Source organism: Aythya fuligula, chromosome 3 (genome assembly GCF_009819795.1).
Source record: "Aythya fuligula isolate bAytFul2 chromosome 3, bAytFul2.pri, whole genome shotgun sequence".
Taxonomy (NCBI): Eukaryota; Metazoa; Chordata; class Aves; order Anseriformes; family Anatidae; genus Aythya; species Aythya fuligula.
This window is the reverse complement of record NC_045561.1, coordinates 85,564,184-85,852,541: the sequence shown is the minus strand read 5'-3', so window position 1 is coordinate 85,852,541 and position 288,358 is coordinate 85,564,184. Positions and strand designations below refer to the sequence as shown.

The following is a 288,358-nucleotide window of genomic DNA, read 5'->3' as shown; positions in this document are numbered from 1 at the left end:
GCTGAAAAACAATACATTCGGCATCTATACTACAAGGCAGCAAATAGGACAGATGTTAATAGTAGGTATGCTCCACTTTAAATGGCCTCATATGGTAACTGTAATTTAAACAGATGGCTAAAATTTCATGTTGTTTTAGCAACCGTAAATCCTCAGTCAAAGTACATACATTTTCAAACTGCTGAAAAACTGTAGTCTGCATCTGTATTTTCTTTAAAAATAAAGAGAACAGTGCTGGTGATCTTGGTGCCTTTTACAGAATCTTACACAATTCCATATATTAAGTAATCTTAATAACACATTGTAGAGTTCTCTCAGAAAAGAAATATCTTCACAATATTCCAAGAACAGCATCTTTATTCTGAATGCTAAATTGACTGAGTAATATGCTTACATGTTCACAGTTGACTTATCTACTTCTGTGGACCTCATGCTCCCAGAGAAGATGAGTAACTACCAAAGTAATTCTCATGAAGTTTTAACAGGAAAAATTAGTGGAACACTAAAACCAGTTTAATTTCCCTCCTCCCCCAGTCAAGAGGCAAATCACACACCACTTATGCCCATCACAGTTAACATCTCTGTAGCTTTTGACAAAAATCAACAGCGATACTAGTGACATGTTTATGTCATGTGGGTGTGTCATATCAAGGGGGCTCCATTGATGGACTCAGAATGGAAGCAGCCTTTCCATGCCCCCAGTGTGTCCCAACCTCTTAGCCTCCTGCTTTTAGCAGCCTCTTGTAACTGCTTGAATAATGTAACCTGTTGGTGCCCATTATGAACAATACACGAGTGACAACTGGATTCATTCATCTTTATACATGCAGCTAATGCAATAAGGATGACAGATGCCTGGAATGAATCAATCAAGGATGGATACGTAATGACAGACACTGTCACTTATCAAAGAGCGTAAAGACTGGGAGACTCTTCAAAGACTAAAAAAAAAAAAAAGCATGTGATGTGCTACTTAATAAACCGACTGCTTGCTAACAAACACTGCAAAACTCACTGAGTTAGCACATCCCATCTCACTGAGATGTCTTTGTATAATACAACTGTGAACACATGAGACAACTGCAGTTTGTTTAAGCTCCCCTGTCTCAGTGCCCATGTTGCTTACTGCAATTAAAGTTGTCTACACTTTTCACCAGAGCGAAGACTCTACTCCATGGAGATATCTTACCTCTGATTTCACAGTGATTATACCGGGCCTAGTTCCACACAACTCTGGAGAAAATTTCGTCTTGCCCTGAGCCTTCCAAACACACATCCTATCATGTGACAACTGCTGTATGTGTAACAGATTGAGTTGTGGGAGCCTATGTTACTAGGATGTACTTACAATAAAGAATGTACACGACATCTTCAAGCAATGGATATCCACAACCTTCTGTCAGAGGAAACAATGTCCCAGAATGACATTCCTCCTTGTGTGGCTAAGATGAAAAACACTAAGAAGAGCAAGAGTTTAAAGTACACTGATACCAAGGTCTTCTTACATATCTCTGCATATTCCAATCTCCTGTTCCTAGGAATAACTGGAAAGCTCTGATGTCAAACTACAGTTCTATCCATCTTCAGTGGGGTAGTTGGCATATGGGATTATTAGGGAGAGAATGCAGGTGATACTGATTGTAGTAAGACTTCAGTCATTGTCCTGTGTGACGTCTTAAAATTGACAGGAAACAGGTTGAAAAAAGGCATTGTTAGTGTTTCAGTGGGTCTGAGAGTGGCATTTGATTCTGAGCAGGCTTGTCCTAGTCATAATCCTGCTCGTATTTTCACTGCCAGACTGCAGGTATTGCAAGCCCCTGCCATAACAGGATTGAGTTTAAGGTGATATGGATAGATGAAGAAAATTATCTAAAACCAGCAAGATAATACGTAGTGATGGCAAGTACAAAATCATAGATTTCAGAAGGAGAAAGCAGATGAACTAATCCAAACTAGCCAGGGAACAACAGTACAGAAAAGGGCTGGGGAGTTATATTGAATTACAAATTGACCACGATTTAACTGTAATTTTGTTGCAAAGTATTTTAGGATGTATTAAAACGAATTGTTGTATGTCAGAAGCAGAAGACAATCATTCTGCTTTACTTGACTTTAGAGAGACCTACATTAGTGCTGCATCCTGTTTTGAATGCCCCACTTTAAAATGCAGGCAAGTTAAAGGGACTCCAGGGAGAAGATTAAAATAATAAGTGAAGGAAGGCTGAAGGAATTGTAGAAAAGACTGAAAAACATAACAGCAGTCTCCCGGTATATAAAAGTTGTTCAGAAGAGCACAGTGACCTCTAATTGAGGTAGAAGAAGAAACTTATCTGTAGAAAAGATAATTTAGGTTAATATTAGGAAAAATGTTCTGATGTGCCATCTGTGGAGACTGAAGATCCATTTTAAACTGATTTGTAAGGGCACATACTGGTGACATTGTAAGTCTTTACAACTTGACTCTATGTAGGAGGACAAACTAAATGATCCCTTTACATCTTTCAAATCCTTATTGTGTGGATTCTATTCTTTGCAGTATGGTTATTCTTACATGTGCTTTTACTGATTCTACTTCACAGATGAGAATGAGCTCACTACTATACTTAACCAGTGAAGTAGGCAGACAAAAGCACATTTATCAACATAGTCCAGTCTCTTCTCTCTTTTTTTACCTGAGAAGCAGATTTTAGAGGTTCTTCTGATTAGAAGGAAATCTGTAAGAAACAAACTCATACCGACATACTCAAACACATACTTCAGTATGTCTTTCTGCTTGTATGTATACAGGTTAATATTTGATGGTCTATGTTTCCTGGATGTAGTTTATTTTTAGAAATGTAATTCAGGTACATCCAGAAATTACCTACATAAAACCTGTACTGAAAGATTGCCTTAATTGCTCTGAAAAGTAATTTTCCTTTAAGCTTTATACAAGTAGGTATCTTATGAAACAGATAGGCAGAGGAAAGGTGATCCTACTCCAAAATGCGTGACCTTGCTCAAACAAGTTTGATTAGATGTTTTCTGTTTATTATACACATTGGTGTAAATTGGATAGTTCTACTGGCATGAAGATCTAATGAAGGCTAATGATTATTTACAAAGCATCTCCAAGGATTTAAGCTACAAGTCGGTTTCCTTTCCTGATGGGTGTGAGACCATTACAAAAATAGAGCATCTAGAAGCTCTGTTTTCTATCTGGCAATTAAGAACTCTTCTTTCCATGTGTGATTGTGAGAGTGACTTCTGTGTAACTTAATATGAACCGAGTTTAAATATTTATTAAATATGTTTAAAAAGACATTCAAAGTTGACATAGGCATATTATGCATTGATTTGAAAAGCAGGAGACAGGATCTGACACTGTGCATATATGCATAATATGTTTTGTATGTGGGATGTTTTTGCATGCCTGAAGTGTCTTCAGTAACAGTTTGAGTCTTACTGAGCTTTTATTTTTATTATGGTAAATTTTTCTATAATTTTGTTTCCCTGATTACATAGTCTTTGATTTTAATATTTCATGCTGTGGATGCATTCATTATCTTCTTTTTGTTCTCAGATGAAAGGCTATTGTGGTTATGCCATACTACTTATGTTGACAAATGCAATGTTTTATATTTTGCTTCCTTTAAATCAGTTAGAACTTCTGTTCTTGTAGTAAAATCATGAAAGAGTTCTGCTCAAAGACAGACAAGAACAAACTTATAATGTTGCCTACTGATAAAGTTTGGATTGCTACCAATAAATATATTTGATCAGTTTGTATGCAAAAACATTGCCATTAGAATATCACAATAAAAATGCTGGAGAAGGGGGAAATATTATTTCAGGTTAACAGTGGAGTTACTTAAGGAAACTTAGCAAATATGATAAAGTGAGTCAAAATATACTGAGGTATCTTTTATACAGACATTTTGAATATATAAGAAAATATATTCTCAATGTCTCAGAGCTGTTAAATTTTCTTCAGCCTTTTGTGTTCCTTTTTTAACATTTACAAAACTACTACCAATAGTCTTGTTTCTTAACGATCTTCTAAAGCTTCTTTTACTTGGTCAACGATCAATCCTTGCCTGAAAATGTGCAATAAAATAATTACACTATGTAATTATTAAGGAATAAATTAAAATATAGAAAATTATTCCACATTTTCAGATGGGATGTTTTACATTTGAGTTATAAATGATCATTTCTTCTTTTGTATGACTACACGTATGAGTTTTACATCATTCTCTTTTATAAATTTCTTTTCATGATTACTATTATAATTCTTATACATAGGAGAGGTAATGTTTCCCGGTCTCTGTTACAGTGGTTCTGGGCTGTGCACCAAATTCTATTTTCTTCTTTTTTTTCCAGAAAAAAGGGCCTTTCAGAGTCCAGACCCTACAGAAAGAAATACTACTTCCTAAAGTACTCTCTGATGCTGTGTTGTGGCTAATGATGTTGTACATTTCTCTCCATCAGTCTTTTAGGTCTACAGCTCTCACTTTGATGCTTAATGAGTCATAGCTTTTTAGTTCAATACAGTCGCTTGATCTCGTTGTCCAACAAGAGAACTTACAGATTTAAGGCAAAACTGTTTCTCTTTGGTAATGTAGTAATGACTAAAACAGTGCAGCAGATATTTAAGCAGCAACCACAGCAATGAATAACAGGATTTTTATTTTCAAAATGTTTATGACAGTAACAGAAAGTTTAATAGATTCTTGTTCATTATGGTTATTCTCCAACACGATGTCGTGTTTTGAGGTAGGCAAGTCAGATTTAAAAACTTTCCTTTGGCTCCTTCAAGGAAAGAATTAAAAGAATGTTTTAGTCTAAGTCCTGATGATGTTTAGCAGCCTATACTTGTTTACTATTTACTCAGCAAGCTATCTTTTGACACATTTTTGTTAAAATTTGACAAAATTTAACAAAAAAAAATTAAATCTGGATGCATTGTTGTAAATCCTAGCACATAGACAAATGGTATTCTTCCATTTGGGAATATTCTTGAAGAGTTTACTATGGTATGCAAGCTGTCCTGAAATAATACCTGGTTTAAAAAAAAAAAAAAGGCAAGACCAAAAAAATCCAACAACAAAAACTAAACGTGAAACAGTAAATTTAATAGCAAGAACAAGACAAAGTAAGCACAAGAAATATATTTGATTTTGCTTTAAAAATGCAGAGGAGAAACAGGCATCAGGTCAAAAGGACAAAAGAAAAGCTTTTATTTTTAAAATAGCACAGATTGTGCATTTGTAATACATTCAAGGAATAGTTCTAAGAACAGCAGTGGAAAACAATGACAAATAATTCAGTCCATAATAATTACTTTCTAAAAGATGTTACTGTAAAAAAAAAAAAAGTCAAATTATAGTCTGTAGAATGGGTTCATGGGTTGTAAATTACAAAAGGTTTGATTCAGGGTACCAATAAATTCCCTGTGATTTATGTAGCAGTAATAAATAAATAAATAAATAAATAATGTATAATGCCACAACTACAGAAGGTGTGAAATTGTAATCCCAATTCTATTTTATTCCTTAAGTAAGGAAACAGTTTCTATGCAGTAGCCACCCATTTTGTTGGCTAACCGTAAAAACACAGAAAGAAAAGAAATAATTGGAAAGAATCAGAAATACAAAGAAAAAAGACATATTTGTCACTTCAGTACTAAATCATCTAATTCATCTAAATATTTATTAATAACAAGCTTTTCATTGTGGGAAGAGAAGGAAAAGTGGAATTTGTTAAGGTGAAGTAAAAACTGATAATCACCTAATGAAGTAAGTAAGCTTTTCACTCTATGCAGTGCTGTGACAATAGAGCAATACATGTTTGTAAATTTAGGATCTTGATTGGGTCCTGGGATTGTCATCAAACCACACCTACCCGTAATGGAAGTGGTCAACTTCTAGTGGCTGCTAAAGGCCAGGAAGTAACAAACTGTAAAAAAATTTTATTCCTGGGTTCTTACTGAGTGAAGACAATTAGCATTTGGACTTAGAAGAGAAAGAAAATGCAGTAAATTCTATATGATTTTGTCCAGCAGGGATAGGAATGCTAATTTTCTCATTAATGATACAGTTATGTATTATACATGGACAAAATCCTCTGGTTTTAAGCAAAGCTAGGAGGATGCTGAAGAGACTTGAATCAGCAGTATTGGACTCCTTCACAAATACTTAGCAAACAAACAAACAAACAAATACAAACAAACAAAAAAAAAAGGCTGAGAGTGGACTATGAATAAAAGCTTTATGAAAAAAGATTTCACTACGTACTAGCCACTTGCATCCTTCAACAGTTTTAAAATAATGGGGAAAAAAAAAAAAAAACATAGTGGTGAGATATAATTTGGAGGCAGCTCTTCTCCATTAAAAAAAAATAATAATTAAGTAGATGTTACCAATCAAAAAAGTCTAAAATGAAGGCTGCACAACTTCCATTGCTATTTATACTTTTTAAGGTGTTTTATCTATACTGTGCTTGAGCTCACTGAATACGAAACTGTGAAGCTGCATTTGGTACCATAATTTGACCAACAAAAGCACAAAACTTCATTATACATTTATTCCAATAAATCAGAATCCCTAGCTTTTAAAAATCTGTGAAGAATTAGGTAGACCTGAACCTTTCTGTCTCAGCTGAAAATAGGAATTGTTTTTGCAGACTTAATGTTGTGACTTCACCATAAACCAACCCTCTGTCCAGACGATACCCTTTTGAGACATGATAGGGTATTTTTATAAAATTAGATTCTAAATTTCCTTTCTTCTGTTGTTTCTCCCTTTTTTTTCTTTTTGGTCTTTTAATGTTAGGTTTCTATTAAGCACATATGGTCTTCTGGTTTCTGCATAATTAGCTTGCACTGAATTTTCCTAATTGATTCCTGTTTAATTTTATTACTAATGAAAGGAGAATATTTTGTGATTCCTCCTTCAGAAAAAGTCTTTCTTTTTCTACAGAGAAGTGTAAGTTAGGCAGCACTGATCCAGCTTTTGGAGTTTTTTTCTAATTGCTCATTAGCTCTGGTGATGCTATATAGCGCTGGGGGAGCACTGACATCTTTTGTGTCTTCCTTTTCTGCACCTCTTGCTGGTGTGCAAACAGCACTCTCTCTCTTTAAGTGTTTGTAAACATATTGGCTTTTGAATGTGGTTGGTGTCAGTAAATCTGGGAATTAAATTAACTAATTTAGGAAATTTGCAGAGTTTTCCTGTATCTAGCTTTTAGTCTTCATACGCATCATATACTTGAAGTTAACCTATTTTAGGACTTAAGTGTGTGAAGTCTTGAGTTTTCTTAGTTTTGGGAGCTCGCTTTTCAGAGAGAAGTCATTTTAAAACTAGGTACTTTAAATCAGACATGAATTCCTCGTTTCTGCGATTAAAGTAGCATTACTAGTGTCAGATGAAGGCATCTGGCCAAGAAAGCCATCTCTAGCTTTTGCCAATTCCTGACTGTCAGAATTTACCCTCCGGTTTTTAAAAGATGTTTTGGTGCTTTGGCTACACGGGCAGGCCATTTAAAATACAAAACCCTACGTGCTAGCCGAAGGAGTTGTTTCTTTTTTTTTTTTTTTTTTTTTTTTTCTTTTAAAAATGACACACAGTGGAGGCCATGACTTGCAATTTCTGTGCAGTCGCCTTGGCAGCGCCGTGGTTTTTTTTTTGCGGGATCCGCGTCGTGCGCTTCCAGACACCCCTCTCGGGCCGCACGCAACGCGAGGACTCGCCAGCCTTGCTCGGCCCTCGGCGGCCTCCCGCGAGGGGCAGAGCCGCGGGCCCCCGTCCGGCCCCGCCGCCGAGTTCATTCATTGTGCGCGGCCCCGGCCGCCTCCTCACCTCCAGCCCCGAGCGAGGGGGGAGCGGCCGAGCCCCGGCCGTGCAGGGCGCAGCGCCGCTGCGGCCGTTTTAGCGTCTGGGGGCCCGAGCCCGGCCCGGGGGAGCCGGGGGGGGGCCCGGCAGGGCAGCGCCGCCGAGGCCCCGTTCATGGGGGAGAGAGAGGGGCGGCAGCGAGCGCAGCCTTCCCTCTGCCTCCCCCTCGGCTCGGAGGCGGCTCCGGCGGAGCCCCGGCCGGGCCCGTCTCCCCCAGCGGGCTCCGGCGGCGGCCGCAGGGCCAGGGCCAGGCCCGGCCGGCGACCGCGCGGGGGGCTGCGGCGGGCGGCCAGGGGGCGGGCGGAGCGGGGCGGGCGCGCTGCCGCCGCCGGCTGCTGCCGCTGCTGCCGCTGCGCGGGGGCCGGAAGGCAGCGGGGCCCGGGCCGACGGGGAGCGGGAGAGGGAGCGGAGAGGGCCGGGCCTCGGCGCTGCTGCTGCTGCTGCTGCCGGCGCTGCGGGTCGGGCAGCCTTCCGCAGTGGGGGTGGGCGGCGGAGCGCGCAGGCCGGGGGAAGGGCCAGGCCCCGCCGCCTCGCTGGGCGATGGAGTGAGGCAGCGAGGCTCGGCAGCGGGAAGATGGCCGGTGGCGGCGGCGGCGGCGGCTGCAGAGACAGCTTGTTTCTGGAAGGTGCGTGCACGGCTCCCCCGGGGGCAAACGCGGCCCGCGTTGCGCTTCTGGCGAGCGGCGAGGGGCGCGGAGCGGGCTGGGGGCCGGGGGCAGGCGGGTGCGTGTGTGGCTGTGCGTGCATCGGGTCCCCGTTGGGGGCCGACGACAATGAGAGGTGCCCCGGTGGCGTGGGGGAAGGGAGGGTGCCGCCAGGGCTGGCTCCATTTGGTGAAAAGAGACCTGCTTCGGAGGGAGGGCTTAGCGAGGGCGAGCCGATCCCTTGTGCGTTTTCTCCCTTTCTTTCATTTCCCGAGGCCGGGGCAGCGCCGTGTTTTGTTCGCAGGGGCAGAGCGCCCAGAGCTGCCGGGGCTTGGCGCAGCGCGGGGGGGGGCTCCGCGCCCAGGGGCGCTGGGCTGGCAGCCGCAGGGCGAGGGGGAAGCGGGGCTCGTCCTGCCCCTGCTCGGCGCCCAGGCCCCGGCCTAGGCCCTACCTTTCACCCCTCACCGTGAAATGAGGCCGGGCTGCTTCTAAAATGCTACTTTGAAGGCTTGGCACTGAGGTTCATTTGGGGAGGGGGGGGCGTTTGGTGCTTACATTTGGCTGTAATTTGTAGAATTAGATGATGAATCTATCAGCTGTAATTAAAAGGAACCTTTAGCGTTTATAAAGCCTTGAGTATTTTTTTTTGCAGTGCATTTTTTTTTTTCTCCGTAAACCTCTTAATTATAATGCAGAAAGTACACTGAATTTCGAATGTATTTAACTGTTGATTCTTTGCAGTTTAACCCGTGAAAAAATCATCTGCTATTGTAGTCTTGCAAAATTGCTATAAGCACATACCATGTTAACATGGGCCCATAGGTGCTAAATTCTTATCACAATGATAGGAAAAAAATACGTTAATTTGTTCTTTGTGAGTGGAGTTTTTCAAGTCAGGTGTAAGCTTAGCAATGGTGATATAGTATGATCTGTATATTATAGGTACTACCTCTTGCAGATCTTCCTGCGGGATGTTGGGTTTTCTTTCTTGTTACTAGAGGTTCTGGAGCAGAAATAGTGCATAATAGTGAACAAAATACTATTTGCTGCTTTGAATAACTAATCTGAAGTACTGATGTTCAGAAACGCCTTCTGATTAATAATTGCTGTCACGTTACCTCCCTTCTACCTTTAAGGTGTTTGGTGGTGAAAGGAGGACTCTCCATTGTGGACACCCATTTTTTTTCCTGAACTTTCTCTACAGAATACAGTGAGGTTTGCTTGTACTGCTCAGAGTGCCAGGATGGTGTTTAGTCACTGTCTTCTCTGTGCACCTTGGCTGCATGCTGGTTAGACAGGTGGCTAACAATAGATAAGTTTCATGTGCAGCACCCCCATTTTTTATTTTTGAGATCCCATTTCAACAGCAGTATCAACATGACACTGGATAGCATCCCCCTTGGAAGTTTCAATATTCCATGGCTGATGGGAAGAGTAATCATTCGGGTTTGTGTTTCCTCTTTATTCAGGGACATGCTAATTTTAGGACTAATGATGGGATGGGATGCAAACCCTAAGAGTGTGCAAGCATGCTCGCATGTATGCGTTAGGAATCTTCTGTGAAGAAAACCTAACATGGACAGTGGTGATGAAGATTTACGAGGGTGGACCAAGTCCAAATGGGATGATAATACTGTAACAGGTCTAGTAAGAGCAGGTAAACTTTGTACTGACTTGAAGCAAAGGAAAAAGAAGTGCTTCAAATGTTACCTGAGAGGTTTCCTCTTATTAGGGTGTGTTGACTTCATAGGAAAAAGGCATACAAGGTATCTCTGTGGATTATCTAGCAGTTTTAAATCTGGAAATGTATGACAGCATGTTTGAACAAACATTATTCATTCAAAGGTTGGACTTCAGACAAGCATAAGAGTTGGAGGTTTTGTGAAACAAGCACAACATGGACAAAACCAGAAAAAAATGGGCATGGAGTAGGGAATTTAGCAACTCAACTGCAAGGTGATGATTAGAATCTGAGCCTAGAATTAAATCTCTGCCTAATCTGAGTCTATATATTTCACAGACTCCATTGGAGTCTATGTAAGCAGCAAGTAACAGTTGTTTGCTTGGTGTTTTCAGAAGTGTTAGAGTAAAGGTTGATAGAGTGAAGAGGGAGAACTGAGAATTCTTCTGTTCATCCCTGCCATTAATGCTCAAAACAAATGAATTAGGTACCAAATGCATGTTATGTCTGTCACTGTAATTGAGCTCAATCTAACAGAAACTGCTCTGTTTAAATATGTACCTCTCTGTGTATATATGCGCATGGAAAATTCTGGTGCTTCACGCTTACATTGACTATCAGTCAGACTTGAGATAAACAATGCACTCGAATGAAATTAATTGCTTGCAAAATAAGATAGCAATTTTGGTTTTGATTACAAATGTCCAGTAAGGTGCTGCTTTTTTCTCGTTCAGTGCATTAAACATTAACATAAAGAAATAGGCTATTATTCTATTGTTCAAGTGTTTTCTTTTAATATTTTCATTATTCTCCAATAAAAACAAAGGGGTCTTTCTGGAAGGGTGTTCCTGGAGTGATTTATCTATTGCCTTTCTGCTAATGCTGTTCTTCAGTAGTGTGATTCATACTAGCATTCAGATTTTTGGCCAGTTTAACATATCTAATGTGTCATCATTTTTTATGCTGTGTTGTATAGATTGTCTTATGGAAAATGTGGAAAAGATTCCTAGAACTATAATATTTGACACTTTAAAGCTGCATTCATTATCCTTCTGGAGGGGTGGTAATAGTTTTTAGTATGTTAATAGACATCATATCTATTAATATACATGACTTGCACGTTTAATTCCCTTGAGATGTGGGGACTGTTAACGTTGGAAGAATGGAAAGTACTGCATTTTTGTTATTTTATCTAGTTTGCAAGTGGAATTCATAAAACCTTTTCCTTGTTTTCTGAATTTACTTTCCTCCTCAGTAAAGTTTCAAAGCCATAGGAAGAATGTGCAGAAATTTGTGTGAATAGAGTAGCCCTGTTGCATGGGATTTTTTTCCTGATTTGGAGGACGAGAAATTTAGCGAACAGAGATTTGTCTGCATGAATTCTTGTATTTTTTACTTGATAGTCAGACCTAAAATGTAAAGCAGATAAATCCATTTAGATTTAGGAGGAGGGGATGTTCATTGCTTACTATAGGAATGGAGAATACTATTGATTGTTACTCCCGTGGAAAAATTGTGGGAACTCTTGTTATATTCTGCCCCTTTAGATGTTATTGAGCTGCAAGGAGATGTTGCCTGTTATCTATTGCATGGATATAGAGAGGCTTTTAATTTAGGACTGGAGAAGAGAAATGATGAACTGTATAAAGTATTCTAAATCCTGTATTTTCCAGAAGAAAGGAGAAACCTTTTATTCCTTCTTTTTTTTTTTTTTTTTTTTCCCCCTTAAAAATCTGGTGGTTACAGTAGTGATACTGGGAACTAATTTTGAAGTTTCTGTTTGAGGACCTCCTCTCTAAGGAATGTTGCCAGTCCCTACCTTCAGAGCTGCTGAGAGATTTGAGTGCAGTCATGACAGGAATTTGCTCAATTTTCATTCCATTTTCTTGGCTACAGGTTTCCTAATAACAAATGAGAAAGCTATTTGGATTACCCATTAGCAGCAGCAGAAGAAACTTCGCAGTTGTCTGAGGACTCTAGAAGACTGTGTAGTTTTTCATTCAGCTCACATATAAAGGATTGTCTTCACAAAATGAAGAGCTGTGGACTTGTGTATCTTCTTAAAGGAGGCAGAGATTCTGGGGCAGCGCAGAAACACAGGCCCTGCTTGTGATCCTGTGTAGATGCCGAGTTGCAATTTGAAGTGGTGGTCAGCCTTTCCTGCTTTTTCATTGCTTTTATCTTGCTGTGAAATCTGATGAGCAGAACACAAATTAGGAGGGCAAAGTGGAGTATATATTTAGATAGAATACTTGAAAAATTTCCACCTGCTATCCTTCTTCTATTTATTTTACTCTTAACAGTGAAATTATTAATTGTTTTAATGGTCTCTGAAGCTGTTTCTGACACATTTATTGATGACCTAGAGGAGATAAGTATTTGCTTGGAACTGAAGGAACATCATTCACCTTCTTCTGTGTCTTTAGCAGAAGCTAAACTTCTTTATGCTGTTGACCAGACTCCCCTGGTCTCCCTCAGCCCCATCAGTGTCCAGATATGTCCTGTTCCTTTCTTCTGTTTTTCTTCAGAGTAGTTTTCTACCTGAAAGTGAGAAATTCGTGACTCTAATGGCTCTCTCATGTCTCCCTGTCTTGAGCCCCATTTGGATTTTTTTTTTTACAGCATTGCATCTCTTTCTTCTCAGCCCATTGTTTCAGTGTCCTTTCCAACGTTTTTAAGAACAGGACACCTCATTCACTACAGTGGCATTAACTTCTGGTATTGAGTGGGGAGATCTTAAGCCCACTTGTTGAGAACTGTTTCTCAGAAAAATTGAATTGAAATTATCTTCATATTACCCTGTTTTTTGTCAATCTAACATAAGCAATAAATGGCATGAAATGTTAATAAAAAGAGAAACTGTTTCTTAAAGCATGTGGGAAGATAGTAAAAACCTTAGTTTTTGAATGCTCTGTAAACACGTTGTAATATATTTGGTAGCACATAGCCCATGCCCAAGTCTGCTTCCACATCATCTCCTTCTGTTTAATTATGAGATAGGATTTTAGGAGCCCAGGCTTGTCCTTGGCTTTCTAAATTGGAAGGCATCTGTGTGCAATTTTCTGGGTTTTAGTTAAAAGCACATCTATCATTTGGTAGCTGCTGCTATAATAGTTTTGCACTAAGTGGGACATAGAAGTTTTGGGTGTAAGTAATTGTGTTGTACAGCAGGCCTCATCCGTTACTTTATGGCACTTGGATTTGGAAGGAAATTCTACTGTCTTTTAGTGGCAAAAAAACACCAAACCCAAATCAGGAACTTGGCAATCTTCCTAAAATAGATCCTTACACTCTTCTTGATGTAAGTGTAAGGATAAAAATAATAGTAATAACATAAATAATAGCATCAATATATGGCTTGCTAGCAAAGATAAGTCAGCATTTTGCAAATGTCTTGCTTGCACAAATACTTCTATAATGAGCCTATTTGGATATTTTAGTATTTTGCTGCTTGTTTTATGTACAGAGATAAAAACACATAATGGATTATTTACTGAAATGATCTAAACAACTACTTTGGCTTTTATTGCTATTGTTTCTGAAAGACTGCGCATACATTTCAGCGCAGTATCAGCCTTCACCTCTTCTGTAGGGTTTTAACTGTGTCTATAATTGAGATAACTGAGGGATGTCAAGGTGCTTTGTGTTGTAGCAGGTCCTGTAAAGTGAGACTAATAGCCAAACTCAACTTGTCACTTTTAAGGAATGCTTTATAAGAATATGTGGTGCTTGGGTGGTTTTTTTAGCCATCATCAATTTGTTTCTTCTGTTCCTACTAACACTTTTGAACCCTTTTGTTTGATGAACAGATACCTCACAAGTAAATAGATAGAGACTTTGTGAAATTTGCCCGCTTTACTAATTCAGAAGAATCAATAATTAGAGTCCCTTGAGCAAAGGCTTCAGTGTTTCCTCAGCATGGCTCAGCTTGCTGTGAAGTGATGTTTGTACCCACACTGGCTGAGAAGTCAGGGGCCGGGGGGACTCCGTGCACAGGTCAGTGTATGCCTTGCATGGATGTGTGTGTGTTGCAGAGAGGAGTTGAAGAGTACAGGATAGCTGAAGATAGGAGGCTGAGAAAACAAGATAAAAATGGAGCTCCTGCAGCTGGGGAGGCTGTAGAAATAGAGGGGACAAATTCTTCTGGGGGAAGAAGCAGAAATGTAACTCTTAACTTAGTAGTTCTGGAAGACACTTCCATTGGAGGAAAAAACAAAGTTGGAATGCTTCTTTCTCTGGGCCCCACGGTTAGTGCCTGTTTAGTTTGAAGTTGGAGTTTTTGTAGGGCAGTTACTTTTTGTAGGTTGAAATTTGTCTGATGCTCTCGATTAGTTCTTGCTTAAAGTTAAATATATCTCTATATATATGTTATTATTCATTACATAGAAATAAACACAGTGGTAATTTTATCTTCCTTAATTTTTAAAAGCATGTCTTAAGCTTTCTCTTACAGTATTCAACGGCAGTGAATGTGTAATATTTTCAGGTGAAGCTGATCCTAAGCTGTGGTGGAGTCATTGGGTTGGCCAAGTCAGTTGCTTGTTAATGTCACGTTCTCAGGAGTAAATAGTACTTTTCTGAATGGGTGGGTGCTCTGCAGCCTGTGTTGGTGGATGTCATGGTCCAAAAAGAATTACCTGCTAATCCCTATTGCCCTGTCCCTTCACAAATCCGAAATAAAAGATGTTTTTGATTCTGCTGCTGATGCCAAGAAGTTTCTTGGCCTTCAGGAAAAGTGGCAAAGATAATCAGGTGTTATATGGTGAGTTAAAAACAAATGGTGTGGTTTTATTCATTAAATCATTGCCTAATTCAGTGATACAAATGTTTAGGATGGAAGCTTTTTTTGGAAAACTACTAACACTATAACTAGAGCTTAGTTCCTTAGTACATACACGTAGCTGTGAGATGTCTTTGAGTACTTTAAATAGAATGTAGCAAAAGTGTTGCAAACTTACTTAATTTTCTTGTATGGTGGTGTCTCCCTGCACAGAACTGGGGATTGTGCCAAATGGGATTCAGTCTCTGAATTACAGTGTAGTATAAATCAGAATCCGGAATGGCTAATGGTTATTTGGGTACTGTAACTAACAGGAATAATTAAGAGCAAATAACTTGAAGTCTTTTTGGTTTTGTTTATGGTGTAATATCTGCTACGAGTTAAAGAAATAACATTTTGGCAATGCTCTTGTTTGAATAACTTTTTCTAAGTAATTCATGGAAAGAATTATGTTCTAATAATGTATGGGGATAGTTGCTTATTAAAATGATTGTAGTGAAAGCAAGAATGCCGGCGTCTCGTAGCTAATGCACACAAGCAGTCTGCAGCTCGCAGATACTGAATGTGAAAAGAATTCCTTCAAAATAAACTGTCCAAAGAACAGTAAAATGATTGTGGTGTGATGCCGTTGTCTGGAATGAGGTAACGATAAATCGTGTGCGTGGATTTCCTAACGCAGTGAACTGTGACGTTGCTGCTTTTATCTTATCATGCTGCAGCTCCATTTTGAATGTAAGGCTGCACGCCAACTATTTATTGGTTCTCTTTGCAAGGCTTAAAATTATTAACTGGTTTAGGCATAGGGACTAACAGAACGTTTTAAACTGATTAAAGCATTACGTGGTGCAGCTGTGCTGCTCTGAGGGCCCCCTGCCGCAGGTGGGGGAGGTCTGCTGCTCTGTCCCCTCCGGCCTCCCCCAGCATCCAGCCTGGCGGTGTGTCTCACACTGCCCATCGCCCCAGGGACGGAGCGGTTTATTGCCAGAGAGGTTGAATTTGCTGTGTACTGTCCTGCCGGATCGGCGCTCTGCCAAACCTCTGTTGAATTTGCTCGCTGAAGGGTAAGCCTGAGAGGCAGGACAATGGATTGCTTTGGGGAGGGCGGCCGGCCTCTGTGTGTCAGGAGTAGGACGTTCCCCCTTCAGTCTCTGGTGAGCTGTAAAGTCAGCTTAAGGTGCAGTCTGGAACTTAAACTTAAGAATAAATCCTCTTGTGCAACATCAGCTTTACTCTGCCCAGGGAAGTTCAGTTATTTTAAATAACAGGTTGAGATCCGCACAGAACTCGCTGATGGTGGAGGCTGGGGACTGGAGGAAATAAATTAGCAGGCTGTGGTTATTCTTCCCAGGTTGGTCAGCAGGCCTTTCAGCAGGTTTTGGTAACGGGCAAGCGCTGCAGGAGGCAAGAAAACAGTTCTCAATGCTTGTCCAGTGACTCCTGTGAAAGAGTAATTAGGAGTGAAAGGAGTCAAATTCAGGATATCTCCCTCTGATCGAGTCTTGAAGTGATGATTCAGAAGCCCTGTGCAAAGCTTTCCCATTTTTGTTTTCAGACCGCGTAAGCTGGAGCTGAAGCAAAGTCTCCCCGGTATTGTTATTTTTTATTTTTTTTTTTAAATAAAACTTGCCACAGAGTTTTTGGGGAATGATAAATAAGGATAGCATTTGTCTGGCCTGGTAAAACACCGTGCTGTGTGACATGATTAATATTATTTAATCTTAGAAATTTATTTTTCTAAGAAACAGCTGTGAAAATATTTGTTATTTTCATGAGAATGTTTTTGTCTGCTGCAGTAAAGTTGTTTTCTCTTGTACTAAAATTCATTCTGTTGATGTATTTTTATTAAAGTTGTAGGATATAATGTTGTGTTTGTTTGGCATGTCCGATTTTTATGGCTCATTTAACAAAATATGAATATCCTGCTGATGACAGAATTTAATACGGCAGTCTAACAGAAAGATTATTCAAGAGCCCATTAGATGAGAATTTGAACTATGCAGTGGATGGTAGGTTTCATATTTGCAATTGCCTTTGTAATTTCTGAGGCTCACTTCTTTTGGAAACACTGCAGTCCATTGTAATTTTATTTCTACCAAGGCTTACTGCTCAAGAGGCACCCTAAGGGTCCTTTAAAATTAAAAATAAATTTTCAAAAAGTGGGCTGTTCTGGTCCACATTATTATGACTGCATTTGCTTAGCACAGTCAGATGGTAAACCTTTAGGTGAGATTACTAGATGCTGCCATAAGGCAAGTTGGTAGTAACTGAATCTTTACCTGACGGATACCAGAAAAAAAAAAATCTCCATCATGCGTGTAGTCAAAAAGCTGTTTGTCGTCTAGTGCAGTGCTTACTAGATGGAGAAGGCGCTGCACTTCTTTGGAAGAGTGACTTGGAATAGAAAGGACCGATAGAAACCCAGAATACACTTCCTTAGATCTTGATAGTTTTTTGATGAAGATAAATGTGGGTTGCGTGTTCGGATGAAGATGGCAGAAGCCCATCTCCAGCTGCAGGATAGTCTCTTAAAAGCCCAGTGTTTTGCTTCAGTTGTCTTTTGAGTGATAGCTCTTAAAACAAGTTCAGAATTGGGTGCAGTTAGCAAGCTGACGTGTGTTATTCTGTTATATTAAAAATTACTTGATCAGTAGTACTTCCTTGTTTTCACTGCCATTAAAAGTAATGATTGAGAAAATACTCAGTTTTTCAGGGATGTTACAGTTGTGTGGTTTTTTTTTTTTTTTATTATTTTATTTCTTCCTTTTTAGAGAGAGTTTTAGCATCCTATGATTTAGCTAACAGTTGTCCCTGTTCCTGAAACTCGTTGTGAGGTCTGGTTAACTTTAATACTGCCATTACAGAAATTTGTGTTGTAAATGTAATATTGTAGTTGCAATGCTCTGCCATTTTAAACCACCCCCTTTGCGGCTGCTAATCTATATTGTCTCAAAGGAAAGAAATAGTGTGAAGAAGCTAGAATGCCTTTCCGTGGTGACGCAGTAGAGAAATTTGCAAACCTGTTACTGTGTTGATGTTGCCTTTGTGTGTATGCGCACTTACGCTACAATATTTTCTTCAAATTTACTTGAACTTTGTGTAATGGGATTCAATAAAGATACTTAAATGTAATATCTAAGCTTACATTACACAGCCAGCGAAGCCTGCAGAGCTGCTGGGTGACCAGCTGCTCGATGTCTGCTGAACTGGTCTCTGGTTCCCTTGCCTTATAGCTTTGACCATGGAATGGTCAAATGAGTTGGAAAAGACCCTTAAGATCATTGACTCCATCCATTGACCTAACAACATCTGACTGCAAATGGACTTGAAGTCCTCTTGAAGTCCATAGAGTGCATCTAGTGCGTGCAGGAGGTTGTTGTCCATTCTTGTGTTGCACTTCTCTGATTATGTTTTCATATTTCTTTTTAAAAAGATATTCTACTGGATTTTTAGCTGTGTGTATGTGTGCAGGGTCATTTTGTAACCGGTAGAAGCCCCCAGGTGTGGGGCCATACTGTGTGACCCTACAAGTCACCGCAGCAGCGATTTGCAGCCGGGCCAGGCCTGCCAGCTCCATGCTGCTGTCAGCTTGTCCTGCTGCCCCTCCCAGGGCCTGGGCTGGTGCAGCTTTGCTTGTGTCAACGCTGACGCTTCTCTGGCTTTGCAGCAAGTTGGCTGGAGGAGCTAAATTGGCAGAAAACTCATTTTAGAGGAAGAAAATGTGTTGGTGGAGCTAGCCTGCACTCATTTTCAGCCATATTAGCAATCTAATCCAGCTGACCGCCCTCTTGTATGTGTGTGAAGGCTTGCCAGTGTTACAGGGAATAGGGGAAAAAAAAAAAAAAAAAAAAAAAAAAAACAGGTCTTTGGCCTCTACAGAAAGGTAAATGCAAACTGTTCTCATAGCCTAGAGTTTAAATAACTCTTTCATCCTCCTTTCATCCTTTCCTTACTCAGATTTTTCTGAGATGTGCCCTTTTCATTTGACCAAGTTATTGAGGTTTTCTTTGTTGTTTTCTTTTCTGTGTGCTTTTTTTGCTGTCCATTTCAGGAGGATTTTGAACAATTGACAGCATCAAAGAAGTGTCTGGCTTTTTTCTCCTTAAATTACATTGTAGGGTTTCTTCTGTTATATCTTTGCAAGTTACATTCTTGTCATGGAACCTTTCTGGACTATAGTTTTACAGGCGGGACAATGTCTGCCCAAAATACTCTTGCAAAGTTTTCAGGATAATTCTAGAAATGTAAATAATAGAAATTCTTGATTTTTTCCCTTTCTTTTTAGTTATATTGATAAAGTGCTTCATTTCAAGCCGAAGTTCCAATTACTGCATCAAACCAGGAAACCTTCTTAAAGTGTTGGTTGCCTTATTTCCAGGTAGTTAGGCTAGATGGTTAATCTGACTGTATCTGTAACTGCCTCTCAGCACTTTCTAAAAATAGATGGCTGTTTGTTTAGTGCTGCTACATACTCTGTTGCACAAGCTTAGCTTTTTTATGAAGATAGATCCCACAGTGCATAACGAAGTCTGAAATCAGAAGTGTGCAAATCAGATGCATAATGCACTGTTTCCTGCCACGTTTTGCTCATCTTCTAAAACTCTTCCAGTATTCAAAACTTGAGATCATGTATGATTAATGTCACATAGTGATTTGCCACAGGAATCACATTCTAGAATTCTTACTCAAGTGTCATCCTCTTTGAAATGGCTTGTTAGCTTTATACATTTCCACATTTTTAGAGTACATTGGCAGTTTAGAAATTGTCCCTGCTCTATCCTAACCTTTTATTCTCCAAGTTTTCTTAAAAAATGGGAAAGTAGATACAGAGAAAATATCTGACTATAAAAATACTGAAGCTTTCTCCTTCCTTTCTAAATTTTTAGTTTGTTTTCCATCTAGCATCAGAGGTCTTATATCGCTGGATCCTTTTGCCTTTTGATGTTATTTAAGTTATTTAAGTTCTGTGGAAAGATTGAGTAGGTGACAGGCTTACTGAGAGAGAGAAGAGAAGGAAAGTGATGGAGATGCTTAATCCTGGAAGCATTTGTGATGGTGGTGCAGTTCCTTGGGAGAACATTGGTACCCACAACTGATTACTGTTTTGAGTTTTGTCTTACGATCACATAGGTTGGGACCTGAATGGCTGCTGGTCGGAATTAGGTAGGTTGGAACCTCTTGCCCAAACCAAGACCTCCCCGCCCCCCCTTTTTTTTTTTTTTTTTTTTTTTTTTTACTCCTGAGTGAGCCTCCCCATGTATGATGTCCTCAGTCCCCCATCTGCCTTGACAGCCCTCTGCTGGACTTGCTCCCGTGTTTCAATGTCTTTGTTACATTGGTGAGTGCAAAACTGAATGCAGTACACTAGATCGGCTTTCACAAGTGCGCTATGGAGACGAAGAGTTGCTTCTCTTCACTGTGGACAGAACTTCATGTCAGCTGTCCAGCCTTCCTTGCTGTGGGGCTGCGATGTTGACCCATGTTCAACTTGCTGTCTGTTGGAACCCCCAGATCTTCCCGAGACGCTGCTCCCTAGCCAGCCAGTCCCCAGCTGTGCAGCTGCCCAGGCTTGTTCCATTCCTAATGCAGGGCTTGTTTCTGTGATCTCAGATGCTTTTGTTGAACTTTGTAAGCTCATTGTCAGCCCATTTCTCCAGCCTACCAGGTCTCTCTGAACAGCAGCCCTGGCTTCCAGAGTATCAGCTGCTTCCCCCAAGTTAGTATTGTCTGTGAACTTGCCAACTGCACTTGATCTCAACATCCTGAGTGTTAGCAAAGACTTCGAGCAGTATTGGCCCTGGTACTGATTGTCTAGGGATGCAGCCAGCTGGATTTGTCATCATTCTTTGATGGTGCTGGTTTCCATTTGGTCCAGCTAGTTTTCCACTCGCCTTATCATTCACTACAAAGTTCATCTCTCTCTCCAATCTAGATAAAAGGTCCCTGTGGGAGACCACGTCAAAGTCCTCACAGAAGTCAAACACTGGCTTAAGTGTTTATCAATTTTATCTTCCCTGACAGCGTATCGTGCTGTGTTCCCACAGATTCTGCTCCTGGAGCTGGGTACTGGGAGGCTGGAGGGCAGAACTTAGCAGAGAAATGGGAGCAGGGGGAGGAGGATTGAGTTCCTTGGCCTTTTCTGTGACTGTTGTCACTAGGCTGCCAGTGTCACTGAGTGATATGTGCACGTTTTCCTTGGCAGTCCTTTGGCTGCTGATGTAACTGAAGAGGCCCTTTAAAAGTACTTCTGTATTGTTTTCTGCTTCGATCCCAATGGCAGCCTCTTCTGCTTCTCTGTTGGGACAGTCAGTAGAAGGGCTCAAGGAAACACTGGCTGCCCGTCGTATGGTTACCACTGCTGTCTTACTGGAAAAACCATCAAAGAGGTTGTAAAGAAAATATGTACTTCAAAGCTGTCCTCCTTTGTTAGTTGTTGTTATCAGTTCTCAGAAAATTGTAAAAGTTCAGTGAGTGATCGTGCTTAAGCAGTTCTGTGGTGTTGGTTCCGATCATTCTGCACGATACTCTGCGCTGTAAGGAGCACAGTGCACATGGAAGTTCTGGAGGGAAAAAAGGTCTTTGGTCAGGACACGCAGGTGCTTTTCCATCTTTGAACTACGTACCTCTTACAAATGCTTTTTCTTTGTAATTTTTCTTTTCGGTCTGGTAGTGGATTCTTTGTGTTTATCATTGATTTTCTGTTCCAATAGCATTCCTAAAAAGTTTTTATTACTATTTTCATTAAGTATCTGAGAAAAGAAGTTGCCTTCGTATGTAACATAACAACGTTGTATCCATACTTCCTATCCTTTATATAGCATCAGAGCTTTACCACTCAACTGTGTGCTTGGTGGAATATCTCACTATCAATTTATAATTGCTGCCCACTACTGGACATGAATTTGCATTGGTTTTACATCTCTGGGTAATTTAGGAAGAAGAAAGGTAAAGTATCTTTTAAGCAATAGATCTCTGAATGTTTAGCTATAAATGCAGGCTAAGGTATTGTTCCATGGAGATTTTTTTGGCATCAGTGCCTAAAACAGGCTGGTCCTGTAAACCCCTTACCTCTACTGTGCAATGGTAGTGTGGTTGAACAGGTGGGAGCTGATATGTCTGAAAAATAATTCCACCACACACACAGGCACAGACGCATGCGTGTGCGTATTTTTTTTTGCCCAAATTGGTCCTTTCTTTTGGCCTGCTCTTGGTAAAGAAACACCTGGGCTGCCTATGCAGGGTGCAGGGCAGGAGCAAGGAGCCCCAGCTTTCAGGAAGTGAGTGGATGTGTAAACCAGTTCGTGCAGTGCTGCTACAAAATAATGACAGTGCGGTCTCACTGTGGTCAGACAGTTGACCTATTAGAGCTGATCATATCAAACCTCGAAGATAAAAAGCTAGTTTACACAGAAGCCTATCTGAAAGAGTAAGGAAACAACAGGGAAAGTAAAAACAACTATAAATTATTCCAAATTAGTCACATTTTTATGAATAATCGTATTCTTTTATCAATACATGTGACGACTTCCAATGAACAACAGATTAGCTCAGAAGCATTCTTTATACATTACCTAAATATGATTGTGGATGAAGGGAATGAGTCTGAGTGCATTTAAATTAATTTGCTTTTTTTGTGTGTGAATGCTATGGCATCTGCTAAGTTGTCTGCAGTTGTGATGGTCAAAACATTTATAACATAAAGCTTGTATTATTTTTGTTTTTAGACCGGTGTAACTGGAGAAAAAGTATGTACATTTCAGGTCCTCTGGAAAAACTCCTTAGTCCCAAAGCAAACCTTTAGTTTAGCTTTTATGTGCAGGGTGGTGCATAGAAATGCATGGTATCTCAGCAGACTAAAGACTTGTAAATGCTTCTGGGTGTTGTAATAGAAACATTAAGGTCTCTGGCAATCTAATGATAGGAAAAAATTGCTTTCCTAAAGGAGTTAAGAGTGTTCTTCGTGTAACCAATAAGTGTGTGTGGTATCACATCTAGAACAATACTAGAGGTATGCTCTTCTGGTCAACTGTAATACAGATTCACATGGAATGACTGGCCTGACACCACAGAGTACAAGACATACAAGCAAATCTTCCAAAATGCCATCTTCTGTTGGACACTAGAGCTTTACTAAGTACTGGATATGCCACCCCTCACGTCACTGTTGATGGACAGATTTTTTATTTTTTTTTTGCAAATGTGCAACTTTGCTCTTATTTCATAGAGATCCATTGTGGATATTTTTCCCCTCTAGCTTAGCTATACTCAACAATATTGTTGAATGATGGAAACTCCTGCTAAAGGAGTTTACAAAACCGTGTCAACACTGAGTAACTTAGAGAGGTTAATCTGCTTTCTGCTGTTCTTCCTGCAGGTGTACTTTGTAACCCAAAATCAGTTAATTGGTTAAGTTTTACCCAAAAAGGCAATATGTAGATTTTTAAAAGGATGGCTTCAGGATGTGGTTAAAAACAAAAGATTTAATAAAAACTGAAGTACACTATTCCAGTAAATTTTGTTTAATTGGCATTTAAAAAATGGCATGTAAATGATAATTATTTTAACAAACAGTGAAATACATGCGATAAACCTGTATAAGATGTCCACTTAAATTCCATCTAGTTTCTTATGGCTCAGGATTCCTAATCTCCCAGCTCAAAAGGGAGCTTGTAGTGAGAGGAATAACAATTTGTGCTTGGTAGTGAAATCTGTTCCAACATGCTGGCTTTCTTGGGCAAAGGGAGAGTAATTGACTTCTGTTGGCTAAGTCTCTTATGGCCAGGTCTGCTTATTTGAATATTTTCACCTTCTGGGTATGAATCTGTCTTGCTGGCAGATGGTGGTATTCATATGCATACTGCCAGAGCCAGTATACTATTGAAGACTAAAACAGGTTGCAAGTAAATACAGGTTGCAAATTCAAGTCTTAAAAAATAGTTTGAAACAGCATTTCTGACACATGACGTCTTACAACTCTTTAAAAAAATATATCCTATATAGAATCAGGTCCCAAGTGACCATTTAGATCAAGTAACTTGGGTGAGCAGTCTGGTTGAGATGATGATATACTTATAGATTCATATTTTTGGTAAAGCCAGGAATACTAGAGGATGTTAAAATTGATCCAGAGTTGAGTGAGCAGAGCGAGGGCTCCAAGGGTGTTCTTCCACAGACAAGTTAGCTGGTCTACAGCGATGGACTGGAATAGTGCACAAACAGGTTTCTGGGTTTATGACAGTAGACGGAATCCCTGACAATTTGTCTTTTGGGTACGGAGATGGTAAACTTCGTAAGATAGCTGAAGATTTGTAGCGAATGCAACAGAAGAGCTGGTAGTATCAATCCCTGTGATAGAAAACTTAGCACCTTCTGTAGCAAGTGCAGGACCACAAAAACAGCCAATGTCAGAAAAAAAGTTGTGGGGAAGATGGATTAACATATGTGTTTCTTCTTAGGAGAGGGAGTTCTCTTCGGTGAGATGGATTTTCTGAAAATGAAAATAGAGCCAGTCTGTTGGCACCTAAAGAGTGAGGGGAGGCTGATAGAAGTGTAGCAGCACATGGTTTGATGTAATGTACATTCAGTACCAAAAATTACGTCCCCTACTGTGGCTGGTAAAACTCAAATAAGAATGCAGGTATAAAAGACTAAGTGCAATAGTCTGATCTAAATATAAGAAGCATAAAAAAATCTTATAAGTGTTTGCCTTATTTGTATAAAGGAACATAGAGAAATATTTCAGGTAAAATGGGAGAACTAGAAGCTGGCAGAATGAACTTACTTGAAATTAGAAGGAAAATAATTAAACATTGTGACAAAAGGGAGCTAAAGGGGACTAATGGAAAACAGATAGTGTTGGCTAAACAAGTACTCTATATTCCAGACAATGTTCAAGTCAGATCAGACTTAAATGGCTCAAAAAATTAAATGGGATACAGATGAATTCAAGGACTCAGCTTTGGTGAGGCTGCACCTTGAATCCTGTGTTCAGTTTTGGGCTCCTCACTACAAGAAGGACATCGAGGCCCTGGAGCATGTCCAGAGAAGCTGGTGAAGAGCCTGGGACACAAGTCCTATGAGGAGTAGCTGCAGGAACTGGGGTTGTTTAGTCTGGAGAAGAGGAGGCTCAGGGGAGACCTAATTGCTCTCTACAGCTACCTGAAAGGAAGGTGTGGGGAGCTGGGGGTCAGCCTCTTCTTGCAGATAACTAGTGATAGGACTAGAGGGAATGGCCTCAAGTTGTACCAGGGGAGGTTCAGGTTGGGTATGAGGAGACATTTCTGCTCAGAAAGAGCAGTCAGGCACTGGAGTGGATTACCCAGGGAAGTGGTGTCACCGACCCTGGGGGTGTTCAAGGAAAGGTTGGACGTGGTGCTTAGGGACATGGTTTAGTAGGTGACATTGGTGGTAGGGGGATGGTTGGACCAGATGATCTTGGAGGTCTTTTCCAACCATAATGATTCAATGTCTATGAAGGAAAATATAGCACAGGAACTACTGATTACTTAACCAGGGTGATGCCAACTGTAACCTGTTAGAAATTTATAAGCTGGGTAGATAGCGGACACTGATAGCAGAAGTCTTGATGAAACACTGCCTTTTGGCTCTCCTTCTAGAGGAAACCCTTGTGCGCAAAAGGAAGTGACAGTATGCTTCATTGATTCTCTCATGTGAAATTGTGACTCTAGGATGTACTTGTTCTGCAGAATGTTGTGAGTGGTGGTGTTGGAAACTTTGCAGTATGTTCACATATTGAAGTGCATAATATCCTGTAAAGATGTTGAATTTCTAAACTTGGAGGAAAATCATCTGATATAGAAATGCTTAATGCAAGAGAAGACTAAAGAAACCCTTAAACTTCTTGAAAAGGAAGTAAAAGATGCAGCCAGAGGGTAAAATATTTGCAGGCAGCTTGGGAGTTATTTAAAGACACCATATTGAAAGCTTACAGCAAATGCATGCTGCTTATTTAAATAGACTTCAAAAGGCCCCCAAAATGTTGGCATGGTTACACAGCAGGATATGGGTAGGTGTCTGAAATAAAACATTGTTCTTCTTAATTTTTTGCGTGAATGAGGAAAACAGAGATTAATAATAATACAGGTGAATTAAACTTAAAAATACAATGTGGCAGTCAAAAAAACCAACTCTCAATTAGTATAAACTAATGGTGAGTCTTTCTTCAGGCTCGGCAGAAGAATTTCTGGAGTACTTGTAGGGTGCGTAGGCACTGAAGTTACAAAAGGAGGCTTTGGAGAAGATGAGGTCAGCCAAAAACCAGAATTGTTTAAACCCAATTCAGCAACGCTTACAGAGGTCTTTGTGCCAGAATTTTTTTAAGAAGGAATATGGTAGAGTTATGTCTCAAAACGAAACATCAGCAGAAGAAAATGTAGTATGTCAGGCAAACAATGAGCAAGGCAGCATGATGAAATGGCATTTATCCAAGTGTTACAAGAGGAACTTGAGGATAAAGCAGGAGATGACCACAGCACGTTACTTGTTGGTTAGCATCGTCTTTCTGCTACTAGATGAGAAGGTAGCTAGTGTGATACCACCTTTTTGAAAAGGTAGCGGGGGTATTTGAGGAACTTTTCATTCGTGAGTTTTGACCCTATGACCCAAATTTATACAAAGTTAATGAAGACCAGAATTAATTTGGTCATTCCTTCTGTTGTTTCCTGTGCCAAAGGCTTTTAGGGAAGGTATGTTTCCTCTGGATAGAATGGAAGTCTTACATGTGAACAACTGACAACAGAGGGATAGAGGGCAAAAACGTTTCAGATTCTTAATAGAAGGGGTAACCAGTTGAATTCCACAAGGATCTGTGTAATGAATGCACAAGTAAAAGAAAAAGGGGTTGATGGTGAGGTTGCAAAAGTTCGTAGATGTTGCTAGCTTTACTTGGGTTAGTATAAGTGCTTGTGACTTCGAGCAAATTGCAAATGCTCAGGATTTGCATTTTGTGGGTTGAAAGTCATATATGAAATTCAGTATTGATGCATACCAAGCACTGCAGGTGAGTGAGAAATGGGCAAAATAATGATTTGTCTAAATTGTTGTACACCATGATTAGCTCTGAACTGGTTCTTACCTATCATGAGCGAAAGATGGAAGTATCTAGTACATAACATCAACGCAGATCTCCATAGTAGTGAAAATAGCAAATCCAGCCTCACTGGAGAGAGGATAAAGCAGTCTCACTGGCTAAGGTGACTTAACCTTAATGAGTACTGCTAACTATCCTAGTTCTCTATTCTATAATATCCTAGTTCTCCTTCACTTAAAAATACCTTAATGTCATACTATAAGAAAATCTCCACACTGTTGGATATTGCAGTAGATACATTGGAGATCAGATACAATGTGACTGTTCTCAGGAAGTTCAGGTTCTCACTTAATTGATTCTAACCCTCAAATTTCAGTTAGCATCTAAGTCATGTTGGTGTCAGATGTTGGATTAAAAAAAGCATATTATTTTGAAACTGTATTTGGGGTAGTTGAAAACTGTTGCTTTTATATGTAAAAATTAAGTATGTTTGAAAATTAGACATTCAAACAATAAACGTAAGGAGTCTTTGTGCATGTCACATATAGTTCATACCAGAAAACGAACCCTTAAATTTACAGTTATCAGTAAAACAGCTGAGTACCTCACTTGATAATTTTAATAGTGTGCTAACTTACTGCATTACTAATCAAGATATTGACAGATAATTACTTGTATTTATCTAGGAAAATGACTCGCCACTGTGTTGCTGAACTTATTTTCTCAAATGGTAGTTAAATGTTTACATCAACAAAATAAATATTTGGGGAAAATATGTACATCTGGTTTACTCCTCTAGTTTGTGTTGATTAATAACCCAGCCTGAAATCAAGACTTATCTTAACTTGTTCTCATTTCAGCTTTGGATAGATCACAATCCAAGAAAGATGGAGGTTTTAAAAATAATTGGAGCTTTGATCATGCAGAAGAAAGTGAAGGAGATGCAGAGAAAGAGTAAGGATGCTTTTATCTAGGCTATTGAAAGTATAAGTGTCTATTTACAAATAAATATTCTTTTGTAATTTATTAATAAGAAACATTATAATATCTTTAAAATGTTAGTGATTAAGAGAATTATTTGGAAATAGTGATTATTTTAACTAGTTTTACAATATAGAAAGTGTATTATAATGTAAATTTCATTGTCAATGTTGGGTTCACAACATAGAGCACAGTACACTTCAGAAGTGTTGCGACTGTCTTTAGAGCTCCTGTAGAAGTCTAAGGAACACAGACAAGAAATGCATTACATGTAACCTAAGGAAATGGAAAGCAGAGTTTCAGCTTCCTATAGTGGTGCTGTTTTTCAGTACATCACTGTTATCATTAAGGTATTTACAAAATTGTAGGCCAACAAAAAGTTAAAAAATTGTAGGGTTTTTCTCCTTTGTGTTAATCTCAAATGGTAGAGTTAAGGCTGTTTGTGTTCCCTGATCATTTATTTATTTTTACTTAATATGTCTGGATTTTTCCTAAAAAATAATAATAATAAAAAAAGTATAATGTGTGTAGTTAGAATAAATCCTCTGTCCTTGTAACATTTTATTGTTACTTGTATGCTTTCTCGTTCTTAAAGTATTTAATGAATTGTTAACAGAACAAGTTTCTTGTGTGAAGAATGCATGTTAGGTTTATTTGTTGTTCTTCAACATTTGAAGTTTCAAACTAAGTGTAAAAAGCTAGAGTTTCATCATAAGGAGGAACTGAATCCCGTGGTTAAGTACAAAAATAATTCTTACGTGGGTCTCTAGCTTGACCTTGAATAGTCTCAAGAGACCACCATGGAGTAGCACTGTAGTAGGTAATACCCTGCAAAGTACTGTGTGCAAAAGGGAGATAAGACAGTGGATACTTGGGCTGCAGCAGCAGGCTGTACTGTAGTCTTAAAATAAATAAATAAATAAGAAGTGAGTTCAGTAGTTCAGTGAAGTGTGAATTAAAACATTAAGAACTTTTGTCAAACCAGAACTGCATCAAAAATTAAGGCCAATTTTTAAATGGCTCTCACACTAGGAGCACTTTAGTTTTATAAAATCAGACATGATTTTTTTTCCTTAGCAATTTTACATCCGTTTCTAGTGCACAGTAATATGTTTTAAGTGTGATGGTAGTACATACAACAACATTTGCATTTTACCTGTCTTCAGAAATAAGTAACTCACATTTGTAAGTGTACCAGTTCTTTAATCATTTACTGCTGTTTTCCATCTGTCTACAGCTGATACTGACTTAAGAGCACAGAATGAGATACATACAGAGAATGATGTTATTTTATTTAAAAAAAAGCCTTCTGAAAAACTGATTATGGAACATACGTTGTATATAATGGTAACTGATTTTAAGATGGTATTTCTGAATGATTTTTCATTCCTTTAAAATATTCTGTGTGATAAAACAGTTTTCCCATATCCAGCATCAAAATTCTATTAATCACATCAGTAGTTCTTTTTTATATCTGTGAATTATGCAAAACCTTATCTGGAAGTATAGATAAAAGAGTAGCTGAAAATTGATTTTAACTAAAGATCTTGCATATTTTTGCTTATCCATACTCTGATAAGCAAACTTCAAGCAACTCTACTCCCTCCACCCCCCATGACTATAAATTTTAAGCTGCTCAAGTGTATACTTTTGGTAACACTTGTTTGTGTTCTGTTTTTTTGGCATTATAAGCTTCATGTTGAACATTTTTAAATTTTGCTTTTCTGATTGATACAGTTCTGAATACCTTCCACCCTTAGCAGAGCCATTTCAAAGACTAGCAACTTCAGTTCATACAGTTGTCCCAGTATAGAAATTTATTCTCTTTCCACCACGACTTTGAGCATACTATGCAATGAGTATGTGTTCTTGGGATTCTTTTAATGCCGCTTTTATTGTGCTATGCTGATATTTACTAGCAGTGCTTTTAACTTACTGCATATCTATGTGGAAAAAGCTGTAAATCTGAAGCAAGAAGAAGCTGGATGCATCTCCTGCTTGTTGTTGAGGCACTGGCATTTTAGTGTCTGACCTTATCAGAGTTTTTTGCACTGTTAATGACAGACACACAAAAAGCTGGTTTTGGACCGGCCCAAGAACAACATTCCAGCACTTAAAGGATTGGCTGTATTCTTAAATTACATATGTGAGATCTGTGCCAATGCTGTTGGTTAATACTGGATGCCTGCTTTGACTGTCTTTCATCAGTCAGATGAACGCAAAATACGTGGCTAATGGCTTTCTACCAAAGCACTTTTTGAAACAGGTAGAATATTTTAAGACTGTGCCATTTAGCTTATTTGGAGTGTGTCATCATGGTAAGGTGTCAAGTAAAGGACTCATTATAAAGAAATTTTATAAATTGAAGAAGATTTGGAAAAATAGCACAATCATCCCAGCATAATATATACATTTCAAAATGCTGCTAGAGATGATATTTGGTATGAAACTATTGTTACAGAAATTCAAGGTGGAAATTGGCAAGTATCTTATTGTGAAGTAAATGCTTGCAGTTAATTTTCAGTCCACCTGAAAGAATAAAGTACCACTTCTGATGACTTACTAGATTTGATCTAGTTAGAGTATCAGTCAAGATGATGGCAGGTGACTTGAGACTTCTCTTGCTTTGCACTTGGAAATTACACAGAAGGAGAGGAACCTTTATGTAGAATAGCTGGGGAGTGTGGGGGGGAGACCAGGCTGTCAGTCTAACACAGTGAAGTCTGTGTAGACCATCAAAGAACAAATGATAGAAGTGATGTGTATCTTAACATAGTAGGACGCATGGAAGGATTTGTTTTGCACTATGGTATCCTTTCTGAGCTAATGTTTTCTTTAATTTAAAACAAATATTTTTTTTTTCAAATTTATTTAGGAGAATGAGCTACTACTTCCCTTGTATTCCTGACTGAAAAAGCAATGATAATTCTTTTTATTCCTGTTTTTCTGTTTCCAATACTTTTTTCCTTTTAATTCATTTTCTCAAAAAATATATAGATATTTTTGTGTGCCTTTTTTAACCCTGTTAGTAAGGCATCTAATCCCTTGAAGTGATGAGGAACTTCCTGGTCAGAGCTCCCATTAAGTTTAGTGGGTTTAGCTAATGTTACTTTTAATGGCGTGGCATCCTGCATGAGTTAGATAATACTGTTTCTCTTGTGCCTCCGATAATCAGGACTTCTTAAATGTGTTGCCTACCACCAACGTGATTTTAAACTGTGGGATGTATACAGTGTGCTATAAGGGAAAATATGCCAGCCTTTTGTTTTCATACATAAGAGTTTTCAGAAAGAGATTCCAGTTCTGTTTGCAACGTGACTTGATCAGTTGTATCTGTGCAAACAAAATTGCGGGCAGTGGCTATTCTAGCAGAAGGTCCTGCTGCTGTCTAGGCTGGAGGAGTGGGGTTCACAAGAAGCTCATTGAGTTCGACAAGCAGAAGTGCAAAGAGGAACAACCGCAGGCACTAGGACGTGCTGCAGGCCACCCAGCTGGAAAGCAGCGTGGCAGAACAGGACCTGGGCATCCTGGTGGACGCCAACTTGAACATGAGCCAGCTATGTGCCCTTGCTGCAAAGAAGTCTGGTGGTGTCCTGGGCTTCATTAGGCAGTGTTTTGCCAGCAGGTCAAGGGAGGTGGGCTTTTCCCTATGCTCAGCACTGGTGAGACCACATGTAGGGTGCTGTGTCTGGTCCTGGATACCCCTGTACAAAAGAGACATGGACGTACTGGAGAGAGTCCAGTGAAAGGTCATGAAGATGAGGAAGGGTCTCAAGCATCTCTTTGGTGAAGAGAGGCTGAGAGAGCTGGCACTGGTCAGCCTGGAGAAGAGGCTCAGGGAGGATCTCAACAATGTATATAAATCACTGAGGAGGGGATGCAAAGAGGATGGAACCAAGCTCATTTCAGTGGTCCCCAGTGCCAGGACAGTGGACACACATTGAAACACGGGAGGTTCACTCTGAACATCTGGAAGCACTTCTTCACTGTGAGGGTGGTGACAGAGTACTGGCACAGGCCACCCAGATTGGTTTTGGAGTCCCCTTTGGAATTCACTCTGTTTACCTAAATTACTTTACTAAACTTAAGAAAAAATAGAATTAAGGCATGAATTTTGTTTATCATAAAACTTTAATAGGAGTATAGATAACTTAGAAATGATTGTTCTAATGTAAAAATACAGATCTGTGGTTCCCTGTTCAAAAAGAGATAAAGTGTGAAGGCATATAGTCTCCTCACAGCAGAACACTGAGCTTTCATTTCAGTAGCATTAAAATGTTACTGTGAGAGTGTAGTATTTTTTTTTCCTATGTCTGTATAAATTGCATCTTTTAAGCAGGCAAGTGTAAGCATGTGATGCATGAGCAAATAGACATTACTCAGTTGCTATGTATTCTGCTCGCTGAAAAAACAGCCTTTCTGGTACTGATGCATGTACTTTGCATTCCTTAAAATCTAAAAATACTGGTTCTTTGAAAACATCCAATTCCAAATATTTTTCTAGTCATGTCATCTTAGTTGCATCATAAGAGTTATTCTTGTTCGGTCTGATTTAGGGATTTTTTCAGTCTGTTACCTTCTATTCTCCACACCCACACTCATTGCTGTAATGGTTGCAGTATTGTGGCATCCTAAAGCCATTGAACCAGCATGTATTGAAAATGGTCCTGGTTTTTATACAGCCTGGAGCTAAAAAGGAAGTAATACACAGGGCAAAGTGTGTTGGTTAGGTTTTCACAGAAGGTAAGTAGCAGGAGCTGCAGTACTGTATCTATTCAGGAGCCTGAGAACTTCTGAAATTGCTAAACCCATTGTCTTCTGATGAAGGGTTGAGAAAGCTCAGTGAACCTCCCTTGAAAGAATAATCTATCCTGAAAGATAGTTAAAACAGCATCACATTATTTTAAAATTGTCATGTTCATGGATATCGATACAAAAGTACATCTCTCCTATGCTTTTGACATACTGTAATTGAAAATTAATGAGGCTAATGATCTACTACACCATTCTTATTACTATTATGTACCTAGAATTGTTGCAGTCTGTAAATGAAAGGAAAATACATTTCACTAGCTGTTGGCTTTCACATCATTCTTCCTTTATCAAAACAAGCTGCGTGCACATTCTATCCTCCTGAAGTTTCAGGGTCTTCAGTTAGCACCCTGTGAGTCAAGATTTTTTTTCTTTTACTTTATTTGATATAAGGATACCTGTATTTCGTAGGTTGGAGGAAATACATTTTAACATGAAGGGAATCCTGCTTATGGAAGAAGTTTTCAGGAAATAAGGGGGTAGGAAAGCACTGAGTGGTTACCTTTTATAGAAAGAGTCATTATGTACATTGTAGTCAGAACATTGTACGTGCAGCTAAAAATGTTTCTCCCTTCCCCTCCATCACTGTTTCTCACTGCTGTGACAAGCTACAGCTGTTCCTGGGACCCTGTGGTATGACTGAAGCTATTCATACATAATTTCTGCCTGAATGATCTTAACTAAGAACCACCCAGACCATGAAATAGCAAGTTGGCTAAAGTTTGTATTGTTTTGTCACAGCCAAGAGAGAAGTAACCTTACCAGGGATGTTGTTGAACAGGTTGCTTCAACTTGTAGCAAGAATGTTAGCCTATTCTAGCTACTATCAGAATGAAATGTATGCTTGTGTTGTTAATTTAAATCCTTAAGATTTATTGAAAAGAGTACATTTTCATGGTACTGTGGGTTGTTAGTTCTGTTTGTTTTTATGTTCTCTGTTACAGCAGTTGAAGATTACAGATACAGGAGTACTAAAGAAACACATTTTAGTGAACACTTGAGTCAAACTAAATGTGCTATTTTTAGGAAGACATGTTTTGGCAGTAATGGCTATGTGATAATACTTTGTTACACAAATTCTCCTCCCAAAGCATTGTGAATTTTGCAGTTTTAAACCATATACTTCAATTCATGAACAAAGTGCTAGTATATTTTATAGTTAAATACTTCATTTAATTTATGCATAGGGTTATATAGAATTATTTATGATGTTAGTACCATTGCCACAACTGTATTGAACGTTCAATAATATTCTGTTTTGAGTTAATAATGAACTTTTAAGTGTGCTTCTCCTGAAATAGTTTCATAGTGGGCAATTGCCCACTTTAATGTTTCTGATGATTTGGGCACATGCATTTATATGTAAAAAGGGGAGGGGAAAAAAAAACACATTTATGTTCCAAATGTTTTGTTTATGCTCTGTTGCATTATGTGTCTGCCTTTCTCTTCCACACCTATCATCTAGTGAGGCAAATCTGCTCAGCATAGATGACAGTGATGGGCCCTTCAGTCCCAATGAAGATAGGAAGGTAAGTACTCATCTCATGGTGAAAATGGGTCTTTTTAAAGCTTTTAAAATTATGTTGCACAGTCATCTGCACAGTACTGAAAATTAAAATTTGTGCTGATTTAGCTACATATAACACTGAACTTGCTTATCTGGATACCCTTAATGTCTGTTTACTCCTAGAGATCTTGTTGGTTTGTATAGTATTCTGGAAATACCAGCATGAATATCTACTAAGTTTAGACAATTATCATTAATGGGTTTACATTATTTTAATTTGAAAATATTAATAATTAAATCCCAAGATGCTTACTATCACATTCCCAATTTTGTGTGCATGTGTATGTATATATAGGCAAAGCGCGTTTATTTTTTGAAGTATACCAAAATAGTTTACTACTACAGAGATGCTTCATAATGCTTTGAAAGTATGACTATTTTGCTTATCAAGGAATCCTACTGAATAAGAGTGTATTTTACTGCATTAATAGAAAAGAAACGATTTGAGAAATTAGATCAGATTTTATTTTACATTTCTTGTTTCTGTATGGCAGATCCAAATTTGAGGATGATTGTATGGGACACTTCTGTGTTTGTGAGGTGTTATCCACACATTGGAATGGCAAAAAAGTCATATTTTCTGTTTGTTCCTTTTCATTTTGCCCAAAAGATGACATTCCTGTTATTCTGCATTTAAAAGGTGACATATCTTTGTCTAAAAGGTAGATAAGACTTTGATGTCAGCGTACTAGTTATGAAGCAGGTTAGCTTTGCCGTGTATATTTTTTAATGTTGTTGCTCTTCTGAGAGGCATAAAACTGTTTCACATGTAACAACATTTACAAAATAGTCTGCTTGGAGAGAAGAAATTGGAGGGCTTCTGATACACTACAGAGTTCTGATCTCCTGGAAAAAAAAATCACATTATACAGGAGAACTCTCAAACTATTGTTAATCAGATGTGATCTTGTAATCTTGTTTGTACATTGAGTATTACAAAAGTTTCTAGGAGCTTTTAGGAGGACTTCTGTTGAAATTGGCTTTTGGATAGATTTTTACATAAAATTCTGTACAAGCGCAGTGTGAAAATGAAGCCAAAGTAGTATTTATATAGATATTCTGTAATTCATTTTTTCCTTTTAACTTGGATGTAAGTATTGTAATGCATGTGAATTCTCTTGTTACAGTCACTTCGTTGTCGGCCTGGAGCTGTCGGCACCAGTGGTGATTCCATAAAAACATACGCGAGGCGAGGCAAAGCTCCAAGCTTGAGACTTCTTAAAGGGAATGCAATTGGCCTCAACATGATGGGAAATAGCAAGAAACTGAGGTACTGCCTTCGGTTTTACATTTACTTACCTATTTAATGATTGATAAAAAGCAGTGGTAAATGAGCACAATTGATAGCACGGTTGCATTACTTGCTATGTGTTTAAGGAAGCTACACTGTGCTGCACTTCGGAGCAAAGACAGAAGACTAGATTAAGGTATTAATTCTTCCAAAATCTTATTAAGCCACATCAGTAAAATACCAGAAGATTAAAATAAAATATTACAATAAATTGAGAGCTTTTGCTTTTGTACTTGTCAGTGTTGTCTGCATGACCTATTGTTTCTTCTGTGGCGTGCTAATAGATAGAAGAATATTTCTATTGACTCCATCAAAAATTTCTACCTTTCCATGATTGTGAATTGTCAAAGCTATCTTAGGATCCATTTTCTCGTTTCCTTACTGCAAGATCTCATTTGATTTAGGAGTCACTGACTACTCCTTTAAAGAGTTCATCAAAAAAACATACTCCTAGATGGTGGTTTGAGATTATTACTTGTATTTAAAGCTGACAGGAACAGTGTTTAAACGTTCACTGCTGCACTTCCTTGTTACTGCTGTCCCTATCTTGTAACAGACTGATCTCTTAATTTAGTATATGTGAAAAAGTGATATATTCATGTAACTTTCTGTGAGAATTTGATACTGCTGAAGTATTACTCTGTTTGGATACTTCTGCAGGAATGAAAAGATCTCTAGGTAGTTTGCTATAGTTCGCCTATTCATCAGATACCTAACCTATACAGAGCTGTATGAGTAGATTGTTGTTGGTTTGTGGGACTGTCTTATCACAGAGTTGCTGCAGAAAAAATCCTAGAATCACTTTGTGATACGTGTCCTCCCCTGCTCTTCTGATCCTTGAGTCTAATAGACAGGAAACAAATCCAGAATTACAAGTCTGAACTGATCCTTCAGCTTGATACAGAGGAATGAACAGATTAGGTCAAAATAAGGACTCTTCTTGTCTCCGTGCTGTAACTATAGTCTTTTCATCACGTATGTTAATATATCTTGTTAAATTTGAAAACCTAGATGGCACTTTTCCCAGTATCTTAACTAATTGTGTGTGCTACGCATCTCTTTAATTTGGTTCTTCTATAGCTTGTGGATGGATTTGACTGTTTTGTTCTCCTGGAGAAACTGCTCGTGGCTTTGGCAGCTGTACAGATCTGAGGGTGAAGAACTGGCTGGGTGGCTGGGCTCAAACTGTCATAGTGAATGGAATTCAGTCCAGTTGGCAGCTAGTCACCAGAGGTGTTCCCTAGGGCTCAGTATTGGGACCAGTTTTAACATTTTTATCAGTGATGTGAATGAGGGGATCAAGTGCACCCTCAGTGAGTTCACAGGTGATACCAAGTTAAGTGGGACTGCTAATCTGTAGGTTCTGTAGAGGGATCTGCACAGGCTAGATCAGTGGGCCACATCCAGTCGCATGACATCCAACAAGGCTAAGTGCTCAGTCCTTCATGTGGGTCATGACAACCCCATGAAGTGGTATTTGCTCTGTCTTAATAGTAAAAAAGCTTTCACATGCACATTGTACTTTGTTGTTTGAGTATACCTAATCACTTAGAATATGATTCCTGTAGTCCGGAAACTAGAATTTTCTTCTATCTGGCCATGAGATTTGTAATGAAATCCAACCATAATATTTAATTTTTCTACCTTTTCTATTCAAGCAGTCATACTTAACTGTGTGTATGTGTATTTTTCTTCAGTTGCAGAAAGGTGTGTGGGTTTTATTTTAAGGTAAATCGTTGCAGAGGTTTTTTGAGACAATCGAAGCATTTAGTTCAGACATTCTGTTACTTGGATTGGAACTGCTTTCCATTGACAAATGCTGCCTTATAAGCCTAAGACATAGTATGATTTATAAGTAAACTAAAACGAAATTAAATCTGTTGCATGTGCTTTACCTTAGTGAAAGGTCACGTCTCCTTCGAAAACAAGCATCCACCTTCTCTCTAGTACTGTGCTGCATGCTGAATTTAAATGGGAAATAGAAGTGTTCACCTTCTTAATAAACAGTTGTTAATGAAGGAGTTCATTGGGGAAGAGTGGGTGGGAGGAGGCCACTGTGACCTCTGTGAACAGTTGGCTTTTCATTAAAAAAGGTACTAATGATTATTTACTTAGTCCTTTTTGGAGTTTGTACACTAAATTTGTTTGGAAACATGATTATGCTATAAGTGGTTATCTTGATTTAGTGCCTTAACTGTGATAGTATCGCCTCTTTCCTAATACACATATCACAACAAAATCCCCAAATAAATACAGGTTTGTGATCCAGCCACTGTCTGTAGTAAGAAGTGGTAGTGTGTTAGCTCTGCTATGTTGTATGACAGGTACTTGCTAATATCTTTTCAATATTTGAATTGCTGGACTAAAGAAATTTTTGAAGATTGATCACGCAATTAAGCTGCTAGATGAAGTTAGAGAAGATCAGAGTTTATATTCCTGAGCTTCTAGCTAGGTACATAGTGATTTGTATCACAAAGTTGAAGTTTTTCAACCTCATCTGCAGAATAGGGTTTGAAAGCTTTTCATATTGGTGGATTTCATTAAGCTTTCTGAGCTTGACTCAGATTAGTATTACTACCCTGCCGTATTCCCTAAAATCCAGAAAATGAGAGAAAGAAGCTTCTCAATGAATAGCAGAAATAATCTAGTCTATAAATGCAAACTGTGTTTCTGTAATGTCATGCTTTCATTGCTTCTAGATCCGTTCTTTTTGCCCAATGCAGGATTCTTCTTTGCCTGGCCTTTCTAATTTGCAGTGTTCAGAAGTTATTGGGATCAACAAATTTAATGTGAAAGTGTAACCATATTTTCTTCAGAGCCTAGACTATAATTGTGTGGTTTCTGAGATAATGCTAGGGAGATATATATTGTCATATTTTAAATTCTTTGAGAGTTCTAGAGCATTTGCTATTTGGAGGAATTTTGACAAATTTTAGTGCTTTATATTAATTTTCTTTTGCAAGGTGAAACTTGCAAAGCCAGTTTTAGTGTGGAGGTGCCCATATTGCAACTTTATGATTAAATTTTCTGGGGATTCTGCCTGCACTGGGTATGTTCTATTTGAAGACTGGGATTATAGAGCAGATTGTATTCTACAGCTGTCCCACTTGGAAGGATATCTGATGCCATATGAAACGTTTAAGTGTGCCATCTAGAACAGTCTGCTTTGACTCAAATCTAATCACCCAGCAGGCTGTGATACTCTATTCCAGCACCTATGGGAGCTTCTCACTTGAGTGTGAGGCACAAAGCAGAAGCACAGCTTAACAGTTTTTTTGTGCTGCGGAGGCACACAACTTAAAGTTTCCAAATCATGATAGTTTGGCAAAGCTCAGATTCAACAAATAAAATCATGAAACATGAAATAGGTGTGTTTCTAGACTTGTTTGCTTGTTTTAAAACTCTGTAAGTCTTTAGCATTTGAGAAGAAATTCCTGCGCTCTGCTTGTGTTTTCTTGTCTGGTATCTCTTTCAAAGAGAGAGCCTGGAGAGAAACTGGAAGCCAGAGAGGATTTGCAAGACACTCAAGTATTTAAAACAAGTAGCTGTCAGCTTTTTATTTCTCAGGGGAACACATTAAACAGAAGGTTGACTATAAATTAGTCTAGATGATGACTGACCAGCTGGATTTGTGTAGTCTTGACTTGGAAGCATGTGGGATGAGTGTTTGTGTTTACTTTCGTGATGTTGGTGGTTGGAATGTGAGGCTGGTAGCTTTGTTTATGGGAAATTGAACTGTTAAGTCGGAGCATAAATGATGTTTCTAAGCTTCACGTTCTAAAGGAAGGTGTTTTACCATTTGGTTGGCTTTGATGGGTGTTGTTCTGTTATGCTCACGGTTATGCTATAATCAGTCAGAAATGCTCTGAAAGTTTCTAATTTTGATTTGTGATATTTAATACAAGTCTCACAAAAGGGTAAGCTACAAATAAAATAAAATAAAAAATAAAAACAAAACACCACAATCAAAATAGCGATTTTCTCACCTTCATCTTTTGGGGATGTATAAAGGAAGGATTAGGAATTGATGTGCAGCTTTGTTGGGGATTCTGGGACTTCACATCTTTCTTGTTGTTCATCCCAGGACAAATGGAGGGAATGGAAATTCTGCTGAATAGTATTTCCATGAAATTTTGAATCAATCAGAATGCTTTTTCATGTTCTTAAATTGAATGCAGTTATGATTCCCAAGCAATTTTACAACCAAAATGTAAATGTTGCATTTCCATTATTTGAAGCGGTTGACATTATCAGCGGACTACCTGTTGAAAGCTTTATAGTTTTTGAACATTTTAAATGCAGTATTGTGCATCCTGTAGTAGTAACAGTGTGTTAGGGTCTAATGGTCTTCAAGGGAGTTAATGTATTGCTTGTTTATGGGATAGAAAATTGTATCTTTGCACATGCTTTTAAGAGATGATAACTGGAAACCAGCCCTCCAGAATTAATTGTTTTATATAGTAATGAGGTTAAAGCCTTAAAAGAAATGCTGAAGGACATTGGTGAATGTGCTGTCCCTACTGAGATAGTTGAGCACCTGAGAAGCCTTCTCTTCTACTCTTTAGCTGTGTATTGTTTCAGCTACCAGTCATCTTACCACCAGATCTTTGCTTCATTTATTTTCCCTAAGGAGTAATAATATTAGAGAAATTCCTGAGTGCACAGTTCAGTCTGTTCATGTGTTACGCACTTTAAATCTTCTTGATGACATTAATAAAATGTGTATATGGCAGCATAAAGTTAACTATAAATGATTGTAATTCATTTTAAAAAGGCAGTATCTTTTTGGAGTGAGGAGGTTGAGCAAAGAAGAGCTGGTTCACAGTGTTTTAGATGGTGATAAAATTCAATAAAAATATTTACTTTTTTTTTCTTTTTTTCTGGGGGAGAGGAAAGTGTGTATTCTTATTTGTCTGTTTTATTCAAGGACTGAATGCTTCTATGCCTGTCCAATACAACCTAACAAGTTATATTACCAATTCAGAAATACTTTGATTTTTGTTTTTATGCAGCTGTTATTGTAAAAAACAAAAAAGGACACCATGATTTCTAACTAAGACACTGTGGAAAATACAGTAGAGTCTTTTCTTAAATCATTTTTTTCTGTACTTCTGCAGTGAAAATGCTCAGAATATGTCTTGTCCTGTAACTGTGGTACATGGTAGACGCTTTCACCATGCTCATGCACAGACAACAGTAGTAAAAACAGCAGCCCAAAGGTAAGACTAAGCGGATTTGTTTATCCAGATGTCCCTGTTGTAAACATCCTTTCTGGTTTTGTACATAATCATTTTTGTACATAATTGTTCACCTTATACTATGAAGTGTTTTAGGAAAACATAATTACATGGTTTGTAGTTGATCGTGAGCTTTGATCTCAATTACTGAAGTTTCATAAACTTTATTATTTATGATTTGTATAATCTTATGAATCACTCATTTTAAAGCACACTATGACATAATCAGAGCGTGGAAATGCTCTAAGGGAGGTATATTTAGGAAATACAGTGAAATGGTCATAGTATGCAGTAGAACTTCATGTAACTGGCAACAAATATCAAATGCTCATTCACAGAAACTCCAACTTGTATAAAATTAATCTAAAGGTTAAGCAACAGATAGGACAATCATGAGTAGTCTTTAAATACAGCATAAAATGATTAAAGTGGGACATCTCACAGAAGTGAGATTGTGGATTTTAATAAGTACTTGTTGGAATGGATGACAGGAAACTGTGGAACTGTGGAAATTTACTCAGCTATGCTGATTTAAGCTGTTTTGTTTTGAAAACTTAAAAGCATATCAGGCTTTGGTAAATACTAGGCACTCCCCCCCACCTCCCCCCCCCCCAAACAGGCTTTTCACACTCAAACATCACAAACATATGAACTAACCATTGCTTTAAGATGTATTTTTTTTTTTTAATTTGTCCATTCAGAGCTGTATGCATTATATGGTTTTCCACTGACTTGTCAGCATTTTGTAACCTCTTTTTTCTGCCCCACTTCTGGCAGTGGTGGGATCATATGTAGGCATTACTCTAATTTTTGTCCCATTTCCATCACCTTCATGGCTGTCTTCAGAATAACCAAGCCTATGTACTAACATGAATGAATGATGTGATCCATATACATATTATGGTAATCTGGCATTGAGGAAGCAAACTGAAAATGGATTTTACAGTTCTGTCTCTGACCTACACCATTGTTGCCTCCATTCATTTCAAAGTCCGCTGTGATTTGTAAATGGAAAATAGCATGGACATTTCCTTCTCTTTAGTAATAGTGGATGCAGTAACAAGGATCTTGCTTTTCTTTATTCCTTAACATCACTGTGAGGCAAGGGTGACTGAAGAGGATTGGCAGAGCTTTTCCCAGGAATAAAAACTAAAAGGCAACATTTATTTAGCCAGTATGGTTTGGGTTGAACCAGCCTCTTTTTTCTTATATACAAAAGAATTTCTATATCTATATTTCTTATTTCTATATTTATATCTATATTTCTTAGAAAAGCTATGTTTAATATTCCCTTGAGGAAAGTGTTGGGAAAGCATGCCATTACCTTTCATTTCTTTTTCTGTCTTTTTTCTCCCTTTCCCTTCTTTTTTTTTTTTTTTCCTTTCTTCCTTAATAATTCTAAGGGATAAAAGCTAATTGAGGTTATTCAAAGTGAGCAGCAAACCATCTGAGACAGCTCTTTCTTGGATCTCTGAATGTTGCCCTTAATGTTAGTGTACTCTGTTAAACTTAGTTGTGAGGTAGTTCTTGGATCCACGTCTGTAAGTGGTTTCAGTCTTACCTAGTTACGTCCCTTAGGCATCTTCAGCATGCAACAAAGTCCACTCGAGTAGTGCCCTTTTTTTTTTTTCCCATTGCTGTTGAAAGATGGTGCATGGCCATTTACTGGCTTGGGCAGCTCAATTCATTGCTTAAATTTAGGAGGACTGAATCTGGCCTTGATTTTAATCTTCAGGGAACATTGGACTTGCCTGTTTTCCGTTTATCACTTATGAGACTTGGCTTCTTTATAAGCCTATAATGTAATGTGGAGAAAAAAAAAAAAAAGCAGTGACATCGCATGTGTGACTTGCAGAAAGAAAACTAATGCATAATGTAAGCAAGCTGAATATTGCATGAAGTAATTGGTTAGTAGTCCTGTTGAATGTTTCTAAAAATTTTTCTTTTAAGGTTGTTGTTTTATTTCATTTACATTAACAACACAGTTACTTCTTAGGGTCAGAATATTTTTGAAGTTTTAGAGTTGAGAAATAGTCATAAAAAGAAGCAGCCTGATTTGACTGATTGGCCTTCAGAATTTAAGGGTGAGCTTTACAGAGGAACTGTGCAAAGGATATTTAATGCCAGTATCTTTTGCCAGTTGACTCATCTGACTACTCTTTGAAAGGTTCTAAATCTGTTTATGAGTTAATGGATTGAAAATTAACAGAACGTGACCTCATGGCACGCTTCTTTGTCTTTTTTTCTTTCTTCCCTAAGGAGGTGGGGGGGTCTCATTGCAGTTTGATGTGAAAAATGTAGATTTATGAATCAGGAGACTCTAATTGTTAAGGAAAAAAAGTCCTCAGAAAGAAAGGAGTGTGTGCAGAAAATGTGATAAACGAAGAATAAAATTTGAGGAATATCCAGAAAAAGAGAGGTGGTTATGTGGAAACTGAGTTCTTTTGTTTGTTTGTTTTCCTGTATGAATTTATAGGCAGTGCATAGTTGTGTTCTGTTACTTTGTTTGCATTTGTAGAATATTTATGAAATGTTGATCAGTTACAATGGGGAAAATAATTTTAACAAACCTAACATAATGTTCTTAAATCTGTAGTGGATTATTGAAAGCATAAATAAAATTAAAACCACAAATTACTTCTGAGTAGATGGCAACATCAGTGCCAGAGACACAGACTTATTTATACAGGGTTCTTTGAGAGGGGGTGGTGACACATGGGGCAACCTAATTATGAAAATCCATCAAGTTGAATTTGGAGCTTGTGATGTGTGCTGTGTTCCTCATCTCTTTTTTTGACTTTGCTGCACATGCATGTTAATTTAAATTCTGGCTGAATATCTGTTGCACTGATATTTAAAATATATTATTACAATACAACAAAATTGGTCATTTCAAAACAATATTTTTATAAATACTACCCGTGTTTTTCCAGTGGAATCTGGGGATTAAGTTGAAATTTATTCACTTCTGATGCAAGAGATTTTCAGATACAGCTTAGCCTAATGTTGTGGTTCAATGTTGCTTCATTTAATGAGCACGCAGTCCTATCCTATGCTATTGACTGACTTTTCTCTAAGACTTGGCATTGGAATAGCATGTTACGTACAGCATGTCTAACAAATCTTACTGCATGAGCTGCATGAAGCAATTTGGAGGGACATTGCTTGTTATAATTCCTGGCTCTATCAAGGATTCTCGTCTCAAAATCCTTCTGAGATGCAAAAGTGAGAATTATTTTCAATGCATTATATTAATGCAGGATTTTAAAACAAGCAGGTGAGGCATTTAGGGTGATAACTGGGCATTCTGGATTTTTGCCATCTTTAAGTTTCTTTAGCATTAAAATTTATCATTTTTACGTGTGACTCTGCCATATTTGTAGACAGTTAATCCAAGCTGTGGATTAACTCTACCAGGGATACAGATGCTGGCTATTGTTCCATGTCGAAGTGGTTTGGATTTGACTGCATTCATGATCTCAGATGTGACCCACCCAAATGTGACCTTTATTGTTTGTAAAGGCCAGATCCAGCTGTAAGCAATTTTTACCACTTCCCTGCAATATTGACTGAATATCCCATACCCTGAGTCTAAATTGATGTGTTCAAATTCAGTTTTGAATTCCTTTTACTGTCTTCCCAGAATCCTGAGTATTGTGTAAACTTGAATGCTTTGTGTTTTTGTTGTTTCTTTTGCAGAATTTGTTGACAATTAATCAGATTTTACACACTGAGAAGGAGGCAAAGCAATGTAGTATTTATTTAGCCCATTAACCTTTGCTGTCTGTGAAGTAACATCTGTGTATTTATAATTACTGTTGCAAAAATGCTGTGAATAATAATGCTCTTCTGACAGCTAGTGCAGTGAGTGCAAGAGACAATGAAACAGTTACAGCTTTTATCTAATAACTTTTGATTTTAGTGATGTGTGCAACACATGTGGGGCTTTGCATCTTATGTTTTTTTTTCTTTTTTCATATTTTAAGCAATCTGGACCGAAAGGAAAGGTAAGCTTACTGTTGATGAAATGAGCATGGCAATGAGCATTAAGAAAATGAAGTGAATGAGTGCTGTATCAATGCTAGTTAAAGAATAATCAATCCAGTCAATCGTATCTGCTCGTGTGCGAGGGGGGTTGTTTGTTTTGTTCCGTGTTTTTAGTAAAAGAGAATAAATGGACCATAAAATAAACCTCTACATCCATCTCTAAATAATGCCACGTTAATGTGAACTTTGGGTACATTTCCACTGGAAATTACTCAGTTTATGTGTCTGTATATAGTTAGCTGGCTAGCTACAGATATCTCCAGTGTGCAAATAGATAAATTTTAACTTTGGCTGAAATTTAAGAATTTATTGCTAATGCTTCCTAGAGCAAGAGATTTGTGTAATGGAATGGTTCTGAAGCATATCTTAGTTGGTTGTCTTAACGGCTTTTACTGTATCATCTCAGCTGGGTTTGAATAGCATTAAAGGTTTTTATTGTATTACTGTGTACGTTCTGTTAAAGTAGTTAACAGAAAATACGCAGCAAGAACAGACATGCTGTAAGGCTTGTTTGTCACTCATTTTGCATGTTTTACTGACGTTAGTGTTTTTCTAGCAGTATGAAAAAACCTTTGTTTTTCTTTTTATATAGCTTACATTTATGGGTTAGTGTAAACGTTTGGTTGATAATGACAAAGTGTTTTTTTTTAAAATATCCTATTTATACATGTGGTTTTGGCAGTATGCTACACTTGATACCGGGTTGAAATGTTTAAGATGTGTATATAATGTTTAGTCAATAACAATGTAACACAGAAATCTAATATAGAGTTGTTCTTTATGAATTCAGGGTTGTGTAGATTTATTTCAAATTTAGCAGTAAACCCAAACCTTTCTGTTTAACTGCCTTTGTTATTTCTTAAGAGACCAGTTAGCTTTGGTCCTCTAATAAGGAATAGAGCAGAATAGTTCCAGTTGGAAGAGACCTCCAGAGATCATCAGATCCAACTGTCAGACTGCCCAAAGTTAAAGCATATCATAAAGAGTGTAACCAAGCACCTCTTAAACGTGGGCAGGCATGGGGAATCAACCACCTCTCTAGGAAGCCTGTTCCAGGGTCTAGCTACTTTCTCAGTAAAGAAGTTTTTCCTAACATCTAGTGTGAACCTCCCTGATGCTGGCTTGAGCCATTAAGGGATTCAATTATCCTCTTGCTGCCCTGGCTTTGAGTTTATGCATATTTTCCTGTTGTTCTTCGTGTTGCATTTATGTTACTAATTAACTATTTAGTTATTAATGCTTGTAATTTGGTACTTCATGTCATAGGAAAACTGGGGCTGAGTTGCGTACTGGTGATCTTAATTTTCCCCTGGGGACACTGAATACTTCCTAATCCAGTACAGTTAGATACATTTGTTTTTCCATCGTTGCTGTCTTATCAGGGGAAAGTAATGTAGACAGGAGTTGCTAAATTTAGATTTAATCATTACCATCGTGATAGCTGCAACCCCCCACTTTCTGGGCCAGATAGGTCTACTGACCTGCATACTAAAAATCCAACTCCTATGCTGCTGCTTCTGTCTTTCATAGCATCACAGGACAGTTTGGGTTGGAAGGGACCTTAAAGACCCTCTAATTCCAACCCCCCGGCCATGAGCAGTGACACCTCCCACTAGACCAGGTTGCCCAAAGTCTCATCCAACCTGGTCCTTGGTACCCCACTTTTTTTGTAAGACATGCTAAAGGTAAATCATACCTCTGCAGCTTCGTGCTAACTGTTTTATCATGCCTTGCTCTGTTTTTGTGTAACGATTTTGAAACCAGCAACGTGTGTGCTGTGGTACACAAGTATTAGCAGTGTGGGGAGTATTAGTATACTAAGTATTAGCAGAGTGGGGAGAGTAAGGAAGGGCTGAATAAGACGTACCCTGAAAGAGCCACTCTGTGCATTAAACACAGCTCTTGTGTGAGCTGTACACCCACAATAGGATTCGGTACAGCCATATAATGCATGGTATTTTTGTTAGGTCTCCTATTGGATCATCAGTAGTCTGATCTAAGACAGCACTGTTTGTATCTTAAATTCCCAGATTCGGATGTTTTCTGCAGGGTTATTCTTTTCTGGCATAGCCAGAAGCTGTTCTCTTTTTTTTATTTTTTCTTTGTAGAAGAGAAATTTGAATACCCAAATTTTGTTTTAGCAGGAAGTTGTCACAGGGGTTGGTCTGCCACCTTCACCAAGGTGAAGATAGTAAGGTCCAATTCCATCAGCAAAGGAAAATGACAATAATCTTTAATTGGACAGGTTTCCAAATCTTGTGTGCTGAAAATACAGAATCAGTGATACTGTTTTGACTGGGCAAAGCATGTTACTTGGGAAAGCTACACCATTTAAATGTTAAGACATGTCAGAAGTTTGGGGTTCTCTACAGTCCGGACTGCCTCAGTATTTTTGTCATGTCTGTTGCAGGAAGTACCTGGTCTCTTATGGTCTTGTAACTTATGTTCTGCTGTTTGATGCTTTACCTTTTGATGTTGCTTTTAGCAAATACTGGTCTATCTTTCTTGTACTTAACAGGTATTAAAATCAAAACTGTTTATAATGGATGAGATAAATGAGATGCCTAAAACAATTTAAGCTCTGAGCATGGAGTCTTGCTCTTCAAGCAAAATCTAAATCTTGTAAGAGCTATTTTTAGGAAACTTAACAGGCAAAAAAAAAATGCAATATGTTATTCAGCAAGATGGCAGGAACAGCAATCAATATCGTATTTTCTGTTTTCTTTATTAAGTACAATACGTAGATAGTCTTGCATCTTGATTTTTTTTTTGCTGTTTGATCCCTCCTTTATTCTTTTTGAAGTGCAAGATTGAGTTTGAGTTTTATTAATAGGATTTAACAGTAAAAAAGTATTAGTTTTGAGGTGCTTTACTTTTTTTAGTTTTTACACAAGTAAATTGTTCAGTATCCTAAGAACTGTACTGTAGAAGGTATCAGTGGATCTGACACTGTTCAAACATCTAGAAATTTCATGCCGACGAGGGAGTCTGTGTTTTGCCATGTAAAGTCTTGTGATGGTGGTCTCTGCCTTTTTGTATATTTTTTTTTTCGGTGCAAGGAAACTGGTAGGAGGAACATCAAGTTGTTAAGCTCTTATGAGAGGACTGTTACCATCTCCAAGAAAACATACTTCTTAGATTAAATCTGCAGTTGAATTATGTTTATAGTTGTCTTTGCTTTGTGTTGGAAACAAGTGACTTCAAACCTGGTATTGAATTGTGGAACAAGTTAAACTGTTTTGGATAGCCTCAGCTGATTTGGAGCTGTTAACTTCAGCTGGTGGTCTCAGATGTGTGAACAGGGCACTAAGGCATCATAGGGTTTAGTAATGGGACTTAATAGGTCAGGCTGGTGGTTGGACATGGTGATCTTGAAGGTCTTCTCCAACCTAGGTGATTCTTCAACATCTTTATTAGTCTGTGATAAGTCACTTGAGCTGGTAGTGTCATGCACTGATTGTGTAAGGGTACATTGAAGAGACATGGTGGGTCACTTACCAAATCTTTACCCATAAATAATAATTGCAAGATATATATAAAAATCTTTTATATATATATATATATATATATCGTATTCATATATGTAAGTATGTATCTTGCAATTATTATTTATGGGTATTTATACATATATATTATTTATGGGTATTTGTATATATATTGTTTCACTGTAAGTAAAATGGAAAAGCTAATGAATAGTTAGAAGACATTGGAGAAGTAGGAGTATTAATTCTCACTATGAAGTTAGATGCTGCAGAACTGAAGTTGCTTTTGAGATTCAAGAACGCGAACTACTTTATGTTGAAGTGATAGATTGCATGATGTCTTTAACATAGGAAGACAGTTGTATTTGGTTGGTGTTGTCATTGGCCTTTTTGCCTTCTGTGGTCATGGAGCTACCTTTGAGAAGCCAGGTCTGTTGGGAGCAGCTGATGGGATTCATGTGACCAAGTGAGGCAAGAGAGTATTTGCCAACAAGCTGGCCAAACTTACAGTGAGAGCTTTAAGCTGGACTTCATGGGGAAGGGGATGGAGTTTTGAATTACAGAAGAGCATGGGGTTGTTGATGTGTTGGGAGCCAACAGGGAAACACCCGTGAAATGCCTCAAAAGAATTAGCGTTTGTTCCTCTAAAGAGGTGATCCAGCAGCAGACCAGCTGAAGTCTCTTTGTGCTAGTGCACATAGCTTAGGTAACAAATAGGAGTAGTGGGAAGGCAGTGCGCACCTAGAAATCTGTGGTCTAGTTGCTACTAATGAAACTTGGTTTTCCCAATGGTGGGACGAATCACAACTGGAGCACTGCAGACGTTGGCTTTAGACTGTTCAGAAGGGACAGGCAAGGAAAGCAGAGCAGGGGAGTTGTTCTCTGTGGAAAAATAGAACGACTGCACAGAGCTGTAACAACAGGATGGGAGCTTATGGGTAAATAAAATAAACTAATAAGGGACCAAGCCAACAAAGGAAACCTCATGGTTGGTGTTGACTACAAGCCACCTGACAAAGGGGAGCTTGTTGACAAAGCATTCTTAATTCAACTGCAAGAAACATTGTGGAGGCTCTGATCTTGCGGGGGGACTTCAGTCGCTCTGCTATCAGCTGGAAAAGCAGCCCAGCAAGCTGTAAGGAGTCCAGGAGGCTCTTGGAGTGCATTGGGGATAATTTCTTAATCCAGGTGATAGCCCAAGGAGAGAAGTGCTACTGGACCTGTTGCTCACCAACCCAGGTGAACTAATTAGAGAGATGAAGACTGGTGGCAGCCCAGGCTGTAGTGGAATTCATGATCCTGAGGGCTATGGTAAAGAGTAAAGTCAAGACCCTGAGTTTTAGGAGAGTGAACTTCCAGTTGTTCAAGGAATTAGTGGGTGGGACTCCCTGGGAAACTGCCCTTAGGATAAAGGAGCAGAACAGAGCAGGCACGACACTTAAGGATGTTTTTCTTAGAGCACAAGAGCTCTCTGTTTTTGTGTGTAAGAAATCTGATGAGGGTAGGAGATTAGCACAGCTGAGTAATAAGGAGGACCCTGGGAACTACTGACTAGTCAGGCTCACCTCAGTGCCCAGTAAGATCATGATGGAACAGACCTTCAGGAAGTCATGTTGAAACATACGGAAGACAAGGGAGTTGATTAGAGACAGCCAACAGGGCTTGTCTCCATGTGCAACCATGTGCAAATCATGCCTGACTCATCTAGTGACCTTCTGTAATGGAGCAACTGTTCCATAGACAAAGGAAAAACTGCTGATGTTCTCTGAGACCTTTGATACTGTTTCACAACATTCTTGCCGCTGCATTAGAGGGATGTTGGTCCAGAGGGTGGGCTGTTAGAGGGACAAAGAGTTGTCTGGTTAGCCATGTCCAGGGAGTTAGTTAACAACACAGTGTCCAAGTGTAAACCACTGACAGGTGGCATCCCTCAAGGGTTCATGCTGGGACTGACGCTATTCAGTATCTTCAGTGACATAGTGGGATTGAGTGCACCCTCAGCAAGTGATAACACCAAGCAGGGGGGTGTAGTTGATAGGCTTGAGGCTGCCATCCAGAGGGACGTTGAGGGAGGCTTGGGAGGTGGGCCTGTGTGAGCTTCATGAAATTCAGCAAGGCCAAGTGCAGGGTCCTGCTCCTGGGTTGGTGCAGTCCCCGATATGATTACAGGCTGGGCGAAGAACGCATGGAGAGCGGCCCTGCAGAGAAGGACTTAGGTATGCTGGTGGATGAAACATTGGATGCGAGCTGGCAGTGTGCACTTGCAGCCTGGAAAGCCAGCTGTTTCCTGAGCTGCAACGAAAGAAGCGTGGCCAGCAGATCAAGGGAGGTGATTGCCCCCCTCTACTCTGCCCCCGTGAGACCCCACCTGGAGAAGGATGGTGAGGCCCTGGCACAGGCTGCCCAGAGAAGCTGTGGATGCCCCATCCCTGGAGCTGTTCAAGGCCAGGCTGGATGGGGCTTTGGGCAACCTGGTTTGGTGGGAGGTGTCCCTGCCCATGGCAGGGGGATTGGAACAGATTGTCTTTAAAGGCCCTTCCAACCCAAGCCTATGACTCTAATGATGATTAAATCATCAGACGTAAGAACTCCAGTTTAACATTCCAGCTGATTCTTGCTAAGAAGATTAACTGAGAGATGTACATCTTGTTAGCAAATGTCTGAGTTACAGGAATTTATGAAGCTGAAAAAAATAATACAAGACCTTGCTTGAGACTGAGCACTCTGTTACAGAGAAAGCTTGAGACTGACAGTATGATGAGGGCTTTTCTGGCCCTCACAGTCTGGTCTTCTGGGTTTTATTTATGAGTAAAAGTTCTGAACAAGCATTATTTAGAAATAGAGTAAAAATAAAAGCCTTAATATATGTTTGCAGATTTCCAGTGATTAATGTAATTAACATATTCATACTGCATTTAACATTTGTTTAAATGCTGCTGGTGTTGTGTAAGAAGTGATTAATTATTTGTTGCAGTATTAACTGCTAAATTGTCTCTTGCCTTTCCATTAGTCTTGGTCAACTTCTGGCTTGGTTACATAGGGTTATGGGAGTGCTCTCAGGTGCCTAATTTTGGATGATTAAGAGAATTTTTCCTAACGTGTAGTTGGATGTAACAAGTTCATTGTGAGCATGAATAAAAGTCTTTTACTGTTCGAGAAGCAAGATACTCAATTTATGCTAGCCCTTGTGTATTTTTCATATCTCCTGTAATAATATGTGTGTTTTTTTTTTCCTACCCTTTAGTATGGTATTTTTGTCATTGGTTTTGGTAGTAACAGCTTCCTGTTACATAATGCTTAGTTGGTGCTCTGCCTCACGTTTCTCCCAATTTTGCCTGTCAAGTAGTCCCTTCTCGATTTGAACTTTTAATGAAATCAAATAAAATCAAATAATTCATGAACAAATATTCATGTTGAGTTTCTGATTGTGGTGAAGTTTATGTGTGGAGATGGTTTAAAAAAAAAAAACAAACAAACCACAAAACTTGTGTAGGAGCAGGATTGTTTCAGAAATGCATTTGACACGGTAACAACTGAATCAGTCTAATCTGTAATATGCTTGTGGACACTAATGGTGAAGTGCTCTAACTTCCCAACGTTTCGTGCTGCAATCCAGCCACACTTGTTTTTGAACCTTTTTTCTCCCCAAGTTTTTTGGCATGGTGCAGCTCCTCAGCACAGCAAAACCTGTTTGTGTTTAGTACAGGGTTAATAAATTTAGAGGGCCAGACTTGATAAGAAAAAACATAAAAGGCATTGTAGAATAATCTTGTTCCAAAGATGTTAATAATCAAGTGTTGGGAGACCCTGAGAAGTGCTAGCTGGAAACGCAGGATATTCAAAGGTCCTGATGCTCTGCTGCAGTAATGTATTACTTGCTGAAACAAAGATTTATTCCTCGTTTTGAAATCTGTTTCAGCCATAGCTGAATCATTGTCAGGTGGGCCCTAAAGATTTAGCTGTGTTTGTCTGAGATGTTATTGCCTACAGCTGTTTACTTTGCTCCCTTTGGTGCTGATTTTTGTCCTTGTATTCAGAGGTGGCATTGCGGGATGCATGTGACCCATTTGCAACCGAGAGCACTGACTTGATTTGGCAATAAAAGCAGTTTCTGCTGAAGTTGTAGACAAGGCTTCCTGTGTTTCAGGTGCATGTCATGTCATGTTCTAACAGTAACAACAACCTACAGCTGCAGATCAGGGTAAGAGCAGGGAAGGAGAACTCCCATTAACAGTAACTGAGATGCAGTATCAGCAATCTTAATTTGATGGTAATTTGATTTGACATGCTTTTGTGTAAATTGAAAATATCTTTTAGGAGACTCAAAATGATAATGCCTAATATATGAACAGATATATGATACATTATGCAAATTATGCCAATTGAAGTTTTCTTACCAACTAATTTGTCTGCATAATGTTATTTTCTTAAGCAAAGATATAAGTTGTTTCTTCACTTGTGTTCTTTGTATTTTTTGGCCACGCAATTTTTGACATCAGATGTCTTTCCTCTCTTTTGCATTTTCTTATCTTTTTTTTTTTTTATGTTGTGGAGTTTAAGATGTGGAATCTGATATTGCTGAAGTAATAGTTGTTTCTATTTTTGGATTTTTAAAGTATCTATGTTATACTTCATGAATATGGAGGAGGAGATACAGGCATCAGTCCTTGAAGACTTTGGTCTGAAAGTAAGACTTAAAAGCTATTGATTACTGTGAAAAAGGATTTAGATCAGAAACACTTCTAAGACCTTTACTGTAGCAGTTGCTAGCATTCTGGTGATATTTTTTTTTTTTAAGTGTACACATAGCATGTTAGAGGAGATATTTATTCATAACTTTAAGATGCAGTTCAGATTTCTTTTTCCATGTGTAATTGTGGAAAAAATATAATGGTCTCAGTTGAAAGAACAGCTATATCTAATTTATTTTTCAGAAAAGAATATCCCCCTCAGCTTCAGAAAGTAGAAGCAGATCACATTAGGTTACCACGACCTCAAGGAGTGGGTAAGTTATCTAAAAATTTTAGAATTCTCATTTCTTTTAAGCAGAGATGTTTGTTTATTTGTTTGTTTCAATTGCTGCCATGGGCAAATATGTTGCCAAACTTTGAGTAACCTTTAGTATATTTATCCTTGTATCATTCTAGTTCTATACAGGTTTATGCAAGAAGGAAGACTTTTTTTTTTTGACAGATTTTTGCAACCTGTTCAGTAATGCTATAATAAACTTTAAATTAGGCATCAGTTATTTTAAATACAAGTGGAACTGGGAAAATTTAGAGTAATAAAATTGTTTGGTCTGGAAGTAATGATGTTCATTTCAGATTTGTCAGTACAGATACAGGTAGTCTGTGAACCAGCAAGACTATCTGTATATATTGAAGAAGTGTTCGTATATATTAAAACTGTAGCCTGTAAAAAAAAAAAGTTCCAGGATGGAGACTGTAATTAAACTCGTGAGCCTAACTGGCATTTTTACATTAAAGTGAAATATAAGGCACTGTTGTACAACATACTGAAAAGCCCCTTTTATAAGAAGATCTCACTCTGTACACTGTTAGTTTAAATAGTTTGTGTGCTTCTTTGTTCCTGTACTCTTCTAGTACCTAAATTAACGCCCCAATATAAAACAAGATACAGCAGTATAGCTCAGTGTACTGCTGAGTCTTGTGCTGAAGGAATAAATCCTGAATTATGCAAAATATTTTCAATTGTTCTAAATGCATTCACCAAAAATCTTCTTGTGAAAATTACCAGCAGCAGCATCTAGCAGATCCTCCAGTAGCAAAGGCTTCCTTCTAGTTGTAGTAAAGTCTCCCCTACAGCCAAAGAGAGACTTTGGCCTTGAGGCTGTGCAAGGCCAGAGTCTCCTCTGAAGATGTGAAACTAGAAATTGTAAGCAAGAGATGCAAAAATAGTAATAATCAAAATTTTAAATATTATTTTAGGGATTTTTTTTATTTATACAAGAAGTCATAAGACACTTCTTTACATGAATGAGACTGTATAGTTTGTTGCATGTTTTTAAAATAGTTAATGTTTAGTTCAGATTAGTGTTCATGAAGAAGAAAGTTGGCCATAATTGCATCTGAGCAGACATTTCTTGTTAACGTTTGCATTTTTTTTCCTCCTAGACAGTATAATGGAAAACACAGAAGAGTCAGAATCGGAATCAGAATCTGAAATTAAAAGAAAGGTGCAACAGAAACGTCACTGCAATTCATATCAGTCTGACTTGTCCCTATCTTCTTCTACAAAAAAAGGCTTAACCCAGTTAAAGGTAAAAAAAAAAAAAAAAAAAAAAAAAAAAAGTTGAACTTTAAAAGTTAATGCATATTTCAAAAAAGAAGCATTCAGGTTGTAAAATAAGTTGATTTTCTAAAAATCCTTATAGTTGGGAGCAGAATGTAAACATTTAAACCAAAAAAAAACTTATGGCAGTGCAGATATTTAAGTGTTAATACTGATGCCAACTGTTGAAATACTTACTTTGTGAATTGAACAAACAGATGGTGCACTGGAAAGCAAAAGAGCCTGTGTTTAAATTGATTGGGGAATCTGATCTGTGCTTATTGGGATAATCCAGGAAGTGACACCATTGGTTTGACATATATGAAATAGAGGAATAACATTTCACACTTTGATGGAATTTATTTAATATAAATTCATACATAATTTTCAGAATTTATATAGAAATAAGGTTGGTGTCCATGAGCCAGACCATGTGTAGCTGACCACAACGCTACAAGAAACTCTCTATCTCCCTGATGGAAAAAGCATCAGATTTGATTACATTGTTTCAAGATCGTGATTTTATTTCCAAAACCGCAGTACAGGTTTCACTTGTAAACAAAATTTAATAATTACATCTGGTACTTTCTCCCATGAGTGCTTGCAGTGAAATTTTCAAACAGTAAGCTTAAAAATGAGACAAAAACATATGTTACTAATCAGAGTGTATTAGGAGATTGCAAAAAGAGATCAACGATGATACATCCTCACAAATTTTGTCAGAGTTTTAAGTTAAGTTTTTGTCAGAGATTTAAGTTCAGCCTCTGAGAAGTGCCTATATTGCTGATTACATAAAGTTAGGGGGATGTGTCCTTACTTTGTTCCCTGTGCTCCCAACGGGCCACCATTAAAAGTACAACACAGGGCTGGATGAATGTTTACTCCAGTCCCCTAGGATAGTTACGATTCTGTAAGATTGCACAGTTTGTGGATACACTTTCTGAGTATAGGACCTATTGTGTTAATCTGAGCTTTGTGTTTTGAGTAGAAACATAACTTTTCATCAGCTTAATAGCTGATATCAGGGGAGAAAGTATGGTTATGGACACGTTAAGGGGATAATTATATTACTATAAATTACAAATTCATAGATAAATAAGAAAAGCCAGTAGAAATCAAGCTGCAACTGATTTTATTGGCAGAAATTGTTTGTTTCTTTTTAAACAGGTTAGGAGTTTAATCTTCTGCCTTAAATCAATTTAATCCTTTAACAATGTTTTATGCATTAGTTGTGAACCATATGCTTTTTAGTGAAGCGTGCACTGCCACAATATGTAAATGATCCATATAGATGTTTATGGAACCTTTGAACAATTCAAATGTGTTAGTTGTAGTTGTGGTTTCATGCCAGAGGAATTGCAGACAACCAGCTGCTTGTCAGGCAAAGTGCAAATGGTATTCATCTTCCTATACTGTAACAGGTTGTATTAATTGTTAAAAATTTATGGAAGTTTGGTAGGAGGGAGGATTGCATTTTGTACGTACTTAGTGAAAAACAAAAGCTTTGGATGCTAAAACTTACAGAGATAGGGCAGAGTCATAGAATATTTGTATTTTGCAGATGATATATTATTCAAGTCATGAAGCAGATAAGATACATTAGGTAGAACTCACCTACTTAAGTAGTTACTCAGAGTCCAGCTTAAAAAATAATAAAAAAAAAAGAGTATGTCTTTGGGAATTAAACACAGCAACCCCACCATCAGATTGCCTGCTCTCAAACCATGGAAAGGAATTTGTTTTCAATTTTTGGTTTGTGCTTGAGGTGGAGGGCTGCAGTTATTCTGTACTTAAGATCTTTCAGGTATGATAGGCTATTGAATATTTTCATGTCCGATTGAAATTCTTCCATGTGATCAGCTGTATCTCTGTAAAAGGTACACTCTGTAAATCAGCATTGAGACACAGTACATCAATACTGTACTCCTGTCACTTGCTATGTTATCCTACTACTCAGATTTAAAGGTCTGATAGGCTCTTTATACATTTTTTCTTGAATCTGTTTTGCTGTGGTATGTGTAGCTTTGTTAAATTGCAGAAAAGTTGTAAAAAATAATATGTTCTCTTTCTGTAACTTTTTTTTTTGTCTTACTTTTAAAAATGAGGACTGTATACCTGAGGAAATCCTCTTTATTGTTGTTCATGGCTGGGGATGGGGTATGCAAATTGTGGTAGATATGTTCTGAAAACAGGTTCACAAATTTGTTGTGGCTTCTAGAAGGTTAGTGTCTTCCGTAGTTCACAGTAAAGTGAACCTTTGAAAGTGTCATTTGACCTCAGTGCTGCAGGAGACAACAGTATATGCTAAATTTCAGTTCTAGAGGTGTCCCGTATTCAGCTCAGTTCATATTCAGTAGCTTACATGTTACTATCAAATACACTTAAACTTAGAAGTCGAAGTTCTGCACTCTTAATAGGTAATATTCTGTATTACTTTTAATTAAGTAGGCTCTAGTAGATATGAGAGAAACAGAACCAATCTCTTTGCAGTAATGATACAATCTCCTTTTTTTTTTTTTTTTTTTTTTGTAGCCCCTGTTTCCTCTAGAAAGTCTGAGAAACACCTTTTCCTCAAGTCCAGTTTTCTCTTCTGTGATACTGGACTGTAGATCAATGTATTTTATTTTCTTAAAGATTTTTAGAGGAGTGATTTTCTACATGGTTTGCCAGGCTGTTAGAAGATGTCTTGGGAGGACAAATGAACTTAATGATTGAGGAGACTGCTTCTAGTTCTTAGCATTGCCCTGTTGATCCTCAGGTTACTTTATTTTTGTCCAATGTAACTATTTTTACAGAAATGATGTAACTGGACCTTCTTGCTGATGGTGTTACATATGAACTATGATGCTGATGCATATGAGCAGTGTGCAAGCTTTTAATACAGAAAGAAAAAAGATAAAGAACTGCTGAACATTAACTTCTTAAAAATTGCCACACTGCCAAATTTCTAAATGAAAAAATGTAACATAATGTTAATATTTGCTTTCAGTGTCTACTGTAATTGCTAACACACTATTGTCAATTTTCATTCTAAACAGAAATTAAATGCAAACTTTGGAACTGATATCTTTGTTGTTGTTAGTTACTGATCAGGGTTCGTTTGTTCTTCCTTCCTCTTTCCTTTCTAGCTTTTGGAACCAATTGATTATTCTACTGATTGCCCAAATTGTGGGCGGGCAAATGAAAACCAGACCAAATGCCGACATTGTGAAAATGCTTCTCTTAAGGATTTGCAAAGAGTCTCCAGACAAACTGGAACATTAGTTGAATCTATGGGACCTTTATCACGTTCTTCAATACACCAGAATTCAACGGGGCAAAAATCTTCAGGTACAGGGTTCAACACAAAGAAGTTTTATAGTTCTGCTGTCGGGAAAGGTCCAGCGGATATTCTACTGGGTAATGAAGTCGTAGGACATTCTATGTTACGACAGAATGGAAAAGTTGGTCTTATAACTGGGACAAAAAATACTAAAATTACAGGAAGCTTAAGACAGAGGAGTACAAGACCATCTGAACTAAATGATCCAAGTAAGTATCATTTCATGAATATAGCCATAAAATGAAAACAGAGAACATCCTGTAATGAAGAAACTTTCCGTACAAGCTTATGTTACTGACTTTGCCTGGAATTTTTTTGTGGATATGTTTTTGGGGTGGGGACATATCATACTTTTTTTAATGTCTTTTGTCATATACTGAGGTACTCTTTGAGAAAGGTGAACACTGGGGAAAACAAAAATTATTGTAGTTTTTTTTTTAAGACTTAAAATTTTCACTTTTTTTAAAAAGCATTCTTAGCAGAGTTGTCATCCATTCCCATGAAGAAAACAGTCTAACATATTTTTTACATTTTTTTCTATTTTTACTCATTCCTTCTCTTTTCTTCTGAGCTATAGATCTGAACACTGTCCAGGCTTTCTCATTTACTGAAACTTCATTCTGTACAAAATGTTAATATTTATTATTTTATCTGCGTGAACTCACACTAATTGATACGCAGACAGGAACTGGAATTTGGAAATTACAGTTCTAGTTCTGGGCTTAGTTGTTTAGACGATGTTGTATTTTACTGATTTGAACAACTTAAACTGACCAGAGAAGTTATAACTTTTCTTTACATTACCTGTGTTACATAGCCTTTTAAAAAATAAGCTCTTTAGTAAAGAGAGGCTTAAGTTAGACTTAAGCTGTATTGTTCGCTGTCAGTTTTTTGTTGAAATAGGGCATGGATGACTTCATTTCTGTGTCTAGAAGGAAACTGATGAAACACGTTTCTTGTACAGCTAGTTATGGGAAATAAAAAATGAGGGAGAGAGCACCTGTGAACAGATTCCAAATAAATACTAATAAAAGTATAATATAATGATAAATGTGGACTGTTTTTGATACTGCAGGACAACTATATAAATTACTTTTAAGCTATTGCTTGCAAAGAAATTTCTGTTAAGAAAAATGTAGTGGTTGAGAATTTAATATTTTCTGTTTAGTTGTTTTGTCTAGTGATGATGATGAGGAGGAGGATAGTAGCAGCACTAGGAGAATGGAAAGCATTTCACCTCGTCCTGCAGATTCAGCCCGCTCCTCCCCAGCTCCTTCTACAGGAAAGGTGGAAGCAGCATTAAAGGAAAACAGTTGTGGAATAGAACAGAGAATAGGTAGTATTACAACAGAAACAGAAATTGCAGTCACACTACCAAGAAAAGCAAGAATGAAAGATCAGGTACTATTTCATACTTTGTTTAAAGAAAACAAAAATCAAATCATAAATGGGAAATGTAAAGGTTTGTCTTGCATTGTTGTAAATAGGCTCTATTTGATTGCTTATTTATCAGCTCAAATAGTATCTCTGCTTATATAATACTGGAAACATTAGAAAATTTGTTAATTTTTTCAAGAATTCATAATATTTGAATTACGCTTTTAACATAGATGTTTCTGTGTTGAATGCATGCTCTTTGAGTCTGTATTGGGTACCTCTGTGAAACTGAAGGGCCATCTTAGTTTGCAGAAAAACATCAGTACTAGCTGTTTCTTGGTGAGACTTCGGCCACAGGAAGTTAAAGGTGAAAAAGAAACATTGGGAACAATAGTGGCCCTTTACAATTAAAATACTTTGACAACTGTCCCAGTTAATAGCACTTATTTGAAGGATTTCATGGTGGGGCTTTTGTTTTTTAGTTGAGCACCACTGCAAGAATTGGATAAACAAAGACAAAAAAAAAAAGTGCACCATGAGCAGACTCCTTAAGTGCTGTCAAAGGGGACAGTTTTCACGGTATGTTAAAAACTTAACTACCTCAATAGTGAGCCAACAGGAAGAACAGATGCCCTGTGACAATTGTTGAAATAATACTACTGATTAAAATGATTCTTGGGTCACTTGTCCAGTTCCACTCCTGAGAATTTGGTCCAACAAGACTATTTGATTAGATTTCCACGGACTTAAATTCTTTTTTTTCCTGAGTTAGAACACTAACGGATGTCAAAACCTTCATGCTAGGTTGAGATTAAAAAGCCAACATTCTGTACTGTAATTAATGAAATGGTGTGCGTATAATGTGGTGTACGGATTGTCATCAGTATAACTGTGAGCCTCTCAGCCTACTATAAAGTTGTGGGGCTAAAAGCTTGGCCAATAAATAGTTTTGAACTTCCCTTATTCTGGCATTATTTGCTGGATTAAGGGGAAGTATTATGTTGTGAAAGCATGGGTGTCTTCTTTTATATGCTGTGTTCCTCTTCACTCCTTAAACAACCAAGTGCTATATTGGAAATATACTGCATACTTGAGAAAAATGTAGAAAAGAGCTTTATTTTGGAAATGGGTATACAAAGGTTTTGTGTGAAGCTTAACATAAACTTTGCCTCGATTCAAGAAAACTACCAAAAATTGTATCAGTGTGTTTGTCAGCCTGATTAATAATAAAAAAAAAAGCTTTAGGATATTAGGATAGTTGTTTTTTTTTTTCCTCTGTAAATATTAATTAATTCTTCATACTCAAGTTACTTGAATGTAGTGCCACTTCAAGATTTTCTGTGTTACTGCTTGTCTGTGATTTGTTTTTAATAATGTTTAGGTAGTCCAGCAGACAAAGGGACAGCTATATTCAGTAAGAGTCCTAGGAAAATATTTTAATTTCAGGGATCTAGATCCTCTCTTCCCTCTTGTTTTCTCCCCTGTATTTAAGTGAAGTATCCAAAAGAATATTATGAATTATGGGCTAATGACTAGGGATGCTGAAAAAATTCCCCAGATTTAATCGTAATAGAAATACTGAGTCCCTTAAAATCCTTTTCTGTGGGAGCTGAATTGTATTTTGTAATTTAAAAGCATGTTTATTATTGGGCAGTTTTATGAAATGAGGAAATGAATACCCAAGAACAAAACTAGAACAGAAAATCCTTCAAAAACATAGACCAATTTAAGTAGTGCAGTAGATAAATACATATTCTTCTTGTGGCTCTCAGCCAATTTCCTTTCTTTTAAATATTTTTTTCTTAAGGTTGTTCTGTTGGTAGACAGGAGGCTTAACTGAGATTAAAGCTTCAGTCAGCGTCCAGAGATTTTCTTGAGCTGGAGCCAAACTCCACATGGCCTAACTGACAGTGTTAGTCTTCTGATCCTGGATTCTGTCCTAAAAAGATCTTAACAGTTCTGTAGAGTTCCTTTATGGATTTTTTGATTGTGCTTATTTATTTATATTTCTTGAAGAGTCTACTCCTAATGTTTTATTCCACTGTACTTCAGTAATAAATCAGTATTTTTAGTCACCAAAAGCCTGTGCTAATTTGGGATGCTTGTACAGCATTAACGTTTTTATATAAATAAAAGAAGTACATTAAAAAAAAAAAAAAGCTTATTTTGCTGGGCTGTACACTGTTTCAATACAAGTAACTAAATTGTTTTTTGGCAATTTGTGACTTTGAAATGTTAACTAAATGTCTAAAGGTGTAAACTAACGTTTTTTTCTTAAATCTCACAATATAACATCAGGCCAAAAGCCTTTTAGGAGTTTTCAACCTTTTATATAGGGTTGAGGTGGATATTACAATACTTATTCTTGTTGATTAATAAAAATGTAGCCAAAAAAATTAATCTGTGCTTTTTAACAGCCTGTTTTAGCAATAAATCATAGCGAAAAATTCTGAAACCTTAAAAATTACTTTTCAGTTTGGCAACATTGTGTCTAACACTCCAATAAAACGTCGTAAGCTTATTTCTCAAGAAATTGTAACTGAGACTGTACCTCTAACTTACCAAAGTCCCTGTGAAAGTGTCATTCTGAACTGTCGAAGTATACGAATAGGAACCTTACGAAGAATGGTAGTGGAACCTGTGATTGTAAGTAATCTTCTTACTTGAAAACACAGCTTTGTTTTTCATTGTTATTTTTGTACGTGAACAATGAAGTAGTTTGCCTTTATCTGTGAAATGGCAAGTCTGTCCCTAATTTCAGAGGCTGTGAATCACAAAGACATGAGAACTATACTGTTGCATTCAGTTTAGTTCTGGTGTTAAATAGAAGCATCATGTTTGCAAAACACTTCGCTTTTCATTTGTTTATTTTAGGGTGGGGGTGATGGGGTGAAATATGGATTAGTTTGAATTGAATGCAATACTTACCAAAAAAAAAAAAAAAAGAATTTTTATAGATGGGGGAGGAATCAGATTGTCTTTTTCTGTATGTGTATAATTTTGCTTCTGTTGAACAATATTTTCTGTTCTTTAAAATTCTCTTTTGAAGATTTTATTCTGCCAATATTTTATGGCATTTTTAAACCTTTTTGGAAACAGTATTTCAGAGACATCTTAAATGTCAACGGTCAGAATGACTGAAAGATGTGGAAGAGTAAAGAATATACTTGCTTCCTTCAGTTGTGCTATTTTTTTAATTACATTTTACTTTTTTATTTTAAAATTTTAATTACTCAAGTATTAAGTTGTTAAAAGACATTGAGTCAGTTTAGTTACAGAGAAGAATGGAAATCTTATTTTTGTATTGTCTTCCACAGTTTTGCCTGGATTATATCAAAATACGCCTAGAAAGTCAAGAAGGTGAGTACTTGTTAATGCTGAATTCCTTTTTTGAGTGAAGTGACTTTACCAAAAGGAATTAACAGGTGAATCATAATGAAATGTCAATTCTGGTTTCTCTTCGTGTTTAATAAATTATATTTGGTGTTGGTAGTCATCAGAAAAAAAATAAATCTAGATTGTAAATCTGAGCTGAGCTACCTGGTGAATAAAAGCCAAAACAATTTTGCATTATCTCTTCTATCAGAAAGAAAATCCACAGATGGGAATTAGCAGTTTGTGGTGAGCATGCAAATGGGCTTATTAGTTCTTCCCCCTCAACTTAGTTGAAGAGCTGTGGTGATTGGCAGAGATACTCATTAAAATGCTTAATAAAACCACAGGCAAGAAAAATGTCCTGTGAAGCATGCTATGTTTTTATTACTTTAAGTTCTTCTATTTCAAATGCATAGATAGGGAGTAAAAACTACACAGGTGTCTTATACCTTTCTATGTATATCTGCCTTTAAACTTTTTTTCCTCTGGCATATAGCTTGTGTATTTCGTGCTACTGAAAGAAATAGTGGCATTGTCTAAGAAATGGTGAGCTTATGATTATTTCTCTGTTTCTTTTTTTTAAAAATGTGGTCCTAGCTCAGTTTGCCTTTCTGTTACTTGTAAAAGATAGCCGTTAGTTTTTGTAATTACTATCACATGCTAAAAGCTGCCTTTTACAACCTGTAAAAATAAGTGTAGACTTTTCTCAGTCAGGTGATTGTTGCATCTAAGATACAGACATAGTTACTACTGTTTTTTCATGCATTAACTGTGTTAGCATGACTCAAACTTACCAAAATTGGTAGAACATGTCTATCAGGCATCTGCATGTGAAGTTATTTCAGTGTGACTTGATCCTTTAATAGCATAAAAACTGAGACTCCTTAAACGATGGGTTTATTGGAACATTTAGTACTTTTCCATGTTTGTTGTTTTTTGTTTTTTGTTTTTTTTTTTGAGTTTTTCATCTGTAGGAGGATGGGTGTATTCCTTGCACCGTTTCTGTTAACGTAATCATACCATGATTTGTTCTGATACAAGTAAGGGTCTTGAAATAAAACTGACACCAAATATTTTGTTTTTCTTGAGGTTGATTATGTTGGTCATGCTTTTACAGAGAGAGGCAAATGTTTTGAACAGCTGTACGAACAGCAGTAGTGTCCTGCCCTGAGTTTGATTTTTGTGTGTATAAACACGTCAGATTCTCAAAATGCTCTCTACATCCTTTGTCAGTTTTCTGCAATTCCCAATTGGCGTTTCAAGGAAGCAGCTTTCTATTTCTAAAGAGTAAAAAAAAACTTTTTGTGTTGCCTTTAGTGATAAGTACTGCTGTCTATCATATATTGGGGTTACAGGAAAATATGGTACACAGGTTGAGTTGTTCATGGTGAAACATGTTAAGATGCCTATATCAAGGTAAAAGAAGGGATATAATTTAAATTTTTAACTGAATAGTAGGTTAGTCTTCCTTTTACATGAAAGAGTTCCAGTTCAGTGTTCTTAACTGCAATGCAAACACAGTTGCAAGGATACAGAAATTTCTCCAAAGACTGAGCAGGTCATGTTTTGGCAAGGGCCTCCTATTTGGACGTGGTTAGAAGTGTGCCTTGGTTAAATGAGGTGAATCCAGTTTTATGTTAGAATTGTCGTTACTGTGGGCTACCTATGAAAGTTGGAAGTGAAATTAACTTAATTAAGGAAAGTGTGTGTGTTGAGGAAAGAGAAAAACTAACTATTACTACAGAGGAAGAGGTATTACAGGAAGAGGCCCAATCTTAGAAGGTTATTTTGTTTTTTTCTAAAAAGAGAAAGGAGAAGAGAATTCCTTACAGTCATTTATCCAGGGGGGCTCAGCAAGCTGGAAAAATGGGCTGATAGGAACCTCACCAAGTTCAACAAGGAGAAACGTAAAGACCGGCACAATGGGGAGCAACGGCCTCAGGCACCAGTTCATGCTGGAGGCCACCAAGCTGGAAAACAGCATGGCAGAAACGGACCTGGGTGTCCTGGTGGACACCAAGTTGACCATGAGAAAGCAATGAAAGCAGGAAAGAAAGCTAATGGCATCCTGGGCTGCATTAGGCAAAGTATTGCCAGCCAGTTAAGAGAGGTGATCCTTCCCCTCTACTTCGCACTGTTAAGGTCCCACCTGGAGTGGTGTGTCTAGTTCTGGGCTCCTCAGAACGAAAGAGACATGGACAGACTTAAGGGAGTCCAATGTAGGGCCACCAAGATGATAAAGGTACTGTAACATCTCTGCCTTGAGAAAAGGCTGAGAGCTGGGACTGTTCAGCCTGGAGAAAAAGTGCAGGGGGATCTTATCAATGTCTAATAAATACCTGAAGGGAGGATGCTGAGAGGATGGAGCCGGGCTCTTTTCAGTGGTGCCCAGTGCCAGGACAAGAGGCAGTGGACATGCATTGAAACACAGGAGGTTCAGGAAGCATTTCTGTTCTGTGAGAGTGACTGAGCCCTGGCACAGGTTGCCCAGAGAGGTAGTGGAGGGACATGGTCCTGGGTAAGCAGCTTCAGGTGGCCCTGCTTGATCAAGTGGAGTTGGACCAGACGACCTCCAGAGGTCCCTTCCAACCTTGACTATTTGGGGATTCTGTGATAAGGCTTCATTTATCTGCTAGCTTGATTGTCTCATATGTTAGTCTCCAGGGAGATAAAGGAGAGTCAGTACAAGGAAATGGACTAATTAGATCCATGTAGGACCCATTTCTGCTGCTCTTTACCTGATGAGATGAAAAAGTACTGTTAGGAGCGATAAATCTCACCCAGTCATCTTGAATGAAATGTGGTTGCTGCAGTCTGACCCAGAGCTGGGCTGCTGCTTCTCCAGCTAGTGGGGTAGGAGAAGGTTTAGAAGGAAAGGGGAGCTGCTTTTGCTCAGCAGTAGCTGTAGGGGCCACCACTTGCAGTCTGCACCGAATACTTTGGTGTGGGTCACTGCTTTGTCTGAGCTGCAGGCTCCCTTTCTACCCAGTATGGGAGAATGGATTCAGTTGCCAGCACGAAGACAGGTTGTAGGGGGCTGCTGCTGGACATTGGCTGCTCAAACACCAAAATAAGGATAGGGAAAGAGTTCAGATGCCTGTCACTAATAATTAGTAAGAATTGTTGATAACGGTAAGGTAGAAAGAAATTGTATGTCTTTAACAAAATAAAAAAGAGGAACCTGGTTTTATGCACCTTATTCAGTGTGATGCAAATTAAGCCTTTTAGATTGTAACCATTTAACTAATTTTTACTCACCATCTGTTGGGTCATAACATACAAGAAATTAAGAAAGGTCTTAGTTTATTCAGGAGTTCCCTGCTGTGTCTCTTCCCTTTTTTATTAGGGAAGGAAGAGGAGAGTGACCTTGTTGCACTGGTGTTTATTAGAAGGAATTGATGTTGGTTCTGTTTTTCCTTCCATCCTGTCAAGGTTTTTTTCTCTCTGTAAGGGGATATAGTTACTCGGGTAGAGGTTGCCATTAACCATGTGATGGAACAGTAGAAGCTGCCACTAACTAAAGCTTTAAGTGACTCCCATTAACCATTTTTCTGATCTAGAAAAAAAATACTGGCTTTGATTTTGGTGAAGAAAAAAAGTTGAAGGAATTCTGACTTCTTATATTTTTCCTTCCATTTTTATAATTCAATAAAACCCACAAAATACTCAACATTGGCATTTGCAGCATCAGATGTGTTAAAAACTTACTGCATAGCTGCATTTCTCTTTTTTAGGTGATAAGTTGAGAGCAGGACTTTATTTCCATGGGCAATCAGATTATTTCTCTGCTTGTATTTTATTATTTTCATTTTATTTTTCATAAGGAAATTGGACAACGATAAATCTTTGAAGCAACGTTACAAACCTGTCATAAAAGGTGTCGTAGCAATATTTGAAAATTTAAATGATTCTGTGGAATAAGGACTAAATTAAAGCGGGTGAGAAGAAATTAAAACTTCATTTGAAAGTCAATGATCATGCTCTGAATTCTTGTTAAAATCCAGGGGGGAATTATAAGAGAAATCTATATATTTTGACTAGGTTTTGATAAATTTTTCATTATTTTCTTCTAGAATCGGACAGTGATACTCGAGAGATCAACCTGAAAACTTCAGAACTTACCAAATGTGAATGGTGTAGTGTAAGAAAATTGCCAGTCGTTTTTCTACAAACAGTACCATCAACCTGTAGTAGCCTCAGAGACCAGCTGAAAATGAGTAAAGATAATGTCTGGTACGAGTGCAAAGGAGACAGTAAGTAAATCAATTATAATAAACTATTTCTCTTTTGTATATGGGCATGTATTTGTAATGCTGTAACTTTTTTATATGGGCCTTCATATTTTTATGACTGCTTTTGGTATACTTACCTCTGCTATCTGTTCTGTTCTGCTTACAGGTCTCAGTTTGAGTAGAAACTTTTGTGGGTTTGTGTATTATTTTTCCCCATATGATTGTAGTGATATTCTCATATAGACAAACATCTGCTTGGAAAAGAAGTGGATTGTTTTCATGTATCTTTAAATTAATTTAATTTCAACATCATTTTCCTCAAAGGTCTAGCATGTTAATATACACTCTTTTTTAATTAGCTTACAGTCCTTTTCCCCTTAAATAGCCTTTTCTTTAGGTTAACTTTCGTGGTTATACTCGCACTCAGCTTAATACATGCATGATACATTCAAATGGAGGAAGAATGCCTTCAACAATCTCACTATTGTGTGTTCCCAAGACAGAATATAGTTAGAATAGCCTCATCCACCTTTATAAAAGTAGGAATTGTAACACTCCTTACAGCTACAAAAATAGTAAGAGAACATATGTAAGGGGATGCCAGAAACAATCCTGGTAGCAGGGATTTTGACAGCAGGCAAACACAGGTGTTCGCAAGTGAACAAAGGAAAAGCTTCCTGAGGGACCTGGGAAAGAAATCCTTCCCTTTCCACATCTCTCAGCCTTTCTCCCTCTACCACCACAAACCTTTTTTCCTGTGAGACTGTGGCTCTGAGCTAGTTTTTGCACCCAACTGCTTTATAGTCCTTGATATTTATGAATGCCTTATGATAACACAGTTGCTATTTGCTTTCCAAGCCATGTAATTACTTTAAGATTGAATTCATAGTTGTGTAAGCAACATTGTGTAGGTGCCTAGTTCCCCAAACCCAGTTAGACATCTAAATTCTGTATTCAGTGAATTTGGAGGTAGACTGGTAAAGGACTATTTTCACACCAGGTAGCATGCTTAGTTAAGAACAGGAAAGGGTTGTGTGTGTGTCTGAAACTCGTCTCTTACCAAACAGGTCCCTGCAGCTCTGAGTTAGCCTGCTACATGAGACTGGAATCTGCAGCCTGAATGTTAGTCCTATACCTGGGTGCCTAAGTCATTCTTCTTAGGGCGTTACTGCCTTTTTTATTGTTTGGATGGTGTGAGGAGGTAGTATTTATACAACAGCTGATTAATCCAACTCACGTTCCCTAACTCCTAGTGAAGGTGTAGGCAAGGCTAACCTGTTGAAGCTAAGCCACTGTACCAAAAGAGCATGAGAGAGAGTGGGATAGTGTTTTGTTCCTATAATATTCACCTGGGGTAGAGAGGTTTTGTTTCATATATGTTACAGGGCCTGAAAGCAGGGTTAGTCTCTTGTAGGTGGTGAGATCCCTTCTGTGGCAGGGGTTGAAGATTTTGATCAGAGGGACATCTTAAATTCCTTTCCTTGTTAAGATTCATACTTCTTAAAAAGGAAAACTGGTTGCCCGTGAATCAAAGAACCTTAAGAGATTTCTGTTGCTATGGTAACCAAAATCTGATCAGAGAAAAATAAGTGTTTCTTTCGTGAAATCGCCATCCCAGGCTTTTGTACGTTTTATGTACTCAAATCATATGTGTCTAGAATAAGAAAGTGTAATTTTATTAGAACTTTGTGCTAGTAGTGTGCAGCATACCGTTCTGTATCCACTACTGAAAAAAGCACCATGTTTATTTTTCCATCTAAGTCTTGAAAGACCCTCTCAAAAATACAGCTTTTGTTTTGTTTTCTTCTCAATTTATTTTTCTAAGCAATGGATTTAAGTTCTGTACCCAACTTGCGTGCTACCCGCAGTTAAAGTAGATTTTTTTTTTTCTTTCAACCTGTCACTATTTCTGAGAATCTGTTGTCTGAAAGACCTGACGTAGATGTCAGTGCTGGGTACCCTTGTAAATATGATTATGATCTATTTAAAAGGCTGAGGATGTCTGGGCCTGCATACTGTAATAACCTCCATGTGTAAAATTTTCAAAAGCAATAACGTGTTAGAGCATGGCCTTCTGGATCAGGTAGGACCATGAATCTATCCCCCTGAATCATGGGGTCTCATACACTGTTTCTCCTTTAATTCAGTATATGTTGTCTTCGTTCTCTCCCTCACTCCCACACACACACCTTCCTCTTTTGCATTATATCTATCAGAAAGCAGGAGAAAAACAGGCAGAACATTTTCTAAAATAAAATACTGTATAGGGGACTGAGTCGATGGATAAATATTTAATATTTAAAAATATCCCTGAAATGACTACATTTCTATTCAGTTACATGTATTTTGTGCTCAGTCTCTGTCTTTTTGCAAACCATTCTTATAATAATCATTGAGGCCACAAAAGCCCATCTACATTCTTAAAATACTTCTTTTCCTAATACATTTCCATAGATGAATGTATCTGTTGATTTTTGAGAGACCTCCTCTGGACTTCTTACAGTGTTGATCTAGGAAAAGTCAGTGCATGCGGTTTCCCTGTATGGGCAGGGAATTATGCTGAATGTGTAATTTCTGCAAATGTATTGAAACAGCAGCATAGGAACTGTAATAAGAAAAAGTAGTATCGTTAAAAGCATCTTATTGGCAGTAAGCAGAGAAGTTCTTAGTTTAAATGTTTTGGCTTTGCATTTAGTATGTGCTTTATGTACAAGGTATAATACTTCGTTTTCCTAAAGGCAGAAGTTGAGTGTACACTTCTTGCAAATGTAGGTAGAAGGGATTGGTAGTTACTCTGTCTATCTGTCTGAATAAGTGTGTATTGTCAGGTGAAAGCATACATGTGTTGGCTCATGGTTCTTCGAAATTTGTTTATAAATGTGGCATTTTATTGTGTTACAAAATGAATATTTTTTTCTTTGCTTTGTTTTAGGTCAAGAAGAACAGTATATAATTCTGATTTTTGAAACTGGCCTTGATCCTCATGCAAATTCAATATTTGAAAAAATAATTACCGACATTGGCATTAGAAATAATATTTCTGACTTCTTCGTGAGAATTTCCTTTGAAGAAGCTAATGGCAGACTTGTTGCATTTACTAAGTGCTTGGAAGAGAATTCTAAAGGAAGCCCTTCTCACAGGGAAAACAAAATTAAAACTGTAATTAATTTTTTCTGTTTTAGAACAAAGTCATTATATTATTTGGATTAGAAATACGCTAAAGATAGTGTGCTAGTCACTAAACAAACAAAAAAAAATCTAACAACTTCTGCTGGCTTTATAATAAGGATTCTCAGACAAGTCCATCAAGGGGTATGAGGCTCTGGAAAACTACATTCATGATACTTTTTAGCATGTTTACTTTTTTATAAGTTTGTACACTGGTCCACAAATAATGTCATTTAAAATGATTAAGGGATGAGAAGTTTGTAGTATACTTAGACAACATAATTGTTTCCAAGTTCATCTACTGGTAAAATTTTGATGTTTCAAATGAGAAGTTATAGTGCTGTAGTTAAATTTAATTAATGCTTTATTTAAACAAAACTACCTCTTAAAGAATTTGAGAGGTTTGTGGTTCTGCAAGAAATGAATACAGACATTACTGTAATAAATGAACTAGGAAAGGAAAAGAAAATTGAAGTCCTTATCAAAAGCAATGAATTTTATATCTGTGGATTTTCAAAGCTTTACTGTCTTTTTTGATAAAAGTGAGCACAGTATACAATTTAACATTCACTTCATTCTTATAAGGTTGTTTCTGAGTCCAAAGTGCAGCAGCGAAATAAACAGTTATACTTTGACGATGAAGAAGAAATTGGAGAACCACATACAGTATTTATTGGTCCCATAGAAAAGTAAGATATTTTTCTTCGCCCTGTAACAATTTTCTGATTATGATGATGATTGTTATTTTGCATTTCATATTTATTATTAAACGTATTTTTTGTTTCAGGTTGATAGTTTATCCACCTCCACCAGCTAAAGGTGGCATTTCTGTGACCAATGAAGACCTCCATTGCCTAAATGAAGGAGAATTTTTAAATGATGTTATTATTGATTTTTATTTAAAGTAAGTTTTTATTTCAAACTGGTTTCTAGTGTTCTTTTACCTTGAAACTTGAAAAATTCTGACATTAACTTTTCATAGGTCATTTGATAACACTTGGTCTCCAGCTACCTGTAACTCTAACTTTAAGGATTATGTTGTGTTTTTGCAAGAAAATCAGGTTCATATTCTGTCCTGGTTTTGAAGGTGACGTTCTCACTTGGAAAAAAGGTTCCTTAAAATCTCTTTGTATCTGAAAAGGAAATTGAACTACAGAAGAAAAGACACCATTTTAAGTTCAATTATTTTTTTTTCCGGAGTATTTGTGTTCCTTAGAACCTCATTTGATTTGATTAACATAATAGATAAATTAGTCTTCTGGTGTCACTGATGCCACAGATGTTAGAAGCATATTAAATTGTTATATGCTTGCTGTGTTTATGCTATGCATAAGGGCTGTGTGTGTGTAATTTTCAGTATATTGAAATACTTAAGAGATGAAAAGAAAACTAATACACAAGTCTTGGGAGTGTTTGGAGATTTAGTATCTCAATTAAAAAATGTGTCTTTCCTATATACGAAACTCACTGAAAAGTTGTTTACCTAACATAATATAAAAATAAACAGAGCAGCAGCAGAACAGCTTGTTGCTTGAGCGTATCACTTAATACCTTTAAATACTGACACAGATATTGGATTAATGAGTTCCAGTGATTAGTTAGCCCTGATAGTGTTACAGCTATTTCGGTTTCATGAGAGGCTGCAATAATTTGGTGGGGGTGGTACTAGTGTTGGCAGAACTTTTGTACTCGTAAATACTTTTGAATTAACACCTCTATGACTTTTTCATTTTGTTTTAAACTAATTAGGTATTTGGTACTTGAAAAACTAAAAAAAGAAGATGCTGATAGAATACATGTGTTCAGTTCATTCTTCTATAAACGCCTTAATCAAAGAGAAAGAAGAAATATTCATGAAACTTCAAACCTCTCGTAAGTCCGTTGATAAGTCCATATTATCAAGAGCTGAATACAAGGAAGATTACAAGAACATATGTGTTACAGAGATAAAATCCTTACTGACAGTATGATGCCAGCAGAACTCTAGGGAACATCCACACCTATATCAAATATAGAATATGTCTTAAAAATCCTAAGAAACTGTTAATGTGAAAATACATGGAAAGGCAGTCTTTCAATGAAAATAAATCACCCTACAAATCACATTTGGCTTTCTTCTTGCAGAATACAACAAAAACGACATGGGCGAGTAAAAACATGGACACGTCACGTTGACATTTTTGAGAAAGATTTCATTTTTGTTCCTCTTAATGAAGCGTAAGTAACCATACCATATTACTGGATGTATGTGCTAAAAGCTTAAGCTTTGTAGTTCTAAAATAGAAAGTTATGTTGTAGTGTGACTTGAAATTCATAATGGAGAGAATAAATATCTCTTTACAGTGATAAAACCAAAATCTTAATGTGACACACTGCAGTAATATAAGAAATATTTGGCAATACAAAGACTAAGCAAAAATTAACTTCTCTGAATACTGTTTCCAGGTTTTTCTCTATTTCTTTGGCATTCATTCTTCTAAGCTGTTGTCAATAACTTTTGAATTCGTTTTCAGTCTTTACTTCCTCTAATTAGATCTCTTTGGTATTGTTAACATCATCCTCTAGGTAAAATAAACCTATTGGACAGAAATATAATTTAAAATTTCTAGAGCCCTGTATTAGGGTTTTTTATTCTTTTCCTTTATATACCTTTGTTCTGATGTTTTCCTTGAGTAAGGAAGCAAACTGTTTGCATTCTAATAATTGTTAAGGATTGTTAATGATGCTTGCTTTCCTTGACATCAGGGCAAGTAGTCACAAACACACCTCTTCATTTCATGAAATGAATCCAAGCAGTCTTGAAGCCAAAATATTTAGGAAAGTTGAATTCCTGCATTTTAAAGATATTTAATAAAAATCCATTTTAAAAAGGACACATAGAATTGTAACTGATGTTTCCATAGGCAAAACAAACTGATCTTATGCAAATTCAAAAATATTTTTAATTAAAAGCTTTTCAATGAAACTTACCTAGATACCATGCTATTGTGCATTCGGAGGAAAAATTTCTGAATTTTGAGGTGAGCTGTAAAGAGGCATTTTTGATGCAACTCGCCAAGGATCTTTCTTTGTTATAAAATCACAAGTAAATCTCTTAAAAAGCTGTTCACAAACACTAAGATTGGGTTTTGAGAAGCTATGACTTCTATACAGCGATAGGAAGAGAGACAATCCTTACATGATGAAAATGACTAGAGATGTGACATTCCTCCTATCTACTGCAAATTTAATCCTCACCATCTCTCCTTCTGAAGCTTTAAGTACCAGAAATTTGAAGGGTCTGTCATGTAAATTTCAGTTGCCTTAGAGCTTATTATATATTATCCTTCCCATCTTCCTCTTGTGTCAGTCACAGATCCACATTGGGCCGTGCTTCCTAATAATTGGCTATGTGTTGGAGAAATGACACAGCTCATGCTGAGAATTCCAGAGTGGGATTTTGCAGGAGTCACCTGATAATGAAAAGTAATAGTTCTGTGGTTTTATGAGAATCAGTTATGTTGATAGTAACTTAGCACATAGGAGTTTTCACTGTCTTGTTCATTTACTGTTAAGGAACTAAAGCTATGTCTACCTCAGTAGTAGTGCAGCTCATACAGGTGACCTTTCAGCTTGTACTGGAGGCATGAAGTACACGCTGTTTTTGAGGATTTGTGTTTTAAGGATTTTACTTTGGAGTAGGTTGGTCTTGTGGACTCTTGATTTCAGCATCACAGGTGTACTCTTGGAGTACATCTTAAAGGTTAGTTGCATCTGGAAATAATCCTGTTCACACATTTTGGAACTGTCTTGCACTGTCAACTGAAACTTGGTTAAGTGGTGACAATAAGGACATTCATTTCAAAAGCAGTTTCCTGATCCAAACTGAAGTGCTAATACAAAAGTACTGTAAGAACGTTGCAGAGCATAAAAAAAAAAACAAACCAGTATATGAGAAAGTGGTGTTTTTCTTGTGTTTTTGTTTTTGACCTGCCTTCTGGTAACAAAAACTTAAATCTTCCATATTACCTTTTCAATTTTAATTTATTCTTATTAGCAGCTACTATTTTCTTGGATGCACATTGCTATTTTATCTCCTCTCAAACATGTCACTTTCCCATCCCCCAAAACCCTGCACTCAGTTTTGAGGAAAAAGATGCCAAACTTTTCCTGGGGAGGGAGCTGATTTAGGAAAGAAACAATGATTCAGCAGTGAAATACTTTCTTTATGAATGATTGTTAATTGGTATTGCAGGACAGAGAAGTAGTCAGGGAGCTGTTTGGGACGGAAAACAAAAAAGCAGCAAGTATGAAGGCTTTTAAGCATCTATCCGAATAGCAGAGCTCTTCACTTGATAAGTTTTGTCTCCTTTCATATATTACCGTGACACAGAAGAACAGCAATATTTTACTAGGTTACTGTATATTTGACTGCTCTTTTCCATATCTTCTTGTGCTTCAGTGCTGCTCAGGAGTAGAGAGCTGGAGTCAGCTTAGTTTTCAGGTCAAAAAATATTTCAAGATTTCATTAAAACTGGTTACTTCATTGCAAACATCTTACTTACTTTGATACATAGCTATTTATGTTAAATTGACTTGTAAATCCTGCTTTATCTTTATTTACTTAAATGCCACTTCAGTTGTATCATAGCTTCTCTGATACAGAACATTTTGTTTTTAGAACTAAACATACCGGTAACAAAAGAGGCAATAAATAGCAGTGTTGGTTTTTGCTGCTTCTAGGTTTCTGTAGTTTAATTGGCAAAATATGAAGGATTTCTGATCTGGTTAGCAAATGTTACAGACTCTGTTTGTGTAAGTTACAGTCTCATGTAGCATTCTGTTGCTGTGTATATAATGTGTAATAAAATACATTGCTCCTGGACTTTATCTGTTAATAGGACTGAGAAACCTTGCTTTTGTGTAAAACCACAAAAATGTTGCAAAAGAACATTTTTAATACACTTGTGTTGTTGATTTGTATATTAGTTGCATTCTTAGTCTGCAGTCTTTCAGATTTGCATGTCTTAAGATGAAGGCTGTGGGCTGGGACCTGATGTCTTCGCTAAGCTGCAGGTTTTTCAGAAGCTTCCTTGTGTGACTTCTTTTGTGTTACACAATTTCCCCATGCTTCTCTTCCTCGCTTGCAAAATCAGGACTATCACACTTTGTGTTGACACAAATGGACACGTTCAGATGCTGCATGTTCAGTAGAATAGAACTTCCAGCTGCTGGGTGGTTAGCTGCCTATTTTTTTTTTTTTTTTTTGTAATCCGGTTATTGCCTCATAGCTTCTAGGCATTAACAAATACACCAGGAGCATGGAGAATCAGAAATGAAGATGGAGAGCCAGTGGTGTGCAGACACAAATCATGTGCCATTCCGTGTATTTTTGGACAACCACGTTTTCAAAATTTTTTCAACATGCCTTTGCCAGGCCATCTGTATGTACAACCTAATATGGTTTAATAATTCTTCCATCAGTTTATTCCTTATCTTGATAGATTGTGACTATGTAACTCACATGCAGCCTTGATTGTGAGTATGCTTTGGCTAGGGTAGTTGTCTAGTGTTTCCTAGTGTTTGTGACTCAACACATTGCAGGACTGCAGGTATTTTTTCAGGATTTTGTCACCTGTTTTAATGCTGGTAACTAGTCCTTGCAAACAGAACTTTTTCTGGGTGAAAAATCTCATCAAAGGTATGGAAGAGTTTCTTTGCTTCCAGTGAAAGGTCTGCATCCATTACCATTCATAAACTGTCTCAAACCTGAGTCTCTGGTAAATCAGTGGTTGAGAACCCATCTCAGATTCTTTTTCTTTTGTGTCTTGAATTAAGTAGTCCATGAGACAAGTTATTCTAGGATTTGAGAAAACTTGAGAGCTTCTCTCACATCATAGGAATGCTTCTAATGGTTCCTCTCGATAGCATTTCTCTTGTGCTGCTTAGAACAATGTTTTCTTTCTCTTAGGACAGACATAGCTGTTTATTCTGGCATTTGTTTTAAAGCAGCATGCTAGAAATGCTTTTTTTGGAGTTGCTTAACTTCTAGAATCTACTTCTAGAAAGTAGAAATCTACTAGAACTTTCTAGAAATCTACTTCTAGAAAGTCTTGTAGACTCTCCCACAACCATTAGTTTAAGGAATGTGGGTTCACCTGAGAAGTTCAAAGAACTGCAGTAAGTGGAGGTGGCCAGGATGACTCTAGGGGAGAACTAATTTAAGAACAGAATGGCTGAATTGACCATCAGTATTTTGGAGAGTATATTTTTGTTCAAGTCTCTAGTGGAAATAGCTTGTTCCTTTAAAAGTTGCAAGTTATTTTCTTTTCAAATCCAGGTTAATTTGCTACTCTATTTACATATCTGGTACATAAAGCATATCTTATAATAGGATATGCCCAAATTCTAAGGTTTGGCAATACTTAAAAAATTCATTTACTAGGTGTGGTGAATCTTTCAAGACAAAATGCCTCAATACTTCATGTGTTGCTTTCAAAAGCTGTTTACTTGAATTACCATTGACTTTTGATGGAATTTAGACTCATAATCATCTAATTTTTTAATAGATCAGATGTGCATTTTAGCTACTGCTTTTTCATTTTTCTAAAGCATATTGAAATGTGGCTTTATCTAATACATAGCTTGGTTCTGTTTTGTTATGTGCTGTAGGAAATTAGAGGACCTTCAGAAATTTTCTAAATAGGGTCAGTATATATTTACTTGCAATGCCACAATACCTGAATTACCTGCTGTTCAATTTCTGATTGAGTGGCAAGTCAAGTCTGAACTGGCAAGAAGATGTGGAGGAAGCTGGGGCAAAACTTCCTATCTTCATTTGGGTTGGGGGATATGACTGATTTTGATCCTGAAAGGGTTAGAATGGCAGTTTTCTTCCTTACAGATCTGTGAAGGATGAGTAAGATAACAGGGTTGTGGTTGATAGCATTACACGCATTCTTTTCTCCCCCTTTTTCTTCACTGGTAGCAGGATTGTTTTTAAAATGGGAAGTGTCATATAAAACTAGAAGATCTTACAGGTGGAAGGATTTGTGCAACTCAGTTGTACCATTGACCTAACTACTTTTAGTGTCAGTGGTGAATTTCTAGAAAACTTTATACAGTCATAAAACATGAACTCTACAATCTCTAAATAATGCTGTGATAAAGAAAACATTTAAAATGAATTAAGCTTTAATTCAAAGGAGGAAAAGGATGTATAAACTGTGAACAAATTGAAATAATATTTAGACAGCACCTATTCTCAACTAACTGCATCATATTAATACATTTGTTGGTGACTGCTGGCATAGAATGATCCTCCCTTTAAAGAAAACTTAATGTTCAAGTAAGACCTGCACAGGAAAGTGAACAGCTATTGCAGTCTGTTGATTATGGGGAACAGGTTTCAGTTTTGTGTGCACGTATGTGCACAGAGTTTTTGCTTGCTTTTACCAACTTCAAGTTTAACACTGAATATTAATGTAATTGCTGGTTATTGATAAATTTTTTCCTTTGCAGGGCCCACTGGTTTTTGGCTGTCATCTGTTTTCCTGGTCTAGAAAAACCCAAATATGAACCAAATCCTCACTATCATGAAAGTGCTGCAACACAGACAAAATCTTCCTCTTCAGATGGAGAAAGCAACACACCATCTCCTTTGCCAAATGAGTTCGATACCCAAAACTCGCCTTCCATGTCCACAGCAAAGAAGACATTGACCAAAAAGTATAATACAGCTTTAATTGACCCAAACACTGAAACAGAGGACAGTGAGTCTTCGTGTTGTAGAAGAAGTCCTTGTAGGGGAAAAAGTGGTTTCAAAAAATTAAGTCAAACAGACAGTGATGTGGAAGAACCTAACACTGTGGAATCAGCATGCCATAAACTTGACCATAGGACTCCAGATGAAAACGGTATACAGGGTGAATTCACAACTGCTAGCCAATCTATGGGTATGTAATTGTAAAAACACACATTTTAATGTAAATTTGGAAGCTTCACATCTGTTACTACATTTGCAGTTGTGTAAACGTTGAAAGTTGAGTAGTTTGTGGCTCACATTTGAAGGCTGGCAATGTAAGTAATTTACAGCCATTGTGTAAGAAGTTTTTGTGTTCATCTCTCATCACATGAGACTGGAGAGAAAACAGTTTACCCAAATCCGACAAATTTGTCAGTCGCATTATGCTTTCTCACACACAATCATTTTCTAAATGTCACTTAATTTGCATCAGATGAGACTGGAATTTTTAGGGAAAGAATAGTAGTTGCTGATCCTTTGACCGTGAACCCTCAAAATGTATATGCATGGGGCAGCTGAATTAAGATCATGAGAAAGTTTAATTCCACTGTCTTCTAGAGTTTGAAGTTTCACTTCAACAAGTTCTTGAATGTTCTGTTGGAAGGCATGTAAAAAGACTGAGAAGAAAACAACCAAAAAAAAAAATCAGTCATGTGATTTCCATGTTACATTTAGAGAGGCTTCCTCCATGCATCACTTTTGTGGAGGCTGATACCAGTAGTTTTAGTCATCTGGAATAGCATTTGTACAAAAGTGAACAAAGGAGCTGACATAATTTTGAAGACAAATGAAGGAATTGGGAAAAGATTGTTTTCTCTGCTCACAGTTTTTCCTTTGAGGCATCGAGTACAAAACAGCTGGTCGTGAGAAAACTTCTGTGTCAGGCACTGATAACATTCCTACTGACTTAATTTACACATAGTAAATAATTGTGTCGTTTATGGTACAAGGTCTGAAAAGACTATTAATCAAATGGTCTAATCTGTATACTGCAGGCCATTACATGCAGTATCTTTGGGTGTAAACCATTTCCCACTTTCTAGTCCAAATTTATTCCTGGCTAGTTTATTCTTCTTTTGTGGTAACATTGTCACTACTAGCAGCTCTGTTTTGTTCTTACAGGGAGATAGGTGGGGAGTTGTTGTTTGGATTGATTTTTTTTTTTTTCATTCTGTACACGATTATCGCAGTCTGATATTGCTGCTATATATGGTCTCACCTGTCTTGGATGCCACTATTGTTTTTTGTCTGTAATTAGTGAGGACATTCTTTATGAAATACATTTTTGCTAGGATAGCATTTCTTTCTTTTAAATGGCTGCACTGTATTGGTGGCTGGCCGATGGTCCTTCTGTCAAAATCTGAAATGCTCAGACTTCATTGCTCAGCTATGGCAGATGATGCAGCCTGTGATCAGTGCAGATGTTCGTAATGGTCCCAGTCCAGGTTTAAGAGAGAGATTCAATTCAAAATTGACAGTACAGCAATGAAATTTAGATGCACTACAAACCTGAACTGCCATTTATATCAGATGGAAGATGGGGATGCGGGCCTTCAGTATTCTGCCCAGTCTTCAGCTGTTACTCTAGAAGGGTATGGATCTTAACTCTTGACTGCCAAAGCTATGTGCTAGCTATCTGAAGATACCTCAAAAGGCAGCAGCTGCCCCTTTCGTAGTATAGTCAGTGAACTGTAAGTGAGTTGTTCAGTTGAGTTGCTCTCTGCTCTAATTAAGGTCTCCACTGTGTGTTGTGAGACCCTAGGTGCCTTCTGTACATGGGAGCTTAAACACAGATGTCTTGATCTCAAACTAATTTGTGGTGTTGGACTCATATATTAGTAGAAGTTGATGCAAAATAACTTTGAAGAGATCATCCAAAATACATATTTTTTATTATTTAACTAATCCCCCACTTTTATTCATAGGTCATACAGTTCTTCTTGTATGATCTGTGATTATTCTTGATACCAATTCTGATTTTTTAGGACTGTCAGCAGTAAGCCACGCGAGTGTGGCCTACTTTCTTTGCTGAGGTCTTTTCAAAGACACCAAGTAAGATTAATTCCCAAGTTTGTCCCTATGGAAATCCCCTGGTAACCTCATTCCAGACTGTTAGTTCAACTTCAAATGCAGATCTTCTTTGACTTTGTTAGCTAGTTCTTTGCCCTATTTACTGTTCTTACAGAAAAATCCTGGGTTGCTTTGGTAACTAATAGGTCCTTCGCTGGCACCAGAACCAACACTTCCATTTTTGTGTTTGTTTAGATATACTATACAGCCTTTTCCTAAGGAAAGTTTTCTTAGGAAGTTACCAAGTTCTGCTAGCACAAGTTATATGTTTATCATTTATTTTCACATAGTTAATTACTTTTCTCTTCAAAAGCTGTTCTGAAGGCTTGCATGGTAGTATAGGAGGACTAATGAGCCTGTAGCTGTTTGTGTCTGCATCCTTCACAGGTTTAGCGATAACATTAATTGTTCTTTATATTTTCTGATAGTTTCCCATGTGAGTAAATATGTAAAGGCATATGTAAATATGTGGGGAGTGAATTTTCAGATACATCCTTTTTATGTAGCAAACAGTGAAGTTTCACAAACATTTCTAATCTGTTGCTCCCAGAAGAGCTGATCCTGCATTTTGCCCTCCCTAGCAGCATGTTCTGTTTTACCAGCAGAAGTCGGCATAAAACTGCACAGCAAATCTGATCAAGGAACTGATTCAAATTAAAAATACTAAGCTTTTGGCTGACTTTCTCAGTCTGGTCCACTGTGTGTGGATATATTTTGTGTCAAAGGCAAGAAGAACTACCTAGGGACAGAATGAGACTTCTTTTGGTGGCAGGGCCACTTATTGTTGTAAAGGCCTTATGGAACTCCAGTGGTAATTTCATGGTATATTTTAGTCTAGGTTATTACAACTTTTTAAGCATTTCACAAAATAAGGAATAATCTTTGCTGTATTATTTAGAATAAACTTTTCCCTTTGGGTTTATTATGTACATGAATAAAATGCTGTTTGTCAGCTGTAGAGAAGTTACTGTGAGGAACTCTTAGAAAATCTCAGGTACTTAAAATTAGTTTGGTCTTCAATGATACGTAGCATTTGGTGTTTAAATATATTACTGTCTGTGATTGATGCAGATGGATTGCACAAAATCAGGCTAAACTACAGTGAAGATTCAGCTGATGGCAGTAAACTGAATGAAGATGAATTAATAGATTTTTCGGAAGACCAAGATAACCAGGTAAAGTATTTAGCAATTTTATCTGGGAAAGGCAGACTGTTGTGTTTCATTTTCAATGGGTAGTTTAAAAGCTTTTATATACATTGTAAATGTGCATTATCTAAAGCTAATTAATTTTACAAATGTCAAATCCAAAGCACTGTTTACCTTACAAAATTTAGAAACTAGCAAACAGGAGAGGATAGAACATATGTTCATTAAACTGTTCAACAAGAAACTGCTGTTCTGATCCTGCATTTCATGTTGTGTGAGTCCTGTGCATTATGACAATATTATCCAATGATTTTATTGTAAACTCTGAAAGTCAGCAACGCTCTCTAATCTCCCCAACCCCCATATTTACCTAGTAGACCCGAGAGCAAGTTACTCTGATTTAAGCTACATTTTTTTGGTGTAAACAGATGGATTTATAAGTAGGTGTTAACTCTTCTGTTGCATTTAGTCATTGTTTTTCCTAGTCACATTTAAACAATGTGGGTTTATAATCAAGTGGTGTTCTTCAAGTTCAAGAGTTTTAGATTGCAGAGATGTGGGAAGTCTGTGATCATTCGTTGTCCTTCATTGAGTCACTTCTGAGTATAAGAGCGTGATCTCATAGCCCTGTTGCTTCTGCAGTGGAAGTTCAGTGTGAGCAAGTTAGAAGTTAAACAGTTGCTCTTCTTAATTGGTCTTCCTGTGTTCATTGTTCTGGGTATATAAGTCTAAGTTGTCTGAAACAAAGAATCAAAGGCTTTCAAATGTACAGTCCAGAATTTATCTGTTCTTCACCTTTGAGTCCAGACAAAGCAGTTATTTTGCAAAATCTGCAGCTATTTGTGATGTCTTCCAAATAGGGTGTGTGTGTGTCTATGTGCACAACGTAAAAACAGTCACTTTTTGTTGAAACCTATCTGTGCTTTCAGACTCAATCCACCTGCTGTCATGTCACTTGTCCAAATAAATAGTCTTTGATTCTATCCTAATGAAGTGCCTTTCTGTACTTGGTAGCAGAAAGCAGTGAAGAAAGCTCATGGTCACCTGTGTTCTTTGAGGGGAGGAAAAGATGCCAAGTTCCTCGCTTGCAGTGTAGCTTAGAACTTGGCTCAGGAGGAAGCTGTTACTGATATCTTCTAGAACACACAAAGCAAGTATAGAAATGGTAGACCATGACAGGCTGAGTGTACTTTCATGTCTGCCAAAAATGATGTTGAGGCTGCAGCAGAAGCAGGTGTATTAGGTATCGTGTAGAAGACATGATAAAATCTTAATGGTGTAACAGGAGGATTTTAGTCATAGGATCCTGTGTACAGGATCCTGTATGATTTGTACACAAGTGCTCAAATCATGCTGATTTCTTGGTTCCTCTTTTTGGAAAGCATATCTTTCCCTGTAATGCAGTGGTCTGGGGTAGTAATAGCTAACTCCATAGCCGGGTGAGAAATCATGGATCACTGGTTTCCTTTTAGGTACAAGAACGTAGTGTTCTCATTGATGAATCTTCCATATCCTTCATAGCAATCATTACTGAAATCAAAAGGTTAAAGAATATTCCCAGGTTTGTGGTGTATCAGTTTTTGCAATATGTAAAATCATGTCAATTTGCCTTTAGATTTCCCTTGCTCAAAGAACCAAGTTGGTGGATTCTGGACTAAGGATCAAGCTTTCCTCCTGAGTTTATTGCAGATTTTGCAGATACTGTCTCGTTTCCTATGCTGAATAAGTTTCTAGTAATCAGTAGGAAGAGACAATACAATTTGGATTTTAACCTGCAGGGAGATGCACCTCTTTTAGGCCAGAAACACTTAAAAAAAAAAAAAAAATCATGTTTTTTTGTTTCATTTGTGTGTTTGGTTTTTTTTTTTTTTTTTCTAGTTTCAGTGGTCATTAAATATAACAGCACCATTCACTCCATGTCTTTCCAGCGTGGATTTGAGAAACAGTGTGAGACTAAAAGTTGTTAATATAAGCAGTGAATGGTTGTAAATGAAAAAAAAGTTAACACTTCTTTATTAAACTTGATGTTGTTGGTCTTGAATAAAAACAGAAAGTATAGCAATAATTCCTCTTGCATCTGTTTAAAAATGTGAACTTCTAAACACCTGTAAACATATTGCTTTTGTAGGAAGACAGTAGTGATGATGGTGGCCTTTTAGATGATAACTGTAATTCAGAAATGGGACAGTGGCACCTGAAGCCTACTATCTGCAAACAGTAAGTAGTGAAACAGTTGAAATTGATATTAATACAGTTTGGGAAATGAAAATTTCATGGGAGTGTATGAAATTTTAAGACAGTAATTGTGGGAAATGCTCATACATTTTCTTCAAACAGTTTAGCCTGTGTATTTGTGTTTGAGGGAGCCTTCTATATTCTGTAGTACCATCATCTTCAGTAATCAGAAAATATAGCAAATGAAACTACTGGTAAAATAATACCTTGTTGGTTTCTGTTAAGCCTATGTACTTCTTCAAGTGACAGAAGATTATTTCTTCAAATAAGGCTGTATGTTCATATCTTGTGCTTAGATTCCTACAGAAAGAAGGTTGCAGAAGCACGTTTAAATGTATCCTTTTATATTAAAAGGCAGAATAATTTCTTCAAATTAAATATGTAGTTAAGTTAATACTAAATGAAACCTTTGTGGTCAGTCAAATTATTACAGGAAAATGGGATCGTTTTTAACTGCTTCCATGCCTGATTTAAATGTATTTGAGTTGTTGTTTTCATTGTCTCTCCCTGTTTCTTGGTTAATCTTCTTTTCTCTAATGAGAATGCTTCACAGCATTGAGTTCAATTACAGGGTCTTTCATCTACTTTTTTCATAACCTGTTTTTCATTTGAAATATCTTTAAGATGTTTTTGGATTTTGGAAACATAATTGATTCATTAATGAACACTGACTGCAGTTGCCTGCATTTTGATGTGACCAGAAGTGTTATTCCAAGTCCAGAAATATTGTCATTAATATTGTTGTGTTCAGAGTTTTCTTTATATTTTACCACATTTTGTTTATCCATTCTCACATTTTTTCTGAATGTAATGCTTACTAGAAAGGTAATGGTTTTCATAAGTGGTTTTTCTTACGGTGCGGGATAATAAAATTACGTATTTATACATTATATGAAATATGTAGGTAGTATCCTTGATGCATTGTCACGAAGGTGTAAAAATCCATCTGTACTGTGAGATTTAGAAATATTTGGTAGTGCTATGGACTTGTAATTATAGCTTAAATTTTTCTCATGCTGATGATAGATTATCTGTTTGTAATACTTCTCTCTAGTCGTTATTTTAATCTGAATATGAAACTTCATAAAATCTTTGACACAGGTATCAAAAATCATTAAGGGCACTTGAAACTATGATAACAATGAAGTATTAAAATTATTTCTGTATGAGAAAGGAAATTCAATTCTACTCCTCCCTTCCAAAACAAATAATAAAAAAAAAAAAGTACTGGATTGTGTGTTTTGAGAATATTGCTTATTTAAATAATATCTCTCTTTCAATCAAAAATAAAAACAAGTATAAATTAAAGCAATCATTGTTCAAGTAATAATATGCTTGTACCTCAAAAGTTGCATACATATACGTTAATTTACACATACAAACCAAACCTATTTATAAATTCATGCATATAATTAGTCTGAATTTGCTAGTTTCCAGTTACAAAGAACATCTTGTGTGAATGCATGTGTGTATTATTATTAGGGGAAAAAAGGTAGAGCTTTGTGATAAGTAGTCTGTATCTTATTTGTCCCTTAAGGTATACCTTATATCTTAACAATGCTGAGATTCTGAACCCTGGAATGAGTTGGCTCCAGTGGATAAATCCAGCTGTTGCCTATAAGGCAGCTGATATAATTATATATAATTGTTACATTTAGTAGTAGTTAATAAATGTAACATTTATTAACTACTACTTACTAAGTACTTACTATTAGCTACTTAACTACTACTATGTAACTACTAAGTAGTTACATTTAGTTAGTAAGTAATAGTTTCTGCTAAGACTGTAGCCTCTAGATTGAATGATAGATTTCAGATTCAGCGGTTGGGACCACTTCTTGAACATACAAAATCTAGTGTATTTTTAGGTGCTGTGGACTGCCCTATCTGTCCTCCAGATGTTTCTCCAGGAGGACGTTTGTGGGTTCTGTGCCTTACTTTCCAGTCTCTTGCAGGTGTCCCAGATACCTTGTGCATCTAAAGTAGCACTAGACACCTGGGGGGCTTTTAGGGTAACTAGATTTTGCCTGTAACAAATGGTTTCAGTCTGAGAGAATGCACTTAGAAACTATAGTACTGGAGTTCTCTGTACTGAGTGTGTGGTTAAATTTAAAGATAACTTTGTATTTAGCTATCCCAGTTAGGGGATTATAGCAGCACTGGTAAAAATGTTATAGTACTGATCTACTTTTGTTCAAGGTCATCCCACAAATCGCTAGCTTTGTAATGTATTTTCTAAGCTGTTGTAAAAGACTCTGTACTTTAAAAGTGTGTTCTCTTACAGGCCCTGCATTTTGCTTATGGACTCCCTGAGAGGCCCTTCACGGTCAAATGTTGTGAAAACACTAAGGGAGTAAGTTTCATAACTGTAATTTTTGCAAAATTCTGCAAGTAAAAAACAAAGTTTTAATTTTCATGGTCTTTTATCATAGATATTTAGAAGTAGAATGGGAAGTCAGGAAGGGCAATAAAAGAAGCTTTTCCAAAGAAGTCATGAAAGGTTCCAACCCAAAAGTGCCACAACAGAACAACTTCAGTGATTGTGGAGTGTACATACTGCAGTATGTGGAGAGCTTTTTTGAGGTATGTATACCTATTTGTGTAACTATTTGTTTTGTCTCCTGCAGCGATCAAGTATGTGCTGCAATTATAAAAGGCTCTTTTAGCTTTTACAGCTATTTATTAGATGATGCATTAGAAACAAATTTATATGTTCTCATAGATAATAATGAATACTTCCTGGAAAATAAACTAATGGCCAATATTTTAATATCTGGTACACATGTGTACCAGATACCAGAAGCCATGGAATTTTCTGAGAAATTACTGAGAAAAGCTTTGTGTTGTTACAGTGCATGGCCTTTAAAATTACCCAGTAAGAGTTCAAATTTGAGTTCAAAATCTAAACCAGAGACGTGGTACTATAAAAGCTTGTTCTTTTTCCCCTAAGAAATGTGACTGTGAATAAATTCATTAATACAACACAGCTAATTTAGGCTTCTTAAGCTTTCATTATAACATGTAAGTAAAATCATTATAGCTAGAAGCCAAATCTTAATTCCATTGAAGAAAATAGTTGAATTTTTATTTCCTTTAACTGTCTTGGCCTTCAAGTTAAAGCTCCTTTCAGAAGGGGAGGATGGAACACCCTCAGGTCTGGGTTGGGAGGAGAAATGGTAAATTGAGATGGGGTGTAGACTCTGTTTACAGTCTAGAGTGCTTTAGAGCACTGTTGATGAGCTGTCCTGTGACTACCCATCTCCCGAGAAAGCTGGTGATTCCTTCTCCATTGCTCAACCCTCACCTCGTTCATTCCTTATGTGATAGCAGCAAGGCTTTAGAAGAGTGTATTCATGCAAAATGAAGGCCAAACATTCAACGTGCCTTAAAACACTTTTTATTAATTAATTAGCTTTTGCTTTTCAGAGCTTAGAACCATCCTAGAGAGCTTTTTGTTCTGTACGTGGGGGACTGTGGAACCAGCCACGTTCTAAGGACCTTACCCCTTGGTTCTTGCCAAGTGCCTGCAGAATTATGGCAGGCTGGATCCCCTTGTCTCGGCCAGCCCCACAGCTTTGCCTGCCAGGGAGCAGGAGTGGGACGTAGATGTGTCTGGTAGAAAATCACAGGGTATTCTCAGAGGTGACGCTAGTGGGAAAGTAAAACTTGGGCTAGCGGCACAGTACTAAAATATCTCACAGCTATTGAGCTAATCCATTGCAGCTGCTAATGTGTCTGAAAGATGCTACCAAGTCTCAGTTGTCCTGGCAGCTGTACCAGCTGACCTGGAGAGTTGGTTAGTTGGATGGGTAGGGGCTATACAGTCACATCTTCTGCTTTATGGGTTTATTTCAAGCGTCTTCTTTTAATAATAAGCATTAAAGCCATGACGTGTAGGTCTTTTTAAAACCAAGGCTCGCATGACGAGGTATCTGGCGTAACAGCACGGCGGGTGCCTGCTGGGCCCCATCGGCTCGGCCACCGGAGGGCGCCTGGGGCCGTGGCCGGGCTGCCGCCATGGCCGCCCCTGGCTGTCCCTGTGGTGATGGGCAGGCAGGAGGGGCTCGCTGAGAGAAAGCGCCGTGCCGCAAGCTGTGCTGGTGGGTCGGGGCGCAGTGGTTGTGCCTCACCGCAGCTCTCCTGCTAGTTCTCCGGGTAAGTGACCTCTGGCAGGAAAACGGGAGGTAAGCACACAGAAAGGGCCGGCAGGCAGCCAGGTGCTCTTCACAGGCCCCGCTTTTAAGAGTGGAATGTAAAGCTCAATTTCCTGATTTGTTGTGGTCCCACAGGTATTTAGAAGAACCGGACTAGAGCTCATTAGGAATCTGGTCTTGATTCTAGCCACCCTTTTTTTCCAAAAGAAAAGAAAACAAAAAACCCTGTATCTTGTATCTATTTATCTTTTACCTCTTAATTAGTACGATGTCTATCACACAAATTAATTCAAATAGTTTGCCTACACAATACAGCAGTCTGAGTAGATTATTTGGACGCTCCACCAGAACTGTGGTGTGGATGTGTGATATTCATAGCAAAGCTTGATCAATTTGACATTAATTCTACATGTACAAAAGATATAAACAGTAGAAATTTTGTTTCACGCTGAGGGATGAGCCAGGGAAGAATGCACGTTTTCCACTACAATTCTCCCCAATCTTTTACGTTATAACTCCCTACTGTCCAAATCAACTTTCTTTTCAGAATCCCATTCTGAGTTTTGAGCTACCAATGAACTTAACAGATTGGTTTCCACGCCCAAGAATGAAAACCAAAAGAGAAGAAATACGAAAAATAATCCTGAAGCTGCAGGAACAGCAGAGCAAAGACAAGAAGGGACAAAAAGACGCAACTTCAGCAGAAAGATCTTTGCAGGAAAAAACAGAACAACTTATCAACAGTGGCTCAGACTGAATGTTGTATCTGTTGCATGTTAGCTCCACAATCAAAACTGAAATATACATTTTGTCTGCCCAGACTAAAGATTTGGCGTATTCTCTGCTCAAAGTTACTTGGAAATGTTCAATGCCTGTATAAATGTGTGTCATAAAAAGATTTAATTCCCACAAAGATGTGTATTAAGTAAGCAAGTCTGTACATATGTTAATGAGGCCAACTTTTTCAGCATTTGTAATTACTTTTTTTCCACTTGGTAGGGAGCTTTTGTTATGTATTTCTGTTAATAGAACTTAAATAGCAACTTCTAAACATAAAGCAAATAAAGAAAATATTTATAGGATAAAATGGTTAACTTTTTCTTTTTCAGTAAAGCTGTAATGTTACAGGCTTAAGTAACACATAGGGAATGATTTGGTAGTAAGATACTTAATTCATATTTTGACCCTATTTAGTTGCCCTTTACAAGATTATTCTGCTTGCGCTACAAACAATAATATGGGTAAGTGTCTCAGTGTACCATGGCCTCAGAGAGGGTGATTCCCATCCTCACAGTATCTAAGTGTAGGCAGTGTAATAGTTAATAGGACTGCTTCAGATTTGGGGTTTTAAAAGATATGCATTGCAATTAAAATTCCACACTTGCTTTAGTGGGACGGGCTAGAGAAAGGAGGAGAATGCTCTTTGACCAGAGATTACTATTCAAGCAGTATTATAAAAGTGGTTTCAATGAAGTGATCTTGAGTGATACTATTAAATCATATTTTGTGGATCCCAATTGTTGTACAGGTGTATTTTGAGACTTTCTTCATTATAAAATTGTATTTTGGTAAGTGTACTTGGAATAGCAGATTGCCCACATTACATTTTCTATGTTACAATTCTGAATGTTACATTCATATGTGCTTTATCTAAGTAATGAACATTTAAAAAAAGTGTATGATTACTATTTTTTGTAATATCCATGCAAAAAAAAAAAGAAAAAAAACAACAAAATATCAGTGTTCATTGCTTGCTTGTTTGTTCTTGGCTTTAGGTAGCATCAGACTAATGCTGGGATTTGTTTGGGTATTTCCAATATATTTTGATTTTTAAAATAGTTTAAAATGCCATTGTTGCTTACAGTGCAAGCATCCTTGTTAGAAAGGCTTTGGTATTCAAATGAGGAAAATAAGAAACGTTTTTTGCAAGGATATATATATCCAGTCCACTGCTAGTATGGATATCTTTGAAGGGATCCAGAAGCTGTCTCTCCCTGGGAGGAAGTCTCTCAGGGGACCAAGGGGATTTTCTGTCCCTCCTTGCAGACGGTATTTTCTTGCCTGTTTTTTTCTACTGGGACTGTAATTTGTCATTCCCTTCTCGAGAAGAAGCAGCAGAGACTTCCTTAGCTGAACTTTGTGTCCCCCAAGATCAGTTTTTATACAGAAGATCAAGCATACTTGAAGACCCAGTACTTCAGGCTCTCTGTGAGTTTGCATTCTCACTAAACCCTGAAAACATGGCTGTTAAGGGCGTTGCTGCCAGAAAAGCTATTGCTGTGAGACTCTGTTTAAAAGTAGGGTCACTGACCAAAACAGAGTGATTGCACAAAGAGCAACACAGCCATGGGCTGCTAACCTGCACAGGTAACCCACGGGATTTAGGGGATTTGTTCATTCCCTCATCTCTTTCTTGTGCAGACCCTGTGCCTCATGGAGAGTATGTAAGCACCGTACGTCTCTTGCAGATGGGCTGATGCCTAGAGAGGTTTTTTGTTGAAGTATGTGGGGGCAATCTTCTGGTTTACAAATTAAATATGTAAGGCACGCGCTTAGGAGTTGTTTCCTCCATGGCATTAGTCCAGTATTCTTGCCATTGTTGCAGAAAATAAGTGATAAAGTAGCTTCAGATTGTTTTCCTGCAGCGTCTTGTATCTGGTTTCAGTGCAACTAACATATTGGAATAGTAGTTTTTACAAATGCAAGTAAATCACTGATAGCTTGTAGAGAGGAAAGGAAAATAAGTTCTTGGAAATACAGAAACCATTGCAAATAGAATGTGTTTCTTCTCAGTTAGTTATTTTTCCCAATGATATGTTCTAATTATATGGAGTATATCCAAATTTGATCAATATAATTGTTTTCCTTTTTCTAACGCTTGTGATGCAGGTTCATAAATTGATGATGTAGAACTATTTGGTTCTCTTGCTAGGAATGGCCTGGTGCTTTCTCCTTTTCCTTCCTCTATCCTGTCCTCCCCTTCTTCTTCCCTTCCCTTTTTCAAAGCTGTGAAGAAAGTGTTTGATTTATTATCATTTAATGTTAAAGGTCTTGAGATCTTCAGTCATATACAGCAAGCTAATATACATGTTAAATATAGGAAACTTATTTTTTTAATAAAATTTGATGTTAATAGAAAAACACAGGATTAAGAATGAGTTATTTTAAAATGTTACTACTTTGGTTATAAAAGTTCACTACTACATGTACTTACTAATTATTCGTTCTCACCGTAGTGGTCAGCTACAGTACAGCTTTGCAACTGAACAACGAATTTTACTGGTGGCTTTTCTGAATAAAATGTAATAAATCAATGGAAGTTAGTGGGGTGGAGGCTAGATATTTATATTTAATAATTATATGAAGATACATGCTCTCTGAAGAAAGTGTAAGTTGCTTATTCCTTTATAAGATTTAAGATTGCAAATACTTTGAGTAGCATGACTGTGTTCTGCAGCGTAAGGTATCAGATGGCTGCCTAATTAAATGCATCTCTTTGTATTGTTTTTCAGGTTGGCTAGAATAACAGTTCAGAGTCCTTTTAAAAGTTTTAGATTACATAGTATAAAAAATGCATGTACTTCTGGTGCACATTTGCAGGATAGCTGCAAAAGTAGAAGAGACATCTAAGTAGTCCCTTGTGACATTCCTTTTTTTTTCTTGCTGAAGCACACCCTTTAATGAACAGACTCGAGCAGAGGAACTGTTCAGTTGGTTTTTGAGGTTGCATTGCGCTCTTGTCTTGGAGGAATCTATTTTCCAAAATATTCAGCAAAAAGTTGAAAAAAAAAACAAAAACAAAAACACAACTTTACCATGATTAGAAAACCATGCAGTTGATATTTATTTTTAATTTATGAATGTATGTACCATGTAGCAAGCATGTGAAAGAACTGCGCCAGCTTCCCTAGTTTAAGATCCACTATATTTTATTTCTCAGATTTTTTGATTAAAACATTTTCAGTCACTGGTTAAAACCTTGCACTGACATCCTTGAATTGTACTTACTCAGTACTCCTAAAGAACCTCTGTAGTCTGTACCGGGATTCCCAAAGGTGTACTCCATCTCCCTGAATCTTTTGACTCTTGCCATCTACTTCTACAAATCAAAGGGGAACTTATGTTATAAGGTACAACTTTGAAACAATACCAATGAGGTAACAGCCATATTACTTGTCTTTTGCCACTGTGTTTTGTATTTTATAACTAAACCATTTCTGCTTAACGCAAGTTAAGTCTGTTGGGAGAAAGATGTGGTGAAAGGTGTTCTGTGGGATCCAGTCTGGTTAGTGAGGATAAAATCTGCAAAACAATTATGTTGTGGTTTGCTGTAGTTTTCTGACAGGCTAGGTTTTACTTGCTTTTGGCAGATTTGCATGTGGACCCATGCAGACCTGTGGCTACAAAGGGAAACTTGGTAATGTACACCATGCCTGCAGGATGCTTTATTTGCTTATGTGAGTAATTGCAAGCCCTAACCTAGATTCAAAGAGCTGACCTGTTTCTTTGCTAGGCCTTTTTGTTCTTATCTTTTTTTCCTCTTGTGTTGGGCTCATAATTGATGTTGCCAGAGGAAAGTAAACAGTGCTCTTTGTGATGTATGATGCTTAAAATATATATGAACTGTGCTTTCGTATGAATATATATGAGCAGAAAGCTATGTGGATTTAGTATCCAAATTCTGGTAAACATGGGATTTACCATGTTTACATGGTAAGTAAAGAGACTTGCATTGCTTGCATCTTACATTTTCTTCACCCCTCCTTATTTTGCTGGGGTTTGTGATTAAATTCTGTTCTCAGTTATTTGGGGTGTGACTTTACCCACAACCAGTATATACAAAAATACTAGAATAAACCAAAATAGGTATATAATGTTAAATGATTCAGCAGTGGGAAGAGAGAGAATGATTACTTTTTTTTTTTTTTTTTTTTTTTTGTAACAAGATTTATGTGTACCGGGGGGGGGGGAACAGCTTTTCCAGGTAAATGGTTTATTTTAATGGAATAATCAAATCCACATACTATATGCGCTCAGATGTAGATGATATTTGCAAATTCCAACTTGTGGACAGATGCTCTTTTATTGTAAGCTGACTGAAAATCTTGAAGGTTAAGGGGAGCCAGACCAGTTTGTTGCAGCTGAGTATCTGTTCTCATGCAATCTGTGAGGAGGCTGCCTGAGGGAAAACCATCCTGCTTAGGCCAATTCGAGCTTAACTGTGTTGAGAGTCTGTTTCAGAGTCATTCTACATTTAGAATCTGTACTTTCATGCAGAGATTAAAAAACATTCGATTTCCCCAGTGGTTTAACTTGTATAAAAAATAGATAAATTTTACTAATACCACCTCTCTTTAACTGTATTTCTGCCTTTGGAAACTTGGTTTACTTATGCACATATACTGATGTCAACTAAATACATACACAAAATATAACTAAATACCACTAAAAGTACTGATGACAACTCACAACAGTAGCTAGTAGACTGTTACACAAACTTCTATCCCCATTGTCCTCCAATTAAAACTGCTTTAATTTAAGCTCTGTGACAGTGCCTGTTTAGCATCAGGTTTGTTCTTCCTAACTAATGCTTTGGGAGAAAGAACATTGTGCATCCCTCATTTTTTTTTGCATGTATGCAAAAAGCAGTGAGTGCAGTGGTAGCCTGGATAGAGACACCAGCAAGTTTCGGACCAAAACCACAATACTCATTGTAGGAGTATTGTTTCAGGAAATAATTGGGAATTTAAGCTCTAGGATGTCTGCTATTTATGCAACAGGCTGAAAAAGAGCAGAATACTTAATTTATCTCTAGAGAACTTCATATTTTATCACTTCAGTCCTGGAAATTTGGTTCATGCTATACAACAATAATAAGCCAGATAGTGCGTGGGTTCTGCAACACAGGAAATTTAGATAGGCTAGCCCCAGAAAAACACTGCTGAAAACACAATGTGTTTTAACATAAGTCGTGCTGGAATGCAAACAAATGGAGTATGTTTCTCATTTAAATGTTACTTGGTTAAACTGCTTCGTAAACAGTATTGTAATAATATCTGTCAGTGTTACGCAAGGGCAATAAAAGGCCGTGAGAAGTCGTACAGCTCTGTCCTATCCTACAAGACAACTGAAATTTCTAGACTTTAAACAAAATTTGCATCGACTTCTTCCACTGCAGATAAATATCCAACCTCCAGAATCAAGAATGCATATTTCACAAATGTCTGGATTAACGCGTTGCATGTATTTGTATAGATGGTTTGTGATGATGATGATTGATCAGAAAGTGATACATTATGATTTTTATTTTTAGTCATGCTTTTGTTCTGTAAAGGCAATGTTCCCTGAATTAATGTATTAATACTTTATATTTTTTTAAGATTTTGCTACACCTTATTGTACAGTCATTTTGTGAGCTTTTCATGCTACTGCCAATTATTCTAATACTTCTTACACAGTTAAGGAATTTGGATACAATCTAGTCAGTCTGATTTCAATATCCAACTTGTAGCCCTGTGTCTGAATTGTCTCTCTAAAGCAAGCAAGTTAGTTCTCTGATTTCAAGGAGGTGCCATTTTTTATAAAGATATTGTCTCATTCAAATGATTTTATTTAGACACAATTTTTCAGGCCAGTTAGGAGCTGATTAATATAAATTAAAATAAATTAATCCCCAAAGCCTTGAATGTAAAATTACATCTAGTTTGACATTCATTTTATCACACAAAATAAATGAGTAACGTTTGTTACTTAAGTTAAAGGATGAACCTTTATCTTGGCCACAGTCGCTAGACGTCATTATTTCCATTTTGCAAATTGAGTGCTGAAGTTCAGGGAAAGAGGTGAAAAGCATTTTAGTTTAACCGAGCTGAGCTCCATGCACTGAACTGCTGAGATTCACACTCCAGCTACTCTCACTTATGGGTGTTGAAAAGTAAGCTTAAAACGATGTTTACTGTTTACTTAGCTGCTTGAAGAGAGAGAATTTCGTGGCGAGGAAGACTGTTTGCCTAGATTTAAGTTTTCTTGACCTGAGATTATCAGCAGTCAGCGCTGAAGTGAGTGTTTAACTCTGCTTTCCAATATTTGGTCTGATCTTTACACAGGTGAGTTCTTTCTATGGTGCTTTGAATGAGCTGTCAATTGCTTGCATTATTTTTGCAGATACTCTTGCAACTCTGACCATAAGCATCTCAACTTGGGCACCTGACAATAAGAATATAGCTGATGACCACTGGAAAATGCTCTCAAGTAACTTGCTGAGTATCAGATAATTTTCCTATAGCAATGGGTCACGCGTTCATGTCTGAAAGAGAACATTTAGTTATTTCAATTAGATTTTATTTATTTTTTCCTTATCATACCTCCTCATGGAACAACAGAATCACGCAGCTCACAGTTGCCTTCAGCGTGAAATTTTCAGTTCCCTAAACACTGGACTTGGCATCCACTGAGAGAAGCAGTATCTGGAGGAGAACATGACTCGCATGTACAAATTTCTGTCATCACAAGTGGACTAAAGTAGGGTTCCTTGGACAATTTAATTTGTGGATGTTACCCACCTTTTGAGTGCTTGTTTGTAATACTCTTAACATGTGTGTTGCAGTGAGGTTTTCTGACTTCCATCATCGGTATGTGATGGCCACTGGTAGGACTAATTCCACAATACTCATTCCTGTTACTCTGTAAGTGGTTGTAGTACGTTGCCATTTTATTGCTCACCTAGGTGGAGTCATGATGCATAAATCCCAGTGATTTTTCCAGTTGGTTGCCAAAAGCAGAGGAACACAGGTACACATCAGGCTTAGGAAGAGCTAACTTCTGGTGGCTACAGAGTTTGTCCACTTGCTGGTTTCCTTCCCTCCAAACCCTAGATGACTGCCTTTCTGCACTGCTTTGTTTTTTTCCCCAGTCTCTCTTGGGGAAGACTACATCCCACCATTTGGATTTCTACAATGAATCTGCTCACACAAATAAAATGAAAATCTGTGGACTAGTGAAGTGTTAGGACTTGACATGTTTGGGACCCCTCTTACCTCGCTATTACCTCGCTTACCATGCTATTATTCATTTATTTATGCAGGCCTGTCTTGTGTTCCTTGTTACACACAACTAAAAATAATCTCTTTGCTTTATTTAATTATCCTTTAAGGTAAGGAAATACAGAAATGGGGCTGGTCTGGGAGACTTACTCCCACTCAAAAAAGAGCTTCAGAAACTGATTGCACATTGCTAGGGGTGGAAATGCAAAACAATCAACCTTCCTTAAGTAACGTGTTGTCTGATAAGACAAAGGAAGAAACTTCTTTTGAATTGAAATGCAATAGGAAGACTTCAAATAGGAGCTGTTGCCTTAAGCCATAATATCTAATTTATTTGCATCTTGAATGAAGCAGCTGGATTATGGAATGGCTGTGGAGAAGTCAGAGTACTGAAAAAAATTAGCTGTGGTTAAAAGAGGGGTTCGTGCAAAGTCTACAGGGAAGAAAGGGAAAAATACCTTTGCACAGCTGTCAAAATCAGAGAAGTGTGTACACACGTATAACAATAAGTGAAAGGGACCAGATAAAAATGACTTACACACCCATTTCCAGTGAATAATTTACATGATATGGAATTGAATGGCTCTTATCTATAGAAAGCTTCCTTGGAAAGAAACCGAAGTTTGATTCTGAAAGGAATATAATTTTGGAATCGGTAAGTATACTATTGCTGAAATCCCAGCAAAATTTCTTGTCTTTTCTTGAACATAAACTACTAAACCTTGAGCCGGTTAGAATTTTTATTTTTATTTTTTGCAAACATCTGAACAAGCTATTCCTTATCTAGGTAAATAACTGATTAGTTGTGCTGACAGGACTAAGTTGGCAGCTGGGAGAGGTACATCTAGAACCACCTCACGGGTAACCCAAAACACTGAAAGCCAGTGGGATGATGACTTCAGCATTTTTAGCTTTTTTCTTCAGAAATTAATTGCAAAAATATAAAATAATTTTAGGGAGTATCAAGGCATTACACTGTAATTTACACTCAACATTACACGCAACAGGCAGGAAACTCCAATAGTTGATGTTAACAGGTTTGAGGTATTATAACATGCCCACGTTACACAGATACAGTGTAATAACGTTATACATATATATTTGGAATATGCCAACAAAGCAGCGTAAAGTAAATGAACTTCTGGCCTCATTAAGTTGTTGGCTGTGACTTAAGTCAATGCCCATGGACATTTCTACAGGGAGAACTTTACTCATTACGTGTATTGTGTTATACAGTTGAAGCTAGCTACGTGTAACCCACAGCGAAACTTAGCTAATTACAATGCGATTTAAACACAAGCTTTCTGTCTAAAGGCTTGTAGTTGATGTCAAACCTGATTTTTGCATTTAATTTTCCATAATAAAGTCTGCAGAGAGAATCTTAACAATCACTATACAAACAACTTGAGAACATCCATCTCAGTAGGGAAATCTCCAGCCACATAAGAGTGAGAGCCTTTACCTTTTGGTATTTAGTTGGTCTAAATCTTACCAACCAAGTTATAATAATAAGAATAAATAAGTTATAAATAAGAACTAACTCAGAAAAATTTAAATAGGCAGGACGCTGCTTGATATTCTTTGAAATGCAAACATGCATAATATCCTCCCAGGGTTTTCTAAGAAGTCACGTGGGATCCTTTACCTGCTTATCCTTTCAATACTCTGTCATTCACCAAATCTGACACAATGGAGCGGCCCATGCAATTACCATAATTTTTTTTTTTTTTTTACTGTGGCAACTTTGAAAACAGCAACTGTTTACTATAATCTGCAACTCCCAAATTCAAACTTAAATAGTTTTAATATCTGTGTGAATTAAGACACCCTGGACATCTGGAATGTTGTCAGTTCTTTGTCAGTTCAGCAAGGAGAAACAGGTGCACTTTGATAGTTTTGTTAAAATACTGCACTGCCTCATTTCAGTAATCTTTCTGCCTTTGGTATGCTCATGGGATTCCTGGTAGGCTTTCTAGTGCATGTATCGCTTTTGCATGTTTAGGATCATAGGACCACAGAATGGTTTGGGTTGGAAGGGATCTTAAAGACCATCCAGTTCCAACCCCCCTGCCAGGGGCAGGGACACCTCCCACCAGACCAGGTTGCCCAAAGCCCCATCCAGCCTGGCCTTGAACACCTCCAGGGATGGGGCATCCACAGCTTCTCTGGGCAACCTGTTCCTGTGACAACCTTTTGGTTTAAAACTCTTTCTCCTTGTCCTGTCACTACAGGACCTGGTAAAAATTTTTCCCTATGTATGATACTTCTTGTAATCCTCCTTTATACATTGAAAGGCCACCATAATGTCTCCTGAGAGCCTTCTCCAGGCTGAACAACCCCAATTCTTCCAACTCTTCCTCATAGGAAAGGCCCTCCTCAAGACCCACTCTAACAGGTCCTTGTCTGTCTTGCACTGGGGGCCCCAGATCTGAACACAGCACTCCAGGTGGGGTCTCATGAGAGCAGAGCAGAGGGGGAGAATCATCTCCCTTGCCCTGCTGGCCATGCTGCTCTTGATGCAACCCGGGATACGGTTGGCTGCAAGCATGCACTGCTGGCTCATATCCAATTTGCCAGCAGCATGCCTAAGCCCTTCTCTGCAGGGCTGCTCTCCATCCATTCCTCACCCAGCCTGTAATCATACTGAGGACTGCCCTGACCCACATGCAGGACCTTGCACTTGGCCTTATTGAACCTCGCAAGACTCACACAGGCCCACCTCTCGAGCCTGTCCAGGTCCCTCTGGATGGCAGCCCTTCCCTCAAGCCTGTCAACTGCACCCCTCAGCTTAGTGTCATCCACAAACTTGTTGAAGACGTGCCAATGTATCTCTTGTTCATTCCAACAGACCCTTGTAGAGCAACAGGTAACGTGTGAACCTGCAGCTGGAGGACGGCTATTCCTACAAATATCACCTGCGCCTGGTGACCTTTGAATGGGCACGCTGCTGTGGTTCTGCCACGTGACAGAGGCACAGGAAGACCTGAGTCACGGCACTGGCACCCTGGGCTTCCCCACAGATACTGAGCTGTGTCTGTCCCTTATAAATATCAGTAGTCTAAAAGAGCTTTTTAGAAAAAACTGTTTTGAGTCTCCAAGCTATCCATGCTGTTCCTGGTGTTGTGAAAAGCCTCAGTCTGACCAGCCTCTCTGGTTTCAGCTGAGCTTTCCTAGGAATGGCATCTGAAATGCTTCCTGCCTGCCTCCTTACCTGGAGAAAATGGCAATGCTAAAATACATTTTGCCTGATTTCTCTTTCATCCTTTTGTTCTTTTGCTTAGGTTGAAGTTCCTGCACTCATATTTCACTTGTGTGAATTTTCCTCTATCTCCCCAGAAGATTTACAGAACAAACACTGCTGTGTCTTGAGTTATTTTTAGAATTCCCAGGGAGAAGAAAGGGAGAGAGCAGCAACTCGCTCCTCCTCGGCAGGGAGGGGCAGCTCAGATCGTGAGATAGTCCCCGGCTCCGCAGCACTTCCAGTAGGATTGGCTGCCTTGTTTACACTAGAAAATACTTTGTTGACCATTTCCTGACACTGTATCCTGTTTTGCTAACATTTTTTTTTTTTGGATCCAGTCATCAAATTTACATTTTCATTTAGTTTTCCAGCCATATACTTTACCCAGATAATGATTATTCTTATCTGTCTTCTACAGATAAAAGTAAGACTGACCATACAAAGTACTGCCCTAAAGGTTATGACACAGATAAACTCCCATTCTCCACAAGTTTTGAAACATTTTGCCAAAATTGTTAAACATTCTTATATTATGTCAAATGAGTATGCCACTGTCAATTCAGCTTGCCACCTTGCAGGTGTGCGTACTGTTTAAAACAGAACAAAACAAGCTTATAGCAAGTTTTATGAGGCACAGAAATGATAATCTGGATACAGGATTTACTCCCACCTGTGTTTTGCCTGAGCTGCAGGATTACTGGCACGCTTTGTGCTCTTCAACTCCATTTCCACGTGCACATTCATGTCGTTTTGTGACAGAACCCCTTCCCTAGAAAACTCCCTGTGATTTCTCTTTGCTTCTGAAAGAGGCCATGCAGTTAGGACTGGCATATCTACAGGGGAAGATAAGGGCTGGAAGAAAATATTTTATTTAAATTTGTTAGCAGTCACTGTACTCCGAGCATCCTGGGGTTTTCCAAACGTTACAAAGGGCACAAAGGGAAGCACACCTGGTTGGTTTGTACCAAGAAGTACAAGAATTTTATGGTGCCCAGGTAGATGGCATGGAGGCGCTGCACACACAATCAGGATAATAGTGCCGCTCGCCAAGTACCGCATGAAAAGAAGCCAAGTGTTTATGGGCAAACTGACGAACCAGCGGGTGATGTGAGGAATGCCGCTGAACCCAAGGGCTGGGGAGGTGATACAGGACTCACACAGATGCTTAAGGAGGGCTGGCTGCACGTGTCCTCGGCGGAGTGACACGCAGCTCAGGTATGGTGCAACGCTGCCCAGCCAGGTCGCGCTCTTGCATCACGCCGGCTTGCTGCTGGCAGCCCCTGGGGTAAACAGCTGGGCGCAGGCGAGAAAACCCACAGGGTGACGTGGATGTCAGTGGACGTGAGGGCAGGGCAGCTGGCACGTGCACTGTGCAATGGGCACCATCCTGGCCTCTCCACATGGTGTGACACAGGGCTCACAATGTGTCTGTGGATCCCCAGAAATAAGGGTGGTCACAGCAGTGAGAACAACAGTGAGGTGGGGTTCAGGCTCTTTTCCCATGCACCAAGTGATAAAACAAGAAAAAATGGCCTCAAGTTGCTCCAGGGGAGGTTCAGGTTGGAAACAAGGAGACATTTCTTCTCAGAAAGAGCAGTCAGGCACTGGGACGGGTTGCCCAGGGAGGTGGTGGAGTCACCGTCCCTGGTGGTGTTCAAGGAAAGGTTGTGTGTGGTGCTTAGGGACATGTTTTAGTGTGATACTGGTGGTAGGGGGTGGTTGGAGCAGATGATCTTGGAGGTCAAAAAGGCTTTTCCAATCTTAATGATTCTGTGATATTAGGAGAAATTTCTTTACTGAAAGGGTTGTGAAGCATTGGAACCAGCTGCCCAGGGAAGCGGCTGAGTCACCATCCCTGGAGGTCTTCAAGAGAACATGTGGATGTGGTGCTTAGGGACATGGTTTTGTGGTGGACTTGTTGGACCTGATGACCTTAGAGGACTTTTCCAACATGAACGACTCGGGGCGGTTTTCATCAATCTTCCATGGCTTTCTGCAGCACGAGAGCCACCAAATACTGCACACCCTCCTTTATAAGCTATATGGTCAATTCACACAAGCCCAACACTCTACATAACCACAGCGGTCCAAAAAAGAAAGAGAAAAGAGAAAATAATTAAAAAAAAAGAACAAATTGCCCCTAGCAAAGCTCGGCGGAGCCCCGAGCCAGCCCCTGCGCGGCGTTTCGCAGCAGGCCGCAGGGGCCCCCTCAGCTCCCCCCCCCCCGCTGCGGGGCAGCTCGGGGGAAGGGCGGCGGGCCCGGGCTGCTCTTCCTCCTCCTCCTCCTCCTCCTCCTCCTCCTCCTCCTCCTCCTCCTCCTGCTGCTGCCCTTCCCCGCCCCGTGCCGCTGACGTGCCGTGCTGCCGGCCGGGCCGCGCCGGGCCGGGCCAGGCGGGGGCAGGGGCAGGGGCGGGGGCGGCGCAGAGCAGCGCAGCGCAGCGCAGCGGCGGCCGGGCGCGGAGCTGGAGCGGGGCGGCCGCGGCAGGGCTGGGCAGGTACCGGGGGAAGGGAGGAAGGGGCGGCAGGGCACGGGGAGGGATCCGAGGGGCTGGCAGGGAAAAAGGGGAGCCCTCCCCCGGAGCCCTGGCTGCGGGGAGCTGCGTGCAGCCGGGCCTTCCTCGCCAGGTGCTGCCTTGGGTCTAAGGGCTTGTGGTGGGCTCGCTCCGCTCTGTCCTAGGCGAAAGCAGGGCATTGCACGGCGAGGTGTCATTTGAAATGTCATTGGGTTCGTGTTTGTGTGTTGTTTTTTTTTTTTTTTTTTTTCTAAGTATCATCCCCCGTAAAATGCTGTGCGCGCTAAGTTACAGCGAGCTTCATCCAAACTCCCCCTTTGCAAACATTTCGGTGCCGGTAGGGCTGGCATTGCCAGGGACGTAAAACTTCTCCAGAGCTGGACCCGACCCTCATCGTCCCTCAGCGCACGTCGTCTGCTCGAGGTCCTGCAGCAGGCTGCGCTTTGGGGAAGCAGCTCGAGGACCACAGGGCTCGCCCCTACCAAAACCCAGCGTCTGACGCCTGCCATTCGCATTCCTGGCTTCATGGGAAGGCTCCGGTGCGGCTTGCGGTGCCTGGTTGGTGTTGTTGCTGCTTGCCCGGTGCACAGCAGGCGGATTCCTAAGCAGCCAGCCCCATTGCCGGCTGTGAAAATGAAGGAGCTAAATGAGGAGATCACGGGCTGCCTGGTTGCTACCTGTTATTTCGTTTATACTCTGCTGACTTCAGCCCTAGTGTCCTGCCTGGTTCCTGGAAGGAAGGGGAGCTCTTTGGAGCCATCCCATTCCTCACGGTTTGTTTGGCATCAGGAGGCGGCTGAGTGGCCTCTGGACTGGGTTAGCAGTCACCGGAGGGCAAAGGTTGGCAACAGCCTTCAGCCTTCCTTCTCCTACAAAAGTGGCATATTAACAGGGGTAGAGATGAACGCCTCATTTAAGATTAACCCACAGTTCTTGTTTTCAAGAGAGAGAGAAGAATGCTAGAGAAAAAAATCCTGGGAACTATAGAAATGATCGCAATTTTCCTTGTGCTATTTGTACAAGTATAAATAAATGTTGTCTTGCACTGTTTTCTTAAGTGCCATAAAGCTGTGTTCATGCACAAGTTAGATAAGGAGCATAAATTTTATAAAGCAACTACAAAGGAAAAAAAGACACAGGTTTATTGCTGAGTTGGAGGAGTAAATATCAGTAAAAGTTAGTAAAAACAGTAAAAGTTAGTAAAAACAACACTGCAGAGGCTTCAGAAGTAGAAATTAGGACTTAGTCTGTATTTTTAGCGGATGTGTTTTCAGTGTGTGTAAGTTAATAAACTATTTAGTGGAAGCACAGTTATGCCTTTGTGAAACTATAAAGGCAGTAAAGTTTGCTGCGAGGCTTATTAGCTTCCTGAAGTAAAAAGCATCTCAGTATTAGCCCAGAAGTTGAACTAATTCCCCCACCCCCGTATTTCCAGCCTGAGTGGGTGTTTGTGCATAATCTGTACTGAGAACTGTGACCCTCGGAATCGGGGGTCGCCACGCGCTGCTGTGTGATGCTGGGTCAGTTTTTGGACACATTAACCGAGCTGCTCCCAGAACCAAGGTTTAGTCCTGGCTCCCCGTGCCTGGTCTGCGAAGGCGAAGAAGGTCTCGTGACTCAGACTAACCTTCATCCTCTCTTGGTGTTTAATTATGCTGGTCCAAGGAAAACTTTGGGGTTTCAGGGATTTTGATGGGGAAATGTGATAGATGATGGTGCAAGCAATGTGGCAAAGGTGAGAAGAGAATATTTTTTTTATTGCTGCTTTCAGTACAAAATGTCAAAGCATGAGATTAAGCTGGCAGGTTCAAAACAAAAGGGGTGTTTTTTACTTACCCAGTGTGTAGCTACTTAAGCTTTGGAAATCCTTTCCGAAGCATGTGGATGCTGAAAGTTCGAAGGGACATAAAAAGCAGCCGGACAAATTCATAGCAGAAAAATCCCCTAAGTCCCCCCCTTCTTACCTGCTGCAGCCCTGGGGTTTGCTGAGTTGTGGATGGAGCCAGGGAGAGTATGCTGGCAAAATACCCTCAGGTATTTACCACATTTTTGTATTCTAGGCATTCAGGACTGCAGGCAGCACACTGGAAGCAGCAGACCTGCTCTCTGACCCCGAACGTCTGCTTTTAGGGACATTATTTGTTCATCTGAAGTATTTGGGAACAGCTGAGCCAAAGGGACCAGGCCTAGATACAGCTTTGGGGTAGGGGATTGCTCTCGAGGAGTGGTTACATGCTGTCATCAAACGGGAAAGGCGGCTCAGGCAGTGCCAATTTCAATGGCTGTGTTCAAGTACAAAATACTGTGTTCAGGAAGGAGATCCCGTAATGCAGATGGGTAAAGCCCACCCGGCAGCAATGCTGTGGAGATGGGTCTGAGGGCTCGGGGGGATGGTAGCAAGCAGTGGGATGCAGTAACGTGAAAGTTTATCACCTAACTTTTGGATCTAGTGATGTCTGAGTTGATAATATAATGTGTTTCGTTTTGGCTTCTGTCCTTTAGGGAACATAAATGTGAACTATGGTCTGGAAGAAATTGTCATCAAGGTTCAGGAAGGGTTTGGAAAGTGTGATCTTCAGAGGCCATGCGTGTTTGGAAAGCATAGCCTACAAAGGCCAAGCAAGCTCAGTTCCAGCAGAAAGAGGTCAAGGTCAGGGATAAGAAGATCCTACAGCCTTATCATTACTGAGTTTTTGTCTGTCAGTGATTATATCGAAAAAGATGGAACTAGTCTGTACTGAGGATTTGATTTAGATAGTAACAGTGGTTGTGCTTTGGGAAAATCTGGGACAAACTGAGCTTGTGGAGCCTCCCTTTTGGGAAGGTTTTTGAAAATAGAATAGGACTTGTATTAAGGATGTATTAAAGACTTTCCTCACAACTCGTTCCTGTGCAGAGGTTTGAACTTGAGTTCTTCAGGAAAAACTTGAACTTGAGTTCTTCCTGGAAAAAGTCATTTGAGTGCTCAAAAGAAATGCAATTTCTGTGATACTGAGCTGGATTCTTTCAGTTATTTCTGGTGATCTGATGTTGCAGCTTAATGCATTTTGTTTAAAGTAGTGTCAAGGCTGAATGCATATTGTGGCATTCAACAACAAAATGCTGTGGTTTAAGGGTGCAGCCTGTAATCCTGTAGGAAATGTAGGTTTGGGATCAGACTGTGATTTAAACCACAAAACTCAGAGGAATAGAAACAGAGCCATTTGTCATCTACTGTATATACTGTATGCTGTATAATCTGTGTTCAAATTTACAGTCTTTTGTTCTGAATCAATTTTAAAGAATCGCCAGTCCACAAGTCCGATCTAATTTTCTTTTTAAAACAGAGTGCATTTGTTTAGGTACCCTCATTTTGGTTCTGCTTTTTAAACTATGCACAGACAGATAACAATTGATCAGTGATGTAACACTTTAACACAGCATATCGTGCATGTAGGTTTGTGCTGTGATTGTGACTGAGACTTAAAGATGTATTTCTGCAGTATTGACGGGCACTAATAATAGAAAGAACACGTGGGAAAATGCTGGTTTTGAATCGCCGCCTGTAAATGAAGTGTGGACCAGTGAACGTGGCCTCGTGGAAGGTGGTGTGGGACCCCCTGCAGCACTCTCAGTTTTTTCCCAGTGAGTGAGGGATGAGGAATGAGTTGCAGCCTGGCTGTGTTTACCCCGCTGTCACAGCCTCGAGTGCAGCTCTCGCAGGCATCGCAGCTGCTTCTGGTAGCATGGTGGTCGTATGGGTTGGTGGCTGCTAGAGACAGAGAGGGGCTAGGGAGCTGGAGAGGGGCTACATTTGTATGTGGAGGTCTCAGGGTCCAGTTTGCTTTTACAAGAATCGACAGAAAAGTTCCCGGTCTTCAGCTGGAAGTCTGGGTGAACCCTGAACTCCTAAGTAATCAACAAAAGGCCTTTTAAATATCAAATAAAGCAAAACTTATTTGCTTTTTGAAGCAACATTGCAGTTCATGCAGTGAGCTTGCTGAATTATTTTTGCAAAGACAGATGGAGAAATTAATAATATTATTTACATAGTGGATAAATATTTAGTTTTCTAAAGGAATTTGCTTTTTTTTGTAACTAACATCATTTAGCAGACCAATTTGACCTGTGGGTGAAAAAAAGAGGAACAGGGACTGTAACAAAGTCAGTGCTTCACAAAAAGCTCTCTCATATCAGCTAGTTTTTTGGCTGTATTGGTAGCAACAGCTTCCTGAATTAAATCTGAAGAATCCATAAAAATAGCTCAGAGAATTCCCATTATCACACGTGACAAAGTTTTGCTGATCTTGGGTTCCTTCCCAGTTGCTCAGAAACCTGACCAGAAGGTGGTATTTTCATAACCGTGTTTCAGGAGAGGTCTCTTATAGGGGAGCAGTGTCCCTCTCAGGCACGACCCCAAGCAGAAGCCACGCAGGAGGCAGCAGCGCTGGGCGGCCGGTCGCTTGCTGTGCCTGAGTCTGGGTGAGGACGCAGGGGACACGCTGCTTTTGAGCTCCCATCCGAGCTTTGTTGCTTCAAATTCATTCAAGCGCACCCGCTTCGTTCATCACACCCACCCTCCAGCAGCAGACACGGTAGCAATAAAAATTTTGGGGGCAAAGTTTGGCTGCTTTGCTGCATCTTCATTTTCTCAGCTGGGTGGCTGTTTGTGGGCGCGCCGGAGCTGCCCCCTGTAGCCCTCTGCTTGTTTGAGAAGAGGCACTGGAGTGTTTTGAGAGGGACACGCTCTGCAGCTGGTCTCTTAGGGCAAAGTTTAATGTATGCATTAACCTCTGGTGTAGGCAGGTTCTGCTTCCGTGCCGCAAAGTTTCCAGGACGAGGATCAAAGCATTAGGGAATGAAAATACTAACAAATATTTTAATAACTTCAATTCTAATGATTCTCTAGGGTTGTAATTTTGTGAATAGCTGGGCTGATGCAATTGCTTGCCAGGCCCCTGAAAGCAGGAAATCTTCCCGCTGCCATTCCCTCCCTTCCCAGTGGCTCTGGTGTTCAGTGGGCTCCTCCACCGGTCCGTGCAAACTGCTGACTCTGCAGAAGGCAACAAAAACAATCTCTCTTCTCCATCTCTCCGCTGCAGAGGGATATAATGAGTTTTGGACCCTATACAGCCGGGCAGCAGGAGTATGTAGTGAGGAACAGAAACACGGGGCGGAAAATGAAGGGTTTACCTGTTATATTACGTTATTGTTACTGGTTCAGCTTACCCCATCTCATGAAACCGCAGCATTTTTGCAGTCTTTGAAACCTGTGTAACCCTTTGTTGTCTTCACTAGCCCTGTTGCAGAGAGGAATGCAGAAATAAAGAGCATGCAGAGGGATTTTCAGAGTTGGAACAACAGGACTGGAGGGGATTTTACAGGACCATGAACTTCAGAGGGTCCTAAAATAGCATGGAGCTTTATTACTATGTAAAGATACCAGTACTTATTTTTAGTAGATGTGGTGATTTTTGAGGGTGGAGGAGAGGAATTTTATTCCTACTGTTTTTTTTTCTCCTTATTTTGGATCATATACAAAGGTAGGGAAGCAGAGGAGATAAATCTTTGTCTACTTTTTGTTATTTCTGCGGTGTTTTCCGATCATTGAAAGCCTTTCCTGTGCTCGTGCAGCTCGCCCTTTCAGCAGGTGTTCAGGTCCACGAATGGCAGCGTGTCGTATGCTCGTGCCGTGGCGCAGGGAGCGTTGTTTATGTGGGTGCTGCAGGGATGACGCCGTGTTTCCGTCCTTTACTCGTGGGTTTGCCGTTTGATGAGCAGTCTGCCAGGCCCATTTACTCCTCCTCTTTTATTTTTTTCTTCTAAAAATAGACCTGCCAGCTGTGGATTCATTTGTGGGCACACATGTGCGTGTTTCATCATCGCTTGATTGTCCTTATTTGCTTTTTGCTGCGAGTAAGCTATTTTCATTGAGACTTTAATGCTTTTACAGAGTTCAGGAACCGATCTTCTCCTGGCCATGGGAAGAACGCTGTTTCGAATTTCTCAGCTCCCAGGAGACAGAAGAGAAATGGGCTCATTTGTCAGAGTTGTATTAAATCAGAATTGCTAGGAACAAAGTGTACAGGAGAATTGGAAGAAGTTTCAGAGGTGGTGAGGTGATGTTTGTCTTAACGGTGATCCAGTTAGAGCACTCCTGCATCTTCGCAAGCATCTGAAATTAGTCACGGTCAGACGCACAATTTCAGATTATATGGACCTTGAGCTCGGGTTTGGTTCACTGCATGAGTGCCATAAATTTAAAATATTTTCTTTCAGCTGTTTGGAAATGCGTTCTCAGCTTTTGAAAGTAGTGTAACATCTCAGTATTTTCTAGGTCATTTATACAAGAACAAATTTTAAATTTTGATTAGAGGAAGGATGCCCTTTCAAAGATGTTTCCTATCATGTTCTGATGATAATCTGAAACAAATTTTGCTTGCTGTTTTATGTTTTGTTTTGAAGTTCCACATCTTTCCAAGGAAAAAGATTATTTCTACCAGCTTAGGGAGAGGAATCTTAAACATGAAGTTTCTTAGTCTGCTATCATGCTGTACAAGTCATGTCTTGCTTGAAAGGTCAACACCCACAGAACGTGTTTTTTGCAGTGCCATGGACTAAACCACTGCTTTTCTTGGAGCTGCAGTGGTCTTTTTCTATTATAAATGAAGATACAGGCTTTCAGTGTGGCATCTGATGCTATGGAGATTTGTGTATTTCATGCTAAGTTACATGTCGGTATGTTCAACACCAAAGCAATAATGATAAATACAAACAATATTTTGGCCATGTGCTCTTTCAGTTTAAATCCTTACAGCTTTCCCCCTTTTCTTTTTAAGGCATTTACTTATTTACTAAATATTGTATCAGATTTCTTGTAAATTGTAACAAAAAAAAAATCTTTTACAAGCCTGGGAAGTCAGCTCCTTTATTTCTGTTGACGCAGGGTCGTGTGTCTGTTCATTTAGGCATCAGATGATCAGTGGTTTTAAGATACTAAACTGATTCATAGACTTTCAGTGGTTTTAAGATATTAAACTGATTCACAGACTTTTTTTTTTTGTTTTTTAAATGCAGCTTCTGTTGCAAACCCTTCTGTTACGGTCCTGGATCAAATCCTGAGCTCTTTAAAAGGAGAATGTATTTATGCCTTCAAAGAATGCAGTTCTATTGTTTCCTGACTTTTAATTTTTAGATTTTAAGTAAAAAAAGAGATCGGGAATCCACATGAGAAGTACAGGCTTGGAGTGCATCAGATGGCTGTGGAAATATGTTTAATTTCAAACAAAACCAGCTATTACAGATTAGTTGTTTTCGGTGTTAATCTTGGTTTCTTTATGAATCCCAGTGGGAGGGAAGAGGGCGAACAAAGCATACTTTATGTTACTGGCCTGTCTGCGGCGTGGCTGGGCTGGGTTAGGCCTAGTCAGGAGGTAGAAGCGGGGTAGAGGGGAACTAGCAGGAAGGGAAGGAGTTGTTTGGGATCAGCTACTTCTGGACAAGCTTTTGAAAGCCAAGGGACGATGCCGAGGCAGGAGAGGCCTGGCACCTGAGGGGGTCAGAGGGACCTGGCAGATTCAAAAGGGAACGCTTGAAGGATCACATTGAGATAAAAATGCCGGTTTGCCTCTTTGAAGGCATGAGGGTGGCATCGGGGGCTGCCCTCCTCACTGTGCCTGGGCTTTAAAATCATGGTTTCAGCCCATGCTGAAGTACAGCCTGACCCTGGAGCGTGCTGGCCCGTGGCCTGCTGCGGGGAGCCCCATGGCCCACACCTCACAGCTCGGCCCGAGCACTGCGCCCCATGACGGCGGTGATTTGGGAATCACATCTTAGTTGTCATCTCTGAAAGCTAACTGGCTCATCTTTGCACAGAATCACAGAATTGTCTAGGTTGGAAGAGACCTCAAGATCGTCGAGTCCAGCCTCTGACTTAACACTAACAAACCCTCCACTAAACCATATCCCTAAGCTCTACATCTAAACGTCTTCTAAAGACTTCCAGGGATGGTGACTCCACCACTATCCTGGGCAGCCCTTTCCAATGCCTCACAACCCTCTCAGTAAAGAAGTTGTTCCTAAGATCCAACCTAAAACACCCCTGGCGCAACTTTAGCCCATTCCCCCTTGTCCTGTCACCAGGCACATGGGAGAACAGACCAACCCCCACCTCTCTACAGCCTCCTTTAATGTACTTACAGAGAGCGATAAGGTCGCCCCTGAGCCTCCTCTTCTCCAGGCTGAACAAGCCCAGCTCCCTCAACCGCTCCTCATAGGACTTGTTCTCCAGACCCCTCACCAGCTTTTCCTAGCAGCCTCTTCTCTCCATCAGTCATCTTTTCGGTAGTGGCCAAAAAGCTTTGGGAGCAGCTGGGTAAATCAGGAGCCTTCGGCAAGGGACCTGCCACCTCATCCAATGTACATATTTTAAGGAGAAATCTGAAGTGATGAGTTCTAGCAGTGCACGAGGGTTGTATGGCTTTATTTTATTTAGTTTGCTTAGCTGCTCCATTTAAAATTAATATCCTACCTTTGTCATGAGAAACTCCTCATGTGCAGGCAAACCCACAGAAGCCTAGTAGTGGCAGATCTGACAGTGAGGGAAGCACATCTATGGGATAAAAACAGGATGTTTTCAAGTACTTAGTTTTACTTTTTTTCAGGCCTTTGCGTAAGGAAAAGCTGCCTAACTACAGGACACGTGAAGATACAGGAGAACTGAGCTGAATATGAAATAGTAGGCTCACCTGAAGGAAAAGCAGTTTTATGTTGTGAGGAGTTAGTCTTGTGATATTAGTAAGCATATAAATGAAATTCTATGGCTGTGGGGGGGCTCTTGATTTTTGAAGCTCCAATCTTAGCAATCTTCAGCCTACTAATGTTGAAAAAAGTTTGTTTTTTTTTTTTTTTTTTCCTCCTCTTCCTGCCACAACACCACTTCTGAACACCTACTGTAAGGGTTTGGACTCTGCTGAACTTGTGAAAGCTTGTACCTGTGGCTAGGCAATTCAGAAAACCACACAGCCTTCTACATCATTGCACTCTGCTGAGGTCTTCAGGTATCATTCAATACTTACAAGAAGAAGGGACGTGAGAAGATCGAAAGGGTTTTTCAAGATCATCCTCCAGCTGAGGGAGGTCCCAGGTGTCTCCCCAAAGGGCACCTACCCAACTGGAATGGCAGTGGCTTGGTGTGAAGCTCTGCTGCTCCAGGCTGTAGTGAGTCATACGTGGGACGCAGACCTCGGTTCTGTGATAGCTGATACTGCATCTTTGCATTGCTGGGTGTAATGGCAGTCAAATTTTGACCCAGATACATGTGATGGCATTTACTTGGAGTTCTCCGGAGTGTAAAACAGAATGAGAACTCCAGGATATGCTGTTAACGTGTCACCTGGATTGGGTTGCATTGTCTTAGCCATTGTCTGCCTGGATCTCTCTGGCATTCAGGCTGCAGCGGGGGTGTGGTCTGAATGCTTGGTATTTCCAGCACAGGTATTTGTGGGTGGCTTCCCAAGGTGGCTCCCTGTGAATCAGACTTCTGTTTTCAGGGACAGCTTCTGCCCTTAAAGAAGACCTGTGCAAATGCTATTCCCAGGACACCTGCTTTTTTTTTTTATTATTTTTTTTTTTTCTATTTTTCTTTACCTTGCTGCTTCCAGGATATCCTGCCTTTTGTGTTTCACAGCCTCCTGGAAATGAGAAGGATTTGCATGGCGTCAGTCCTACAAATGAGAATGCAGCTTCACAATCTCCTTGTTCATCATGGACTACAGATACCAGGATAGATTGCAAATGGAGTTGTCCGATACAGCAAGTAAAACTGGCTGCATCATTACAGTTTTCAAAGAATGAAAGAGATGCGGGGTTCTGTTTTCCTTTGCAACCAGGCTTGGTGACTAGTGAGAAGGGTAGTGGAGAGACACAGGTCAGGACAGCTGGTGGAGGGAGACTTTAGGAATTGGATAGAGAGTTTTCATCAAAATCCGTCTCTTTCTCTACTCTGCCTTCCCTTGTTGAGGATGACCCATGTGGAAACACTAGTAAGCACTGAAGTGGCAATGGGTGTAATTACTTGGAAGCTGTCAACCTACAATTTCCCCTGCTCATCATCCTGAGGTTGGGAGAGTGACGTGGAGGTGACATTTACTGCATGAAACACTCCTGTCATAGCAGGCTTTGCTCACACAGGCCAGGCTCAGCCTGGGAAGCCTGGCAATGGAAAGTTCTTGACCCTGTTCAAATCTACAGGATGGAGTATATTTTTGTTATTCTTATGAGCCACTGAGGATTACGGCTCTGCTGGGGACTCCTTTGGCTACTCACAGTGGTCCTTGCACTGGATAAAAACACAGTGATCTTGTTCTGGGTCAGCAGAAGCACTTTCACCATGCCAAGAACATCCTAGCAAAGAAACCCCTGTGCCTTTTGCTGCCTGAAATGTGTGCGGAGTCACTAAATTCCTGAAGCAGCGGTGGGGGAATACTGTTCTGTTGAGCTGAAGATCTGCTTTGTAAGCTGATTTTAGCTGCAGCTTAATATGTAAGGTGGGGCAGTGTAGAGAAGAAGGGCTTGAGAAGAGGAGTAAGAACCAGAGGTACTAATGCTGACGTTGACTGGGGTGATGTAGGCAGAAGTAGCCACATAGGGAAAATACTGTTTGGCACAGTGGCTTTGCTGGGTTGCAGACATGCTCAACGAAGGCTGGGAAGATATAGTTCATCTTCCAGGTGGGCTCAGAGGCAAGGAAGAATGCAGGACCAGTGGAGATAGCTCTGGCAAAACAGAGAGCTCCTGGCTTCATGGTGTTCCCCAAAACCAGGAGCAGTCCAGAGCATTTCAAGCAGAATTTCTTTTTGGAAAAAGTATCACTCGATTTTCTAGGATGTGGCCCATTCTTCTGTCATGTTTTCTCTTAATTATCTTCAGGCATCCTGCCATTTACATATTTGTTGATTTGACTGTAGCTGGCTTTTAAGCTATGTTCTGTATTCTTATACAAGGGGGCAGATCAGGTGAAGCATTAGTCCTCTGCCCTGTGCTTCTCTTCCAGTATATTTTTCAGTAAAAAACAGTTCAAGAGACTTACGTGGGAAGACTTTTGGAGCTATTAGAGCACTTGGTGGGTGGCTCAGTATTCCTGCTTGAAGCCACACCTGGTTTATTGTGGCTTGCTGTGATGGTATTACAGGACAATTTGTGAATGGGCTTCCAGAATCCTGTCAAAATGCTAGAAGCTTCCATAGCAGAAGGGGAACATGATGCAGCACAGCTTGCCAGATGTCTGAAGAGATTTATTGCTACTGCACCTAGTGAAAGCTGAATGAGTTTTATGGAGTAGAAGCTGAAAAAAAAAACCCACAACCAAACGTTATCATATTTTTGTATGAAATACGAAATGTACTTTGAAATGTACTTTTGTGTCTTGGTTGTATGTTTGAATTTGAACTTGAGCAAATTTTGCTAACTCTTCATTTCCTAATAATAATAAAATATTATCTCTTAACAGTCCAGATGCAGTGGCATTTCTCTTCTAGCAAGATTAGCTTTGTATCCTTCACAGGTCATGAGACCGAGCGGTTAGCCAGCATGACTCACCATTTTCACCCTTGTCTGTGAAAGGAGTATAGGAAAAGACTGTTGCTGGTTGTGCAGACAGTCGAGGAGGGATTTGATCAATTTCTGGCTTTCCTTGTTGTTTCCAAGTTATTGAAGTTGATTAAGAAACTTTTTTTTGTAAGTCTGTCAGTGTAAACCATGATACTTTAGTGAGTTCTGTTTATTAGTTACCCAAATAAAGCAGAAACTCAGGAAGAATGAATTTCCTTTTAACAGAGCATCAACACTGAAATGCAATGGCAGGTTGATGGTTAATATTACTGATTTTCTTTCTCTGTAGTAAGAGCAGGTATCAGCTGCTTTTGTTTTTTGGAGGATACTGTAGCAAAAATGTACTCCGGGTTTAAATATAGTCTTCTGTAGTCTAGTACTTCCTTTAAATATCCTCTATTTTTTAATAGAAATAATAAGATATTTCTTCAGACCCTGTGTCCTTCAGTCAGTAGAAGGAAACATGGATGTCCCTGTAATTGAAGACAGGTATGCTATGGTGAAGGGTGGAACACGAGTCTTTGCAAAGAGAGGTGGAGTCTCCAGTAACATGGTGTGATGGGGATACTGATTCATTTGTCATTTGTTGATGCATTTTCCAAAATGGGCCTGCAGGATGAGCGCATGTATTGTAATTTTTTTTTTTTTTTTTGTCCTTTGAATCGAGTTTTATTGTCAGTTGGTCAGATTTGTACTGTCATTCTCCTCTTTTCGGACTTGATTGTTCCTGGGTTCCTGCCTCAGATTGCTCTGAAGCTTTGTATAGGCCTCTGGAGCCTGAACAAACACTGTGTTTTCATCGTATTGTCAATCTCGGAGTTTGGCTGTTCTGAGCTCCTCAGGAAGCGTCTGACTTTCTTTAACCCTCTGAGTTTCCGTGGTACTCCATCTCTATTCCATACGTGACTTTTTCTTCCATGCTGCGCTTTGAATCTTTTCTAAAATGGCCTTAGAAGATCTCTCATCATATAATGCTGTAAGACAACTATGCTTAAAAGCTTTTAGTTTCCTAGTCCCCATGAATAATTCAAAACCAAAGCCTCTACTCTGACAAAGACTTCTGCTCCAAAGAGGAAATAGCTCCGGTGGCTTCAGGAAATCTGCAAGGAATTTGGTGGTAACCCGCCCTCCCCACCCCTCCAAAAGCATGCACAGATCCCAGAACAGTGTGAAGAAATATCCGTCGTGAAAGGTCACTTGGAATATTTCTGTTCACAAGAAGGGCTTTGAATTTGTCATATTTGACTTCAGTGTAGAATTCCCTGATGGCTGTAGGTTAAGCTCCCACAGTACTCAAATTCTGGGTCACTGTACAGAGGAGATAGATTGACGATGTGCCTCTGTAACAGAGAGTATATTTGGTGTAATGTAGGAAGGGCTTGAGACATCCAGACCAGAGTCCTAAAAGAGTGCTTAGGTGACCTTAAGTTGGAGTGCTGTAGGACAGAAGTCCATAAAGCTGAACATAAAGCTGAAGAGGATGCTGTGTAAAGCCCTGTGCAAGATAATTGTCAGGTTGTTATTTTTTTATTTATTTATTTTTTTGTGGGTTCATTGAGATGAGTTCCAGAAGATCACAGTCTCCTTCAGGAACAGTGCAGTGTCCTCTCTGGTCAATTTGTTTGACTTAGGCTTATGTTTCTCATCCTTTACAAACTAGCAGTATCTTCATTTTGGGGGAAAAATATCAGGGACTCGTGTGCTTTACTGTTCGTCACTCAGCAGCGAGTGTCTTGCTTGTAATTGTAAGTGCATCAGTTGAGTGCTTCTGTCATCAGAACTTCACGTGTGTCGCTTCTAACTGTAGCCTAGATGTTTTGATTGATATTGGTGTTCCTTGCAACATCTGCAAATTCTGAAACCAGTCAGAAATCGTCTCTCAAGTGATTCTGGCAAAAGGCACCAGCACTTACCTGTTGGCCGTGTCTGTATGTGTACTTAAATGAAAAAGGCAGCTGCTTTGCAGACTGGGTGTGAAGTCCCGTGAATCACCAGCTGAGATATGTTGAACTAGGAAGAAGGAAAAAACTAGTTCTAATTTAAAGTCCACATTATTGTTGAAAGTAATTCTAGAAGAGATTTTTCCAAGTGATTCATAGCCATTGTCTTTAAAATCGTGTCTGTTTCTAGCCTGTGTGGCCTTGTTTTCCAGCGATTGCCTTTCCAGTGATTACAGCTTTTTCTGCTCGATTGATGAATTCCATAGTCTGTTTTCCATGCTGTACATATTTAATATGTGATGATGTGATCCTTATCCTATTTTTTTGTTAGGCAATGGGTTTGTTTAAAACTTCATGGAATTTCTGTTTAGCTGGTGCTGGAGACACACAGGAAAGTTGCGAAGATGTGCAGAAGGAAAACCTGTTGCCGTTGCCGTGGAAGACCCAAAGGGATGTGTCTTCAAACTTAAAAGTTACCAATAACATATTTTTAAATGAGGATTTAAATGGAAGGATTATGAAACTAATCAGTTGATAGATAGGGCTAGAATGGGAGGAAGGCTTTAAAGGCGTTGTTCTTGGTCACAAAAGGAGTGTGAATTAAAAGAAAAAAGTATGGGAAGATCTAAGTTTCTTCGAAGCATGCTTGAGAATTATTTCACGTTATCCTCTTCTCTAATTGATTAACTGGATAATAGGTTTAAATGTGCCAAATGACAAAACCCATGGATTTTATAGCAACTGATCTAAATTGATCTAATTAAGTTTGGTTTTTCCTCTTGTGTCACCTGTGTGAATCCTAATGATGTATAGCAGGTTGAATTAAATTGAGTTCTGCCTGTTCCTTGGGAATGGTGTTGAGAAAATTAGCAATTTCTTCAAGAAAGTTAATTAAATTAAAGTACTAGGTGGGAATGGCTGGTGCATTACTGCTCCGCCTGCACCTGGTCCTTCTCGTGCATTTTGGCAATTTGATTGCCCTTCTTGCTAGCCTCAGCGCCAATTTTAACAACTTTGTTTTTTATGTGTAGACATGGTTTGAACCTGTCAAGTTCAGTAGCTGCTGAGTTTTTCTCTTAACCCTGATAATGATGATTCAATCTTTTCAAGTCTAGATTTCTGGGCTCCCTGATGTGTATGCTGGGTAGCTGAAATCTGTCAGAAATCTCACATCCATGGGTTCTTTGCAATACCTTTTTTCTTAATCCCTTTTTAGGGACTGCCAAACCAGCAGTTAAAAATAACTGGTCTAGAAGAGTGTTATTTAAATCATAAAGGTCATATTGACCAAATCTCTCTGTGATCCACATTAAACACGATACTTTTATATTTGGGGAAAACAGCGTCAACCATCCTTGATCTCAGACAGCTGAGAGAAATACCAGTATTCAGTTCAGAAAGCTCTGCAAATGGGGTTTCTTTTACCTTGTTCCTTTCTCTGTTTGTGTTGCAAAAGCATGAGAGCAAGAAATAGTTGGTAAATACTACGTGCATGTGCTTCTCTTTGAAATATTAAAAAATGCATCTTTATTCTCTGAAGCTAAAATTCATAGTTTTCTGGATGGGCTGTGACCATCTGAACTCCAGCTAAAGCCAGGTCACCGAGGCCATACTTGCACATATACGAAGAATTTTGCAAAATGCTACAGGTAACGTCACTTGGGGGAGGTAAGAAAACTTAGCAACTTTTCAGAAGTATTGAATGAAATCTGCAAAATGACAAAAAAAAAAAATAATCGTTTAAGAAAGGTTCATTTTTAACCAGAATCGTTAAAAAATACCCTTAGTTAAAGTGTCAGATATTCTTCATGCTCCTGCATTATTTTGGTTTTAGCGAAGGAAACTTTCACATCTAAGGAAGGATTGTGTGCTAAAAATGAACAAAGTAAGCCTGCTTGAACTTTGAAGTGGAAGTGGACTTATTTTTGTATATTGAAAAAGAGATACTTAGTCTGCATTCATTCTGTTCACCTGTGTCCTCCACACCTTTCTGCATGGGATTTTCAAAATGCGGAGAACCAAAGCAAATTGCTGTTGCCTAAAGGAGGAGTTTCTGCTCTGGTCTTCGCCTTGTTGTGGTTATATTTGCTACTTTTATCTTGTGCTGGCAGCGGATCTCATCCATCTTCTTTCTGAGCTGGGAGGAATTATTAAAATGGATTAAACCATCCACTTTGGTGGAGGTACGGTTCTGCTGCCTTGGTGCACTGGGCGAGGTCGCAGGAGCTCCAGCAGACTCTGGGGCTGATGCTGGGTAGCTGGAGAGAAGAGGACTGAAGGGAGTCCCTGGGGCAATGAGCTTTCGAATTACCTCACCAGCTCTTTGAACCTCTTCCCAAGTCACAAAATGTCCTGGGTGAGTCTTGGCATTTTCCTCGTTGATGGTGAGCAAGCATTACATAGTGAGTAAGGAGGCTGAATCCTCCCAGGGGGTGGTTTGTTTTTTTTTTTTCTTGTTTTCTTGTGTGTTTGTGTATCTGTAGTTTGTGGAGAGGACTGACAACAACTCACTGATCTTGGAAATGAGAACTTTAATTTTTCAATGGTGAGCCTTATATGCTCTCCTTGAGGGTAATTTTTAATAATTTTTAATAGTCATGTCTTCCAATGCATTTCAAGAACAATTTGGATTTACATTTTACTATATATTGCCCATGAGTGAAAGAAACGCTCACTTTCTATAAGGTGGTTGAAGAACACGAGTGGAAATCCTGATACCTGCTTCTAACTGCACTGCTGCAATGCTGGCTGTGCGTTTGCTCTCACAGCAAATCTTGCCTGTCCGACGAGCAGAGGGAAGATTAATCTCCTCAGCAGAGAGGAATCTGTACCCCAGTTTTAGACAAAACACGGAGATTAAAGCTCTGTGCAGGCTGAATAAGCTCAGGCCTTTGTTTGGAGAAGCTGAGCAGCGTTATGTCCGAACATGAAGGAACAGGACTGCCCCGCATTCCTGCTGCCACCGCCGCCAGGCTTCATGGTTTCATCCCGGGGGGAGTGAGCTGAGCTGTAGGTTACCAGCTGAGCTACAGGTAGGTGATGTTTTGCTTCGAGGCCTGCTGTCTGAGTCCCTCGATGGCCATACTTTGTAGGCTGCAGGGCACTGTCCCACCACCGTGGTGGTCAAGGGGGCATGGTGCCCACGGGACAGGCTTGTGAGAGCTGATAGTGGCTGCTTGCAGCCTGAAACCAAGCAGGAGGAGAGCTGCTGGATCGTCTTCTGGCAGTGGAGAGAGAACTGAAGATGATTTTAATCATGCTTTGTGTTTAGAGAGCAAGATCCTGACAGTTACACATGGTCTGAAGAGGGGGAATGCATTTTGGCTGGTGCTTGGACTCTGGCTTGTAGCCAAAGTGTGCATTTGAAGTCCTGAACTTTGGAGGTCTAAAGTAAAACATTTGTAGTAGGAATAGTGCCTCCTCAGGGAGGGAGCAAGGAAGAAGGACTAGGCTTACATTTAAAAATAAAAAAAAGAAGCTCAGAAAAGCCATCTTTCCACTGTTAGAAGCCTTTCATGGTGTTGAAGTAATGCTGTGTGACTGGTAGGTGTATGCTGTTTGTTCACTAATGCACTGTATTCAGAAAGAAAGCTTAGATTCAAATTACGATAAAGTTGAGGATAAAATGCAGATAAATGAAGGGGAAAAAAAGCCCCAACCCAGCCCGTCACTATGGCAGAGCAACCATCTGTGCTTTCTGTCTTTTCCTGTGCCAGGAGCCATTAGCACCTGGGGGAAGGCTGGGCAGAGGTGTGTCTGCATTCGTGTCCCAGTTCATCTCAGGAGCTTGCTCTTGAGGTCAGCCTCCTGCTTGCCAGCACCCACGGCACTCCGGCTCCAGGCACACAAACGGGATTCCCCTTGGAGGAAACTAAAGCAGAAAATGCTCCTTAGAAAAGCACACGACGCTCCCCAGCTCTGAATTCACGGTCACTCCAGGGGACCAGACGGGAGCTAGTAAAGCTGCTTGGTACAGAGCAGAGCTAGAAAACCCCTCAAAATTCGTGTAGTGTAGTTGCTGTACCCTCAGCTCTGCTGTTTCACTGTCCAGATCTGATCCTGTTGTGCTGCGCTGTTTGCTAGCACAGAGGTATGCAGTGAATTTAAACTTATCTGTTGGATTTATGTCAGGACAAATAATGATTTGAAAGAATTCTCTAAATAATATGCCCTACGTTCTTGAAATATGTCCTTTTATTGAGACCATATAGGGCTTCTACAGATCTTGAGCTTGAAAGCATAATTCTTTAATTTTTACTGCTGTGAAATGGGTGTCACTTAATTCAAAGTAGTGCAATGTCTATAAAGCAGCAAAATGGAAGAAAGATGTCACTTGGAGTTAAGAATAATATCACTGTTTTGATTTTTCATTTTGTTCCTGAGATGAAAATTAATGTCGTATCATCCTACCCCAACTCTGGGATTAAATTCCTGGCTATTTGTTGAAGAAAGGAAAGTGTAATGAAGACCATAACTACTGACATAGTTGAAAGAAGAAAAGGAAAAGTGGTCACGAGGAATGCTTTTTATTTAACAGAGGCCTGATTCCATTCTGTGTTTAGATTTACTACCCCCTTAAAAGTCTCAAACCATCAGATTATCACAGGATGGGTGTTTTAGACGTCTGGATCGACATTGCCCCACTTAATCTCAATGTGCTGGGGCAGGGCTTGGTGACCTGGTGTCTCATTTCCTAGGGAGTTTCCCAAGCTCTGGAGGTGTGCTCTTTGCATAAAATATTTCTCATAGCCTGAAATGTCAGCTCAGGTGTCATAGATTAAAGCTCTAATCTTGGATCTGCAAAGTCAAATATAGAAGCAGCACTGGCAGCATTACAGTGATTATTCTCCTAGATTTCTTTTTCCAGCTGTAATTGCTCAGGAAATTTTGAATTTAAAAGCACCTGAAGCGTGTTTTGTGGCCAAATTTACAGTCTGACTAAAAGCTTTCCTTCATTCCACTTTTGGCCTTCTTGCCAAAATAAATAGGCCGTTCTCAGCATGTGGCCAGAGTGGTTTGTCCTCTGCAGAAGCCTGTGCACAGAATTTGTAATTACACTTGAGGCTTGGTCCTGGGAGCCATGATTCCGCATGTATTATTTTCAGTTTACTGTAATATTAGATTTACTGTGATCATGTGTGCCTTTGCTTGCTTTAGTACAGCTCCTGGCCTTAAGGATGACTTTCTTGGACATCAAGAGGCAGTGCTTGCATTGCCTGTAGCCATGGGCCGTGCTTTGTGAAGCCTTGAAGCTACTGCAGATGGCTTCTGAAAGATGAGTGTTTTCAAAGTCTGGTATCTTCTGTAGATTTTGTAACATAAATGGACAACAAATCATGATTTTTGTGATAAAACTGGTTGGTAATTTTTGATCGCTGTTGACTTGAGCAGAATCTTTGGAGCAGAGATGCAATTTCTTGCAGCGTTCCTCTTAAATTAATAAATAACATTTTATAGGTGGCAGGGGCGGGGACTGGAGCTCTGATGTATTTGAGGTTTTAAAACCAGTTAGTAAAATACACCTGGACTTTGACCTCAGTCTTCTACCTTACGCTGGCCAACCTCTCGGTGAACAAGAAGCGAGCACAACGTCCTGGAGCTGGGTTTCTTGGGACTCTTGGTCTGTAACAGTAGGGAGCTGTGGAGCTGCATCGGACTCCCAGAGACACTGAGCCAGTGGTAAGAAGATCATTTGGGCCAGTAGGAGTATGTTTGTCTCACCCTGTGGCAAACCTGGAGCCAAAATCAGCTGCGGGACCGTAATCTGCGTGGCGTTTTGCTAAAGTCTGGGGGAGCCCAGGACTTTCTCAACCCCTGCAGAAAATGAGCGTGCTACCAGAAATCAGAAAGCTGTGGTGTGTGCGAAGGAAGGGAAAGGAGCGAACAAGAGAATTCAGCTGTGGTCAGGATGTGGCTAATGTGGAAATTGTTATGGTCTGCAGTTCTCCCTGCTGCCAGGATCCTGCTGGTACCAGTAGGAGAATTTGTCTGATTTGTTGCTATTCGGATGCACACAGTCTTTGCAGCACTGTGGCTACTCTGAAAATATGAACTTTTCTAGATAGTACAAGAGGTTAATAAAGGCTATTTCAGATGGGTTTTATTCTTGAAATATATATTCCACATCTTTTTTTGGGATTGAGGTAGAATAAATAATTGTGCCATTATTGTCTTGCACTGAAATTACTGTTTGTATGCTCATGCCTCATAAGAAGGGATCTGACACCAATAATATTCCTAAGAAAACTGATAGGTTTACTGACAAAATGTTCTGCTCTGTCCTGTTTTGCTTTCTCTGGGTAGCTTTGCTGTTGGTAAGACTATTAAATTGTTCTTATGCTCTTCTATGTAAAGAGAAAGCTTTCAGTCTCATCTGCCAGAACTACTTTATCAATGACATTGTTGAGCTTGGCAGTAGATTTTTCTGTCAAGATAAAGAGATTGAGTAGAATTGAACAAGAATATATATATTTTTTTTTCACTTAACTGTTTCTGAAGGGGAATTTCTCCTGAGTTCACTGTGATCTGCAGAAGATTGTTGTGTTTCTGCCCATCACCTATAAAATACACTCAGGCTTTTTGTAGGATGTACAAGCTGAAATGGAAAAATGGGAAAAGAGGTTAAAGCTTCTCCCTGTGGGTGTTTTTAGGAGTTAATTCTGCCTGTGAAAGAAATAAGACTTTTGTGCAATTCCATTTTGTCTCTGGTAGTGTTTTTATTTAGTAGTGTTTGGCACCGTTTTCCTTTTGCTGGACTTTAAAACAAATTATAATGCAAATATGTCTCTGGTTTAGTCCTGTGATTTACATACATGTGCAGACGTGTTTATCAAGCCGATAAAACTCCCTGCAGGTTGCCTTCTTGCTTATCTCTGTAGGGACTTATTTGCTGTTCTGCACTGCGGAGAGAGGCCAGCACAGCTAAGGTTCAAAATGCGACAAGATGAATGGGTCGAGGGAAGCAAGGGAGGTAGTCCGAGCTGCATCTTGCTGCAGTGTGTGGCCGCTCACCCCATGGGCTGTTCCTAAACCGTTGTTATTAGTAGGATTAAGGTTACAGTTCGGCACGTGGCTTTCTCTGATGACATTGAAGGGTTGCCTGGACTTCAGGGATTGAGGGTGACTCATCTGAAAGGATAAAATGTGTGATTTTGTCACTAGTTGGTGCAAGTTTTCTTCTTCAAATGTATTTTTGTAAGAAAGTAATTAAATCGCGGAGAGGTTTTTTATTATTATTTATTTTTTATTTTTGTAGGAACTGGAGAATTACCAAGAATTCAAAAGCACTCAAAAGTATTTTATCAAGGGGATGAAAACTTTGGGGTCCCAATTTCCTACTGTAACGTGCAGCTTCTGCAGTTCAGGCTGTGGTAGCTCCTGACCAGACGTTTACATACCCAACTAGAGCTTCTGGTTGTTGCATAGCAGCATTTCATTGAAGCGTTTGGTAATCAAAGGAAGGATTTTCTTAACCGCAGTGTGATTTCATAAGCGTAATCGGATTTTCTTTTTCCTGCGCTGGAGCCGAGGTCTGGTTTGGCAGATCTGACATCGGTAACTTTTGTTTCATCTCCTGTGCAGAGCTCAAGGGGAGGTTGAAGTGCTCTCAAAGGAGCATGAACAAATCACTTCTTGTAGGAGGTCACCTAAAGACGAGCAGCAGCTTGGCAGCATGGGGTGCGGGGTGGGGAGGCTGGGAGCTCCCGCTGACCATTGGAGAGCACACGATGGAGCAGGTGGATGGGTAAGGAAGGCTGGGAAGGGGCAGAGCCAGGAGAGAATTTAGGCCTCGACAGCTGATGGAGACAGATACTGTCTTCAGAAAACATCTGCCCTTTCATGCGCCTTTGCCTGCCCTGGTGCTCCATACACTTTGTGATCGGGTGGCTTGTGCTGCCATTCGTCTTGCTTCAAGCTCTTCATCTGCTTGTTGAGCTCTGTCTCGGACTTCTCCGTGTCCCCCCGCTGCCCTCTCTGTGCTCTCCCTCCCTGTTTAACCTGCATTGACCCTCGCAGCTGGGCTGATCGGCCCCTTTTGGGCTCCCTTGGCCGCCGCGGCTTGCTTCTGGTGCTCTGGCTGTTCGCTTCTGCTTCTGAAGTGGTGTCCAGACCATAACCGAGGAGCTCTTCCTTTAATTTAAACTTCAGCTTTATTTTTGACTGCCTTTGTTGTGTTGCTGGAATTGGACGTTGTGTTGGGGCTTTTGCTGCTTCTCCTCTTTCGGCATGCTGCTGTTACTTGCTGCAGGTTGAAACCTGTGCAGATCCACTCCGGGTACTTCTTTGTTGGTCCATCAGGCCACGTGGGTCCATAACCCCACGTGGGTTATTTTAATTCACAGTAAGTGGGACAGAAACCTGTCTATGTGTTGTTAGCAAAAACAGAAATAGGAGCAACGTACTTGACAGAAGGGTTGCTTTAGAAAGCTGGCAGAAGCGCAAGAATCACAGAGGAAATCCGCAAACGTTATCTTCATGTGAATCAAATTTAACTTCTCCGTATCACAGTCAAAATACCACAAAGTCAGTCTGACAAGCCTAGAGTCGCACAGAATTCACTCTGGGTCTTGCAGATGGGGAAAAGACTTGAGAAATTTATTTATCTGTTTTTCCCCTTGGAAGTGGAAAAGGACCTCGCTTGGTCCTTTCTCATGGAAGTACACTGCCAAGTGCAAACGTTGTCAGGATTACCCCAGGGTTTAGCATGAGCTGTATCGGTATGCCAGGTCCCATAACGTTTGTTGTGACTTTCGGTGGCAGATCTCCTTGTGTTGCACAGGATTTGGTTTTGTTTGTTCTGAGGTACTGAGGCTCTTGGCACTCAGTATGGCAGCTGAACGATGCTCGGCCTTTCGGAAGTCTGTTAAAGCGTGAATTATGTTAGATATGCTCACTATGATACGGGCTCTTCCAGTGGTTTCATCCTATTTTAACGGGTTACGTTTTTGTTCTGTGGAAGGTGCACACATACAAAAATGCGAACTGATTAAATGGGAAGCATTTGAAAAAGCTTTGAGTGTAATGGTTTGAAAATGGGTTTCTTGTGTGTGGCACAATGCAAGTGATGCCTGTTTTCAGAGGAGTTAAATACTAAACGACTTCTGTTCCCATGAAGGAAATTTCTTACCATGATTTAGGAAGCAGATTTGCTAATTTAAGACCTTGTCTTGATGCAGCAGCACTTTCAGTGTTAGCAGACAACGTGGGTGTGTGTTTTTTCAGGGCACTGGTTCTACTCAGACCCTCCTGTGCTCCTCAGAGCTGCGTTCCTCGAGGTGGGGAGGAAGGGAGGAGGCACAGCTGGAGAGCAAAACGAGGAGCACAGCTGGGCTGACCTGGCCAGAGCAGGCATTAAGACACGGGAAGGTGAGATGGCTTAGGGTCGGCTGCACAGGTCTTGCACCAGTCCTGTCTAACACACTGCCTCTTCTGCTCCGTAACATTTGTTTTTCCAGGATATATTTCTGGGATCACTTCCTATCGTACCTTCTGATTTCAGAACTTCTTCATGAACGTTTCTTATGAGAAAGTGGAAAGAGGGCATGAATGTTCAAGGGCAAACTCTTTGAGAAATGATACAAAGCATCGCGTGCTTTCTTTGCTGAGAGCCAGGGCTTTTTTGTGCCTGTGTGTAATGAACTGTCACGTTTACCGTGGAGAAAGTAAAACTAGATTTCTCTTCTGCTTTAGGAATAAGGGACTGGTTTGTCTTCTCAAAAAATGTTTTAAATTTTAAAGATAACAGCAGAGTAGGTATTTCTTATGTGAATGCTAAAATACAACATGAGAACAAATATAATATAGTGATTGTTATGGAAGAAGTACAAAAATCAGTTTCTAGTTGAAACTGAACCAATCTTCAAAGCCTGGTGATACATTATAAATATACAAGAAAAGGAGCATGCTTTTAGGATAATTTCTTTAGCTGTTTTTTTTTTTTTTTTTTTTTTTTTTTTCTAGAATGTCTCTACATCAGAGCATGTAGCTTTGCAAAAAGTTTTTATCCAGTAATTCTGTTTGCATACATCTATGAAACCTATTGGCAGTTAACCCATCAGCATGAACAGTTTCAAGGCCATTTTTTTTTTTTTTTTAGAAGATGGCTTTGTGTTATGCTGTGCTCTTGTCCATTTTCTTCTTTTCTGGGTTGGCAGAAGTGTTTGCTTAGCACCGTTACCTTGTGGAAGTGATCGTAAGTAGGAATGAAAAAAAAAAGTAATTTGGAATAGCTGAGCTAAGTGGTTTAGTGCAGAAAAGATTTATAATAAATTGAAAAATTAAATAAGAAATGAAGAGTGAATGGGTTTAATACTCAGCTAAACAATGCTGTTATGATTGTATTGCATGTAGCTAAAAGAAAATCTCTGTGCTGTATTTATTGTTCCTTTGAGTTATGCTGTTGGCAGTAGAGGGCTGAATCCTGCATAAGTTTAGATTTGTTGAAGTTTCACTTAAACAATGAGCTGGTGTCCAAAAAAGAGCTTGACTGGCAGCATTTTTCCTCCCTTTGTTCTGTCCTGTGTGGTCATAGGACCTTTTTCGTGAGCCTTGTGTAACATGCAGAATTCTGAGCAACTCCTAAACACACAAGATAGGAAATATAAAATAATGTAGTCATTTTGCTTTTACAGTGATAATCTGCTACCAGTTTATTTTCTTTATTAGCCAACCTGATGATATACTATTGTCTGTTGTTTAATGAAGTTTTATTTTTCATCTGTCTTAATTAGTTAATTCAGCAGTTAGTAGAGTGCCCTGGTATGATAAACTGTTTATAGATTAGTAAACAGGATCACATCGGTGAGTGCCTGCTTCTGGTGACGAGTTTGATAATTACATCACTGCACTTTGCCTTCTTGGAGTTCATTCACCTGATGATAGCCTCTGATTTCCTTTTGACTACTCTGCAAAACCAAAATGTAGTTGTATTGCCTCCTTTTAAAAATCATTAACGTTTAAGTAAAGATAAGTGGGATAACATAGCAACTTCCAACTAAAGAATCCTTAGTCATACTCAAAGTATTATGTAGATTTTATTTAATTACTATGAGAAATAATATTAAACATTCTCTAAAGGAGGGAATAAAACTGTGGAAGAAGTTAAGGAAGGACTAGTGGGTGTTGTTTTGTGTAGTCTGGTGAGTGCAGGATAATTTTGCCTTGCAAGTTTTTTGAACTGCTGGCTACTAATGTTGAACGTGTTGAATATGACTGCCAGTAATTAAGGCGTTTTCCTATGGCTTGCAGCTGTCTTGTCTTTGGAGTTTAGTCTTCTTTTCTGCAGTTACCAGTAATCAGATGAAAAACAAGGCTTTTTTTTTTTTCTTTTTTTTTTTTTTTTTTTAAATTGTGTGTGTATATGAAATGTAGCCCCTTGTAACATGGATCAGGTGAAGGCTCTTGCTTGTGGGAAGCTGCAAGCACCTGTCAGCAGATTGGAAAAACTGGGTCTGCATTTCCAAAGTGTTCAGCACGATTTCTGGAAGGCTGGGGTTAGAAGGGGTGATGCTACTGTGTGGCCACTCGTGGAAATATAAAATCTGATGTTTCAAGGGTTAGCTGTTGGGGTTACCAGCTTCAGACCTGGCTGACTCCTGGCTGTAGGTGAAACCTCTGTGGGTTTTCTGCTTCACATTGGAAGAAGCCTTAGTTGCAGAGTCCAAAATGAACTAGCAATTTATAATCAACTGCCTTAATCTTTAATGTGTGTTCAATACATATGTATAAATTCAGATGTGGAAGGTTGCTAATCTTGGCCTCCTTTGGAAGCATATTTCAGGTGAGTTCAAGACTTGCTGTATTTGGTGGTGTTGCTCTCAGATGTGTTGCCTGCATGTGAATAGTTTTCCTTCCTAGCATTCAGGAACTGTGTCCTCTGTCAACAGTGTAGTGAAATTTGTTGAAAGTAGGTTGGATTTAGATAGAGGCACATGGAGAAAGATACTGATAACGAATGGTCTGTAGTGAACAAATGGGTATCCTTTATGGGAAAAATAGGATTTGTCATTCGTTTCCATTCAAATCTGTACTTTTCCCAGTTTGTGTTTGGTGATACATGTTTTAATCACTGAGGCGTTCTTTCATGTTTCAATAAAGGGCTGTTGCCTGTTCCTAAAGGACTTGTCTCAGGGAGTTGCACTCGTACTGCTTTGTTTCTGCTCATCTCAAAATGCTGAGCTGCAAACCAGCTATGCAAGAGCTGGCTCAGGAACAGGCTTCATGCAGCAGTCTCAAGGGCAGGGGCATCTACATCAGATGGGAAGGTAGATAGTAGATCAGGTATGGCCTGAAAGGTTTCAGCTTCCAATTATAATGTGCTGCCAGAAGCCTGTCAGAGCCCTAACTCATAGAGACATGGACTGGTGCTGAAAAGGGAATGTTACAGCCACTGGTTTGGGGCTGCTTCGCAGGCAGAAGATTGTATTTCTTAAAAGTAATTATGTCATGAATAACTACTAGATTTTCATTTAGATGCCTTCAGCCATTGGGTTCTGACATGCTTGCAAAGCCTCAAGTATTTTTCTTAAACACACATTTTGCTGGACGTGGTGGAATTCGCTCGTTGCTCTGTCTTTCGAGAGGATTTTTTAGCTCACGACATTCCCCTATCATTACTTGTTCATAAAGCATGAAGCAGGCTTAGGAACATGCAAGAATGCAAAAGCCCATGCCAGCGAACAAAGGAGAAGCCTCCAGATACCAACTGGGGGGATTGGATTCACATCGCAGCAGAAATGTTGGCAGCGGTGTCAGGGTTTTTTCCTCGTGCAGCACGGTTATGCCCAGAGAGCTGGCCACGCTGCCTTGTTTTTAGTGGCTGTGCGGCGTATTTCTCAAGTTCCAATTTGAAGTAGCATTTTAAAAGCAAATGACAGGCTTGCGAAGAAATGAAGGCCTGGCTGTACTCAGAAATAAACTCTGACGTTGTGCAGCTACACCCATCGTGGCACTGGTGCTCAGAGGCCAGGCCCAGCTGGAAAAAGGTAACCCCAGAGCTGTGGTGTGTCTGGGGCCTGATTTACAGTATCTGAAAATGAAGAAGAATGGCCATGTGCCATTGACTGGAGTTGTTATTTTACAGGATGTGTCCTGTGCTGCTGGCAGCACGTGCTAAGGATGTTCGGGGCTTGCTGTGGCTGTGGGATGTGGCAAGAGGTTTGGAAGCAACAGAAACAAATGGGATGCTCGAGGGGTAGCACAGAAGCTTTCTGTGAGCAGCTAAAATAAGTTAATGTGCCCCCCAAAAAATAAAATGCAAAGTTTCCTGTATTAAATATATATATATGTATATTTAAACTAGCATGAATTGCATGAATAGCATACACTTGAAACATGTGTTTAAATCTTTGTTACCTTCATACATCGTGATCTGCATGTGGGGAGGGAAAGTTAACTGGGTAATTGAGTACATTGAAACAGATCGATGCTGAATGAAGTACCCTGTAACAAGTTTTTTCCAAGTCTCTTCTCTTCATTTAAAAAAAAGTTTGACTTTGCACTCCGAGGTCTTTTCTCTAAAATTACTTTCAATCCTCTGCCATTTAACACTGAAGTTAATAGCAGATCGCTGTATGCTTTGACAACTTCACTGGTGTTGAGACCAGCAGCATTCCCCAGGCGATCGCAGCAAGGCTTTGCTTTCTCTTCAGACCTTTCTGAATTCCTTGGAGACAGCACAAAGCAGGTCATGGGAAGCATGTCCTGACAAATCCTCTGTGAGACGAGAGTGTCCTTTTCTGCTTGCAGCTGTACAGCTTCCTGGTGGGACGATGATTTTTGTTTTCCTTGCTACTGTTTGTGAGAAAAGGATCTGCAGCCTCTTCACTGGTTGTGAGAAATTGTGCAGCTCCTTCCTCCTTCAGCTGCAAGGAATAGGAAAATGGGGGGCATGTTTCCCATCTTAGGGTTTTGCTGCTGGTGTTTTCATTCCTGCTTGGCAGGCTCATTTGATTCGTGCTGGGAGGGGCAAGTTACACCTTAGTGATGTGAGGAACTTTTTGCAAGTTTGGGAATCACTAAAACACGTCACAGGTACGTGAATCAGTTGTGGAGGGGAGTGAGAAATGGCCAGAAGTGAGCCTTTCAAGCTGCTTGAACTCCCTATTCTCATTAGGGTAAGGACTTTAAAGTAGGTTTCAAAAAAAAAGGACGAATTCAGCATATTTAAAATGGCACTGTTGGCCATTCACAATGTGCCAGTCCTGGCAGCTTTCCTGGTTGGCTCAATGAGCTTTGCACGCAATCAAATACTCTTTTTAATTGGGAACTTACTTAGCTGCATAGCTTGAGGAGCCCAAGGTTTGAATGACTTGGCCTTTGCATCTATTTCACTTGTGCGCCGTAGGTTCCATTTAATCTAAAACTAATTTCATGTCATGTTTTAACAGAAAAAAAGGCCAATGTTTCTTAAGACGCAGGGTTTTAATGGTACTGTTTTGGAGGCCAGTGTCTTAAAAGCTTATAGTGTGATCAATCAATATATTTATCTATAGGAAATACATAGTAAGTGTTATTTAAGAGCCACATGCCCAGCCATGTGAAAAGTGTGCGCACATTCACTTCTCTCAAATAACAGGAGATTACATTGCTGCTCACCTTACTGGAGATATGCCCATTACAGAAATTCAGGTATTTGCACACCGAATCAGGTACAGACAGACATCTGTTAGTCCCGTGAGCCATATCTGTATGTGTGTGTCCATATGGGTGCACGGAAGCACTAAGAGTGCTAGCATACAGATTTAGCTTTGAGTTAGTCCTGTACTTCTGTTTTAATCACAAGATCAATCCCCTTTTTGGTTCACAAGTTGGGGAAATTGGACAAAGAGCTGTAGAGAGTAATCTGTGGACCACCCAGAAATTATCTGTCCTTGAATCTTCTTCATACCCCAGTCCGAGGGAGGAGTCCTCTGTAAGCGAAGTGTCACAGGATGGAAGAAGGCTGGAAGAATTTGTCCTGACAGGCTGGCTCCAGTCTGTGCTCTGGCTGCTTCCACCCTGAATAACAGAAATAAACATAGTAACCGAAAGTTTGCGTAGTAAACCCTGGTAGCTTACTACATTTGTATACAAACTGTTTTTCTTAATTTTTATACATATATTTTTTGTTACAGGAAATACTGGATAGATCCCACAATGGAGGACGGGAAGCCCGTTTGGGCTCCACACCCAACTGATGGGTTTCAGATGGGCGTGATTGCGGACATTGGTACTGAATACTTAACTATTGAGCCTCTGAATCAGAAAGGCAAGGTAAGTGTCTGACAAGTGAGAAAAACCTTACAAAAATATTTTACCTATAGGCCAAATCTTTGCAGATATCCGCCATTACATGCAGGCTGAACGAGTGGGGAAAAAAATACTTCTCTGTTGTTTGGCTAAGGAACTTTGTTTAGCTTTAACTTGCCTTGCAAATGAAATATCCCACTGATAAGAAGCACATGCTTTCTGTCAATTATCTGCATGTGTGTACGTGCTCATGAAAGAGAAGACAACTGAATCTCCATAGCCATTTATTTCAATACTGTATACTTTATTTTTCTAAATTTGAGACTGTTGAGAGTCTGTTGTTGAGATTAGCTTCTCTCTTCTCCCTTAGATGCACAGAGACTCCTATAGTAGTGTCCTAGGCTCTATCTTAGATTAGACACGTTTCTGTTAGACTGCTGATTGAGTGATGAATCCTCTTACTTCAAGCACTTTGAAACATAAGAATGTCAAACAAAGGTCCCATGGAATTACTACAGCAAATTAAAGGCAAAATAAAAGCAGCTTTTAAAGTGAAGTCATAATTAGTGTGTTCAAACTGCTTCATTTATCATGACATCTTTTGGATTTAGCACATCTTAATTAAATGTCAGATTTTACAGGAAGTGCCCTGTAACTATTAATTATCCTAATTCAGATGGTCAGCATCCTGGGTTTTACTTGCTGAAATAAGATTATACACCATTTTAAAAGTTGTGATTTGGACTTTGTGAATATGTCATATGCTGGTTCTAGCTGTTGTGTTTTCAGATATGGAAAAGCAAATTTATTTTGTTAAAACTTTTTTTTTTTCCTCATGTCTACAATAATAGAGAATGCTTTGTCACAGATCAAAAGGTTATGCAGCAGTTCTTCCTTTGGGAGGAATGTTTATAGACTTTTTTTTTTTTAAAGTCTTGTAGAGGAAGTTGATTTTTCTTTCATTAGAAATAAAAAGATCTGATATCTGTGTCTGTGAGATAAGGTCTTTAGGTTTAGTAATAGTATGCATTCTTCACTCTGTGAAAGAACAAAATTATTCAGACAAGAATATGTTAAATATTCTAAACCCATGTTTAAGTGATTTTTTACTGACTTAACTGATGTTGACCCTAGAGCTATTTCTGTTTATATCCCCAAATGGTTCTGATGTGTTAAGAGCAAAAGTTCATATATTAGAAACAGAAATAGATGATAAGGAGATACAAAACAAACAAGAAAAAGCACCCTAAAGTACAGAGATTTTTGTTTGGTGGTTCACAGTGCACAATCTGTGTTGCCTACAAAGTTTGTTACTTTGCTTATGGCTGTCTAGAATTAAGCAAATCAGTTAAGGGCCTGCAGTTCATTTCTGAAAGGGACCGAACACTTCACAGTTAGGTGTTTAAATACACCAGAGATTATGGTCCTGCATTTCTAACCATCAAACTTTCTTAGATTAATAAAGGTGGAGTAAAACATTTTGCTGATTACCTTCTCAGTCTTTTCAAGGTGTCATTGATTTCCTTTTGTAGTGAAATGCTTCTTATCGCTTCTTGACTTTTTTGTGCATTTAGACCATTACTTTGAAGCGCTCAGCATTTATACCCATTATTATCAACTCTGTTTACTGCAAATGACAGTTCAAAAGTTCTCTTCAGTAAGAAGGAGTGATCTAGCAGCTCCAGAGTTGCCCACGATAATTACAGGGAGGAGATGAGTAATTCGATCTTGTAAACATACCCGGGCAGTGTAACTTATTATTATTTTTTAATCTGGGTCATTAACATGTCATATGTACTCCCAGTAAGGTACCAGCTTCTACAGGAGATCACAGACTGAAAAGGAAATGTGTGTGTGTGTGCATTTCTTGATTGTTGCCTTTTATACCACTTAATGGTTAATTAAAATAAGTCGTTAATAACTGCAGTAGATGCTGCAAGGCAGCAGTTTCATGCTGTCTCAGAGTCTTCCCTCCCTTCCCTGCCCGTAGCTAGCTGTGGTGTGGCAGCGCGGCACCCTCTCAGCTGTGCTGGCAAGTTGATGAGGCACAGCAAACTAGGTCAGAGGATGGATCCACCTTAACGCTGAAGACATGGAAAATTTTAAGGATGGCAGCAAGCAGCAGCAAGAGGAAGGAGGACCTAGGGCAAGCGTGGTCAAAGATTTCTTCGTGTTGTGAAACCAAGTTACCCAGTCCAGACTGGGCGAAGGTAGTTGGCCAACATACCGATTTACTTACAAAGCAGCAGTAGCATTTTTGGGTACCACAGCCCATCCAGAGTTAACAGCAGCATTTACATAGCTGTGCCGAAGCTGGGTGCCTGAAGAGAGGTGGGGATCTGAGTCACCGAGACTGCCTTGTATAGGAAGGAGTAATGCAAGCACTGAGAGCTTGTTATCAGAACAAGGGATGTGTTATGTGACAGGAGTTGCTCCCAAGAGCTAGATCATGGGCTTGCAAGGTTGAAATGCCACAACTACGAAGAAAATGGGGAAACTGGAGAGTGGTTTGCTAATGAGCATGGTCCCCCTTAGGGATGGAGCTCTTCCCTGAGGATGAGCTCTGAATCTGAGCAGGGGGAACGGGGCTCAGCCCCGCAGCTACGTCCTGCCAGCAGTCCCACAGTGGTGTGCCAGGAAGGAGACGGACAGAAAGACAGCCTGTTGTTAGATGCAGCTAATGTTTCATTCACACATCTTTTACTCAGAATGTACTTTTTGGAACTTACCAGAAATCCTGACCTTGAGAAAATAGCTTTTATGTTGTATTGCTTGATGCTACAACAGGGAGAAGGCAGATATCAGTGAAACTGTCAAATGGGGAATTTATTCTTTTCCTGGAGGTAGCGAATCTGAATTTAGTGACTAGGGAGAGATACACCCTGAGATGCCCTTCTGGGACCCTTGTGGTACGGAGGCACAGGGGGTGGCTAATGAACTTCTCTAGTGATCAGTTCCTAGCAGTACAGGGGAGGCACATACTGCTGCAGACACCAGTCCGTACCCCTGCTGCAGTTGCCTGAGAAGCACCTTATGTCTCTGAAAAAGGCTCTGAAGGGTCCTGGAAAGCTTTACGGGACCCCTGTTCCAGTATGTTCTGAATAACCAGCATGGCATTTCCCCAGGTTAAGTATAAATAAATGTATTCTGAAAGTAAGGATCAGAACATCCAGAGTTCAGTGTTTCCAAGCAAAGGCATTATTTTAGCAGTGAGTGAAGCTTGCTTGAGGAAAAGAGATAGGTTCTTGTCCATCACAAGAACAGGTTGTGTTGCTTTTGGCTGTTCTGTAGAATGCAGCTGGGAGTAGGGATGTCTCTGTGGCTGTATCTAGAAGATATAAAGGAAGGCACGGTTACACGTATTCGATTACAGGGTAGAAAGAAGATCCTGCTTGAACGGAAAGATATCTTTTTTCACTCATCTTGTTTCTGGGAGAACAGTTAAGATTGCCATTGGATTTCAAGGGCTGCTTCATTACAAAAAAGAAAGAAAAAAACAAACCACAAACCCTCTGTTTTGCCTCCTGAGACCACTTTCATAAGTGGTTCATAAGATCAGTATCCCGTCCCTTTTTTAGAATGAGTTTGACCTAAGCTATGCCTTAATGTAAGTGTCTTTGACCAAATGCCTGAAGGGTTTTCTCCTTACAGTCAATGTGTTTCAAAATATGGGGCAATGGAGTAAATAACTGGATAATTTTTAAATGGCAGATACGAGATAGCTTGCCCATTTTTCTGTTTAAGATATTCAATTTTAATAGTATTTGGCAGTACTCAGATCCCTACACATCTAGGAAATGTACTTAGCTATATGATAAGTAATCACCTTAAACATAAAGCAGTAGAGTAACTGGGACAGGTGTAACATTCTTGGTTGATACAGTTTAAACTAGGCTTCATGTTCCCATCTGATATAAAAAAGTCCATCAGAAACACAGTTGCTAAGTTGTTTTTATATTGCTTACTTGTTTTATGACTCATGAAATAGTGAGCTGTGATACTGTACTAAATTACAGAAGGTAGGAAGGACTTGGAGAAGGACATCCAGTTTGTCAGAAGCTGACTGTCCCTGCAGTATATCTAACATTGCAATTATTTCACAATTCCCACTGTGTGAAAAAAATGAAGGAGGACAAAATCAGTATCAATTTTCCTTAATTTTTCACTGATCTTTGATCAGAGGCTGAGTGGTGAGGACAGTGGAAAGGCTCTTCCTTCCTCTTCTGAGGTAGATCTGGTATAGCTGGGTTTAGAGCTGTGAAATGTTGGTGTCAAAACTTTTTGAAGAGTACTACAGGACAGCTGGACATCATGTTCATTCTCTCTTGTGGAAAAAAAATAATCTGTATTTGTTAGTGGTTAAACTTGAATTGCACATCAGCAAGCAAGAAAAACTGAAGTCAGATTTTTGTGAAGTAAGTCAAGCTTTTTTTTTTAAGCTTTTCCACTTCTGCATGCAGAATGAACTGAGTACATGGGAAATTGTTGTTCAAATATGTCTTTATGCAATGCAAACCACCTTTATTGTTGGAAACTTGGGGAGAAAATTCTGGTAAGATGTTCCAACTGCAGTGTTTTGAGAGGGAAGGAAGGAGGGGGCTCTTTACCCTGCTAAAACTTGGAGGTAGGTAAGTTCAGATCCCCTGCGGCTCCAGCGTGCTCTGATGAAAGATGTTGTGGAGGAGGTTGGTATGACAGATGTTCAGTAGTTCCAAAGTCACCATGCAGATGCTTTTCCCTTACAGAAGTTTTTTTATGCACTTTTTTTCTGCATTGAATCCTGATAAGGAGATAGCAAAGTATAATTTATGACTATAATTAGCATACAGCATGGTAACTCTGTAGGGAAGGGATATTACAGACTTAATGTTTTCCAACCAGCAGCGATTATTTTGTCTCAGGGATGTTTTTGATCCTTGCCACTTTAAAGGGAGTTGGAATTTGGCTGTTCACAATGGTCTAAGTTGCAAAATCACATTTATTGTGTCTTTTTGTATGGAAGCAAAGATGAAAAAAATTGCTGTATTTCTTCTAAACATCCATGTGAGATGCTTTTCATGGTACTGTCTTGCTGGGTGCAATGTTAATTAAGCAAGCAAACTTGTTTATTTATTAGGGTCATTCTTTTAGATCTAGTTGGTTGTCTTTTAAAGTAGAGACAGAATTAAGTAGGCTTCTTGTCTTCATTTCCATGGGGAAAAGGCCTGTAGTAGCATGTAGTAGCAGCTCTGTCACGTTTAATTGGTACAACGATGTTTCTGTTCATTCCTAGGTAGCTCAGACACCCTATTACTGCTGTAAATAAAAAGTATAATTTAAGAGCCTAGTTCTTACAATATGCAGTAGCTTTGCGCAGATGCTGTAATACAGTTCTGTAAGCTTTTTTTTTTTTTTTCTTTTAAAAAAAAAGAAGTTATAGGATATTTCTTCATCTTTACAATATGAATTACAATTTTACAATTTCGAGGATAAACAAAGTTGGGTTTGTTATTAATTTTTCCAGTTGGATATGAACAGTTGCTAAATGGCTGTTTTGTGTTACTGGAGTACAGGCATTGAAGGAAAGTCTTGGTTTACTTTGGTAAAAAAAAAAACAAAAAAAAAAACACTCAAAGTTACAGAATTTGGAGATATAGAAAATATTATATATTGAATATTTATGTTTTAAGTGAGAAAGTTTTAAAACAATATATGATGACGACAATACAGTCCTTTCACTGAACTAATAATTTTTTTTTAATTAATTTATTTTTTTGGTTATTTTTGCTTCTTTGCAAAGCTGAGGAAATTTTGTGTCCTTTATAGATCTGTTCCCTTCGCGGTATTGTTGTTTTTCTAGTCTTCATTTTTGGTGTTGTCTGTTATATGCCAATGGTTATGTGTAATTTTCAAAATACATCAAATATTTTTACAATAATATATATTATAGGAATTGTTTTTTGTAACGTAATGCAGTAACGCAAATATTGCAGTTCCTTATCTGCACCTGGTAGCTCAGTAACATTTCCAGTGCTGAGATATAAAGCTAGAAACTTCATTTTTAACTATGCATGATGATGGTGCATTTAGTTGCAACATGACATAAGATATCTTTGGACTCTCTATTTTTATGGAATTATGACAATTTCAGTATTTTTCATCTAACAGACTTTCCAGGCTGCTGTCAATCAAGTGTTCCCTGCTGAAGAGGACAGCAAAAAGGATGTGGAAGATAATTGTAAGTTATGAATTCTAAAATAAATTATGCATTTGAAAAAAATAGTTTGGGGAAGAATATTATTTCTTTACAAGCTCCCTGTTTTTTTCTTATAGTCCTTTTTGTTTTCTTTGCTTGAGTTTACTGATCCTGGAAACTTATTAAAGTAAACCTGTTTTAAATATCATTGATTGTGTTTTTTAATTTTCAGCTGAACACTTTAGAGGAATTCATGACTACATGAGTTATTCCCACATACAGCTGTTATTTGTCTAACTTCACATATATGCTACTTACCTGCATTTTGATCAACTGAATTGAGCATTTTAGCGCTAACTAAATTTCTCAGCAAAAGAATGAGTTGCCTTATCAGCAGCTCTATTGTACTGCGTTTTCCTGCATGTAACCCATTTCTCAGACAGCATTCCTGTGGAAGTTTAGGTAGTTGAAAAAAAATTTAAGATAACACTTCTAAAACTGGAGACAGGAATCTGGACCCACTGAGGCCACTGGAAAGGGAAATGTGTTATAGTGAATTAGACCAGAGGGCTGCTGGGGAAGGACCTTTGAAGTGAACTTGTGTAATACACATTGTGTTGATATGCAGGGGTTTTATTTTGTTAAATATATTATAGTTAGATCTGTGGAAACAAATCAAGTATGCAAATCTAAAGTGAGGAGAGAGAGTACCAAGATAGGTGAGAAAGGACCAGCTTTTGTAGAACTGAATAGAATATAGAACTGAATATTTTGCCACTGTTGCTGTTTGTGAGCAAATCTATTCAGAGAGACTATCCTATCTAGAAGATCTGATGAGGGAAATTATTTTAAATATTTCTGATGGGGATTAGTGTTTGGCCAAATACTAGTAACTTCGTAACTGGTGGGCAAAAGTAGCTTCTGTTGTTCTTCCTCTAAAATAAATAGCAGGTAGGACTTTGAAAGTTGTTGATGATTTAAGAAACAAGTTTTATATTGTGGGGGATGGCATTTATATCCCATGGCAGGAAGTACAGCTGTTACAACTGCTCTGTAAGGAACAAGAAAAAGCTTGTGGCAAGGCTTGAGGCTTCTGATTGTACTTAGATGGCGCAGTGTTGATGGTGCAGTGTTGTCAGAGGTGGAACCAAGCTGGCAGCTTTGTTACCAGTTGCTGGCATTTGTACCTGTCTTCTCTGCACATGATGATTGTTAGGGACATGCATTTAATCTGTGTGTGTCTGTCACAGCAACCTTATTGAGATGTTCTGGCACCTCAGTGTCCCAGTCAGGGAACTGAAATTTGGAATGAGATACTGGAAGTCGTTTGAGATTTTAGCAAAGTGCTATTCAATTAAGTTAAAACAGTCATCCTGTGGGAGAACATGTCTTCTTCGGCTTACTGGCTAAAATATAAAACTTAAAAATATTTTGTCCAGCAATCCCTTCTGTTTCAAATATTATCAGCAGTTGATGTTCGTCTCTAGCATGTGTGAAACCACGTTCAGTTTCCTTCTCTCACAGAGAGGATTTGTGCTGATCATCACGGATGTTTAAGAATAATTATTATATAAATATAATTCACTTTACAAACTACTGGGTGTTTTCCATCTCTCCTTATAATACCATTTTCAAAAATCCCGAAGGTCTAGTTAATAATACACTTACCATTCCAGCCTGTGCTTAGTGATTAACTCCTTCCTGGGGTGTAATTTGCTAAGTATTGCTTTTTTTTCCCCCCCACTACTCTTGGTCTTCTATATCCCAAATGCACTGGCTGCAAGAAAGACCTTTTTGAGAATCTAGCCCTTCCTCAAATATGAATTTTTAGTAAATGCTGCAAGTGGTACAGAGACAAAAGATTTACCTTTCCTTGTGATTCACACTCTTCTTTCACTCAGGTTTCAGTGTCTGTCACTATATGTGGACAAAAAAAGAAACCAGAACTTCTTGATTTTGAGGTGAAACAATTTTTAAAAAGAAAAGAAGGGGGCAGGTTATCAGATAAGAATTGTAAAAAAATAAAATAAAATTCAGAAGAGACAGTGTGTGTAAATATGGCAGTGGTATTTCCTGACTTTAAGTGCTTGAATTGGCTTCCGTGAACTCTGTGTGTGTGTATGCAAATAATTATGTGGACTATGAAATGCACATACACTGGTTATAGTTATGAATGAGTTGTATGAATATGCAGAATTCTCCCTTTCATTACTTCCTGTGGCGCTGGATAGGAGTGCCACTTTTAAGGGATTTATTCTAGAGAAGATACATTTTGAAATTGCAGATTTAAGCCTTAGTCTTGTCTTGAGGCAGCAATGTTTCTCCTGGAGCAGGCTCCTGTTCTTCACTGAGTCTCTTGCTTCAGGCTGGTCTGGTGCACGTGGTGTAAGGCAGAGCCTTACATTCTCTGTCCTACTGCCAAAGGAAGGCTATAGGATGGAAAAAGACAACATCTGTGCTCTTGAGAAGCTCCCATTGTCCTTTGCCAGTACTGTTTTGGTCAGCAGGAGGAGGGTGGAGGGAGAAGTTAAGCTCCTTGCTTGTCTTCAGGCTTCCTTGCTGGGTGAGGTGTCTGGGAAGATGGACTTCAAGTAATAAGAGTTGGCAGTCTCTCTTGCACATCTGTGGCAATGAGCTAGAATGTTTTTCTCTGCAAGGGCCCTTGAGGAAGGGCATTGGTCCCATTTGGCCCAAATTCAGAAACGACACCAGCTTTCTACACTTCACTGGTCCTTGTACACTGATCATTCATCCCTTGTGTGAGGGAGGGGGTAGCAGTTAGCATTAAGTGCTTATTTCATCTGCAACTTCCTAAGTGCCACTAATCTGTAAGGCTTACCAGTATGGCAGGCAATCTGTTGTAACAAGACAAAATAGTGTTGTGCACTTAAATTTTAGGCAGATAGAGGATTCAGCATATTTGCATATCGAGGCTGTGTAATAAGTAGTGCCTTCACTTCTCTCTAATTAAGGCTGCCAACACCTTCTGGTGTCTTAAACATCATGTTTCTGAAAACAGGGCCTAGATTTGCCAGCACGTTGAAACTTTGTATGTGTGCCCACTCTCTGCCTTGGGATGCCTTTTGCTAAGTTGTTGGCAAAGTTAGTTCAGCTATTTTATGTTAACAAGGTAAGAAAATAGCTCATTTCTCTTATGTTAACATCCCTCCCGATAGTGTGTTTCTGGAGGCCTACTAGCAACAAGATGGTGTTACCCTGTGGATGTTGTTGCAGAGACTGCAGAGAGGAGCTGGAAGGAAGAAACGTTGGTTTTAAGGATTTTGATAGGCACTGGTTTCCACACTTTTGGGACAGCATGGAGGGAAACACAGTGTGTTTGTCTGGAAGGACATTAAAAAGGACCTTAAAACTGACAATTTATACTGAGCACAATGTGTTGAGGGTCCTGTCGTCTAATTCTTTGTTCAGCAACTTTCTTTAACTTAGGTTGTACGATAAGGAGTAGGTCTATAATTTTTAAAGCAAGTATTGAGTCAGCAGTTCTGCCTCAACACAGTGCAAGGGAATGATAGGATTAAACTGTAATCAAAGAGAGGGGAAGCAAAATGCTCCTTAATCCTAAGACTTAGTTGCTTGGCTGTACATTAAGGTTCTTCTGTGCTCTTAATGGTATATGATTGTTTTTTTATTTGCAGGTTCCCTGATGTATTTAAATGAAGCCACTCTCCTTCATAATATCAAAGTTCGGTACAGTAAGGACAGAATTTATGTAAGTATTAACTGTCATGTAAACTGGTCTGACAGTAAATATCCTTTTAAAACACACAAAGCAACAACAAAATTTTTTCCTCTATCACAGAAAATCAGCAGGAATAGTACCATCAGAAGGTTAGGAGGTTTTAGGCATTTTTTGCTATCTTGCTTGAGACCTGAATCAAATTGATGCTTGCTATTTTTTTAATCAGGCGGAGCAATAGATTTTTCTCTACTTGACTGCTCAGTTGCAACTACAACACAGCGTTTGTATCACAAAGGTCTGTTCCTGTAGGGAACTTACCTACCAGTGGAGTAGCTTTTAACAAAGTGGTTCTTTCTTCATTATTTTTGAACGAAGCAAACAGGTGCCGTCTCTGACACCTCCTAGCTCAGATGTCCATCTTAATCTTTTATATTGCTATCAAATTGCCTAATTGTACTTAATGAATTCTGACTAAATTACATTTTGTCCTTGCCATCTGCCCTGACACTGACAGCTGTGAAATAGAAGAAAGATAAGAATTTTCTTTCTTATTTTTTTCCTAGTAGAAAGCTGGCTAGTGATAGTACAAAATAATTCTACACAATTTCTAAGTGTCAGTGTTCAAATAATCATCTTGTGTGTTAATCTACGGTTCTAAAATGAATTGATTTAGCATTATACCCTTTTATTTATACAGAAAAAAGTATAGTTGTTTTCCTTTGTTGCAGTTAACTTTACACAGCTATAAATTCTTTATAGGCTCAAGATTAAGCACCAGCTTTAAAATAAATAAATAAAAGTGGCAATTTGAATGCTGTCCTGGAAAAATAATAATAAAACACACATGCACACAAAAACCCCAATGCAATAAAATAAATTCTGAAACTGAACTGGTCATGAGGGAGGACAGTATTTAGTTTCACAAACCTTTTCTTCATTTTAAACCACTGCTACTAATATGTTGCCCTGAGTGGGTATATTTTCTTTCTTTATTTCATTATTATTATTTTTTAGAGCTGGTTAACATTTGTATTCTTACTAAGAGGAAAACTAATATTAGAATTTGCAGCTCATGAGGAACTCTGTGCATGAATTTTCTATCAGAGAAATAAATGACGAAAATAGAAGCATCTAAGAAAATTAATATATTGTGTGTGTCCAACCTTCTGTCCACATGTCATGATAGTGTCCAAAATTCAGTCTTTGGATATGCTTAGTAACAATCAACCAAATAAGTTATTCAGGCTGAGGGTTTATCTGATTTTCTCCAGACCTTTTCCTACAAATCTGCTTTTTTCTGTGCTGCAGACATCTGTTCATCCTTGTATGTGATCTGGCCATTAAAACCAAAGTATGAAAGGTTTTTCAGAAATGTTAACTACAATGTGTCTTTGGCTTTCCTTATTGTACAAAACGTTTTAGTTTTCCTTATTGTCAAAAACTAAAAGGCAGACCTGGTTTGAGATTTTTCTCAAATTCCTTCTCTATTACAGAGCATTTGTATTCTGTACTTCTCACTGTGGAAACAGCCATAGCTAATTTCTCGCAGTTGAATGATTTTATTGCCTGGCTCAAGCTTGTTCCCAGCAGTCCTTCCTGCTGAGTTGCTTCCATTTGATAGTGAAAAATTAATGTCATTGGAGGAGACTGCATTGTGCTAGCAAAGAGTTTAGTTTAGAGGAGGAAGTAGTGATGTTTTATCCGTGATCCAACAACTCATACAATAGGAAATCATTTAAAAGAAGAGGGAGAAAGGTCAAATTCAGGACATACTCCACAGCTCAGTGGTTAGGAAATTCTCCTGAGAAATGCGTTTTCACAGAAGTCCTGAGAAGATAATTAGAGGAACTCTGAAAACATATCCCTTCTTGTACCTATTAGCTAGAGAGAATTGTAATTGTTATACTTCAGCTGTACTCTTCAATAATAATAGAAAATTGCTGTTAACCACTTGGCTGGATACTAGCTAATTGTTTGCTGTTAATTGTTTTCTTCACAGACATACGTAGCCAACATTCTCATTGCAGTGAATCCGTATTTTGATATACCCAAGTTTTATTCTTCAGATACTATTAAAAAGTACCAGGGTAGATCACTTGGGACGTTGCCACCACATGTTTTTGCTATTGGTATGTATTGAGTCTGGGTTTTGTCGTTTACAGAACAAGAATTAAATACTTTGCAGCTATATGCAAACTGCAGCTCTGTAACTGTAACTGTAAGCTATTAGCAAATAAAAAGTGATTGCTAAAATTGCAAATTTTCTCATCCTTGATATGCCGTTTGAAGAATCTGGCAACTAATTATGATTGTTCTGTACATCCAGTGTTTTATGTCTAAGCAGTTTTAATATAATTTACAATCATAAAATTAAAAAAAAAAAAACAAATTTTAGAAATGAAGAATGACAATTAAAACTGGGAAAATATAATGATTTTAATTGGTCTTATATAACCAAATCACATGCGCTGTTTCTTTTTTAGATGATTATGTTATAGGCAGAAAATGTATTTAAATATTATTATTGGGATAAACCTTATTTTATGTCACTTGGAAAGTAATCATGTTTAAGAAAAAATCTATGAATACCGCATTTGATTGGAATACAGCCTTCTGAGGGTGTTAAACTTTGTTTTGTAATCAAACAATTGTTGAAGTCTAAACAGCTGTTTTTTTCAGTACGTGCTGCATAACAACAACAACAAAAATATATTAAAATACACAAATATGTTTCCAAGTGTCCTTGGCTCAGATTTTGCTTTGCAAAGTGCAACTGAAAGTTTCCCTTTAAAAAAACTATTGAAGTAAGCTTGATTTTCAGCTGTTTTGTGAATGCATTTAACAGAAGAGATTTATTTCTAGGTGGTTGCTTTGTTTTATTTTGTTCTGAAAAGTTGATTAGGTTTTTGTTTCCAAGGACTTTAAGCTCTAACATGTTGGAGGGTGGGCAGCTATAATATAGTTTAAAGAGAAACTTTACAACTGAGTCTATTACAATTTAAAGATTTGCTTTTTATTCTTGAAAATGTTAAATTTGCCTGTTTGTATTGTGATTAATTTTTGTTTTAACATTCAGGAGAATGGAAAACATAATTTTTGTCATGTCTCATGTATTCTTTTATTTAAGCCGATAAAGCATACCGTGATATGAAAGTACTCAAGATGAGTCAGTCCATCATAGTTTCCGGAGAATCAGGAGCTGGCAAGACAGAAAACACTAAATTTGTTTTGAGGTATGTACTTTTGGACCAAAGTTATTCAGTGAATTTCTTTTGTTGTGTTTGTCTGACATACACAGTTAATTGTAAGGTAATCAGTCAGTAACGTAACGTTAAGACCCAATTCAGTAAGTTATCTGTATCCTTCTACATACACTTTAATACAAGAAATTCACAGGGTTAAACATAAATGCTGACATGGTAACATATGGCAATGTCTGCATATTCACAGAAACCATAACTTGGTTGTAGTGACATCACATAGTTATTATGGTTTATGACGTAGTCATTTTGGTATTGTGCATCTGGTACTGTGGTTGATAAAATTTAAATTAGGCACTTTAATTATGCCTTGCAAAACACACTTGTTTTTGCCATAACTGTGTATGTGTCTGTTTTCCCTGTCTTTGTTTCTTCAGTTTCCTTGAGTATTCATTTTAACTATTGATTTTTGAGACGACTGCAGGAATTCCGTAATATACTTCTACCCTAATTTGCTGAATAAGTACTGAATAATGGGATTTATCTATTTATTGATGTTTGGGTATGACAGATACTAAATCAAGCATAAATAAACTATCTGGAGGCCATATTGCTGATATATACTAGTCTTCCTTCCATACATGTTTTTAATGATTTTGACCATATTTGTGTCATAATTTAACTGCTTTTTACATGTATCACTCTGGAGCACTGTAGCTGGAGAGCACTGCTGCATTAAATTCACCTACAATACAAATACACATTATACAAAATTATACAAATACAAATTATTGAATACAAATTATTTAGGGAAGCACAGTGCAGGCAGTGTGAATGCTTTCCTTTCCCCCTTATCCTTGTTTCTCTGTGTAAATCTTGAACTCCCTTTTCTCTTGCATCACGTGTGTATGTACAGCAGTGGTGTTATCTCCCACATCCCAGGAAGAATTGTCATGGTTGGCCATCCGTCCTTCATACTCCTCTTCCCCTGCACAACCTTTAGTGGAGAGCTGTAGGAGTTGCGGCAAGGTGATGGTAATGATATTTATAGGGGATGTCCTAACTGAAGACAGCTCACAACTTTGATCCTGCCAAGAATAAAGACCGCAGGCACTGGGAGAGCATCCCCTGAGGAATGTCCTCAAAGGCTGTTATTCTTCTGCTTCTCAGTAAAGGAAGTTCTGATTACATGGCAGGCAAATAGCACCGCTGCTGCTTCTCCCCGCCACCTACCCCCACAGAGTCTGTGTACAAAATGTCATTGAGTTTTAAAAACAGGAAGGCTTTTTCCTTGTGTAATCAGAAGGCAAGAGGTACTACTAATACAGCTCTGTTAATGTTTCTAAACTTTTTTTGGAAGGTTCTATTTTGAGAAGTGTTTTTAATGTGTCCCAGATTTAGTTGTACATTTCCAGAAGGTATGCCCTGTATTCAGGGGAGGTGGTGGTGGTGGTGGTGTTTAAGAAACAAACAAAAAACACACACACACACACACAAAAAAAAGCTGCACCTTCAAGAAACTTTTGAATTTGTTTCAAATTCCTTCTTCAATTGCTAAATTGAACTATACCTTAAATATGTATTGCGATTTCCTATCTCACAATCTACATGTAGGCTTTTTATTAACATTGATGGTTGTGAATGCAGATGCTGTATGCATGGAACTTAAATTCAGGAAATACATCTGACAGTTCATGATTCTATTGAGATTACTAATATTATACAGATAATAGAGTAATAGATTCACTGTATTTGTATAAAAGTGTAATTTCCATATGCATATCTATAACCATAACTTATAACCATCTATAACTTATAACCAGTATGCCCACCCTTTAGCAAGTAGTCAATAAGTATGGTGCTCAAACCTGTTGACTTGAGGTAACCTGACATGTAAAAGATATTTTAACTTTATTTTTATCTTTTTTTTACAGGTATTTGACAGAGTCTTATGGTACTGGCCAAGACATTGATGATAGAATTGTAGAAGGTATTATATTTTGTTTTAACTCAATTTAAGGTTCCAACTTGTTATTTTTATTTTATTTTATTTTCAAATTTGATATGTCAAACAATATCAGCTAAGATGAAAATACTATCAGAGTTCCTAGGACGTAACATAAGTTGATCCTAAAGTCTTAAAATATATTTTTTTATTTATGATTTGCTTTACTTTTATTTAATAAGGTGTCATACAGTACTCGATCTTGACTTTGAGTTGAACTTCACACGTATACACTGAATTTTATGTTGTATGAATCTGCAAGGAGAATATAATATTCTCATTAATACCTCTTACTACCAGGAAGATATAATTCCTCTTTCTCACCAGAATGTTTATCTCTTTTTCATTGTGTCTGTCTTTATAACAGGTTCCCAAACAAGGTTAGAAGAGAGTGTTTTGTTTGGTTTTGGTCAATTGGTTGAGCATCTTTAATGTTGCATGGAATTCCTAATTAACCAGAAAATAACTTTTTGAGAAAGCATAAATATCTCAAAACCCAAACAACCACACTAAAAATCTGTCAGTCTGTAGGTCCTAGTAGATTTATTTCAGGATTATTACTTTTATTTTTTCCTAACTAAAATTTTTTACTTTTGCTTTAAATATTCCTGTTTACATATTTGAGCCATTGATTATTCAAGAGCAGTACTGCAGGCTTTAATCTCTTGTTCCTGAGGGTTTGCTTAAATCAATTTCTCAGTGCTAAAGGAACACAGAAAGTGGCCAAGAGTTGGATAATGCCTGATGCAGTATGCTATAAAATTAATTGGTACTTCTCGGTATTATGATTAAAGTGTTTTTGTTTTGTTTTTAAATTTAAAACGGCATCCAGTGCATGAATTTTAAAGTTTTTTAAGCACAATTTTAATGAGCATGCTTACAAGATCTGTATTAATAGAGGAGCCTTTAGCCTATCTGAAGGGCCTCTTGCAATTTCTTTTTATTCTTAACAATTCTTCAAAACTATTAATATTATGTAAAGTGTGTGGATACCTGAACAAAGGTGTCTTAATAAGACAGCTATGAAAGTCACACTTGCATTTTCATAAGCTTTAAGTATGAAAAAATGAAAACCTAGCCAAAACAAAAGAAGATAATGCTGATGCTTCACTAAATAATGCATTACCATCCCTAATTTATCCAACCACTGTAGTTATTCCTTCATATAAAAATTTAATTTTTATAGGAGCAAATTTGTAGATGGTCGTCAGTGGAGGTTTAAATCTGAGTTTCTGCTCACTTAGTTTCCAATTAATGTGTTTTAGTTATAAGCATCAAAATACTTTGCAGATACTTTCCTTGGTTTATTGTTAGTGCAATTCAGAAAATTGTTTTTCTTTGGTCTTCGGAGGTAGCAAAATGCATTCTTCATAAGCCTTGTGTTTCATAACTACTAAACCTTTTCAAACTGCCTAAGCTATGCATGATTTATATAAACATAAAACATACATTAGATTGTTGCCACTCTTTCTGTATGGGTTTTCCTTTAAGGTGCTTGAGAACTGCAGCCAGTATAACAAAAAATAACTCATTCACTTAATTGAGCTAATATGAAAGGGCATTTTTAAGTTGTTTTTGAAATCAACACCCTTTTCTAATACGTATTTTTATTCCCTAATCAATCTAACATGCAGCATGCATGACATTTAAGTGGCATTTTTGTCTGTGGGATAAGTGGGTAGTTTAGGTTTTATGAATAACAACTCATTGGGAAATGTCAAATTGTGTATTGTATCATAGAGTTTATGTATTGGTTATTTACCTGCTTGCTGTAGAAGAACATCACTGAATCATTTCTGGTAATAGTCTCTGAATTTCTTACAGTATTGATTCAAGTATTTTGCAGCGTTATTTATTTAAGCACTTCATTGTAAATTCCATCACAGTATATCCAGTACAATTTGCAAAATTAGTTATTCCTGATAGTTAATACTTCTCCTTAAATTTTCAAATGTTATTCCCAATAAGGTCATTGAATCATTGATATGTATTTTTTCTCTCTTTCAGTTTGGTAGCTTATTAATCAAATTTTAAGACTTCCTTATTTTTTTTTTAAACAGCAAATCCGCTGTTGGAAGCCTTTGGAAATGCAAAGACTATTCGCAACAACAATAGTAGTCGTTTTGGGAAATTTGTGGAAATTCACTTCAATGAAAAGGTACTGGAATTTTGATACAGATACGAGTGTCGATTTTCACCATGAAATGGAAATGTTAGATTGGAAGAAGGCTAAATAGACTTACCAATCTTGCATCAAATACCTACTGTCCTTGATTGCCACATTTGATTATCACCTTGAAAGTAAAGCTAATGACACGGTACTGTGTCATTACTGGAAAATGGTGGGTCAAGTCAATGGGAAAATTGCTTCCATCTGTAACTAAAGAATAAAAATTGTTCCCTTCATCACAAGAAGGGGGAAAAGGCACATCTAAAGAATAACTTAATTGCTCTTAAGTATTTATGCATTTCTTTAATGCACAAATAAGCATGATTTGCATATAATATATCAACAGATATAAATCTATTTTAATGCTTTAATACTTTATATTAATTACTGATGTTTTTATTTATTGGTATGAAGTTTTGGTACCTTGCATCAATATTATGTATGTAACAGAAAGCATGGAACATTTTTTTTTGGTCAGAAATAGTACTTGTGTAGCATTTGAAATTTTTCTTTGGATATATTTTAGCTTCCATAGCTTATGTATTTGCATATAGAATTGCTGCTCATGAGTGTGAAGTAGGCCCCTGTAGGTTCAATGCATGAGCCTGGGAAAAGTTATTGTGAAGGTAACAGGTTCTTTTTTAGGATTTATATATATTAGATAAAGATACATTTTAATCTTTGGAGCTGCACCTGTTGAAAGAGCCAGGTCAGACAATTATAAATTGATGAACTCTGAGCCTCAAGTAAACTAAAAACATTCAGATAATCAGAAAAATATTTCTTCTTCCTAGAACTCCGTGGTTGGTGGATTTGTATCACATTATCTTCTGGAGAAATCTAGGATCTGTGTGCAAGGCAAAGAAGAGAGGAATTACCATATCTTTTACAGGCTTTGTGCTGGTGCTCCAGAAGACATTAGGGAAAAACTGTATCTAAGTTCTCCTGACAGCTTTAGGGTGAGTATTGGAGTCAGTGTTTGTAAAGCTTTTCATTATTGCCATACATGGATTTCTCTCATAGATCTTACTAAAATACCTGTTACCTTTGACAAATTCTTTTCTGTTACAAAATTCAGAAAATAATTTATTTTCTTAAATCTATTTGATCTAGAGATCTATAGGCTCTCTGCCATATTATCTTTATTGGAAGATTTCCTGTACTTGCCCTCTGTGTTTTTAAAATTGAAGAATCTTTGCTTTTTCCAAAAAATACTCTTGCATATCCAGCTGCTAGTAATTTTGTTATGATCTCTTCTTGAGGTGTAAAGTGTAAATTTTTTGATTGTGATCCAACTGTTCTGTGTGTTATAAAATCTGGAAAACTGCATTTATTTCTTCCTTTTCCAGCTGTGCATTTAGGAGGACCTGGGAATTTTGTCCTGCAATTCTGTCCTTTATTTTTACCTCACACTTTGTACCAGGGATCAAACTGCAGTGACAGGGTGATTGTGCAGTCTATATGCTTTTATATCACTTTTCTTTCCTACACTGTTGCATCTTGTGCCTATCTTTCTCTGCTGTCTAGATTTGTCATTAGTACTTCTCCAGTTCTGAGTTTCTCGCATTCCTCTCTTCATCTGACAGAAGTCTCTGTTGTTCTTCAACACTCCAGGTTACATGATGAGACTTGACACTCCCTTAGGCTGAAAGCTTACACTTTTATCTCCATTTGACCTGAAGCCCATGCTCAACGTTTCCTGCCAGGATTATTACTTCTGTTCATTAAGCATGCTTCTGTTTCTTAAGTTTTATATCTGCTAATTTATTCTTTCTCTAGAACTATTTTTTTTTTTCCTGAGTTCTGGCTATCTTTCATCAACCTGTTACTGCTCCAGTCACTCAAGCCATGGAGTAGCCAATAAAATATTAATACAGTCAGTGTTGAATATAATACTCTTAACCATACATAAATGAAAATGAAGTCAAAATAAACTGGGAGGAAATAAGACGTGAATTATTGTACATCTTTAAAAATGTTAGCTTAATGTTCAGTGGCAGGGAAAAAGCAGAGTAGGCTTTTAGGAATTACTAGAAAAGTAAATGAGAGTGAAATGGTGTGTTATACTGTTATATTTGTAAATAGGGTGCAGAGTTTTATCAACTCAGCTCAAAAAGGAATAGTAAAATACCGGGGTGAAATGCAGGTCACGGCTAAAGATAAAGCATTGGATAGTATGGACCTTTTAATTCAATCTTGTGTGGCTCTTCTTACGACTTCTCATTTGTTTACTGCCTTCTCTTCTTCTCCTCATGCTTTATTTTTGACATTTTTTCCCTTTTGTGAGATCATGTGGTTTTGCCTGATAACCCTGATTGTGTGTTACGTTTCCAGTAGAAATCCCACAAGCAGGCTGGCTTGCTGTGCTACTATTAAGCTTTTGCATTCTTTTCCTCCCATCTTTTCCACTAAACAGTTCTACTACTGCAATTTAACTTTTTAACTTTTTTTTTATTCTGCTTTCCTTCTTTCTCCCCCATTTCCCTTGCTTCAGATTTCACTGAATTGTTTTCAAAAACAATTGACAAATGATGCAATTTCCTATCGCTTTCTTGTCCTTCTTGCCAGTCAAAATCTTTTCTTTACTTTGCTTTCTATATTTGTGTGAGTTACTCCAACCCTATTTCCCTTACTTTAAATTGTCATTTAATTCTCAGTGTTCCACACCTCTCTTGTTGCAGTGTTGTGGTTTAATAGGGCAGGCAGCTCAGCACCACACAGCTGCTTGCTCTCTCTCCCCAGCTGTGATGGGGGAAAGAATCAGGGAGGTGAAAGTGCAAGAACTCAGGGGCTGAGATAAAGACAGTTTACTAGGCAAAGCAAAAGCTGCATGCTCAAGCAAAGCAGGGAATCCATTTGCTATCTCCCATTGGCAGGCAGGAGCTCAGCCACTTCCAGGACAGCACGGCTCATCACGGGTAGAGGTTGCTTGGGAAGATAAATGCCATCACTCCCCTTCCTCCTTCTTTACTCCAGTTTTATTGCTGAGCACTACGCCACCTGGTGTGGACCATCCCTTTGGCCAGCCTGGGCCAGCTGCCCTGCCTGTGTCCCCTCCCAGCTCCTGGGGCACCCCCAGCCTCCTCACGGGCAGGGCAGCATGAGGAGAGGAAAGTCCTTGGCTCTGTAGGCAGTTCTCTGCAACAACTAAAACAGCAGTGTGTTATCACCACTATTTTCATCACGAGTCCAAAACATAGCATCATACAAACATCTACAAAGAAAATTATCTCTACCCCAGCCAGAACTGTGGCATGCAGTTGTCGTTTTTTTTTTTTTTTTTTGCTGAACTAATACAGTTGTACAACTTTTTTCTTATTATTTTCCTGGTTGTTCTTTTCCTTTCCTATCAAAGCAGGCTTCTGTTTTCCCACTTGGGGTCCTTCTAAGCCTTCTCTCATTTTAGACTGTCATCACCAATTTTACTAGTAAGGTGAAGACTTCAGTCACTCATTCCTGCACTTTTATTATTCATACATGATTTATACATCTATGTGCATCAAAAGTATATATGTATCCTTTTGACAAACACACTTGAACTATAAGTATCTGCAAACATCATTTTGTGCTTTGTTGACTCGTGTTGATAAGAAAAACACTGGCAAATCAAATCCTACTGGTAGACACTTGTTAGTTGTTTGCTGGAGTTGTGTCATTTGTCTCCGTCTCTCCATTGTCTCTTGGTTTATGCCTGGCTTGGAATCTCGGTGATGCAGAACTCTGTGCATTTCTAAAGCACACAGAGCCAATTGCTGCCTAGGGCTTGTAAGGGTTTTGTTATTCCAGCCAGGAGAGCATGTGGAATTACAGACATAAATTAACTGACTGTCATCTCTGTAGACTTCCTTTTTCTTAAGTGAGGTGAGGAGCACTGCTAACAAAGCATTATGCTACCGTATTAAGATTTTTTTTTGTTGGTGTTTTTCCACTACTTCATTTTCTCAATAAAACTTGTTGCACTGTGCCTATCTGTTACTTTATCCTATATCTTCCACACTCTTTTTCATCAGAATTTAGTAGAGGGCTAGAAGCCTTAAAGATACGACATTCCTACTACTTTTGTACAAAGCAGTAGTTACCAAGGTGAGGCCTGTGTTAGCTGTGGGCACGGCAGCTGCACACCAGTCACTGAACAGGTTGCTGGTGCCTTTTCAGCCGGCCAGGTCTGTGCCTGCATGCTGATGAGCTGGGTGCAGAGCTGCAGTTCTGTACAGTACACACTGTGCATTTCTCCGTTAGTATCCAGATGATCTTGCTCCCTAAAAGCCAAAGCTTTCTTCTTTACTGCCCAACTATTACACGCAGTATTCTTTTGTATGTTTTAAATCTAAAATCTCGAGCAGTTTTTCAAAGATGTGTTTTTATTGCACAGTCACTGCTCCATTAAAAATTATTTCTTGCAGCTCCTGGATTGTTAATTCTATAACTGGATATGTCATGTGCTCACTCTTGGGATTTTTTTCATCAAAAGCTCTGCTCATGATCTCTGCTTATGATATTCAGTTGCAGATGTCAAAATTATAACCTGCTTAAAATCAGGCTGGTGCAGTGCAGTACTGAACAACACAATTGCCGGCACAGAAGGTACTCGCTGTGCCTGTTGCATTTACAAAGAGCTTACAGTGACACCTGCCTTGTCATGCTGTCTTATGATTTTTTGGACTTCTGCTGTAAGGATTATTTTTTCTGTGCTCTTCACTCGTTTGCTGCTTCAGGTTTTTGTCATGAAATGTGGCTCTGATTAATAATTCATGTTTCACTTTTTTTACCACATTATTTCTTGACTATGTATCTGTCTTGTTCAAATTACTGAGGAAAGACAGTCTATCAAGCTTCTAACCATAGATGGAGATATTTTGCTCACTAGCATTTGGTGTTCGATCAATGTTTAGATATCAATGTTAACTTTTGGAGGCCTGTCAAGAAAAACTTTCAGGAAAATATTTTATTCTCAGATAAGTTGTTTAGAAAAATCCATCCCTAGGGCTGCAGTTTTACATTTTTTCTATTTTGCCACTTTCCTTGTGGCTTTTAGCTTATCAAGTCAAAGTCCAAGTTACACACAGAGAGGACCTTAAGACTCAAGTGTGTTTTGCTCAGTGTTTGGTTTCTCTTAACTGTATTAACTTGAAAATAGGAACTTCTCAGATCTAAGGTGGTTCTCATTTTTCACAGAAGTGAAATGACATTAAAAGACAAAGGGTAACAATGCTCTGTTCTTCTGCCAGTTCCCCTGCCTGTCCTTGACTTAAGCAATCCCTTGTAAGCTCCTCCCTGTGCGTTTGGCTGTCTCAGCATTGGCCGTGCCTGCTCTGGGCACTTGAACCAAGACAACTGCATTGGCTTCACCTGCCTGAACTGTCTGAATTTCAGCAGTGCCAATGGGGGCTACCTCTCCCTTAGTTCACCCTTTCCCTGCAATTCCCCTAGGAAAGTATTTACGTGGCGAAACGGCTGTAAGGAGTTGCAGGTTTCTCTTCTCGACCCACATCTGAACACAGCAACACAAAAAACATGCAGTCCTGGTTGCTCATATTTTGGGTTCCCCTGCAGTACTTCTCAGAGATTCCACGTCGCTAGGTAATCCTCTGCTGAACCTTGTTGGTCCAGGTGGCTTTGACTGCACCACATGGCTTTGAAAGTAAACCTGCACAGACTATAGTTGATAGATATGAGAAGCTGAATTTTTGCACATCTTGGTTTCCATATGGTTTCCATTAAGGTTGCCTTATATTTGGATATATTCATTTTGTATATAAATTTTAATCAAAGTGTGGAATTAACTGCATGCATTTAGTTGCAAACTTCTTTGTATGTGGGCAGACCAAGAAATCAGTTCAGTTCCTTTCGACAAAGAGCTCTTACCACGATTTTGGACAGATTTCTTATTTTCAGCTGAACAAATCAGAAAGGAAAAGTTGTTGATCCCATTTTACTGGAAATGTCAGTCATCATCTGAACGCTTGATTTGTTCCCTTTACTATACAATGTGAGATGGATATCAAAAGCCAGATTCTGAATTAGGCTTTTGTGCTTGGACTAGATTATAAACTTTTAAGACTGTTCAAGGTTTTTATTATGCTATGTCTCTGACTGCTTATAGAAATATATCACTGGTGAGGAAAAAAGCAACCATACAAGTACATTATAGATAGTAGCACAGCTTCTTTGATCCTATCTCTCTTACCACCTCACAGCACTATCTAAGGCTTCTATATTGCAGAAAACATAAACAGTATTCTGAATTTTATCTGGTGTTATGTACAGCTTGGTGGAGTAAAATTTGGTATTACAAATTGGCCATAAAATGTATTTTCTTGATTCCTGATTTTAGTTGTCTTTTATGTAATGTAGTAAGTTTAGTAGAGTTAAACAAAGAAAAGATGGTGAGACTTAACAAATGAATATCCCATTTTGTCAAAACCTACTTCAGTTGTCAAGATTGAAAAGCTTTCAATAGGAGTTTGTTACAGTTGCACTTCTCTCTTTTTTTTTTTTTGATATTATGAAAAAATGTAAAAACTTTTTCAGTGAATGAATTCTGAATACCTGTAGTATTGTGGTTATTATTATGTGATTGAAACAAGCCATGCAAAGCAAGCCTTAAGTAATAGCATAAGTTTCTCTCACTTCTGCCTTTGTGTGCATTTTTTCTGTTTTTATTGTTGCAGTATTTAAATCGGGGCTGTACCAGGTACTTTGCTAACAAAGAAACAGACAAGCAGATTTTGCAAAATCGCAAGAGTCCTGAGGTATGTTTTGTATCGTCAGTTAGTTTGTATTAACTAATGCAGAAAGCATTGAAAAGGATTACAGTTTTGCAATGTGGAATGAAATGTTCATTTTACACATCTTTATAGGTCTAAAGAGTTACTGTTAAGGGTTTTGGAATTCAGTCCTAAAAATATATTTCAACATGCATCTTAAAATTCTCAGTGGAACACTATATAAAATTGTCTCATTTTCATTCTTATAATAATTACACTTAACAATTCAGAATGTCTTCAGTGGAAAACAAAAAAAATCAAGACTTTTTGTCATTTTCTTTTTAAATTTTAATACTGTTAGGAATACGTGAGAAGCAGTAGTTGTCTTCCAAAGCTGTTTTGACTGGATTTTTGAAGTGATATTCCAAACTGTTTTCTAAAATATTAGCACAACTTTACTTCCAGAACAAGTAAATCTCCCTCCCTCTGACATACGCCAGAAAGTGGCGTTTCCTGGAGGCAAGTGGAACTTCAGAACATTTTTTTTCTTCTTGTTCTATCTCCTGTTACATTTTTAAAAATAGTGTTATCAGAATTTATATTCTTAAGCCTTTGAGCTTGTTTGCCTGAGGACACTTCAAGAAATTAATCTGAATTGATAGTATATCTGTACTGGAAGTTGTTTAAACACTTCATTGTAATTCCACTCTAATCTCTAATAGAATTTTCATCTATTCATACCTAAAGGAAGAATTTTTCATTTGTATAGCTGGAAGATTTCTCTTTGCTTAAAGAAACCCATACTTATGATTCAATAGCAGGGCAAGTTACATGAGGAATAATATTAAGTTGACTCAAGAGCTTCTCTCCCCCTATGACGATCTTTTACTTTTGAGAACTTGGGTTTGGGATTGTATGTAGCTTGTGCGTAGTTGTGAAGGACAGAAGAGATGCTTCTTTTGCTCAGATCAGCATTGGAAAGTCCACCCCCAGGTTTCTGATGTTTATAATGTCATAATAGGATGCACATAATGCCAATTTCCTTGTCTTTAAGTTCTTTTCTGTAATCAGGGATGATGGAGAGCGAGGTACGGAAGTATAGATACTTAACTCTTCGTGTATAGGCTAAGAGATATTTAGGAGATTTTGCCTCAGTTTGCCTTAAATGAAGATGTGTAGTGAAGTTGGCCATTTATGTAGGCATAAAGTATCAACATTCACTTATTCTTGCTACTCAAAGATGTGGTCACTGATGTGATTTACAATCTGGTGTTCTGTCATAAATATGTCTCTAAAGGGCTTAATTTGGCAGAAATGTTTCTCTAAAACTACAGCATGCTGAAAGAGTAATTCTGAAAATATGTTGGACATTAAATAGTGGAACATATGCTGTAATACATTTATATTGCAGCCATGTCAATTTGAAGGAGCAATAGAGGTTCAAATTTCAATGAAGTAAAAATCTAATCTAGTCACTTAAACAGGAATACATTGTTCAGTTCAAATACATTGTTCATTTTTGAAAATCAGGTGTTAATATTTGCTTTGTCATTTAATGAAAAATATTGTTTATTTTAATAAAAATAGCTGGAATAGTCAATTAATATTTAAATTATTTTTGTGTTTTCCTTATCAGGAAGATGAGGTGATCATTTTACATAATTAAAACACGTAGTTTAATTTTATTGATGTGTTTAAATGTTGTGTGAAGTGAATTTTTCAGATGCATGTGGTGTTTTGTTTTGATAGAATTGTTAGTTTATTTGATGTTAATGAGGCTTCCACTTAAATGAGTAATTCTTAGCTGAAAACATTTTAAAGTAATTGTAAAAGCCTGCATCAATCTATGCATGTTCAGTTAGTCTTTTGATTGCATGCAGATGTTTCACTACTATTTATAACAGTTATTAAAATGACTTTTGATGTATTTAAAATGGAAATTCTGTCAGCAAAATGTTAAATTGATATATTGTAACCTAGCTCCTATTCTTTTAGCCAGTAGAATATTGGCAAACAACTTTACTGTTTCTTTATCACCAGCAAATGTTAACAATCATATTCCTTTATGTAAGTCTGTGTGGATACTCATAGGGAATATGCTTCCAATTCTAATTTGTCCTGTACTCCTTTCCCATGGCCTGTCAAAGCCATTCTGTTACCTTCTTTTAAGGACCTCAGTGGTCTTTCAGTTGCTAGAGGCTAGAAATACTCCTTGGTATATGTACTTCTAAAGCTTCTTTAGCCAAACTTTTCCCTTTCCATTGCTGACCATCCTGTGCTCTCCTGTCCTAAGCTGTCAGACTCTCCAAGTTCTGCTTTCTGAAGGTAGGTTGCAGTCCTAAGGGTCATGCTCTGAAATATAACCAAATTAAAACAAATCAAGATTCTTCCAAAGCCTGTATTGTGTGAAGAGCTCTAATCTCTTTATAATTAGTTTGAGTTTTGCATGCTTTTTAATGCTTTTTGTTATGCTATTCTTGCCTGGAAATAAGTATTTACATTTATTTTTAAAATAACTTACTGATCTTTTTGTTGTTTTTTCATCTTGTTGTTTTATAGTATCTTAAGGCAGGTTCCTTGAAGGACCCACTCTTAGATGATCATGGAGATTTCAACAGAATGTGCACAGCAATGAAGAAGATTGGACTGGATGATGCAGAAAAACTTGATCTTTTTAGAGTAGTGGCTGGTGTCCTTCACCTTGGAAATATTGATTTTGAGGAAGCTGGGAGCACTTCAGGTTAGAAGAAACAAATTGATTTCTGTAAAAAATACTGAAAATGTCTCTTGATTATTACTCTTCATGTGAATTACTGCTTTAGAACACTCCCTTATATTGAAGGGTAATTCAGTCTTTAATCGCCCCATTTTTAAGTCAAGCTTACTTGTTTTAAAGTTGTACACTTCATATGCTCTGAAAGCAAAAAGACTATCACTGAAATTGTTCAAGAAATTGTTAATGTGAATTTTGATATAAAGAGATGTCTTGTGTCCCAAAACTACTTCATTTTTAATAACAACAAAAAAATTGAACTTCTTGCTAATGTCATGAAAACATCTTGAAATTAGAAACTCCATCTGTAGTGAAAGGCAGTATGTTCTTTGGCTTCCCAAAATGTCATGTTAAGCATTTTCAAGAGATGAAGAAAAATTGCAGTAATTTTTTTGGTGAATATAAACTTAATGATTTTAATATGTTAGCTCACAAGAGGAGTTGGTACGAGTGTAGCTGGTACTTACTAGCAGAATGCCTGGGAAGGCTGGTGAAGGGGGAATCAGTATTTTGGGAATAGTTGTTTTTGCCTTACTACTAAAATCAGCCTTTGTAAGTTGAGGACTGTTGTCCATAGATTCCTAAAGAGTTAAGAAACTCCTCATCTGGATTTTCTGGACTTAGTACAAAGATGACTATAGGAGATAAAATAGTCATTCAGATCTTCATCTGTTGTTGCAAGATAAAATGCGATCAGTTCCTCTTAGTCTTACTTCATGCACATATAGCTGTTGTCAAACCTGGTAAAATTTTTAAAAAGGGCAAATCAAAGAACATTTTAAAAGGTGTTTTGAATGAAGAATTAAATGAATATTAGCCTCTTAGGTTCAGTGGCTCCTGATCCAAGCACTGAATTATCACAGAATTGCAGAAACCTTCAGGTGGGAAGGGTTGTCAGGAGGTCTTTCATCCAATATTTCCTGGTCAAAGAAGGGCCGATACTGAATTCAAACCAAATAGTTCAGGGTTGTTCATAGGGATGGGAAAAACTTCAAAGAGAAGATGCTACAACTTCTCTGAGAAATTTGTTTCACTGACTAATTATTGTCACAGTGAAGCTATCATATCAGAACCTCCCCAGTTTCAATTTCTGATCTTGCCATCTTCATGAAGATGACAGAAAATAGGAGGACAATGAGGGTAGAGACGGTTGGTGGCTTCATGGCTTGGTAGTAAGCTGGCAGAGAGCTTCCATACTTGGGCCTTCTGTGAGGTGAGAGTTTGGGGTTGACAAGAATAAGACAAGGTGAAAAAAATGTAAATGTGAGTGCAGAAGGAATTTTAGGAATCCAGCAAACAAGGAGGGGAACTATAAGTGATATGGAAAGTCAGAGGTTAGAGAAAGGAAGCAGACAGCCTTTTTAACACTAGAACAGTTATTTTCATGGAATGTTGAAATTCAAACCCGTATTTCCTGGAGTCAAGTCTTACTTTTTTTTTTTTTTAAATGGTCATAGCAAATTCATGCGTTATTCTGCTCTCACCTTGTAAGTGGGCACACAGGGTGTTCATTGGAACTGCTCCAGAAGTGTATTTCTGTATCAGACACCCTTTAAAGTTTTGTTGCTGCTTCAAATATCTGGGCAACACCAAACAGAAGCAGACTGCTACAGGTTGGTGTTTCAGAGCTTCCAAAATCAATCCACATAAGACTTAATCTTTTGAGCACTCCATCCTTGCTTCTTTTATGTGGCGTCAGTGCAGAGTTATGGAATTCAAGCAATGTTTGACTAGCAGGACCAAGTGTACCTTCCACCTCTTTATCTAGGAAATTGTTTGTCTCATGTGTGTGATGGTGGGAATGCTGGGAGGCAGCTGTGCCAGGCGCTTCTGTGCATAGCAGGGAAGTCTGGAGGATTACAGGAACATTGGCATCCAGCAGCTTGCATCGCTGCAGTTAGTTACTAGGTGTTAGCAATGTTTTTTGCTACTTCTGTGTTTTGGGATGGCTCTTCCATTTAAAAGCAGGTTGTGAACAATGTATGTGTAGAACAATGTTCTAAAAATACAGAATTTTTGAGGCATAGCTTTTGTTTTTTATTTTTTTTTTTTTTTGGGGGGGGGGGGGGAATTAAGTCTTTATCACATCTGTAGCCGCATTTAGTCATTTCATTAGTCACATCTTTAATCTGTGAATACATTTCTAGATGCTAACTTCCATTCCTCTGAAGCTGCTCTGCCAAGATTATTGCAGTTCATTATTTCCTAGGATTTTACATAAAAATTGCAAACCCGCAGCTGTTTCATTAACATTAGGAAGTACGCCTTAAAGCAGATTGGTTTGATATGCCTATGAAATGGGACGATTTAAAGGCAAAACCTATCAATTACAGGTTAGTTGGCATTCTTTGTGGAAACTTCTGAGTGATAGGGAGCCAGAATTTCAAGATCTATATGAAAAAAAAAAAATAATGGAAAGGATTTAAAAGTGATGATACACCGCAGCGTGGCAAAACCTTGCGTGTGGTGCTGTGTATTTCAACATCGGCAAAAAAAAAATAAAATCGGGTAACATCCTTCAGTCACCTCACGGTGAGGGGGGGCGGCGGTTATGGCGGTTGGGCGGCGGTTGGTTAACGGCTGTGGCGGTTGCTCGCAGGGGGCTGCACGCTGAAGGCGCGGAGCCAGACGGCGCTGGAGTGCTGCGCGGCGCTGCTGGGGCTGGACGAGGACGACCTGCGCGGCAGCCTGACCACCCGCGTCATGCTCACCACGGCGGGGGGCGCCAAAGGCACGGTCATCAAGTGAGTCGCAGTAAAAGGAAGCCAGTCAGCCTGTTAAATACGGGATCTGCACAGAAAACTAGCTACGTTACCAGATTTAACAGCTACACCGTTTTGAGGGATGTTAACGCTGTTAATTACAGCCAAAAGCATTTCAGAAGATACTTGGGCGCATCTCTTGTCATGCGGGCTTCACAGCAGTCCCATCAGTGTGGTGTGCTCCTGTGGTATTTAGGTCTGAGATGCTCTAATCAGGGGGAGGAGAGAGCCCCCATCGTCCACCTGCCTGTTTCCACGCTTCTCAAGTGTCAGGGTGATTGGTTTCCCTGTTTGTCACATCTGAGTCTGCTGAAATTGAGTTCCAATTTAAAAAAAAACAACAAACAGCAATCCAGAAATGTGCTGCTGCTTGCTGTCGGTGAACAAATGTTTAACCTTAACTGTGAAGTTAATGTGGTTTCATAGAAACATATAAAATAATGAAACAAGATAAGAGGTGATTGTATTTTTTTTTATAGCTAGACAGAATGAACCACTATTGAAGTAAATAGCAGCCTTAAAAAAGTGTCCCTTTTTTAACAAGCTTACATTTTAACAAGAAGCTATTATCAAAGTAACTTCCTAGGTGATTTTTTTCTATCTGCACATGGAGAACAAATAATCACAAAGAATGCGTTCAGATGTGGGTACTGATGATAACATTTCAATACCATGAAAATTAGGACTTTTCTGAAACTGAGCTTCATGAAAACTCAATTTCACCACAGTTTCCATTTGCTTATGAACAAACTCTGCTTCCACCACAGATTTTCTGCTAGTCTAATCCATCCCGATAGGGATGCTGAATGCTAGCTGAACTGCACGCAACTGAATTGTATGTTTTAACATTTGGTTTTCTAACACTGTCTATTTGATATATGTTGTATTTTTTTTTTATTTCTGCGGTTGAGGAAAACTTATCAAACTAAATTTGGGCTAAACAGTTTTGAGCAAATTAAAAGCTCTGTGTTTAGTTGAATGCATTGATTTTTTAATTAGGAAACTAATTAACATCCACTCATTGGAAGAATGCACAGGAGCTTCATATCGATTGTAGGGAAACAATCAGATTGTTTTGGGCTGACTGAATCAGAAATGTAGCTTTCTGCATGTTTTACCGGAAAGTTTAATATATGAAAGTCGTTGTTAATTAAGTGTATTAATGTGGCTTATGTAAGTTTCTTGCATATTTTATCTCTTGAAATTACCCCCTATTATTTAAAACAGATACTTCATGCTGTAAAACAAATATTTGTTAACAGTTCATAAACTTGTGGACTTGTAAACCGGGTACATCAGTTACAGCTGACTGATAAAACCTTGGTATATATTGTCAGTGGGTCCAGTAAAAGTGATGTATGTGAGTTAATACACCTAGTTTATGTCAAATTTATGAGGGGGAAAATTGGTCTTGGAGCACTTGAGAGCTTTGGCTGTTTCAGTCCTCAATTGGTGGAATAGACTTGGCGTAATGAAGGTTTCCAGTGGTCAGGAGCTGTGCAAGAGAAGTAATCTTCATCATAAATTATAAGAAAACAAGGGCGGTGGAATTGTGTTCAGTGCCCACTGCCTTATCTCCAGGGTGCAACTGATCTTCCTGGCTGCTTTTGGACATAGTAAACCATTGGTGACAACCTGCACTGTTTGGATCTCATGTTTTCTAGGGGAACACAGAGGCTCTTCTGAAGTAATTCATATTCAAGAGGAGTCTTAAGTTTATGGGCTGTTGTTCTGGTAAATGCATTATTACCAAATAGCTGACCATGAGGTTTATTTCTAGATAGAGCAAACAGATATATTTTTTTTTTCTTTGGTTGTGTGCCTTTTTCTATACTTGGAAAGAAGAGACATGCAAGAGTTAAAACTTAACAGTGATTACCACTGAAAAAGTTGCAGTTGCAAATGATAAATAGAACAGCAAGGTCTTTGATACCTTAATCCAGCAGAAACTTTGTCAGTATGTCAGTATTACGGATAAAGTTACAGCAGACATATATCCTACAAGACAGATGGAACTCATATTAACACATGGTGGAATGAGATTGAAAGTTTGTAACTTTTTTTTTTTTTTTTTTTAACTTAATTCAGCCTGTGATCCACTGTAACTGCTGATGTATTTACATTTTTGAATCCTCCTAAGTATATTACCACACGTTTTTCTTTACCAAAATCTGCCTTGTGGATTTTTAGATCATGTCTTCAGTTTGTAAAAATAGTTTATGCTAATCACATTTCTGAGATTTCCTGCTTTTGTTCTTAGTTCAGTATTACCAGACTGTTTTTATGAACATACTCATAATTTCTCCATCCAGATTAATGAAAGTGTTAACTAGAAGCAGAAGGGTTTAGAACAAAACACGTCCGTGTCAGATTCAGATGGCACCCAGCTGGAATTGCTCTCTGTGAACTATTGACTCAGTCTCTGAGAATAGATTGGTTTTGGCTTTTGTATGCATAACATGGAGATAAACCGTGTCTGTATAGTTTTCTTTTGAGAATGTTTGGTGAGACGTATCAAGGCCTAAAACAAAGGCACATGGTGCTTCCCTTTCACCACTTCTCAAGTGACCCTGTCAAGCAAGGTTTCTTAACAACTTGTCTCAAACTGATTCTTGGCTTTTTACTATCTGGTTGCATCTGAGAAGATTACACATGGCTCTGACTTGCTCTGTTCCATATCCATATATATAATTTTTGCTACAGCTTCAAGTTCACCTTGGAATATGACTGTAAAGATTTTCTGTTCAGCATATTCATCCTGATAGTCTGCAAACACAAGTAGCTGTGTTTTTGTGTCAGCAGATCTTACTTTTCCCCATTGTTTTATTTTGTGGGTGGCAGTAAAGGATTCAGAGGACTCCCTACACCAAAGGATAAATGTATTAAGCCCCTTTCCCTAGCCTTTTCTGAACTTGTGCTGCTAAAAGCAAACATATGCTAATAAATGCACAGTTGTGTCTTCTTCCCATGTGGCTTACTGCATGCACAAGGAAAGTGGATTGGACTCTTAGTTATTTATTAAATAGACACCAGGTTTTGCTACGGCAGTGTGGTTTAGAAACAATCTGATTGCTATTAATATTAGAGTTTTGACAAGTACATTGTTTTATTTTGTTTCGTCACCCCAAAGAGCTACTCATTTCTTTCTTTCTTTCTTAGGGCCTTTTTGTGTGGAAGCAGATCATGTGAGTTCTAGTAGGTCACAATGAATAAATAGCTCAGCTGAAATCGCTGTGCTCAGAGTATAACAAAGGCTTTGTTCAGCTGGGGACAATGGAGCCAACAAGGAACAGTAGGAGAGTGATGCTAAATGCTATCTCCGGGGATTTTATTAAATACTAATGTGCAGTGGCCTGCCAGGGAGACTTGACAGCTGCGCTACATTTCTGTGTCCTTATTCGTCTCCCCCCCAAAAACATAATAATCACCTTGTTGGCTGATGTCTTTGCTGTGATGTAAAGTGTATTTACAGAGAGAAATAATGTGTTTGTATTCAAAGTCCAGTACACCTCTTAAGCTGTAAATGCACTGTGCTAGCTTCACTCTTTTGAAACCCGGAGGCTTTCCAACAGATATCCATCATCACGAAGTGGATCATTTTACACTGTGAAACATTTAACCGACATCATCTCAAGTCTTCTTCCTATTTTTGAAGTAGCACATTTTCTACCAAAATGCATTTTTAGTGATAGTACCAAAGTATTCTTTAGTAAAGTAAGCCTCTCATTAGGTAGGCTTATTTCATCCAGGCCATTTTAGTTGTGAAGCAGTAATCAAACTGAAAGGAAGTGGCTTCTGGATATCATTTCACCTGCTCTCTCTCCCCCAGCTGTTGATAACTATGGGCAAATTACAGATATTTAATTGTAATTTATGTGGTCTGGGTAAGTAAACTGAATGATGTTAAATATTGGAAAATGTTTGAGGACTGTGTGGAATTGTCCCAGCCCATGAGAGAGCTTTCCTGTAGGCCTCAGACTCTGTGAATCATTGGGAACTGTACTGAAGAAATTAGTATGAAAACCAAGCAAGGCTTTCTTTGTTGCTGCCTTAACAATGGCTAGAAAATTGAAATAATTTCTTCCCTCTTTACGAATAGGTGATGGATAGAGGGAGAAGGGGGAGAAGGTGAAATGGAGGAAGGGAAATAATTCTCTTCAGACAAGAAACAGGAGAAGAGAGACTTGGTGAGCAGAGTAGGGGAAGGAAGGATCACAGGAAGGAAAAAGCCCATGAGAAGGAAGTCACTCATTCTGAGAGGCAGTTCTGTAGTAGCGCTCTTTGGTATCTATGGAGTCAGTGAAACTGCAGCATTGTTTTGTGGTTCTGTGCTTCTTCAGCTGTGCAAAAAGCATTGCTGGGTTATAGTTTCTGCTGCATCCTGTGATAATTTAAAATAGGGTTTTGAGCAGTCTGTGGAATTCTACTTAACGATGGTAGAATTTGATAGTTTTAAAGAATAGGGTCATTTTAGTAAGTACATGCTCTAGGAGTTTGCAATGTTGTTTAATGTAATTTAAAGAAATGAAAGCATAAATGATTTTAGTGTATTCTGTTATGCAATAGGCCTGCGGCTGACACGTGGGCATTAGCATTCTGATCTCTTAAACGTATCAGAATGGAATGTAAAGGTATCTTCCTGCTATTTATAAGATAAGATTTCTGTCAGTACTTGTTACCCTAAGATAAGTCAGGAGATCCTTAGTGGAAGACAAGATTGTGTGTTAAAGCTAATTACTATCTAATGTAATCTAGCTGTAGGTGTCCTTAGTGAACAGAGTCTCTGGTTCCCTGACTTAGCAGTCACAATAGAAAGTGATCTCTATCAGTCTCACATTTCTGTATCTGGCGTATCATCTTTGAAAAATACAGAAATAGTAATCATGAGGTAGCTTGGTGCTTGGGCATCCTGGGAAGTTGAGGAAATGATGCAACATGGGTAAGCTGCGTAGTGTTAGTTTTCCCTTGCTGATTTGCCAGTTCTGTGTGCTCCTGTGTGAAGGAAGCTGCCTGGAGGGGGCGACAGAGCAGTTCTCTGGACGTGGCACCTTGAACCTCGTACACCTTGTGCATGGGGCTTGCTGAACAGTTCATATGAGTTATTTCTTACATGTAGATTCTTGCATATTTGAAAAGTTCCATAGCTGGTTATCCACCGCCTTAGCTAAACAGGCTGACCTTTGGTTCAATATTGAGTGTTGTTATAGCTGTAGTCATCCAAGGGTACGAGGCTCGTTATGGGGAGAAGTGAAACAGGGAGGTACCTGGGGAGAAACACTTTGTTTTATGAAGCCGACTGACTAGAAAAAGCAGAAGAGCTCTTGGCATACAGCTGAAGCCATCATCTTGTAGTCTTCAAGACAAAGAGGGCTGCTGTGATGACAATCTTGACGTTCCTTCCTGCAAATTCTATCAGTTAGCAAAGGCACTCTCCCTAAAAAATCTCTTCTTTTGATTTACTTTAACATTGGATATGTCAGAATGTCATAATACAGTGTTGTGCAAAAACTTTGGGTACCCATATTTATTAGAAATTTTAGGCCTTCTTTCCATGAATGAAGTTTTTATACTGTCAGGATTTCAAACTTTTTTTTTTGACATGTAAAAATCCTTTGGAGAGTTTTTGATCTTTCTCAGTCTGATTGTGTTCTGGTTTAATTCTGTTCAGGTTGTTGGGAATTCTTGTTTTGAGTACTTTGGTAACATGGTTAGGATGTAAGTACAATTTGCAATCATACCATAACGCTATAACTTCATTTTTCATATTTCTCTCATTTATTTCTTAAAAAATTCCATAAAGTTTTTTCCTTCTATTAATTGTCTTATTCTGAAGACTTCTACAAGTACTTCCTGAGCTGCATAGAGTAAAAGAGTTTTTATTTTTTTGGTACGCCTGTCTGTTGTTCTGAAACCTATTTAAAAGCAAGTCTTGTGGAATGTATTTATTCAGGAAGTAAAGTAGGTAAATGTGCTTGCTTTTAAGCATATGCATTTAGGCAAGTCACTGTCATACTGACTTCATGGAATAGGTAAATACATATATGTATAGCTAGAGTATGTGTTTATATTTCTGATATTCCCACAGTTCTTTGTCATGCATTTAATAGTCTTTAAACTTGTGACTTAAAAAAACAAAAACACAAAAACTGTAGACAGTGATAACTGCTAAATTGCAGTGTAAATGTAAACTTACAATAAATTGTCATAATATAGAATAAAGGGATGGAAAAAGGTAAATTCTCACTGTTTTTCTAGTGTTAGAAAAAAATCCTCCTATATGGGATCGCATCTATGTTTTGCAATGAGATTGCATGCCCTGTCTGTGCATTTTTTTCTGTTTTTGTTACTGATTATTTTACAGTCCTATAGTTTCAATTATAGCCTTTATGAAAACATGGGGTCAAAGATGTCATAGGAAAATTGAACTATAGCTTTCATTGTAATAAGCAGCTCATAATAAATAGTTGAAATGTTTTTGTTGATAAGAATATGTATTTCAAATGTCTTTCTCTGGCTATTTTCAATATAGCTTCTATTAAACGAATGAGAAAGAAGTAATCTGTATCTTATTGCTAATGAGGATAGTGAAACATTATTTTTTTTTACAGAGAATATAGTGAGTCTAACTGAGCAAGATTGTTTCTTGGCACCTAAGTTTACAGCCCAGCCTTTTTGTGTCCTGACTTACAAAGATGGGAAAGGTTCTTTTTAAGTTTACAGCCTAATCTCAGTATTTTCAAGTGAGAAATTCTGAAACGTAAGATCTCTCCTTTATTTATTTATTTTTAATAGGGTACCCTTGAAAGTAGAACAAGCAAACAATGCCCGCGATGCCTTGGCTAAAACGGTGTATAGTCATCTCTTTGACCATGTGGTGAACAGGGTAAACCAGTGTTTTCCATTTGAGACTTCTTCTTTCTTCATTGGAGTTCTAGATATAGCTGGTTTTGGTAAGTATTCTTAACAAATAAAATATTTTTTTTTCTAGTAATCTGTTATTACCACTGTAATAATACACACGTGTGGTTTCATTGTATGAGACCTAGCTTTGGTTTGCTGCCAGATATAGCTGTCTGTTATTTGTCATAGAAATATAATCTGCCACAGCATTTTTTTCTCTGTCTGACATGCAACTTGAAAATCTGTAACAGCTTTTATTTTATTGAAAGAAACACACATATATCAAAAAACATTAGCACCATTAAACTTCTCTTACTTATCATAATAAGTAAGAATAAGCTGGAGAAGAGGAGGCTCAGGGGTGACCTTATTGCTCTTTACAGATACCTTAAAGGAGGCTGTAGTGAGGTGGGGGTTGGTCTGTTCTCCCACGTGCCTGGTGACAGGACGAGGGGGAATGGGCTAAAGTTGCACCAGGGGAGTTTTAGGTTAGATGTTAGGAAGAACTTCTTTACTGAAAGGGTTGTTAGACATTGGAACAGGCTGCCCAGGGAAGTGGTGGAGTCACCATCCCTGGAAGTCTTTAAAAGACGTTTAGACGTAGAGCTTAGGGATATGGTTTAGTGGGGACTGTTAGTGTTAAGTCAGAGGTTGGACTTGATGATCTTGAGGTCTCTTCCAACCTAGAAATTCTGTGATTCTGTGATTCTATAATGTAATTGTTGGAATGCTGGTTTATCACATAAGTTTAACTTCTATTTTTCAGAATACTTTGAACACAACAGTTTTGAACAATTCTGTATCAACTACTGTAATGAAAAACTGCAGCAATTTTTTAATGAAAGAATTCTGAAAGAGGTATGTTGTATTGCTAAATTTGATTTTTTTTTTTTTTTCAGTAAAAAGATACTAAAGGTAACATTATTTTCCATAAGGTTGCTCATTATGCTCATATTAAAAAAATTAGTCAACCACAAGTGGTCTTGCTGTGTGATGTGATTGTGCTAGAAAAGAACATGACTTTTCAAAAAGATACATCTTCCTTTCTTCTTAAAAAAAAAAAAAAAAAACAATGAAGAATTCTTACTCTAAATATCATTCATTAAAATGGGGTATCCAAATATCAGGCAATATATTGTACATAATTGGAGTATCTAAAAGCATTGGTATATCATTAAGGAGGTGAGGTTGGAATATATTAAGTTGCACAAGGGAATTCTAAAATGTGTGTTCGTTCTTGCCCAGTTTCAGTGGGTAAAAAAATATGGGTGAATCATAGTTTTTATTTTACTATTATTCCTTATTTTTCCTTTTAAAGGAACAAGAACTTTACCAGAAAGAAGGCCTGGGGGTTAATGAAGTGCGCTATGTAGATAATCAGGACTGTATAGGTATGTACTTTTGAAATGTCAAGCTATTCATTAGCGACTTGGAGAAAAAAACTTAAACTACTTTAAGCAGTTAGAGGCAAAATAATAAGTAGTGCTAGTAATTTCATGCTTTTAATGACTGTTGAAACCTTGTGATTTCTTTCATTTTTTTTTCTAAATTCCATTTCCAGTTGGTAATGGATCCACGTTGTCCTACAGTGTGTTATAAGTGCAGGTGGGACTTGTGAATTTCTTGGCATTTTCATAGAAAACTAATCAGAATGTCTAAATATAACAAGAGAAATAAAAAGAAGGGTGTGGGGGTGTCTGAGGGAAAAAGTTCCATTATTTTAAACACCCACCCACCCTTTTTGTTTGTGTGAGCCAATTGGCAAAGAAGCAAAATGAATTACAGGCAATAGGCTGTAGAGATTCCTGCTGCTGTTAGGTTTGCACAGACTGATAGGCCAAGGGCTTACTTGTTTTATGTTCAACTTGTGTTCTCCAAATTGGTGTATTATGAACAGAATTTGACCTTGCTTTTGCATTTACAGCAATTTATTCATGGTAACTAGTCAGTAAGTTCTGGCTGGATTGAGGATTCATAGTGTCAGAATTCAACATCTGTTGCAAAATGTCTGCTGCTCTGAGTTTCTGTAGCTCTGCTGAAGAAGTGTTCACGTTGTTGGATAGGACTATGCAATTGGTAACTCTGACTTAACTAAAGATGATAGCTCTTGTCAATCAGGGCTCTTAGCCATCTCGTGAAAAAGCAATAGAAAAGTATCTGAAAGGGGGAATAAAAACATAGCAACAGAAAACGGATTTCTATGAATGCAAACCATACCTCTTCTGGTGATTTACTGAAGCATGTGCGTGAGCCTGTTACCCAAAACGTTCTCATATAGAGACCATCATGTTTCTGTAAAAAGTGTTGTTCCCCCTGCCATCCCATACCTGTTTGTTTTGAAACAAAATCTCAGAATCAAAAAGGGTTCCCTGATGCCTATTTAAAGAGGTCTCTCTCTGACTCATAGTGGGAAAAGGGGTCAGGTTGTAAAGACTGTAGACGAGTTGTCTTTTACCAGCCATAGAAATGGCGTGAGCAGCTTACATAAGCATACAAGTAGTAGTCCCTAAGCCATGACCCCTTTTACTATTCCATGTGACACTCCACCACAGATTTTACACGTTTCTTCATTGTATGAGGTATTCTTAGGTAAGGTAGTAAAATCATGGCCTGATTAAACCATTTAAGCCTTTTTTTCTGTTCTTGAGTAGTCAGGAGAAAAGGATTTTCTACTGCTTTTAGAAGTGAGTGACAAAAATAATGTTGCTTTCTGTAGAAATATGATTTTGCTTTAAGGCGTCGGGCCAGGCCATTGACAGCAGTTACCTGAAACAAGCAATTGTCTATTAAATCAACAATTAAAATTTATAGAATTAATTTACAGTGACTTTCTGTGTTAACAGCTTTCCCAAGATAGTTATACAAAACTAGATCAGTAGCACTTTACACTTTTAATGTTCAATTCTGGTATGTGATTATGTATTTAATTTTTGTGTTTTGTTATTTTTAATAGATTTGATTGAAGCAAAATTAATAGGTGTGCTGGATATTTTGGATGAAGAAAATCGTCTTCCCCAGCCAAGCGACCAGCATTTTACTTCAGTTGTGCACCAAAAACACAAGGACCATTTCAGACTCTCTGTAGGTTTATTTGTGTTGGCTGTCTTTTTTTTTAATAAAACAGTTCTTGGAACTGTTGATAGTAACACTGAATTTAATGAAAACCTTTTCTAAGAAATCTCATACCATACCTGTTTGTCTGATCTGTATGCTTTTGTTAAGGACAAGTTCAGTTATTAGGTTTGTTTTGAAAAGTTCACTAAAGGCTTGTTAAGTCTTCTAGCAATTCTAATATCCTGTTGAAAGTATAGCCATATTCTTCACTTCTCTTTGAAGACTATTAGTGTGTAGAGCATGAAAAGGAAAAAAAAAAAAACACAAACATTTTAATTTAGTTTATTTCATATCAGATTAGCTATTTTGTGAATTTCCAAAACTGCTTGCTTTGGAGAATATTTCACTTGCGTGAAGTATCTAGCTAACACTTCAGCAATTAAAGTACGTAACACACCAGGTGAATTTATTTGTCATTAATGCTTTAACATACAGCACTCTGTGGAAGGTTAATGAAAACCATTGCAACTTTTATACATGACTTCTGTTGAAATACAAAACAAACAATCAAACAAAATCCCTGCTGAAAAAATGCAAGCAAAAGGAGCCAAATAAAATTGCCATCTGCTTACTTTTCTTAAAGTTTCCTCTTAAGCTTGTTTAATTAGGTTCCTGTGCAATGAGACATTCTTGTCAGTATGTATATGATCAACAAGGTGGTTGCCTTTTAAAAACGTTTTAAGCTTCTATCTAATCCTATTTATATGACAAGGCTATTTGTCAGCTTGTCATCAGCTGTGCAATAAATGGAATAGAAATTGTTGACAAAAGGCAAAAAGAAAGTCAGCTAGGTAGACTTAGCAATCCTGGACAATTTTATTTTGAAGGGTGTGAATGAGAATGAAAATAGGTTTTTCAAATATCCTGGTTTGAATTGAAATAGTAGTGGTCTTCACAACTGTATTGCAGGCAATGTCACTTTCAACATCCTGGCAAAATCATGGTGATGTCCTAGGAATACATTTTTTTCACCCTCCAATGTAATTCTTCTTTGTAATTCAAATTTTTATTTCCAGATCCCTAGAAAGTCTAAACTGGCTGTTCACAGAAATATCAGAGATGATGAAGGCTTTATTATCCGGCATTTTGCGGGAGCAGTATGCTATGAGACGGTAATGTTACTTAAGTGAAAAAAGTCAGCTGTTTCTGTTACACTTTATAATATGCTTTTCAGTGTATGTTGCTAAAAACAACAAGAACAAAACTTGTTAATTGGAAGAGAAATGGCAAAGTTGATATGTTTTAACTTCAAAAGTTAGACAGAATTGATGTTTTAATTTCTTTTAACTTCTCAGATGACAGACTTCTGTTGACATATTTGGTGTAAGCGTCAAATCTGTAGGTAACAATGTCAACATTAAAGATATTGAGCCACAGTCTGCTACAAATCGTATGTCAACAGAGGTCTGCATCTGCAGCAGGGGAATATACCACATAACACAGAAGTGTTACTAGACTTAAGCACAACTTTTCAGAAGCATGCTTGTTCTTCTATGCAATGTCAGTTTATTGTGTTAAAACTCACATTTTATACTTTTTCTTTTCCATTTCTACTGTTGGTAGAAATGTAAGAATATGAAATATCTAAAATTGTTACCCTCAACTACATGCTGAATGCTTGTACTTTTTTATGACTCTTAATCATACAAAAAATATTGAAACAGTCTTACTAGGGCAACATCTACATCTACGAGGGCAACATCTACTAGGGCAACACAATTTTTGAAAAAAAAAAAATTAAATAAAAAAATGTGAGGATAAAGGATAAATGAAAGATCCATAACACTTTATTGTTCTCATTGGATACTCCAGTGTGTAAAAGAGAAGCTAATTCCAAAGATGTGTTTTGTCATTTGAAAATGCAGACTTTCAGGGTGTGTGCTTACTTCAAAGTACTCCATGAATAACAATGATTGCTATAGTGTTTTGAGATAGATGCATTCTGTAGATAATTTAAAAAAAAAAAAAAAAAAAAGAAAGCTGAAGTCTGTGTATTATAAAAACCAAAGTCACACACAGATTCAATATCAAAATAACACATAACATTGGAATGCATTTATGTTCACATGGTCTGTGTTTACTGTTTACCTCCTCATCCTATGTTAATACCTTACGGTTTCTTCAGGAACAGAGCCAGATATTTGCACATATATGCTCTCTGAGCTAACCAGGTATGAGGCAGCTTTGGTCCAGAAGCCATGCTAACATGCTTGACTTCATTTATTCCCTTCTTCAGAGTGTCTGACTTAGTTTGGGCCTTAGCTGGACTACAGTTGCCTTGTATGTTCATAGTTTCTTTCTCGTTGGTCTCGTGGCAGCTTTCACAAGCTAATTTCTGCTGGGGGCATTCAACTGTCTGCATTTATGTTCCTGTTGTGTTCTCATAGTCCAAGGGAATTTGGGAGGCCTGTGTTTGTCCTTTGACCCATCACCTTTAAATCCTTTTATGGGATGTGTTGGCAAATTCATATTTTCTCAATCAAATTAAATTTGCCTTCTTCTGTTCATAAATGTCAATGCAACTATTGAATGTGCACCACAAATTCTTGATAGAGAATTTTGTTAGTGTGAAATTGGATACAAGTGTCTTGATCTTTGAGTTTCAGTTTAATACACAGCTCTTAACGTTTAAAAGTGAGTCAATTTAAATAAAACAGAGGCATAGGGCTTGTAGGAAGGGACGATACCTTTGGTTAAATCAACCAAACCAACTTCCATGGTTGCAGTACTACTAAGATAACTGTTTTTAATTACATTTTCCTGACTTTAGTTCCACCAGTTAAAGTGTGCATGCTAATTCCTATTTCACAACAGATCTTAGGTCTTCGCTGCTTGTCATATTATTTAAGCGTCTCAGAACTAGCAAATTGATGCCCCACCATGGAGGTGTTCAAGGCCAGGCTGGATGGGGCATTGGCCAACCTGATCTTGTGGGTGGCATCCCTGCCTATGGAAGGGGTGTTGGAATTAGATGATCTTTAAGGTCCCTTCCAACCCAAGCCATTCTATGATATGCTGAGTACTGGAAGTGGAAACGAGTGTAACCACTGACAAAAGCACAACTGGTCTTGTAACAGGTGCTAAACCTTACCTTGGATATTGTAGGAATTATGAAACACTTCAAATTTAACAATATCTTTCCTGTCTGTCATTAATGTTTTGTATGTCCAGATGAAAAGTTTGAAGTAACATGAAAATATTTATCCTACATATTGTTGCTGATCTTTGAATAAAGTGTGGAATTCAGCTTTTCTTTAATTTTAACTTAATTTTTACTTAAGTAATTGGATCAGTGAAATAAGTGTGCTATTATTTCTTGGCTTTTCTTTTCAGACACAATTTGTGGAAAAAAATAATGATGCTTTACACATGTCCCTTGAATCTCTCATATGTGAATCCAAGGACAAGTTTGTTCGACAGCTGTTTGAATCTAACACTAACAACAACAAGGATCCCAAACAAAAAGCTGGAAAACTTAGTTTCATCAGTGTGGGAAACAAATTCAAGGTAACATAACATAGCAAATAGTCTATTTTCTTGTAATATATGCCATTTCTAAGTTACTTGAAATAAGTAGAACTTAAGGACGGGAGAACTAGTGGTTACTTGACATTCATGCAGCAAAAATGTTGTTAAATAATGTTTTTTTCTTCTAAATTGTAAGAAACCAGTATATTCAACTGTGCTATACATTTCTGTCGAAATATGCTTGATAATTGTTTTTACTGAGATTATGCAGGAATTCATAAATCAGGATTTTGCAAAGCCACGTGGAAGTCTTTTATTTAAAAGGTTTAATCTCTTGATCTGAATTTGAATTCTGTAGACTTTCAGGAGTTCTAAATATGACAAAAGGTGTTCTTCCATCCTATCTTAATTTTGTACCGTATAAGAGGTATCAATTAGTTGCAGTTTACCATTCTCAAAATTCAACACTTAACCTAACCACTGTTTTTCCTCTTAAAAATATCAATAGTCATGGCTTTCACAGAAATACGTTCATTGTGCTGAATATTTCCTTTCTCAATACCTGAATCTGATGCTTCTCCTCATTTTTTCCTTTCTTCTGCTTGTTGTAAAGCTGACCTTCAAACCTTGTCTTCTCCAAACGTTTTCTGCATCCTTTTCTCATTCAGCAGTTTTATTTTAGCTGGACTATTCCAGCTCAGGATGGCTAGAAAAAGAACTATAGGGGAATTAAGAGAGGAAAAGCAGGCACAACCATGGGCTGCAGGTAACTTTTTCAATCTCATGGATTTACTGTTGATAGAGCTGCTGCAATTTCAGTAAGAGCTCTTCTCAACACATCTGGGCCAGATCCAATGAAGGATTTACATGCCTTCAAATTAAGTGCTGTGACATTTTTGGTATGTTACCTTGCCTAAGGCACCTAAAACCCCAATTCACATGTCTAGACCCTTTATGCAGTCCCTGGTGAAAGCAAGTACCTTAGAGAATTCCACGATCTCCAAGTAGAGTGGGGTCTAGCCAATAGCAAAAGTTTCTGCATTTCTACTCCATGTTAAGGTTATGTGCTAAATTAGGACTGCAAGATAAATTCCTTCTTGCATAAGTGTATCCTGTGGCTTAGTGTTCTGTAAAAATGCAAAGGCTGGAAGAAAGGGAAGGATATAGTGCCAGCACTTTCTTTTTGTATAGCAACTGTATTCTGATTCTGGTCTATACTGTATTCAGTGTTTTAACTCTAAGCGTTATGACCCTTGGCACTAAGTTATTGCTCGATCTGACAGAGGGAATTCCTCATACCCTTTTGGAGATGCGCTGTTATGTAGCCAAAAATAAAATTTGTTCGGGCAGGAAGCATAAGAGAGATGGTCTGACTTGTAAAGTAGTGTTTCTGGAATTTAGCTGGGAATTGGCCATTCTGCTGTCTTGAGTTTTGCTTTGATAATTATTTCCTCCTCCTCCTTATTATATAGCAGTTGTAGAATTAAGCTGTAGCGATTGGTCTAATATAAAATGCATGAACAGAGGATAGAATGAAAAATGGAATTACATGCAGATATGTGACCTCTTGGGCAAGCCCTGCAACCGTGGAGGTGAAGCTGAGATCCGTTGTTTTTTATAATTGTATTTTCAAAATGAAAGCAACTGGGATCTTTTGAGATAATTTCCACTTTCTTCCATCTGGTTGTTTAGTTCCTCTTGGGTTTAGCATTCCATGTGCAGTAAATGTGGAAATGTGAAAGATACAGTTGTCCAAGAAGGGTTAAGTAAAAAGGGAGGCATTTCAAAAGTTAAGCAGCAATTGAGTGGGAACATTTTGGATTGTATTTTGGACTTCGGTGTTCACCTCTGCACCTAGAACATGACTAGAAGTCCTTTTTGGATCTGGCCCATCAATCTATAGTTCTTTCAGTGTTTTCAACTTTCATGGCATTTTGAATGTATGTGTTAATTTCAGTAATTCATTTAGTGTTACATTCCTAGACACAACATGTACTATTGATGAGCACTAATACCCTTGAAAATTTCAATTTAAATGCTGTCAAAATACTTTGTTATTTGAGTAGAAATTTAATCTCTTTAAGAATAAGAATTCTCAACCTGTCAATATGTCAGTCGGTCTTAAATTCTTCTAATTACATCAATTATTAGGTGATGCAGGGAGTTGTTTTTACAAAGCCCTTCACACGTTCCATCCTTACAACTAATTAAAATTTATTTACATAAACCAGTTGAGGAAATGAAGATGAATTAGTTCATCAGATCTACACAAGAGTCTTTGGGATAGTTTTACCTTAATGTAGTAATGATGGATTAAATTGTGATAATTCAAAGAGCAATACTTTTAGCAATATGCCTTATTCATACGATCATTAGTGAAATTTACCTGAGAGAGTCTCTTATTTCTTGTCAAGTTATGACTATAAAGAAGGGGCATTTTTCCTCTAGCAGAACCATATTTTGTTGATGGAAATTAGGTTTTCATCTCCAAGATAAAGCATTTCTTACTTAAGAAAAGATAAAAGTTGTATTCAAAGTAGATGCAAACTGTATGTGAGATCCGAGCAGGAGGTTATCAATGTTTGTCATACTTCTTGTCGAACTCCTTCTGTCTTTCTAACTATATCCACGAAACATAAAAAATACAATTGCGTCTACTGGTAGGAAGACCGACAGCTGTAGGTGATTCATATTGCTGATACAAATCTGTTTGCCTGTACTGTAAGGTAGTTGAAAGATCTGGTTTAAAAAAAAATCAAAAGTAAGATCCTTTCCATCTTGGGCCAGTACAGAAAATATATAGTATGATAGGACATTCAGAATTTTGTCTTACTTTAGTCTATATACCTAACGGTTGCTAGTAAACTAGAAAGGCTAGCACAACAGTAATCTGTGTGGTAGAACAGACAGATCCATAAAGTGAAAGTATATTTCTGTTTTTCTGATATGGTCCTGGAATATTGAAGTTCGTACCAATTTACATCCCTAACAATGGCAGCTGTTTCCTAATATCCTACATATCTGGTAATTCTCTAGTCTTCTTCCCAAATAAGTGCAGATTTGTGATATTATTACAGTATGTTTAAATACACCCATAGTAAATGTAGTTTAAAACCACAGTCTATTGTCATCAATGCAGAATTAAAAATTTGGAAGTTTAGAATTAAAAATACATTATGAAGATTCATTTACTGAAATGACGTGACTTAGACTCTCAAGCCAATACAGCTTCCCCCCCCCCCCCCCCAAGAAAAGCTGAGTATATCTCATATACTTCTGGTGTTATTTAACATGCAAATAGGCTCGTTAAAGATTAAGTCTGGATTTTCACAAATTTTCAGTGTATTTTTTGGATTGTTGCTGCTCAGCCTCATTTCCTTTCTAACTTTATTGCACCTTTCCTTTATTTTCCCAAACGTGCATGCACTTTTTTGATAACTGTGTTGTTGTAAGTAACTGGTCACACATGGTGTTGTTGTACAGTTGAACATAAGTAATTTCTTCAGGACCATTCATGCACTCTTACATGATTTTGTCTGTTAAAATATGTGGATGTTTGATTTATCAATTCTGTTTGATTTACTAACAATAAACATGCATGCAGTAATGCTGTATCACTATTTTGTGTGTATACTTGTGGTTTTTAAGACTACTGAAATGCCTTTTCTTTTACAGACTCAGTTAAATTTGCTTCTTGAGAAGCTTCACAGTACTGTAAGTACATACAGAGATGCAGGCTTACCATTTTTCTGAAATAAATCATAATTCGTTTTCTCGTGTCTAGTGATAAATAATTGCTTCAGAGTTTGCAGTTATATGGTACCTTTGAAATGTCCTGCTCTGCAGGTGATGAATATTAATTTGCTTTTCAAAACAAAACAAAAGCAAAACTTGGAAAAAAATGTTGTAGAATGGAAGTTAAACAATTTAGGTTAAAAAAAAAATATATATATATATTAAAACTGTCCGAGCTGCAATCTCCGTTCTTGTCAGTTTCATTTCCCTCTATTCACTGGTAATCACTGGTGACTAATTTTCAAAAGATTCAGAGATGTTACTTAGAAGTAAGAAAATAAATTATTAATTTCTGTTTTCAGATTCCATAAGCTAGTTAGAACTAGAATGTCTTATTTCACTTTTGCGGTAGGCTGCAGATACACAGATGCTCAAAGAACCTGCTTCCCCTAACAAGAATTTGCTGTTTTAGCTGATGTAATTCAATAGCTTGCAGAATTCTCCATGTAATTTGACATACTGATTTTTTTAGAAGATGCATTTGTAGGAACACATTCTTGTTTCTCTTGACAGCGTGTTCTAACCGATTCTGAATAGGAGATTATGCTCTGTCAAAAGAAGGGGGAAAACAAGGCAAATGATTGGGACAGGTGCTAGAGCATAGTTAAAGTTTTACAGAAATCATGAGGATGGTCTGAAAGAAAGATAACCTCCATCATTCACAGCACAGTGGAATTAAGAGTCGGTCCAGGGAAAAAAGTGTGGCTGGAGGTGCTCTGCTCTGACTTCAGCTAACACATGATTGAGAATATGTTGTTACTAGACAGATTCCTTGATGGGCTGTCTCTCACTCTTGTCTGTGAAAAACACTGCAAACAAGTAGTAGAAATATGTTTTATTAGTCCCAATTTCATTTTAGTTTATAAGGTAGGAGGTTATCACTGGCTACCTGTTAACAGAAAAATTTGAATGATCAACGTTGCCTCACAAAAAAAAAAAAAATCATCCTTAAATAGAGGATGACTATGAAATGACTAGAGAAAGCAGCAGTCAAAACTGTAGAGGTAATATATTTGGGGATGAGCAGGCTGGAACCATGTGAGGGAAGGGAGAGTGAAGACATAAGCCAAAAGAAATTGTAAGTGAAAGCTAGAAAAAAGGATGGTCAAGTTAAATTCATCTAGCATGATTCCAGTGTCAGGAGACTGGTAGCATGTGAACTCTGGAGAAATGAGGCATTTAGGTGATATTACTGTGGAGACAATGAGTGTAGTATAATCTAGACTGCTAAACCTTAGTTAGATTGTAAGCAAAACAGTTCACTGAAAACCCGAAAGTTAAGGTTCCAATTAAATAAATGGCTTGAGCATTGAGATCAGTTACCTCAATACCAAGGCTGGACTGAAAAAAAAGGGTATATGAGAGCAAAAGAATGTCTTTTTCTTTTTAAAAAGGTATTGGTTTTTTTTTTTTTTTCTTCACTTTCCCCTGCCCCCTGTAATTCTTAAATGACTAACATATTTCAGGAGGTTTCAAAATGTACAGATTCTGCTAACTCATTGTTTTGGTAACAGGGATCTAGCTTTATTCGCTGCATCAAACCTAACTTAAAGATGACAAGTCACCATTTTGAAGGGGGGCAGATCCTCTCTCAGCTTCAATGTTCAGGTAGTGTATGCCTCTGATACTTTTCCCTGTGATGTTTTTTTTTTTTTATTATTTATTTACTAGGCCATTGTAGCTAGATCTAAGTTTGAAATATGTGAGATGGAATTGATATTTCCTTCCTTGAACCCTTGCTTTCTAGGAGGTAGCTTATTTATGCCTTATGAACAGTTACTTAGATGCTTTGTAACTTCTCATTTTAGTCAATAGAACACAGAAGTGATTAATTTGAATAGTGATAAGGTCTCAACTGTATAAGAAGATTCATTCTACTTTCCATCAGCTGTTTATTCCCTTGCTTTTAATGACAGTTTAGACACCTGGTGCATGTGTAAGGAGTCATGTATTGGCACTTAAACTGCATCAAAAGAAGCAGAAGTGATTCTCCCCCTCTATTCTGCTCTCGTGAGACACCACTGTAATGCTGCATTCAGCTCTGGGGCGCCCAACACAAAAATGGCATGAATGTATTAGAATGAGTCCAGAGGAGGGCCACGAGGATGATCAAGGGGCTGGAGCACCCCTCTCTCCTATGAAGACAGACTGAAGGAGTTGGGGTTTGTTCATCCTGGAGGGGAGAAGGCTCTAGGGAGACCTTATAGCAGCCCTCTAGTACCTGAAGAGGGCCTACAGGAAAGCTGGGGAGGGACTCTTTGTCAGGGAGTGTATGGGATAGGGGGACAATGGGGAATAGGTTTAAACCAAACAAGGGTAGGTTTACATGTAGATCAGATATTAGGAAGAAATTGTTTACTGCAAAGGTGATGAGGCCGTGGCACAGGTTGCCCAGAGAAGCTGTGGATGCCCCGTCCCTGGAAGTGTTCAAGGCCAGGCTGCATGGGGCTTTGAGGAACCTGGTCTGGTGGGAGGTGTCCCTGCCCGTAGCAGGGGGGTTGGAACTAGATTGTCTTTCAGGTCCCTTCCAATCCAAACCATTCCGTGATTCTATGAAACTTAGATTTCCTGATCTGGAGCTGAATCCTATCTCGTTATGTTGCCCAGAATGTTAATAGAGCAAAAGCTCAGTGCAGAGCAACAGAATTCCTTTACATTGTTGTGGGAATTTGTGCGAGAAATCCCTTTGTGCATTTAGAGCAGTGTGTATTATCTGAGATATATAATCATTGATGCCTGTTTTCTTCGATTCTTATAGATAGTATGCTAGAGTTGAATAGTCTGTTTTACTTTTTCAGCATCTCTTTTTACTATTGTTAATTTATTTGGGAGCTGAGCTTCCAACTTCAGCGGTTTTACCTGTTACTTTATATGTTACAAATTGTGACGCCATGTTTTCGTTATTCTTGAAATAGGCGCTTTCAGATTTTACATCTTTATTTTAAAGGACAAATACTAGCAGGTTTGCTCATTCCCCACTGAACAGAGCAATGAAAGGCTTCCATGGGAATTACAGCGTTGTTATTGTTGTTCTTCATAGGATGTTTATTCACAAAACGACTTCAATATTTATTTTTACTCTTTTCTGTATATTTGTGTATTTAGTAGCTTGTGCTTTTTGCTTTTTTTTTTTTTTCTCTTTTTGAAGTTGAGATATTTCTAGGTTCTGGAACTGATGTTTTAGCAAGCCTACCCGTGTTTCATGTTATGTCACCATTGCAAAACATTAATAAGGTTTTCTCAGAAATTAGAATTCCATTAAGAACATTTAGCTGTGGATTTCTTCAGGTTAATAGCATGTCAGAAAGTCAAAAATAAAAAAATGAACCTTTTTTGCTACCATAACAATTGCAATGTCTTACAAGCTCACTTTCCATGTGTGCTTACTTAAGCTGCAGTAAATGAAGCTTAATTAAGTAAAAAAGAAAAGAAGTCATAATAAGTAAAGTTTAATAGTAGCAGTGAGATGCAATGCTATAAAAGACATTCTATAAAGACAAAGACCACAAGTTACAGGTAAACTTCTAAGTAAGTTTTTGAGCTTATATGGTATTGTAGGATTATGTAAACCAGTGGGCAAAAAGACTGGCAGAGTCTTGAAGTAATGTTTGAAGTAATTTGAACCTTTTCCTGACTTTGTATCTGTGCTTCACAGATGCCCTAGTTACAGATAAAATATAGTAACAGCATTACATCTTATCAGCTGATACCTAGTGCTGCAAGAACACAAAATGTTCTAGCGCTGTATTTGCATTTTACCCTGCATCTGTACCACAACTCACAAATATCTTTTGCATGCTAAAAATAAAAGCCTGGCTGGGCGTTGTTTGTTTCTTTCTTTAAAAATGAAGTACAAAATGTCAACTCTTCTAAAAAGAAAGAATGACAAGGAGAAAAAAAAATGCTCTGCATGACTAGATGTTAGTTTTGTCTCAGATAGGGAGAAGATACAAGTTCTTCTCATCTGTTTGGTATTAACTTTTTGGGAATGATCACATGATCAAGAAGTTTTAGAGGTTAAATCAAGCCCCAGCTGAAACTTGTGGTTTGGCCTCTGAACAATGTCTGTGAGGCCTACGCCATAAGTTATCATAAAAATCACTGCTTTATTTGCATTTTGCTGATTCCACCTTTTGTGCATGTGTTTCTGTGAATTTAGGAATGGTGTCTGTTCTGGACTTGATGCAAGGTGGTTTCCCTTCGCGAGCTTCATTTCATGAACTGTATAACATGTACAAGAAATACTTGCCTGAAAAATTGGCACGACTGGATCCTAGACTCTTCTGCAAGGTAAGAGAGAAATCTGAAAATGTATTATTGTTTTATTTTGAAGGGGGAAAAATATCAACCTAACTGTTTTCTGTGTTTCAGGCACTGTTTAAAGCTTTGGGACTGAATGAAGTTGATTACAAATTTGGGTTAACCAAGGTGTTTTTCAGACCCGGCAAGGTAATGTTTCTTGAACTACATGAATATGAATCATAGAATAAGTTGGGTTGAAAGGTACCTTTGAAGGAGCTTTGTTCAACACCCTGTTGAAAATGTGACCAACTTCAATGAGGTTGCCCAGGGTTTTTCAAAAACACTGTTCATAATCTGTGGGGAAAAAAGTCAATGCTGACATTGATAAAACTGATTTCATAGTATTGTTGCTAATGCTGCTGTATTCCTGAAGCAATAATCGTGTTCCACAAATTGCCCAGATGTTGTACCAGTCACTTAAGACTATTTTGTTGAATCTTAAGAAGAGCAAGTCAGAGAAAATAAATAAATATTTTCTGCTAAACTCTAGTTGAAGCTGAAATCTCTTTCTATGATTCTGAGCATTGCTGCTGCTATGCAGAGAAAGAAGTAGGGAGCTGTTATGACTAGGAAGGAAAATTACTCTAGTCATTGAAGAACGTATAATTATTAAAAAATAGAAGTGCAGGATTTTCAGAAAGGATTGCTTTTAGTTGGATTTCTTACAGGAAGATTAAAATTTGAGAAGAGTTTTCAGGTTTTTTTCCCCCTAGATGCAGAATTAGAGGTGTCATGAAATTGTAGAAGATCAGAGTGAGTATTCAGGAAGTGGAGAAACAAATAATTCTTAAAAATTTTGGCAATACATTTTTAATATTTAATAAAGGGTTGGATTATGCAAAATGCTAAGTGTTGCACATCAATTTAAAAATAAAACAGTGGTCATTCTTGTTGTCGTCAAATATCCCAGATGTACATGCTCACTGGAATTAATTGAAAGCCAGTATAATGGTGACATAGTTTACATTAATAATATTTAACTTTTTGTTTTTTAACTCAACATGCTCTTAAATAGGAATATAGTCTAACACGCTGTTCTCCTCATTTGTAAATCTGGTTTTGCATTTAGTTTGCAGAGTTTGACCAGATAATGAAGTCTGATCCGGATCACTTAGCAGAGCTAGTTAAACGAGTGAATCACTGGCTTATCTGCAGTCGTTGGAAAAAAGTTCAATGGTGTTCACTCTCAGTGATCAAATGTATGTATTTTATGCTTTATTAAATATTTGTTAAAAAATATAGCAAACCAATTATTAGCACCTTGAAATGTGGCCAAGGACATGTATAGCAGATGCTTCCATACTGAACTCCGAGTAATTACTTTCTGGGTTGGTGAAATTTCTTAGGCTTTTGTTAGGGATTTATATGAGGGCTTAAAGCTAAGGTTTGTAAAAGTGGTGGTAGACTGTGTCTCCCTGCCTTCTGTATGTTTGGGTGCTTACCAATGCCTGGGTAAACACCTGCTCAGAAATAGCTAGCAAGCACAAGGATTGTGGGGGAACAGACAGCAGGAAAAGACAATAGTTCAACTCTCAGCTGACACCATGGAGTTATTTAAGCCTGGGAAGTGCCTGCACAGAGGTTATCTCCAGGTGAAATCTGCGTATTTGGAAGCACTGACATGAGAAACAGGGAAGACATCTCCACTCCAGTTATTACTGCTGATAAGCAGATAGGTGCCTATCACTATCCAAATATTGTTTCTAATTGCAAACACTGCCAAGCTTGATGTAGAAACATAGCAGTGTGGAATAGAGATTCATGGTGATAGGGGTTTTGTTTTTTTTTTTTTCTTTTTGGTGTGTGTGTGTGCTGGGTGCTGAATTCTGCCTGTTTGTTTTGTGGGGTAGCCTTTAAGCCTAGCACAGGATTGTGAATATTCTGTCTTTTATATCTTACGTGTTTGTTTTTTCAGTGTGGACCTAGCTCTCAATGCATGCTATTTATATACAGTAGCCATCAGGTGTGTGAGAAATATAAAAGTTGTGTTAAATTGTTTAAACCATTGAGACTCAGTATCTTTTGTGTGTTTACAGTGAAAAATAAGATAAAATATAGAGCCAGTGCCTGCATCAAAATACAAAAGACTATTCGTATGTGGCTTTGCAAGAGAAAACACAAACCACGGTAAGAGAATATTCCTTTCTTGAAGAAAATGGCTATTTCTATAATACTTTCTTGTGAATGTAAAGAGATGTACAATGCTGAATTAAATGTATCTGCAGTCACTGAAGTGTGCTAAATATGATTGAAAGGTATGATTTGAGAAGTACCATATTTTACCTCTCTTTCCCAAGGATGAATAGCCTGAATTACATATAAGAAAGACTTGTTTTTTTCTTCTTAATGATGAGGATGGTGAGGCCCTGGTACAGGCTGCCCAGAGAAGCTGTGGATGCCCCATCCCTGGAGGTGTTCAAGGCCAGGCTGGATGGGGCTTTGAGCAACCTGGTCTTGGTGGGCGGGTGGGGAGGGGAGGTAGAATTGGGTGGGCTTTGGAGGTCCCTTCCGACTCAAACTGCTCTGTGATTCTATAAATCTGAGCATTTCCAAAGAGGTTTGTTAATCTCTTTGTTCATAAAATCCTTCAGTGATAGCTTAGGTATTAGGCATTCTTAGTTATGTCTCTAACTGCAATTTAAGCTCAATAATTTTTGTCCTTTACTCATTCACAGCTTCCATTATAGGCCCCCTTTCTTCTGTAGCTTAATAATTATTTGTTCTGTCTGTCTTCCTCTTCTAGAAATCAAGTAATGTCATTAGGTTTACTCTGATTGCATGGAATATTGATGGAAAAGCCACACACGCACACATATACAAGAATATACATATATTTATTTTACATCCTTTTGATAGTTATGTTTCATTTCGGTCCTTGACGTTTTTGATTTCAGTGATTTCTTTTTAGGAAGACTGTCTGCAGCATTGTAATTTGTGTGCATGGCCTTCAGTATTGGTTCTTTAAGAAGCTGCAGGTTTTCCTGGACTCCTTTTGTTTTCTCCCAGATTTTTTTTTTTTCCTGTGGGGTCTAATGATCGGATTCCATATTGTATAGTTAAGTTTTACCTGATTCAGACCTGTGATTGATCTTTCAATGTCACATCTCAAATTTATCACTCTGGTCAAAATCTTCGGGTGGTGGTGATTCTAATGATTTGTTACTGAGACAAAAGCATTGATTATCAAAATAAAAATCCATTTATCCATTTTAAGTCACCATATGCTCAGAGACCTGGTCACTGATGATTGGTATTAACAGTGGTTGTTAGTAAAAGGCTGTTCAATTAGTTCATGTTGATAATTTTTGAATTTCAAAAAGATTGTGAGATTTTTCTGAGAGCATAGTTTGTCTCCCCTGTCTACCTCTGTAATGTGAATGGTAGCTATAGTTTTAAATATGTCACCTTCTAAAAACATCTCAAATAAAATGTCTTAAATTCACAGCATTGATGGTCTGATAAAGGTGCGTACACTGAAAAAGAGACTTGATAAGTTCAATGAAGTAGTAAGTGCTCTGAAGGAGGGAAAAGCAGAAACAAGCAAGCAGATCAAGGAGCTGGAATATTCTATTGATGCTTCAATGAACAAAATTAAGGTATGAGAGAAACAGTTTCTTTCTACTGGAATCTTTTAAAGCCTTAATCTAAAGTAGAAGGTCAAAGTATTTTCTTTTTTATAGGAAAACATTTAAATATAGAAGTCTCATTTTTCAGAGACACCACTTACATCCTGTTCAAAATTATTTGTGAATGTAGCTGAAGTAAATCTGGATTTTGGAATTATTATCTGTGTTTCAAAATCGGCACTAGAGAGTTTAAAGCAAAAATGTGTCTTGATCTTGTGAGATGGGTGTTGCTAGTCAGTTGCTTGTTGCTTTTATTATTAATCAGGGCTGAAACTTACAAGCATTTATCACAGAATGAGGAGATTGATATTCCAGTTATGAAGGTTTTTTTAAGACCTGGTCATGAAGGGAAATCAGTTGTTGAACTTGTATCAAGGCTTATAGTTCTTAGTCTCTTACAAGGAAAGCACACAGACAAAATGAAAATTCACCAGAATTTATCAGTGTTAGGAAAAAAATGTTGAGTTCTGTGTTTCATACCATGTTAATAGCCTTCTAAATGTCCTGTATTAAGATTTTGTTGTTTAAAATCACTGTTGGAGAAGTAATAGAGTTAGCCTGTCAACCTATACTTATTTTTTTTCCTAATAAAAATTATACAACTTGATTCTCATCATGATACATCCTTATAAAAGGTTAGGAGACACCCCATGTCACAGTTTTAGTGGTATACCTCATTGTAAATTGTAAAATTCAAATTAATTAAATCATCGCTATCAACGAAATTTGAAAACACGTAGTGAAGGCAATTGCATTATTTTTTCTTTTAACACATTATTTGCTACTGATGCCTTTTTTAATCTGTTACTTACAATGTGCTCCATATTCAGACATATAAGATTGTGTGGTGGCATAAAAGGCACAGCTGTAAATAACCACTATAGGAGCTAAGAACATGACACAAAATGCACCTAGTTGGCTCTCAGTTTTCATCTTAGGATGGTAAGCATTAATTTCTGTTGCATAACTGTGGAGCTTCAGAATTGAAGGCATGTTTTAAAGGAAAATCATGTCTAGTTTCAGTGATAAAATGGAGACTACTTCCTACAGTTATATAAGAGAGAGGAGAATAAAAGATCCAGAGGATTATAGGAAGGAAGGAAGGCAAGTTCAAGCTCCCCAATTCTGGAGTGTAATTTAATATAAGTAGAATTTAATTACAGCACTCAGTGCTTTCAGCTCTCAAATAGATTTTTCAAATATACATTTTTTAAAAGTGAATTACAAGTGTAAAGGAATATTAACCCCTCTTGTTATATCATTTTGCAGACCACAATGATGACTAGAGAACAGATCATGAAAGAATATGATGCTCTAGTTAGAAGCTCAGAGCAGCTTCTGAGTGCGCTGCAAAAGAAGAAACAGCAAGAAGAGGAAGCAGAGAGGCTACGACGCATCCAAGAGGAAATGGAAAAAGAACGAAAAAGACGTGAAGAGGAAGAGCAGCGCCGAAGGAAGGAAGAAGAAGAAAGGCGTCTGTGAGTGTCAGACAAGTTGCTGGTTTTAGAATGAGAAGAAAATAGGGAAGGCACTTTAATGAGGTTACTTTTAATAAGTGCTTAAAGAGAGTCACTTGGATTGTACTTGCAGTGTGCTATCCACTGTTAAAATACTTCTTTTTCCCTGATGACAATTTCTAATTTAGATGTAATCAGAAGAGGCGATGAAAGATATTTTATGATTCAGCTGGCAATAAAAATGGATTTAGAAAGGCCCTTGACTTTACATACAGGACCTTGTCATGAGGACTGTACAGACTCTTGGATTACCACTTAGTTTTATGGAGCCTGATTTCATATCTCTTGTTCGCTTGCTTTGCAATAACTTTGCAATAACTAAAAATTTTCATTTCCTCTTCCTCTTTTGTAATAGGAAATCTGAGATTGAGGCAAAGAGAAAACAGGAAGAGGAAGAAAGGAAAAAGAGGGAAGAGGAAGAAAAGCGTATTCAGGTAATGTTTTAGCTGTGTTTCTTGTTGTTGTTGTTTGTTTTGTTTTTGTTGTTTTTAAAATATTTTTCACGGTGTAGGACCTCCATGGTGTCTAATGGCTTATAAATGAGTCTTAAAATTATACAGCAGTATTACATTAGGCACACTTAATATCATCTGTCTAGAATTACTGCTCTTATTGAATTACAGCTACAAAAGGAGGAAAAGATGCATAAGGTAATCTGAGTTTTCAGGTAGGAAGGAATGTGCATGTGAATGAGAGGCATAACGAAGCTTCTGCTGGCAGCAGAAGCTGCAGAGATTTTTGGATTAAGAATGTATATTTTATCTGAGACAAAAGACAGAAAGGACCAAAAAAGGTAATATTAAAAAGTATTAATATTTCTAAAAATTCTTCTGATAGTGTTTGTAACTGAATGGGAATAGAGAGCAGAATGAGATGCCAGATTTTTTTTAGCTTCTTGCAGTTTTAATAATGAAGAAAATAAAAAAAAAAAAAAAAAAAAAGTAAGCAGAAAAGTAACAGTGATTCTTTGCTTTTATTAATAAGACTAGCCTTCAGGACTTATAACAGTTTTAGCAATGCTTTCAACACTGTTCTCATAAGCATCTTCCTAGACAAACAGATGACAGATGAGCTAGATAAATGGACAGTGAGGTAGCTTGAAAAAGTGGTGGGGACTGCTGGGCTCAAAGGGCTGTGATTAGCAGCTCAGTGTCTAGCTGGAGGCCTATTGTTTGGTCTGTACCCCTGGCATAAATATACACTTAATAATAATAAAAAATAATTATACACTTCGCTGTGTGTAGAAGTACCTGCTTGGGGAAGTGTAAAGCAGACAAGACAGAAGCAGACTCTTCTCAGTGTTATCCAGAGAAAGTACAAGAAGAAGGGGCAAGTTTGGGGCACTTTTTTTTTTTTTTTTTCTGGAAAAGTCATATGCAGACTCAGGCCATGTCAAGTATCAGCTTCGTTGTAAACATTTTCAGAATATTGGTAATATTGAGAGGCTACAAGTACCCCTGTTAACTACAACTGTGTAGAATACATGCAGTTCAAACTCTGCTCCTTCTCCATCTGCCTTGATTTCTGACGCTTCTTACTGATTCCACCATGAGCTCCCTGAATTGCGTCAGGACCCAGATCTTGTTTTCCTGTTTTCTCGGAGATTCTCTGTGTGACCTGGGTAGAGAGGAGTCTCAGAAAGAATAAGCTTCCCTTTAGGGGCTGTTGCCATAAGCACAAGGCAACGTGCTTGTCTGTCTCTGATTACAGACTTGTAAAGTCCCCTCTGTGATTAATCAGAAACAGATTTTTTCTCCTTTTCTATATTTTGTTATCCTTAGAGTTAGTCTAACACTGATTTTCCTCATTGTTTCTGCATGCCCTTTTCTATCACCTCACCATTTTTAATGATAAGCAAGCACCTGACACTAATGCCAAGATTAGAGCCTAACTGATGAAAAATGGATCTTTCCAGTGTTGTTGTCTATCACTTGTACTAGAGTAGTAAGCAATTCTGGCTTACAGAAGTTAAATGTAAAAAGAGTAAGCTGCTCTTTGACTAGTCTCTGAATCATTGCTTGGAGACCACCATTGCAGGTGTGCCTAGTGTTCTGGGAGAAGCTGGTAGGAAAAGTTTCCATTCAGGGACAGTTTAAATATATTAAATAGTGTCCACTCAGGAAGTGAACTGGACGCTTGCCAGAAGGTTTTAAAATGTAGTCTGCCAGGACTCTAGAGAGCAACTCTAGAGATAGTATTTATTTGTGTTTCGGGGATGTGAACATCTGCAGTGCAGAATGTAATTTACACTTTCACTTAAAAACACTTGCTGCATTTGGATACAAGGCAAGATACGTAATCCAGTAGGGCACTTTTTTCTTCTATGTAGTTAATTATTTGTTATCTATTTTTCTGGCGGTGGTCCCTGTCAGATAATCTGCAATGGTATTCACAGGGAAAAGTCACTGGTGTTGCACTCTGGTGTTGCACTCTGGTGCAAATTCATGATGATGAGTGGGAAGTGACTTTGTCTCCAGTGTTGGCTTTTGGACACCAAGAAGGGTACTGCTAAGAGTCTGCATGTATGACTTTCAGAAGTTTGAACTGAATGGTCGCATTTTACTTACTATGTTTGCAAGTCTCGTTGTTAAATAATGATGGTAAGCTGGAATTGCAGCTTTGTTCTGCAGAGGCATTATATTTGGATTATTTTTCCGTTGCGGTAAGTAGAAATTTTGAAATGTATTTAAATTCAAACCCAGATCAGGTTCACAGAAGATTTCAGTGTTCATCTTCATCCCCTTTCAAAATACACAACAAAGCTAAGTACAAAGCAGTGCCTTTTGTAAAATCTTGTAATGCTAAGTGCAGAATATCAGGGGAGTATTGTGTTAGTGTTGTGGAGAATAATCATATTGCTCTGTGTCATCAGAGTTTTAATGAAGTTAGACAAACTTTAAGTCTATATTTCATAATAAAATAGATTTTAAAAAGCTATAAATATATTTGTGTATTTTTTGCTAGTTTTTGCTTATGTACTATTTTTTTTTTTGTAGATTAAAGCTAAATGCATTTTTTTACACATATTTTTATGATACAGGCTGAAATTGAGGCTCAGCTAGCTAGAGAACGAGAAGAAGAAACCCAGCACCAGGCAGTTCTTGAACAGGAACGTCGCGATCGTGAACTTGCAATGAGAATTGCCCAGACTGGAGCAGAACTCAGCACTGAAGAGACAAAGCTTGATGTAGGATTGTCCAGGTACGGACTTAAAAGCTTAAATTTCTCTCTTTTGTTTCTCTCACCCCTTTGTGAAAACTAAACTCTTGTTTGTTTTATGTATTTTTCTATTAATTAAATAGTATCTTCATTTTATGTCTTGCTACATCAGTAATTTAGTAGGTGTTTATGAATATGACTGCAGTTCTCTTGTCTGAGTTCTGGCAAGGATGGCAATCATTTTAAGTTATGATTTTTATCATCACTGGCTTAAAGTAGGGAATGGAATTTCTTCAGTGGTAAGTAGTAATAAAATGTACCCTTTTTTATATACTTTATGGTTCCAATAGTATATTATGAATTCGTGTATTTTATTTTGCTTTGTTTTGTTTGAAAAAGAAGACCTCTTTTTGAAGGCAGAAATAAGTTCTTTCTGTGTCCTGACTGGTAATTTTTTTTTAGAATGAATTATGTGGGGCCAGTACCGTAAGTGTACACAAACTTGGATAGCCACCAAAGGCTTATTGCTTTGGTTGGCAGAAGGAAGAACTTGGGAAAGAACCTTAGGAAGAACTTGGGAAAGCACCGAGATGTTGTTCTTGTAATATAAGTCCTACCATGTGATTGCTTAACCTTGGGCAGGGAGGGAGTAACAAAGTGCAGGTAGACTGTATTCTGTCGCTAGGAAGTTGCCATGGTATTGTGCTATACTGGGATGGGTATAAAAGAGCAGAAGTAGAGATAAGAGAAGGTTTTTTGCTTCACTTGTAACTTGCATCGGAGTCCGTACATTCATTGCCACAGAATTAATGTATTTAACACAGATGGGTTTGAAAATCAAATGTCTTAAACTTTTGTTTTCTTTGAATTTTTTGTTTTGTAGAAGTGCCTGCTTTTGCTGTACAGATCCACACTGCCTGCAAAGCAGGAGCTCTCTTCTCCTCTAAAGAAATTTTATAGCCAGTGAATGTTCACATAGTTGGTGTATTTTCTGTGTGGGTTTGTTTCTTCCCTAGAAAGCACATCTTAAAGATACTTTCTATGTAGTTCTCCGAAAGAGCTAACATAAAAAGATATATTTGAGTGACATCTCAGCAATTACCAGTTCATTAAAAATAGGTGTTTTTTTCTTTCTTTTACTAGGAACAGTTCTAATTTCAGATTACCCAGTTCAGATAAGAACAAGACAGAGACAATACTTAGCAAAGCTTTGGTACCCAGTCAGGGTACTTTCTAAAGGATCTGTACATTAACCAGGATTGGCTTTCTTTTTCTTTATCAAGAACACAGCAGTATTAGGATATGTTATGGTGAGAATTTGGCATAAATGTCCAATAAAAGTAGTACTTACTGGTCAAATTATATATAGGACATGATCATGTCACTGGCCTAGTGATGTGAGTATTCATTAGATATTTGTTGTTGAAAGAAGGTTGTGTAGGAAAATCTCAAGTGTTTCTGTGGAACTTGAAGCTCCCAGATGTGTTCTCTTTACTATTCTGATTTCATATACTTTTAGTAGCTCTGTGCCTGCGTGCCATAGCTAGGTAACTTCTTTTGTCATGTACAATATTAATCTATAGACACTTCAACTCCGATTACTGTGTAAAAGGAAAGTTTTCAAGATTTCACTTGTATTTTTTTCTGAATTAACTTAACTTCTTAAAACTGTAGTTTAAAAAAAAGGAGATAACAAATTATTGTAGAGGAAGAAATGTTAATATGACCCACCTTTTCCTGCTTCAGATTATTAGAAAGATAACTAAGGAAATAGTTTACCTAACATAAATATCTTCTGTTTACAGAGCCAATGGAACAAGCCCTCGAATGACTGAGTATGACACTTTTTTCTATTTGAGTACTCTAATAGAAAAGATGTAATATTAATCAGTTCAAAGGAAATTTATTCTATCCTCTTATTTACTAATACCCCATCTGTAAATGAGAAATCAATTTATAATATACCCTTATGTCTCATAAATTTTCTAATATATCTAATAATATCTATTTAAAGATGGTTATAATTACTGTAAAATTTTTCACATACCATCAATTTTTCACTGCCTTATATGATTATATGATAGTCTTAACAAAGAATCATGTTGATACACATATTGGACACTTCAACTCTGATTACTGTGTTTTTGTCCTCAGTTTTTATACAATTGCTATTGTATTGGCTCAGATGTGATTTTAATATGCTCAATTGAATGTCCAAATTAATTGCTTCACAGACAGTATTCTGGATATCTTCTTGCTTTCCCTGTTTGTATATTGGTGCAATATAGTACTTTGAAGGTAAACCCAAAGTCGTGTAGCGTCACCTGGCAAATTTCCCTCAAAGATGGATGAAGGGAGAGATTAGACAAGACGGGATCAGAGAAATCAATAACTTTCCTATGTTAGCGAAACTCGGTGTTTCCTGCTGCTCACAGTTGGTCCTGGTCTTTTCCTTGTGAAGTCCAGAAATGGATGGTGACCACCCTGATAGGTATAACTGCAAGTTTCTCTCTGCTGCGTACTGGTTGGAGAATGAAGACTCTTCTGAATGATTAGAAAGTACAGAATGGTCTGAACAAATTAACACCGCAATGTAAATCCTTTCTTAAAAAGATAAGATTTAAATCTAGAAGAAAATAGTAGAGACTTTTCTGCCCAAATGAGATTTCTTCTTAGCCTTGTAAGAACAATCCAAGTTCTAATTTGTAGCATATTTGATACTGGCGCTTTTGTAGGGATATATGTGTGTCTTCACTATGGCATTTAGATGCAGTGTCTTTTAACTGCTTGCATAAAGAAGCTATCTGTCCTGTTCCTAGAGAAGCTAAATGAATAAGGACTGTTGTTATTTCTTGTGATGGGCTTATCCAAGCGTAAAACATATCAGTAACATGTCTCTAAATCTTAGATTTGGAAGGATTTTTTAATGGAAAAATAGGAAAGTTTTCAAGATTTCACTTGTATTTTTTTCTGAATTAACTTAACTTCTTAAAACTGTAGTTTAAAAAAAAGGAGATAACAAATTATTGTAGAGGAAGAAATGTTAATATGACCCACCTTTTCCTGCTTCAGATTATTAGAAAGATAACTAAGGAAATAGTTTACCTAACATAAATATCTTCTGTTTACAGAGCCAATGGAACAAGCCCTCGAATGACTGAGTATGACACTTTTTTCTATTTGAGTACTCTAATAGAAAAGATGTAATATTAATCAGTTCAAAGGAAATTTATTCTATCCTCTTATTTACTAATACCCCATCTGTAAATGAGAAATCAATTTATAATATACCCTTATGTCTCATAAATTAATATCCTAATATATCTAATAATATCTATTTAAAGATGGTTATAATTACTGTAAAATTTTTCACATACCATCAATTTTTCACTGCCTTATATGATTATATGATAGTCTTAACAAAGAATCATGTTGATACACATATTGGACACTTCAACTCTGATTACTGTGTTTTTGTCCTCAGTTTTTATACAATTGCTATTGTATTGGCTCAGATGTGATTTTAATATGCTCAATTGAATGTCCAAATTAATTGCTTCACAGACAGTATTCTGGATATCTTCTTGCTTTCCCTGTTTGTATATTGGTGCAATATAGTACTTTGAAGGTAAACCCAAAGTCGTGTAGCGTCACCTGGCAAATTTCCCTCAAAGATGGATGAAGGGAGAGATTAGACAAGACGGGATCAGAGAAATCAATAACTTTCCTATGTTAGCGAAACTCGGTGTTTCCTGCTGCTCACAGTTGGTCCTGGTCTTTTCCTTGTGAAGTCCAGAAATGGATGGTGACCACCCTGATAGGTATAACTGCAAGTTTCTCTCTGCTGCGTACTGGTTGGAGAATGAAGACTCTTCTGAATGATTAGAAAGTACAGAATGGTCTGAACAAATTAACACCGCAATGTAAATCCTTTCTTAAAAAGATAAGATTTAAATCTAGAAGAAAATAGTAGAGACTTTTCTGCCCAAATGAGATTTCTTCTTAGCCTTGTAAGAACAATCCAAGTTCTAATTTGTAGCATATTTGATACTGGCGCTTTTGTAGGGATATATGTGTGTCTTCACTATGGCATTTAGATGCAGTGTCTTTTAACTGCTTGCATAAAGAAGCTATCTGTCCTGTTCCTAGAGAAGCTAAATGAATAAGGACTGTTGTTATTTCTTGTGATGGGCTTATCCAAGCGTAAAACATATCAGTAACATGTCTCTAAATCTTAGATTTGGAAGGATTTTTTAATGGAAAAATAGGAAAGTTTTCAAGATTTCACTTGTATTTTTTTCTGAATTAACTTAACTTCTTAAAACTGTAGTTTAAAAAAAAGGAGATAACAAATTATTGTAGAGGAAGAAATGTTAATATGACCCACCTTTTCCTGCTTCAGATTATTAGAAAGATAACTAAGGAAATAGTTTACCTAACATAAATATCTTCTGTTTACAGAGCCAATGGAACAAGCCCTCGAATGACTGAGTATGACACTTTTTTCTATTTGAGTACTCTAATAGAAAAGATGTAATATTAATCAGTTCAAAGGAAATTTATTCTATCCTCTTATTTACTAATACCCCATCTGTAAATGAGAAATCAATTTATAATATACCCTTATGTCTCATAAATTAATATCCTAATATATCTAATAATATCTATTTAAAGATGGTTATAATTACTGTAAAATTTTTCACATACCATCAATTTTTCACTGCCTTATATGATAGTCTTAACAAAGAATCATGTTGATATACATATTGGGATGGATACTTTTAAAAAATCAGTAGCTGTTTATTTTCTGTACTTTAATTTGTACTTGATTGGCAAGAGACTATCACAGTTAGAAAGGCTGTTTTTATTTTAATGTATTTGCTTTATGCTTACATACCAATTTTTTTTATAGGGAACAAATGACCAATGAAATGTCAGAAATATTGTCTAGGTAGGTGAGACAACAATATTGAAGGAATCAATCATTTCCTGTAAAGAAATCACTCATGAAATTGGTTGGGGAAAAAACGGCAGGGGGGGGGGGCTTTGTTTTTTAAGTGCTAAGCAAATAAGTAAATGATCTCTTTCAGATAAATTTCCTTTTTCAACACCTTTTTCATTACCAGTCATCATCTGATTTTACAGTAAATATTTTTTTGCTATTTTAATTGATTACATAAAAACCAGTAAGAACAGTTTCTCTACGTTGGTATTTTATGTAATTTTGATAGATAACATTATTTGAGGTTTCTTCTCTTTTCACCATTCTTATGATGAAAAGTGGGGCTCCACATCTGTGGAAGAAGAATTTCTAAAAATTCAAGATTTAAATAATTTATGTTAAAATTTTAAAAAAGTCAAAATTTAAATAATTTATGTTAATATAACCGATTGTTTAATAAGGATATATTTCACTTTTCATTCACTGTTTCCATTCAAATAAAAAGTTCTGAAAACTGCTTTGTTTAAAAGCATATAAAAAACCAACTCAAGGCATGTAAACAAAATTTTCTTCTGAGATTGTTTGTGTGAAATAATGAAAGATTTTGTGTACAATGCAGAAATAAGGGAGAAGCAGGGTTAGATCTGAATACAATTCTACTGTAACAGTCTCATAGTTGTTTATGTTAGAATATATTTTCTGTTGAAAGAAATGGTTATAGTGTCCTCCATACCCGTGAGTGATTAGGTGTTTGGGTGTCACCTGAAGACAAGGACAACATTTTGACATTCATTGTCTGAAGTTTCACATCAGAAGTTAAACTGTTTGAAGTTTTTAAAAGTGAATCTTGTAAAATACAGCACTCTGCTGTGTAGTCTGAACATGGCTGGTGTTACATGATTGATGTCTAGTTACAGTGTTGATAATTGTGAACACTCCTGTTGCCTAAATTTGTTACTTGCAAAGGTATTTTAAAAATAGAAGTAAACAATGCTGCTTATAATTGTTAGTCTGTGAATCTAGATGGCCAGATTATACTACGTATATTGACAAAGTTCCAATGACAATGGCCAAGTCTTAATATGCAAAACCCACAAAACTTTGACTAAAATCAGAAGTTGTTATGTTTGAATTTAAAATGCAGTACTTCTTTCTACATGCGTGTTTGACAATTTTTTTTTCACTATTCATATACTTGAAACTTTCAACTTGAGACCTTATTGGTTGGTTTGTTGTTGTGTTTTTTTTTTTTGTTTGTTTGTATTGTTTGTTTGTTTGTTTGTTTTTTTATTAAGTCTGAAAATACTGTTTATGATGCAGAGCATTGCCAAATTGAGTGGTAAAGAGTGACTGTCAAGGATGATACTCCTCAGAGTAGCACTGTAATGGAAAAGCTAAGCCGTTCAATTGGATTAGCATTCTTAAAGATTACTACTTTAACCAGAGGTCTTATGGCCTCATTTTGCTGCTCTAAATTATGTAGCGAACTCTTAGTGGTAGGTAGTGTTGCTAAATAAGGAAAATCCTCTGGATTTGTCAAAAGTTCAGCAAGGTTAGATACCAGATAGCGGAAATTACATTTAGTAGCAATCCTTTAATGTCCTACTGGCATTCTATTGATAACAATGTTAAAATGAATATTTTGAATTGAATTCTCCATTTCATGATATATATATATATATATTTTATACTTACCATGAATAATGCTGAGGGTGATGAAGAGTTACTTTCCCTTAGTACTGATCAAAAGGCAGAGGTAATTTTTCAGTCAGACTTCTCATGTACCATAACTGGAAGCTGTGTGTTTACTCAAATTAGTAACATGAGGAAGAATAATTAAACTGAGGCTGCAATAAACAGTAAGATCCTGTAGTTTTAATTACACTGGAAGAGATGGTGCCGTTGCTATTAAGAACATTTGGCTAAACAGATTGTTTTTATTCTATCAAATTTAACAAATGCAATTTATTTTTATCGCTGCTTTCAGAAATGCTGCATCTATACAGAGAAAACTTTCATAGAAAATATCTTCTTAACTAAAAAAGGAAAATATATAATCTAACAACTTATTCGTACTGTTAAAGAAATTGGAGATTTTAGTAATAGTTTCTCATGTGCTGTTGACTTCATTGCACACTACTTACATGATAAAAGCCTTTTGCCTTTGAAAAGAACTGTTTCTGGTTAGGTCTTTTAGTACTGGTCAGTGTGATTTTTGTTCTTCACTTCTAAGAGTGATTTTTGTTCCTTGTTATCTACTGTAATAATGACTTTTTTCCTCTCTCCAGACCAGCTACTGCTGTTCTCAGATAGCCACTATAAAATTAATGTAGAGTTAGATTGCTTTCTTCTCTCAAATTAGACTTCTGTCAGAAGCATGGAATGTTTTCTCTAGTGTTGAAAAAAAGATTTTGTTCATCTTTTAAATAGCAGAAGAAACCTTTTCTCCCTTCAGAAATATTTTCCTTTTCTCCCTTCAGAAATATTTTCCCTTCTTGTCTGTTTTTCTAATGGAATTGAAAATGTGTATGGCCACTCTTTGTGTTCTGCATATTGACTAGTACCAAGAAAAAACTGGAGTGGGGTACACACAGAGACATTGAGTATGTGTCTTCACACATAAGCACTCAATATTCCATGGTGATTCCTTTTTACCTTTAAGCAGCCCATCAGATTATTCGTTTAGAAAGATTTTGGACCTAAAAGATGCTTTCCTATTTTTTTTCTTAATCATGGGAGCATCTTGAAGTAATTTGTTATTTTGCTTTTGAATTCAGTCCTGCTATTCATTTTCGTTGTGATAAGTGTGCTGCAGTGTTGATTGTAATACCTGTTCCTCCTGTTGTAAAAATCCCTATTCCTTACCTGTCCCTTAAGAAATATGTATATATTTTAATATATATTATTTTTTGAACAATTATAGAGGTCCTCAAGTTCAAGCTACAAAAGCTGCTGCTGGTAATAAGAAGTATGATCTGAGTAAATGGAAATATGCAGAGCTTCGTGACACCATCAATACATCTTGTGGTAAGTTTTATTTTCTTATTTCTGAGAGAAAGAAGTCAAGCCCACATATACAAGACTGCAACAATATGTTTCAGCTAAATAGTTGGTCCAATACATGGTGCTAACGTGTGTTCATCCTTAATGCAGTTCAGATCCTCTTATGTGTCTAATGAAGAAACCTGGGAATCAGTCTCTTAGTATCGTGAAATTCAGCAAAATTAAAGTATGTTTAATAAAGTGGACAAATAATTTGGATCTCAAAGTGGAAGAACCATGTATATCTAAGTCAAATTAGCTTAATTAACTCCATCAGGCTCGGTGCCACGTTTGGAGAGATGTATCCCTGGAGAGCCTGTCCCAGTGCCCAACTGCACTCTCAGTGAAGAACCTTTTCCTAATACCCAACCTATCCATTCTTCCCTGATGCAGCTACATGCTGTTCCCTCGGGTCCTATCACTGGTCACCAGAGAGAAGAGATCAGCACCTGCTCCTCCACTTCCCTCCTGAAGAAGCTGTAGACATTGGGAAAGACTTTGCATTGTTTCATTGGGAAAGATTTTTGTCTGCACCTTAAAAACAAGCACACGGTCCCCAAAAGCATTTTTGCTTTCTGTTCAATTGTTCTGTTGAATTACAACAGAGGTTTGTGCAACTGCTGAACAACAAATCAAAATACCAAATCAACAGAACATATATAAGCTTTTAGTTGTCTTTGAAAGTACTTCATTATTTTTAACTCCTTCTTCAAAGAACTTCAAAGAACTGCTCGGTTACAAAATTTCAATTTCCTGCTAATTTAATGTATTAATGTAACAACTTGATGTACCTATCAATACAGAAAAACATAAATATAAATGACATACCATAAATCATCCTTCTGATTTTCTCACTCCTTCCTTCTTTTCTTATTTTTGAGACAGATATCGAACTGCTGGCAGCTTGCAGGGAAGAGTTTCATAGAAGGCTAAAGGTGTATCATGCTTGGAAATCCAAGAACAAGAAACGCAATGCAGAAACAGAACAACGTGCTCCCAAATCAGTCACAGACTATGGTGAGGAGAGAGAAATTCATATTTATATTAATTTTGATGAAAGTATTCCAGAGAAAACATTTCTAGAACAAATTTTGTTGTTATGTTGAAGAAATTGCTTTTTCAAGAGAATTTTCATATTAATAAGGTAAATATTTTGAAAAGATTGGAACTGGCGAATATTTTGCAGAAAGTAGAATATGTTCATAATAGATATATTGAATAGCTCTTCCTAAAACTTTTTTTTTCATACCAACTCATATACCAACAACATTTCCATACTCATACCAATTCATATACCATACCAAAATTTGTTAGAAATTAAAATTGGTTCTTGATTTGGTAGTGCATTTACAGACATCTTTATTAAATGTTTATTGCTATGCTGCTTAAGACTAAGAAAGATTGTTTTCCATTTATAAAGCCTTGGTTTGCATTTTGAGACTTCTGAGACTTTATTTTTAAGATAGTTCATACTAGTTCTGACCGTTGTAGTTAAAATATTGCAAGAGTACTGTTAGGTGTAATTGTCTGCACTGAACTATCAGTAAGACTGGAATAGAGATTCAAAACAGTTCTCACAAATAGTCTGGAGAACTGTGTATGTGTTTTTTGGTGCTAGGAAAAACATTTGGAGTCCAGGCAAAACAAAAAACCTTGGGTGGTTTCTCTTGCTTTCACCCTTTCTTAAGATATAGATATGTAGATGCCGATGCTTTTAAAGAGAGTTAATCATTTCCTCATTCAAGTTGCCTTATATATTTCAGGTTACTTTTTTCCTTTTATGAATTCTATGAGTGTTGATACTGCAATTTTTGATTATGGGATTACAAATTTTGCAGAGTGTCTGCTTTCATATTAGATAGTTATTCAGCTGATTTCACAGATGGGTACTTATTGCCAAATAAAAAATATTCAAAAACTAATGAAAATCAGTGACTGACATTTAAATTCAATGAGAAGGTTAGGAGTTACTGTGTTACCACTGCCAAACCTGAAAATGAGGTGCCCAGTTTCTGGAGGTATATAGATTTGGTAGTGGTGGTTTTGTTTGGTCCAGTGATCATCTGATAAAACAAGAGTCTACCAGATGAACAGAATCACAGCAAACTGATACAATGATTCAGACTTCCTGTCCTCTGGTCCTGGCTGCAATGGGAAGAGGCAGAGGAAAGGTCAGATGGGGACAGGATGTTTCCACCAACATCCCATTAGCCTGGGCTTAGGGCACAGTCCGGGGACATGGGAAAAGTAGATCCCAGGTGCTCTACTTTTTCTCAGCGTCAGTTGTTATACAAAGGTGTCTACCTTCTATTGATTCATTTACAGAGTTAGGCATTGCTTGAGCATTACCTGAGAATTTGAGTTTTTCAGGCATCTTTCATTCAGATATATGGGCAGGGGAGATCTGGACTCCTAGAAAAAACCTCATCAAAGACTGGGGTCTTGTGGCCATGCCTTGTGATGTTGCTTTCAGTGCTTAAGAAAGCTTATGAATAAAACAACGTGAAAAGGCATTTCAAGCATTTCTGCAAAGTAGTAAGTTGTTTTGAATTAGAGCTCACAAATTTTGTTTGGAGCTAAATAGCTAAAATAAATATTCATGTATTTTATTGCTGATGGGAAATATTAAAGAGCAGAAAATCTTTGGATTTCTGCAAGTAAAGCTTAGAATATTCATGTTCTCATCACATTTAGCTAAAATGAGAAATTTGCAGCATTCTCTCCAGTATTTTTCAGTGCTTTTTTTCTTTTAACTTGAAATATGACTTCATATTTCTGAAGACAAGTCAGAATATAGCAGTTCATAAGAAAGTCACTGAAACTTTAGGTGTTCTTGATAACGTCAGAACTAATTCTTTTTATTGCAAATAATTATACTATATGAGCATTTCACATCTATGTACTGTAATTATCCAAGAAGGTAGTGGGAAGGAACTCTGATTTCTTAGATGTGTAAGCTAAAATTCTTCTAGGTGTCAGTGGATGTGTGCTTCAAATGATGATGTTTTCTCTTTCCATCTTTTCACTTATGTCATATGATTTTAGAGTTATCCTTTGATTAAAGTCATACATGCAGTACAGGATTTAAACAGGTTTGTGTGCTATTATTAGAATAGGCAGTTTTGATATTAGTAGAGGTCTGGGAATTAAAGATGTTTTTGATGACAAATACGAAAAATTAAAAGTACTACAATAATTATGAAGACACTTTTTGCAGTCTGTACTTGGCATGTGTACAACTGAGGTTTTGAAACAGGTGTTGTAAAATAATCAGTTTCAAAATCAAATCCAGAAATAACTAGAAGCAATTGGGAATCTGTAAAAGCTGAAGAAAGGAGACATTATATTTATGTCAATGAGCAGGAAATGAATAGAAATAATTAGCTCAACACCTATGTCTCTCTATTTGTCTATCTTCAACATTGGTGAAAAACAAGGTAAATAAATTGTAACTTTAAAAAAGATCAGCACTTTTATGCTTTGTTCAATATGTAATATTTGTTTACAGATTTTGCACCATTTTTGAACAACTCACGTAAGTGGGGAGATGGTTATTTAAGCTAACTTTGAAGATTAGGAACACTCAGGAGCTCTGTACTAATTTTATTTAATCCACTGTTTTGCTACATATGTACATGGAATTTAATGTTCAAATAAAATGCTATTTTACTAGCATTTTGCAGTTTTCGTCAACCAAAGGTTATTATATGTCACTCTTCTAATTTATTAATGTACATTGCTGTTTATTTTCCTGAACTCCTTCCCATTTGAGCCATCATGGGAAGGGTGAATAAAATAATCTTCTGATGTAGGTTATTTGAAGGGATAATCTCCATCCCCCTCCAAAATTTTATTTCTTCTAACTACCATACTTTAATGTCATTACATGTTTTTTTCTTTTGTTGTTGTTGTTATTGTAGCAAAACTGTGGAATTAACTTAAATTAACAGCTCTTCCTAGCACACAAACTAACATTCAGGTGGTGGTTTCTTTTAAGTAAATAGCAACTTTCAGTAGTGCTGAAAGTTAGAGGCTGTATTGGCTACTTAGCATTCCCATCATATAGATTTACTCTTGAATTTAGGTATGCATAGGATTAGAAATGTCTTAGCAGCTGCCATTACAGTACAAAAAGTGTTTGACAATACTAAAGCACTGATTGGCTCTGATAGATGCTCAGACAATTCACAGATCATAGAAGTAATGTGCTGTGGACTGTAGGCTATATTTTAGTATGAAACACATGCTTTATCAGATCTGGTGTATAAATGTAGTGTTCATCTATTATAATCTATTTTGTTTTTCTTGGTTTTGCAAATGTGGACATGGGACAAAAAATTGGAGACATGATCTATAAAATACTTTTTTTTTTTTTTTTTTTTTTTTTTAATAACCCACTCTTCACATTTAAAATACTATCTTTGCTTGAATATAAGTAGAACTAGTTTCAGGGTACATATGTAGTCCATTAGTATTGTTCATAACTGTAAAAATAAATTATAAGAAGTGATTGTCATTTTTCATCTATTAAATCTTAGCTCAACAATTAATTTTACTGCTTTATAAGCAATGGACAAAAAAGGAAGCACCGAGCTGGTAACACTGATATTATTTTGCACAAACTTTGTAGGTTGACATTCAGAATTTCTTAAACAGGGTACTCATTATAAAACACTAAAACAAGATCAATAGCTTTTTTTGCAGGAGACATTTAAAGAAGGGATCTTGTTTGTAAGAGCATTAACTATTTAAAACTGATTGTAATACTGTATATGTAACAGTAAGAAAGTTGATCAGTTGATGAGTTGATGAGAGTATTTGTTTTGATTCAAAAGAAGGTACTTCTCCAAAGCCTGAAATAAATGTGTGGGACTCCAAGGGAGTCAAAAAACGCACGAGAAGCGATCATCCGAAAATGAAACTTTAAAAGATTTCATATAACTGTCTCCTGGAGAAGTTTGGTCAATTGACTTTAATGGTCTGATATAAATACTTTGAAAAAGAAAGTGGCCAGAAAGTAGTCCTAATGCTGGAGTTTAGTACGCAGCAATTTAGGCAGACAGTGATTTTTGAAGGCTGCTTTGTGGTAAGCAGTTATTTGTCAACATTTTTATTAACAAGTTAGTGATTTCTAACAGTATTGCATATCCTTGTTTGTCAAAAGAAAAATCTCTGTGTGGTGCTTTGTATTACTGTAACTGAAAATGCTGCTTTGCACAGTAACCTGGTTTTACAAAGAGACTAAACTGGAGCAGTTACTGATTAATACTTCTGGTTGGTAAGAAATTTTGTATAGAAAGTTATACGTAAAATACTAACTTAAAGGAAATTGTGATATTTTATTTGCTTCTGTCTAAACTTACTTTAGGTATGCCATTTACAAATTATATAAAGATACAATAGTTAACACAAATCTTTTCTCACCAGTGTTGTAGCACACACATTGTATGAGATTGCAATACATTCAGGCTTGATGAGCCTTGTATTTAGAGTCTCCCAGTTACGTTTTTTGTTGTTGTTGTTTTTAGTTTGATGATCAATCAAGCAAATCATAATATGCATTTTTTTTGTTTGGTTGTTTTTGTTGTATAATAGCTCAACAGAACCTGACAACCCTACAAGCCAGGCAGAAGGAGATTGAAATAAACAGACAACAGCGTTACTTCCGCATTCCCTTCATTCGTCCCATGGACCAATACAAAGACCCCCAGAACAAGAAGAAGGGTTGGTGGTATGCACATTTTGATGGGCCATGGATTGCTCGACAAATGGAACTTCATCCTGACAAGGCACCCATTCTCCTTGTAGCTGGTTGGTATTGAAAGCAGAATGTGGATGTTGGAAGAGTTCAAAGCTTATGACTTCCTTTTAGAAAGGAGGCTGATGATACAAATTTCGCAAGTTGTATCCTCTTTCATCAGCAGTTCAAGTCTAGGCAGAATTTGAGGATTTGGAACTGCTGTTGGTGGTGGCCAGATGTCATGGACCATCATTTGGAGGTGTAACTAGTCACATGGTTTACTTTTGCATGTACTTTAATCTAGGAAGTCATTGACAGAGAATCCTATTTGGGAATCTACATGTAAATGGTTTTATTATTAACTTTTTTCAGATTATTCACAGAACTGGAGACAGCATCAAAACATGGTCAGATCTTAACTGAGAAACTTAAACTCACCATTGGACTGGTTTTTAGTTAGATTTGACTGCCCTCATAGTGGAGCATTTCTTCTGAATATCTAATTTAAATCTGCCCTTCTAGTTTACAGACATTCCCCCTTGTCCTATCACTACACTCCCTGACAAAGAGTCCCTCCCCATCTTTCCTGTAGGCTCTCTAAGTATTGGAGGGCCTCCCTAGAGCTTTCTCTTAACGTCTTCTTAGAGCCTTCTCTTAACGTCTTAGAAGACGTTAAGAGACGCCTTCCCTTCTTCAGACTGAACAACCCCAACTTTCTCAACCTGTCTTCATAGGAGGTGGTCCATCCTTCTGATCATCCTTGTGGCCCTTCTCAGGGCTCGCTCCAATACACCCATGTCCTTCTTATGGCCCCAGGGCTGATTGCAGCATTCCAGGTGGGGTCTCCTGAGAGCAGATTAGAGGGGGAGAATCACCTCCTTACCTGCTGGTCTCACTGCTGATGTAGCTCAGGATATGGTTGGCTTTCTAGTATCCCCCTTTTCTGGTGGATAATGAAAAGGGGAGGAAGTACTGGAGAAATGCTCTGTTCAGTGTTATGAGTTTGTCTTTAATTTGACAAGGCTAGAATACATGTTTCACAGAGTGATGCTTTACTAGCAGCTAAAGTTCCTTAGTTTTCTGCTAATTATTTTTAATAGAATTAATTGTACCAGTTCCTGTCTGTTCAATGTCTAAGCCCCTAGCTAAAAGTAACATAGCTGTTGTGAATAACACATTCAATAGATCACCTATTAAAAATAAGATTGAAATAACTGAACTGCACCCTTTGTTTCATTGGATTCCACGTGGGCAATACTGTTCATCAGTTTGTTTAGCATGGGAGGCTGACAGATTAGGAGTACTGGTTATTTGATCAAAAGTCTCAAGTTCTTAGTCACGTTGCTACGTCTAAAAAAATATAACAGTGGTTGTCTGTAAAACTGTATATATGTCTAAAACAGATTTGGTGGGCTTCAGGAGAATAGATAGAGATACTGATCTTTCTGGCATCTTCCCTTTTGTTCCTTCTTGCTCGCTTTTAAACTTTTTAAATTTTGTCTGTTTCAGCATCTGGATTTAGTTTATTCTGACACTGCTTTTCTACAATGTGTGTAGAAATCCTTCCAAACACTTCTTCCCTGATTAAGCTCTGAAGTCTATCAACAAGCCAGAGCTTGAGAGAAGAAATTTAATTAACAAAGACCTAATCTTTGTTAATGGGACCTTTGCATGATGTGAAAACGTTACAAAGTTTTTTCTTTGTCCCTCTATGATTTCAGGTAAGGATGATATGGATATGTGCGAGCTTAATCTTGAAGAGACTGGCTTAACCCGAAAGCGAGGTGCTGAAATTTTGTCAAGACAGTTTGAAGAAATTTGGGAGCGCTGTGGAGGTATCCAGTATCTTCAAAAAGCAATTGCAAGCAGACAAGCTCGTCCTACGTATGCTACAGCTATGCTGCAGAACCTATTGGAATAAGTGGTCATTTTGCACAGTAGTATTTGAGATGAGAACCCTTGTCCGTGATACAAAGGGAAGAGTTCCTCTATGCAGCAGAGGACGTAAACATTCTATAATCATATTAGAGATGTTTAATATAAAGTGAACAGATTTTATTAATCATGTGGTTTGTTAATTTGTAATGTATGATGTGATGTTTAATTTGGGTAGAGAGCCTTAATAGGTATGAGGACCCTGAAGAATTTTCAGTCAGTGTAGTTTGTTGCATTTTGTTTATACATTGCATTTTCTTTAACAGTTTCTGTTACTACTCTTAACACTTCTAAGTAATCTATCTGTACTTGAGTACGTAGCACAAAGAACTGCATTGCAACCACCTTTTGATAAAATCTCTTCTTCAAAACACTAAATAGTTGGTTTTAGGTGGTGGCTTACTAAAGAGGATATGCTGTATCTCTTAACTGGAATTGTGAGGCCTTAGCTTTGACTTCTGTTCTGGAGAAGTTGGAGTATTCTTTTTTATAATCTGAGACATTTTATGTCCTGATTTTGAAAACCGGTTAGTGTCTGTATTTACTGACTTCTTCTGAAACTGATGGGAAATCCTCCTACACTTGAGACTCATAAATTCCTACTTAATGCACTCTCTGTCCTGGTTTAAAAGAAATGTTTTTCTATATGTTCTGAGAAGAGCATTATATATGTCAATATTCTGTAATATTGTACACAAAGAATGTACTGCTCATTAGGGCTTATACCACTTCTCTCAGTTTCTTTTCCTTTTCTTTCTTTCTTACCCTTTTTTTTTTCTTCTTCTTCTTCTTCTTTTTTTTCTTTTTTTCAAGTACAGGTCTCCTTTAGACTTTTATTTTTCTGACCAAATTTGTATTAGGAAATTTGTCCGTTCTTGGACAATTCACTTAGCCATGTAGTGTAATTTAAATATTGTATGCAAAATTGTCCAAGATTTATATCTGGAGGCATATAAGATTAAGGATAGCATAAGGGAAATATGTTCAGCTTATGGGTGGTGATATAATTTAATTAAACATTGAGACCTGATCCTCAGATGTCCTGTATATTATAACTGTAATGAGATGCACAAGGTCTGTACCTTTTGTTAGACTGTATAAAAATTTGGTCCAGTAACATAATGCATCATTTATATGCCATGTGCTGCTGAATTAGCTACAATTTTTAGTATTCTGGAATATTGTAGTGATTCAGGCACTGATCTTTATCTCAATTTTCTTTGTCAAGTGTCCTAGCTTATAACAGTTCCTTAATCAACCAATTAGAGATTTTGTGGATAGAAATTATTAATTTTCTACAGTTTTAAGGTGCGTCTTGTTCACTTATGTGAGTGTTTCAGCGTGCTGGCCGTTATTTCAACAAATTAAGCTTGATTATGTATTTTATCTCTCTGATAAGAATTGGAAATACAAGTAACTTGATGTCTAATTACTTATTCAACCTGGTTTAAAAATGAGGGCTTGAGGTATAAATTGGCAAAGATTGCTCACACTGCAAAATTATTTCCTTTCATTTTACTATGTTTGAAACTTTTTGGAAAAAGTTAAAAAATGTAGTTTTTAAATACATAAATATGCGTAATAACTTCCAAGTTATTAACAGTTTGTACATAGAGAAAACTCATGATGCATACACCCTTTCTGATCATAGATTGTGCTTACATGCCTTTGTCTAAGTTCACTCCTTACTGGAATACAGGTGAAGATGTTTGAGTAGTACATTAACTTGGTATGAATTAGCTACATCAGGGAATCTCAGCTTCCACTGCATACCCACTCTGCTTTTTGGTGTTGTGATTCCAAACTGGAAAACATGTTTTCATTTTACCCAAAAAAAAACCCTCTTCACCGAAGCAGTAATTTTTGCCTGGAAGATGAAAGAAGTGCATCATACTGCCGGCTAGCAAGCTGTGTGCAGACCTATTCAATGTGTAAAGGTGATGTTATGAAATTTAGGTTACTGGTTTAACGTGTTAGTGGATTGGAATAAAGGTTTCAGAAATCCTTGTCTCCAGAAACTTAGCACTGCAAAAAGCTTTGGCCATTTATGTGATACAAGGAAAAGAAAATCACTGAACTGATAGTGGTGAGAAGCCCTACTCTATATTTATTACTGTCTGGATTTAAATTCTTGACTTACCATGTTTGGTCTCAGTTTATATATGTAAAGCAGATTTTATGAGACTGAACACTAAGCAAAGAACCATCTAAGTGTATGTGTGTACGGGTGTATGTATATACATATATATATACTTAAGTATGTATGTGTGTATATATATATGTATGTAAACATAACTGTTGGGAACTTAAAATAAATAAAATCATTAATGTAATTTTTCCAGTTTTTTCCTTTCATTAGGCCAGTGTTTCCTTGATGCAGGCTGTTCTGAGACAGTAAGTTATGTACAGACTGGTATCAGAAGGAAACTTTATTTTTCAGATTGGGTTCTCTGGGAAGTCTTGTTAGCTAAATGGGAAATATTAGCTGTGAGGGAAATTAAAATTTGAAATAGCGGAAGAGGAACTGGTGGCTGGATGTTTTCAACTGACATGTTCCCACTTCTCTGCATTGCTCCAGCAGTATGCCTGAGGCAACCAGAAGACACATTCCAAAAATCAGGGTATTCTAGTTTGCACAGTAGCATACCTTTTTTCTTCTATATCAAAACCATCTGATTGTAGTTTCGCTGATCTTTTTGTGCAACAAAAGTAATTTTTGGTTCACTTCAGAACTATTTTTTTTTTTTTTTTACGTGAGGCAATATTCATCTGCTTTTACAGATTTTCTCCATTGTCTCATCTACTGTGTCAGTGATACTGTTGGTTGATTTGGAGTCAATCTCTGATCTCAGGGATTGTGGTATTATCTTAATGCCCTTCTGATCTACAATTACACAGGAAAAAAAAAATGTTTCTGAAGCAAAATGCTAAACTCTTTGTCTTAGTTCTGTGTGTTTTGTTTTTTTTTTGTAAACATTTCTTCCTGCCTCTCGGTGTAGCTCTTCATTGTAGCCTCTACCTCTTCATTGTAGTTGAGATCTCCATGAAACACTCCAGAATTAAAAGGAGAGAAAGAGAATCACCATGCTAGGCTACATTCCTGACTAGCTGACCAGTAATATAAATTTTCTAGAGAATGCTACTCAAGGTTCATAAGGTCTTTCACCCACTGATGAGACCGGTTTCCTTTTTGTAGTAGAAGCCTGTTTTTGTTTGTTTGTTTGTTTTTTTTCCCCGAAAATATTTTTAAAGTATTTAAATGACCGTCTAATACTGTACTGAAAATTTAAATAAATAAATACATTCCATGTTGAAATCTCAGTTGCATCTCTTGTACTGTTTTGTCTTTAAAAATTTAAAGAATAAGGTAAGGGTAAGTTAAGTTATGAGAAGGATTTGGTGCTAGAACTACCTGCTGCCTTTTTATCAGATGTATGTGGTGCTTAAAGCTGCTCTAGAAAAGGTTTCGTCTTTACTCTTTGAGTGTTTCTCTGAAATAACATTCTGATATTACGAATGGTGTTACCATTGTCTCAATTCTGAGGATTTTTTAAAACATATTTTCTTACTTGTATTGCTATTTATTTAAACCATGAGAGTTTTACTGTAACCACTGCATTTATTGTTTGCTGTGCTGTTTACTGTTTGCATCTCCTTCATTTTAGATCATAACAATCAGTGACTAATGAAACCACTTAAAATATTTTGAGCTTATGTGCTGCAACAAAAGCTTTGTTTGAGCAGGTTGTTATTTTGTTTTGTTTTGTTTTTTAAAGTTATCAAACTGTTTCAAGGGCCAAATCAGAGTAGTATTTTCAATTTAAGACAATTGAAGTAATTCAGACTTCATTAGGTATAATTTTGTCTCAATTTCCTTGTGGTTTTCATTTCCAGCTACTGTTAGAACTACAGTTAAACATCACCTTTAAGATAATGTGCTACATTGTAGTGTGAGATTAAATAATAATTCAATTCCCTGTGTAATTTTCAAGTAATAGTTTTATTATATTTTATTGAAATACAAAAGGCTTACATCCAGCAAATATATTTGGTAATTAATAATCGGGAGTAATAAATACAATCATGAATAATCATTTTTGAAGTACACAATTTAAAATTACTCATTTTTTAACCTAATGGTAATGGGTACGAATGCAAATACACTAAACACATACAAAAATACATTTGTAATGGAAAAAAAGAATGCTTTCAGCATTCTTAATGCATCTTAACTTACATGAGCAATTGTAAAGAGCTAATGCTGTTGACAGGGATGACATCCAGTGCCCTGCAAGCACTATTTTTAAAGTGAAGTTTTATTCTGAAGTGTTACTGTGTAAAACAGCATCTTAGTGTTTTGATTTAAAGTATTTTCTATTTAAATAGACTAAGTAAAAATATGGTTTCTGTTGTAGAAACTTAAACTTGTGTCCTTGGTACATTGCCTTCATTTGTACACAATCATCGTGTTTTTTTTTTTTTTTTTTTTTTTGTTTTGTTTTGTTTTTCTTTTTTCAAGGAGCCCTGTTTGTGCAGTTAATTGTTTATATTAACTGAATTTATAAATGTATATAATAATGTAAACTAAAGTTCAGTCTTTGCTGTGGTAATCATGTGGTACTAACAGTTAAAAAGAGTTATAACTACAATCAGCCACTATCCTGAATATGTGAAAGTTTCACATCTGAATGAGGAGCTGTCATCCAGTATAGTCATGAACTTTGTAGAAGCTCACTTTGAGCTGTAAATACAACTTCCGGTGTGTGCCAAGCAGCAAACAGTGCCTAAATGTTATACAACACAGGCATGGCACATATATATATATGTTTATATATATATATATATACATATATATATATATGTTTATATATATGTGTGTATTCAAGAAAAAGATGTTCAAGGTAAAGTAATGCTCATATTTGAATCAGGATTGTGAGTCCATAGGGCATAAATTGCTAAGCCTATAAGTAATTAATGGCCACCCATTGTCTGCCCATTGTTTCTTCTAGAAAAACTAATAGTAATCTTTCAAAATTATACACCAAATTTAAAGTACGTTTGTGCATGGCTTTGTAATCTACTTGCTACTAGGAAGGTAGTTGTGAATGTGAATCTCATGTTCTTAAAGGATTAAGAAAACTGCAAATATTTTTTCTCTTCAAAAATTTTGAAGGAGAAGACAGTTTGAGAAGTTTGAGGAGAAGACAGTTTAACTCTGTTGGAGATGTTCAGCAGCCACTTGGACGTGGTCCTGCTCTGGGTGACCTTGCTTGAGCAGGGGTTGGAGCAGATGGCCTCCAGAGGGCCCTGCCAGCTCAAATTGTGGTGATTCTGTCACCAGGAATTAAGCAGTGAAGCGTATATGTACATATGTATATACATCATGCTTTTATTAACAGAAAAACAGGAATCTGATTTTCAGGGAAGCCATTAAAAAATAATTCCAACTTGTATGTGATTTACAGTGTGAGCATAGTAAGGAGAGAATGGAGAAGTTCCCAAACACTTAAATGTAGCCTGTGGAAAGAGGTAAAACCCTCACTAATGACAGCTCATAAATTTCCATGTTTGCTGCTTACTCTGCTCTAGTGTAGGTAAGAAAAGTTAATAAAATGGTGTAGGTCTGCTTGAAAGCTTCATCTGCATTTTTACCAGAGTGGTTGTACAGTATTAGCTAATACAGTATTGCAAAAAATGCCACTTTTGAGCAAAATCCATTTCTAGCACAAGAAGGTGAAATAAAAATATGATTAAGATATATATACACACTGTATGCTTAGTGCAGGCATCTTAACACTGGTGATCTCTTACCAGACAACTTTTGGGCATGGTCAGATAGTTGATAAACTTGATAGTGTTGTTTTTCTTTAATAATATGATATGTTAAATGTGTACTGATTTTTGAAGAGAAAATGATATGTCTTTAGGAATCATTGATTTTTCTTCATACGCATTGTCAACCTGAACTGCTGTCTTGAATAATGCAGACTTTGTTATTCTGAATACCTGTAAGAGAAATTCTCGTAAGACATTTAAAAAGCATTTTTCATTTTGAAAATTTATTATTTATCTACTGCTAATAGTCAAGAGCTCACTAAAACCTTTTGAGATAGTCTCCAGTTCATTCTAAGGAGAATTGAAATAATCCTGCTCCTGAAGCTATTTTACATACTAAATCATGGAGTTTAGAGAAGAATTATTATTTCTGTCCCTGGTGTAACAATGTTGTGTATCTGTATGAAATAACAAACAAGTGCTATATATGTATACCTTCCTAATTTGAAGAGCATGTTTTTGACTGTAAAATAATAACTATGCAATTTGCTGCAAAAGAAGCCGTAACTAAAATATCTACAGGAGATTACCAGCACACCAGGGATAAATTAGACTTCGGGATGTTTGGTTCCTCAGCATTGTTTTGGTGTAAGAGCAGCAACAGTGCCAATCAAACTTAAAATCTGTAAAGCCTAATGCCATAAATTTTGAACTAAGAGTAAAGCCCTTCCATCTCAATAGTATTTTAGAACATCTTTCCCTTGTGATTGTGGTAATGAAACACTAAATCTGTGATATTGGTGGGGGAGCTCTAACAGGCTATCTTGCATTGCTTTTGTATTATTTTAATCCAAAATACTGTTTGCTTGATAATCCAAGTGACTGACACGAGGGTGAAACAAATCGCAGTCTTTTGTTTTCCGTCAAATATAATTTCAGTCATCTTGGTGACTGAAAGTCACTTTTTCAGAAGATGATGCTAAATGGCAGTCACTAACTTTGATGAATGACATTTTAGGTATTTCTGAGGGATAATCTGTAACAACTTTTAGGCTGCATCTGCGTTACATCAGAATAAGTGATCTGTGTCCGTGCCAATTAGATTTAGCATCATGAAATGAATTATTCTACCATCTTCTCGTATCCAGTGGTTTATTGCCTGTGCTTCTGGGTTATTTTATGTCAAATACTTCTGGGTCTTCCAAGGTTTTGCTTAAATTTGTTGCAACCAATTTTCTGTGTCAGTACATGTCTTTTGCAAGCTTAGAAATGTTTGTGAAGACCCTTTAGATGAGATCCTTTTTCTCTTTAAGAATTAGATCCATTACTGAATTTTGAACATTTTGAAGATGAAGCCCACTCACTAAATGCTACGTACAAGCACAAATAAATGACAAATTTATAGAATAACATCTGTTAGATCAACTGCAAAATAATAGACTTTAGAGACAGCTTGATGTAATACCCTAGCAGTTGAAAGCAATGTCTTATTTTTCAGCACCCTTTTCACTGAGTAGAGAACATCCAGCTGAGTCACTGATAGGGACAGGGGATATTACAAGAGAAATGATGCATTTTGAATGAGCTTGTGTTTTGAACTTCCATCTGTAAGGAGGAGAACACATGTCAGGATGAGGTAGGCCAGCAGAGAATCAGATCAGCAGGATTGTTTTTAGAGAACTTCGTCATGTTTGACTCAACCGTAGCAGGTCACCTAGATGTGGGCTTGTTGGCCTTGTGTCTCAGTCTGAAGGGGCCTGCCCACTCCAATGTGTGCATGCTGGCTTGGTCACGTTCTGCATTGCCCAAAGAAAGACAAATCTCACAATCATTTTATTTCCTATATTAGTACTTGCTGAGCAAGCTGTACTGTTCCCACAGACCTAACTATGTAAAGCCCTGACTGTGGTAGTCAGCGGCTTGCACGAACTTAAGTTTTCTGCTGAGCTCAGAAAGAAGGAAGAGCAAGTTCTTCATCTGGACACAAAGCGCATATTAATTCCTGTATGATATAGAAGATAAAAACCAGCCTCTGAGAACTAGGTTTTGCAATCATTTTCCATGTAGAGCCCCTATAACATAAACTGAAAACCTTTTTCATGCTTAGGAAAACATTGAAAACTTATTTTGGTTTCTACTAATTTTCATGCCTATTTTCCTAAACTCCTTTATAAACACAGATGTATACTTATTGTAAGTAGTGTGTCCTAAAAAGTTGTAACTGCTGTCATTATACATGGCAAAACAAAACAAACAAATTGGAATTTTAAATTTGGCTTAAAAATTTTAGATAGCCAACTGCTCCTGAATATTCAATTGAAATGCCATATTCTGGCCCCAAAGGAGTTTTCCAGATTGTGACATGGAAGTGTTGCTCTTGGAACACAGCTTTCATGAGCTGAAACTATGTACGCGTTCCCTCCTTCTTCTCTCTCATCTTTTTCCAAATTACTTAAAGCATATTCAACATAAAGCCTCTGAAGTGAGCACTCATTTTCTCATTTTGAGCTGTACTTATGGTGAAAAATTAACTACTCTTTTTTTTTTTTTTTTTTTTCAAATCCACTTTCTACTTTGTGGTTGCCTCACTTCTCAAGATCTAGCTAAGAAAACAAATTTAGGTGAGAAGAGCTTTGTCAGTATACTTCTGCCAATTCAAATATAGCCCAAACATCACAGGCCCAGCTTTCTCCCACAGATGTTGTGGCATTTTATACCTTTTATAAAATATTTAACACTTTTGTAAATAGTGATTTTAAGTAGTTCAGCCAATATAAAAGTAACATTTATTATTTAGGTCTACCCACAGACAAATTTTTTTTGAAGATGGCCGTACCAAAATACTTCCTTCTATGACTGGAACACAGTTGCCAGTGTCTGTGTTCTTGTTTTTATCAGCAGCAAAGCCAATTTGTTCTTGAGCTTTTCTGAACAGCTCCTCCCTGCTGTCTTGTAGATCTCTGTCATTGTGTTCCTGTCTCCCCACTTGTCAGCTCAGTCTGTACCTGTCACCTTAAGTGCCCGAAGACATCAGACCTGGGCAGGAATCCTCTGTGTGATGAAGATAGGCAAAAAAAAATCAGCTTCTCTCTGGTATCAGCACTTCTTCCTTTATTTACATAAAACTAGCTGTGTGGGCTCAAACCAAAGGTAGCCCAGTATCCTGTCTCCAGTAGTGTATATCTAGCGATAGGGCACTGATATTCCCCTCAGTGATAACTGCTAGCAGCTGTAGTCAAAATTCTTTAGTTCTAAGTTGGGCTGCGATTCAGGAAAATGAAACAGCAAAGTAAAAGCTTTTTGTCTACTTTTCAAGAGATCACAATCAGATACATCAGAATTAAGAGAGTTTGATGATTTTAGAGAAAGTCTTGACTCAGCTTTTCTCCTTTCTGTCCTTTTTTAACCCCCTAAAGATACAAGATACCCTGTACTTGAAATAACGTCTGGATATGAGTGGTACTTGAAATGTCTGAGATATGAGTGGTAATCTGCTCAAGCTGGAATTCCCGTTTGCTTCAACTCTACATAGTTTAAACAGGCTCTATGTATTTTCAAAGAATCAGTCATTCCTATGCAAGCCTCCCCTTTGGTTTGCATTCTGTGTTGAACTTTCATTTCAGATTTTCCTTCTTTCTTTGTGTGTATAAGTGACTGCTGCATTAGCAAATATATACATAGAACTGAACCCTGTTGCATAAAAGCACTTCAGAGTGGATTGTGCTTGTCATATCAAACATCCAAAGAAAATGAGTTTTTCTTTGGATGGAACTAGTACAGAGAGGCTTCCTGGTAACATTTACAAAGAGGAAACTGGTTGGAATGTTAAAGCTCTCAAAAGTAGTCACAAACCTTGTTTTTGTCTGGCTGATGCCGGAAATGCAGAATTTCAGAGACTAACTTGTCAGTCCTGGCTTTGTAAACTGGTCTGGTGACCTGCAGCAGTTTAAAACAAACAAAAAACACCACCAGATTAGTTATTTCACTAAATTACAAAAGGCACTTGGACAGAATGGAACACCAAAGCCATGCAAAAGAGCTGTAAGAAAAGCAGTTCTACACTGTGTTATGAAACCAAGACAGAAGTAAATGTGGAAAGTAAATATAGGAATTAGTATTTTTAGTCATGAAATTGCTGAGGAAGAGCTTAGAATCAAATTTAGTTTAGTCGGAGAGCTACAACACGAATATGGACCTGTTATTTGAGGAGGGACTGTGTGTTGAATAACAAGGAAGAAATTCCATGCATTTTACCTCCATACTGAATTGTGTTTTCAAGATTGCGTAATGCTTCTTGATCAGTGATCTCTGAAGAACTGGCACAAGCACTTACGCTACAAGCCGTATGGCAAAAGCTAGTTATGGGTTCATCGTATTCAAAAGCAGGATTAATCCTTACAGCATTTTCTGAAGTGCGGCTGTTGAGAGTAGGACTTCTACAATGCAGAACATTTTTGTTTAGGTAAGACTTTAAATTACAAAATAAAAAAGAGGATTTTTTTTTTTTAATGTGAAGAATGAGCCGCTTACTCCAAATTAAAGTTTCTTTTTCTTTTTCTTCTCAACTTAAAAATTAAAATGGTGAAAAGAAAAACAAGGCTTAGCAAGCCAAAAATGAGAGGTTTAAAAGTGAAGGGATGTGTGGGTTCTGGAGCAAATTTTGCACAGCGCTGTCCTTGGTAGAACGTGTATCTGCGTACAGGGCATCTAAAATGGGGAGAGGAAGAGAAAAATATACAGAACTTGAGGGCAAAAAATACAGAGTACCTCAAATGAAAACAAAAGAAAATATGCAGTTTAAGTATAAGCACAGTATTCACAGTACAATTGATTGTTATTGTAAAGAATAATGTGATTCATAACAGACAAAGGAAAATTATATTCATGAAAATGAGTGTTAAGCAAAAAAAAAAAAAAAGACACATTCTTTGCCTAATTAACGAAGTTGAGATAATATTTGTGTTTTAGCACCTTAAAAGTTCAGGTGTGTTTTTTTGAGTAATTCCTAAACACATCTCTGAAGCCTATATTGTGCTTGTTGATGACTTTAATCTAACTAGTGAGGTCTGAAATGGGAGCTCTACTTTAAGGCGAGGGAAAAGGTTCTCATATTGTATGAGAATCACAGGGTTTCCAGTTGATAGAAAACTATTGTAGTTCTGAGTAAATTCACAAGTAAAACAAGTGCAAAGCAAATGCTCCCTTCATAGGCCATAATTTAGTATACAGACTGTACGAGTTTGCTCAAGTCTGAGACTAGTATTAAGTTTGTATGTAATTTGTTGTAATTCACGGAAGTTTCATGTATTATTTTTAATATTTTTATCATACTAAATAAAGGTTTTGTACTTTCTGTACATTAATCCAGGTTTTTCTGAAATGGAAAGAGATTATTTTTCATAGTGGGTTGGTTTTGGAGCAATAAACTGGTTCAGTAAATTTTTTAGGAGGACCCATTTAAATTGGAGGCTGATTATTAGTTAAAATTCTGCCACTACACTGCTCTGACTCTTGCAAGTCATTGTGGTGGATTCGAAATAATTTTCTGCTATCTTTTCTGTGATGCCCACTGCAGAAAATGAATTGTGACAGCTGTATTCTTGCAGTGAAATTATCATATGAATAATTTGCTTGGTAGTCTAATTTTTTGACATTAATCCTAAGTATTCTAAAAGACATGTCATTAACCTAATTCTAAAGTCAGTATTAAGAGGGAATGAATCAGGTTAGTGTTCATAGGTGTGCTTGTAAGAAAACAGATTTCGTTTTTAATACGACTTAGAAAACTTAATTACTAGGTAATCAATAGCGAAAAATGTGAATGTGTTATTTTTCCATGATATATCAGGAAGTCTGAAAAGAATGCATGGTTGTGTGCTTGTCATCTCTGCCAATGATGCTGAATTTCTCATAACTTTCAAATGCATTTCTGATAAACAGCTAGATCATGGTGTTCTGTGCGTTCCATCTAATAGATCAAACAGGATTTATCCACAGTGAAACTGTTTGTGTTAAAGAAAGGTATTGCAATGTAGTTTAAAGTATCTGAATAGTGAGTTCTTGGCTTATTAGCATAGTTTATGCTGTTGAAAAGTACGTACTCAGCCCTGTTTGTTCATGGAATAGAACCAGGGGTCTGTGAGCAGAATTCACGTCAAGAATCATTTATTTACCTGCAGACAGCTCCTTTTCCTGGAACTAACTCACAGTTCCCACCATTGACACAAAGATGTGGTTCCATCTCACACAGGCTCCGGCAGGGTAATCCGTCTTGGCTTGTGTAACCAGGTTTACAAAGGCAGTCAGCCTCTTTTGTCCACTCGTTCATTACGCATTCAGAAAATTCATCACATGCCATGAATTTGCATGGGTCTGCCTGATCAGCTGTAAAGGATGGGTAAATAATTAATTGAGGCATTGAGGCATTACCCCCAAAGTATTTGGCAAGCTCTGTGGCAGCTAGAGAAAACAGTACACATTTACTGGCCTGCTACTTGTGCATGTTAATGGCAGGATACAGTCTGGCATAAAAGGACACGCATTTTTCTCTCTCTAGATGACACAGCAAGCATGCAAGCTTATATTTACTTGTACGTTTGTTTACCCTGTCCTTATTAAGCTGTGATTTTATTTTTATCTTACTGACAAGAATTTTCACACTTGAATATTGTTGATCTTTTTTTACTATAAAGCGCTGGTTTTGTGCTCAGGGATATAGTCGTGCCATGCACATGCCTTGCCTATGTGCAAGAAGCAGTTTTTGCTGTAATCACCTTAAACACATGCTTTTAGGCCATGACTAGGGGAGGGAATGAGTTTAGTGAGTATTGCACAACACTATGAGGACTGAGACATAACTAAAAGGATCAGAAAGCGTCATATTAACACCCAACTCTATGCTGATGGAGTAATAAGGAGGAAGGCTGCAACCACCAGTCTTGTCTGCTGGAGGCAGTTCCTTGTGTATCAGAAGTTAAAACCATAAATAGAAGGCAAAAGATGAGAAGCAGGGCAGGGGATACAAATTCTGTTTTTATCAGCACACAGTAAGATGTGTGAATCAAGAAAGGCAAAAAATGAGTGTGTAAAGAGGAGAGAAGGAAAGGAGAGCAGATGTCCAGATTGTAGCTGGGCTACACAGGACAGCAGATCCTGAGTGACCTGAACTCTCCAAAGGACATTTGTACACACAGCATTAGCCCTAGAGAGGAACTTGGTTTCAAGTCTGGTCTAGAGAAATCAAAATCATTTAAAACACCAGCACAGAAGAAAAATGTCCACTCCTAGTTATGTAGGCTTCAAATTTCTTAAGAAGAAAAATCTGCAGTTTTAAAAGATTGGTACTGGGTATTTCAGCTAGTACTATAGTTACTATCTGGGCTGAAAATTTTCTTCCAGAGCCAATTCATGGCCCTAGATTCTCAATAATATTAATTTCAATGAAACATAAGCATCACGTTCTTTACAATACTACCGGAAATCTCAGACACACAACAGGATGTGCTTAACTGCTGGAAATTAATCTAGCAGAGCCATTCATTTCTAACCCCTCTACAGTTCTGTAGCTTTTTTTTTTTTTTTTAACTATTATTTTTATTTCTGAATTTAAGATCAACAAAAGCAGTTTTAGCTTGCTTGATTTCCTTTTGCTAATATAAAATGTACATGTTGATTTGTGAGCTGCTTTGCTCCTGGACTGTAAATATATGTACACATAAAGTCTAACAATTGGGCACCAAAGAAGTACAATAAATCACAAGGTAACTTTACTGTCAGTCAAACCTTTACCTATATAAAAACTGAACAAAACAATAAAGCAAAACATTTATTTCAAGTACTTTGATCTGGTCAGTTGTATTACTGGAAATTACAAAGTTTAGTCCCTATTTGGACAAAACCAGGTGGCACACAAAAGGAGACAGTAGTTCCTACAGATTCTTTTCTTAGCCCGTGCAAAAAAAATGCTTGACAAACAAAACCAGAACAGTCCCACAGGAGGAAGAAAACAAACAAACAAACAAAAAAACAACACAGAGGAGTTAGTATGACTGAATAACTGATTAAGTATTAACTGCATGTCTCATCTACCCTCTCCCCAGATTTGATGACCACAGTTTACATAAAGATTGATTGTGTTACTAAGGAAAAACATTCTCTATCTGAGCATTACCTACGGTTGTACATTATGGCCCTGCAGTGTTGAAAAGCTGAAAGGTATCAGTGTGTTTCTGTGTCATTAGGAGAGCTAGGCATGAGCAGCCCACTGTGTTAGAGAGTCATTTTTTTGTGATGGTGTTTCATTTTCCTTAAAAAAAAAAAAAAAAAGTTGGGCTATGCACCTGCCATGATTTGTCACTTTCTCTGCATTTTCACTTATTTAGATAAACAACAACAAAAATGCTCGCAGGTAATTTAAAAATCCTTTTATGTATTTTGGTATTTATGGTATTGTTTATATATGTATATTATATGTATTTATATATATACTAATGTAGTTAGCCCTTTACAGCTGTTTCTTATGAAAGTTGACGAGTCTTGCAACGGATTTTGGGCTGTCAGTTCCCATCAGTGTTTCATTGTGGGATAACACTGTTACCACTAGATGGCTCTTATTTTCACACTAAATAGAAATTTGCTTGCATTACCTTAATTTACTAAACTTTTTCTTTTTCTTTTTTTTCCCCTCCCTTGAAATAAAAAGGAAGTGGGGCTGTATGGATATATGTTGGATTTCTAAATGTGATTTAATCCACTTTTATATATTACTACTACTCATGAGCCATGAAAGTTTTGTTCTAAGAACAGCTATCATACAAATCTATTGTGATATGTTTTCTTGAATTAAAGTTGAAATACCATGTCAGTAGAGAAGAAGATATAGATGAAGATGAAAGATTTTTTTTCCTTTTTTTTTTTTTTTTTTGTTGTTGTTGTTGTATTTTAGCAACTTTTTCAATTTAATTTGTATTTAATGAAAATTTACTACCAAAGCAGAGAATCTGTGGTGGCACAAAGTTAAGTGTTTGTAGGAATCCTTTATTCTTTATTCAGCAGAACATCAGGTTAACATGGCAGTATTTGAGAGTTTTTGTTAAGAGAGTATTTGAAAGTTTTGCTAACTTTCTTGGCCGCTTCCAATTCTCTTAATTGTCACAAGGAGATACCTAAAATAAAGGTGGTCTAGAAACTGCCTGCAGGAAATGTAAACAGACATTTTGTTCTCAAGTTGTCAGAGATCTGTACAGCTGTACCCAGCTTAATCAAAACGCCTAAAGGTATCTGCATGCTAATGTATCGGCATTTTCCTTCTCCATACCAACAAAAATTCAACTCTGAAATAATTACCAAAACCTGAAAATAAATCCAGGCTTCAGTTTTATAAAACAATATAAGAAAAAGGTGGAACTCAAACATGATAAGGCTAGAGTAAATGGTCTCAAGTTGCACAAGGAGACATTTAGAATGGATTTAAGGAATAATTTCCTCATGGAAAGGGTGGTAGTGTTGGAATAGGTTGCTCAGAGAAGAGGTGGAGTTCCCATCCCTGGAGGTATTTAAGAGAGGTGTGGACATGACACTAAGGGTCCTGTGAAGGGACTCGGTGGGTCAGGGACTTGGTGATCTTGAAGGTCTTTTCCAACCTAGATGATTCTATGACTCTAAGAAAGGTATCAAATCAGGAGAGATTCTAGAATTACAAAGCCATGGGGTGCTATACATGCTAATGCTTTGGTCAGGGAGAATCTGTAGAATCCTAGTATTCCTACAAACTCTCTCCTTCTGTTCTGAACTCTTTAGTCCTCTAAAGATAGTCTTAATGATGTCCTGAGCAATGATTTCTTTACAACATTGTAAAAGTCATCAGAAGTGATGTTTTATCTACTCAGATGTGTAGGTAAAACATCATGCCTATGGATGAGTCGCTCCTGTAAACTATATGTGAGCATTTTTTATCCCTGTCTTCACCCAGTCATTGTTTCTGTTTTTGCTTCCCTGTACTTGGATTTTGAACTGAGAAGCAGTTGGCGTACATGGATAGACCAACACCTCCACCCCAGTATTGTATGGAAATATGTCTGCAGATGGCTGAGTCTGAGTCTGCAAACATTTTTTTTTTTTTTTTGTATATTACTAATGTTTACTGGGAGGCAATTAATTATACAATTATTTCCAAAATGGTAATCTTTCTGAAGCTTAAGGAAAAGATGATCTACATGTTTTTAACTTTGTGTAAATATTGATCACACAATCTTACCTGGCTCAATATCCAGGGAATAGCTGTCAATCTCCAAATTGAGACGTTGGGCAGCAGCATCACAGAAATCTTCCAAGACACAGTGAACTGCTTCCGTGATATTATATGGCACTGTTCTGGCAAATTTCATTTTACTGTTGACAATCACACTTCCATTCCTGAAGTTAAGTATTTCCAGTTGCTTAAAGCCTGTAAGGTTGGACTGCAGGTATGGAAGTAGCTGCAAAACAGAAAGTTGCTTTTATTTTGACTTACTGTCAATGCCTATCCCCTATTAGTTTTTCTTATAGTTGCTTTTAGTTATCAAGCACACACATTAAACACTTATTTCTTTGAATATATGGCTGTTAAATTTCTTTAGTATAGCTGTTAAATTCCACCACAAAATTCCCTTTTCTGTTTTTTTTTGCTATATTCTTCTGGACTCTTGCATCTTTCTCAGTAATGTATTGAGATGGATGGGCAGCAATTTCCCCTGTAATGAAATGCACAGCGGTTGGGGAGCTTATTCATCTAGAAGAAAAAATCACCACGCTCCAAAGCCAACCATAATTATTTTCAAATATTCAATCCAGGCAGGTTAGGGCATAGCATGACAGGCGTGTCACTGAGCTGACCTGTAGTCCTATTGTACCCATAAAGAAAATCCATATCTAATCATATTCCCTTTGCTAGGCTATGATATATTTTATAAGGCCTATTCTTAAATTCAGCATAAAGACACAAGTCTTAGATCTATTCAGTATTGTTGATGTGAATCTAAGTTAAATTCAAATAAAATTACATGCCAGACATATATATAGTGGAGTCTCTTGAACAAGTAAACACTTTGATCACTGACTTCATGGAGTGTTTCTTTGCACCCTGAGAGCATTCCAGGCTTATGGGTCCTTTAAAAATGCATCTTATCATGCTGAATTGTAGTAGGGTTTGATAGTGCCAAAATATTGAGCTCTCCAATGCTGAGTGAGCCAACTGGCATGAATCAGAATTTCCTAGCCAAAACTTCTATGTACAGCTCTCACAGAAGTTTGTTGCTGTTTGTTCCTGATTTATGGAGCAATAATTAATGTAATTTAGAGATGGGGGATGTGTATTTTTTTAAGCCAAGCCTCACTTCTGCCGACATTGTTCAAGCTCACCAACTGCGTTGTTTCACCCACCAGTTGCATGAACTGTTGTTCCAGTGCTTTGTATTCTGTCGAACTCCTATTGAAGAGGTCATCAGAAAAGTGCATGTTGGTCACCCTCAGGCTGAAGAAAACCACCAGCTCTTTGCCTTTGGCTGCAGTCGTCATGGAGCTGGTGGTTACATACTTCAGTGTAGGAGCTGGGGTGGCTTCTGCTGGCTCACTTGTCAGCACTGAGATGTAACCACTGCCGTGCTCTGCTTCATCCAGAGCTGCTGTGCTCACCATACCGATGCCATCCAACTCAGCAGCGATATCCTGCACTTCTGTCCCAGCAGTGTTGGGGGGAATGGTGTCAGCTGCTGGCACTGAGGAATCTGGTGCTTCGGGGGACTGGTCGATGATGACAGACTGGCTGTAGGTTGGGCTGGTCACTGCAGGCAGCAGTGTTGTTTGCTCTGGTGGCAGCACGTAATCTACAATAAGCTCTCCAGGCTGCGTGACAGAGAGATCACTTGCACCAATAAAGAAAGGCAATGATGTTTTATAAGTGCTGGCTGTAAATAAAAGGTCATCACCCGATGATTCTAGTTCATCCATGATCTTCACTGCTGCAGAAAAACAGGGGAAAAACAAATGCCTATTTTGAAAAACAAGCATAAAAAACCTCAAGCATGGAAACAACATACATCTTGTTTTTCCACTGAAGCATTTTTAAAAACAAGCTTTAGCGCTATTTAAACACGAAAACATTATTTCCATCAGCAAAGAACTACAGGAATAAAACACCTCATCTGTGTGTTTGAGTGATGAAATTTCTGTAGGAGATGTGTTTAAATAATAATTATACTTGGTAAGTATTTCCTGAGCAATTCCTAAAGCTCAGTCTTGTTTTGAAGGTACATAATTGCACTGTCAGTTTATATTGACTGAAAGAGTAGATTGTAGCTATGAGTTGTCTGCTTGGATCAGTTCTATGCCAGAGTCATTCTGTTGCTTCCCCCTCCATTAGAGGTTAAGGCTATTACCTGCCAGTAATCATAAATTGTGGTTAAGGAAAATGGTACTATAATCTTTTCTGATTTACCTAGAAGACAGCAGCAGCAGTGAAATCAAATTCAAACCCTAAGAAATCATCTGCTGCACTTAAAGCAGCCATTTGACCATGATGTTAAAATTTTATGAGGCCCCCACTGGGCTTGGCATTGGCCTAGGTTTTGTGATAGATATAGCTGAAATCCAAATCTGAAGTGTGATGAGACGCTGAATTTGGCTTGCAGCTACCTGCTGTGATGTCTCAACAACAGACATCTACCCCATCTGATAACTTTGTCCTTCTCCAACAACATAGTTAAGCATGTTCCTCATGCTGGACTTTTAGCAGCCCCCTACAGGCAGAATCACTTATCAACTGATAGGATGGAAGCTTTTCTGCAATTAATTCATTTATCTAAGCTCTAATTTCCTCTTTGTGGCCAGTGAAAGTACAATAACCCCCACTGAACAAGATGGCAGCTAAACGGCATAGGAGTTGCTCATAGATGGTCTTTGTGTCTCCTTTTCCTTGCTTCTACGTGAATTAGGACCAATCTTCTGCTGTATTGCTGTTTTTTAGGAAAAAAAAAAAAAAGAAAGAAAAAAAGTATATTTTCAACAAAGAAAACCTTAACACAAGATAACTATTTTCTTGACACTGTTAATTTAACATGCTCTTTGCTCCCTCCCTGCAGGTGCAATGTACTTGGCTGAAGCATTAATCCGCCTAAAGTGGATTATTTTCGATAGAACCACAAGTAAAGCATTGCTTTCCTGATATTGTTCTTTTCTTTACTAATATAACATATATTTTTGTACACTAGGTGAAGCTAGTGTGCTTTAGTAGGAATGCATAGCCCCATTCTGCTAAACTGACCACACCTCTCAAAGTAGGAAAGAATTATTCTAAATCACGGTATGTTTTTTTTTTTTTTTTTTTTTTTCCACTAGAATTAGCTATTTGCATGAACCTATGTTCAGAGCAGCTTGATTTTTCCTTTGCTGTTTGTTTTATTTTACCTGTTTATCTATCATGCATATATGGTGATTCATTGGTAATAGCGTGTTTAGCTAAGACATATGTTTAAACTGTTGGAGTAGGTTGTGAGAAAGCCAGAATTACTTTTTGCTTCTGCTGTAGACTCCTTGGGAGTCTTGAGAATATACTGTTGTGTGGTATTGATCTCACTTCTAGATGATGCATCTAACTTTTAAATGCCTGCTAAGCCAGTCATCTTTTACATCTTTTTCAACAGAGAGACATTTATCTCAGATCAAGCTAACCATCCAAAATACGTTGGATCTTTTGAAGTGCCTGTATCTTTGTAGACTTCCAAACATATGCAACTAATTTATGTAAGATGCCTGATTTTTCTCCTACATAGTTTCTGTTATCTAAATCAACCTCTTCAGCTCCCTGTAGCATTATTGAGGCTCACTGGCTTCTTTGAGGTGCTCAGGTACTAGAGTAATAAGAACTATGAATGTTTTTTGAAAAGTCACTTTACACTGACTTACAGTTTGACTCTACCAGCAGGGAAATGTAATTCTGGCACTTCTGAAGATTCAGTGAATTTTACTCCAGAATACCAGAAACAAACTCAAATGTCAAGTGTTCCTCCTCCCAGTCTCAGTTCAGTTCTAAGTTTTTACTAAGTTTTTATATCCATTACAAGTGTTTTACAAGCCTTCAATAAGGGAAGATCATTTTTTTTTGTTGTTGTTTGTTTGTTTGTTTTCTTTTTTCTTTTCTTTCTCTGCTTTTCTCTGCAGAAAAGTTCAGAGCACTTTCTCTGGATACTCTGAAGCAGAACTTCTCAGATAAAGCATTCTGGAAAGATCATTACAGCATCTGTTTCTATTTGTGCAGTCTACACATCAGTAACTTGTGCAAATGTTATTCCATTACAAAAATATCAGTCTGAAAGCACAATGTATTTAAGATTGCTTTTAACAAGTATTGAACAATAGATGCTAACATTGTACTCCAGCAAATTGATGAGGAATATTGGACAATTTTTAGTTAGAACAGAGTTTATCACAGGAGCAGCACAGGTTTTCATAGGTATACACCAAAAAGCATTCTAGATACAAAAATATGTAGACTACCCTGGATAAAGATAGCCAAGAAATAGACTCCTTTCACATTTGCTGCTTTCTAGATGCGCAAAATATTGCAAGTTTATAAGGCAGTGGCTTCCAAGATGTTCTCCACCTTTTGAAGAAAATTGTAGTAGCTAGTTACAGGTTATTTCAGGATTCTCCTGCTATCCTGCAGCTGACTGTAGTGCAGTCACCAAAGACACTTCCAAATCATTCACAAACTGACTTTTATGGCTGTCGCTGATGGACAAACATTATGTTATTCTTTGGTGCATTAGAGCAAACCAGTAGGTGCTGGGTGCTGCCAAGGTTTTCCAGAGATCAGGTTTTAGGGAGGCAACTGCAAATCAGTACCATGCCACAAAAGATACCTGTTTTGCCCTTAACACTAACTGGTTGATGGTAAGTTAGTTTACCAAATGTTAATTCAAATGGCAAAGTTGGACACTGCATGTGACTGTAAGTGGAAAGAGGCAAAAACACATCTCATACTTAGCTTCTCTGAAGTGTTCCCTGCCTTTTAGGTATCAGCAGATGAGAGTTTTGTACCCTTTGCAGACGATCTGTTTCCAAAGCATGATGACCACAGCGGTTTTCTGACCACTTTCAGGGAACAGAATTTGAGGACTATTTTTTCTTACACAGTTGCTGGGTTTTAGATTCAGTATTACCATTTTTTCTCTTCTTTCCCCTTCTCCTTTAATCTGTTGCTTAATTCAGCCAGGGAAGAGGCTCCCAAATTTTCCTCTGTGATGCCCAGTTCTTTGGGTAAATGATAAACTTAATGTAACTTGACACTTAAATTTTCAGAGTTTCTGCTGTAGGTGAAGACCTAAAGGTGAATTCTCTGTGACTTGTGTGCTTAGAACGAGTAGAGGTTATTGAAGATAATGCATCCCTGTCAATATTTAGTATCCCTTTCCTGTATTAGATCAGGGAAAGTTTTATAGTCAGTTTGTTGCCTTTATCTGCATGCATGAAGATGTGTGTCCCCCAGGTGCCTCAGTTTTATTGGCAGTATATTTGGAAACCTGAATGATTTAAATGACAATTTACCACTTGATAGGAGACTATTTCACCTATTTTTGGTTTTATATTTAGGGTTGAGTTCTAATCACATCTGTGTCCACAGTGAACTCACTGAAATCAATGAATTACGGTAGCCTAAAACCAAAGTAAGTGGGATAAGGAAATCTGCATTTGCCCTGAGGATCAGGAGTGCCCAGTTCTATGGCCCTCAGAGGAAATGTGTTCTGCCAAATTATCAAAATGTTGCTTACCTTTCATGTGATTATCTCTCTCCTCTCTCATGCATCACGACTGATACATGTACACTTTACAAGTGATCTTACAGTACTGGTGATTCAGAAAAAGCCACTGAAGTTCACTGCTAATAGGAAAAATCTTTTCTGGATGGGATGGAGAAAAAGACCAAGAGCTGCATTCTTATTTACTGTGAGACCTAACTGTGGAGAGCTGGAAGCACAACAGGACCATGAAATGGGTGCAGTAAAACCCACTTAAACTAGCACAGTTACACAATCTTCTTTTATTTGTTGAGATATGTTATTTGCATTGCTGATGGTATAAAGCAAGAGCTACAGCCCTTGTCCTCGCAACTGTAGAGGGCAACCCAAAGAGAATAGGAAAGTGCTGTACAGAGCCATGGTTGTGCATGCAGCATGCACCAAATGCTACACCACAGCTTGAGGTCCTAATGCTTCATCAAGAACTTGAGATGCTTTTCTCTTGTCACGTCCTCATGTTTCTTGTGTAATCAAGGATACAGACAGATTAGAAAAACAAATCCATACTGAGCTTAGCAATGTTCTCTGTTTACAAAGCTCTTGGTGTTACGTGTTATGCTGATAAGGAGTGAGAGTGCCTCACTAGTTAAAGGAACACAGAAAAGATTTCTTAGCATTAGTGCTTGAGGTATTAACGCAGGATGATCTACTGATGGGATGAACCTGTAACTCCACAGAGTGATGACAGGGTGACAATGTACACCCAAGCATACAATTGTGATGGTATTTTCTAGATTGTATTTTAGAAAGAGGTAACTGCAGGAGAAAGAAACGTTGAAATATCTTTGAAACTGCAGCAAGTATGAAGCCAAATAACTAAACATATACTACAGGTTTAGAATATAGATGTATACATGCAGTTGCATATTCATATATATATATATAAAAGTTATACATAGGCTGTAAAGCATCATCCTATTAGAAGCAGAGTAACTTAAAAGGACTTGAAGGCACACCAAGATGATCTCTGGTGCACATTTCAACTGTTGTCATAAGCTGCCAATTCTAAATAATCAGTCATTGTCTCTCCAGCTGTGACAGCACAGAGGTGGTGGTAGTCCCTTGCAATGTGCAAGGAAATGGGCTTGCCTAAAATCCTGCTGAGCCCTTACTGCAATGCAGCATCAGTCAAAAAACAAGGGATTACCGACCCTTCTTTTGGTTGTGCTCTGTGTGTCAGAGTAAAATGATTTGAAATGCTTTGCCATGCTATTTCACTGTCTGCATAAGAGTGTGTGATGAAATCAATCTTCGGGAGTAAAAAAAATGTGGGTGAAACATAAAGAAGACCCAAGCATTTGGACTCTAAAAGACCCCTTTGCATTTGCAGTTAGAATCATGGTTTTGTATATGTGTATATATGTATATTTATCTATTGTTTTGAAATAGAATGCAAAATACACTTGAATTAGTTCTTCATATAGAAATTAGTTGTAATACCCAGTTTGCCTTTTAGGTGAGATCATTACAACAGAAGGATAGAAAAACAAACAATTATTTTATGAGAAGTTTAGAAGCATGAGCACTGAAAATTTAGACATCCTTAGCCTCAGAATATTTTATTTCAGCACACCATTTGGTCTACAACACCATCATTTTGGTGTAAGAAACCTGCAGAGGGCATGGAATAAGATGCTGAATTCAAACATATCCCCCAGAGTAACCATACTGAAGGTTAAACAATGACATGAAGTTAAACACTACTGTCAGTGATAAAAAACAACGATCTTAGCTCTCGACTACCAAGATGTTCCCTGAGATCTCCAGATTTTTTTTTTTTCTTTGTATTACATGGTCAAGGCAGGACAATTTTGTACTGAAGATAGTTTTATGTCTAAAATTAAACTGCTGTTTGCAAAGATGCTTAAACAGTAAATTAAGAGGCAATTTCCTGAGTGCACTGTTATATTAAATCCTTGTAAAAACAGTGCTATATTCAGACATTTTTTCCCAGCTGAGGGAGTAATATACATTTGTTTGAAAAACTGGATGCCATTTCAACAACTTCATCTAATTAGTTTGTCCTCTTATATTTTTTGTTAAGTGAGGAAAACCCTTCAAACTGACCATGAATAAAGAGTTATTGTTTGTGAAAGGTCAAATTGTCATGAAAAGATTTTCTAGTGGCTTTGCATTAATAAGCATGCCCAGAAGGCTGTACATTAAGAGAGCCTGGCATTTAATTTCATTCATGAACTTAATAAGCATTCACATTTCATATTGGCAATGGACAAATTTTACAAGTCCACTGACATATTGTTCTGTATATGGAAGTTACACTATTACACTGTATATGGATATACTTGTATACAAGCTGACTGAAGAAAATAACTAAAAAAGGAAAAAGTATGCAATTAAAAGACTGGTCCACAATGCAGGGTAAGAATCTCCATATGGGCAGCTCTGCTGACATAAATACCAGATGGAATGGTACAGAAAATAGCTGAATTCAAATTTACATATTTTGTTGGTGACTGAAATGCCACAAAATCCCTGAATCAGGACTGATATACATATATATTTATATATATATATAATATAAAAATAGGTAAAGTATTGATTTTGTGTTTGAGGTCTTTCATTTTTAACTAGGGAACAAGTAAGATAAGGATTAAGAAAACTACTGGGTAAAAGGATCGTTTATTTAATGTGTCACAACAAATGCCTTACAGCACACGATTACTGATTAATTTCATCTTTCTATCTGTAAGACCAAAACACAAAAGCCAGAATGACCTAGGGCTGTCATTCTGTCTGCCTATATGAACTCTCTAGAAGCCAGTTCTAGTGTTGAGTGAAACCAACAGAACTCCTCCACTGACTTCAGTGAACCCCACTTTCATTTACAATGGAAACACATTAAAACTTCCTGAGGCTGCTGTGACTATTTCTGGAAGGCTACTTCATGTTAAGGTTCTGCACTATATTCTATCATTTTAATATTGTATTAAAATATATTGTAAACAAGTAAGATACCATACTAAACTCAGAAGTCTGAACTTGACTGGTATTCACATCATTGAATTAAATGGAGAAACAAAACAGAGAAGCAGTGAATTTGCAAATATGAAGATGCTCTTACAAAGGAATAGAGTCAAATTTGAATAACAAGTATTTTGCTTAAAACCATAGCTTCAGGAGGATTGCTATTTCTTTTTCCAATTGTTCCAGTTGCACTGGTCTGCAGTTCAATTTGAAAATTTTATTTCATGAGTTTCAAATATGAAAGACTGTGAAAGGTTTATAAATACCTGGAAACATGAAGCAGCAGCTTCACATTGTGACACAAAGGTCACAAAAACTCTTGCATGCCATTGATACAATTTTGGAGCTCCCTAGATAGAGAACCTAGAACCAGGAATACTGTTTTTGATTTATTTTACTTTTGAATGATTAGAAATAAATTCTGACAAGTTACACTACCTGTCCTTTAGAAGTGAAAATATCCTTCAAAGCCCTCTCCACTTTCTCTGTTTTTCTCAACTGTGAGATAGAAAAAATAAGAGCAAATGTTTGTAGGTCATGGCCCAATCAAATAAGTTTATTAGTTTGTGAAATGGTAAAAACAAAATAGAAGTCACATGATACACATTCAAGTAGAATGTTGACCCAAAGACCTAAAAACAGAAAAGACAAACAAGAAATTAGAAAGTTATAACCTGTGACTATCTTAAGATCTTGTCATCATATGAGTACTTTTAGATATGCAAAGATGCATGAAAACACTGTATACTTTATTATTATTATTATTATTCCATACTATATCATTACCTGTATTTGAAAAACAGGGAACTAATGGAATGAATAAGTTCCACACCAACATGTGAAAGAACTTCTTCATGGTGAGGGTGACAGAGCATTGGAACAGGCTGCCCAGGGAGGTTGTGGAGTCTCCTTCTCTGCAGATACTCAAGGCCTGTCTGGACGCCTACCTGGGCAGCCTGCTCTGAGGAACCTGCTTTGGCAGGGGGGTTGGACCCAATGATCTTTTGAGGTCCCTTCCAACCCCTTCAATTCTGTGATTCTGTGAATGTCACAGGATGAAGACAAATTTATGTTTCTAAACTAGTGCGCCTTGGATATAGGTAATCTGCTTTTCTTTTCATAGTTTTAAAATGCAACAAGAGAGAGATGGAAAGTATCTATCTGGGAAAATCCTACTAATTTTACACTATATTGTATCATAAGTATGCATTTCAATTTTAGTGATATTGATAATCATTTTGGACCAGATACCTTAGGGCTGACTTAGCCTGTTAAAATATTAATAAAATTAAAATATAATTATGGTTGAAGTTTGAATTTGAACAGGTCTAAATATTGAGCGCTGTTGTCAGGGAGCAGTTTAAACACTTAACAATAATAACTACAGTGTACACTAAAAGGGATCCATATAGCTTTTTACTATGTGTGAGCAGCAAGCTCTCACCACATTTTGGTCACACGCTGATCACTACTACATAAACTTTAGGACTTTTCAGGATACCTGTAGTACTCTGAATATGTAATTCTAGCTTGATCATGCACATACAATGAACTTTTTTCTTAATCCTGTTTTATTTTAATATAGACCTGCTGAAACTTTTGCATTTAGTCTCATCTTCAATTCAGTCAATTCAATTAGTGATAACTTTATCAATCTTTTCTATAATGCTTGAGAAAATCACACAGCTACACCTACCTGCTCACTCTTCCAATCATCAGACGAAAGCAGCACCTTCATGAAAATCATTCTTTGCACATCTGAATCAGCAAGCAACCAGTGAAAGGGCACCAAGAGAATCTGATGAAAGAGAACGTTGAGAAACCTCTGTCATTTAAATATCAAAAAAACAAAACAAGAAAAGTAGAAAAACAGGCAAGAAAAACAGAGGAGTTCTTACCCTGTATAAGCAGTGACGTGAATAAACTGGTCAGCATTCCTGGCACAAAGAAAGTGTAAATTCCAATCCTGGGAACATCTGGAGCCATTCTTGCTAGAAGTAATGGGGTTTTCGTTTCCATTACCCCAATGCTGGTTATGCCAAATAGAAAGCTATTGTAACCACAGACAGCCCTCAGGTAGTTGGGGATGAACCAGAGGCAGAAAGAATCCCCAAACATCCAAAAGATGATTTTTTTTTCCCCCTAGATATTACCAGGAAATAGTAGGGAGGGAGGAGGAATATGCAACTGAATTAATTGCTGGGCAGGAGGAAGAAATCAAAGGATGCCACTTACAACAAGGCTGCACTAACATGAGAGCAATTACTAAAATGAATGAGTCTCTTATCAGTTACACATACAGGGATGTGACCACCACATACTTGGCTGTGTTTTTTTTTTTTTTTTCTCATAGGAAAAACATTGTGATATGTTCTGCAGAGTCTTCTTCTTTCAAGTGTTTCTTGAAGTTGATAAAACCAAGACATGTGAATAGACCAAGACATAGAATAGCTGAAGTAATTTAGTGCTAGCTTTATTTTGCCCTATACTTCTGGAATAACATATCCAGAAATATTGTTTCCTCTATAATGGTCAGAATTTGAGGATAAGCCTTTACCCAGATTATATGATCTGTAAGTAGCTACAGTTAAAACAAATACAAGTTAAAATTCTTCTTCCTGTTTAGGAAGCCAAAGTATTTAATGATTGTTGTTGCAGACTTCATGAACACTTTTATCTGTGTTTACATTTGTTTGCTTTTTTTTTTTTTTTAATGCTGAAATTTTCTTGGATTTTGAGATAACAGGCTGTCTAATGTAACATCAGGGGCTTCCATTCTGAATGGTCATACTGTTTATAGTAGAGTCATGGGAAGACTGCAAAGAAAGGGCGAAGAAATTTAATCATACAGAAGAGAGAGTGATGAGTGAACTCCAGAGGGAAAAAAGAAGAAAGAGGAATGCTAGAAAACACCAAACAGGTATCTCAGTAGAAAAGAGAAGTTTTGCTTGCACTGTTTGTAAATGGAAAATGACAGACCAAATTTGGAAGGCACTACAGCAAAGAAAAACCTTTTTTATAACTACTCAAAAGTTTAAACCTTGATATCTAATCCAGGCATTTTATAACTTTACAGTAAGAAGCTTGGAAATATATACAAGGGTTTTTCTCTTAGTTCTTTTCAGAAATCTCAAAACAGAACTTGAAATTCAAATTTGAGGCTTACTTAAAGATAGCTTAGTATCTTCCTGGTAGTTCTGGTCTGCTTCAAGGCCTGGAGTAATAACCATCACCGTTTGGCCAGCATTCTCACTGGTCCCCCCATTACTGCCCGTGGACATCACCATCCAGAATGAGCATGCACTTACTCCTGGCTCATTTCTTCCACTGCCTGCCCAAGCCTACTAAATCCCTCCTGCATGACTTAAAAGGACACCTCTTATTAATTTTACTCCTCACTTGATTTTTACTCTCCTTTCCCTAGACCTTGTACACAGAAATTTATGCGCATTTTTTGTGAATTTGCAGACATGATTACCTTTCCAGTAGCTGTGACAGATTATTTATTTACTTATTTTGTAATATTGCTTTGCTCAATGACTTCAGGTAGGTACAACTGAAGTAACAGAAATGGATTTTAGCCATTCAGTGTTCAGGAATCTGTAGTAATGCTTAGCCTCTAGTTACGGGCATGTGATAACCAATGCAATTAACTCAATCTGTGAAACACAAAGCTGATGGGGACACATACAAGAACATCAGACTAAGCTATTTATGCTACCCATCTCTTCCTTTCATGCTGAAGATGAGTAAATTTAGTTTTATGAAGTTCTAAACATGCAGCGAGGAAAATTTACTCTATCTTTTGGATTGTAGGGTGGGAAATGGGATGGGAATAGATGTAGTACAATTGCAGAAAACTCTTTAAAACCTAACCCTCTGTCCAACCTTATACAACACCATCTAAGTAGTTCCTGCTCTTTTACTCCAGCAACAGTGAAAAGTTAAAAGATTACTAAGAAATGCAGCTATCAAATGAAGCCAGGCACAAAGTTAGAAAAATTCTCTACCTGCTAGTCATAAAATTTGCTTGCAATATTACAGTTAATATCACTGGTACTGCTGACTTTAATAAAACCTCTATCATAAATATTAAGTAAGTCTTGAATTTCCAGATCTAATTCTGTTACTTCCTATAAAATATGCAACATCTAGAAAAAGAAAAGAATGCAGGGGATACTGTACATCTATACACTGCCAGAATAGAAAAAGCTATGAAAAGTGAAAAAGTTTTAAAGGTTATGCACAATTTAGTCTTTTAAGAACTCAGTAAATAATGTTCAACGTCTCTCTTAGGTTAAGTATGTAGTATGTTTTGCATACTAGAAGATTTTAAGCAGAAATAATAAATACAGCTATGTGTCATTGCTAACGTGGCTTCCCACCATTTTAGAGAAGGAACCCTTATTTTTCTCCTGCTAATCTACAGACGTGATGATGGAACTCTTACATGTTAATGCTTGTTGTAGACATAACTCATGTTCAACCAAGACAAGCAAGATAGTGGGCTTTATTTTCAAGAAGGACTTTTTTTTTTTTTTTTTTTTAACAACTCCAGGCAGTTCATTTTGTTTTGCAGACTGATAGGTTCTAACCCAAATGTGCAACAAATAATTTCTGAAAATAGTGTTCAAAGGGTTAGTCCCAAAAGATGTTTACAATATCAAACCTACTCATGTATACCTACACATACAGAAGATCCAATTCTTTTTCAGTGAAAAATTATATGTTGTGTGGCACAAACAGTAATGGCTTCAAGAAGAAGAAAAAAAAAAAAAACTTTTTTTTTTTAATTATATATTTTTTTCTGACTTTCTGATTATATGAGAAAAATTTCTAGACAAAATCTGAATTTCTTCCAGCAGTGAACTTTCCATTTGTATTACCCTTCCTAACATTTCCCTTAGTCCTGACATTTGCCTGATGACACTGAAAGTCATTAACCTATGCAGTGTATTGTCTCTGAGGATCATTTAGAAACACAGCAGCTAATTTTGACCTGAGGTAACAGGGCCTGTGAGAGCCAAATAAACTGTGGTCATTCCTTGACAGCAGGTAATAATCAAGCAAGCTTGAACCTTGGGGCCAGACAGAGGCCCATCTCCTGTGTCCCTCCTCCCATCCGGTGAGAAGCACTCAGGCAGTAATGGTAAAATGTTGCAATCAACAAATTATTTACAATTTTTGATCTGAAGAAAAATAATGGATCTAGTATTCTCTGCATACATTGTTCTGTATTTTTGGTAAGTTAAAATGCCCCGACCATGAACTGTTAGGCTATAAGGTTTTCCAGCTATTTAGCAAAATGTGAAACAGGTATGTAGTTTTATGTACTTTTATGGTAAGTCCCTAACCCAATGAGTGAATAAAATGAAAAATGCATGTCTTTCATCCCCCACAAATGTGATGCTTTTCTACAGTAGTAATAAACGTTATGTAAAGGTATGCTGTACTTTTATCAGTAGCATTGTAAGACTTCTCAGTAAGCTTTTGAACAGAGTTTTGTTTAACACTTTTTATCACAAACTTAACTTTCAGGACCGTCTCACAGTTAATTATTGTAAGAAGTGTTTTTCTAAATTTTAGTTCACTCTGGTAATCATAAAGTATTTGCTTTTTTTTCACTTCAAAACTCTGTGTAGGAAAGCAAGAGTACAGAATGGGAATTTCTTACTTAGTACATGTGATAAACCTGCACACACAACGAGGATGGCTCATGCTAAGTCATGGCATGTGATATTCCTGCCAGTGAAAAACACAACAGAATGCATCTAGAGTTTTCCATGTGTGAGAATCTGCTATTTCAGTAAAGGTAAACCCTTGCATTTTATGCAGCAAAACTGTGACTCTTAAAAAGGTAATAACAGTTAACTCCAACTACCAGAGAAACTGCCATGTGCAATAACGTGACAATGGAGTATTCTGTGTTCTTCTCTGCTTGGGGTTGTGGTGGTGTGTGATCTCAAGTGGCAGCTTTTATATTCTTTATTCCTTAAAATGGACATTGTGGTATTTACTGGATCCAGAAAGAACAGTGCCACTGACACAACACTACACAGGCATTTCCCCCTTGGCTTACAGGTTGATGCTGGGCAAGAGGGGGGAATTTTGGCAAATTCTGTGCATGCTGAGTCAGGAAGAACATGAAAGGAGGGGGAGTGTTCATTGTGCTCTCTCCAAGAATCTTCTTGAGTGCAGGCTGGGATGCAGAAGACCAAGGATTAAGCAAGAAGGGAGCAGGGGTAGATCAGAGCGTCGTGTGGGACATTCCCTGTAGCAGAGAGCAAACCTAGAAACTTTAAGCATGACATTTCTGGGGACTTAGAAGTACCATGTGAAGTTCTTACCTGCCTTCTGCTTTTCTGTTCAGACAGTCAGCCAAAAATCTGAGCCAAAACACATCTGATTATTCACCCAAGAATTAATTCTACTCATGTGTTTGTAGTGACCTCTTGCATCTTACAAAGTACAAGCTTCTTAGAAATGTAAATAAAATTAAAGTTTGCTGATGTAATGCTGAGTTAGTGAGGCCAAGTTGGCTTTCCAGACCACTGATAGATTTGAGGGAGGCATCGGCCTTACTAAGATTTTGCTGCTCTAGGGAAAAGCCTAATGTGCCTGTGCCGTAAAGCTGACCCTAAAGTCTTTGTCCTAACATTTTTCATTTGCACGGTAAACACTTTCCTTATAGCTGTGTAAAACATGGCTATCATGTACGTTTTTAGGGTAAGATCATGCAGACTCTTCACTCAAACATATGTATGTATATATATACATATATATATATATTATTTTTTTATTGTATCTTTGAGTACCATTAAATTCCTATTGCATGAGTAAAATTGAATAAACAAACATGGAAAATATTATTATTATTATTATTATTATTATTATTATTAATATTTACATTCATCAGATTTGCAGAAATTCAAACTTCTCTGAGCCAGAGTACACCTTGCCTGGAATAAATTATTTCATGACACATTTGTGGCTATCATCCAGACCTGTCTGTAGAACATATAGTAATTTACCTCCCATGTTTTAAATGCTGGAATTGTTCTCATTTGTGCTAGCTGGGATTTCATTTATTTATTTTTTTTTTCTGGCATGTCTTTTTGCTCTGGCTTTTTGAAATTTTGAATTTCTACTGTAGTACCTTGTACAAATCCTTTCTTATGCCTTTGCATTTGTGTTTTGTTGTTTTATTTTTGTTGTTGTTTTTATGTTGTTAACCTCAAAGTCAAATATATTAGGATTTTTTGAAGTGAGCATCAGAAATGCAAATTATATTTTTCACCTTTGATGGTCCAGAAATATTTTTCTAACAAATGAAAGTGAAAAGTTAGAAAAATGTTTACTATACTTACATATGACCATATGTATAATAACAAGTGGACCTCTACTATTCTTTCTTATGTAAAAGTTTTTAGCACCTTACCTTGGTCAAACAGACTATCTTGGTCAGCTTCTTCCAAAGGTAGCTCTGTTATTCCAGCCAGTTCCTTCTTCTCCTCAGCTTCAGTATTCTCATCTGTGGCTTGCAGGAGATTAGGTGGGGTAAAGCTACCAGTGGTATAAACTGCCAGAGTAACAGCCTGCTCCGTCGGAGACTCATAGTCATCTGTGACTAAGTCATTGCTAGCCGACTCATCTGCTGGAGGAGGCAAATAGGAATTTTCTGGTTTTGGAGAACTGTCAGTACTAACCAGAACATTGAAAGGCACTGTGAAACTTTGGTAACCAGTAGTAGTATCTTCCATGGCTGGAGAAGATTTGTCCTGAGATGTTTCTCTGGGGGGTTTGGTAGGGTACACAGGTTCAGATGAGACAAAATTATTATCAAAGTCTTCAGGTACACTGATCTCTCCACTTAGCACAGGTATTTCAGTTGTAAATTCATTGACCAAGATGTCTCCTGTTTGGTCTAATGCCGGTGGGCTAGGATAACCCAGTGGGAGCTCCACACCCATGGCATCCTCCTGAAAAAGGGAATTCAGAGGGAAAAAAGTTTTAAAGGATAGTTTTAATTACCTGGGCAAGCTTGAGAAGTGGGACCATGTGAACCTAATGAGGTTCAACAAGGCCAAGTGCAAGGTACTGCACCTGGCTTGGGGCAATCCCAGACTAGGAGAAGAACTCATTGAGAGCAGCCTTGCAGAGAAGGACCTGGGGGTTTTGATGGATGAAAAGCTTGACATGAGCCAGCAGTGTGTGCTTGCAGCCCAGAAGACCAACTGCATCCTAGGTTGCATCAACAAAGGAGTGGCCAGCAGGTCAAGAGAGGAGATTGTCCCCCTCTGCTCTGCCCTCATGAGGCCCCACATGGAGTACTGCATTCAGGTCTGGGGCCCCCAGCACAAGAAGGATGTGGGGCTGTTAGAGCAGGTCCAGAGGAGGGCCACGAGGATGATCAAGGGACTGGAGCACCTCTCCTGTAAAGGAAGGCTGAGAGAGCTGGGGCTGTTCTCTTCTTCAGGCTGAAGGCTCTAAGAAGACCTTATAGCAGACTCCCAATACTTAAAGGGGGCTTATAAAAAAGATGTAGAACAATTTTTTCTTGGGCAGACAATGACAGGACAAAGGGGAATGATTTTAGTTAAAGGATGGGAGATAGAGATTAGAGCTTAAGAGGAAATTCTTCACTCAGAGGGTGGTGAGGCACTGGAACAGGTTGTCCAGAGAAGATGCGGATGCCCCATCCCTGTAAGTGTTCAATGTCAGGTTCAGCAGGGTCCTGGGCAACATGATCTAGTGGGTGGCATGACAGAGGGGTTGGAACTAGATAATTTTTAAGGTCCTTTCCAACGCAAATTTCTCTATGGTTCATCATCATTTTTAACGTTCATTGCTAAAAAGAACAGCAATCTTTAGTAACGGGAACCTGCAAACTATAACTCAGCATGACATTGTGGGATATGTGAAACATTTGGTACGTGCATGTGATCCTAATCACATTATCTTTCCTTTTAAAAATGATCAAAGAAAGATGACCTTTACTAACTCTGTCATTTGCTCTTCTCTCATTGAGATGCACTTCTGAATTAGCGAGCCATTGTTTCCTTGATATGTATTTTTGCATAAGAGCATTATTCTATATATTTACAAACTTCTTCAGAGTGTTTAAGTTCATTTCTCATGGTGAAATAAATAACTAAATAAACTGGAATTAACTCACCAAATCAGGGCCTGTCAGAGGAATAGTGACCATGGCCTGGATATCATTATCAAAATCACTAGGTGATTCTGAAAAAAAATAAAAAAAGAGGGAGAAAGAGTGAGCAATATTTCAGCAATGGCACACTGAATACTCTTCAAACGTAAATTCAGTAAAAACAATGTTAAAACTATTCTCTGTTAAAGAAGACTTTAAAAAAAAAACATCTTAAGAACAGAGAAGCATAAATTTCAATTTAAACTGGCAGCTATTAAGAAAGCAAGTATTTCATATGCAGTGTTCTTTGTATTCTTTATTTAGTATAAATGGGATAGGTCTGCAGAGGGCTGAACCAGGCACAGATGGATGAATGATTAAAATCAGCTGAAGTATGAACCACCCAGTTAAATCCACATAGGTTATGATAACTCATTATATCATGCTGTTCATTAAGACTAAATTTTTTTCAGTTTTACCCACAGTCTATGCTATTGTTACTCCTACTGCTTTGGCTTTTGTGCCCAGTTGCTTCTTTAACCCTCTCAAAGGAGATCTTTAAACACATATCACAGAATCACAGAATTGAAGGGGTTGGAAGGGACCTTGAAAGATCATTGGGTCCAACTCCCCTGCCAAAGCAGGTTCCTCAGAGCAAGCTGTCCAGGTAGGCGTCCAGACAGGCCTTGAATATCTGCAGAGAAGGAGACTCCACAACCTCCCTGGGCAGCCTGTTCCAATGCTCTGTCACCCTCACCGTGAAGAAGTTCTTTCACTTGTCAGTGTGGAACTTCCTGTGCTCTAACTTGCAGCCATTGCCCCTTGTCCTATCCCCACAAACCACTGAGAAGAGGTTGGCTACATCCGTCAGTCCCCCACCTCTCAGATATTTATATACACTGAGGAGATCCCCTCTCAGTCTTCTCTTCTCCAGGCTGAACAGACCCAGGTCTCTCAGCCTTTCTTCATAGGGAAGACACTCCAGGCCCCATATCATCTTTGTGGCCCTCTGCTGGACTCTTTCCAGGAGATCCCTGCCTTTCTTGTACCAGGGAGCCCAGAACTAGACGCTAGACACAGGTGAGGCCTGACCAGGGCAGAATAGAGGGGGAGGATATGCATGCAAGTTGCTTTTCTGAAATTTATTATTAAAAATAACTAGAGAGAAATAGTTAATTAAAAATAGATATTACTAAAGTGTTCCATATCCACAAAAATTTGGCTTGGCACTTTCAATCTATCTTCAAATATGATATTTTAATAATACTGACCGTATTAGTTCATCTAAACATTTTTAGAGGGACAAAAATGCTTCTGTTTCTAGATGAAACTTTCTGGCTAAGATCTGGTGTGTGTTTTAACATCACTTTGACAAATAGACATATGAGAAATATTTAAAAAATTTTCCCCATTTTTGATGCATCTCCCCAAAACTAGGTCTACGCTAGCTTTGAAAAAATTATTGTTGGGCTATAAAGGGGATGCTTATTAGCTGGATTACTGGACTAGATGTAGCCCTTCAACCTCCTGCTAGGGCTATTCTAAACAAGCTTTAGTGCTATCCTAAACTTGTCTCTACACTTCCTCTATGTTTCAGAGAGAAAAATGATTCATGCCACTGATTATAGATTGAGATCAAATGCACTCTAAGGTGTGCCTTTGTTTCTCCAATGGGAGGTTAGATAACTTGCTTACAATAGAGGCTTAGCTTTTCGAAATCTAGGTTTTGTTTAGAGGAAACTCCCCCTCCCTTCCCCCCCCCCCCCCCCCCCCATTAAAGAAAGAAGACTGTCCATACTGGGAAATCAGAATGATTTAGTGAATATTCATGATATCTTGCTGTTTGCTTCTCCTCTTTTTTTGTCCTAGTGTGCAAAATACCCAGACATTCTAAACAAACAAGAAAAACAGATTCTTCAGTGTGATTGGAAGTTAGGCTATATGATTATATAAAATCATATTTTGCTATAAAATTTAACTTTGTTCTCTGCATCCTTTGAATGCTGTGCAACACTTAAGAGACTGGGATACATCATATGAAAATGATCTGTGAGCAAAGCAAAGGAAAAGGTATTGAAGGTGAATAAATTTGCAAGAGCAAATTTCAGACTTGTGCCCGCTACTGGACTTCCTACTGACCGTCAGTAAACTGAAGTGTCCCAAGGTCTACTGGCAGGGACCTGTCTTCATGGAGTGCTATGGCAACCAGTTGCTGAAGGTCTGTTACTGTGAGTTTAGTTGCTGATATCTCCCTCTCTTCCTTTGGAGAAAGCAGAGTCTTTTCATTTTCAACCTTATTTGATCCAATAGTTGAGATGTCATCCACAGTGCTTTTGATTTCTGAGCCATCTCTCTCAAAGTTTACCATATATCGTGCTATAGTGCTGCTTGATCTGCAAGGGGAAGATGCAAAAATGTTCAGTGCAGCAAAAACAGTTAATGGGTGAAGCCTGTTTTTTACAAATGAACAGAAATGTTCATGCAACCACAACATATTTTCTCCTGTAAGAATGACATAGATATACTACTTCTAATGAACCTGTCACCTTAAAAATACTTCTGCTATACATTAGCTTTTTTTTTATACATTCTTTTTAATTAAAATTCCAATATTGAAAGATTATAAAAAATGTTCTAACATAATCCAGTCTAAGATGACTACTCAGAGACCTGTAGTAATATGGTTTGAACTCATTACTTATTGGTTTAAACAATCACAAGTGCCTGCTGACAGTTAATAGAAGCCATAATCACCTATTAATTATACAAGAACCTATAAAAAGGGATTAGCAAATTCATAAAACTACAGATTATCAAAAATCCTATTATATCTTTAATTTTAACAGCCAGCAAGCAAACCACATTTCACAATGGGAGTCAGTTTTTCAAAGTTCAAATGAGTGTGTAAAGCGTCTCCCTAGATGTACTTGTTCAACAGAAGACTTGAGTCTTTCCTGTTATTAATGCATCACTTGTCATATACTAAATTTACATAATTAACATGAAAAATAACAAACCATTAATTGCTTTCTACAGCATCAAATACCTGGAGATAGAGGAATTTCACCTTACCTAGTACGTGTTACGCATTTACATGACATTGCAAGAATCCAGAAAAAAAAAGCAGAGATTCCTTCCTTTTAAACTATGTATAAAAGAGAAATTCTGGGAAGTTCCAGACAAATTATTCTTCAGCAACACTCCTAAACATCAACAAAAGGCTGTAGTTTTTTTTTGTAGTAGCAGTCAGCAACTTCCTGCATCAAGCTGGTGACTCATGCCATTCTATCTGGCCTGATAACAGAGTTAACAAATCAAATCCTACATACTCATTGAAGATAATGTATATATGGAAACACAGCTAGGAAACAGATGATTAAAAATGAAAATTTAAATTTCCTTATTGTTTTTACTGTAAGTTTATGACTGATAGAAATCTTTTGTCATCTGAATATAATTTTTCTTAGGTCAATTTCTTTCCCTTTAGAGAGGTCCTAATAAACTTTGTTTGCATGAACCTTTCAGATTAAAGTAAAAGCTGGCCCTGCTGTTTTATATCACAGAATTTGTACCTGAGCAGAACACAAATCAATTCATTTTGTCACATCAAGATAAAAACCTATTATTGATGTATTTATCTACATTTATTACTCTATAAAATGATCTATCTTTATTATGAATTAAAGATAAATTACCCATCTTTCTCCTTCTTCTGTCTTCATTTCATCACAGAAAAAAGGGTGTGATAAAGGATTGCAAAAGAAAGAAAAACAAAGATTCATGTGTACTGGTAAATCACTTGCACATCAAAAACAGCTCTTGACAATTTATCTTCTGTGTGTCATCTATAATTTTTATCTGTGTGTGAAAATGACAGCTTACTCTCCATCATTACACTTTTTCCCTTCCAAACAATGGAAAACATCATGTTTTGAGTGAAAAACAAAACAAAACAACAACAAAAAAAAACCACAAGAATTTTACTTTACCTTGATAGTCTGAAATATTTGAAATAGATTTCCTATTTCCCACTACAAATGACACAATTTGAGCACTGTCATTGTTATTTTATATCTTTGTGGTGGTAGTAAATACCTTTGACAACAGTAGTAGCAACTATTACTCTTAACCACTCATGGTGCCTACTCAGATCCTAGTCACAGGGGTAATGACCTATTAATCACCTGTGGAGGACATGCCTATGTTGACCTTCTCTAATATAATGCCCTGTTATTTTCCTTGATGAATTGTCTGGCACATCTCTAATGTTGTCAGTCCATATTGCCTTGTGGGATATGCTGCTAATAAATGAGGAAATACGGTGAAAGGAGAATGAACAACAACATATCTAAGGCCTGTCTTTGGTGATCATGAGCTAACTAAATAGATGATGGGCAGCAATCCTTGTCATCCTTGTTGATGAATATACTTATCAGCTCCTGAGATCTAAGATCAATTTACTAAACAGATCACAGATCTCTGAGTCACGACTGAAACACATTACTTAATGTAAGTTGTAACCATGAGATACTACTACAGATTTTCTTAGCTGGTCATGCAGTAGCCAGCCTTCTCTTTTCTTACATTAATTATCAAAATGTTAAGCAGTCATTTTCACTCTGTTTTGCTCTTCTCTCTCCTATTTCCCAGCAATTTTGCAGAGGGAAAAGCTGGGAAGAAATATGCTTTGTCTAAAATTGCATTGCGATATGAATGTTCTTCAATGTATTTCATATTTCATTATCAACATGTATTAAGTATTATTAGAAGGGCTGACTGTTCCTGGTATCGTGCCATAAGCCCACATATTTCTGTCTCATCCTTCTCTTTCTTTGCCTTTATTATTATTATTATTATTATTGTTAGTAATTTGGTTTTCCCTTGGCTCTTTACCTAATGTGTTATTTGTTGAAACATTGATAAATGAAATATTCAGATTTTGAAAGAAATTGTAGATTCTCTATTGAAAAATTATACAGTAGCTTTTATCAGCAGTAAACATACAAGGAAGCTAACACTAACATAAATGGCAAGACAGAACAGGAATCTATTAAAAAATAAAGCATTTTAATTGTTTAACATACCTGGGAGCAACCTATTGGAAAACTTTTATAAGTGTGAACATGTATCCTCCTGCAACCTTCTCTTTCCAAGGCACCTTCACTTTGATCTATGAAGAGCACAGGATCCACACACAAAAAAGTAGCCACCTAAATCATCATGCTCTTAACTCTCTTTGCCTTCTCATTTAAGAAATTCCTTAATACAATGTTGCTAGCAAACAAACAATTTCAAGACATTTATTACTTTACCTGCAGTAGGATTTCTAGTTCCCAAAGAGAATCAAAGCTACTTCTTAATAATTCAAACGCTCATAGTCTCACTTTGAATGTGTTTGCACTTCTCTCCATATTGTCACTGTATTGTTCCCAGAGAACTATTTTCTGTTTATAGTAATACATACTCCACTATTAATAGGTCTCTTCCAGCAGAAATATGAGTCCAATTTTCTTACTTACTTAAATCCTAATACGTGGATTTCTTTAAATCCTGGAAGCTTCTCAAATATTTTTTGCATCTGTAGAAAAACATAAACTTGTTAATCCAGTATAATTTCTACTACTAAAAAGCAAAATAAAATATTAAATAACTAGACTATATTTTTCATATTTTGGAAATAGCTTTAGGAAACAGTTTTAAGTGCCCTTTTTGTGGTATCAGCTTTGCTCAACTTAAAGAGAATATTTGGTTTGTACATGCTGCTTGTATCACCTGTTAATAGAAAAAATAAAGTACAAAATGTGCCTTTTTTAAAGTAATGCAGTTATTAACTGGATTATCATCTGTTTACATAACAGAGGGAGTCAAGCAAGATGCATTGAATAAAATGTTTTTCTTATTTTCAGTTGTTTTGATTCATAAATTGTTTTGTCATTCAGATCACTCTAACTGTGAACTGTTAATTATTTTGAAATACTAACCACATGTAGATGTATTTAGAATATCTGTGAACTTCTTTAAAAATGCAAGTTTGAGCTGTCTCATACAAATAGAATCACTTTGAATATTTTCAATTCAAATGCAAACAATTGTACAATTAAATGTTTTTTAATAGAAGAGTCAATATGAAGAATAAATAATGAGCAGAGAATATGAATTCTGTACACATTTTTCAGACTAGAATAACATGTTTCTATTAGCACCTCAATAACTAACAATGTTTCGAACTCCAACTGACTTGGTAAGCACAAATCGTTCCTTTTCTGTTGTAGCTAAACAAAAAAGAGTATTTGATGTATATCTTTTGTGTCAGAAGATGGATTTTTCTTAAAGACACAGTGCCAGTTTTCTTTTCTGATTCATTTTCTGGTCCTGTTAAGTATCAGGCAACATATTATCTAGGCATTTCATCTTCTAGCAAAGCCTATGGAGTTGGGGGAATTCAGCACTTAAAAAGAAATGAAAACACTTTTTGAGGGACAAGGTCATTTTAATTCAGCATATCATTTATATGTACATGAGGTAAAAAGTGGAGGTCTTTTCTCTTCCTTAGCTGTATATTTCCATTCAAACCCCATATAAATTTAAAGCTTATTTATTCATGAGTGAACATTTGTCAGAACTGGTAAGGAATGTGCAGTCAGACCTACAGCTTTCTCTGTATCTCTAAGGTAAGTTAAGTGAAGAAGTAGAAGAAAATGGGGATATTATCTCAATACCATTATCACTAATATTCCTAGATGTCTTTTTTTTTTTTCTTTTTCTTTTTTTTTTTTTTTTTTTCTCCCAGCAAACATAAGAGAAGCTAATATCTAGTGCAGAAAATGGGTATCATCTATAATTCCTTTGCACATCTCTCACAACAGGACAGTAAGAAAGGAACTGAGGTAACTACTTCATTTTGAGCATGGTCTGACTCTAGAAAGTAGTGCAGAAGTAATATTTATGTAATTATGCAAGTAATAATGCATCCTCTGTGGAATTGTTTAGAGGAAAGTGCATCAGCTGTATTTCATAGTACTGGACTGTTAATCGTTATTTAGTCAATATTTCATGTCAAGAACAGCTTTGGATTCTTTAATGTGGACAGATGAAGTTTCATGGCAGTGGAACATAACCTAACAATCAGGAAACTTTACATTTTTCCGCCTCCTATATGCACTTCCTTATATTCTACTTGCATGCTATAGCAACATTTTAAAATTAATGAAATAACTCAAAAGTCAGATTGCTGAATTGCCTCATTAAATATGTGACAACCAAAGTCAGCAGGCAGTTCTTTTTGAGGATAACACTGGAAATCTCCAGAGAAGCCACTTTTTATCTGTTCTGCCAAAACTTTCTTCACTGTTTTTCTATGCATATCTGAAAATGAACCAGGATAGTGAAATAGCTTGTACCGAGGAACACTCATGAAACTGATGAGCAACTTGTTAAATTTACTAAGCAAGCCTTTGGGGAATTTTGTCATTAATTGCTATCTATATAAATGATAGCTGAACATTCAGTTATCATTATTAATTATACAAAGACACAACAGATGTTCCAGTTCTTACAGAAACTATGGTAATGCACAACAAAATGATGGGAAGTCCTTTGAAAAGTAGTTCAGACAACAGTAGCTAATTGCTTTTAACATTTATATTACATTTCTCATTAGTTTTATTACAGAAATTAAATTATGACAAAGTACTGTCCATGAATTCCTGATTAAGCCCAAATTATATACCTAAAGTTACAGTTGGACCAATATTCTCCTCATCAGTTATTTGAGGCTCTACTGCTGACCAAGATGCTGGCTTGGTAGCTGGACAGATGGCCTAAACAAGGGCAAAAAATATCTGTACATGAAGGAAAACTGAAGGTCTTGAGACAATAGAAATTATGTACTTTAAGAGGATGGTTGATTCTAGTTCTTTTTCACTGTGAAGGTAATTTCATGTTATGAATCTCAAAAAAGGTATAAAGCCACCTTTTCAGCATTCACTAAACCTCCTTACCTGTAGCTGAAATTTGGCGGCTAGTTGTCGGTACTGTGGGGAGTTGGGGTCATTAAGTTCAGCTGTGTACTCCTGATCAGTGAGAGTGACACTGAATTCTACCATTTGCTCTGCAGGCAGTTCTGGGACTGTATTTGTTCCTAGTTCCTGGAAAAAAAGAGGAGAGAAAAAAATGGGAGAAATAAACGCAAGTGATTTTTTTCTCCCTACATTTCAGTATTGAATAGATAGAAGTATTCCTTTTTAGGCCCCTCCCCAAAATAGCTTTCTGAACCATATCCTGCAAATGGCAAGGCTTCCCAGATGCATCTGTTGGCTTGTTTCTTCTGCCTTTGCAAACAAGTTTCTATTACTGTGACTGGAGTGTTGCCTTTTATATGCAATAATGAAGATGATGAAGAGAATCAAGCCATTTCTTGCAGAGAAAGAACTCTTCTTCTTTCCACTGTCACGAAAGTGTTAGGGCTTTACTTGACATTTTGGAGGAAAGTTTGTTACCTCAAGGTACAAGCAAATGTTGAAAGCTGGTTGGTATCCTACCCTTATAATGCCTTTGGTCAACAAGCAAGACTGTCTGTTACAGTATCATGTTCAGACATATGTATTTTTTTTCATTATAGTAAAGTAGAATTGGCCCTACCTGGGTTACACCTTTCCTGTGCAGTTGACTTTACTGCTTTTAAAAGTACTCTTATTATGTTTATTGATTCCCAAAACAGTTTGCAATTTTGGCCTACATTAGTAATTTTTTTCCTTTAACAATATTAATCTCCAAAAGCCAATTACTTTGCAGGCTACCATGCCTTGACCACAGGAAGGAATGTCACTATGGGTGCATTCAGAAAGATTTTCTAGATCATCCAGATGTAAGGTAATGTAATATTTTTGCTGATTATGGCGCCAGTAGGGAATTCTTGTTCACAAACAGTGCTCAGCTTCAAATTTCATATCTTGGAACACAAGCACCCAAGGGAAATAATTCAGGGAGGCCATCCAGGAAACACTGCCTTCTGTTTATTTCTGTTTTACTACAGAAGAAGTCTTTCACTTTTTGAATAAAACCTTTCAGGTTTCTACTATGTTTGGCTGTCAAAAATATGAAAGTCTTTAACACAGAACGAGAGATTTTGTTTACTACTATGATTGCATATACATTGCTTATTTATACTTATTAATAATAGTTAGATACTCCATATTCTTTTAACACTTCTTTGCATTTGTATTTGCTCATGGACAATTCTACTCTCAACCATACTTTTTATACCTTGGTTAGAAAGAACAACAAGAACAGGATGATGGAGAATGGTTGGGGCCCATGATGTTGGGGCCCGTCATATTTAATATTTATATTGACAATTTGAATGAAGGAATTGAGTGCACCCTCAGTAAGTTTGCAGATGACACAAAGTTGAGGGGAAGTGTCAATCTTCCAGAGAGTAGGAAGGCCCTGCAGAGGGACCTGGACAGGTTGGGTTGATGGGCAGAGGCCAAGGGGATGAGGTTCAACATGGAAAAGTGTTGGGCCCTGCACTTTGGCCACAACAACCCCATGTAGTGCTACAGGCTTGGGGCAGAGTTGCTGGAAAGCTGTGCAGAGGAAAAGGATCTGGGGGTGTTGATTGATGCTTGCCTGAACATGAGCCGGCAGTGTGCCCAGGTGGCCAAGAAGGCCAATGGCATCCTGGCTTGTATTAGGAACAGCATAGTCAGCAGGACTGGGGATGTGATCGTCCCCCTGTACTCTGCTCTGGTGAGGCCACACCTTGAGTACTGTGTTCAGTTTTGGGCCCCTCAATACAAGAAGGACATCAAGGCCCTGAAGGTATATCCAGAGAAGGGCTACAAAGCTGGTGAAGGGCCTGGAACACAAGTCCTGTGAGGAGTGGCTGAGGGAACTGGGGTTGTTCAGTCTGGGGAAGACAAAGCTCGGGACAGACCTTATTGCTCTCTATAATTACCTGAAAGGAAGGTGTGAGGAGCTGGGTGTTGGCCCTTTCTCACAGGACTAGACTAGGACTAGAGGGACTTGCCTCAAGTTGCATCAGGGTAGGTTTAAGTTGGAAATGAGGAAACATTTATTCTCAGAAAGAGTTGTCAGGCAATGGAACAGGTTGCCCAGGGAAGCAGTGGAGTCACCGTCCCTTGGGGGTGTTTAAGGAAAGATTGGATGTGGAGCTTAGAGACATGATTTAGTGGGTAATTGTGGTAGGGAGATGGTTGAACCACATGATTTTGGAGGTCAAAAAGGCTTTTACGGCCTTAATGATTCTATGAGAAGAAGCTGGCCCAAGAGAGCAGCAGACCAGACTGAATCCCACAGAGAGGTGGGGTTTCCATTTCTGCTGTTGGGTGGGTTGGCATAATGCTCCTGGAGACATCTGTCCGATATATAACACCTGGGTTTTGATAGCTTCCAAGAATAAGCAAAAGAAATATGCACAGTTACAATGTGTCAGGGGATAAGAGAGAAAATAGGACATTTATATAATAAAGAATAAGTGAAAGAGGAAAGAATGTATTCTGCCTCCATTAGTTCTGCATAACTCAGCTCTGAATAACTCAGCTCTGCTAAGTCATGACACATGATGCCTCTGTTTTGAAGGAAAATATATTTTGCACTGTATATAAAAATATGGTTTAGTGGGTGATATTGGTGGAAGGGGGATGGTTGGATCAGATGATCTTGGAGGTCTTTTCCAACTTTAATGGTTCTATGACTGTTCTGTAACATTATACAATATAAATACAAGATCAAGACATGTATGCTTTCTAGATGGCTTGAGATACAGGTAGATAGTTGAGACTTTTAGGATGTGTTTGTTTATCTGGATCCTGAGGATGAAATAATTTCAGACAGTAAAAATACTGTTTATCTAGGATTATCCTGGTGTAATTCCTGTTCCAGAGCTGAGAAGCTTGCTGAGGTGGGATGGTGAAAGGCAGCATTTTCCTGTGGTATGGTGGGTGAGGTTTTGGCCAGCATTACCACTCTGAAATTCTTGGTGGTGATGCTGAGACCCTGAGTTCACACAAATGGGAAGGAGGTGGAATGAGCCTCTGTTTATGCTGAGAGCACACAGACAACAAAAAAAACAGACAGTCTTTCCAAAGAGCTACTCCAGAAGGGTAAACTCTTTTGAAAGAGAAAGAAACCTTAGAGCAAAGCAGAAGAGAAATTCAAGACAAGGGTTCCTGCCTGGAGCTCCTCAGAGGTGTGACCCACCCAGGGCCCTGGACAGATCTCAGTCTGCCTCCAGAGGGCTTCTGGAAGGTTTTTAATGAAAAGCAATTTGCAAAATGGTGTAAAAAAAGCAACAGGCTCACGATTAACAGAAAAAAAAAAAAAAGAAGAAAAAAAGAAGAAAACAAAAAAAGACTTTAAAAAGTGATTGCAATATTTTTATACTTTCTACTGCATATGCAAGAGCCATCATTCATGATATAGATCAGATGTTGATAAAACCCTTCAGCCCTACTATCAGTAACAAAGGGGAACATTAATGGTTTATAAACATTAAACATTTAAAAGTTTTTCCCTTTTTTTCTGCCCCACCTTTTTTTTTTTTTTTTTTTTTTTTTTTTTTTTTTTTCTGCTAGCTGAGTTCAAAAAAAGAAAAGGTGAGTGAAAAGGAGGGATAGAAAAATGGGCTATCCTCACCTTCACAGGAGTCTTCGTGTCATTGACAATTTCATTGAGTAGCGTGCCGTTAGGTATCGGTGCATATGGAGGGAGAGATGAACCAGGGGGACCTGGCAGAGATTCAAATAAAATCATGTGAGAACAGGTTTGCACATCAAAGATAGACAAAAATCTTCCCTTTTCTGTGTGTTGGTCAGTTGTCAGCTCCCTGAGAGATCTTTGTGTCTGTGATGGCCATTTATTCAATTTAAAGTAACAAGTCTTTGACAGTTTTCCAGCTGGTGGCAAAGCTACCACACTAGTAGTCATTATCAGTAAGATTCTGTCGTATTTGATCCACTTAAAAATATGTATGCAGGATGTTTCCTCCTTGAATTAAACTGCTCATATTTACAGATTATTATCATGGAATAAATTTCTATGTTTTTTTAAAGAACTCTGACATACAACAGTGTTGGTAGGTCTAAATGGATCAATTATTCAGATCAATGTCTTTGTATCACTGTGACTTTCTGGCTAATGTAGTTGTTTATTTTCATCCATTTCCTTATTTTGGTTAACAAAATGCAGCATCTAAAAATGTTATTTCATAAATGAAGCAAAATCAGCTCTACTCACTACATGTGAAACTGTGAAAACAAAGTTTATAAGATGCATTAAAGACAGTGAAGAAAAACTGAAATGCTACACTTGAATAGAATCATAGAATAAATGCTGTAGAGAAATCAAAAAATGCTTCTTATAGAATATTTTGCGAGACCATTTTTATTGTACATGACTGAACTTGTCATGCTTCTACTGCATTCATTCAATTACAGACTTCTAAGATCCGAGTCACTGATTTTAGCAATTCTATTTAATGGGCAGCTACACAGCAAACAGATTTGACTTTACCTGTAGAAACAGAAGGAATGTCTTCCAGCTTTTTGCCACCTGCTTTTTCTGTGGATATTTCATCTTTCCTATCAATCAAATAGAAATGAGTGATTTAGTGCTGTACTGACAATGATGAAGGTGTAACAAAATGTAGAAATGGCACCTACATTAAATATAATTAAATGAAAAAAGTTATTTGTAGTGAAATATTTCATAAGCTGATTAGACAGGGCAATGGACCATTAGATTCTGTTTTATATTATGGAAATATTTGCTTCCTGTACTCTTCTTCAATATGGTTTTTGTTCTTACAATGAACAAAAATACTGATCAGATATATTCCTCTACCCAGTCCTGTTGGAAGTCTGCTCATGAGGTTTCATGAGTGATTTTCTTTGAACAGTCAGAAGGATGGAGTCACAGAGATAAGCGCACTGCACAGAATCTTCTCTTTTCAAAGTCTATAAATAGTTGACCACTGACAGTAATGAGAACAAGACCTTATAAATTGTCTAAACCAACTGGTTATCTCCTTTGCTATATCTCATCCTATTGGGATAGTTTGATGAGTGTTTTGGCCTTCTAATTTTATATCCAATGGACATTTAATGGTTTCAAGGGCATTTCATGCTTTGATATGAGGTGAGGATGGGAGGACTTTTTGTTCAGTTGTCAGCCTGCTCTAGAATATCATCAGTCTAAAGATAGTTTTGAATCAGATTCCTGGGACAATATTATAATGATAGTAGGAACCTTTAGATTTTGATCTGGATGTAATACTCATGGGTTAATGCTTCCCATGGTCACCAGGCAGACAGCCGAAACTTCAAGTATATGGCGAGTAACAGGATAACAAGTGTGAAAGGATTCGTTTTTGTAATGTTAGTGTTATTATTTATTGTTTCTGTCATTTACTGTTCTGTGCTGATGAAAAAAAATTGGAACTGATTCTGCTAGCTTGCCTGGTGGAAGAAGTGTTGTGTATAAACACGTACAAAAAGTACACTATATAGTTGATGTGTTAAGGTTTCCTGCAGTTAAGACTATAGAATAATTTCTACTCTAAAAAAAAATATAAAAAAAAATATTAATTGTAGCTCTTGGAAACGTTTAGATCCTTAGATAAGAATCTTTTAAGTCATATATTGAGATTTTTCTTTTCTAAAATTTGACGTGAATAATTTCAGTTGTTTTGGGTTGTAAGTAGAGTGGGGAGAAAAAAAGAAGCCCCATCATGGAAATTAATGAGGAACATTTATATAGAAATATCTATTATTAAGACAGTACATGCAGGTGGAGTGTTAGTGAAAACTGGTATGAATGAAAGACCTGAGGGCACTGCAAATGTGTAGTGTCATGCTAACTGAGACGATGTAAAGCTTGTAGTGTGAACAGAAAAGATGGCTCGGCTGCGTTCCTACACAGGACCAGACTAGCTGTTTAGTAGCATAAACAAAGAGTATGACAACTCCTGATTTACACATTAATTAGGTATCTTATGCAGTGAGAACTAAATTTCTATCTGTAATGTTTTCACAAAGTCAAATAATATCTCTACATGGTAACTCACAGAAGATCCAGAACATTTCCCTAAACCACGTAGTAGTAAGGATGGAAGTCCAACAATTCATAAGCACAGCTGTCTGTATTTCCAACTAAAATATTATTAATTTCATAGAATTTACCTCAACTTCTGAATCGTGCCTAGAGAAAACTTCATGGTTTACATAGAGCATAAGGACTCTGAAATCAGTCACTTCACTTATTGCCTTGCTGCTGCTGTTTGCACTAGATTGAGTGAGAAGACCTCCCTTTGGACTTTCAGGTGAGTTTAATTGGGCCTTACATTATTAAAAATACATTTATTAGAAAGAAGAATACTCAAAGCTCCCATGTCATAATCAAGAAAGATATAGAAGACCTCTGTGATCATGAGACACTACAACATATGAATAGAGAAGATTATTTGCTACATTTGAAAATCTAAGAATATTTGAAAGAAAAATAATGCATAAATCAGAGAAACTGTCGACAATGGTTTGTTTGGATGTGCTGTAGTATTTATATGCAGAGAGTTCAATATTGTAACTTTAATCCTCTCATTCTCAGACTTCTGAGCACTATCTGAAGCATATTTCATTTCCAAGAGAGTTTTTTCAGAATAAAACATCACATTAGTTTATGAGAGCATGACATGTAAAAATACAAGGGAAAGCTAAAGTGAAGGCATAGCATTTTCATATTATTTCTCAAGTAGCCTCTCAGATAAACTTTTTTCAGCTCTCTGATTATCCTTTTGAAAATTATAGGAATTGCATGTAATCTTTTGTCACTTTCTCCATTTACATTAGTCTAATGCAAGGCCACAGCTCTACCAGAGCAGTGCTTACATTAGTCTAAGAAGACATCCTGTGTTGTCTCCAAGTGAACAGGCAACTCAGATATTTGCCTGCCTTAATTATTTTTGATTCAATTACTGCAATCTATAACACATACAGCATACACATCTCTCACAGAATACACCAAATACACCACAGTGCTATCCACATATATGCTCACATCCACATACATCTACACGTATCTTTTTCATAAAAGTCAGTAACATGAAGTGATGAGGTTCTACTTGTGCTACTTACCTTTCCTGGAAGGTTCTATGTTTTACTCGCTGCAAAAAGATTAAGAAAAACAGCATTTTACTAGTGGATGCATCCAACCATTGAGCAGAAGCCTGTTAGCTCCTTTGTTTACTTTTTTACATGTTTCTTCTAACACATGCCCCCTCCTCTTCCTGAGCAATATTTTGCCCTTATATAAGCAGATGGGGAAGCAACTTGGAAGTCTCTCTCAGTTTCTAAATAAACGTCAGTAATCCTTACCCGTTGGATTATTTCCAGGTGCTCTTGGGAATTGCTGAAGTTTTTGCCAATGTCAAATATGCAGAAGGTTTCCCTCTGGCAGGCAGTAACCCAGTTCTGATATTCAGAAGTATCAGGAATCCGATCCAGAAAAATACGAAAGGCTTCCCACACAGCTTCCTGGCAGACTGAGTAAGAAGAAAGGGGCTAGGGATGGATGTTTTGTACCAAAAAGTAAAGTTGAAAGTCCTTTTTAAAGAGATTTGGGATTTACACATTTTACTGTACTTAGTAAATAAATCCATCTTCTGGGTATTTCTAGGTCTTTTAAGTATTTTTGAGTTGACAGTCATTTGCCTTAATGCCAAAGGATTAGTTTTCTCTGAGTTAAGGGCTGTAATTTCCCTCATTTTAAAAAACAGATTATCTTGGTCTAACATCATCAGCATGAAGAAAGGGCAAACACAAAGCACACTTTGTTTACTTCAAAAATCCATACAGTGGATGTTCCAGTGACAGCAAACAGGGAGGTAAATTAAAAAGAAAAATAAATCTAGCAGTCTTCATAATTGAATAATCAAAATTTTAACTGTATATACAAGTTTTGTACATCAGAATGGTTAACTGGGCATAGAATAAGCTAAGTAGAACACATGTAAGATTTCGATATTCATAGAATCATTTAGGTTGGAAAAGACCTCTGGAAAAGCCCAACTGTTTACCTAGCACTGCCAAGTTTACCCCTAAACCATGTCCCTAAGCACCACATCTACATGTTTTTTGAATACCTCCAGGGATGGTGACTTAACAACTTCTATGGGCAGCCTTTTCCTGTGCCTCACAACCCCTTCAGTGAAGATTTTTTTTCCTAATATCAGATCTAAACCTTCCCTGGTGCAACTTGGGGCCATTTTCTCTTGTCCTATTGCTTGTTCCTTGGGAGAAGAGACTGCCCCCCATCCTGCTACAGGCTCGTAGTTGTAGAGAGTGATAAGGTCTTCCCTGAGCCTCCTTTTCTTCTGAAGTAGGGGAGTGAGAAAGCTATTGTGGTGGAGTTCAGCTGCCTAGCAAGGTAAAACCACCACATTCTGGCTAAATAACCAATACCAAGCCCTGGGGGATACAACTTATGACCTGTCTCCATCTGGATTTAACTCTGTTCACCACAAAACTAGCCACCCAGCCAGTTGTTTACCCAGCAAAGTGTATGCCCATCCGAGCCATAGGCAGCCAGTTTCTCCAGGAGAATGCTGTGGGAGATGATGTCAAAAGCTTTACTAAAGTCTAGGTAGGTAACATTCACAGCCTTTCCCTCTTCCACTAACTAGGGCATCTTGTCCTGGAAGGAGATCAGGTTCATCAAGCAGGACCTGCCTTTCATAACCCCATGCTAACTGGGTTGTCCTGCATGTGCCGTGTAATGGCTTTCAAGATGATATACTCCATAACCTTCCATGGCACTGAGGTCAGACTAACAGTCCTGTAGTTCCCTGGGTCCTCCTTCTGGCCCATCTTCAATGGAAAATATATATTTTTAAATGCATCAGGCTAACTTCATTTTCTTACATTCTAAAATTGCAATGCTTTTAGACTTCTCAAAGTTTAAAGGACTTCCTGTAGCATATACAGGCTTTTATGTTTCTTTAAGCACCTCTGGAAAAATTGAATGACTTAGTATGGGTAAAATTCCTTTGGAAAGAACACCATTTTCTTCCTTTCTAGACAACTGTACACACTCATGTATTCAATATTAAAAATCTCCTCCGTGGAGATGAATCACCCAGTTAAATGCCAAGCTACATCAGACAAGATTAACAGGGACTGTGGCTGCGGAGAGAACAGTAGCATTCTGTATTATTTAGGGAAATGAAAGTGAACACAATGAAAATATGACAGAGGTGGAGAATTGGAAGAGATGGTATTCAGGAATGGCTGTAAAGGACATTAATTTACTGGATGCTAACTGATTTAAGTACATGACAGTATATAAAATATGTAATAGTAGAGATTAGTACTTGTATGTAATTCCATTGGCTCACTGCTTATGCAAGAAAGCTGTAAAGTTGAGCTGTAACATGGTAGAAACACAGAATGCATATTAGGGCTTGGTCTTGTTTTTTTGAACTACTTTCTAGCAATCAGGGACTACACTTCTGAGTGCACTTTTACCAGCATCTTGTTGAAGTCTCCTCTTTGTTTTAAGTTGAAATATTTCTAATTTCAGACAATTCTGGAAGATAAACTGATCCCTCCTCCAGGCAGCTACTGCCTATCTGACTAACTATGCAAGTCTTTGTATCTCTGTTCAGACACCAGACAATCCATACACCCAGAGTGCTTGGATTTCACTGCACGCACTTTGTACAGCCTCCAACTAAGCCTTGAATGTCTCCTGTCTGTACCTGGGTCACATTTAAAACTACTGAGTGGTGCAAAGAGATAACTAGATTATCTCAGGCTAGCACAGACCTGGCCAAGATGTGCTGTTCTGTGTGGATGTCCTTGCTCACTTGCAGAAATGCCCACTTCTGTAGGTAGACCCCTGCGGGGCCTGTGAAGTTGTAGAAGACAACCAACATGGCTTGGTGGCAGCTAGAATCAATGTGCTTTGAGCAGCATCAGTTCAGTTTATTGGAGCTATTGCTCTATGCCCCGTTAGTGGGTGACTACCTCTGTTGCTACTTGGTGATTCCTCTGGTATTCTTCTTCATCAAAGCCAGCTGTATTTTCAGTGTTATAAAGGGATAATATTCACTCACTTGAGATGAAGGAACAGGCTTCTTCAAAATGTTGTTTAAAGTTAAATGCTTGTAGAGAAGTGGAATTTCAAGCAAAGTAGAAAAAGCATTTTAATAAAGCCTTGGTGGCAATTTTAAAACTGTTGCCTTTAGCACTTTACTTTGCAGAGTTCATTACTGTGAGATGGGACATTTATTTTCAATACTTGATACATGCTTTGACTTATGGTGAGATAATTATCTGCATTATCTAAAATACCAGTGTCTCTGCAATTAGTGTAATCAGTTCTAGAAAAGGGTATTCTCAAAAATTGCTGTAAGGATGTACTCACATAGCTGTGTTAGGGCACTATAATAATAATTCAGCAACCACCTTCCCTCCCTGTAGAGCAGCTGTATGTGGAGCAGAGGTGGCCAGATTATTAAAAAGTAACAGGCTGTCTTTTGAAAAGATTTTCATTATGAGCTAGCAGTTAGGGTTTCTTTCTATCATTTTTTTTTCCTCACATCTCTCTGGCATCTTGTTTTTCTGTGTAGCTGCTGAATAAAGATATAATATCTGATGAAAATCCAGTTTTCAAGGTTTAAATAAATGTGACATGTGGCCAGCCATCATAACTGACCCTGTGCATGTTCTCAGTTTGCCCCACATGAAAGACTGTCTTCATCCTGATGAAGGTTTTTCATTAGTAACTCTATGAGCACATATATCTGAGCAGTTTTTTCTTATGTGCTCATTCCTGATGGTGTTTTAGTGTGAATTAATTAGAATATTAAAAAAATAAAATAAAATTTTTCCTCAGGAAGTGGTAAAATTCTCTAGAGGACAGATATGATCCATAGTGCTTTCACACTTCCAAGTATTTCATGGGACTTAGAGGGGTGGAAGTGGTCTTCTAAACTTTAGATGAGAAAAACAGTGGACCTGAAGGTATGTCTACAAAACAAAATGAAGATAAGATTGTCCCACTCAGGCTGTCTAGCGAAGGCTGAAAGACTCCAACATGGCTACCAAATCATTGTTCCATGAAGGCTTGTGCTGTGGTTACTAGGTGTAACTTCAGGAATAATGGTAGAATCACAAAGTTTTCACTTCAGATTTTTTTTTTTTTTTTTCTCATTTATCACTTTTGTCAGGTACATTTGCATGCTCAGCTGGGAGGACAGAAGTCATGAGTTTTGATCTTTTCCTTGAAGGAAAGTTTTTCTGAGGTTTTAACCAGGAACATTGTAATGCAAAACATGCAACTATTAAAGAGAACAGAAACACTTTTTCTGAATGAGCATACCAATCATTTAGCTGCAGTCACCTGCTTTCTTGTGTACTTTTGGGGAAGAACTTCTGATTCAGCTGTAATCCAGAAGAACCGTGTGACACCTACTCAGAAGAGTTTGTGAGTGTATAATGTTCTGCTAGGAAAGAAGAGGTGTAAGTTTAAGCATGCTTGCACTACAAGTCTTACAAAGCCCAATCTCCCACTCAGAAGTGATGTGCTGCTCTCTGAAAAGATGTTAGTAGCATGCTCATCAGTTTTAAAGGAAAATTTCACAGTTGCCATTCCTTAAATTCAGGTTAATGGTAGCTGCCTGTCCTAGGAGACCTTGTTTTATCAGGGACATAACCAGGGAGTTTTAAGGATTTTCAAGATTAATTCACGTTTAAGAAAGGCTTTTTGGATCAGACTCTTTGACATAGGTTTCAGAGTTTGCTCTAATGCCCACTGGTATGGAATTCAGTCCTACAATAGATTCCAGATATGTTTGTATCCATAGGAATGACTATAGACATGATGTGGCTTGTCCATTCTGCCTATGAGAAGTGGCTACTGGAGTAAAATTTTTGCAGCTGTACATCCAGATTTCATTTCAGAGGGAACAGACTGGTTTACTGAAAGGGAGCTGGGGATCAACCAAGTTAGAATACATGTATGTGAATGGTTGAAGACCTATACAGAGGAACAGATACATAAATTAAGATGATTTAAGAGAATAGAAGTTCCCTTAAATACTTGCATCCCTAACGTGCTGACTGTGTTTTAGAGCTCTATTTGATCTATCTAGTTGCAACTCCAAAATATTATTTTTTAAAAAGTACAAATTGGAACAGTCACTGAATGGAGAAAAGAGAGAGAGAGGAAGATAGGAAATACCAAAAACTGTTTGCACTATTCTCTGCAGGGACCTAAAATTAGAGTGGTAACTCTATAAGCTCTCTACAGTCAAGGGAGGAAAAGAAAGGGAGAGAGGGAGAGAGGGATTTGGGAAAGAGCAGAAAACCACATTCTAGGTTTTAAAAAATAATACTCAAGTCTTGTCAGGTGCTGCTGCACTTATATTAGTGTTTATGTTGTACCAACACTGCCATAGACTTAATACAACTACAGATACACCAATGTATTCATGAAATGGCAGATGAATAGTTTCTTTAAATGTCTTGAATGGGTGGGATTAATTCTGAGTAGCAAAGTTAGTAACAACTACACTTTTGAGAAAAATGGTACCTCTTTACACAGTAGTGCAAGCATAATTTGGTCTTCAAGTTCTGTCATGCTAGAAAAATATGCAATTACATTGATACCATTAGTCTTTTGAGTGCATTGTTTTATTCTGTTCTGGTAATTGCCTGTCTTGAGCTGTGCTGATTTGCATGTAATATTTAATCATAAAGTAAACATCACATATATTTTCTAGAGCTAAAAAGCAAGATTCTGAAAAATTACTAGGTTCTGTCAATACTTTCAGGGAATAATCACAGGCTACAATCATTGTTTTACCTCTTAATCTATAATAAGCTTGGTGACTGGCTAAAATCTGTTTCACTGATTCCTGTGGGCAAACTTTCACACCAGTTGAGAAAAAGGATGACCTCTTTGTTCGGTGTTTTGCCATGTCAAATATCCGTCTTAAGGTTGAGACTCTGGACCTCTTTGTTGTTCTTTCTGTTTTGTCTGACCCCGAGGCATCTGCTAGATGTTTGGCTTCACCACGATTTATTTTACCAGGGCTTTCTGGAAAAGATAAAAAGGTAAATATGTATAAAGATACATTGCATAAGCAGTATGAAAGATCATGACTGGAAAATACTTGTGAATCTGAGAGTTTTTTGTGTTTAACTGTGATGGTGATTTCAACGTACAGAACGAATTAATGTGTTGAGGAGAAATGTCCTTTGATTATGCTGGACAACCATGACTCAAAAAACTGGTAACTAATTTCCTTATAACTCATCATGTGACTGTCAGTTCACACAGGGTAAAGGTTTCAGAAGCCCAAAATCTTGTTTTCAGTAGTGTCTTTGGGTTAGAACCACAAAGGATACTTAGGTGTTTGAAGTTTGTGCTACAGCATCTCATTTCACAGAATCACAGAATTTCTAGATTGGAAGAGACCTCAAGATCATTGAGTCCAACCTCTGACCTAACACTAACAGTCCCCACTAAACCATATCCCTAAGCTGTACATCTAAATGTCTTTTGAAGACTTCCAGGGATGGTGACTCCACCACTTCCCTGGGCAGCCTGTTCCAGTGCCTCACAACCCTTTCAGTGAAGAAGTTCTTCCTAACATCCAACCTAAAACTCCCCTGGTGCAACTTAAGCCCATTCCCCCTCGTCCTGTCACCAGGCACGTGGGAGAATAGACCAACCCGACCTCGCTACAGCCTCCTTTAAGGTATCTGTAAAGAGCAATAAGATCACCCCTGAGCCTCCTTTTCTCCAGGCTGAACAAGCCCAGCTCCCTCAGCCGCTCCTCGTAGGACTTGTTCTCCAGGCCCCTCACCAGCTTTGTCACCCTTCTCTGGACCTGCTCAAGCACCTCGATGTCCTTCTTGTAGCGAGGGGCCCAAACCTGAACACAGTACTCGAGGTGCAGCCTCACCAGAGCCGAGTACAGGGGGACGATCACCTCCCTCACCCTGCTGGTCACACTGTTTCTTATGCAAGCCAGGATGCCGTTGGCCTTCTTGGCCACCTGAGCACACAGCTGGCTCATATTCAGCCGACTATCAACCATCACTCCCAGGTCCTTCTCTGCCTGGCAGCTCTCCAACCACTCATCTCCCAGACTGTAGCTCTGCTTGGGGTTATTGCGCCCCAGGTGCAGGACCTGGCATTTGGCTTTGTTGAACTTCATGCAGTTGACCTCAGCCCATCAGTGCAGCCTATTCAGATCCTCCTGCAGAGCCTTCCTACCCTCAAGCAGATCGACACATGCACCTAACATGGTGTCATCTGCAAACTTACTGAGGGTGCACTCAATGCCCTCGTCCAGGTCATCGATGAAGATATTAAAGAGGACCGGCCCCAGCACCGAGCCCTGGGGGACGCCACTAGTGACTGGCCTCCAACTGGACTTGACTCCATTTACCATGACTCTTTGGGCCCGGCTATCCAGCCAGTTTCTAACCCAACAAAGCGTGCGCCAGTCCAAGCCAAGAGCAGCCAGTTTCTTGAGGAGAATGCTGTGGGAGATGGTGTCAAAATCCTTGCTGAAGTCAAGGTAGACCACATCCACAGCCTTTCCCTCATCCACCCAGCACGTCACTTTGTCATAGAAGGAGATCAGGTTCGTCAAGCAGGACCTGCCTTTCATAAACACATGCTGACTGGGCCTGATCACCTGCTTGCTCTGCAAGTGCTGTGTGATGACTCTCAAGAGGATCTGCTCCATGAGCTTCCCTGGTACTGAGGTCAAACTGACAGGCCTGTAGTTTCCCGGGTCTGCCCTCCGGCCCTTCTTGTAGATGGGCGTCACGTTTGCTAGCTGCCAGTCAGCTGGGACCTCCCCCGATAGCCAGGACTGCTGATAAATGATGGACAGTGGCTTGGCCAGCTCCATTGCCAGTTCTCTCAGTATCCTCAGGATACTGAGAGAACTGATGGATCCCATCTGGCCCCATCGACTTGTGCACATCCAAGTGCCGTACCAGGTCACCAACCAGTTCTTCGTGAATAGTGAGGGCCACATCCTGCTCCCCATCCACTTCCACCAGCTCAGGGTACTGGGTATCCAGAGAACAACCGGTATTGCCGCTAAAGACTGAGGTGAAGAAGGCATTAAGCACCTCCACCTTTTCCTCATCTCTTGTAACTAAGTTTCCCCCCGCATCCAGCAAAGGATGGAGATTCTCCTTAGTCCTCCTTTTTGTGTTGATGTATTTATAAAAATGTTTTTTGTTATCTTTAACGGCAGTAGCCAGATTGAGCTCCAGATGAGCTTTGGCCTTCCTAATTTTGACCCCGCACAGCCTTGCAACATCGTTATAGTCCTCCCTAGTGGCCTGCCCACTTTTCCAAAGATTATAAACCCTCTTTTTTTTCCTATTTGTGAGACTATAACCCTATAGGGAAGTTTACAGCACTCTGTTAAGTAACTATGGAGCTTGTGGAAAGTGAAACATATCTGTATTAGCTTGCAGTATAAAAATGTATCTATACTAACAAATATGTAATGTGAGAAATAGTAGTACCTTAAATGGGTACCCTTTCAGATGCTCTTGTTTTTGCTCTGGGCTTCAGGTCACATCTCCCTTCACATTGGGTACATAGTCTTGAACCCACCCTGGGAACTAGCTGCTGAAACACATCCTTTCAAAAGCTGAACAGGAGTTTAATTGTCTTTGGGGAAAGAAATAGCTGTTTCCAGTCTTCCTCTTTTACTCCACAGTGCACTCCTCTTTCCATTCCTCACCAAACAGATATATTAATCAGAACAGACTGCAATTATGCTTCTTTGACACTGGATGATAGTGTCAGGAATGCTCTGGCTCTTTGTATCTCAATAGATCTTTAATTATTCCCAGAAAAGTGGAACAGCTACTGTAGAAAAAAGTGAGATCACTAAGTGGAAACTGAAGAGCTAGGCTCAAGTTTTACTTATGCAGCTATTCATTTATGAAAAATGTTCCCCAAATAGAATCAAGCAAAGAACCACTCATATTAGATTGCACACAAAAACCTCAAGACTCATTTGGTCACACTTCCTAAATATATGAGATTCTCTATTATGTGACATAGCAGCTAAATTTTATGTTAAAATGTTAACAATAAAAACAGGTATACATTTGAGCAAGCTGAAGTGCAGCATTTTGCAGAATCATGCAACAGGAGCCATTACTGTATTTTAGATTATCTCCCAAAATTTTGCATACATTTTAATAAAGATATTAAAATTCATATGAAAATATCTATTTTTTTTTCATTTTCATACATTTGATGCTATGCATTTTCATGTGCTACAATGAAAAATAAAGTAAAATATAATCAGAATACAAGGCTTGTTGGAAGAACTTTTTAGAAAAGAAAGGGTAAATTTTGTAGATAATTGGAAAACTTGAAGGAAGAAAATGCAAGAAAGGCATGGTATATGTGTGCCTGAGTTGTTGCTTTAATGAATGGTTTAAAAATTTGTAAAAGTATAATAAAATGAAATAATATGGTTCAAAAGAAATAAGTTTAGTGAGAGTAATATTAAAATAAATAAATAAAAGTAAAACTGAGTTTACAGGATAAAGAAGAAATAACATGCTGCATTTAATAAATGTTAATTATTGTTTACTTGTACTAATCAAGAAAAATAAGGAAGGTAACACATTATTTTGACAATTGGAAACTTTGTTAATTAAATGTTTAAAGATAAGTTAGCAGCTGATCAATAAGAGAAAAATAAAGGAAAAGCATACAACTGCAGAAAGAACAGTACTTCAAGTAAAGAATGGGAGAAATTCTATGATATATGTCAGAATATATATATGTATGTCTCGGTTCTTATTTAATGTCAGAATTAACATTCAATTTTTTCTGTGTAAAAGTCATAATAATGACATTTATATTATGAAGTATTTGGTATTCTGATATGGAAAGAAGTTGAGTACTTGATTATGAGGAATATTTTACAAATATAGAAGCTTATACAATGAAAGCAACAGGCAATTTTTGTGGTTTTGCAGAACATGCTAGAGGCAGCAGCTGGCATGACTAGAACTATCTAATTGTTGTAAAGTAAATGAAAATGATGATGTAGTCATATAATATTTGTTATAGAATGCATTGGCAGTAACTAGTTTTCCACAGTAATATCAGATCATGGACCATAAAGGTAACACTGCATAAAAGGAACTTGCTCTGTGAAAATGTGGTCTTGTGTCCACCAGAAATCACAAGGGGGCAAACACTAGATTATTTAGGACACTGAATGATTTGAATGGTATATGGGGAGAGAGTAATAGATTTACCACCAAGGAAGATCCACTGCCAGTAAAATCTCAGAGTAGTCCCCTGAAATCTTCTAAAATAAAATACCAATAATCTACATGGAAAGAAGCTGGTTGTAAGTCTATTACCTGTTACAAGCTCTATTAACTGCTATAGCCCAGCTGCTGAAGAAGTCTGACCAACTGGGGCAGAGGATTTTGTCATTAAGCTCTTTGATAGCTTTTGTATGGAGCAGAGGACTTTCTTGATGGATTTGCTTCTTCCCCCGGGATTTGCCCCTAAGTCATTAACTTGAATTAAGAATTATACTATTCATAAGATTGAGAGAGGAGATTCTTCACAAATGATTGTTGTAATGACCTTGAATTCTCTCCCTATTCTCAAATTAGGGTTATTATTTTGGCTTTTCATTCTGAGAAAGTGACCACATATTTATCTGTTTCCAGTTATCAGTGTTCTGCTTGCCTATGCAGGGTAGTTTCACTTGACCTTTGAAAATTAAAATATTCTATCCAAAAAGGAAAAAATTAAAATGTAGTAAAGGCTTTAGCAGCAGAATTCAGGGTGATATGAGGACAAAACTGTTGAAATCTGAATAATTCATCATTAAGGTCATCACAAGGTCTAACATGTATGATAAAACTGGTAAGTCTGGAAAATAAGTTAGGATATTAGGAAACCAAGGAATGCTTGATTGATAAATGAGACATACTGCCTTCAGAGTGAAATAATTATTAATTAAAATACAGGGCTTATTTAAGTGGAACTACTGAAATAGAACAAGATAAAAGCTTATCAAAGAGGATGAATCAAATAAAGATGCCATAAATGTGCTTATGTGATCCAATTAAATATATAGCAGGGCCAGCAGGGCCAACAACCACCATATTGATAATTCAACCAGTAACAAAAGCAAGGATGATTAGTCATGGAAGTTGATCTTGAGATCTCTGAAAGGGCTGATTAGTGTAAACACCAGATGGAATGCAGAAAGCATGAATGTCCGGGTCTCTTCTCTCTCAGAGTCAGTCTCCTCCTGTTATGGGAGTAGTGAGCACCCCAAATTCAAATGGCACTTGACAATGACAGACAGGATTCCCAAAGTGTGTTCTCTCCTTATATACTTTTTAGTGTGCTTTTTATGCCACATTGCCTCAATCCTATTTGCATGGGAAAGGTCTGAACAGATTGAAGGGGCTTAGATGAGCAGGGAAAGATTAACGTATAGCATGGCTTTATGCAGCCTAGGTCATGCATATGAGTACAAGATTATACGTCTTGCTTGTACTTATCTTTGGGCCCTATACATTCTTTAACTAATATTAAGGCACACAGTGAAAGAACTGATGGCAGCATTAAATGCATCCTGGAGGGTAGTGAGTCTTATCTAGGATCTACCTGGGGTAGCCAAGGCACTGGAGGAAGCTCAATTTGCGTCTCACTTCTTCAGGCTTATTGTACTCAGTCAGTGAACTGCTGAAAGAAAAGGAGCTGACATAGGTGCCTAGCCTCAGCAGAAGCTAAATACTGGCCAGAGGAGAATGCTTGTGTGTTCCTAAAAGAGAGGAATTGAGCTAAGGAATTTATCCTAAAAATAAATTGAATTTTATTTCCTCAAAATTGATATCAGCAACAATAAGCTAGGTGATTCTTATTTGACACGCTGGGTTGTGTTAAATGTCACTGAATAGTAACTTCACCTGTGGAATGAGGCTTGGGTATCCAACTGTGGCAAAGATCTACGAGGCCTCCAGCTTGGAAGACCCTGTCATAGAATCATAGAATGATTTGCACTGGAAAGGACCACAAAGACCATCTAATTCCAAACTCCCTGCCATGGGCGGGGACACATCCCACTGGATCAGGTTGCTCAAAATTTCCACTAGAAAACTTTCTGTACAAGTATCATGAAGTTGATGTCTACATACCCAGCACTACAAAACCTCTACTGTACCTTCCAGTGTTCCAGTAGATTTGGTGTTACCTTACATGTCAAGGAGGTGCTCAGCCCTGCTTGTGCAGTTGGGACTCTGTACTAAAGATACAATAAATCTGATACCTGTATCTCTCACTTGCATTCAGCATGACAAAACATTACCTGCACATGTTCAAAAACTGTGCTCAAGCCCACTAAGACACCAGAGAGGATTGCCAGGCTCCTTGTATGGAACTAAAATATCAAGGTACCTAAAAGATAGGTTCTGTAATTTTCAGCCTTTTAAAGCTTATATTTTTGTTTTGATCTGGATTGGTAACAGGGGATTTTGCTTCCTGAGAATTCAGGAAGATGGTGGGATTTCATAAATCCTCTTTCTTGGTAGGAATGCATGACGATGCTCCTTTAAACTTTTATGGAAGACAAAGATTTTATCTGTATTAACACCATATTCAAACAAAACAAGACTTCCATGAATCCTTAGGTTATAGAGTCATGTTTTTCTTCTGTCAAAAATATTAAATATTGGTTATAGTGAAACAGTATGCAGTAAATCCAGAGAAGAATGTGATAAATTATTTTGAAATATATGGTTATAGTAAAGACAATAGTAAAAGTCAATATTTATTTATTTATTTATTTATTAGTGGTGATAAAAGGTAATACATTCAAAGCTAGCAGATAGAATTAGGTAATAGAAGTTTATTCTTCTTGTTCAAAACCCTTTAACCTAGATTTACATTTTGGTACCAAAGACCAGTTTTAATCAACTAAGCTGCTTTGGAATGTCAGTAAGTGTGAAAAAAAAAATCATATTTGCAAATTAACATTGGAAAACTCAACTAGACATCATAGCCTCACAGCTGTTCCATTGCTCCTAACTACTCACGGAAATCTGTGTGGTTTTCTATGCCAAGTGGAGAAATGCAATTGTTAAATCAACTGACTTCAGAAAGTAGGCTAAGAACATGGTCGTTTGAAACACAGTTTTTATGAAATACAAATTTAGGCCTTATTACAGATCAACATAATATTTTCTCCCTTTCTAAACAGATAATTTAGTAACATAATTGAATTATTCCAACTATACTATTTATGATAAATGAACTGTTGTGAATTATTTACCTATTACAGTTGAGAATAGAAAACATCGTAAACCCAGGGAAGATTCTTCTGCTTTTGTGAATACAGTTGTCGTACACTGAGCAGCACTAACTTTGCATTCACCATAACTGCAGCCAGTACCAACCACAAATATTGAACATACAAAATATCTGTAGTCAACACATGATTCTGACACATCTTTACTAACTGAAAGAGCACCATAAGAAACTTATGTTTTCCTTGACACCATTTAGAGTAGCAATACATGTATATCCTTTCTCTTTCAGACAGATAAGTGCAAATTCTGGTGAAGAATCCTCACTGTCCAGGGTGACCTTATCGCAGTTTTTCAATTCTTAAAGGGGGTTATAGATAAATGGAGAGCAACTTTTTGCTCAGTCAGATAATATTAGGAAAAGAGGGAATGATTTTAAACTAAAAGAGAGGAGATTTGTATTAGAGGTTAAGAGGAAATTTTTCACTCAGAAAGTGGTGAGGTACTGGCACAGGTTGGCCAGAGAAGCTGTGAATGCCCCCTCCCTGGAGGTGTTCAAGGCCAGATTGGAGAAGGCCCTGGACAACCTGGTCTGGTGGGAGGTGTCCCTGCCCATGGCAGGGGGGTTGGAACTAGATGATCTCTAAGGTCCTTTCCAACTCAAACTGTACTATGATTTCTATGGTTCCATGATTATTCTTCAGCTTTACTAGCTGCTACTGCTGGAATTCACAGAGAAGATATCATGCCATTTATGGTTTTATTGCCAACTTCTGAATCCTGCAACAGTCCAACATTCAGACTAGAAACAGCATTGAAGTATTTCTTCTTTTAAAATTGATGTATGAAACATATATCTATTTGCATTACACTGGATATCTTAAAAGCATTTGGCCTGAAATCCTATTCTATGATCTGATATTGTTTGCATCAAAACATTAAATAAAATGTTTTAAATGTTTGAGTAGTTCTTGGAGGAATGCATCCAATCAGCAGTGATGAAACACTCACTTGAGCACCTCTGCTATTCATTTTCTAACCAATCTTACTCAAGATGTACAACCACGCTCTGAGAAAGTCAGTGAGAAAGCATAAGTTCAAGTTGCAGTGATATAATGCCATACTTATCAACATATCAACATTCACAATGGCACGAGTCAAAGAATCACAGTGCAGACCGGAATTTTTGAGTTGTATTCAAATGTGATGATGATTAGGACAGTTGCCATGCAGGATCCAGCATCCAGGATCCAGAAGCCACTGAACCATTTCTTTGCCTGAACTTTTGTAACTGGAACTGGTCAATTTTTCTCACAGTTTAGGGGCACTCATCCTGCAAGGCAATCTACGGTCTCTAGTTAGCGGATTCCTTCTTATTTTGACAGAGAGTGACTTGGTCTTACCATACCGAACTATGTTATCTTCCAAGATGAATAGTAGAGAAGCCCAAGTGTCAAGCTGCATAGATCAATTTATGTTGGAACGATATCTGGAGATCGCCTAATCCTATTCCTTGCTCTAAGCATGACCATTCTTTGATCTAGATTCAATTGATCCACTTATGATGGGGAAGAAGAGAGGGAAAAGGACTTCATTAGAACTATCTCCATTAGTGCCATAACCACAAAATCATAAAGTAAAATGTGAATGTGCTACTACCTCCTGCTGAAATTTCTGAGGTTTCTGTGTTGACTCATATGTATGAAAGATATACTTGGAGCACAAATACTAAAACTGGCACTTCAGGTAACTTAAGTTCAGGGACTCTTAGACTGTTAATACACGATTGAATAAAATCCAAGAAAGCTAATAAAAGGTTCAGAGTGGTAAATAAGCAGGTGATCTTGGCTCTGCACCAAACGAGGTATTTTAGAGAAAGAACCTCACTACAGAAAAGATAAACGTGGTAGCCTAAGTGTGATTAGCTATGCAGGCTCCCAATTTTTAGAAATAATTGGGGTCCTACTGACTTGCAGATGTCTGTGTGATTAGACAGTTGCTTCAAGACTCAGCTTGCTAAACTGCGGTTGTGTTTTATGACTAGTACCTCATACAGGTCAGGACTTCAGTTTCTATGTTACACCTCAGGTCCTCATGCTTTGTCATGTGAGAATGATGATGTTGCTCTGTCAGGTAACAAGGTTAAAACAGGTGGTATTCTTGCGTACCATGATAAGGCATGCTACAATTACATAAGGGTATATAAACACCTACTCTGTAGCAGGTGCTGGGGTACTTCCAGGTGATTGTTAATTCTGTGATTCCTGGATATGCTACTATTCTGAAGTAAATAGAAGTAAATAGAAGTTGATAGTTCAGTAAATAGAAGTTGATAGTGACTAAATCCCAGTGTAGTAGTACCAAGTAATATGCCAGTAATATAGTACAAAGGCCCTTCTCCACACTTTTATAACCTACATCTATATGGACATACAAGCAGATAGACAGACAGATAGCTAGATAGATATTTCTTTTTAGGATATGTGTTGTTCAATATCACATGTTCCTACAGGGAAGGAATTCTTTGAAATGCAGTAGTGCTTGCTAAGTGCAAAATGCATAAAATATGCAGGATAGTGCACCTAATTTCTGATAAAAATGGAAGAATGATAGGGAAGGAGTAAACGTCTCATTTCAAACCCAAAGGAACTGTGAATAGGACAGGAGTACAAAAGTAAAGGGGAAAATATATTTTTCCCTCTGGGAAGAAAACAAGGTTTGCTACATCTGATGAATACAGGCCATATCACCTAGTGTACTGCTGAAGCTACTAGGACACCCCTGTTAGCTGAGAAAAGGAGAATCCCCCAAACAATAATCCAACAGGTTAAGACCCCAAGTAAAGTAACTTTGTTGTAACATATTAAAAAATATATTTTAAAAAGTTTGCATTATTAAAATATATTTTAATATAATTTATATTTTATTTTTCCTATTTTTATAATTTTATATTTTATTTTATTATATTTTATAAGTTAATATAATTATAATTTAATATAATTATATTTTTACAATATATTTTAATAATATATTTTTTAAAAGTTTGTAAAGAGAGAAAATATTTTATTATTAAGAATGTTTGTCTTGTCCACAGTTGTTTTCTGAGACCACCCCCCTTCTCCCAGCTATATGTTCAGTCACATATAGTGTCACATATTTTTCCCTAATTACTGTAGAATGGATGTGAGGAGAACTGTAATTAATCTTTAAGATTCCATGTTGATACTTTAGTATTTTTATCCAAGTTTGTCTCTTGGTCAGGAAATAGCTAACAGTTTTGCATTTGTTTAAACAAACAGTATTTTACTTTTCATTTATTTATAAGCACAACCAGGACAGCTAGCTTTAGTTTGGTAATCCTTGTTTTATGAGTGAAAGTAGAGAATAATCTTAGTGCACAAAGCTAACGCATTCTCTTTTGTTCTTTCTTTGAAGATATATATTCTTTGACTTTGTTCTCTGTCTGGCACAGATTTGCTTAACCCTTTTTTTGAGGACAACTATAGTAATGAAGATCTGCAACAGTTATTGTCAAATTAGAACAGTCGAGAGGGAAGTGGTAAGTCAGAATGAATTAAAATGATTTCATAGAGCACACAGAAAGCCTTTGTGTCCTAAAGAATGACTGAGTAGATAGAGTATATTTGCTTGCTGATTAAAAACTAACACTAAGCACTCAAATATTCTCTCTCTCCTTTACATTCTTACTGTCAAGTGCTAGGATGTACTCAGCATCAGTGTATAGTTTGGGGAGTTCAAAGCTTGTGTGTATTTTGCTGGTTAGTGTGAATGTTCAATGTTTTACAATTCAGCAGTTAAAAATTACTGTCATATTGATTATATATGTATTTTGCCATCACACAGATTTTGTCCTCCTCACTTTCTCTTTCCATTATTAGAAACAGTTTCTGTCAGGACAGTGACGAAGAGTTCAAGTCCTGAGGTCATTTCCTGGAGTTTGGCACTAGCCATGGTCAAAGATAAACACTCCATCTCTTAAGTCTTTATGTTGCATGCTACAGTTCCTTGTTTGTTATCTGTGGGATTGGAGGTGCTCCTGGACAGCATCCAAATGCCTAAGAGATGGGTCTTAATCCTAAAACATGGTTTAGGAAGGAAGAATCAAAAGACATTTCTGAGTAAGCCCCATTTTTGTTCACCCTAAAACACAGATGTGAGTAAAACAAGAATTTGAGCTTCAGATAGTTTTGTTCATAATGAAAAATAAAATAAAAAATTATTTGGATATTTTTATTCTTTTTATTCTTATTTTAAGATTGGAGTATTTTATTTCTTAATCTTTTATTTCCTAGTTTGTCATAGTTGAAATGTACTTTAAACTAGAATAGTCCTAAAAGCCTCGAATCATCTATGTTAGGATCTTTAATAAGTGATTAATATAAGTATTCAGACTACTGGGAGAGCATGTGTACTTTTCAAAATATATTCTCTAACTATCTGACCCTAATTCTCAGTCATAAAATAGCAGTTCTGGATGCATTTCTGCTCTGATGAAGAACTATCTTAAGATAAATATTAAGTCCTTTGAGATTTGTATGTGTATTTGAGATAACAACACAGTTTAAAAATATTATATATAGCATAATTATATAACAATAAAAAGCAGTTATTATGTATTTGTGTATACCAAATGTATTTAAAAAAACTGCTGGGAAGAAATTTTTCCAATTATCATTCACATACATATATAGAAAAAATAATTTTTCCATTGAAAGCCATCAAAAATTAGAAAATTAAAAGACTACTATGAAAGCTTTGATATATATTAAAATGGCAGCTGAGTTGCTTGTTATATTTGAAAGGAGAAAAATACAAGCTATAAAAAAGACTTAGCTCACAGTTAAATCATTTTCTCCCTATTTCAAGATACTATATGTAGTGTATTATTCAGCATTGCTTTCTGAATGTTGGTAGATTTTCCAAGTACTGAGATTTTCCAATTACTGCATCTCTGAGGGGGATAATATACAGTTCTGTATTCCTCTTTGTCAAGATACTCTCCTATAATTTTGTGACTATCTTTTTATGGGAAATGCATTGTAACATACAAGTACAATTTATGATGGGTGTAACTGTGTCTCCACTTTTCACATTATTACTTTCTCATTTCATAACTATAAATACAGACTGTAATGATATCATCAACCATGCATGAATTACATGAAATTTACTTAATCTTTTTCCATCAGAGAATATGCAATTTGTGTATTTTGATAAACCTTATTTTCCTTGTCAGAGATGAACTATCATTCATTCTCTCATTTTTGCCATATTTCCAAACTATCATTAATGATTAAATAACACTATTTACATGAAGTTAAAAGGTAAAATCAAAGAAAAACAGAATATAAATCTAGTGTTAGCTAATGCATTAGTTTTTCCCAAGCATGTTTTCAGTACTGTAATTGTCCACAGGAGAAGATTTACATAATATCAATGAGATACATGAACGGAATTATTTTTTAAAGCAAATCTGTACACAGAAGAACAAGACTCAAAAACAAGTGACGTGGAAATAAAACTTTCCAATTCTTATTGACAGTAGACTGTTTCACACCATATCTATTTCAATACTGTTGGGAAGACTTCTCTTTTATTATTTTATATTCTTTGCATTTAATTAATATGCTTGCAGTTGATGGAAAATAGGAGGTCATTCATGTGGGCAAAGCATAAAGCATTTGTTATATTGACTTTAATTCATTTTTTTTTTTTTTTTAATATCAAAGCATAGACAGAAAAGTTAATAAGAAATCTCACCACAAAAGAAACACCTTCCCCAAACATCTAAATTGCATATGGAACCAAACAGGGAAAAAATCACACCACCATTTTTTGTTTTCTGTTGTTGAAGAAACTTTAAAATTGCTGTGAACTTTGTGATGTTTTTAAAGGGAACAATAGCTAGCTGTAGTACTAAGTACACCAAAGTTGTCAGTATTTCTGTTTACTTGCAAATAATTTCACATATTACTACTTTATTTTATTTTCATTGAGACCTGTTTATTGGAATGCATTTAAAAATCATACTCTGCATCACTAAAGGAATATATTTTGTCATGTTATTATAATTATAGGGTGCTTTTTTTCTATTTTAGCTTTTCTGAATATGTACTTATGTTAGCAGATATTTCCTCTTCATTTTCCTATTGTAATATTTATATTTTCCTGCTTGTTCTGTTCTGTGTATAAACCTTCTTAGCATTGCTGTTTCTTTTTATTTGGCACTTTTTTGTATTCCCCCAAAATCTGTATTTCTAAAAGTTTTTGAAGTTGTTTCTGATAATAGCTGGTAAATATAAAAATATAATTCACTTTCTCTTAATTTCAAAGATATCAGGCAACCTTTAACAAAGTCAACACTTTCTTAGAATGTTCTAAGAACATGTTCTTAGAATGTTCTTCCTTAGATGTTCTTTCAGCTGTTTTGTTCCTTTCATATAATTATTTTTGAAGTTATATATATATATTTCCATAAAAGGGCATATGCAGGTGAATGGAAACTAAAATGCATCTCTTACAGAAAATGTAAAGCCAAGGGAACACACATGAGAAATATTGTCAACATTTCCATTTTCAACTTCATATCTGTCTCACCAACTCTGCTGTCTCTATCTGAATTGTCAAGACACCAAATTCCAAACAAATAATTTGATAATCACAAAATGACCCGATCTTTCAATTTTTTTTTTCCCCCAACCTATTAAAGTTAATTAGTATAATCCTTTTATATATGAACTTACCTCTGCTTTCCTGAACTTGGAGAGCAAGGCAAATGACCAAAAATATTAATCCAGTTTTCAAATGCATGCTGTCTATCGATCATTCACAGTTTTCAAGAATAATCATGCAGGAAATAAGAATGTTGAGGTCAAGTAGAAGATTATTAATTATTATTATTATTATTTTTAACAATTAAAATCTCCAAATATATTCCCTGTTTTTTTTTTTTTTTTTTTTTTTTCTTTTTTTTTCTTTGTTATTTCTTCAGGTGTCCTCAGATGTGGGCTGCTTTGAATTGCAAGTAGGTGAAGAGTGGAACAGGTGCCAGAATTCAAGAGCTGGACAAACACCTCCAACGCAAACACTTCTAGCCTGGGGGACTGGAGTGGTAAGACAAGAGTGACAACGTCTTAAAAAAAAGCAGTGTCTGTTTCGGGAATAATCTTTTTATCTGCTGCTCAGACATAATCCCTCTTACGGTCCAGCTGGAAGAGCTTTCTTCATCTTATTAACCTTCTGGAGCAGCATCTGTCAACCCCGGTAGACTTCAGCACTATCACGATAAACAACGGAAGTCTCTTCTAGTGCCCATTGCCTTCAAACACTGATCATTTGGGCATTCCAGAGGTACAGCAAGTGAGCAGAGGTGAAATCATGGGGAAAGATGATTGCGCTATTTCCAAACCTGTGATCACAAAAAACAGGGAAATTCCATTGAAAAGGAAGAGAGCTTTCTCTGAAAGAACATACTATATTCTGCTTACCCACTACATTTGACCTGGAAGCCCCTCTCCATCCTCATACCAAAAGGTTGCTGTTGTGATATTTCTATAATAGAACTGATGATGATGTTCTATGACAGCAGGGGAATGATGTGACTCAGCAGTAAATTGCAGCAGTGTTCAGGGCTGGCACAAGTTGATTCCAAATTGGTTGTGGGGGAGGGAAGGTGGTGCATGGAAGGAGAATAAAAAAAAACAAAAAAACAACACAACATGGTGGGAAATGATGTTTCAAGCACACAGCTATAACTGGGCCAAGAACTGGCAGTGAGTGAATACAGTTTTCAAACAGCTCTGTTCCAGTTTCCCAAATAACTGTTCCTGTTACATATTTGGAACGTGTAAAAGTGCCATACTTTTTGTTTTCAAGAATGTTTTATAGTGTTTCAACAAACCTAAAAGACTACCAGGAGGATATTTGTAAATGTCTGTCTCACTCAGAGATTTCTGTGCAACTGGATTTTAGATTAGGAAATATCTAGACTGGCAGCAACTGTTTTCTAGCTCTGTAAATTCAAGTTGTTTTAAGAACAACCTTCATTTGAACCCAATCAGTATTCTATTTTTACTTAGGATTTAAACAATGACAACCTCCCTCCCTTCCTGAGATAGCCTAATTTTAACTACTCGGACCAGCTAATAAAGAGACTGAGCTGAGACCAACAAGGTCTGCTTTTTCTTATTTTCCCAATCTTTTTCTGATTTTCAGTACTCACTGTAATGCTTTATATATGTTGTTTCATTTACATTGTTTTACTGTTCTAACAAAACAAATTAGGAAGACCTTGTCAGTAGCACAATGAAAGCCAGCAGTGGAGATGATCAGGATATATACCAGAGAAAATTTGAGTATTAAAGCAGGATCATTATTTAGCAGTACCAATATTCAACTTTACATATTTTATATATCATAATCAAGTGGTATGTGGTATAGTCATATACGGACTACCTCTATGATCCACATAATCTTTAGCACTCATTTATAAGCATGTTACAGTTGAAAGATGGAAGTTCCCCTAACATATTATCTCATTGTTGATTGATTCAGGTCTGGATCTGCAACTTTTGGAAGCACAGGGAATTTTTCTTATGGTAGTGGAATCCACTGCTTCTAGCACCATCTTCTGAAAGTGCAGGGTTGGCATTTCTGGAAATCACAAGCCATTTCTTCAGAGAACCCTAGGTACAAAACTCCCTATGGAATTTGATAGGAATGTGATCCTTTAATTCCATTAGGAATCTAATTTAAGCATTGGACTGAATTTTAAAAAGTGCAATAAAGAGATTTACTTAATTACTATGCAGAGTTAGTGGAGTCTGAAACAAGAATCAGAAATCCTTTCATTTAAAAATGTTGAGTGAGCCCTTCTCATATAGGAGAAGACACACAAATTTATAAAACATGCTTTGTATCTTTCAGAGAATTTAAAATAAACATGTGCAGGAACAATACTAGAAGATACCGCAGTGTTGTTTAGTGTCAAGGTATGACTTTTGGAAAATATTAAGCTCCATGGATAAACATTGACTAAAAGTTGTAGGGTGGGAGTCTGCATACATTGGGATGCTGCTTAAATGATGAATATTTCAAGCTGTTTTTTGTTAAGGAAGTGCCTTCTATGTATTTCCATTTAATTAAGATTTTTTTTTTTTTTAACTAACCTTGATAACTGGTACAGCAGAAGCAAACAAGAATGATAAACACTCATTAAAGCTAAAGCAATATTATCTAGGGACCACTCCATCTCTAAGTGCTGTAGTGTTTAATTATAGGTCACTGTTAATTAATCTAGAAGCATTTCTTCTATTTGGTTTGCTGTCAACAATAATTATATATTCTTAAAGAGGCAATTAAAAAAAATCAACTGAAATTCAATAGTGCACTACAAATACACTACCAAGACATGGGAAAGGCAAAACTGTATACTAAAATATCCATTCATCCAAGATAAGTGCTCGTAAATGTTTTAAATCAGACCTGTTAATGGTCAACTCAATGAATCACTGCACATATCTAAAATGATATGCTGACATGTTGTTTAAATATAACAAAAGCTGTTTCCTTTGTTTGAAAAAAAATAACAATTTAGGCCATTGAGAACCCTGTTTTGAAGATGTTTTATGTAAATGGTGGGCAAGACTGAGGTTCAAGATGTTGCCACATAAAGATGATCTAAAAGTAGTTACGTATAGTGCTAAATTTTAGGTACCCTACTTAGGTATGGAAATCAGGGTGCCAGCTAACTCAAGTGCCCAATGGAAACAAGACAGATTTTCTCTTCCAAACAGCACTCTAAATCATCTATGTTTGTGTTCTAGTTTTAGATGTTCTGAGTCATTTCTCCTTCTGGTTAAGCAAATTTTTTTACTTATAATTTCCATGACGCATTTCCCTGAGAAACTTGCCTCACCACAAAGAAGGGTAGATCTGTACTTATGAAGTAGTTTTTAAATAATCCCAAGTCTTTCTTTGCCTCTGCAGGAGCCAGACTGGTATCCTGCAACTGCTATGCACTAGACTTTTGTAGGCTTTTGATTAAAACTGAGGAAATGCAGTTTTCTCAGTTCTTCAGAAGGGTTCCTCTGCACCCTTCTTTGCTACTGAGTTTGGCCAAACCAAGCCTCTCTCAAACCCTGTATCTGCAAATGGAAGGGATGAAATTGGAGAGCTAGAAATGCATCTGCAGGAACAAACAAGAAAATAGATGTAAAAAAGATTTTTTTTCCCTTTCTCATGCAATTATAATGTTGATGAAATATTTCACAAATAAAAGTATTCTTTTAAATTAAAAAAAGAAAAGCGCTGAATTGTTATTTTATTTTTCAGATATTCTAGTAACAACAACAACAACAAAACAACAACACAAACCCATGTCTCTCAGGAAGGTAAAAAAAAAATATCTTATGTTTTGTTAAATGTTTTCCTTTGTATTTCTTAGAGAATTCCTCTTTCTCATGTCTCTCCTTAGTAGCAGAGACCAAATAAGATCACATAAAAGAAAGATATTTTGACACTAAGAAATGATATTTTCTGTCCGAAAGAACCTATCGGTGTCCAGATATTTTTCTTGCAAATGTCCTCTTGCTTTTCAGATCAATGGTTCTTTAAAACCTATTTCATCTGGAAATTCCTTCATTGTCCCCTCAAAACTGAACTTTGCCGGTGTATCCTGGAAGAGAGTCACACAACTCCCTTTGCTGGTGGCCATACACAGTGATAACACTGGATAATACATTGAAATTCCTACCTCCATTTCTATTGGGGTGTCAGTAATGCAGCAAATGCTGTGGAAATTAAGTTAGTTGTTAGTTTGAGTAAATGCCAAATTGGAGCAATAATTTAGTTTTGATTAAAGCTGTGAATTATATAGTAAGAAATAGCCAAGAAAAATATCGGTGATCCAAGGAAATCAAAAGAAAATCAGAGGTTAAATTTCTGCGTTTCTGGGTTGTGCAACTGACTCATTAAAACAGCCTGTATACCAAAGGAAAGAGTTTTTGGAAAGATTTTGGTACTTACCTGGAGAACAATATCTCAGCAATTCTAGCTTCAGTACTAGGCAAATTGATATAATTCATAACAAAATAAGTAAGTATGATAGCAAGAATAATTTGGTTGATACAATGTTTTTGGATATCCAACAGTTTTTAAGCTGTCTACCCTTAAAAAACTAAATTGTCATGGAATAAAAAAAAAAAAAGAAAAAAGAAAAAAGTATTCTGTATTAACAGCTTGTTATAAAATGAGAACTAAGGGAAAGAAGCAAGCATTTCATTAGCTAGGTGTTACCATTAGGTTTTAAACTGGAAGCGGGGGACAAGTAATGTGATGACAAAATTTGCTGGTGGTACAGAATAGTTCAGAATCATTAAAATTTTGATTTCAGTAATAGTGAAAAGACACAGATCTGTGTCCTGATGCTGAATGTGAATAACTAAGCTGCAGAATGGTTTCCATGTACGTGAATGTTACATAGGCTAGAAGTCTTTGGCCCGAAAGAGAGATGACAGAGAGGTAGAGAAGATTATTACATTATTTAGTTTTTCTCATAATATGAAAACTGGAAAATTCCCAGATTAATTTTCTGGTATTTATTTCTGCCTTCTTCCTGAGCCTTTTCTGTTGGACTCAGCAGCTTGTCGGGACAATACATTTTCCAAAGTGCTTACTTGTATTTTTGAAATATTTACTTTATATAAAAATAAGAAGGAATTCAAGAAATTTTTGAATGGTCATCATGAAATGGGATACATATGCTGTTCCCATTCCAGTCTCTTGCACAAAGTCCATTAATCACTATCAAACACTGCAAGGGCAAGCTAGGAACTGGAAAATTTTATGCTTGCCTGTTTCTTATGTTCTTTCCAATCCATCTGCTATTGGCCATAAATGTAGATAGAAGAGATAGAAGATTAACTGGGCCATTGATCTGGTCCAACATGGCTACTGATAGACACTGAGCTGTCTCTAACACTACTCTGTCATTAACATCAAGCTTAACATCAAGGAGTTATAACAACTCCTGCTCATACTAAATGGTGCAACAGCCTGGTCTCTTTCCTATGATAAACACCTTTCTCCTCCAAGGTGAGGAGCCTGATACTTTGCTCTGCAGTCTCAGCAAACTCTGTGGAAACCCATTCTGAACACAAAGCTGAAGCAGGTGATGGATTAATACAGCTGTGTGTCTCCTTTCAGGAACATATTAGTATACCTCTTCTGTAATCAAAAGATATACCTAACATTCTATAGGGTCTTTAAAAGGCTTTGCTGTTTTGCCATTGCTGACACAGTTAAGTAGTGCTAGCACCTCTTACTATTTAGAATGGGAATAAATGCTGTGGGCATACGTTTTCATGAGAGTTACAGGTACATCCCTGACAACTGCTTGATACCATCATCAGTGCTTTCTTATAAAGCTTTTTATGCTGTACACTGTTAAAATGATTGATGAATTTAGATGCTGTTTCATGTGATATGGGAAAATGCATAGTATTAACTGAGTAATTCAACATAATTATGAGAAAAATACTACAGTCAGCTGTTTCAGGATGATCTCTGATAAATTATGCTTATGTTATTAGCTACATGATCTTCCTTTGCTATCAATAAACATCTAAAATTTATTATTATTATTATTATTATTATTATTATTATTATTATTATTATTATTATTATTATTATTATTATTATTTCTAGTTGGCAGTGACACAGCAAGCTGACCATTAGCTTCCAGTCAGTAGAGATAAAGTACATCCGCTCAGACAGATTAACACGTAGTTACTTGCATATCCATACACAACTTTCTGTTATTCCTGGAACTGCTTAGGTTTATATCATGGGGGGTTGTATTGAGCTGACACATGTTTCTTCCAAATTGTTTTCCTCTCGCTGCTTAGAAAGAATACTTGTTTTAGCTATTAGCTAAATCTAGAGTTAGTTGATGGACTCACTGCTCACAAAACAGTCCTGGACAGTGTAGCAAATTAAATTGAATACTGCAGTTACCAGTTATAAAAAACTAAAACTACCAAATGTGTTTCTCTATGTGAAGCAGAGATGTGGTCTTCTAAAATATATATTGTCTAAACAGAAGCAGGAAAGACATGATTAGCTGGTAGCTCCACTTCATTTTATGACAATTTGAAGAAGATGTTTAATAGTGAACAAGAAGGCAAGAAGTGAACATATGAAATCTTTGGTGTGCTTGAATCCCCATACTAGCTTAGTTTTTCCTCTGAGAAATTGGGTACTTTACTGCTGAGTCTAACACTCTAACACTGTTCTTTTGTTTTCTTTCATTTTTTTTTTTCCCCAGCTATTCCTCATCATGCACAACAGCTGCACCAGTTCATCAGTATTTTAGTTTTTAAATTTACCTGAAGAAACAGTCTTACAGAAAAGCTAGTATGTGCACCAGTGTTGTGTGACACTTAAACTGTTGAGAGAAGAAAAACTTAAACCTAACCAGAAAAATAATGTATAACAATGTCTATGCAATTTATTTTTATTTATTTTTATTTATTTTTTTATTTTTTTGGTGGAAGCTATACTGTGCTAAGCTTAAATGCTCTGGTAACAATTTCTTACTCTCCTTTTTCAGATGAGTGTTGCTTTTTTTTTTTTTTTTTTTTTTTTTTTTTTTTTTTTTTTCTTTCCAGCAAGGAACAGGTTTGGACCTGTTCTGACAGCAGGACTTTTTTGGTCCTGACCATACCCCAAAACTTCCTGATCTACACATGTGATGATAACTGTCATTAACTAAGTTTAACTGTAGCAAATGTAAATATCCAAACTTCACTCCAAGATTTTCTTAACAAAATGCAAGAAACTGGAAGTAGTTTTGAGGTTGCATTGAACTATGCCTGGCAAGCTTTGGAGAAGTATTTAAGTAACTTAAGCACTGCTGTTATCTGTATTATTTGTCTTTTTGCTTCAGTTACTTTCAGTAATACACCAAGCAAATTGACTTTACCTGTCCTAGCCTATCATCTACATAAGCTTATTTTATGTTTTTGAAGGATTTCTCTCTCTTCTCTATGCAGCTGACAGTATTATACATGTCATTGCTTAGATAATGCATTCTGTGTCTGTGCAGATTTTTTTTTCCTTGTATCATTAGTCACCTTGTTTTAAAATGTTCAATAAAGTTGTAGTATCATTTTACATTCTTTCCAAATGGCTCTGTGGCAGCTGGGCCTAATTCTGCATCTCCTTCTACATTAGAATCAGAGAATCGCAGAATATCCTGAGATGGATGGGACACTCAAAGATCATCGAGTCCAGCTCCTGTCTCCACACAGGACCACCCAAAACCGTCTGTCTGAGAGCGTTGTCCAAACACTGCTTGAACTCTGGAAGGCTTGGTGCCATGACCACTGCCTTGGGGAGCCTATTCCAGTGCCTGACCATCCTTTTGGAAACGTAGCTGATGCAGGCTACTGACAACGAGATGTTTGTACTAGTTCTTTCAAACCATGTTACGATTCTCATTTGTATTGTTCAGCTGCCCATTCTCATTTTGATATTTTGTTATTGGTAAACTTTAAGGAGAATAAACAATAGATAAGCTCTTATTCATTGTACATTCCAAAGAGAAAAAAAAAATGTTTTGACTAATTTCTGTGAAAAGTAAGGTATATTTTTATTATTTCTGAAAGTTGTAATTTTGAAGTCATTCTCATGTTTAAATATTGCTTTTTCATTTTCATTAAACAGCTTGAGAATTTGTCATATATTATTTAGTCAGGTTGTGACCTTGCTTTTCTATGAAGTTGCTGATTGCCATTAATTTTTCTTTCTTACAGATTTTTATTTCTGGAAGTGTTTTCAGTTTCAGTGTACTAGTCTAAAGGGTGAAATGTATTATACATGCACTACTGTACATGCTGAGTACTTCTGGGATGTTTAACTTTGAGAAGAGATGACTCAGGGGGATCTTAACAACATTTTTTTAAGTAAGTGATGGGAAGGGGTAAAAGAAACAGAACAAACCTCTTTGTGGTGTCTGTTGAAAGGATAGGAGGCAATGAGCACAAACTAAAATGCAAGAAATTTTGTTTAACCATTTAAGCATACATTTTTATATATAAGTGTGATTGAACACTGGAACGGTGCTATTCAGAGAGGTTGTAAAGTCTCTATTCTTGAAAATATGCAAAATCCAACTGGATGTGGTCCTCAGCAACCTGTTCTGACTGACCTGGATCTTAATGTGTGGTTAGACTAGATGACATCCAACGTCCCTTCCTACTTTATCCATTTTGTAGTTGTATAATTCTCTAACAGTGAGTGAATAGAAACAACTGTAAATGGGCATGTAACTTTTTCAGATTTGTTTCAACACCACTTTAGCCTGCTATAGGTCCTCTACAAGCCACATTTATCTCCAAACGGTATTTTCAATGTGATTCTTTGATGTGGCCAATATATTTACACACGAATATTTTAAAGTCTAACCTACACAGAACAAGAATTTACTCAACGTACAGTTAGGAGTATATTATGTATAGAAATCTGAAATTATATTTTAAAGAAAGAAAATTTTAGATTAAGAAAAACAATAAATTCTAGAATTTGTTCATTTCTGAAACAGAATGTTGGGGTGTGGCAAAAGTTCCTTTCTGTGCATTGTTAGAAATGGTGTCAATCACATGTTCAGGTTTGTATTTTAAAATCATACTTCTTATCAGTGATTGCTAAAGTAGGCTTCAATTATTCAAGGTACACTGTATAAATGTTCAGTTAAAGATGACTCATTCTCATAAAAGAGCACACAGGATTGGCCAAAGTAGGACAGGAGTTCAAAAATGTTTTCACAGCATAAGCAGGATCAGTTGTGGTTGTTAATTCCAGTTTATAACCTGTATCCTTCAGTTAGGGTGCTGTTACCCTCTACATAGCATTGATGTTGCATATGAATGGCAGGAAGGGAGAATCTGCATCAGGAAATCTGTTGTTCCTGGGTGAGGTCCTGTTCCTTCCCCTTCAGTCCAGAATTAATCCTAAATTAACCCTTCAATTTTTCTCTCATCTATTTTTCCACATATATATAAATATACATGTATATATACACATATTAATTTACATTCCCCATCTCCTAGTTTCATTCTACTTCTTTCTGCAGTTTTCTCATCTTCTTCATGTCTTTGACCTGAAAGTGCTTTCCAGCCCACCACTGTGTGTTATTTTGGAAACTAAGAATGGAGGATTGCTGTGGGGTTTAACTGCTACTCCTTGTTGGTAACTCCAAAGTAAGAGAAGCTACTTATTTTATGTTGTACAATACCACCCTCCACTGGCAGTTTCTCCTTCCCTCTACATTTCACTGGAGCCTACAGCAACACATGGATATCCCCTGCCTTCAGAATTCACAAGAGAATTATCCTTTAGAAAGCTGCATATCTTACATTTTTATTAGGAAAAAGAAACAATGCCACTGTACCTTCCTTCTCACCCCCTGCATTGGATTTTGGTATCATGACAGTTTATTTCACTATTTTTTTTCTGACATCTTTTTAATTCTGACTCCCATTTCTTGGTGGCTACCTTGATGGCTGGTCCCCAGTTTCCCCATGACACAATACAAAGCATACTTCAGAAATCAGTCCTTGTTTTTAGCTAGACTTGGTGCTCTGCTCAGTGCAAATGGGTAAGGACATTTTACATGGATTCCTACCATCTCAGCCCTGGAATAAGTGGGGTTTTAAAGAGATGGGGGTCCCTGGGGCTCCTTGGCTATCTGATCTGGAACAGCAAAGCATAGGTACCCGGTAGGATGCACCAGCTTTTTGCACCCCATCAGCACTCGGCCAGACAAAAGCTTTTGGAGGAACCAGCTCAAGGCTGATTTTGGTTCTGAGGATGTTAAAACAAATAGCATTCTGTATAACAGCTATTCCCCTGTAACGTTGATCCTGAGTGAGACACACTGTAGGCAGGCTGAGTATTCTAACAGCAATAACCATTCAGGACTGCCTCCTTGCTATAAGCCCATTAATGGCAAGACAGGATTGTGCCTCTGTCCCTTTACAGTTAACACCACAGCCATCGATCTGCCTTTTTACAGTCTGGTTTATGAATACTTCTCCCTTGTACCATGCAGCCACCTTCTGCAATCCCTGAGGCTCCTCTCACAGACTCCCATCTCAGCCTCCCTCCCTCTCCTCGACTCTCTTTACCATCCTGTCTTCTGACTATCTGTCAGCTAATCCCTTACTAATTAAACTCTGCCCAAAGGACAAGTAAACAGAGTAGCACACGTGAAATTTGCAGGCAGTTGTTCCTCTTGCTCTGTTTGTGTATTTAATCCTCTGCGCTAGCTTTTATCAGCTTGTCTATTTAGATAAGAAGCTGTTGTGGAGCAGGGATGCTGTGTATATATTGTGCAAGCTCCACTTTCCTAAGCACTATGGTAACAAACATAATAAGAGCTAATATCACACAGTGCTTGAAGGTCATTAGAGGCAGCTGTTGCCACGTCTTGAGGGTGCTAGTGGCAGCTATTTTACTGCTGCCTGCTAGAGATCTGCTTCTGCAAACAGGTCCTGCTCAACAGCTTCACTGTCACCATCAAGTTAGGCTGAAAACTCTTTGGGGGATCTTCCTGGGCACCAGTTTCCATAAAAAATTTTCATTTTTTTACAGAACATTTTTATAAAATAACACTTAAAACATACAAGTCTCATTGACCTTTCTTCACATGCATGGGGACATGAGGACATGGGTATGTGCAGCACTAGGTTGCATCTTCAACTTACTTCTTCAAGAAGCTTGAATAGTTTAGGATGAAAAGAAACAATGTCTTTAGAGGGTTACCACTGCCTTGTTTACTATGGATGCCTGTGGTTTTAGTTTGAGTGACCTCTGTTGAGACCTTTTATAACTTGTGTAGCAATACGTGAAGTCCATTTGTGTTTACGTGCAATATATGATAATATGATTATCCATGCTACACTACAAGGACAAGGTGAAAGCAGCATTCTGTCCATTTATCATACTGAAGATAACATAAAATGGTTACTTATTCCCATTTTTCTTTCCATATTCTTTTCCCCTGCATCTCATTGTCATCCAAGGCAGGCATTTCTCCATAACTTAGTGTAAAAACTGGAAGTCGGACAGCATTTATTGTTCTGGGAAATAAAATAGCTTTTTGAGAACAATGCAAGGGAATACTAAGCCTCACTAAGCGGGAATCCCTGAAATAGCATTCCTGCACCTTGTTATTAGCAATGCAATCTGGGCAACTGATTTTTTAAAAAAAAAAGGAAAAAAAAAAAAAAGAGAGAGAGAGAGAGAGAGAGAGAGAAATACTTATTAATAAGCTATTTTGCTGTGTCCTAAGGGCTTCCATGAATAAGCTTGTGGGATGTCTGTGGTTGATCTGAGCTTCAGGTCAGGGTTTTGGGTCAGTTATATTGGGCAGGGTGCTGTACAAATTGTTTCAGGATTAGTGCTGTCGATTTGGGGTCAGAAATCTGCCAAATCTCCTGCAACATGTATGTGGGACACCGTATTAGATATTCTTTTCACAGGAAGTCTAACACTGTGGTAGGATATGCAGTGATCAGTGGCCACTCTGGGAAATGTTACATGTTTTTAAGCTCTGTGCTAAAAAACATAACTTCCCTAAGTAAATAAAAACTTCAAACATGCTTTAGGCACTATGACACAGGATGGTCAGAAAAGAGAAGTTGATTTGTGTAGATTAAAAGGATGAGTTGTTGTTATGGAGCTGATTAGCAAAAATCCCTCATAGTGACCAGGATTTCGTCCAGAAGCATGATGTGAAACCAAGTGTAAAAACCCAAACAAACCTACACAATCAAAAGAGAATGGAATGCAGATGTTATAATGAAATAAAATGGGTCATAAGGAAGAAACAGAAAGAGAAACAGAAGGTCCAATAGCAACAAACACATAATGATAACAATGTGAGGAATAATAATGATGAAAGTCAAGTGTTATGCATATTCATGAAGCACCCAAGAAAAAAAGGTGAATTTTGCCTAAATCTCCTAGAATTTTGATCAGTCAGATAAAATGTTGGGAGACATGGACTGAAGTCTAATCTTAGACATACTTTACAAATCTGTGTGTAGGACCACTGTCAATATTCCTACTTTGGCTATGAAAGTGAGCTAGAGTACTCTGTGTTCTTTCATAATGTAATTTTTTTTTTTAATAGAGAAACAGACTTCTGTTCTGCCACAATATGACAGGCTGATCAAATTTTCATAATTTGTAATAGCCTTTTATCAGTATTCATTTTATTCCTAATGCAGTAACAATAAGTGTTATCACATGTGACAAAAAAAATATTCCCGATAACAAAGGCAACAGAGATTAAGTAACATGGTAAAATTTTTCCAATTCATTAGAATTCCACCAGCAAGACTTTTGTCATTGATTTCCTGTAGCACTTTGGAAACATTGCTTACCCAGCAAATATCACAACAAAATAAACAAATAAGCAAAACGTACATAAAAACATCTGAATTTATAGGAGTTGTTTTGAACCCATTCATGTTGCATGTCTCATGGGAACAAGGCTGGATAAAAATGTCATTCATGGTGATGAAGAATTCTGATTCTGTATACCCGGATCTAGAGGTACAAGTGGTTCACCTGGCAGAAATAACATTTCTTTATTGAATACAACCACTAGATTGGCTGAGAAACAAATCAAAGACACATAGCTCTTCATTCAACATTACAGAGCCTACTAAAAGATACAGGAAGGTTTCTGTGATACATCATAATTTCTTCAAAATCACATCTGTATTCACAAAGAAGGAGAAATGTTTTCATATTATAGTTGACTTTACTTCAGAAAAGCAGTTAATGTGACTTAAGTTTGGGTTGCTATATGTTATGTTACAGGCTTAATTTTATTGCATTGGTTAAGTTTTATTACTTGCCTCAAAGAATTTCATGCTGTAGAATAGTTGTCAGTTTAAGTGTTTTATGAAAGTAACTGAAAAGTCCCACATGGGACTTAATCATTGTCTTCTATAGAATTCAGATAAGGATTGCAGCAGATGGGTCTACTGCAAACTTTCAGAGACTGAAGGGAGGACATCTGCTGAACGGGAAGACAGCTTCTCTTTCCAGAAAACTGCACAGAGCCAGTATCAGATAAGTATCTTATATTTGCATTACTGATTCTTCTCGTAACCCTCTTAGTAGACTGGATTTGTGCTTTTTTAGTGAAAGTGCATTGCCTTTCAGCTCTTAAATTAGCTTTATTCTAATTCCCTTAACACACAACAGATGGAGAGCTATAATCTGAAGGGTCCTATAACAAAGTGTCCCAAGTGTACTCTTAATAAAGGACTTGATTCCATCACATATTTGGCTTGAGTTCTACAAACTAATGTATAATTAAAATACATGATTAGTCTAATCAAAACTACTGTTTCTGCTTGTGAACAATGTGTAGCACATTTGCATGTGTTTGTATGACTGAAACCTTGTATACAAGCTTTTCTTCAGTTAATAGTTTTCTAATTCAGTGTAATAAATGTATTTGTTTCCTTCTGAGATTGTCAGCTACAGTTTACAGAGACAGAAATCTTAGAATGATATAAATAAGTGGCAAAGACATGATACAAATAAAACACCAAACCAAACTAGCTCGTTGTTTTGATTTTAGATTTTGGTTTGTTTTGGATTGTGACTGGATAATAAAAGTTGGCTGCAGTTTCATAGAGACCTTATTATTTATTTATTTTTAATACAAGAATTTAAATGCATCTGGACTCCACAAAGATTGGTTCAAATACAAATGTATCATGACAAATTTTGTCAGAAACTCTTAAAAATATATATATATATAAGTCATTTATGGTATTTTCTGCAGAATATAAAAATAATGAAAAGTAAGAGGTTCACTAAAATATTTTTGCTGAAACATATCTTGAGGGTGTGGAAACCTACACAGTCCTACACATGTTCATAATACTCGAAGCAATATAAGGCAATAACAGGAACATAGAGCTTCGTTAAACTGCAGAGGATAAATTGCCATTAAAATGTCAGCATTTCTTTCA

At 37.6% G+C, this 288,358-nt stretch overlaps 3 protein-coding genes across 12 annotated transcripts; 2 read left to right on the top strand and 1 right to left on the bottom strand.

Moving 5' to 3' along the window:
* The first annotated feature begins 8,258 nt into the window (after nucleotides 1-8,258).
* On the top strand, nucleotides 8,259-89,111 carry SENP6 (SUMO specific peptidase 6). 3 transcript variants are annotated; one of them, XM_032183896.1, is made up of 24 exons: nucleotides 8,260-8,497; nucleotides 27,883-27,976; nucleotides 34,281-34,344; nucleotides 35,510-35,652; nucleotides 40,791-40,892; nucleotides 44,897-44,917; nucleotides 53,374-53,444; nucleotides 54,574-54,719; nucleotides 57,859-58,261; nucleotides 59,221-59,453; nucleotides 61,905-62,075; nucleotides 62,747-62,789; nucleotides 66,878-67,057; nucleotides 69,969-70,195; nucleotides 70,790-70,893; nucleotides 70,992-71,108; nucleotides 71,954-72,076; nucleotides 72,329-72,421; nucleotides 77,705-78,138; nucleotides 81,129-81,232; nucleotides 83,334-83,422; nucleotides 85,725-85,793; nucleotides 85,873-86,023; nucleotides 88,142-89,111. In XM_032183896.1, exons 1-24 carry the CDS (start codon nucleotides 8,446-8,448, stop codon nucleotides 88,349-88,351), a joined length of 3,444 nt encoding a protein of 1,147 aa, XP_032039787.1. In that variant the 5' UTR covers nucleotides 8,260-8,445; the 3' UTR covers nucleotides 88,352-89,111. The 3 variants fall into 3 exon arrangements, with proteins under 3 accessions (XP_032039788.1, XP_032039787.1, XP_032039790.1); XM_032183897.1 differs by lacking the exon at nucleotides 44,897-44,917 and having other exon boundaries at nucleotides 8,259-8,497; XM_032183899.1 differs by lacking the exons at nucleotides 40,791-40,892; nucleotides 44,897-44,917.
* Nucleotides 89,112-101,328: 12,217 nt separating this feature from the next.
* MYO6 (myosin VI) lies at nucleotides 101,329-205,941 on the top strand. 8 transcript variants are annotated; one of them, XM_032184189.1, is made up of 37 exons: nucleotides 101,329-101,372; nucleotides 130,033-130,171; nucleotides 136,295-136,364; nucleotides 139,979-140,052; nucleotides 142,022-142,151; nucleotides 143,150-143,255; nucleotides 145,157-145,212; nucleotides 147,288-147,385; nucleotides 148,192-148,356; nucleotides 154,069-154,149; nucleotides 156,664-156,844; nucleotides 159,477-159,621; nucleotides 166,432-166,589; nucleotides 167,306-167,397; nucleotides 167,858-167,930; nucleotides 169,493-169,620; nucleotides 170,670-170,765; nucleotides 172,987-173,160; nucleotides 176,797-176,835; nucleotides 178,431-178,524; nucleotides 181,076-181,206; nucleotides 181,288-181,365; nucleotides 182,288-182,417; nucleotides 183,255-183,345; nucleotides 184,664-184,814; nucleotides 186,114-186,322; nucleotides 186,717-186,795; nucleotides 189,402-189,562; nucleotides 191,326-191,355; nucleotides 192,652-192,681; nucleotides 193,982-194,011; nucleotides 194,433-194,471; nucleotides 197,386-197,489; nucleotides 198,390-198,521; nucleotides 201,013-201,039; nucleotides 203,100-203,315; nucleotides 204,966-205,941. In XM_032184189.1, exons 2-37 carry the CDS (start codon nucleotides 130,055-130,057, stop codon nucleotides 205,163-205,165), a joined length of 3,915 nt encoding a protein of 1,304 aa, XP_032040080.1. In that variant the 5' UTR covers nucleotides 101,329-101,372; nucleotides 130,033-130,054; the 3' UTR covers nucleotides 205,166-205,941. The 8 variants fall into 8 exon arrangements, with proteins under 8 accessions (XP_032040080.1, XP_032040083.1, XP_032040082.1 ...); XM_032184192.1 differs by lacking the exon at nucleotides 192,652-192,681; XM_032184191.1 differs by lacking the exon at nucleotides 193,982-194,011.
* Nucleotides 205,942-214,850: 8,909 nt separating this feature from the next.
* Nucleotides 214,851-274,109, bottom strand: IMPG1 (interphotoreceptor matrix proteoglycan 1). Its single transcript, XM_032185505.1, has 16 exons — nucleotides 274,043-274,109; nucleotides 259,804-260,037; nucleotides 254,313-254,479; nucleotides 254,073-254,101; nucleotides 251,455-251,522; nucleotides 250,579-250,670; nucleotides 246,921-247,067; nucleotides 244,440-244,498; nucleotides 242,616-242,636; nucleotides 241,060-241,313; nucleotides 238,945-239,012; nucleotides 237,208-237,748; nucleotides 222,373-222,950; nucleotides 221,210-221,429; nucleotides 217,128-217,338; nucleotides 214,851-214,890 (listed from the first exon to the last, which is right to left on the bottom strand). Exons 1-16 carry the CDS (start codon nucleotides 274,107-274,109, stop codon nucleotides 214,851-214,853), a joined length of 2,796 nt encoding a protein of 931 aa, XP_032041396.1.
* Nucleotides 274,110-288,358: the final 14,249 nt, after the last annotated feature.

Excerpts from the sequence above, each read along its gene's own strand:
- MYO6 (XM_032184189.1), top strand. The coding sequence starts at position 130,055 with ATGGAGGACGGGAAGCCCGTTTGGGCTCCACACCCAACTGATGGGTTT. Across the intron at positions 130,172-136,294 it reads CTCTGAATCAGAAAGGCAAG|ACTTTCCAGGCTGCTGTCAA; the intron begins GTAAGTGTCTGA and ends TTCATCTAACAG. Across the intron at positions 140,053-142,021 it reads ACAGTAAGGACAGAATTTAT|ACATACGTAGCCAACATTCT; the intron begins GTAAGTATTAAC and ends TTTTCTTCACAG.
- SENP6 (XM_032183896.1), top strand. The coding sequence starts at position 8,446 with ATGGCCGGTGGCGGCGGCGGCGGCGGCTGCAGAGACAGCTTGTTTCTG. Across the intron at positions 81,233-83,333 it reads CGGAAGACCAAGATAACCAG|GAAGACAGTAGTGATGATGG; the intron begins GTAAAGTATTTA and ends TTGCTTTTGTAG. Across the intron at positions 83,423-85,724 it reads AAGCCTACTATCTGCAAACA|GCCCTGCATTTTGCTTATGG; the intron begins GTAAGTAGTGAA and ends GTTCTCTTACAG.
- IMPG1 (XM_032185505.1), bottom strand. The coding sequence starts at position 274,109 with ATGCATTTGAAAACTGGATTAATATTTTTGGTCATTTGCCTTGCTCTC. Across the intron at positions 250,671-251,454 it reads CATTCCTTCTGTTTCTACAG|GTCCCCCTGGTTCATCTCTC; the intron begins GTAAAGTCAAAT and ends AATCTCTGCCAG. Across the intron at positions 237,749-238,944 it reads CTCTGACAGGCCCTGATTTG|GAGGATGCCATGGGTGTGGA; the intron begins GTGAGTTAATTC and ends TCCCTTTTTCAG.